Source organism: Cinclus cinclus, chromosome Z (assembly GCF_963662255.1).
Source record: "Cinclus cinclus chromosome Z, bCinCin1.1, whole genome shotgun sequence".
NCBI lineage: Eukaryota > Metazoa > Chordata > Aves > Passeriformes > Cinclidae > Cinclus > Cinclus cinclus.
In genome coordinates, this window is record NC_085084.1 from 7,315,926 (window position 1) to 7,604,283 (window position 288,358).

Here is a 288,358-nt window from a genome sequence, read left to right on the forward strand (position 1 = left end):
AATCTGGTCAATGATTTTCATCCTTGGCATCCCTAAGGATGTGTAAGTTCATTTGTTGATGGGGCCTTAGGAGGGTCTCTTTTACTGCTGGTCTGAAAACTCAGCTGACAACAGAGGAAGAATAAAGGCCTTGGTCCTCCTCAAGATACTGAGGGGGCTGTAGAGGTGCTCTGAACTCCATCATGGGAGCTGTGCATGCATCCTCATCTCCTGAATGAGCGGGATTTTGTGAGAAGAGTGTAGATGTCAGAAAGGCACGAATGGTGGGGCAGGTCTGAAGAGAACGTGAACTCCAGAAGTGTCTCTCACAAGGAGTGAGCCCACAGTGAGCAGGATGGAGCTGTGAGACAGGGATGAGTGTCAGTCACGATGGAAAGACAAATAGGACACGGCAGGAGTGGAGGGAGGCCCTCAGCAGACCCTTGAGAAATGCCACACCTTCCCTGTCAGCTGCCTGAGAGGCTGTTGGAGCTTCAGTCCCAGATGGACCCTGATTGTACTGCCAGTGTCACTTTGGAATCTGTGCCTCCCCATGGGCAGAGAACGAGCCAGGAGAGCAGCAGCAGCAGCACAGTGCTTTGGGAACATGTGAAGACATCAGTCTTCGAGACCTGGCCCACAAATGTTGTATGGGATGTTGAAAGCCTTCTTGTCTTGCTTTCTGTGCAGGTCCTTCTAGAGGAAGAGCACGAGCAGAGTGCTTTATCAGAGGTGCCACAGCAGACTCAGGGAGAGCTGTTCCCAGCCCAGGAGCAGGAGGAGCAGCTCAGGCAGCAGGTGGAAGAGGTACAGGAGAATGGCCAGGTAAGCCTGGCTCCCCAGGTGCCAGAATGAAGGAGAGGAGCAGAGGCATAAAACAGAGCTCTTGGGACCGAGGAGGCCAGGAGTGCCACAGGCACTGAAAGCACAGGGCCTTGTGATGTGCAGAGATCAGCGCTAGCACGGGAGGGTTACAATGGAAGCAGAGGTGGGTAGGGGAGCAGAAAGAAGTGGCTGAATGAATTTGGTTTTGAGGCTGAAAGAGGAAAAAGCTGAGCCTGGTGGCAGCTCCCTGTGACTTGCTCTGCATTTGTGTGTGCAGAACATCAAGGCAGAGCCACAAGCAGAGCTGCCCGAAGCTCCGATTGCCATCATGGCAGTAAGGAGAAGGCACAAGGAAGACATGAGAAGCATCCAAGAGGAGATGAATCTCCATCAGCAGACAGGCGATCAACAAAACCAGGTGAGTGCAAGAGTGGAAGACACTCCACTCGTGACAGATGTCTCTTGTTTTTTACAGAAGCTCACGGAAAACCTTCTTGCAGAACTGCAGGAAACTGAAGTTAGGGTGGAAGCAAGGGAGAAGAGGCTGAGGGAAGGAATAAAAATTATCAGAGAGAAACCAAATCCCTTGTCTGAGGCTGTTCAAAGGCAAGTGAGTGGAACATCAATAGCCAGTGCAGTCACCCATCTGCTGGTCTCTGCCCTTCTTGCCTTTCCAGTGTAGAGTAGCAGTGGGTGGGGTGATGCCTCTGAGTGCCATCCTGCTGTAGGGTCCATCACAGCCACTCTGAAGGACTTCTCCTGGTGCGCCAAATCTCTGAAGCTGCCCTGCACAGTGAGGCTAGTCCTTTGGCCTTTATGTTAGCACTCATACAAATGGATTCCTGCTGGGCTGTTCCTGCATTCCTTTTTTCTTGAGGTATTTTTACAGAGGGGCATGGTGACCCAGATGGAGGATTGGAACAAACAGTCTGTAACCCTAGTAAATCTGTTCTCTCCCTTTCCTCACAGTCAATGACTCTTGGCTCACAGGGACAACCTGTAGTCTCTGACTGCTTTGTTCTGTTTAACTTGAGGCGGAAATATTCACTTCTCATGTGCCAGCCTGTGAAGACTTCCAGCAAATGACTGGAAACAAAAAGCCCCGTGGTCGACGAGAGACATGGGAGCTCTCCCAATCAGAGATGCTGCAGGTTGGGCACGTCCCGAAGATGGTGCAGGGAAAGAGAACTGAGTGGGAGGAGGTAGAGCATTTTAATAAGTGTGTCAGCAGCCCTTGGAAGGAGAAAAGAATCCTTGGGGAGGAAGTGGAATGGTCATTGTGGCAGACATCCTTCAGAAAATCCATGAGTTTGGAACATGAATGTGGTCATGAACTTGAGTAAAAGCGGCCTTTGATATGCACCCATCCAGTCTGAGAAGTGGACATCCAAATAACATATTTTAAGAGCCCGGCATGTGGCTGACAACATCTTCCTAAAATTTTGCATTTGGAAAGGGATCTCAGGATCATCTCTGACAGCCAACTTTCTGACACAAACTCATTACTTGTCTCAGATCTACACAGGAACTCTCACTGAACCTGCAGCAGCAGCAGCAGCAGCAGCAGCAGCAGCAGCAGCAGCAGCAGCAGCAGCAGCAGCAGCAGCAGCATTGTCTGAAGGAGCCTTTGTTCCCCAGCCTGAAAAGTCGAGCCTGGGCAGTGTGTTCATCACCAGCACTGACAGAGCTGCTCCTCAGCAAGAGGAGGCAGAGGAGAAGTACTTGCAGCTACTGAGTACGTCTGGTGTATTTCTTGTCTGAGGGATAGTGTGTTGTGTGCATGTGTCAGCATAGCTGTACCAAATATTCCTCCTCAGTCTGGTGTCACAGGGACACTCAGGACTCCCCACATGAACTGCTGTAGAAAAATCCCTCTCTGTGCTGGCCATCTGTACTGCAGAGCTGTCTGCCTGGTTGTTGTTGTTCCCCAGCCAAGCACAAAGGGTTCAGAATACCCAGACAGTGGGGCTGCCTTTCTTATCATCTGGAAGCAGAGATCTCTGCTTTAAAGTGAAGATCTTACATTTCGTTTCCCTCAGGGAAAATAGTGAACATGGGAAACCCCATGATGAAGTACACTGAACTGGAAAATATTGGCAGTGGGTGAGTCCATCCGCAATTACTTCTACACAAGCCTGTTTCCTTTTTCTCCAGCCTCAGCTCCTGATAGCCACCGGAGGGAGACCAAAGCTGCAGCAGCCCGACCTCTTCTCTCCTTTGCTGCGGCACCTCCTGAGCTGCTTCCTGCAGAGAGACGAGGCACAGTGCTGGTCTGCCAAGGAGCTCCTGCAGGTAAAATGTGAAGGGGCTGCAGGTGAAACAGTGTGCCAGGGATGGGCTCCTCCTCCACTGAATTCCAAGGCATCAGATGAGCCCCCCTCCTCCCCACCTCTAGTCTTGGTGCTGTTGAAAGGAAAAGGGCTGGGAATCCCTAGACTGGGCTGGGCTGGCAGGGACCTGTAAAGGTCATCTGGTCCAAGTGACCTGCAATGAGCTGGGACCACTTTAAGGAGATCAGGTTGCTCAGAGCCCTGTGCCACCTGAGCTGGGATGGTTCCAGGGATGGGGCACCTCCCAGCTCCTGGGGTAGCTTGTTCTAGTGTGGCACCATCCTCCTAGTAAACAACTTATTCCTTAGACCTACTGTGACTTGATCCTCTTTTTGTTTCAAAACAGTAGCCCAAATAATATTGTAAGTGGACCTATTAAAAACGGTGTTTCACACTCCCTTAGAAACCACACTGAAGTTTTGGAAAGTGGCAATAAAGTCTCACTGGGGCCTATTCTTCCCTAGGCTGGATAACTCCAGGTGTCTCAGCCTGTCCTCAGAGGAGAGGTTCTCTGTCCTCTGACTGTTTCTGTTGCCCTCTTTTGTAATTTGGTGGTGGTTAAGTAGAGCAATGCTGGGTGCAGAGGCATGAAACAGCGTTGGAAGAAGCCAAGGAAGCCAGTCCTGACTGAGCAGTCCGAGATTTGGCTGCGGGAAGGAGGGGCTGTGGTGGGCTCAGAGTGAGCCTCTGAGGGGCCGTGCTCTGTGCCCCCCACCCCACTCTTAGAGGTTTCTGCCACGCAAACAGGGACAGCTGAGAGGGACTTGTCCCAGCCCCATCTGCTGCCTGGCCTGGTCAAGCAGACAGGAACTGCCCCAGGGTTTCTGCCAGGCTGTGGGGCAGAGAGGGAACTGCAGGACCCAGTGCCACTCGGCTGTCCCTGCTGGGAAGCAAGGAAGGATTCCAGGAAGGGAGGGAGGGCATGGAAAGGTAGATACTGTTCTGTCTCTGTGTGGAAATTAGCATGATGCCTGCCTTTCAAAGAAGGCACCTACATGAGTCTTTGGAGTTTCCTGAAAGGAAGAAACCCCAAAGACAGAAAGCACCATTTCCAGAGCCCTGGCAGGGCAAAAGTCTCAGCAAGAGGAAGACACCAGAATGAACAGATGAGTGGGATTCTGGGCCAGGTTTGCCTGTGATGGGAAGGTCCTGCATGTGAAGGCTGAGGTGCAGATGGCCCTGTTGGTCCTCTTGCTGCATCTTTCTATGAACCAGAGGAATACTGATTGAGCCTGTGAAGCACTGAGCTTGGAAAGTCATGTTTCATTGGTTGTTTGTTTTTTCTTTCCTGTGGACAGCATCCATTTGTAACATCAGCCAAGCCACTGTCAACTCTGGCACCACTCATCATTTCAATGAAGAAGAAGGAGACAAGAATGTAACCATCATGTTACGACATTATGTCCACAGCCAGCCTAGAGTAGGATTGTTGAGTAGGATTATAGAGTAGGATTTTAGAGAAGGACTGTAGATTAGGACTGTAGAGTAGGGTTATAGAGTAGGATTATAAATAAATAAATAAATAAATAAAGAAGGCTTCTCAAACCTCAACACGTTTGAATGATTCCCCTCCTTCTGACTCATTCAGAAAATTCAACATTTCCTTCTGGATTACCAGCTGTTTCTTAATGACACTTCAAACTCATGGCATTTTTGCTATGGTTTCTAAGTGGGGCACGCTCTTCTACATTTATCCTTGCCAGACCACTGCCTCTGGAATATGGCACACTGGCCTGTTTTTGCCCAGCCATGGTGCTTCTATTTGAGGCAGAAAGGGCAATGGCATTTGCAGGCAAAACCAAAGGAGGAGGGGGCAGCCAAGCCATCCTATGTAGACGCAGGCCCTCTGTGATAGCTAATAGCTGGCCTGGAGGGTTCACATTCATACCTACCCTAATTATAGATCCACCAGTCTATGCTATTAGGGAAAAGAGGTAAACATCCCTAAGAGGAAGGCATTTGAAAGCTGGGAGATTTAAATGCAAACAACGCCAGCCAAGCCCTGGCAAGCATGGACACGAGAAACTCTTGGCCACTGAGCTGGGTAGTAACCAAATTCAGCCAATTTGCAGACCAACCACGAAGGTTTTTTAAAACTGTATAAAAAGGTACAGCACTCGATAAAATTGGCTGTTGCTGTGTGAACTACAGAGTGTCACGTCTCATATATCTCAACTGCAACAGCCTTCAGTGGTGTCTCAAGAGCATTTGGGCTCCTGCCACTTGGATTTACATGCCTAAATGCAATCTCTTTGACTGGAGGAGAGTTTGTCTCAACTGAGAAAGCAGAAAGATCAGTGAGGGTGCTCTGAAAGGTGTCCAGGATCTGGTGCAGAGGTGTCAGCTATTGTGAGGTGAGAGTTAGTCCAGCCTTGCCCGAGGTGGAGCCCCAGCAGAGCCCTGGCACAGCCCGGAGCAGGCTGAGCCTGGGCAGAGGCAGGCTGTAAGGAGGCCCTTGTAGCTGTAAGAGGCAGCACCCCGGCCCTGGGTGCCTCCTCCTGGCACCGGGCAAATCCTCTGCTCTCACAGACAAACTGGCAGCTGGCTGGAGCCGAGGGGAAGCGCAGCCGTGCTGGGCACAGCACAGACTGCTGGCATTGGTCATCTGGGGTTTGGCCAGCAGGAGAGGAAGGCAGAGAGCAGTTGAGGGCTGGTGCCCAGACTGAGAATTCCTGCTCTGGTGCCAGCTGCCCTGTAACTCCTTGGAAATGTCAGCAGTGTGTGCAGCACTCTGGGCACAGGGCAGGGAGCTGGGCTGCTCCGCAGGCTCCAGCCCAGGGCAGCGTCCTTCAGGCACGGCAGTTCTGCCAGGGGAACCCAGGCCAGCGGGAGGCACTGGCAGCTGGTCAGGTCACATCTGCAGGAGACACATCTGCCTCCCACAGCTCTGGCAGGAAACACCTGCAGTCCTGGAGTTCTGCACTGAGCCACAGCAAAGGTGGGACATGCAGAGGTTTTTGCGGAAATGTTTGGGGCCATGAGGCCAGCCTGCTCTGTGCTCTCTGGAGCACAGCAAGCACTGTGAGATGCAGCTCTGAGCTGCTGGCAGGCAGGAAATATTGGGATGTGCCTGAGGGTGGTGCCTGAGTGTTGAACTGATTTGGAAGGGAGTGGAAGAATATCAGTAGGCAATTTCTGAAAGAGACCAAAGTCTCTTCTGAGCGAAGGGGAAGCCTTTTGGAATGGTGTAGTTATCCCAAAGTCCATACAACAATCACCAGAGGATTAAGCCATTCACTCCACCTTCTAACTGATCCTGCCTAAGGCGATTTTAGCAAGTATCTGGCAGGGCTTACACCTCTATGGCAGGGCTGTTCTTCTCAGTAATAATGGCTCAGCTGTCTCCTACTGACATCTTGCTGAACTAAGGCATGCATGCATGCCTGCATAAAAAAACCCCTACAATACAAACCTCCAGGAGAATCATGGCGTAAAAGGAGATTCCATTTATCAAACCCACAGTAACTGCATTGAAATGCAGGTCTATGCACCTTTCTTCAGAATTTTCTTAATCATGGGTTCTGAGTCATTTTTGAAAGATAACTAGGCTGCCCCTAACAAGTCCAGACTACTTGGCAAGTGGTAATTAGTCTTCCATAAAGCTTCCCAGCAGCTGAGTAGGATTTTATCCAGATAGCTGGTCCCTGGACATTACACCCAGCTTCTGATTTATGTCTCCCCATTTCTTTTCCATGTTCTGAACCAAGAGCAGTAGTGTCCTTGTGATGGCACCCTAACACATTCCAGGGTGACACCTCACTCCTATTCCATGTCCTCTCACACAGAAGGTCCTTTGCTGTTTTTTCCCAGTCACCAATGGGGATTTGCAGTCCCTGCCCGGCACTGCTCATTGTGGGTTCTCAAGACAGAGGCGATGCTCTGGCGCACCTGGCGCAGGTGACCCTTGAGCCCGAGGAGGGACCGATGCTCTGAGCTGCCGCAGATACGGTGGCAATTGCGAGTGGTGCCGTTGCCTCATTGGGAACATGAGCGGTGCCCACGGCGCTGCCTCCCCGGGCAGGGCTGTGCTCTCAGTGCCGCCGGGGCTGTCGAGCAGTCGCTTTCCACGTGTCTCAGGCTCCGGCTCCGTTCCTGCAGCCGCGCTCTCCCAAACACACTGACCCTTGCCCTTTGTCGGCCCGGCTGCAGTGCTCCCTGGTCTGGACATTTCCCCCCTTTCCACAGCTCACCCCACCTCCAGATTCTCCCATCTCTATCTAAGGGTTGCCTCCCCTCTCCCAGAATGCCTCCTCACCCAGGCTCTCCTCCCCCTGTCCCAGACTGTTCCCCTTCTCCCAGGTCTCTCTCCCCATTGGAAGGATCTGCCTTCTCTCGGATTCCCCCCAATCCCAGCCTCTTCCCCCTCTCCCTGGCTGACCCCTTTCCCAGGATCTCCCTGGGATTGAAAGGAGTTGATCAATAGTTATCTCATGTAAGCAGGAGTTAGTTATTAAGAGTCAGCAAACATTAATCATTAGCCTAAGAAGCAAGATGTGCCTTAACCTTGTCAAGAATAAGAGAAACAGAATGCACCTTGTTGAGAGGAACAGAACTTATTGAAAGCAACGCACAAGCTGCTGCTGAAGGACTGCCTGTGTTTCAGAAAGAAAGGTGAAAAGTGTACATTGAGGAAAACTACTGGCCTTCATCGGAACAACCCCTGAGGAAGACTCACAGCCTTCCTCAGCATGACCATCAGAGTGCACTGTGCTTGCTAACATATGCTAATGACGTTAATGACTTCTGAGAAGTGATTTGTATAACCACTCCTATCCCAAGTAATGTAATGGATATGCATGAAATTTAACCATGAATTGTGCTGTGTAAAGTGTTGAGTGTGTATGTTAGGAGGAGTGATCCCCCACCGAATAAATCAAATACCCACCTCACTGAGTCAGTCTCTGAGGTGACTCTTAGCTCAGTGTTGGAGCAAATCAGAGAAGTTGCTGAACATGAATTGTTTTGAGTAATGTGCTAGAAGAAAGGTTGAGTATCTAGAAGTGCTAGAGGTTGAGCATCTCTTGTTTACAAATATCAATGGCTTTCCAAAATGGAGAAGTGGAAACCAGAATGGTTTGGGTTAATTAATTCTATGCTTTGGGGTTTTGTTTTGTTTTCTTTTGGGGCTTTTCTTTCCCAATGCTTTATGAATAGCCAGCATAGAGTTTTGGGTAGGAGACTGCCCCTTAGATAGGAGACTGTTCATTGTTGTACTTTAAAATAGAAAGTTTCCATGCCATAGTGGAAGCTGGAGATTTACTTGTGGTAGTGTAAAAATGTCTTTAGTGATGCAGTCAGCCACTTCTGTATACAATTATCAATTAATATAGCATTAAGAAAGAAATATTGTAGGTGCATAGGTAATCTATTATTAGAAAGATTTTCTGTGTCTTCAAGTTGGTGCATCAAGCATCTCTATTTATTGCTTGCTTCTAACTTTTACTGTTTCCAATTTGGGGTTACTTTTTGACTGTTTTATTTGAATCTCAACATCTAAGTAAAATCTATCTGCAGTAATCTTGTCTTTATGTTTTAGGCTGTAGTAGGTCTGAGTCACTGCCATCAGGATTGTTTGTGTGACAGGCTCTCTGACACAAAGAGCTGCATTGTTTGCTGTTCTAAGTCCCATACTTAAATAGTTGAGGTGGGTCTGTGGAAGTGCCATCTTGTAATAATACTGGTATAACATAGTGCTGATTTACAGATGAATTCTGTGAAAAACAAATTTGAGATATCTTTCAAGAGATGCTCATAAACAAGAGATTGGTGGTGTACTTTGACAAGATCTGTAGAGTGTTTTGGTAGGTGGGTAAATGGTGTCCTGCTGGTCAGTCACAGGCATCCTTTACAGACCTCCAGTGTGGGGTTAGTTTTCTTGATCAACACCTGCCTCAGATGCAATGGTCATTTAATTATTAGCATTTTGCAGCAGTTTTCCCTATGTCACTTTAAAATATTCCCATGGACAAGGTTCTGCATTGAGGCTGAGATGTTGGAGATGGGGATTTGGCTCAAAATCTTTGCAGTGTTTCACTTTTTGTTCTATGCCAGCACTTGGTTCTGTGGTACTTGAAACAAACTTTTTAAGAAACCACCTCTAACTGTAGTGGCGTGCAGTGATGGTGAGTTGCCGCTGCCTTCCTGATGTGTCTCCAGCAGGCAGCAATCCAGGCGGGCAGACTGGCACATGGAAGCATACTCACACACACAAGCACGCTACAGATGACAGGAGAAGGCTGGCAAATGAAAAAGGACAGGGAGAGTCTTTTGTGCGGAGTTTTGATGGGGTTTATTGCAGCCACACATCAAAGGGGTCCAGAGACAAAAGACCAGGAGCGTGGAAGGGTTTGGATTCAAATATGGGGAAAGAGGGGTGGAGCATGGGATCAGGGACCAATGGGAACAGGAGAAAGTGGTGCATTAGTGAGGTAAGGGACCAGAAAAACCAATAGGGTAACAGAGGCAGAATAATGTAGTAAACCGGGGCCAATGGGATTAGGGGAAGGAAGAACATTTTAGGGGAAGGCCATAAAAGGGTGGAAGGGGTGGTCTGGGCCAATGGGCCAATGGGGAAAAGGGAACTGGGGTATATTAACATAAAAGAGCAAAGGACTGTGGAGAAACCTTTTGTCTCCATGCCCTTAATGCCTCTTCAGTGACTCAGGGACTGTCATTCCAAGGCATGAAGATTGTTGTTTCCCTGGCAGGCCTCAAGGCCTCCACATCTAACCAGTCTGGCTGTAAACAATTCCTTTTCCATGGTGCTGCCCCTTATGCAGTAGGATCTGCACTGTTACTGTAGACCCTGAATATTCTGCCTTAATGTCAGTAAAGACAGCAACAAGAAATTCTACTACAGTTCTCAGTTCATATATATCTGAACATCGTATTTCTGGCTCTTCTAACATGTCATTGTACACAGTCATTCACTGGATCACAGGTTAAACCAAACAAGCCAACACCTTAATACTGAGTGTGAAATACATAGGAATGTTAGTGTGTGATGTTCTGCGTTTACAGTATGTGCTTGTAAACCAGTTACATTTTCCTTTCTGAATGCAGCTTTTTTTTTGCTTGGTGGTGGCAGTGTTAAGTTCATGTCTGATAACTGAATTCATCTCAAGAAATTACCATTCATATCTGATGTATATCCTAATCTAGATTAAGAAAAAGGGATTATCCTTTGTTTTTTGAGTTATTCTTTTTGGTGAAATGTACCTGCCCATTTACTTGCGGAGCATGGCTGGAGCTAATTCAAAGGCATATATTCATCCTCCCAGCAAGGTTGGCATTTATTGCTGAAATCTGTCCTTAGCCAAAGGGTAATCAAATGAAGGATGAAGGCTGGAATTCCACAGAAAAAAAGTGAAGAAAGGTGTTTTGAGAGAGTTGAGAGGAAGAACAACCATTAGTAAGGCACCAATCCACTTGCTAAAAGGGTATTTGAAAGGGCTTACCTGGTTCTTTTACTCTGGGTAAAATGCATGGCAAAAAAACCAACAAGATATTCTCTAGAGCTCCAAACAACTTTACTGGCAAACTTTAGAAAATGAGCAAGCTTTGGCAAAAGGTTTGCTACAACACCCAATCAACATAAAACACTTCTCAGAGCATTAATTGACCCATCCCAATTAGCAAACATTAAACCCATTTGATGTTAAGTTACTCAAAATATTCCAAGAAGAGGGAATTAGAAGATGAAGAAAAGAAGAAGAAAAAGAAGAAGAAAGAAGAAGAAAGAAAAAGGAAAAGGAAAAGGAAAAGGAAAAGGAAAAGGAAAAGGAAAAGGAAAAGGAAAAGGAAAAGGAAAAGGAAAAGGAAAAGAAAACAGAGAAGCACACATATAGATACGAACTCCTGCGTTCCAGTGGTGTTCAGATGGACACTTCAAGATGAAGGTAGCATCAGGACATGTGGCCTCTTGCTAAGCCTTAAATCAACCCTCAACCTTTATGGGCCCACCCCCACATGAGATTTCTGGTCATCTGGCCACTCAGAATCTGGGTCAGGGGCTCCAGGGGTGGAGTGTGGGGCTTTTCCTCCAGTGTGCCAATGATTGGCAGCTCAGCCAGGATGGCATTCAGGCCCTTTGGGGACTGTGAAGCAGTTCACTGTTTTGCCTGGGAAAGGCCGAGCCTTCCTCCTCCACACATACATGGCCCAAAAGCTCTCCAAACATCCATCTTTCCAGTTTCTGACACCACCACAGGAAATTCTGCAAGGATAAATCTGCTCTAGTTTTCAGTAGGCAAGTTCTCAAACAGAATAGAAGGGCTGATGTTTCTTCAATCGTCTTGTAGGACCTCCAGTTCACATTTATTAGAAGTCAGCAATAGTACTATGACCAGGACTAGAGGGGTTCTGCCCCCAGTAGAGTGAAGGAAAGGGACAGTCAGCTCTCCAGAACTGTGTTCATTGATGGCTTGGCACATCAGACCTACAGAGCAGGCAGCTTTGGTCGACACCAGTCCAAAATGTACCCTGATGCCATTGAGTTGTGTAGGGGCAGAATCCATCTATGTTCCTGGTGTGACAGGGGCAATTCCAACAGCTGACTGTACCGGAAGCTGAAGTGAGCCTTTGTTCTTCACAAAGAGCAGAACACCCCTGGCCAGAGGCCCTGTGCATCCTTGGCATAGATTATCTCAGGAGAGGGTATTTCAAGGACCCAAAAGGCATGGTTGCCCAAAAGGCATGGTTGGGATTTTGGGATAGCTGCTGTGGAGACAGAGGAATTTAGAGAGCTGGTCCCTGGTGCCTCAGGGCACCCTTCTGCTGTGGGACTGCTGAGGGTCAAAGAACAACAGATGCCAATCACTACCACAACAGTGCATTGTCAAAAATACTGCTCCCGTCATGATGTGTGACCCCCATCCATGAGGTGATTTGTGACCTGGAGAAGCCAGGAGTAGTCAGCAAGACTCACTAAGCCTTTAGTAGTCCTATACGGCCTGTGCACAAGTCTGAGGGAGAGTGGACACTCACAGTGGAGTATCATGGCCTGAATGAAATCACACCATCACCAAATGCTGCCATGCCAGATATGCTCTAACTTCAGTGTGAGCTGGAGTCCATAGCAGCAAAGTGGTGCCACCACAGACACAACTGATGTGTTTTTCTCCATTCCTTCATCAGAGGGCAGGCACAGTTTGCTTTCTCCTGCAGAGGAATCCAGTATAGCTCCATGGCTGGAATGAATTGGAACCCAGTATTGCCCACTACCCACCATGGCACTGGAAAAGGGTGAGGATCCAGAATATGTGCAGTACATCCATCACTCATATTGTATGAGGCAGCACAGCAGAGGAAGTTTTTGGAGAGGCAAGAAGATAATCCATATTCTCCTGAAATCTGGTTATGTCATAAAACATACTAAGGTCAAGGGAGCTTCCTAGGCAGTTCATCTTCTAGGAATAAAAGGTCAAAATGGATATAATCCAATTCCAGTTAATTTGGTCAACAAAACAGCAGATCTGTCCCCACCAACCATCAAGAAAGAACCACAAATTTTCCTATGCCCCATGGGTTTTTGGAGAATGCATATTCTCAGAGTAGAGTCGGATGTGACATGGAGGAATAATTTTAAGTAGGGTCCTGAACAAATTAAACTGTTTATGCAGTAGGCCTTGGGGCAGTCAGGACAGGACAAGGTGTGAAATATCTAGTGGAGTGACCCTGGGTGGACCCTGGCCAGGCACCCACCAAAGCCACTGTATCACTCCCCTCTGCCAAGTGGGCAAGTCAGACAAAATGTGGAGGCAGGCTGAGGGTATGGTCCTGTAACAGGACCAGCTGCCCCTGATGCCCACTCTGCCAATGGCATCTTCTGCTCTGTGGGTGTGCAGCTGCTGCAGGAATCTGTGGGAAGAGGTGCTGCTGCCATGGCCCAATGGCTCTGGGACCCCATGGCTGTGCCCCCCAGCACCTGAGTGCCACCAACGGTGGGGATTAACAGGAAGGGCATTAGAAGGGAGAGAAAGCAGCACCCGGATATTTTCTGAGGGAAATAGCTATTTATTTCCTTTTCCTTGAATAAAGGGTTGCAAGAACTCTGCTAGAGCTACCAGTGGGGCAGCCTCTGGCAGGCCTGGGTAGAGCTCTAGGGGGTGGGCTCCCTCCTTTGTCAGACAAGTTGGGACCCAGTGGACAATCAGTCTCTGGCCTGGGAGGAGAAGGGCTGTGACTGCTGCCCTGGGCAGGTGGAAGCCTCTGATAGATCAGCTTCTTCTTCTTCTTCTTCTTCCTCATCAGAGCCTGTGGGGCTGCTGATGGGAGTCCCTTGGTGGGAACTGCTGGAGCTGGAGCTGTTGGAGCAGCAGCTGTAAGAACTGCAGCAGCTGCCAGAGCTGCAGCTGCAGCTGCAACTGCAGCTGGAGCTATTGCTGTTGCAGCTGAAGCTCCTGGAGTTTCTGGAGCTGGAGAGGCTGGAACTCCTGGAGCTAGAGCTGGAGCTAGAGCTGGAGCTGGAACTGGTGGAGCTGGAGCTGGCACTGGCCACAGGGCTATTGTTCTCATCCCTGACAGCACCAGAGTGCAGAAGCCTCTGGGCCTCCTCACGGCACCAGCCCATGATGATGCTGATGACATCATGGACCAGGGGTGCAGTGTGTTCCTCAAGGAGAGGCTGCAGCACATCAACCAGGATCTCAGCCTTTGGCTCGTAGATGCAAAGGCCATACAAGATGCTGCTCTCTATGGCATCTACCACCCACCACCAGCCCTGGTATATTACCTCCAGCCTCTCACGCAGCCAGGGCCGCACGGGGTCCAGGAGATGCTGTTGTTGATGGAAAATTACTGCCCAGACCTCAGGCAGGACACTGCCCACAAACTCCAGTCCTGAACTTTCCTGCTCTGCTGGAGACTCTGTTCCCTGTGGAGAAGATGAAGGGGACACCACAGGAGGATGTGAGCTGTTCTCATCCAGGCTGCCGGGATTTCTCTCTGCCTGGCTGCTGCCATCTGGCAACTTCTCAGGGACTGTGATGGATTTCTCCAGCTAGTCATCTTCATGATCAGAAAATCGTACAGTCATTACTGTTTTTCTGCATAGTGGGCACACTGGATTTCTCTGTGTCCATCGCAGGATACAGCCCAGGCAAAACTGGTGGTGACAGGGCAGAGTAGAAGCCACATCCTCACTAGTGTCCTGGCAGATGGGGCAGTTGCTGTCGGTCTCTGTGGACATTTTTGTGCTCTGCAGCACGTTGTGGAGAGATAAGGATCAGGGCTGTTTGCCCTGGCTGCTGTCACCTCCTGCAGGAGGGAGAGGCCATGGTCACTGGCTGTCCTGGGGCAGGGAGGAAGAAGTGGCCGGGCCCCTGGAGAAGGCCACCCTCCCAGCTCCCTGAGTCCCAACACACACCCCACAGCCACCGTGGCAGGACATTTTCCTGCACAGCTTACCCTCAGTGCTGCATCTGCAGTGCTCGGCTGCCTGAAGCAGGCAGGGAAACAGGAGTGATGGCTCAGACACTGGCACCAAGATCTGCCAGTAACAGGCACCACCCAGCACTAGAGAAGCCTGGCTTGATCCTGCAGTCCTCACAATGTTGCTTGGATGGAGTTCTGGAGCCAGGTTGGCCCAGGCTGTGCCAACTGAATAGAAGCAGTGAGGGACACAATGTCATCATCCATCCTTCTGTGATGTCACAGTCCACTGCTCAGTGACATCGGCTTCTACTCACCAGTGACAGCAAAAGAGACATTTTTTCATTTCTCCTTTTGGTCATCCCAAGACTAGCAGTTAGGGAAGTAAGTTTGCAACCCTTTGCTCAGGGTTGTCACAGTCCACAGGTTGGTAACACCAGCCTCCTCCACCTAGTGTTGTCACAGCAGGCCTTCCAGCCCTTCAGGTACATAGTGTTGGTGGAAAAAAAAAAATATAATTTCTTGTTTCCAGCTTCCATATGTTTTGCGGTTTTGATCAATGTGCCTTGAGATGTCAAAAGGTCCCTTTCTTTCCAGAGGTCCCATGTGCATGTACCACTCCAAAGGCATATTTCGAATCTGTTCAAATGGTTAACTGATTTTCCTCTAGTCAATTCCAAAGCTGGAGTGACTGAAATGCATTCTACTTTGTGGGCAGAAACACCAGAGAGGAGTGGCCCCAATGAGATTACCTTGGGCTGTGGAGTGACTGTGTATCCAGATAGCTGGACTGGAAAGTTGAGGGCATGGTCCTGTGACAGAGAAGCTGCTCCTGCTGCCCGCTCTGCCTCTGGCATCTGTTGGAGGTGTGCAGGTGTAGCAGATTTCCTGTGGGAAGAGGTAGCACTGCTGCTGTGGCCCTGGCACTCCAGGGGCCCATGGCTGTGCTCCCCAGCACAGAGTTGCCACCCACGGTGGGGCACAAGGGGAAGGGAAGGGCACTAGAAGGGAGAGAAACCAGCGCGCAGGGACTGTGTGAGGGAAATAACAATTAATTTCCTTTTCCTTGAATAAAGCGTTCCAGGAGCTGCTAGAGCTGCTGGTGGGCTGGCCTCTTTCAGGACTGGGGAGAACCCTGGGGCTGGGGTCCCTCCTCCTTTTGGGGCACCAGGTCCACCCAGGCAAGTGAGACCTGTTCCAGGCAGGAGCAGAGGTGCTGCGCCTTCTGCCCTGGGCAGAGGGACCTGCCACTGTCACCACCTCTTGCCACAGGTCCTCCCCATGCTGGTCCTGCCCTGCAGGGATGGGCACAGGTGAGGAGTGGCTGTGAAGCCCAGGCAGGGGGTTTAAAATTGACTGTTCTCCAAGAGTTGTCTGGAAGTGAGAGTTTTCCTTTTTCTGCCAACCAAGGCTGTCAGTGTTTCTGTGTTTGTATTAATGAGAAGGGTGGAGTGTAGGTTTGTGGCTTAATGGAGAGCAAAGCACTGCAAAAAGTCTGAAAATCAAGGACATCTTTTTGGAAGTGCTCAGAATCCACTGTCTGTGACCTCAATACTAGCCAAGTGACCCTTCAGAACTCTGAAGTGACTAAGCAGAGGCATGAGCTCTTTTGACTTCTTTTAGAAGGAGAAAAAACCAAACCCAAACCTGTTTTCTGAGTCCTCTGGAAAATCTGGCTTATTCAAGAAAGTGTAACTTGAAATGTGCAGATTTTCTGTTCATCATTCATTCAGACACCTGTGAACCAGACCAATAATCCTCTCTGTAATGACTGAACACAGCTGATTGGCAAAAAATCTCTTGAAATTTTGGCTTCAACTTTCAATGATATTTTGAATATAGGAATGTCCATTTGGGGGAGGAACAGAATGCATTTTCACAGTCCCATTATGGTTTTATTTTTCAACACTGAGATCCTCTCATTTCCCCTTCTTTAGTCTTAAGCCTTAAAGTCAACCATCTGCTTTGCAAATGCAGCTCTAATGTAACTGATTCTGCTATTTTGCTTAACTGTTTTGATGAGCTGAAAAGATCCAGTTGTAATTTGCTTTATAGAATTGCCACTGTGGGACTAGAAAAAGACCACAGGAATTTCTCCCACCACCGATTTTAAAATATTTTGAAATATTATTATAAAAACTATTTGGCAATTTTTCATTTTTGCTTTCTGTGTAACTTAAGTCTGTACTTTAAAACAAGTGTTACCTAGCAGGCATTCTGTTCAATTACAGAAGTTGCTTTTCAGCAGGCTAATTTTCCTGTAGGACTAGAGGAGGAAAGTAATCACTTAGGAAATGGAGTTTCCCCCATTGTTTTGGTGTAGGAATGGTATTCCCAGGTTTAGTGCTTACAGTGAAACACCTCAGACCATGTGCCATTCACTGACTTCCCCACACTTTCTAGGACACACTTGGCAGGATGGAGGGGAGAGAACAAATAGATAAAGATCACAGGTTGAGATAAGAACAATTTACTAGAAACAGCAGTGAAATAAGTACGCAAACGGTGATAACAACACTAAAAGCAGAGTATACACGGTGAACGAGTAACACATGAAGGAACCACACGGAACTTGGTACACTCCATGACCTACAGCACACCAGCCAAGGAAAAACTCCCTTCTGCTTCCCCCTGCCACGTGGGGGGTGGTATCTAATTACCCCGAGGCTCTGGCCATGCTCCTCCTGGCTGCTCCAAAAATTACCCCTGTCCTGGGATTCCTGGCTGTTGCTCTGGGTGAGAGAGACCCCCAGGGCATTTGGCCCAGCAAAAGAGACTTCAGGACAACCACTCCCTTACTGACATTCTCCCCTCTGCCCCCACCCCAGCTCCTTGAAAGCTTTGAGCAGAAGTAGCACTTCGGTACAGTTCTGGACATACTGAACTGGCAGGAAGGTGACCCACATGTCGCTCTTGGCACGAGTGCAGCAAGGACAAAGACAGTTTTGGAGGGGCCCGGCTCTCAAGGCATTCTGTCATGCAATAGGGGCCCTGTTTCTGAGCGGCAAGACCAACAGTGGAGCAGCATGGAGAACAGGGGCACGTCCCGAGCCAGGGAAACCCTGGGGGAGCAGAGAGACGCAAACACAGGGCAGACACCAAAATACACCAGCTGCTGGAGCAGAGGCATCACGGGATTGCGCACACTCGGGTGTGAGCTTGCCATGCTTTACTGTCAGATCCAGGCCCGTGTCATGGCTGGCACTCTCCGGGCTCTGGCTGTCTGGGTCCAGCCCCAGGCTCGGCTCAGCGGTAGCGTTGGCGACGTCTGCGGCTGCGGTGCTGGCGATACCCGCGGCGGCGAAACATGGCTCGGTGCCTCCTCTGCACGCCCCGGCGCCGGGAGTGTTTGCGGCTCCTGCTCCGGCTCCTGCTCCGGCTCCTGCTCCGGCGTCCTCTCCGACCGTGACAGGGCATGATGGCTTTGGCTGAGTGCTGGCTGTGTGCCTGCCCTGCTTTTATATACAGGTGCCGGGGCGGAGCCCGTAGTGACAGAGCCAACACCAGCTGTGAGGTCACAAAGGAGTGTGTATTACAGATTCATTCTATTTCTCAGAAATTATTACATATGCATAAATTGCTTGAGTCTGCACGTTTGGTCTCTGACGGTCTAGTTTGGGATCTTTAGAGACCCTGTGTAGTCGCTGAGCTTTTGGACTTTGGTTTACCTTTCATAGTGGTCTTCCATGGAGTAGTCATTTTCATCTTGGTTATCTGAGCTACACAGTATGTTCTTGAACAAACTGCATTGACTGGCTTGACTTGGGACATAAGTGGTTTCAGAGCTCTCAGTGTTCCCCTGACCACTGCTTCCTCCTAAGCTATTTGTAATAATCCCCTGCTTAGAGACTTTCAAGAGTTATCTTGGAAGGCTCACTTCTAAAACTCATTTTGTTATCTATGATAATAATGTTTGTTATTATAAATATTGGCAAAACATCTAATGAAACCTGGAATATATTGAGCTACTACACAAAATAAAAATAAAAATAAAAATAAAAATAAAAATAAAAATAAAATAAAAAATAAAAATAAAAATAAAAATAAAAATAAAAATAAAAATAAAAATAAAAATAAAAATAAAAATAAAACAAAACAAAAAAAAAAGCCAGTCCCAGCAAGAGTGGGGACTTTTAGTCTTCTCCCATTCTTAATTGCTTTTTTGGGTTGATGATATTCCAGATTGGTATTGCTGGATATCAAATCCACCAGCATTCTTCTAACAAATCCAGTAATTTTTAACCTTCACAGTTTCCACAAGCTTGATTTTCGAATTTAATATGTTTTTCAGAGCTTACCCTTCATTACCTATCTTTATTTTATGGTATTTCTTCTAAATAATTCTACACAACTTAAAAAAGATAATAATTTCATGCTTATACAAGTTTAAGCCTCATATTCTCAGCTGACTCCATTTTCCGCTCTAGTTCCTCAGCTGTCTGGGCTGGCTTCTCTTGGGGAAGTGGTATCAATGCACTGATTCCATCCCCTTTTATTGATGCAGGAGTGCTTAGGAGTAGTTGAAATGGTCCTTTCCATTTCTCTTTAAGTGCCTTCTTGTTGTCCTTTCTGACTTAGACGCAGTCCCCAGGTTGATGAAGATGTACCTGAGCATCCAAAGTCATCAGGGATGCTCACACCAGAAAGGTGTACAAAGATGAGAGCACTTTTCCTAAAGATGAAACACACGGACTTAAATTACCATTTCCATTTAATGATCATTGTCATTAAATTATCATTTCCTATCACATGACCTTCTCTAGAAAGGATTGTAATTTGGTAAGGTCTTCCATAGAGAACATCCTATGGGTTCACTTTTTCTTTACGAGCCACTTGAATTCTGATCCTCAGTAGTGCAAGGGGGAGTGCTTGTGGCCACTTGCATGTGCTTTCCAGGCAAATTTTACTCATTTCTGGGTTTAGACTGATTTGTTCTCTCAGCCTTGCTGCTGGGGTAAGACCTTTGTGGGCTAAGTAGGTCCCATTTTACTCCAAGTGTTCTGCATAAATTTTGCGCAGTTTCAGCTATGAAATGAGAACCTCTATCTGATGACGTTCCAACAGGATCCCTAAACTTAGTGTTATTTCTTTTATTATTACTTGAGGTACTTCTCCAGCTTTGTTGGTGCAGCAAGGAAAAGCCTCTGGCCAGACAAAAATACGTCTACTAAACCTAATAAATACCTGTACCCTTCTTGCTGGGGTAACAAAGAAAAAAATCTCTCTGTCATTAATCTCCTGCAATATTTCCCTTGTTTGTGATCCCTAAGGGCAGTCTTTCATAAAACTGTGCATTGCTCTGTAAGCAGACTTTACATTTGCTGACTACCCTTGTAACAATCGCTGTCAATGCTAAGTACCAGGCTTTTCAAATTCTCTATCATATCTTCAATACCCAAATGAGTTTCTTTATCTTCTACGATTTATCTCATTATTGCTTGAGGCACTCCAACTTGTTGATTTCTTGCTAGCCACCACTCTTCCTGACTAAATCAGACATTTAAGGATTTTTCTAATTAATTGTCTGCATCATGGTATTCTGTGACTGATTTGGAAAGTTTTCAACTTTGTAAAGACTTGACAACAAGATGCTTTGTCCTGCAACCTCTCTAGCAGTTTTGTCTGCTACTCGGTTTCTGATGTTGACAGGTGTTTGCACTGGTGAGCTTTGCAGTGCATTATTGCTGCTTTAGCAGGGAACTGGACAACTGGACACTCCCAAAGCTGTCCATACTTGCTCAGAGATCCTGATTCCCTGTAGACAGAATTGAGGAACATGGCAGGGCTCAAGGAGTAGCACCATATCTTCTTGTTCCACCTGGTATTTTGATGTTCTGCTCAGGGATAACCAGTGACCCTCTTGCTCTCATCAAGACATAACCATGTGCAGGTGCTACAAATGGAGAAGGGAGAGCTTGGACAAGTCTCTAGCTCTGTCCAGGCCTCTGGAAGTAGACAGCAACTTTCTTGGGGTGGCCAGCACCCCAAAACCCTCTCACTCACAAGTTCTTAATAATGGCCAATTAGGTCTATTACAGAATAAATTAGTTACTTAAAAGACACAAATTTAATAGACATAAGACCTAACAGATTACTTACTAGAAAGGATAAACAAAAAAAAACTGCTAGGAGATAAACAGTTCAGTGCACTATAATAATTTATCTTTAATACAGCTAGTGAAGAAATAATTATGAATAGGATTCAATGAATCTTACCATCCAGTTTCTGATGGGGCATACATAAAACCTTTGCTCTCAGTTTCCAGAAAAGTACCCACAAAGATGGTCCAAGCTTCAGGGAGGAGCCCTCCACATTTCCAGTGAGGCTTTAGGAGACTTCTACCGCCATGAAAATGTGTGTATCTTACATAGTTGTAAAGTAGTGTCTTTTCAGTCAGGGCTACCTGCTTTATCTCTCTACATCTCTCTCTCTAGGTGAGGGATGTTCATTGTCAGCTAGGATCCTCACCTCCTTGGCACCAGAGATAACTCACTATGGACATCTGTCTGGGCTGGGTTATCTCATTTATTTCAAGGGTGGGGGACAATGTCAGGAGCAATGCACCGGCTGATGGACACAGGAGATCAGCTTTCTGTGCTACAGGGGGGACATCCTTCCACAGTGGGACATAAACTGTTATTTTTTGCCATTGTCAATATTCAAGCTTATTCTATCAATCAGGACAGGAGTGGCTTCTGCTCTGAGGCACGCTGGCCATCCCTCACTTACCTTGTTTAGTTGATTTGGAGAAATACTCACTTTTCCATTGGGCTCTGAACCAAAAGTTCTTCAACAGCTTCAACAACTTAAGACATTTGGAAGTAACACCCCTAATAATGACACTGGCTGATATTGGGAACAAGCATGTATTTATTCACCAAGGATGACTGAAGAAACAAAAACTTTCCAGTTTATGTGACTTGGAACGCAAAGTATTCCCCTAGCCCAGCCTCATTGTCAAGTCCCAATTTTTCATCTTATTGTTTACACTACTATGAAAACATTTGTTCCACATCTAGTTAATGTATAACTTAAAGCTTTGTTACTTTTCTAATATTACATTAATTTTGATTTTTTAGCTAAACACTTGACTATTAGTTAAGTTCTCCAGGTGGGTTTCATTTATTAAAATTCCTGGAGTGTTGAGTTACTCCGTAGTTTTCCCATAATATTTATCTTATTTTATTAGAACAAAGTTGCCCATTAATTAGAACTAAAGCCATCTAAAGTAACAAGATTACAAATACTAAAAGAGCAAAGTCACCGAAATGTACATTTCTTAACTAATTTTAATACAGCTTCTTTTACAATACAAGATCACTAAGTTTCTTACATGAACACAATATGTCTCTCTTTAAGCTCTTTCTCACATTGCCAGGCTTTGAGCTAAATATGGAGCTACTGTGGAAGGCAAGGGCTTCCCCTCATGGATGGACAGTGCAAAGGGTTCAGTCAAATCTGGTACCTCCAGAGCAGGGCTTATCAGCAATGTCTTTTTAAGATATTGAAAGGATGATGGACATTCTGGAGTCCAGTGAATTACATCCTTGGATTCCTTTGATAGCTTGTAATCCATAACTGGAGATGAATAATTAACACCATCAAGTTACTTCCAAAAAGGGACATAGGACATGGTGCCTTTATAGATCTGGGCTCTAGTGTTTGACAAACTACTTCCTTCCTTACTGTTCCCCAAACTACACTGCCCTTGTGAGCATGGCAGCCAGGAAACCAGACATGAGCAGACATGGACATGGTCTTGAAGACAAAGACAAGATTTTGTGACATGGGAAAGGAGCTTTGGATAGTAATATTCAACACATTTTCAATGACACGCTTTATTCCCTCTCCCTGTATTGATTGGACAAGAGATTTTTTTGGTGCCAGATGACTGAAATCAGGAGTAAGCTTGGGTATGGAGAAAATGCAAGTAAAACAATTGAAGACTGACTATAAACTATTTTTCCAGATGTGTCAATAACTTCAACGGCCACCTGCAGTCAGCACAACTATCAGCCTGTGATTGTGTTCAGGCTCAGCACTGGCTCTTCCATGTCAGCTCCTCCTGCAGAGCCCATGGGGGCCTGTGCATGCTGCTGGCTTGTATCCTTTTAGGAGAGGGGGATGAGGAAAGCTCCAGGGGCTTTTGTCAAAGAGATGATATTTGAGTGAGCAGGTACGTGCTGGAAGCCTCACAGACTGACCGGCCCATGGCAGGATCGAGCAGTGCTGGCAGGGCTGCACCTTGCTGCCCTAGTGAGAGGTGTTCAGCTGCACCTTCACCCAGGAGACAGCCAAGTACAGCACTTTTGTGCAGAAACACTTAATTAGCCCTGCTTTGCACAGCTGCAGCAACTGGGGTGACCGGAGCACCCCTTCCTGCTCTTGGAAATGAGCTGAGTCCCTTGTGGAACTGGGCAGTGCGTTCCTATGTGTGCCCAGTGGGAATTCCCTCTGCCCTGGGTGTGTCCCATCCAGCTCCTCAGTGACAGTCCACCCAGCCTGGAACATGGAGCTGCCTGTTTCCAAGGACACGAGGCCATTGTCAGCAGCACAGGGCAGGACCGGTCAGACCCTTCCGTGGCTGCAGCGAGAGCGGAGGTGTCCGAGCGTTCAGCGAGTGCTCTTCCAGCTTGGTTGGATCTCACACCCGTTGGTCAAGAGGCTGATCCACACACTGAGTGGAGGTAAATATTTACAGTTCTGGGCAGCAGGGGGGGACTCAGTGGCAAATTCACAAAGTCTGCACCATAAGCCCCAGAATGTTTTAGCATTATACATTTGAAGCAGCAAAGCTCTTTGTGTTCATTGGCTGCAAGTTCCCGAGTTCTGTTCATAATTAATATTCTGTCTGTTCTTGTGTAACGATCCTCTTGCTTCTCCTGCTTAGGAGGAAAGCAGTGTATATGATTACCATAGTGTTTATGATTAATTTAAGAAGGAATTACAAATTTAATTAAGTGCATTTATGAGGAGAAAATATAGGCTAAACAAGTAATGAAATGCTCCATAAATAATCCAGGCTGGTGGAAACCCATCAGCCCCCTCTGATATTTGTTCCCATTCTTCTATGAAATACATGGGTGGTCTTAGAGCAAACTTATTTGTTTGGCTGACGTAAAAGGATGTGAATTTCAGGTGACTCCCTGCTCCCCTTGATGTCCAGTCCCTATCCTAAGCTCTGCCAGTGCTGATGATTGAAACAGAAATCTCAGTGGAATTGTTTTGAGGCAATACTTAGTGCAAATGGCAGTGCCATGGATGAAGGATGAACAGTGTCACAAGCAAAATATTGAGGGATTTCTAAAGGACTGTGGAATATTGCTTTCACAGGTATTTGCAAGTGATACTCCTGTTTAAATAAAAGTCCAGGCAAATTCCAGATGAATAGATTTTAGCTTCACTTTCAGCCCATTTTGCTTTTAGAATGAAGCAGTTACATGGCAGTAGGCTGTTTTTGTTGAAAAATATGTTTTTGTTTACAGACATTTTAGTGAGTTTTGAGCTCCCTGTGGCACATTCTGTAGCAAATGATGAGTTCAGCCAAGCAATCCAAATTTTGTTACATGTCATTAACCTGGGATAAACTGTTTCCATGTCACATTTATGCAAATAAATACGCCTAGAGCTGCAGAGAAGAGAAAGGGTTTTGGTGCCTGTTCCAGACAAAATTCACCATTTGCAATTGAAATTCTTCTTGGAGCTCACTGCAGCATGTGCTTCCTTAGTGTCAAATCAATCCCAGCGCTGGGTGCTGTCCCAGCTTTGTGATTTTTTGAGAACCACTCTCACCTGGTTTGTCAGCTGAGCTCTGGCCAGTCCAGTTGTCCTCAGGCACTTGATTTCAAGGGAAGCCTGTGCCTATAAATTCCAGCAACTGGGACAGGATGACTTGCTACTTGAGCACTTGTCTGCATTGGAGGTGAAGTGACAGTCGCTGTCTCAGGGCAGTTTTGTAGCCGGCTGCTTTCAGAGGGAGAATTGTGTCAGAGCAGCTGTTTTTAGTGATGGGACAGCAAAACTTTTCAACTAGAGCTCTTATTTAAAAGTAAGGGCCTGGTGAATCACCAGGAATGGAGTGCTGGCTGGAAGTTTTACAGAGCATTTCTTTTGCCTTTTAGCCAAGTTCCAGTGAGGCATTGCACATTGGAATTGCGCAGGTTGTCAAATTGTATAACCCACTTGGAGGTATGGTTGCTTTGCATATTTTGTTCAACGTCTGTAAGATTTTCAACTTGGTAATTTATTCTTGCAGCATATTCTTGGGCCAGGTGGTGTGTTCAGAGTTCTCAGCTATAGGTGGTTTGCCCTGAGGTCTGCCTTGCATTCTCTTGTCACTACATTCAGCCATTGGCCTGTTTTCCTCTTGGAAAGCCTGCCAGTCCTTCCCTGTCCCCATACTGCTTGATGGAATTTTGGAATTTTGGAATGTTTGGAATTTTGAGCATTGAGGTCCAGGTAGGGACTACCCAATGCTCTTAAGTAACCTGCCTTGGTAACTAATGTTTTTGTTTTCAAGTGGACTTTGGAGTAGCTAGGCACTGTGCTTATGTGTTAAACCTTGGAAATTGACCAAAAATGACATCGAGGAAGTCCCATGTAGAATTTCATAAGGTCAAGATGGAAAATGTTACTTGATTTCATTCTTTGTCATGGTCAGTAAGAAGTAACGGTAGACACAATACAGTTTTGGGTCCTTTTCAAAGAAAGTGAAAGGCAAGTAATGTTGTCATCTTCCCCACAGATTCCATAACTGTGCACAAAGCCCAGTGTGCTCTGGTGGTGCCATCTGTTATTAACCTGTTCTGAGTAGTGTTTCCCCAAGGAGCCTGGCTCCAGGCAGACATGAGGTGGATATTCCCCTTCCAGGCACTCCGTGGTGCTGCCTGTAGCAGACAGCTGAATTAGGCACAGCCAGCTGCCCTGAGAAAAAGAGGCTCTCACCTGGCTGTGGCTGCAGTCACCTGCCTGCAGGGACATCCCTGCCACTGAAAGTGCAGCTCTTGCTCTGCCTTAGCTGAGTGCTGAGCATTTTAGGGCAGCAACATCAGGGTATTTTGGGGAAATGAAACTAAACCTCCAAATTTGTTTTTGTGGATCTTCTGTTTATCATGTGAATGATGATGATTTGTGTAACACTTGCTGATAGTTTACATAGATCCAAAGGGAATATTGAACATTTCAGCAATTGAGATTGAAAACTGGCAGTAGTGAGATAATTGTGGAACTTGGTCTGGATGGTTTTGCTTTGGGCTGGCACTGAGGAACTCAGGTGAGTCAGGTGTGGTTGCTGGTAGGGTACAGGGTGCCCTTGCAACATGCTCCATGCAGTACCAGTTAGGGATTGGGCTTTGTCACAGAATGAGAGAATACGCTTAGCTGGAAGGGATTCACAAGGATATGCAAGTGCAACTCTGTGCCCAAGAATTCCATCGTAAGTTTAAATCAGCTCTCTTGCCTTCTCCCAACTTCCCCTATGTCATTTAATTTCTGTTTTCTTTTCCTTTGGGTAAGCAAGCAGACATCAAAAGCACCCAGCCAAACACTTCATATCTTGCACCCGAGAAGAAGAAAACAATGCCCATGAAGGCTGCAGAGAGTGAAGGCAATCCTTGCACTGCTGTTTATCGCCGACCCTACAGGGACAGGGTGATTCATTTGCTTTCTCTGAGGACGTACAAGAAGCCAGAGTTACTTGCCCGCTTGCAGAGAGATGGAGTCATGCAAAAGGACAAGGGTACCCTTGGAAAGATCCTCCAGCAGGTGAGATTGTGCAGTTTGTTCCAGCAATTTTTTCCACCACGTTGTTCTTTTGTCCTTAATTTATATTTCTTCCTTCAATCTTTCTATAAGAAACTTTTCTCTTTTTAAAATCCTCCCTGTTCCCCATGGCTGTTGTTGAATTATGCCAACATTAATATACCACGTAAGAATACATCTTCTTCAGCTATGAACAATGTCCGGAGAGGATAATTCAAATGGATACAATTTTGGATGCACAGCCTTGCTTATCAAATGGCTTCACAGTCTGACTTCCCTTCCAACACAACCTTAGTTCTGCTTTTAAGACATGAAATCCTCAATTTTTGTATCTTTGTTACTTCTACATTTTTTTTAAGCTGGGGGGACAGAGACATCAACACAGACCATCAGATGAACATCAGTGTTTATAATGTCTTCAAAGAAAGAGAAAGGCCAGATATGGAGGCATGGTGGTGCTGTGTTGATGAGGTATTTAATGTATTGTCGGGGTAAATGGAGAGAGACTTTTCCTGTCTTCATCTCAGCAGGATCTCTGAGCAGGTGACAGGTGATAAAATCTAAACCAGCACTATTCATGTCAGTGGTCTTGAAGTATTACTACCTCATTTTAGCTTCTTGAGTAGACTTTGTATTTGTCTAGAGGGAGGGATGAACCTCATTTATTGTCAAAGGAATAGAGCAAGCCATGTGCACTGCCTTCTCACAACAGGACTTGTCAGGAATGAACCCTGGCTCTGCCATGTGAAGAGGGAGGGATACTGGGCCTGACAGCCTTTCCTTACACATTGCAGCACTAAATGTTGTTTTCAAAGGAATACTTGCCTGATATCAATAGACATACCTGGTTGTTTCAAGTCAGTGAAACTTTGACATGGCTTGAAACTCATGTGATAGAGGAATAATTCATCTCTGTACCAAAGGACATTGTTTAGTTTGAGTTGGGTGCTCACAAACAGCTGTCAGGACCAATTGGATTTCTCTAGTTTGCATAACACAACCATAATAGATGTTTCTTTTCTTGTATGTCTGCCTGTAGGTAGCCAACCTGAACCTAAAGGATAATTCCTTCAGTCTGAAGGAACATCTATTTCCAACCCTTCAGACTGATTGGCCTGGCCACACTGAAATCAATAGGGAGAATTTGAAGTTAATACTAGCTAGGTAAGTTCAGTCTTTAGAGGAAGGAAAAGAGACTTTTCAGAGGAAACACCCTGGGAAATGAAGCCGAGCTTGTTAGAATATGCTGAGTCAGCAGCAACCCATCACAGTCATGGAGTCCAACTCCTGGCCCTGCTCAGGACACCACAAGAATTACACCCTGTGCCCAAGAGTGTTGTCCAAACACCTCTTGAAGCCCTTGCTGTAGTGACCACTGGCCAGGAGAGCCTGTTCTAGTCCTCAAGCACCCTCTGGGGCAAGAATGTTTTCCTGATATCCAGCTGAAAGCTCTCTCAACTCAGCCCCATGCAGTTTCCTTGAGTCCTGACACTGAAGGTCTGTTTTGTTGACAAGGAAAGAACTATGTCAGTTGATACTTAATCCTTGTAACCTGAAATGTTTGACCATCTTCCTAGCAAATCAGCTCCATCTCAGAAGCCCACCAGCACGAGCCAAGTGACATCTCCAGGGCCTTCTGAGAGAGATGCTCCAGCAAGACCTGCTCAGGTATTTGGTGCATTTTTGCACATTCTTTGTTTTGTATTAATGTTCAGACCTCTGCTGATGGGGATAAAGCTGTGATTGGAATGTGCAAAACCAGGGCCAAAATATGCTGTGCCTCAGGCATTGTGACTGCTTGGACAGGAAGGTTGTGATCAGAAGAGAGGGTCCTGCAGGGCTGGAGCAGCACTGTCCTGAGCCAACTTTCTGCTCTGCCTGGACACTTGAGCTCAGCAGCCACTTTCCACTCTTTCCCTGGAGAAGGGCTCAAAGGGCTGGCTCTGCATGCATGACAAAACTGTGGTATTCCCTCGCTCCCTTCTCAGCCTTAATTTCTCTCCTCCCTCACTCTGCCTGGGAACAGCATGGCTGTCCTGTTCTACTCCATCCTCAGCCCTCAAGTTTGCTGTGTTTGAGTGGGGAGCTTGTGGCCATGTGTTGAGGCTTGTGAGCCAGCACCTCTGAGAAGGTCCTTGGGAGGTGGTGAGAAATGATTGAAGGGCACTGAGGGAAAAGGAAGGGCTCATAAGGCGCTCACTTGTGAAAGTCTGCTGTACAAATCTAAGAAGTTTTGAACCAGCAGCTTTGAGTCTAAAGAGTGGAGTGGCTGCTTGAGTCAAGGCAATTCTACCTAAAAGCACCTAAAGAATTTCCTGACATGTGACTGATGTCTTTGCTCCTCCTGATGACAATTCACAACCAACCACCACAGCCAGTACTCCTGGGTTGGGTGAGTGAAGCACTGATCTTGTCTTTAATGGGTAAAACCCTAAACCAGCCAAGGGTGTCTTTAGTGCATCATGTAGGTGTGTGCGAGCAAGAACTGAGTCTTTTCCTGGTGTGTACAAGCAGGAATTGGGAGCTAGACAAAGCCAACTGGAGCTGCTCCTGATCATAGAAGAATGAATGAATGAATGAATAAATGAATGAATGAATGAATAAATAAATAAATAAATAAATAAATAACTTTGTTATTGTTGCAGAAACACCCTCTGGCTTCTGACTTTACTGATCCTGTGACGAGCAAGAAGAGGCGAATTGGTCACCAGCAATTCACCAGTCACGTCCAGCCAGCAGCTGCATGCCTCTCTTCTTCCTGGGTGCTACCTTCCACATCCCTTTCTACTTTGAACATGTCTCCAAGGGTCGGCTCCATTTCCCCCTGCACCCATGAGGTGCACCAGGATGAAAATTTCCAGAGTTCTTGTGTCCCAGAGTGTGACTTGGTGCAGAAGAAGGTCCCCAGTACAAATGGGAAGAAAAATGAATTGGGAAGGCTGAAGCAGTCCCATCCTTTGGATTTCAATGAAGGTATTAATGTGCTGCTTCTCCTAAGTCCTCTCTGGAGAACTGTGGTGGAAAGATTTGGTTATGTAGAGAAGCTTCTGCCCAAATTAGAGCGCAAGTGAGATCCTTTTCAAGTGTGCAGATGTTATTAAGAGTAAATGCAAAGTAGGGAGCTAGAAAAGAATAAGAGAAGAGAGGTGGGGCTTGGGGAAGAGAGAGAGATGTTAAGTATGAAGATATCAGCACCACATGGATTCTCTGTCATCCAGCCAGTCTTTCTTCAGCCTTGGTCTTGTCGGTGATGGGTGTCCCCAAATCCCTCTGGAGGTACCACCTTTATACTGCCCAGGATTTGAGTAGCCACAGATACAGATGGTCACAGATATTCTTAGATCTTGGCCTGTAAGGGATGTAAGCTGTCCTTTCCTTTCCCACAGTCCCTCCAACAGCATTTCTGTCTGGTCTCCTAATTCCAAGTCTTCACCTCTGTTAGGTCAAGGCTTAGTGCATTTCTTCATGCCATCTGTGCTTTTCTAAAATTCCTGTTCTGATGGCTTATCTTATGGGAACATCCTTCTTTGACTGTGCTCTGAAATAGTGAATTGTGTTCTTGCACTGTGTGAAAAGGGAGCTTGGAAACCTGGGACTGAAGACATGAAGGCACTGCTCTCTATTACTGCTCTACATTATCCCTCATGCACGGTCCTGAAAAATCAAGACTTTGTTTTCTGCCTTTGCATTACATTGTAAGTCTTGTTGTTTAAAAGACAGCAAGAGCAAAGCCCAGAATCTGTGCTGCTGGAACCTTATCTAAGACATCATTCAATTTTAGAACTTCTCCCTCTGTATTGCAAAACCAGTCAAGAAAAAGAAATGTGACCCATGGATTAATGTTGGGGAAACCTGCTAAGAATGAGGAGCCAGGAACTAGAAAGCCACAGAGAATGGATGTTTTCTTTTAGTTTGATTTCTAATAAAAGTAACAGTTGATTGAGGCACCACTTTTTCCACCAGCAGGTTTTCAAGTCTGCATGTTGAAGACAGAAACCCATTACACATTGATTGCAGACTAGTTTGCTGAAATATGTAGATCAAATCGCAATGATTTCAACATTGTTCGTTGAACTCAGCCTTTTCATGGGAACACCAAAAGCTACCAAATCTGGGCTGGGGTTCCTGAAGTTGTAGTTTGGGCTTTGCCAGGAGCTCCTCTGTATCTTAGCTGCAGAATTTCTCTCTTCAAAAGCTTTACAAGACTGAAGATGACATTGAAAAGCTAAACAGAAAGGCACAAAGAACACTTGACTTCTGATCCCAGGGACACGCCCAGTAGGGCAGAGTTCAGTTGCTTTCTCTGTGTGTTGTCTCTTTTGGAAGTTGAATTTGCAAATCACCAGTTGCGTTTAGCCTGGAGGCATGTTCAGAGTGTGCAGATGCCTCTTGAGAGTGGTGGTGTGCTTGTAGGGACAGGTGCTTTGAGATGGTCTTTCCACATTTCTTCTGGGCATACACACAATACCAACAAACCTTGGGATGACTTTGGAAGGACAGGTGCTTGAATCTATAAACACATGAACGTTTTTCTTCAGGAGCCAGTAGAAAAACCCTGAGCAACTAGTGAGGGAAAATTCTGGATTGTGTGTCAATTTGGGGCTTGGGCTGAAGCTTTTGTGTAGACTGAATCATGAGAGCAAATGCACTTTCGGGAATGAAATGCTCTCAGCAAAGCTGCTCTTACAAGTTGTATTGAACATAATGTGACTTTCCTGTAGACAAACGTGCAGAAACTTTGTATCCACACTTGGTTTCATCCAAACTGTGTCCATCTAGAATGGGCAAGGAAGTGGTCATAAAAACACTGGATATGAAGAACTGCAGCTTTTTTCTCTATTTCTTGTTAGAACCTCCATGTTGGTCTCTCTCTCTTCTCCTCTGTCTCTCTCGAGCTGTTATCTTTTGTGAATCTGCATCTGTTGCTGCAAGACTTGAATGTTTGTGCAGATGCCACCTCATGCCCTCAAAACAGAAGAGCTGAGCTGGGCTTTATCCTGTGCTAGTGCAAAAGCTGTAGAATAAAGTGGCCATGCATTCTGTCTAAAGCTCGGAACTGGCTACTGTGGAGAATGTTATGTCTGCCCCGTTATTACTTTGTGTAGGGTTTCTTGAAAAATTTCCTGTGAGAACAAAGCTCTGAAGGGCTTTTTCAAAGCCATCCTGGAGGTCTGTTTTTACTTTTTAAAGATCTCCTGGTGAAGAGTGTCCAAATTCTGCTTTTCTACAGGAGAGAGAAAAGAGACTTCCATTGTGTCCACATGGTCTGCAACAAACAACCAAGCTGACTACCTGAGGTGAGTGAAATAACAATTAAGCCTTGGCACTGGCAGTGGGGTGCCATGTGAAGCTGTTTACAGTATTGAAAGGATGATTTGGAGAAGGTTTTGCTGTATCTCCCAGGCTAAGAGCTGAGATGGACCCCGAGGTGGGTTTGTCCCGGACGGGCCCTCCCTTCCTGCAGTGCAGTTGCACAGGGTCAGCTGCAGCTCTGGTGCTGCATCCCCCCTGGGATTTGCAGAGCAGGAGGGCAGGGAGAAGTGTCTGTGTGTGTGTGTGTGGTATGAAAGGCTGGGAATGGCTCAGAGCTTCTGTCAGAGCACTGATGGTGGCAAGGGCAGTCAGGCCTCCTGCAGCCCTTGGGCTCTGGGGCAGCTGTGGCCTTTGGAGCAGGCGCGGCAGGGCCCTGGCTCACATTGGATACAGCCAGGGATGCTCCGTGGCAAGGCTCAGGGCAAGGCTGGCCCTGCAGGGGAGCAGCTGAGGGAGGCCTGTGCTAGGGCTCTTGCTAGGAAATGGCACTGGGCACATGGCACAAGTCCAGGCTATTTCTTCTGAGGCACCTGCCAAAACCTGCAAAGACATCTGTACTTTCCTTTGCAGAACACACCAGCACACCAGGCAGCTGCATCTGGCCTGGGGCACATCCCTGGCACAAGCTGTTTTCTGTCTTGGTGCTGAATTCCAGCCTGTTAAATATTTTCACCTTGAAACAATTAATCTCAGGATGCTTTGAAGGATTCATTTCCATGTGTTTGGGGAGTTTTTGTCATGCAAAAGAGCCAGGTGCTCAGGCTCAGTGGAGCAGAAGCATTGGTGTGTCAGTATTGGGAACTGGTGTCTGTCGTTCCCCTTGCCACATCCTCTTTCATTTGTATTATGAGCTTTATAAACTTTACTTTGGTTAACTTGAGGGAGAAAGGATGTAGAAATTTTTCTCTCCATCAGTGACATTAATGAATTTTACCCCCCATAGCAGCTGATGTGGTTTAGGATTTTGTTGTTGTGGTTTCAGACATGTGTAGAGTATTTTTAAATTGGCTTTATAACAAGGGCCTCAGTTCAAGATTCAGTTTTGTAACTGCACTCCAGTAGAAGAATCAAATATTATCATTACCTCTGCTTTGCTATTAGATAGGGAGAAATTCCAACTCTGTGCAACCAAATCCATAAATGCCAAAGTCCCTGCCAAAAATGTATTACAAATGGATTTTCAAAAGGAAATGTAAATTTAAAAGTTTTCCCTATATAGAAAAAGAATATAATTTAGCAATGTTTCTTCTCTTCCTGAGGCTGTGGTCATTGCTGGTCCTTTAACATTTGAAATGAGTGCCAGTGTTTCCTAAATGTGCTCTACTGCCTAATGAAGACAACCTCTACTATGTAAAATCTTAGTAATTAAGTGTCATAGAAATGTGGCAGATTACTAGAGTCACCTGTCTGCATTCTCTTCAAGCACATGAACTTGCATGTAGAAACTGTGAGGGCCAGAGGAACTGACTCAGAGCTTGGGGGTCTGTACTTGACATTTGCCACGTGCTTGGTGTAAAACTACACATGTGCTTTATGGAAGAGGAACTCATTAGAATGTTCTCTTTGAGTTCATTCAGAGAAAAATGATCTAATTGTTTTCCATTAGAAAATACATAGCCATAGTCTCCTTGGAGCAACGCCAGCATTACAAGGATGACTTCAACGCAGAGTATGAGGAATACCAGAATTTACATACTAAGATTGAGAAGATCAACAGGAATTTCAGACAGTTTCATGAACAATGGAAGTCTCTGAATCGAGGCTCCAAAGTCTACCAGGTAAAAAAGGATAAAACTGTGAAGGCTGTGCTTCATCACACCAGTGTTTGGGATTCCCTGGATCTGCTCAGTGGGACAAATGGAAACTGCAGAACTGCCATATGTGCTCAGCCACTGCTTTGGCTGGGTCTGAGATTTGCAAGACGCAGCCCCAAACCCCCTGTTTGAGGTGTCTATGAGCAAACAGGAAGGTGAGATGTGTCCCAGGCAGAGCCTCAGAGCATGTGCTCCTTGTGTTCCCTATTGAGAGGCTTAATTACAGATCTTGGCTGATGCTGGGAGTTGGAGTTTTATTTTTGCAAACATTCCAGAGGAGTGGTGGCTCAGAGAGAAGAAAATCTCTGGACTCAAACTGAGGGTAGTTTTAGTGTTTTACCTAGGTTTGCATTTTATTTTTCATGGTGGTAGTGAAACATTCTTCATGTTTTTTTCTTGAAGATGCTGCTTCATCGAGTCCTAGCAGATTATCAGCAGTTACAAGAGGTATGTGTGAGACCAGACCTGCAGGGCCATGGTTACTGCTGAGTCTGGCTCAAGGCTTTTTTAAAGCAAAGGACATCAGATTCTAAACTCAGCAGAGATGCTTGCATTCCCTACTTTTTTTTTTCTTTCCCCTTCACAGGGTAGCCCCAGCTACTCTGAAATGAAGAGCAGGTGCCAGTACCTCCATAAAAAGCTGTCCCATATTCAGAGCCGAATATCAGAATTTGACAAGCAGGTAGCGGAGTCCTGGCACCAGACATCTGCTTCAGCCTTATAAATCAGTGACCTCTGGATTTTTATTTGAAATGGAAGATTAGGCTTTTAGGATTATTTAAGTTACTATTGAACAGTTAGATATGTTAGCACTGAGCAGATGATTACTTGTTAAAAATGTAGGATTAGTTCAAAGAAGTTTAGGCAGTTTTAGAAGTTGAAAGCCGTTAGTTTTGTACTTTTCCAATAAAGAAATTTCACTGTTGATAGCTGTATCTCTCATTCTTTATACATTATTTGGAGTGGCTTTCTTCTGGTCAATTCTTTGCTTCAAGCCTTAGGTTTATCCATGGAAATAAACTTTTTCAGTAGAGGGTAGAATCCCAGTACCTCTACTATGAGGCTATGCACAAGTTAAGAGGATATTGTGGAAAATTGAAATTCTTTATGATAGGTATAGGGGTGATTTTTGGTCTTTCTTGTAATTTTAACTCTTTACATTATTCTGTCAAAGATATAGCACATTTACAAGTGTTGGAGAGAAGATACTTGAGCAGGTTTTAAAAAGAAATTAGGTGAATGTGTCAATATGGAGACACTGTTCAGTAGTTCTTTCAAAAATAGTCCATCACAACTAGATATTCTAGAGAGACAGAGCTGTTGATTCCTGCACAGACCTATGGGGACTTGGAAGTCCAGCCATTTTCCCAATTTTCCCGTTGTTAATATATTCAGCTGACACTGTGGAGTTTTGGCCAGCAATGTCATAACATTCTTCTGGGGAAGGATAGAAAAATGACTGAGGGAAGAAAATATATGATAAGACTCAAATGGGGCTGTGAAAGCCCATTTCTTCCTTGGAGAGTATTTTAGAACTTCCTCAGTTGTCTCCATGCCGGCACTGTTAAGTCCCCATAACTGAGATATCTTGCTGCACTTTGTGATTGAACACTTGAACTGTTGCTTCCCTTTGTTCTCCTTCCAGTGAAGTTCAAGAAAATGTCACCTCTTAAATCCCGAGATTTGGGTCCATTTTTGCCTGGGGCAGGGGGTGCTCCTACACCTCTGGAGTGCAACAGCACAAGGAACTCTGCCACGGGGGGCATGGGGTGATATCTGCTGGGGAGCCTGCCCTTGGCTTGCTGACTGCTGCTGTTTAGAACCACATGCAAGAGTGTTGCTGTCAAGAGTGAGCTGGGACTGAGGATTTTTCATGGTTACCCCTTCATGACTTCTCACTCCTTACATGGCAATTCTTCTAATTCTAGACATAGCAGAAAGGAGTCATATTTTCATGCTTTTACAAGTGTAAGCTTCAAATTCTCACTTGACTTTATTTTCCCATCTAGATCTTCATGTATTGTGGCTGGCTTCCTTTGGGGAAGTTCTACCAATGCACTTATCCCATCCCTTTTTATTGATGCAGGATTGCTTAGGAGTACTTGAAATGGTCATACCCACTTTTCTTTCAGTGCCTTCTTGCTTTGCTTTCTGACATAGACACAGTCCCCAGGTTGATGAGGTATGTACCTGACCTCCAAAGTCGTCAGGGATGCTCACATCAGAAATCTGTTTTCCCAGAGGTGAGATCACTTTTCCCAAAGGTGGTACACACAGACTGAAATTATCATTTCCTATCACATGATTGTCTCTAGAAAGCATTGTAACCTGGGAAGGTCTTCCACAGAGCATTTCATATGGGCTCACTTTTTCCTTAGAAGCCACTTGAATTCTGATCCTCAATAGTGCAAGGCGAAAGCGCTTGTAGCCACTTCTGAGTGGTTCCCTGGAAAATTTTATTCATTTGTGTTTTTAGACTCCGATTTGTTCTCTCATCTTGCTGCTGGGGTAAGACCTCCATGGATTTAGTCAGTCCCATGAAACTGGGAGTGTTCTGTATAGATTTTGTCCAATTTCAGCTATGAAATGACAATCTCCACCTGCTGACATTCCGAGCTGTGTGTATACAGTGGCAATGTAAGCTAACAAAGACTATAAAGGATAAACTTGCCAAAAAACACCAGATGAAAAGCAAAGGAAGATTGCCAAGATCCTCAGTGTTCCTTCCTGTTGCAGCTGATTTTTTTCTTATGCCAGATCATTTTATTTTCATAATTTTCCAACATTTCTCTGAAATGATGGCTTTGAGCTCATGTGTGCAGAGCTTCCCAAATGCCTTTGAAAAGAGCCAAAGAGCAATTCACAAGTGCATGGCTCTTTCCAACCCAATCTTGTCATTTTAATGAGGAGCTTTGTGTGCAGGTTATTGGAGCCTTGGTGCCAGTAACCCCTCTGGAATGGAATTGGTTTTCCTTCTGACAAGAGTGCAGAAACTCATGCAAACTTTGTGCCCCTAGATTCCGACTTTATGAGCTCTGTGATGAGCAAGTGTCCTGGGTTAACTTTATGATGTTTGCATCTCCAGTTGTTTGTTCTCCTTGGGTTGGCTATTAAGTTCTGCAGCTTGAAGACTGGTTCCAAGAGTGAAGGGGGAGAGAAGAGGTGCACAGTTTCTTATCAGGGACTGCACTTGCTCCCCCACATTCCTACGCACAGACTGTGCTGTCTGCAGTGGACAGCAGGGGAGAGCTCTCCTTTTACTTCGTTTTTGACTAGCTGAGGCTGAGAACTGCACTGGACTGTATGCTTTTTTGCTTTTTCTTGGAATTGTTGGAACCTACTCTGGACTGAAAAAGCCAGAAGGGCAGTGGGATCTGGCACCTGTGGCACAGAATGCCTGGCCTGGGCTGTGGCATTTCCCAGCTCTGGAGGGACTGAGAACAGCCTGAATGAGCCGGGCTGCACCCCACAAAAGGGACTCTGCTGAATTTGTCATCTCATTTGTCAGAGCAGAGAGAGGTTTTGTTGTTTAGTATTGCTGATTTTTGTGCTGGGGACTGCTTTGCCTGTTAAATAAACAGATTTTTTCCACTTCATTCTTTTCTCAAACCAGTTGCAGGAGGGGCCATACCAAAACTTTGTCAATCTTACTGAAACCTCTCTTTCACCTTCTGTATTACCATTGACAGTAGTTTGATTAACAGAATGGAGATGACATGAGACAATTTATTATAACCTGTAAACAAATTTCCATGGGGTTTTTATTAGACTTTTTTTTTCCAGTTAGTTACGGTGTTATAGTTTGGTGTGGGGTTTTTATATTTCTGAGAGTCTTAAATGTGTCTTTAGTTCTTGTGCATTCTGGAGTTTGTGTTGTGCCCTCCATGGGAAATGCTTGTCTATACACAAGCTCAGAGACCAGCATGTGTCAACTGAGGCTGAGAACAAAGCAAGCACAGGAGGAGTCTGCAAAGTGCTCTGTAACAATAGGTACTTTTGGCTGTTATCCAGTGTGTAAGAACTACATACCCTCTCCCTCAGATTCTCCTCATATTGCACACTGTTCTTGTTCTGTATGATGCAGCTCTCTTCAATTCTCTTACACAATGCATTCATGAGCATTCATATGATGTTTGCTAAAAAATTCTGCCCCAGCTGAAAAGCACAAGGTACACTATGCTCTGAGCAATAGCAGTAGATAAATGGACATACACAGACTTCAGGGGCAGAAGTGGCATTAAATCTGTGACAATATGTAGGAGTAAAAACACAGAAATCCACAAATAGTTGCACAGCCCACACATCTCCACTAGGTTCTGCAGAATGGCATCAAATAACGCACAGGGATCCAGACCACGAAATGGTGCTGCACTTACTTGTCAGTGGGCAGAGCTGTGGGAGGCAGGAATTAAAGGAGATTTTGGACCAGGAAGAAGAAAGGGAAAGACAGCTTCCAGCTGGAGACAGACTGGAACTGCTCTGCTGACACAAGCAGAACAGGGAAGAAGTTGTAAATTAGTTGGAAGAAAGAGTTTTGCAAAAGGAAACCAGGCTATCTAGGCATTAGTGTTCTTTCCACAGCACACAGAGTTTAGAGCAGGAAGATACATCAGATAAAAATATTGGGGAGAAGGAAGGCATGGAGTTTTCAGGAGTGTGCAAATCAAGCACTTCATTCTGGATCACTATGGAATCTCCATTAAGCAAAAATACTAAGTGGAGGGCTCTTCATCCATTTAATATTTTACTAAAATTCAGTGAAACATACTTTTTTGGAGTGTAAAAACCTTTGATGTGGAAAACAGGAGTGTGCTGAGAGAATTTAGTCTGGCCCAAAGAGTGGTCAGATTTTCAAGCCAGGGCCCCTGTTAAATAAAAATCAGAGTCTAAAACTTTTCATATTAAATGACCCTGAATGAGGTAGGAAACACAAGTCCTTCCCTTGAACATTTAATGGCTTGTTCTAGCTCATTCCTGAAAAAGGTAGGCAAGGAAGATCCCACAGGAATCAAAGGAGATGCAGGGTACATCCCTAGAAGGCAGCAGTAGCTCTGCAATAACTTGGGAATTAGAGAGACATCAGTGAGCCAATTTTGAGTCAAACTATTAGTGAAGAAGCCTGTCCCAAAGAGATGACAGCTTTTCTCAAGGAAGTTGAGCAGCAGGATATCATGGCACATGTGGCTGGCAGGTATAAAGGAAACAGGGTGGGAAATTTGTGGAAATTCACCCTGAGATTCACTGATCACAGCAGGATGAAGAACCCATTTTATCAGACTCTGGGCCTCAGTAAGAAATGAAGAAGCCTCTGTTTCTTATATTAGGCCCTGTTGTCCATTGTCAGGTGGTAGCAGCTGCTCAGCAGAAGGCTCTGCTTTAACTTCAGCTCATCACACCTGGGGGCAGCCCTAGAAGTGCTCCACACCTCAGCTGGTGCCAGAGCACAGGGACACCCAGACACCCTCTTTAGACCCTTGTGTGCCATTAACTAAAGGCATCTCCCCAAACCAAGCTATCCAATTCAGCACTTAGCACAGAATATGTCACTGCCAGGGAAGTTAGCATGTAAGAATACAGAGAAAAATGCAATCATGAAATGTATTGGGGATTCAATATAACGCAGGATAAATTCAAATTTTGGTGCTTACCTTCATAAATGAGCATATATACTAGCTGTTTTCTCTGGAGTGCAGTTCAAGAGTGTGCACTTTCCATAGCAGTAACATTCTTCACTTCATGCATTCACAGCCACCAGAGCTCTCACACAACTTGTTGTTTCTCTTAAGTGTAAGGAAGGCCTTAGTTCAAATGAACCGTGCTGCTTCCTCCAAAAGATACCAAATTATGGCAATAATACATGCAAAGTCATAGGTTCTTTAAGGCAGGCCACTGGTATCTAAAATAAGGATGGTTTACATGTAGCATCATATGCACATAAGGTAACAATCAATTTTCTTATGTTTGAGAAAAATATGTTTTGTGCTCCCAGAAAGTACACAGACAAATAAAGCCAAACTCAGATACAAATGCTTTCCTCACCATGAAAATGGCCAAAGAATAGCTGCCAGTGATACATTTCCTTTGGCCCTGTTTGCCCCAGGTGTGGATACAACCAGCGTCTGAGCTGCTCAGATCATTCCGGCCCGTTGATCCGAGCCTGTCCCAGAGTGTCACCAACAAGGGCATGGAAGTTCAGCGTCCCGTGCTCTATGCCCTGTGCTCCTCTCTGGGCTCCTGAGAGCTCCTCCAGGGACAGGATAAACCCCCGCCAGTGGGGACCAGCTCCTGCTGTGTCACCAGGCAGCCTCGGATGGTGCTGGGGCAGCAGCCCATGCAGGGCTCGCTCAGCGTCAGCCCCGGGCACTGTGGGCAGTGCTGCATTCTCAGCAAAGCTCTGCTGCAGGCTTTGCAGAAGTGTGGGTGTTCTGTTGGATTGATCCCTGCAATCCCCAAATTCAGAGCCCGCAGCAAAGTCCAGCTGGCTGTGAGTGATCTTCCCATTTGTCCCGTGGCCTTTTTGGGAATGCTGCCAAGGAGCCTGATGTCTCTTCTCCCCACCTGGAGGCATCAGCACATGCCAGGGACCTGTCAGTGGCACCAGGGTTAATCACAGTTCCTAGACTACTGCAAACAGGGTGGTGTCAAAACATGCATTCGCTAATTCCTCTGTGCTAATGCCTGTGCCCAGCAGGAAGAGTGCAACATCTGTGAAAAGCTCCTGCACATCCACAGCAGCCTCAGTATCTGTGTTGGTAGAAGCATTGCAGAAAAGTGTGCTTGTGAATTCTCAGCCAGTCTGATAAGCATTTCAAGGGTTTCTACAATCCATCGCTTGATCAATCAATCAATCAATCAATCAGTCACTGTTTTTAAGGTTTAAAAAAAGGAAATTAGAATGAGAACTTGAAACAGTTATATTATGACATCTTACGTATATCCCAAATGAATTTTTGCAGTAGAATTTTGGAGGAGACAAACTCCTCACAAACTAGCACAGCTGTCTTTTCTCTCTAGAGAAACACCTTCCAAGCAATGTTACAGCACAATCAATAATTCATGTTTTCTTTGCAGGTTGCATTAAACACAGCCTACAAACTTGTGTAACAGGAAATCATTGTAAGTGGAGTTCTTAAGTTCCAAACTGCAGCAAAGGCCTGTTGTACCTGTCTCTGTAGCTCTCTTACCTCATGACTCATTCTGCAAGTTGCAATAAACAGATGAATGCTCCCAGCGACTCTGAGTCCTTCCTCTTACCATCCTGAATGGATGGGCAAAAGTAGCATTATAAACAACATAAGCAACTCTTCAATTCTATCAGAACTTAATGCTTCAAGTTTGGATTATGTGTCTTGCAGGGCAAGCGGATGCACCAAACACACAGGAGAACATGATTTTAGACGGTGCTGTTTAGTTTGGTATGCTCAAGAGTTGCTTGCCTCAGGAACAGGTGGATAATTGCTCTCTAAGCCTCAAGAACTGCAGAGTGAGTAAAGCCTGAATGGACAAACTCACACTTCACGTGGTTCGTGGTAATCTTTACATACTTGGAGTAGTGTTGGATACAGCCGGTTAAGGATACTGGAAAAACATCCTCCCCTGACATGATCTGTGATTTCCAGGTAAGAGAAAAAGTCAGTTTTCAAAACAGAAAAAGAATGTTTATGTTGAGGAGTTCCCTAGACCTGCCTGAGAAGGTTGCCCTTCAGAGAAGGCAATGAAGGAATAGATGGATCAAAAAGAAACTTAGCTTAGAGTTGAGAATAAAAACACAGAAACACGTATTACAAATATTAACCCATTTCATACACTTAATGGCTACAACTCAGTAAGGTTTGATTCAAGCTGTACAAGTTTTCATGCATTTTTTCACATTTACTTTTAAGTGGGACTGCACAAAAAATGTAAGGAAAAGCATGAAGTACAGTTAATACTGACTAAAGCATGATGTTAAGCATAGGCAGAATCAAATAGTGTCCAACCATGTCAAGCATTTTCTGAGGCAATCTGAAGTCTGCTGAGAAGTCGCTGACTGAAAGGAATAGTAGCAAAAAAACAGAATAAATGTAGAAAAGACAGGGCTGGTATAGGAGAACAAGTGGGGTGTGGAACAGAGAGCACAGTTGGTCGAGACATTCTGGCTTTGGTCGGGTACAGACCATGGAATAAGAAAGCACAGGTATGAAGCAAAGAGCTTCATGTGCAGCTGTCAGGTTTTTTGGAACTATGTGTTTTTGTAAGGCTGCCAAGTAATGCGAACAATAGGCTGATTCTGTAACTGGGGGGACATTCTGGCCTGGGGATGTGACTGCTTGGGGCTGCAACAGTCTAGAAGGCTGACCTGAGAGAACAATACATTACTTCAGTGACTGCAGTGACTTCAAGAACTTCAAGAACTTCAATGACTTCAACTCTGATTTCAACTCCCAACTTCAACTCCGACTTCTTTCTGCTTGGACTTTGGCTTCTTGCTTGGATTACTTTTTGTACCCCTTCTTTGAAGTCTCGTCTCTCAGGAGCGTGGCAGACTGGCTATCACATCTTTAATAAATATCCATGTAGAAGTGCCTTATATTATGATCAAAAGTTTGTTCAGTTGAGGTGAGTGAAAGGATTCTTGCTGACTGTAGTGGGTTGGAAACCGCATATTTTGGGAAAAGATCACAGAGAAAAGATTGAAGTGATCAGCATATCCTTTGTATTCAGTCTCTGTTTTCTCCAATCTAAATGAGATACATACTCATAAATCACAGCCATTCTTCTGTTCTCCTTAAGTCTTAGTTTGGTATTCCGGAGGGCTCTTGAAATTAAATTGGCTTTCTGGAAAGCAATTTGCTATTCTTCTAGTAGTCACACAAGTAGGGACAACAAGGATTGAGAGCTCAGAGTAAAGAGTCAAAAAGCAAATTTGCATGTGTTATTTTGTGGTTTTTTATTGCTACATCACATATATATGTGAACTTCTCCTAATGTGAGTCTTGCTATCATCATTCATAAATATCACAGTGATTCAGCAAAGGGATTACTTTATTTCCGAAGTCAGTGCCCTTCAAGAAGCTGTCTTCTCACCAATGGAGACCTCAACAAAGCTTCTTGGATTTCTCTTGGGAGTTAACAGCAGATGTGCCAGCGGAGCACCTCTGCAGCTCCAAACATCTCCTGCAGCCCCTTATGCCTCAGTGCTGAGCTAGATTTATTTATATACATATTTTATATGAATTGATTTCTATATTTATTTCTCTATTTCTGTTTCTATTTCTATTTCCGTATCTATTTCTACAGAAAGAATATGAGCAGCTCATCTCAACCTCATCAGCTCATCTTCTGTACCCAAGACACTTGCCCTGCACTCCATGTCTGTAGGGCTGCAGGTGTGTATGGGAGACCCATTTCCTTCTGGAGCAGCGAATGAGGCACAACAGATCCCACAGGGAAGATTCAGTGGATCAAAAGGTCCACTTTAAGGCACCTGAAGCAAGGATGAGATCTCCACCAGCCCTACAGGCCGTTTGGACACCCAGCTCCCCTGGAGGCACAGGTACGTGGGAAACTCAAGGACAACCCTGAATGATGAACTATCTAACTGTAGTACACCTCATTTTTCCCTGGGGAAATAAGGAATCCAAAGAACATGCAGTCCTACTAGAGAAACTTCGTGGAGCTGCCTGAGAGTGTTTGATAGCATTTTGAAAGGTAGATGCCATTTTTTATTTGCCTATCCAAAAGGGCTTTTGTGTTCCACAGCTTTTGTGTCATATCCGTACGTCCTTTATGGACATTTTGTATTTAAAACGGTTCTAGAGGGCTGTGCTGAGACCATGGAATTAAATTCTAGATATATGGTTATCACAGGTTTGACAAGCCTTCATACACAACCGTGGAGGAGCCCAGAAGAGCAAAGACAAAAATGGAAGTGAAAGTGATTCTGGGTTTAGATGGCTTCAAATAATAAGAGGGGAAGAAGATGAAAGCTTTTTTATTATTACTTTTCCTAGATGGAAAGCATAAATTCTGGGATCTAAAATTTCTCTTACAATCCACAGCTGCACTGTCCTATTACCAAAAGCACAAATATTAGCTGATAGAATAAATCATGCTGCACATGGATAATCAAGAAATTTTATAATGTGGTCTAAACAAGAACCAATCTTTAAGATTGAATTACATTGCTGCTGCCTCGGCAACTGCCAGATGAATGAGTACAATAATCAACTAGGACAGAAACTGACTTTTTCTGCCTTTCAAAACAGGATACAATGATACCGGCCACTTGTGTTTATAATTCTGCATCATGTGGTTTAATTGTCATTTTATGATTTCTTACAATATCTGTCAATCAGGTTTTCTTCTACTGGCCCATTTTCTGCTTTATAGCCATGGCTATTTCTGAGATTTGTTTTGCTCTCAGCAAATCTGCTGGCAGACAGCAAATCAGACCTATGTTTTCTTGCAATATTCAAGAGCTCCTGGGAATACCTGACACTGGCAATCTCTGTCATTCACAACGCTTTCTGACCCTTCAGTGCCAAATCAAGTGACACTGCTTCAATACTGCAAGCTGCAGCAATGAGTTTATCTTTTAAATCTGTGGGCTGAGACTAAAATGATCAGCATGAATTATTCGGCAACATAAAAGAAGTGATGAGTTTTCAATCACTATACATCTAATGCATATAAAGCACATTTTAAGTATAATTAAGATGAGCTAGATAAGCTCTTTTTATTGTTATCAAATGATGTTTTCATCTTCAGCACCGAGGTCTCTTATCTCCGTCATTTATGAGATCTTCATATTAACTGCTCTACAATATCCCAAAGATACTTTGTGCAACGCTCCTGTTAATAATGTCTATTTTTTTACTACTCACAAAGTGTCAATTTTGTTTCTCTTCAGCAAGAGAAAATTAAAATTATTATTTGAACAATCCTAAATCAAACTTCATCAAACTTGTCAATTTTTTAACCAATTAATTTTGGAAAGGACAGTAGTATTTCTCTTCCTGATTACTAAGAAAGAACAAAACACCAGGCTAGCAAACACTGTAGATGAGATCTTGTTTATGTAGAGCATTTCTTCAGCTGATACTTCATACCTGTACATATATACATTGTATTTAGATTTTAGTGTTTTTACCTAAGGGCTTACAAACTGATGTAAAATAACTATTAGTTCATTGCTTTAAAGGATTTGGTCTCTTCCCTTCCTTCAACAGTTGTGTTCCTGAGAACCATGGGTAATTGTAAATGATAAAGAAGTTGCATGGTATCAATTAGTCCAGTGGGTTACTGGCATTAAAATCAAAATCAAAAATATACACACGCCTTGTTTACTAGGAAGAAAGAGGAAAAAAGGGAAATTGAGAGTTTGATTCCTGGACATTAATCGGATTTAAAGAAAATATTGCACAGATTGAAAGAGAATTTGGATTCAATTCTAAACCAGCCCTGCAATTCTCACCCTTAACTGCTTTAGCAAAGTGTCTTGATACTAGAGGTTCCTTAGAAAATAAGTTGAACTAAAGTTCTATGGAACTATGCTGTTGTAAAACCTTTCTTAAATTTGCCCTTTCTTCACAGAGAAGCATGAATGTTCTAGAAATCTGCTAAAGGAGAGAAGACATGGTTCTAAATGCTGAGCACTACCTTTTGAAACACCCAGGGTACGTAATGCAGAGATAGCCTAGAAAGTAAAAAATCCATATTAACAGTGGGGCAACAAGCACTGAAGTCTTATCATTGATCCCATTTATAATCAGGTCTGCTCTCGGCAGTGGATTTGAGCTCCAAAAGCCAAGCAGAGCCTGCAGGATGGGCAACTGATCTGTAACTGCAGGTCCCGGAGGGGTCCTGTTGGCAGCTCAGGAACAGCTCCCTTGTCCATCAGCAATGTGCCCGCTCCTCCTGCGTGCTGCCAGTCCTTCCCTTGCAGTGCCAGCAGGAGCTGCTCCCTGCCACCGGCCAGCTCCTTAGCCTGGAGTGCCTTCTAGTGCTGGCAGTCCAAGCTCCCTCTTGCCTTGAGCCAAACACGTGCCTGCACCTTGGGCTGGCTTTGCCAGGTCTCTTTTTCCAAGCGTCTATGACTCCCAGGCTTCTGCCCCAGCCCAGGGACATTGGTTATTTCCATCACCAGGTCTTTATACACCATGAACCATTTTGATTTTAGTCAGGAGGTGAATCATTACGATTCTGGTGTTTTCTTGTACCCAATGTCCTGTTAAGACCAAGAATGAGCTGTTCCCACAGCTTAGTTTGTGGCTATTCCTACACCATTTTATTCCACACTGCATGACTAAAGAAAAGCTATCCTTTTCCTTCCTATGTTCCAGCTCACTAAGTACTTCCTACATGTGTATATATATATATATATATATTTATATATATCTATATATCTATTTGTATATATGGATGTCTGCGTATAAAGAACCAAACATCAATGGAATGATCTGAAAATCCATGGAGCACAAGTTCTGTGCCCAGTGGAGTCCCGGAGTTTCCTCAGCAGGCTTTGCAGGGAGTTCTTGGTGAACATGTGCCTCTGCTGCCATCCCAAATCTGCCCTTTCCTTTCCCAGCCTGAGTGCACGTGGGACATGTGCTGGGCATGGCTGGAGATTTTCACAATCAAAATCCTCCAGCACCATCACCTTTACACCTGCTCATTGCTTTGGACAGCACAAATCACACAACACCCATCTCAGCCGACAAATGTCATTTCTTGCACATTGCTACAGCCACACTGCTGATCGACAAACACACAAGAATATTGATTTCAGCTGAAAAATAGAATTTGTTACAAATTGTGATACCTGTGCTGACAAATACAGAACGACACCAATCTCTGTTAAGGTTAAAAAAAGGAATTTATTACATTAGTACAACAAGGCTATGGAAATATATACAAATACTAACTCCAGTTAACAAAAAGATTAATTTATTGCCAACATCTACAACAACTCACTATACACAAAGATCAATTAAGTGTTGAACAACCTAATTTATTACATACTACTACAAGTGTACGGGCCATATAGAAATACAAGTATATGCATTCCCTCTCTAAATAGATAAAACTATACCATTCTACAACTCCATACACGTTGAAATAGAACTCAATTAATACATATATACATATATATAAATACATATAAACATATAACTATACACAGATGTAAAGATAGATTAAATATTACATATTAAATACAATATAGATAAACAGATATATAAAAATCCCTATCTATAAATTTAAAAATATCCTTGTGCCAAGCTAAATAGCCATATAACTGCACCAGTACAAATACAGAGCTATTCAATTGGATAGAAATGTAAATAGAATGACATCTAGAAATTTATTATTATCCATATAAAAATAAAACATATAGTCCTATGCAAATAACAAAATACCTATTTAAAGAGCCATCTACCTATAACTGCATCAAAACAAATAGATACATATGTACAGAAAAATTTATACATAGGAAACAGAATTAAAAGTAGATAGAACAACATACACGTCTACTTTGACACATATATACACATACATGTAATTACAAACATATATGTATGTATATGCATACACATATGCACAGCATAGGTCCATAAATAAAACAACAGATGTATAAAAATATTGCTATACAAATAGCAACCGACATATGTAAATATCTGTATAATTATCTGAGCATATGTGCAAGTCCATCTATCTTGAACAAGGACGCTGAGCAGAGGATTCCAGCAGCCCCAGCTCCAAAGCCTCTCCCTCGGTCTCCTCGTCCCGTGCACAGCAGCTCTCCTGGACAGGGACAGCACATGGCACATCTGGGAAGCAAAGGAACATGGAGTCAGGATCAGGCCCTTTCCCTTGGCAGCACCTGCCCTTCCATCCGGGAAGCGAAGAGAAAACCTCAGCACCTCCCCAGGAGGGTTGGAAGAAAAAGCAGGCCCAGCGGGCCAGGCTGTGGTGAGCGCAGCCGCGGCGGGACTGTCCCACAGCCCCCGGCAGCCCGGCACAGCCGGCACAGCTCCCGGGCCCTGCCGGCACAGCTGCCTTGCCCAAGGACAGCCCCTGTGCCGGCCGGGGCAGCTGCGCTGAGCAGCCCCAGCACGGGCAGGGCCCGCTCCTGCCCCGCCGGGCAGTGCCCACGGCCACAGCCCACGGCACACTCACCCCCACCCTGCCTCCCCGGCCCTGTGCCCTCACCCAGGCTCTCGGGGACAGCAGCAGCTCCCTGCTCGCTCCTCTTGCTCCTGCCCTTCAGCTCCTCCCTGCTGCCTCCTGTCAGTGCTCCTGCTGTCTTCCAGGCCTTCACTGCAGCTGTGGCACAAGTGGAGGTTCAGCAATGGCTTCCAAAGCCTGCCAGAGCTGCAGTCCCGCAGCCCACTGTGCTCCCTGCTGGCCCCCTCCATCCCCTCAGCCCCGCCATGCTCTCGGCAAACCCCGAGTCCCCTTCAGGTTCTTCTGAGCCCCGCAGTCCCCTCACCCCCCTCAGTCCCTTCTGACCCATCCTGTCCCCTTAGACCCGCCACCACCCCCCTCAGCCTGTGCCACTTCCCTGTCACCTCAGTGTCACCATTGCCCTCTGCTGCCCCACAGCCTCAGCCCCAGCAGCACCTCCAGGTCACCGTCCCTTCAGTGTCACCGCCTCCTCAGCCCCCTCAGTCCCCTCAGTCTCACCGTCCCTCAGCAGCTCCTCAGGGGACAGTGCCTGGGGCCACCGGCAGCTCCCACCTCTCCAGGGACACCCGGGGCTGGAACTGCTGCTCCGCCCGGCCCGGCCGCCAGCTCGGACCCAGCACAGGAGGAGGGGACAGAGGGGAAAAACAAGAGATGAGAAAGGCATCCGACAGGGAAAAAAGAAAGTAAAAATGCAGCCTAAGCCTGCACAAATATCCATCTATCCACCTAAATATCCATATAACTTTAACTATGCAACAATGCAACTTCATCAATATTAATTCTTATTACTTGCAAGTTTATATACTTACTTATGTTTACGTTACTTATAAATATTACTTGTATGTTTTAATATTTTGTTACGCATATATAAATGCACTCTGCAAATCTATAAATGTAACTGCATAGATATGATTCTATCTGATCTATAACTCAATATATATAACTATATAGGTCTATAAATATATAGGTGCATAAACACAATTCCATAAATCTATAAATGTAAATATAAGCATGTATAAATTTAACTATATAGACACCTATACATCTACATATAAAAAGAGGGATTCCACCTGCCCAATGATCACAGGCTCTCCCTTGCTCCCTCCTTTGCACGCAGGGCAGCCCTCCTGGCAAGGTAGATCAGGTGGATATCTGGGAAGCAAAGGAAACACTGAGTTCATATTGGCCTGCGTCCATCTATTCCTTTGGAAGTAACTGTCCTTCTATCAAAGAGTGTAAAAGATGGCCTGAAAGGCAGACTCTCACTTGGGAATTGGAAGCCTGCTCTTTAAAGAGCAGGGATCCATCCAAGTGTTCAAACCTGTGGATAGCACTGCAGTATCTCGATAAAGTCTCAACACTCACAGCGCAAATCGCACCCAAATCCAGACCTTGAAACACAGACAGTCTCAGCTCCCACAAAGAAACCCAGCCTTGCTCTTTGTCTGTGCTGACAGAGACATCAGTCCTCTCTGAAATGGCTGAAGCTGAAGGCTGCTGGCAGCTGAGTTAGGAAACCAAATGGGGACACCTGGCTTGGGGCTGACACAACTCCCACAAGGTCAAGTTTACTCCTGGCTCTCTTGCCCCAGCAGAGGACTCAGTGTCAGAGCCTCTGCAGAAGCGTGGAGGGCAGGGCTCAGGGAGGTTGTGTCACTGCAGGATTTGAACTAAAGGCTCCCAGAAGCACCAATCCTGCAGACAAGAATTCAACTCTTCTCATCTCCCTTCCTGCCACACACAGGCTCAGAGCAGCTGTCTCACACCTCCCTAAACCAATGTGGGCTCTGTCCTTACCAAGCTCCTCGCGTTCCTGGGAACTGTTCCCACAGCTCGCGGTGCCAGGCAAAGCTCCCTCTGCTGCAGCCTTGGTCACAGGCTCCCCTCCTGAAGACTCAGGGGCAACATTAATATTCCCCTTGAAAGAGAAACACAAAGAAATAAACCCTTCTTACCAGTTACACAAGACATCTTGTCCAACAGCTCACATACTTCATCTCTTGTTCCTAACAAGCAATGTGGACCCCAAAAACCTTGGAAAGTCAGAAAGATTTGACTTCGCCAACATGGTCCAAAAGCTGTCAAAGCTGACAGTGTTGAGTGTGGGGGTGACACTGAACACATAGATTGGCTGCTGAGGAAGGAGTCCTGCCAGCTCCTGGCACAGGGATGTGCTCCTCCCTCTATAGCCCTCTGCAAAACAGTCTCGCCCAGGCTGCAGCTTTGCAGGGACTGCGTGGGAACACACAACTCTTCCCACACACATGCGCAACAGCAAGGTGACCCAGCTCTGGGACATGGAGAGCAAGACTGGCCAGTTTGCCCAGCAGAGGATTTCCCGGACAGAAACTGGACTGCAGGCACCAGGTTACTGAGAGGGCAAGAGAGCTGCAGCTCCAGCCCATCCCCAAATGCAGCTCTGGGAGCACCTACACACACAGCAGGGCTCACACAGCAGCTGCAGCAGCTCCAGCCCAGCCCTTGCTCTCCCTTGGCCGTCCAACACCAAAGAGGCAGAGCCCACATCTGCTGCTGCAGCAGAGGCACCTCTCGCATGCCCCTCCCTGCAAGGGACACTTGGCCTTCAGTAGCATTCTCCAAACACTCCTCTCTTCTTTCCCATCAAACAAAGCCTGGTTGAATGCACAAAGCTTCCACTTCCTCACTGTTAATGCCCCTGCAGAAGTCATTCTGCCCAGGAAAAGGAGCACCCAAACTTGGCCAACACAGGCTGACACCTCTCATCCTCACCAAGGGCACACACTTTTTCATTCCCCTTCCCTTAGAAACCTTCCTTCAGCAAGCAAATCCTTCCCTGTCCATTCACAACTGAATTCAAGAAGCCTTTGTTTCTCAGCCATGTAAAAACTTTCCAAAGCTCTCCGTCCAGTCCCTTTCATCCCTCTTCAGTGCACTTACCTGAGCACAGCGAGACCTTTCACGTGGGGAGGACGAAAGCATCTCCTCCAGTGTCTCAAGCACCATGTCCAGATCTGGGGGTGGCAACTCTTCTTCCCCAGGAGTATTCCAGAGCCAGCTGGGAGCTCTCCATGGTGCATAAGCAGCACAGCCAGCTGGAGCACTGGGGGCTGAAGTGCCTGGATTGGCTGCAACAATTCAAACGCATGGGTCAGGCTCCAGAATGCGGCTTTGGGACACTGAGCTCTATGCTGCCTTGGATGAAACATCACAAGAAGCACACAGCAACCTCAATTCCAGACGTGTATTCAAATTTCCCAGGGAATGGGAAGAGTGACTTCTAGCTCTTGAGAAGTCTTTCTTCTAAAGGACGTGTATGTATATTAAAGGATTGATTCAAAAATTGATCTACACATACAAAAAAACACTTGATAATCACTGCCTTTTCTATCTCCCCATTAGCTTTTGGATTTGGTAGCTTCTCACAGTTTCTCATCACAACAAACCACAGAAAGTGGATTCACCCAGGAAGAGCCCAGATCTGCAGACACACATGCTGAAATTAAAGTGTGAGTTTATTCTAAAAAGCAGCCTTGTGGGTGAGGCTGTATTCGGCCGCTGCAGCTGTTCTGGGAACACACAGAGCTCACTGAATTTTAATAGCATTATTTGAAGGCGAGACAACCTAGAAACACTGCAATACCCTATCAGGCTCCTAGTTTGGCTTCATTCCGAGAAAGATGGCCATTTACCTTGCACTGACCAGTTGTAGACAAAGGGTTTTTTTTCCTTGCCCTTGCACCCCTACAGATTGGCTGTCTGGAAAATGCCCAGAACCCCCTCCAAATCTACAGCAAGGACAGGAAAAGCAGACAGAGATGGGTTCTGTTTTCATGGTTCCACTTCCTAGAACACCTACCCCTTTCCTCCTCATTATCACTTGAGATCTACCCATGACAGAGCAGTGTAGGGAAATATTTTAAGCTTAATTTTCATGACCATTCTGAAAAGCAAGGGTAGAAACTATTTCCCTACCTGATGGGCAGTAGGTTGGCAAGTGCTGCCCAGGAGATGCGCAGCTGCACCGCTCCGGAACTGTAACCAAAGTGTTTTGATGGTGCACAGGAACCGGTGGAATAATAAGCTCAGGCCGGAGTTGAAATCTGTACGTGCCTGGCTCCACTGATCTGGACTCGCCAAGAAGTCCAGAGGTGACAAACACTTTCTCAGGAGGTGCTGGGGAAGCCTGATGCTTTTGAGCACCTGCACTTGTCCTGGAGGCACTTGGAGGCACCTCTGCATCCTCAGGTGAGGCAGCACTGTTGGCTGGGATGTGCTGCCCTGAAGAGGTGCAGCTGCTGCTCTCTCCAAGGGCCCTGCAGGCAGCTTCAGGCTCGATGTGAACCAGCGGAATGGTGAGCTGGCTGAGATTAAATCTGCGCAGGAGCTCCCTTGATGCTTCTTCCACTGCTAAAGCGCCAGAAAGTCCAGAGGAGGCACAGACTTTCTTGGCAGGTGGTGGGGAAGCCTCAGACTCCTGAGCACCTGCACGTCCCCTGGAAGAGCCTGGAAGCAGCTCTGCGTCCTCAGCTGAGGCAGCAGCAAAGTTCTGGCATGATGGAGCTATGCAGCAGTGAGGGAAGAAGAAAGGAAGCAAAGGAAAGCCTGGGTCACTAGTGGTCTTTGCGTGTGTTTCCCTTGGCAGCAAGTGTACTTCTGTCAGGGAAGACAAAAAGCTCCTCCCCGACCCCCCCTCCCCCGCCAAGTAAGGTGAGAAAGAAGAGGAAGGAAAAAAGAAAAAAATATTCTGGGGCTATTCAATACCCAGTTCCTTGCCTACTTAGCTCTCCCCTGTTCGTTCAACTGCCTGGGAAAAGTGTCCTGCTGCCATTCCCTGGCAGGAAGCAACTGCCAGGAACCCAACTGCCAGGTGTCTTCCCCTGCGCCCCAGAGGAGCAGGAGGCTCCCTCCGGCTGGGCCTGACCACGACCGAGCCCCTCGGCTCCCACGCACTCACGGAGAGCTCCCCAAGCATCCCCGGGCCGGGCACGGAGCAGCAGCGGCCACGGCGCCCGCAGCTCCCACCCCGTCTCACCGGCTCTGGGGGGCTGCCCGGCAGAGAAGGCGAGCAGCGGCCGCTGCGTGTGGAGCTGCTGCAAGCGGCTGGGCTGGCGGCTGCGCACCTCCAGCCCCGCCGCCAGCCGCTGCCTGTTGGCCCTGGTCAGGCGCTTGATGCGGAGGAGGAGGTCGGGGCGATCGCGGCGAAAGTTGGGATTGCTGAAGTGCAGGCAGCCCCCGACATCACCCGGCACCTTGTGGAAGCCGTAGAGGTTGAGCTGGCGCACAAAGCTGCCGAAGTGCGTGGCTTGGAAGGAGTCCGGGGCCGGCCCCGCCCCTTGGGCGCCCGCTCCGTGGGCGCCGCCCGGGCTGAGCAGCTCCCGCTCGAACAGGCAGCGGTCGACGAGCAGCCCCTGGGCCCGGCCGTCCCAGCGCACGGACACGACGCGGGGGCTGTTCACCAGGCGCCACAGCTTGGCGGGGAAGGTGTCGGCGTTGAGCCCGGCGGGCAGCGGCAGCTCCGCCATCTCGCCCATCGCCGACTGTCGCCACAACGCCCGCGGCGCAACGGCCGCGGCTGCAACGGCGGCGCGCGGCCTGAGGGGGGCGCTGCGCTCGGCCCCGCTCGCGGCCCCCGCGCGGGCCGGACTTGGCGGGGACGAGCGCCGCAGAGCCGGGGCTGCGGGACCAGCGCGGGCGGGGCGGCTCCCGGGGCTGGCCGGGCACCGCAGGGCGGGCCGGGGCGGGCCGGGGCGGGGCGGGGTGAGCTGCAAACCCTTTGGAGGTCAAGTGGGAGAAGGGGAAACGGAAAGAGAGAATGGAAGACGTTCTTTTTGCCCCTTTTTCCAGCCAGCTGGCTGCTTCTTTCTCGCTGTCTCTGCCTGTCCTCAGCAGATTTGGCACATTTCTCACTCTCTGGAGATAGAAGCAGCAGCAGCAGGAAGGGGCAGCAATTTTGTCAGCATTTTCATCAGACCTAGAGTCCTGCCGCCTGGAAGGATGTTGCTTTAGCCGAGGCATTCATTGCTTACAGTGACAGTGAGCTCATGCTGCTGTCTTCACCAAGAGGTTTTGCATTCTTCTTTCCTCAGAAATGTTTTCTTCTCTTTTTTTTCCCCACAATCAGGGGAGAGTTACAATGTAAAATCCCTCCCACCACCATGTCTGTTCAATGTAAACTGGCAAAGGTGATCTAGCAATGATCTGCTTAGTGTCACTTCTTCTTTTTATTTTAAACGCTCTCTTGAAATGGAAACATTTTTCTGAGCAGGGAAATATAGACCTATTTGTCCCATCTCTTTTAGTTCATGCCCCTTTTTTTATGTCTTTCCATCATTTCACCATGAGGCCTCACGTGAGTATATTGGGTGGAATGGCAGAAGCTCACCCCCCACACACAGTGGGTATTTTCCTTATGTCCAGCTTGCCTGGAGTTCTGGCTGACACTGCCTTCTCTTGCCCTCCTTCCAGGTCCCTCTGTGAGGAGCCCAGCCCTGTCCCTTCAGCCACTGCCCTGTGGGTGACATGCTGACACAAGGATTGTTGGTCCCATCACATTCTGGAGCAGTCTTTTGGAGTGAGTGTTTCCAAGATGCCCTGTCATCTTTTCCTCTGTGTGCTGGCTTTCTCAGAAAAATTGAAATGCGCTGCCTAGAAAATCTCTTCCCGTTTCATCTTAAATAGCTTCAAACAGAACCTGAATTACAAATGTTGCACCTTGGCTGGATGGTGTTGGTCTTTTTTTCAACGCAGTGTAAGAAACCTGCCAGAAAGTAAGCCAGCAACTGAATTACAACAAAATTCCTGATGAATAGGCCAGCAGGAGAAGAGGGGAGTTCAGAAAAGAGGGGACATCTGTCTTGATGTTGCATGGCCCTTATTTCCCACATGTCCATCTATGTGCTGCTGCATCAAGCAAAGCCTCTTTTTTAAGGCCTCCTCTGTAATCTCTGTGAGTCATGAGACCCACAGGAATAGTGGCCCTGTGGCCTGCTGGAGATGAGGAAGCAGGTGGTTGAAAAGTGCATTGTCCATTGGAGTGTTTAGTCCCACTTGTAGTATAGTTGTGGTTACATGGACTTTTCCACAGTACTCTGTGGCTAAGAATGAGAAGTTACCCTTAGCTGTGTTTCAAGGATGCTGAAACTCATAAAGAAATTATTATTGAGAAATTGTCAGAAATGATTGATCTTTTCAATATATCTGTGATACACTGGTGTGTGTTTCAGCTGGAGCTCTCCTGTGTGCCCTAGTGCTAGCAGGTGAGATCTCTTTGCAGTGTAGGAAGACACAGCTTTCCCTTTCTGATTTGCACACATCTCTGTCACTGCCTTCACCTTTTCATCTCCAATGCTTAGATAGTTTTCCCTCCAACACCTGTGCCATTTTAGAGACATTTTTACATCCATCCTGCCTTCACTGAGTAGCTTTCTTGTAAGCACTCTGCTTACAAGTTCTCTTTGTTTTCTATCTCCAAGTTACTCTAGGATCCCTTGAACAACAGGGTTTGTCCCACCAGGGGAGTTTGTGCTGCTTTGTGACAGAGGAGAACGTCCCAGGTGATTTTGTGTTTGCTGTAGGGAGGGTTGGCCTGCTTTGCATAAATTCACAGACCAATGCAGAACGTTTGCTTTGTGATGTCAGGGCACAGTTGCCACGTTGCTGTGGTGACATCAGAAGGTTGCTTTGCTGCACGGAAGGCCTCAATGCCAGAGCAGCTCTTGCCTGTGCTCAGTGCAGGAGCATCCTCCTGTTTGTCAGTGGGCAGCTGCACACTGTGACAGGAGCCTTGTTTTTTCTAGTGTTTCAGAAGAGTCTGCAAACTTGCACAGCAGTGCTACCATGATTGAGCAACTCGTTGCTGCAGTTTGCACTGTTTATGGCATTGGTTATTCAGGATATTATCTGACTAGCCTGGGACGTAAGTAGAGATTTTCCCTGGGTGTAACCTAATCTGGCTTTTAGATGTCTTCCTGCTCTGTTGTAGTGACCCGGTTGATTTTGGAACAGAAAGAGCATGAGGATGCCACTGGTTTGGTACAGCTCCTGTCAACCTGTTCCGCTATAGACGGGGTGTCTGTAGCCAGGGGGCTGCGGGCAGCATTTGCAAGGGAACCTGCAGGGGTTTCAGTCCCTCCCCAGGAGAGTCTGTGGCAGCAGAGTCTGCCATTTCCTCAGTTTGCTGGGTCAAGCAGGACAACTTTGAAAACGCAGACAGGGAGATGTTCTCAGAAGGATTTCTAAAAACATTACGGCTCTCTCCAGTTTTCTCAAATAATTTATTTCATTTTCCCTGCCCTCTACAGGACACCTGAGACGTGTATTCAGAGGTGCAGATCCTGAGGTGAGTGAGAAAGGAACCTTGGATGTTCCTGACGTTTAAAAATTGTGAAGGAATCTGTGAGCTTGGCCTGTGGTAGTAGGGTGTAGATGGCCAGCTGGGTAGGTTAAAAGAAAATCCATTCCCATACCTGAATCAGCAATTGCAAAGGCATCACTGGCTGTTTCCTAATTTTCCATTTCGGAGCTTTAAAACACTCAAAGCTCAGTTTTCAGAGGGAACCTTGCCTGCTGATAGTAAGCACGAGGGAATATTGAATTCAGAGCCATATGAAATTCTGCTGAACCAGCCCATTTTAATTTTGTTGGAGTGACTTAGAATCACATTGCAATGGCAGTTTATCATTTGTCCTTAGTCGAGCAGGTTGTAGAGCTGAATAGGAGTAAGGTTATAAATGATAGGTAACTGCCTGTCCCTCATGCTGCTGTCTGTTCACAGAGCCCTGAACCCACAGCAGACTCTCCACTGACTCTCTCAGTTCCTGGAGATGTGGCCAAAGAGGAGCTGAATGACCGCAATCCTCCAGCTGTGTTCACAGCACAACCTGAATATTCTGAGCCGGTAAGTGCCAGTTCTGGCTGGTGCTGTCTTCAGTGCAAGACAGAGCTGCAAGATGCTGAGCAGCCAGCACTTGCTGTTGGTGGCTGAGGATGCTGAGAGCTGGAGACCTGCAGGGACATAGCAATTCTCCCGCAGCTAGTGAGAGCTGGAAACTGGGCTTTGATCTGTCATGTTGAGTTACCAAAAATCTGGTGCCTCTGGGTGAGCATCTGGATCCTTGGCTCAGTGACGCTCTGTCTCTTGGTGTAATGGTTTAAGGTTTGCCAATTGTAATATATTTACCTTTTGTTGTGAAATAAGATTAGGAGTAAAAGTGAAGCAACCCTAAAACTTAAAAAAGGCAATAAAGAAAAAAAATTATTAACAACACAAAGAATAAAAATAGTAAATTCAGAACAGATTTTCAGGCCAATTCCTCCTTCCCCTGTTGTTACAGAAGAACAACATACAGGGACACTTCAGTCAATTCCCTACTTAAATAATGTTCTTCAGTTTATTTTAGGGAGAGGAGTTTCTTTTGGTTTAGCTATAAGGATCTTTTACCAAGAGAGGAAATCCCCAGTTCTCTCTGGAATCCACTTTTTCATGATTGACTGGCACCTGGGACCTGCTAGCATGAATTTCCTCCCACTATACCGTCTTTTCAGAACTGAGTTGCGGGCCATGTTAAATAGTCATCAGGTATTACTTTTAAGGTTGAGCTACTCCAAGGCAAAAGTTCTCTTTTGCTCACTTCTCTCTGTTTATAGTTCATTCCCAGGAAGAGAGATTCCCCTCCTTTTCCTCAGGGCAAAGGATTCTTCAAACACTTTACACCTTGCTCCACCTCCCATGTCTTTCTTTTTTTCCATAGTTTAAAGGAATTTTATTCATGAAGTACAGTCCATGCCTACAACTTGCAAAAAGATATTTCAGCCAACCTTCATGTCATTTCATCATTCTCCTTCCATTTAGAAACTTAGCTTTTATTTAACTGATTTTAGTGTATCCTTTCTGTTCTTCTCCCTCTCACTCAAGGAAAGACAAAAGTCTGTAAGTGATATCTGAACATTACGAAAAAAAATTAAAATCTCACATGGAAGTTGCAGGAGTTGGGCCAGGCCATGCTGGAGCTGTGTCAGGATCTCAGGCTGCCCAGGCCACGCTGGAGGGGCAGGATGAAAACTACCTAGTCCAGTCAGAGGAGAAATGGGTGACAAGCCTTTGGCTCCATGGCTTTCTTCCCACGCTGACTGCATTCAGTTCCAGCTGCGGGCCGGGGGTTCTCCCTCTGCCCTGCCCAGCACACAAAGCCGTGGGGGGCTCTCCCAAACCGGGCCCAGCTGCCTCCCCCCAGGCCGTGAGGGCGGCTGGGCAGGGCCCCGCCGAGCACGGCCACACCGGGAAAAGGCGAGAATCCCAGCAATGGGCTCTCCTCCCCTTGGCCGCTGGGACCCCTGGTTAAAACGAGGCCCAGCAGCCTCCGGAGCCCACTCCCGCCTGGCCCTGGCCGCATTGGAAGCGGGCCCGGGCCAGGTCAGTGTTACCTTGTGAAAGGCCGGCAATGCAAGGGAGCTTTCCCGGGGTTTACTTGCTTCAAATGGGATTCACGGAGCGAACCGACTTTTCCAATTGGTTTCTCAGGCTGTCAACATCTAAACCAGCCTCCAAGTGGTCCCATCAATCCACAGAGGAAATTCTCATGCAGATAAAACTTCCTAGTGTGCCCTTCCCCCAGGGTAAAACCAGCACACTTGGCTTCTGCAGTGCTATGGCCAAAGGGCACATGTGGTAGCGCTGCAGATCACAGGGCTTTGTTTGTTTTCCCTTTCTGAAATGCTGTGTTTGGAGCTTGTGGAATTCCTCTGCCATTTCCTTGAGGAATTCTTCACATCTGAAGACTGGTTTTGCCCACCTGTCTTTTGGCTTTTGATAAGCTGCAAAGAGATGATTGTGCTGTTCGTGAAGCTGTGGGGGACATTCTTGTCCCTTGTGGCAAAAGAAACCAAGGGCATAATTCTGAACCCTTCTTCTGAGGCACAAACCAGAAAGGGCAAGTTTCTGTTGATACATTTTGTGGGGTAGTCTGCAGATTTGAAAACTCCATTGGAGCCTGGAGTTTAGGTGAAGCTGCAAGTCCTTGACTGCTGTCTTGTGTTGATAACTACAGGAAAGACATCTTGGAATTCCCGATGTTGTATCTTAAGACAAACATGCAACTTGTTCAAAAAAGGACCCAGGGGTTGCAGTCAATAGCAGTTGAACATGAGGCAGCGTGTGCCCAGGTGGCCAAGAAAGCCAAGGCCATCGTGGCCAGTGTCAGCAATAGTGGGGCAGCAGGAGCAGGGCAGTGAGCTGTGCCCTGTGCTGGGCACTGCTGCGGCCACAGCTCGAGTGCTGTGTCCAGTTCTGGGCCCTTCTGAAGCAGAAAGACATTGAGGGGCTGGAGCAAGTCCAGAGAAGGGCAAGGGAGCTGGCGAGAAGTGGGAGCTTTCACAAACCCAGTGAGGAGGTGCTTGAGGGAGCTTTAGCCTGGGGAAAGGGAGGCTCATGAGAGTCCTTCCAGGCACACTTCCATAAATGCCTACGTGACAGTGCTCCTCACAAGGACCACTTCCATGACAAGAATCCCCTCACTGCACCCAGATGCTTTAGACACTGGACTAGGTGTCACTTTGATGGTTTGTTTTGTTGGGTTGTTGATTTGCTAGGTGGAGAAGATCTGTTTAGTTTCTTCCTCTGGCTAGCAAAGGCGCTTTATCACAACATTCTCCTGCACGAGAGGATGTAGTTTGGGGCAGGGACGTTGGTGCAGAAAGAGCTGCTCTGATGCCAGGCCAGCCAGCACATCACTCTTGTGTTGACAGAACCCTTACCTTTTGGCAGCCTTGTGGTTCAGCAATTGTCAAATAATTCAGTCAGGATTGTATTTGGGAATTTAGCAGGAAATCAAGTCCCTTGCATTCTGGCTGGTGCTCAGAGATCAGAGGAGCTGGGAGGGACTGGGCTTCATTTCTGATTACAGCCACTTGAGCATTGTCAGTGTGGTTGTGAGCAAGAGAAGAACTTGCCCAAGCACTGATGCACAAGGAGTTCAGTTCCCAGAGCAGTACTCTGGGTGTAATCTCATTCCATAAGGACCTACATGCTCCAGATTCCCCAGGGATGTGGTTTAATGAAGCAACAGGAGAGCAAGTTCAGGAGTCCTGCTGCTGATGGGGGCACTGGCAGCCATGTGCTATGGTGTGTCATAATAGAAAGTACAGTAAGACAAATTACACGAGATCTATTTATCTATCCATCTATCTATGTAACTATTCCATAACTGACTCTTCCTGGCTCTGGGCAGAGGCAGCTGGAGGTGCAAAGCTCACCCAAAGGCATCCCTTCAGAAGAAGAGGAGAGACGTGTTCTATCAACAGATCCTGAGCAGGCTGAGATGTTTCCCCTCCAGAAATGGTTGTTCTTTCCCCTCAGAGTTGCAATCCTCCTCCAGCCTCTTCTGCCCTGAAGCCCCCAGTTCATTCTTTGCATTTCTCCCCGTCCTAGTGACGTGGAACAATTCCATGTTTTAGGTGGTGTTTGGTGAATCTGGTCATACATGCATTACATGCCACATGATTTTCATCCTTGGCATCCCTAAGGATGTGAAAGTTCATTTGTTGATGGGGCCTTAGGAGGGTCTCTCTTAGAGCTGGTCTGAATTCTCAGTTGACAAAGAGGAAGAATAAACACCTTGGCCCTCCTCCAGATACTGAGGGGGCTGTAGAGGCTGTCTGACCTTCATCAGAGGAGCTGTGCATGCATCCTCATCTCCTGAATGAGCAGGATTTTGTGACAAGAGTGTAGATGTCAGAAAGGCACGAATGTTGGGGCAGGTGTGAAGAGAACATGAACTCCAGAAGTGTCTCTCACAAGGAGTGAGCCCACAGTGGGCAGGATGGAGCTGTGAGACAGGGATGAGTGTCAGTCACGATGGAAAGACAAAATGGACACGGCAGAAGTGGAGGGAGGCCCTCAGCAGACCCTTGAGAAATGCCACACCTTCCCTGTCAGCTGCCTGAGAGGCTGTTGGAGCTTCAGTCCCAGATGGACCCTGATTGTACTGCCAGTGTCACTTTGGAATCTGTGCCTCCCCATGGGCAGAGAACGAGCCAGGAGAGCAGCAGCAGCAGCACAGTGCTTTGGGAACGTGTGAAGCCATCAGTCTTTGAGACCTGGCTCACAAATGTTGTATGGGATGTTGAAAGCCTTCTTGTCTTGCTTTCTGTGCAGGTCCTTCTAGAGGAAGAGAATGAGCAGAGTGCTTTATCAGAGGTGCCACAGCAGACTCAGGGAGAGCTGTTCCCAGCCCAGGAGCAGGAGGAACAGCTCAGGCAGCAGGTGGAAGAGGTACAGGAGAATGGCCAGGTAAGCCTGGCTCCCCAGGTGCCAGAATGAAGGAGAGGAGCAGAGGCATAAAACAGAGCTCTTGGGACCGAGGAGGCCAGGAGTGCCACAGACACTGAAAGCACAGAGCCTTGTGATGTGCAGAGATCAGCGCTAGCACGGGAGGGTTACAATGGAAGCAGAGGTAGGTAGGGGAGCAGAAAGAAGTGGCTGAATGAATTTGGTTTTGAGGCTGAAAGAGGAAAAAGCTGAGCCTGGTGGCAGCTCCCTGTGACTTGCTCTGCATTTGTGTCTGCAGAACATCAAGGCAGAGCCTCAATCAGAGCTGCCCGAAGCTCCGATTGCCATCATGGCAGTAAGGAGAAGGCACAAGGAAGACATGAGAAGCATCCAAGAGGAGATGAATCTCCATCAGCAGACAGGCGATCAACAAAACCAGGTGAGTGCAAGAGTGGAAGACACTCCACTCGTGACAGATGTCTCTTGTTTTTTACAGAACCTCAAGGACAACCTGCATGCAGAGCTGCATGCAATTGAGGCTGGGATGAAGGCAAGAGAGAAGAGGCTGAAGGAAGAAATAAAACTTATCAGAGAGAAACATAATCCCCTGCTTCAGGCTGTACAAAAGCAAGTGAGTGGAACATCAATTGCCAGTGCAGTCACCCATCTGCTGGTCTCTGCCCTTCTTGCCTTTCCAGCGTAGAGTAGCAGTGGGTGGGGTGATGCCTCTGAGTGCCATCCTGCTGTAGGGTCCATCACAGCCACTCTGAAGGACTTCTCCTGGTGTGCCAAATCTCTGAAGCTGCCCTGCACAGTGAGGCTAGTCCTTTGGCCTTTTTGCTAGCACTCATACAAATGGATTCCTGCTGGGCTGTTCCTGCATTCCTTTTTTCTTGAGGTATTTTTACAGAGGGGCATGGTGACCCAGATGGAGGATTGGAACAAACAGTCTGTAACCCTAGTAAATCTGTTCTCTCCCTTTCCTCACAGTCAATGACTCTTGGCTCACAGGGACAACCTGTAGTCTCTGACTGCTTTGTTCTGTTTAACTTGAGGCGGAAATGTTCACATCTCACGTGCCAGGCTGTGAACACTTCCAGCAAATGACTGGAAACAAAAAGCCCCGTGGTTGACGAGAGACACGGGAGCTTTCCCAATCAGAGATGCTGCAGGTTGGGCACGTCCCGAAGATGGTGCAGGGAAAGAGAACTGAGTGGGAGGAGGTAGAGCATTTTAATAAGTGTGTCAGCAGCCCTTGGAAGGGGAAAGGAATCCTTGGGGAGGAAGTGGAATGGTCATTGTGGCAGACATCCTTCAGAAAATCCATGAGTTTGGAACATGAATGTGGTCATGAAGTCGAGTAAAAGCGGCCTTTGATATGGACCCATCCAGTCTGAAAAGGGGACATCGAAATAATCCCTTTTAAGAGCCCTGCACGTGGCTGACAACATCTTCCTAAAATTTTGCATTTGAAAAGGGATCTCAGGATCATCTCTGACAGCCAACTTTCTGACACAAACTCATTACTTGTCTCAGATCTACACAGGCACTGTCACTGAACCTGCAGCAGCAGCAGCAGCAGCAGCAGCAGCAGCAGCAGCAGCAGCAGCAGCATTGTCTAAAGGACCCTTTGTTCCCCAGCCTGAAAAGTCGAGCCTGGGCAGTGTGTTCATCACCAGCACTGACAGAGCTGCTGCTCAGCAAGAGGAGGCAGAGGAGAAGTACTTGCAGCTACTGAGTACGTCTGGTGTATTTCTTGTCTGAGGGACAGTGTGTTGTGTGCATGTGTCAGCATAGCTGTACCAAATGTTCCTCCTCAGTCTGGTGTCACAGGGATACTTAGGACTCCCCACATGAACTGCTGTAGAAAAATCCCTCTCTGTGCTGGCCATCTGTACTGCAGAGCTGTCTGCCTGGTTGTTGTTGTTCCCCAGCCAAGCACAAAGGCTTCAGAGACCCAGACAGTGGGGCTGCCTTTCTTATCATCTGGAAGCAGAGATCCTTGCTTTAAAGTGAGCATCTTACATTTTGGTTTCCCTCAGGGAAAATAGTGAACATGGGAAACCCCATGATGAAGTACACTGAACTGGAAAATATTGGCAGTGGGTGAGTCCATCCGCAATTACTTCTACACAAGAATGAGGCAGGGGGTTTACTGATAGTACATCTATCAATTGTGGAGTCAGGCAAGCTGCACACATATTCAGAAACTGGAGTTAGATTGTCCCACTTCTCAGTACCAGCCAGAATTTGTGAGCGTGCTGTGAACTCCTTGTGAAAGAGATCTCCATGCTTCCAAGGCCTTGCCTGCAGCAAGGAACAGGATCTGGAAGATTTCTTTCTTGTCTATCAAGTGTGGGCCATCTCTGTGCTAATTGCCTTAGCATTTTTGAATATCTTCACATCATACAGCCACAATAATGAAAGGACAATAATCTTGCTTGCCTTAAAAAGCAACCTGCCCACTATGATAGCTGTGAGATAAGAGTTCTCAGGAACATTTCTTTCCAAGAGTTTGTTGAAGGAAATACTCCATGGTCAGGATAAGAACTGTACAGTTTAGAAACTGCAGCCTGAGATGAAAGAATCAGCTCTCTTTTTGAGCTGAGGCAGTAAAGCCCATCACTCCAGGAACAGGTCCAGTGCCCATGCACTTGAGAGGGAAATGCATCAGCTGCCTTCTGGCAGACACTTCCTGCATCCTGCAGGTTTTAGGCACTGCCAGCACAGATCTCCTGTCTGGGCTGGCTTTCACTCAGAGATCTAAACGGCTTCTCCTTTCTTTGCTTTGTTTTGTTTCTAGGACTTTTGGGGAGGTTTGTAGGGCACTCGACAAGGGAGCAGGAAGAGAGGTAAATGTCAACAGCCCCTGCAGACTCTGCAGCTCTTGAGAGCTTTCCCCTCTGGTGTGAGCTGTGGCTGGGGCTTTGGGTAGAGCTGTGCTGCAAAAGCACAAGAAGCCCAGACTGGTGCCAGCCTGCAAATTGCATTAGGGACAGTGTTTGTCCTTCTCAGCTGCCAGAAGGAAGGCGAGGAGGGCAGCGGTTCCTTTCAGAGAAGGACGCGCTCACTCGCTCTCAGCTGCTGAAACAAAGCTGGTGCCTTAGAGCATCTCACTGCTCTTTGGGGCTACAGCTTCAGAGCTCTATTCTCATTTCTGGCTGCCAGCAAATATATCTGAATGTTACTGGGAGTTCCTTAGCCACCTGCAGTGCTGCACTTGGGAACTGCATGTAGGCAGAGATCTGCAAGGTGTCCCTAAAAGCCCTAAGTCCTGCTTATAGCCCGGGATGTATCGACAGAGGAGCAAAGCAAGGATTGCTTTTGAATCCTAGACAGAGCAGTAGAGAGTGTGGTCAGAGCTTTGTGGGTGATAGTAGAGCCATCTTTGTTCCCAAGTGGACAACACAAAATGTCAGTGGCCACATGTCCTGAAACTGGACTCCAATGGAGCCGAGAAATGGGCTGCTGGAATGTCAGTTCCTAATTCCTCCAATGTCTAATCACAAGGCACTTTGGCTCAGCTTGGCTGTGTCATTGCAAAATCACTCACTCCACGTGCACTGTGGTCTCGTGCCACCAACTTCTGAAGTTATTGATGGTGAATGTCATCTTAGGTGGCCATAAAGAAAATCTCCACCAACTGAGGAAGAGGGAACTAAAAGTTGATGAACTTATGGTCATCAAGAAGAATAGGAATCCCAACCTGGTCAAATATTTAGACTGGTGAGTTGTTGTGCTTTTGTTCCATAACTGTTTGTTTACGTACTGCAAACACACAAGGTAAAAACCCACTTTGGTCCCTGGCAGAAAAGACAGCTGTTATTATTAGTAAATTGTTATTGTTCTGCTCACCCTCACTATGGATGGGAAGAGAGTGGATCTTGTCTGCACGAGTTTTCCCTGGTCCATGTAGTTTAAAAATTATTCAAAAACCTGGATCAACCGTATCTTACTAAATCAATAGCCTGTAAATTCACTGCCACCCCATTGTTTTGGGGCTTGGTTGTTTCAAGTGTCTTCTTACATGCAGATAAACTAACAAGGATTTCCCTTGGATTGTGTTCCCTCTTTTCCATTACTGTGCATGCCAGGGACACTAGGCGCTTTTTTCCAGAAACACACAGTGTGACAGCTTCTTGATCTGATACTAAACTGCATTTTTCCCTTGCTGGTCATCTAACACATCTCTTTTACCCAGATGTGTCGTTTTCCTTGAGCCAGCAGAGAGTGCAAACACTACACAGCCTAGAGGGAATGTCTATTCCTTTTATTCTGTTCTCATCACAAAGAGACCCAGAAACAAAGGATCAACCCATATCTTTTCCAAACAGCAACGTAGTCATGCATGTTCATATCCATGCCCTTGTTTCCTTCTTTCAGCTACCTTGTGGATAAGCAATTCTGGCTGGTGATGGAGTACATGGATGGAGGCACTCTGAGCAATGTCATCAGCTGGACCTTCCTGTCTGAAGATGAGATGGCAGCTGTCAGTCGGCAGGTCAGGGATCCCACCTGTGCTTCCAGGGCCTTGGGCAGGATTGTCTGGGAAAGTGGGGCTCAGACCTGGAGAGATTTCATGTGCCAAGCTTTGTTTCTGTGTTGCTAGAATGCTATGGGGAAGCTAGAGCATCTCAAGTCAGTTGTCTACCAGTGCCCCAGAACTCACTGTACTCTGTTCCTGTACCCTTATCTCCTGCTCTTGTATCCTCACTCTGTCTCTTTGTATTTGCTGTTCTCCACCCTGCCTCTCTAAATGTTTACCTCCAGCCTGTGTGCACTGCATTCCTTGCCTGGGAAAGCAAAGGTGCTGCTGGCAGGATTTGAAACAAACAGCAAAGAGAAAAGAGAGACTCTTTTCTCACAGTCCTCAGCTGAAGAGGATAATAGTGCACCCAAAGTGCTGTTGGATTCTGAGCACATCCACTGCAGGAGCAGGCATTCTGGCTGGTTTGCAGGGGACGGTCTACAACAGCAGTTGCTGTTGCTCTTTCAAAAGCTGACGTGCCTTTCCTTAGAGAGGTCCTGCTCTGCTAGTGTTGGAGCAGCATGCTCTTCCTCTCAATGGCACAGTGTTCTGCCATGATTCCCTATTCCTGTGGAAAGGAAGTGATTTGGAGTTGTTTCCTTTCTTGTGGGATGAACTCCCATCACTAATTTTTGCCCTCCTCTTTCTGTTTCCCTTCCCAGTGCCTGCAAGGCCTGGATTTTCTTCACAAAATGTGCGTGATCCATCAAAATGTGAAGAGCCGCAACATCCTTCTCAGAAGCGATGGCTCTGTCAAGCTGGGTCAGTATATTCTTGGTCAGAGGCAGCATTCCAGGGATGTGGGGTTTTGGGCTGCTATGAGTGACTGCCAGCTCCCCAAAAATGGTGCTGGTGGCAGTGCAGGGTCCCCTGCTCTGAGCTGAAGGCACAGTTGCAATGTGCACAGAGGTATGATAAGGAGCCACAAGGAGTCAAGAGTGGCGTTGGTCTGTGTGTGTCTTTTCCAGAGGGAGGGAGATACTATCTAAACCTTCAGGGGAATAAAGGCCACTGCTGTGAGCAGCATTTAAAAACCTAGGTTATTTTTGGAAGTGGACATTTCCCTACTCCCTTGGCTAAATCCCCACTGACAGTTCTCCAGGACATTCATCAACAGCACATCCTCAGAGTGAGAGTGGGGAATTCTTTTGCCTGGTTTGCTAATTTGAGCTGGCTTTCATGGTGTGTTGTTTTCTCCACAGCTGATTTTGGCTTCTTAGCTCAGCTCAGCCCTGAGCAGAGAAGACAGGACTCAGTGGCCAGCACTTCTGGGTGGATGGCACCTGAAGTCCTGACAGGTCAACAATATGGCCCTAAACTGGATATATGGTCTTTTGGAATTGTGGGCATTGAAATGGTGGAAGAAGTTCCCTACTGGAATGAAACTGCTGTGTGGGTAAGGTGCAAAGACTTCCTGATGCCGCTGTCTTTCTCACCTGTGCCATGTTGTGTGTGCCACTGGACAAAATCCCATTGCCATCTGCTGGCACCCCTTCCACCATGGTCCCCTTGTAAAATGTCCCCATAGTTCAGCACATCTGCTGTAGTTTTGGTTGCACCATAAGGGAAGTGGCAGGAAGCCAGTTCAGCAACTTTGAGCTCCAGCTATGCCTGCTATTTCTGATTTGCTTTTGGAGCCCTGTTGCAGCTCTGTTTCTGAAGGAAGGGTTTTTTTCAGTGAAATGTTTAAATACATGACAAATATCCTTCACATTGGAGGTTGGATGATCCTAGTCTCAATTTTATAGTAAAAGTAAGAAAAAATTAAAAAAGAACAAGAAAAAAACAGAAGGGGAAAGGGAAAGGGAAAGGGAAAGGGAAAGGGAAAGGGAAAGGGAAAGGGAAAGGGAAAGGGAAAAGGAAAGGTAAAGGGAAAGGGAAAGGACAATCAGCAAAGCAATCTCCAAGGAGTTCTGCTATCTATTTCCTTTTTTAACCAAGTACAGGATAAAAAGCTTAATGAGCTTTATTTTATGGCCACTGTGCTTAAGGGACCAAGAAGCACTCAGAGATGCCTTTCATGTAATTACCCTTGGAAATAGTAGTGTTAGATAATATAGCAAAGTCCCCCTTCCAAAAAGCCTGTTCAGCTGGTGAGAATCCTCAGGGAAACACACTTGCTTTTGCAAGAGGTCAGTCAATGAAATCACCTGCCAAGGCAACAACCCCTGGATGTGGGAGAAGCTGTGGCTGCTTTGGGGTTTGGGTGTTTTGTTGGTATAGCAAAGTCATCTCTGCCTCTCTACCAGGGCAGAAACTGCCACTGCAGAGTTGAGGTTAAACAAGGGTATCTGGGAGAGCAGTTACAGATGTGAAAGAAGCAGGTGGAGCCTCGTGTTTCCTTTTTGTGCAGCCTCAGCTCCTGATAGCCACAGGAGGGAGACCAAAGCTGCAGCAGCCCGACCTCTTCTCTCCTTTGCTGCAGGACTTCCTGAGCTGCTGCCTGCAGACAGATGAGGCTCGGCGCTGGACTGCCAAGGAGCTCCTGCAGGTAAAATGTGAAGGGGCTGCAGGTGAAACAGTGTGCCAGGGATGGGCTCCTCCTCCACTCAAGTCCAAGGCATCAGATGAGCCCTCCACCTCCCCACATCTTCATCTTTCTATGAACCAGAGGAATCCTGATTGAGCCTGTAAAGCACTGAGCTTGGAAAGTCACGGTTCATTGTTTTTTGTTGTTTGTTGTTAATTTTTGTTTTTTTCCGCTGGGCAGCATCCATTTGTGGCATCAGTCGAGCCTACTTCCTGCCTGGTGCCACTGATCGTTTCTTTGAAGAAGAGGATGGTGGAGAAGAAACTGTGATAAGCACATCTGGACCATTTCCTCCACCAACCAGTGTATGATTTTAGAGTAGGACTGCAGAGTAGGATTGTAGAATAGGATTGTAGACAAGGATTATAGAGTAGGATTGTGAATAAAGACATTTTCTGAAACCTCAACCCATCTGGAAGATTCCTTTCCTTCTCACCATGTGTCAGAGACTGAAATATTCTAATTTTAGACTGAAACATTTTCTTGAAGGATATTTAGAAGTGTATTACAATGGCTGCACATAATACCACCATATCCTGAACAGGCCTTTGGAGTGAGGCCCTGGATTGTTCGACAGTGAAGATAAGATAAAACTCAGGAACTGGGGACATTCACCAAGCACAAGCTTAGCACCTCTGGGGAGGAGACAACAGCCACAAGGCTATCAGCTGCCAGGCTTGCACAGAGCCTCACCCCAAAGGGTGGGCAGGGAGAGAAGCTTTGGGGGTGTGTTGGAAAGCCTCTGGTGAGAGGCTCAGGGACCACCCATCCTCCCATGTGCAGACCAGCCCCGCTGTGGGGTCCTTCACCCAGGGGAAAGCTCATCCACAGCAGAGGGGCTGACAAAGCCCGTGTCACCAGCTGACATGAAGTTGCTACATCAAATATATCCATTTCTTGCTTGCTTCCAACTTTTACTGTTAACAATCTGGAGTTGCTTTTTTACTTATTTTATTTGAATCTCAACTTTTGAGTCAAATTTGTCTGCAGTGATCTTGTCTTGATGTTTTAGGCTGGATTACATCTGAGTGAGTGCCATCAGAATTGAATTGTTCTTGTGAACAGTGGTGTGCAAATGCTTGGCCTGACCCAGCCCTGCAAAGGGGCAGAGCCTGCCTGGCCAGGGTATTGCCTGTATTCAGGCTAGAAGGGCAAGGGAGATTTCCAGGATTTGTTGTCCATCTTTACCTGTGTGTTCCCAGACACGCATCTAAATTTTCACTGTTATGGCAATGTGTCAGTATTAAAAATCAGCCACTGATGGGTTTTTTTCTGGTCTAAAGCTCCCCAGATCCTTACAGGGAATTTTTTGCATAACTCATTCATTCCTTCCCCCCCCGAAAAAAAGGAAAAAGTTATTACAAACCAGCATGTTAGTTTATGAGGGTCTGTGCAAGTGCCATCTCGTAACAATCCCTGTATAATATAATGCTGGTTTGCAGATGAATCCAGTAAAAGCCATATTTGAGATGTCTTTCCAGAGATGCTCGTAAGCAGGAGATTTGTAGTGGGTACTTGGACAGGACCTGTAGTGTTTTTTCAGAAGTGGGTAAATGTGTTCTGCTGGTGAATCACAGGCATCCACTACAGACCTGCAGTGTGGCATGAGCATACTGGACCCACACCTGCCTCAGATGCAATGGGCATTTAATCATTGGCATTTTGCAGCACTTTTCCCTATGTCACATTCAACTATCTATGTAGAGGCTTGAGAGCTGGCCTGTAAGCCAAACTGAGTCAGTAGAAAAAACAGCAATTGATGAATTCCAAGCATATCCGTAGCAAAGAAGAAGACAAGGCCATTAGCATGGAAACTGGTTGAAAAAGGTACATGAAGGATTTTTGTAGTTAGACTAGGTACATAAGGAAATGTGTATACCTGCCTTATTAAATTGGTGCAAAACTTTTGCCAAATATATTGACGCTAACTGCTCTGCACCAATGAATATAATAAGCAATTGAGGTGTAGACAACGCCTTAGGATCATGCTTTGTTCAGAGTATATAAACAGGAGAACACGCAGAATTAGAAGGACAAAGACACCATTGCAACTCTGCTCAAGTGTGTGAGTGTGTGTGTGTGTGTGTGTGTGTGTGTGTGTGTGTGTGTGTGTCACGTCCGACCTGATGGTGACAACTCCCCCACGTGATTTTAACAGCTGAAGATAGGATACCTGCTTTTGGCTACTCCTGCTTTACAACCCAAGACACTTGTTAATTTACGATCTTTGCCTTGAGTGGTTGAAGGTGTAGAAGTTTGGACAACCCCATCCCCAAACCAGGTTGCATTGGAGGGTTACAGAGGAATGCATATGGGCTGCTCTGAGAGGTCAGCTGAAGCACCTCCCAGGACTACTTGTAGACCTTGGTTTCAGCTTGTCAATGAGCCAAGGGATATCCAGATTTTTGCAAGTGTTTTGTAAAACACATTTACAAGTGTTGAAGGCAAGGTATTTCAGTGGGTTTGAAAGAGAAATTGGGTGAATGAATTCCTATGGAAACTCTGGTTTGTAGTTGTCTCACAATTAATCTGTCATAGTCTTTCTAGAGAGCCACAAAAGTTGATTTGTGCACAGACCTATGGGAACATGGAAGTCCAGTCTTTTTCCTAAGTTTCTGGTTGTTAATATGTTCAGCTGACGGGGTGGAGGTGTGGCCAGCAATGCCATAACCTTATTTTGGGGAAGGATATGAAGTTAATTGAGGGAGGACAATATTTGGGAACACTCAAATAGGGCTGTGAATGCCCATTTCTTCCTTGGAGACTGTTTTAGAACTTCCTCAATTGTCTCCGTGACAACAATGTCAAGTCCCCATAACTGAGACATCTTGGTTCATTTGTTGCTTGAACACCTGAGCTGTTGCTGCCCTTTGTTCTCCTTCAAGGGAATTGCTAGAAAATATCACCTCCTAAACCCTGAGATGTGTGTCCATTTTTTTCCTGGGGCAGGGGTGCTCCTACACCTCTGGAGTGCAACAGCACAAGGAACTCTGCCATGGGGAGCATGGGGTGAATTCTGCTGGGGAGCCTGCCCTTGGCTTGCTGACTGCTGCTGCTTGGAACCACATGCAAGAGTGTTGCTGTCAAGAGTGGGCTGAAACAGAGGAGTTTTCATGGTTACCCCTTCACGATTTCTCTCTCCTTACATGGCAATTCTTCTAATTTGATACAGCGTAAAGAAGATATATGTTCATGCTTTTAGAGGCTTCAGATTCTCAGTTGACCTTATTTTCCCATCTAGACCTTCAAGTGCTATAGCAGGCTCCTCTTGGGGAATTTCTACCAATGCACTTATCCCATCCCTTTTTATTGATGCAGGAGTGCTTAGGAGAACTTGAAATGGTCATATCCACTTTTCTTTCAGTGCCTTCTTGCTTTGCTTTCTGACATAGACACAGTCCCCAGGTTGATGAGGTATGTACCTGACCTCCAAAGTCATCAGGGATGCTCACATCAGAAATCTGTCCAAAGATGAGAGAACTTTTCCCAAGGATGAGAGCACTTTTCCCAAAGGTGGTACACACAGATTTAAATTATCATTTCCTATCACATGATTGTCTCTAGACAGGATTGGAACTTGGGAAGGTCTTCCACAGAGCATTTCATATGGGCTCACTTTTTACTTAGAAGCCACTTGAATTCTGATCCTTAATAGTGCAAGGGGAATGTGCTTTTGGCCACTTCTGAGTGGTTCCCTGGAAAATTTTATTCATTTGTGTTTTAAGACGCTGATTTGTTCTCTCATCTTGCTGCTGGGTTGAGACCTCCATGGATTAAGTCGGTCCCATGGAACTGGGAGTGTTCTGTATCAATTTTGTCCAATTTCAGCTATGAAATGACAATCTCCACCTGCTGACATTCCGAGGTGTGTGTATAGAGTGGCAATGTAAGCTAACAAAGACTATAAAGGGTAAACTTGCGACAAAACACCAGATGAAAAGCAAAGTAGATTGCCAAGATCCTCAGTGTTCCTTCCTGTTGCAGCTGATTTTTCCTTATGCCAGATCATTTTATTTTCATAATTCTTCAACATTTCTCTGAAATGATGGCTTTGAGTTTATGTGTGCAGAGCTTCCCAAACGCCTTTGAAAAGAGACAATGAGCAATTCACAAGTGCATGGCTTTTTCCAACCCAATCTTGTCATTTTAATGAGGAACACTCAACTTTGTGTGCAGGTTATTGGAGCCTTGGTGCCAGTAACCCCTCTAGAATGGAATTGGTTTTCCTTCTGACAAGAGTGCAGAAACTCATGCAAACTTTGTGCCCCTAGATTCAGACTTTATGAGCTCTGTGATGAGCAAGTGTCCTGGGTTAACTTTATGATGCTTGCATCCCCAGTTGTTTGTTCTCTTTGGGTTGGCTATTAAGTTCTGCAACTTGAAGACTGGTTCCAAGAGTGAAGGGGGAGAGAAGAGGTGCACAGTTTGTCATCAGGGACTGCACTTGCTCCCCCACATTCCTACACACAGACTGTGCTGTCTGTAGTGGACAGCAGGAGAGAGCTCTCCTTTGCTTTTACTTTGGTTTTGCCTAGCTGAGGCACAGAAGTTCCCTGGACTGTGTGTTATTTTCCTTTTTCTTGGAATTGTTGGAACCTGCTCTAGACTGGAAAACTCAGAAGAGCAGCAGGATCTGGCACCTGTGGCACAGAATGCCTGGCCTGGGCTGTGGCATTTCCCAGCTCTGGAGGGACTGAGAACAGCCTGAATGAGCCGGGCTGCACCCCACAAAAGGGACTCTGCTGAATTTGTCATCTCATTTGTCAGAGCAGAGAGAGGTTTTGTTGTTTAGTGTTCTTCATTTTTGTGCTGGGGACTGCTTTGCCTGTTAAATAAACACCTCTTTTCCACTTCACTCCAAGGAAACCTTTTCCCAAACCAGTTGGAGGAGGGGCCGCTATGAGGGCAGTCTGTTTCCCAGAGGGAACCCATTCAGAGGTTTCCTTCCAAATGTTCCCTAATCCAGGACAGCAAGAAGCAGAGGATTGACCAGCAGCCCAATCAAGTCCTTCCAGCAGCTGCTTCCTTGGTTCTGCCTTCCAGATTCCCATTCCACTTCATCCCTGTCCCCAAGTGTCGGCTCCATTTGGCCCTGCAAACATGAGGTACCAAAAATGATAAATTTTGGAGCTCCAGAATCCCAGTACCTGCCATGGTGCCGAAGAAGAAATAAAAGTCCAAGAGGAAGTAAAAACACTTGCTGAGGCTGAAGGAGTAGTGTCCTTTGAATGTTGCTGAAAATATTGTTGGGCTGTGTTTCCTAGGTCCTGTGTGGATAACCATGGTGGAACGATTTGATTATTAAGAGAAGCCTCTGCCTGAATTAAGGTACAAGCAAGGCCATATTCCAGAATCAATAGTACAGACGTATTTAGTAGTAAATGTGATCAAGAGATAGAAAGGAATAGGAGGAGATGGGTGTGGTGGGAGGGAGAGCTGAGATGGACCCCGAGGTGGGTTTGTCCCGGACGGGCCCTCCCTTCCTGCAGTGCAGTTGCACAGGGTCAGCTGCAGCTCTGGTGCTGCATCCCCCCTGGGATTTGCAGAGCAGGAGGGCAGGGAGAAGTGTCTGTGTGTGTGTGTGTGGTATGAAAGGCTGGGAATGGCTCAGAGCTTCTGTCAGAGCACTGATGGTGGCAAGGGCAGTCAGGCCTCCTGCAGCCCTTGGGCTCTGGGGCAGCTGTGGCCTTTGGAGCAGGCGCGGCAGGGCCCTGGCTCACATTGGATACAGCCAGGGATGCTCCGTGGCAAGGCTCAGGGCAAGGCTGGCCCTGCACAGAGTGCTCCATGTGTTAGGCTCAGGACACAAACCCATGTTCAATTCCCAGCCTCTTCTGGGAGAAAGTGAACGGGGTCAGCTCTTTGCTGTCTGGTTCCTAAGCAGCTGGGGACAGTGATACTGAGCAGCAAGACATGTGGGAATGGGATGGAACTGAGCAGTCAAGTAGAATGCCTCTAAGCACTGGTAAAATTCAAAACCAAACCAAAAGTTAGAGCAAGAAATCCTCCATGTAAGATTTCATGAAGCTTGCTTAGGTCTGATTTGGATGAAAATTTACTTGAAAACTTCTCTGGGAAAGGAGCTTTACCTGGAATATCATCACAGATAATCTTGTGGCCACAGAGACCTAGGAAAAACTGAGCTCCTGCTGTTTCCGAGATCTGCGTGACCATTCAAGAAGGTCTGAAAGCAAAGAGCAGCTGCAATTAAAACCAGTCCAAATCTCTTTGTAGTGTGTGGAAGCTTCTCTTCTTGATTCAGAATGCTACGTCATTCATGAGGATGACCACAGCTTTTGGATAAAAGTAATGTCTATCTTAATGTTTATTAGAGACGATTAGAGTAAGGAGACTCAAGTGTTTCAAGAAAAAAAATGTAGCTCTTTTCCTGTGGTAGGAAAGAGCTGTTCCTACAGCTTAGTTTGTGGCTATTCCTACACCTTTTTATTCCACACTGCATGACTAAAGAAAATCCATCTTTTTCCTTCCTAAGATTAGGATGCAGCTTTGTGCAAATATGTGTTGAAAGAGGATGTGTCATAATCTGGTGACATTTTTCAATCCACTCCGCTGCCAGGGTGCGGCCTGAGGAGGTCCTAGAGACGGACCACAACTCACAGACAAAATATCCTCAGACAGGTTCTATTACCCACCGATTGACAGACCTGTAAGGAATTGGCTGCCACAGCCTGTCACACACTCACAAAGCATAAGGATCAGTGCAGAAAGAGGGACAAACCTTGATGTGGTCACTCATCATGGAAACCACAAGAGCCCCAAAGCCCATGTCAGTTTCTAAGGGAAATTTAGTCCAGATTGCTACAACTGCAATGCTTATATACTCTGACCAATTTCAGTTCAAAGATGGTGACAGAATTGTACAACCCTGCTGCCTCTGTAAAGATAGAAAGATCCATTTCAGTTCCCACAATCAAGTATGTTCCAGCCCACTAAGTACTGCCTACGTGTGTGTATATATATATATATATATATATATATGTATGTGCGTGTATTTATATACAGGGATGCTTGTATATAAAGAACCAAACATCAATGGAATGACCTGAAAATCCACAGAGCACAAGTTCTGTGCCCAGTGGATTCGCAGAGGTTTCTCAGCAGGCTTTGCAGGGAGTTCTTGGTGAACGTGTGCCTCTGCTGCCATCCCAAATCTGCTCTTTCCTTGTCCAGCCTGATTGCATGTGGGACATGTGCTGGGCACGGCTGGAGATTTTCACAATCAAAATCCTTCAGCATCATCCCCTTAACATCTGCTCATTGCTTTGGACAGCATGAATCACACAACATCCATCTCAGCTGACAAATGTCATTTCTTGCAGATTGTTGCAGCCACGCTGCTGATTGACAAATACACAAGAGCACTGATTTCAGCTGAAAAATGTCATTTATTACAAATTGTGACACTCGTACTGACAATACAGGACTATACAAATCTCAGTTAAGGTTAAAAAAAAGGAATTTATTACATTAGGACAACAAGGCTATGGAAATATATACAAAATCCAGTTAACAAAAAACTTAATTTATTGCCAACCTCCACAACAAATAAGCACACTCAAAGATCAATTAAGTATTTAACAACTTAATTTACTATATAATACTACAAGTGTACAGCCCATAGAGAAATACAAAAATACGCATACCCACTCTAAATAGATAAAACTATACCATTCTACAACTCCACACACATTACAATACAACTAATTTAATACATATATACATATATATAAATGGACATAAAACTATAATGGTATACAGATGAAAATACAGATTAAGTATTACATATTAGATACAATATAGAAAACCACATATATAAAACAAACCTATCTATAAATTTAAAAATATCCCTGTGCCAAGCTAAATACCCCTATAACTGCATCAATACAAATACATAGCTATACAATTGGATACATAGGTAAATATAATGACATCTAGAAATTGAGTATTATACATACAAACACAGAACATATATACCTATGCAAATATTAATATACCTATTGAAAGAGCCTTATACCTATAATTGCATCTATACAAAGAGATACCAACACATCTCATACCTAGGAAATACAACTAAAAACAGATAGGACAACATACATGTATACTCAGATACATATATACACATATATGCAATTACAAATATATATGTATGCATATGCATACACATATGCACAGCATAGGTCCATAAATAAAACAAGACGTATAAAAGTATTGCTATACAAATAGCAACCAACATATGTAAATATCTGTATAATTATCCAAGTCTATGTGCAAGTCCATCTATCTTGAACAAGGACGCTGAGCAGAGGATTCCAGCAGCCCCAGCTCCAAAGCCTCTCCCTCGGTCTCCTCGGCCCGTGCACAGCAGCTCTCCTGGACAGGGACAGCACATGGCACATCTGGGAAGCAAAGGGAACACGGAGTCAGGATCAGGCCCTTTCCCTTGGCAGCACCTGCCCTTCCATCGGGGAAGCGAAGAGAAAACCTCAGCACCTCCCCAGGAGGGTTGGAAGAAAAAGCAGGCCCAGCGGGCCAGGCTGTGGTGAGCGCAGCCGCGGCGGGACTGTCCCACAGCCCCCGGCAGCCCGGCACAGCCGGCACAGCTCCCGGGCCCTGCCGGCACAGCTGCCTTGCCCAAGGACAGCCCCTGTGCCGGCCGGGGCAGCTGCGCTGAGCAGCCCCAGCACGGACAGGGCCCGCTCCTGCCCCGCCGGGCAGTGCCCACGGCCACAGCCCACGGCACCCTCACCCCCACCCTGCCTCCCCGGCCCTGTGCCCTCACCCAGGCTCTTGTGGGGCAGCAGCAGATCCCTGCTCGCTCCTCTTGCTCCTGCCCTTCAGCTCCTCCCCGCTGCCTCCTGTCAGTGCTCCTGCTGTCTTCCAGGCCTTCACTGCAGCTGTGGCACAAGTGGAGGCTCAGCAATGGCTTCCAAAGCCTGCCAGAGCTGCAGTCCCTCAGCCCTCTGTGCTCCCTGCTGGCCCCCTCCATCCCCTCAGCCCCGCCATGCTCTCAGCAAACTCCGAGTCCCCTTCAGGTTCTTCTGAGCCCCGCAGTCCCCTCACCCCCCTCAGTCCCTTCTGACCCATCCCATCCCGTTGGCCCCACCACCACCCTTCTCAGCCTGTGCCACTTCCCTGTCACCTCAGTGCCACCATTGCCCTCTGCTGCCCCACAGCCTCAGCCCCAGCAGCACCTCCAGGTCACCGTCCCTTCAGTGTCACCGCCTCCTCAGCCCCCTCAGTCCCCTCAGTCTCACCGTCCCTCAGCAGCTCCTCAGGGGACAGTGCCTGGGGCCACCGGCAGCTCCCACCTCTCCAGGGACACCCGGGGCTGGAACTGCTGCTCCGCCCGGCCCGGCCGCCAGCTCGGACCCAGCACAGGAGGAGGGGACAGAGGGGGCACAGGGGAAAGACAAGAGATGAAAAATCGGCATGCCAGGGGGGAAAGAGCTTAAGAAAAGACCTGCACCTATACAGATATCAAGCTTTGTAAATGAACTCCCAAATATTAATACAAATATGTCTATTTATAAACATAGCTATAGATATGTAAATGCTATTCTAGATATGTATAAATGCATCTAGGCATATCTAGAACTATACATTCACATATAAAAAGATATATATCTACGACTACATATATAAATTTAACTATACAGATCTATAAATACAACTATATAGACATATAAATAGACCTATATAGATCTAGAAACATAAATGTATAACTATATCATTGTAACTCTATCAACAAACACGTTTACTGGCAGAGGGATTCACCTGCCCGATGGTCACAGGCCTTTCCTCTGTCTCTTCCTGCCACACAGGGCAGCCCTTCTGGAGAGGCTGATCAGATGGGATCTGGGAAGCAAAGGGAACACTGAGTTAATATTGGCCCTTGTGCACACTTCCCTTGGGCACCAATTGTCCTTCTATCCGGGACTGTTCAAGACAGTCTGAAAGGCAGACTCTCATTTGGAATTTAAAGCCTGCTCTTCAGAGAGCACGGATCCTTCCAAGTGTTCAAAACTGTGGAAAGCATTGAAAGCTTTATCATTTATCTTGATAAAGTCTCAGAGCTCATAGTGCAAATAGCACTTATGAGACCTTGAAACACAGTCTCAGCTCCCACAAGGAAGCCCAGCCTTGTACATTCTCTGTGCTGACACAGAGACCTCAGTCCTCACTGAAATGGCTGAAGCTGAAGGGTGCTGTGAGCTGGGTTAGGAACCAGCTCCATGAGCTGAGTTCTGCCAACTGCCCTCTGCACTGAGCAACAGCTGCTCCAACTCGACCATCAGCTCTGGCAGGAAGAGCTGGCAGGGAAGAGCTCCCTACCAGGACTGCAGGCTGTACCAGCTTGCTAAAGATAGGATCTATAATGTTCCCTCTGTCCTCTCAGGTCTTGCTAATTTGGGGTCATTCAGGCTTTTCCTTTTGTCAATAGATTTGCAATTTTTCAATTGATTGGCCTCTGATCTTTTGCTCCGTTTTTTTTTTTCCTTCTGTCTCAGGAAAGATAGCAGCAGACTGGTACTACATTTAGTCAGTGATCTGGACTTCTCTCCTGACTTTTTGCTCTTTTTTCCCGCCTCTCTTTCTTCATGGGCCAGGCTCAGACTGGCTTCCCTTGTCACCCTACAGCAAACTTATCCATGGACTTCAGCATAAAATTGGGACACCTGGCCTGTGGGCGACACAACTCCCATGAGGTCAGGTTTACTCCTGGCTCTCTTGCCCCAGCAGAGGACTCAGTGTCAGAGCCTCTGCAGAAGCGTGGAGGGCAGGGCTCAGGGAGGTTGTGTCACTGCAGGATTTGATCTAAAGGCACCCAGAAGCACCAACCCTGCAGACAGGAACTCAGCTCTTCTCATCTCCCTTCCTGTCACAGGCAGGCTCAGAGGAGCTGTCTCACACCTCCCTAATCCAATGTGGGCTCTCTCCTTACCAGGCTCCTCACGCTCTGGGGAACTGTTCCCGCAGCTCTCGGTGCCAGATGAAGCTTCCTCTGCTGCAGCCTTGTTCAGAGCGTCCTCTCCTGATGACTCAGGGGCAGCATTGATATTCCTCTTGAAAGAGAAACAGAAAGAAAGCAACCCAAAGATCATTCACTATTTTCTTGGAATCACATCAGTGATACAGGAACTCTCCTTCCCCACTCCCAGGGGACATGGAGAACAAGGGGGGAGCACTGCCCACATGGTTCACATGACAAGCATTTTCAATTCAGGATTTGAGTGACCAAGGTGAAACTGAAGCTCTCACAAAATGACCTTTGAGGCAAAACATGAACACAGAAAAACAGAAGACACCAAGTGAGGGGACGTGCCCTCAGGTTCTGACCCTGCCTTATCCCATGAGCTGTAAGAAATCAGCCAGCAGAGAGCCAGGGACCCTCCTTGTTGACACCACAGGCAAGGGCAGAGCTCGCTCCCAGCACTGCCCAGGGCTCTGTGCTGCAACCCCACACAAAAAGCACACATTTCTGCCAGGGACTCTCATCACCCCCGACCCAAACGCTCAGACAATCCATCACCAGCTGGTGATTTTTTGGAGCCTTCTGCTGCTGCCCCGTACGTATAATCCAAGCAAACATTTAGTGACCTATTGTATTTCCAGGATCAGATTTTCCAGTGGCAAAAATCTGTAAATCTGGAGGGTAAAAGTAAAAAAAAACCCGCTTCTTCCGCAATAGCCTGCCCGTCAGAATCCTAAAGATTCTAAAGATGGTTCAGAGCCTACAAAGTTTCCTTTCAGTGCAGAATAAAATTCTCTTGAAAAGTGCTACGTGTGAGTTTATGGAAGGCAAAAGACGTCCCACTGGAGAATTAGATATTAGAAAAACCTAAAAAATCCCGCTCCCTGCCCTGAGTCTGCCCTTCCTCAGTCATAGATGTACTGCAGCCAGTGGGATCAGCACATCAAGAGAAAGAGAGCCATTCTTTGGACAACACGTGGAATAGCTGTGAAAAGGCTTTTATAACACTCCAGGCAAGCTGGGGAAAAGTTCAGAGAAATGAGATTCCTAATGCAAAGACGGAATCTGTCAATCAAAAGGACAGAAGGCTGCAGCTCCAGCCCATCCCCAAATGCAGCTCTGGGAGCACCTACACGCACAGCAGGGCTCACACAGCAGCTGCAGCAGCTCCAGCCCAGCCCTTGCTTTGCCTTGGCCTTCCAACACCAAAGAGGCAGAGCCCACATCTGCTGCTGCAGCAGAGGCACCTCTCACGTGCCCCTCCCTGCAAGGGACACTTGGCCTTCAGTGCCCTTCTTCAAACGCTCTTCTGTTCTTTCCCAACAAACAAAGCCTGGTAGAACCTACAAAGCATCACCACAACTGCCTCTGCACGAGGCATTCTTCCCAGGGAAAGGAGCAACCAAATGTGGCCAGCACAGGCTCACACCTCTTCATCCTCACTAAGGGAGGAGACTTTCTCATCCTTCTCCTTTTAGAAATCCTACCTTACCTAGAATAATTAGCTAGCTATACAATAACAAAACAAATTCAGTTCAAGAAGCCTTTGCTTCCTAGTCCAGCCCCTTTTCTTCCCATCCAATGGGCTTACCTGAGCAGAGGGAGACCTTTGAGGCAAGGATCTCCTGATCTCCCGAATCATTTTTTCTATTTCAAAGCCTAGATCTGCCATTGGTGATTGCTCTTCCGCAGGTGCATTCCGTGCTGAGCTGGAGGCCATCGATGCTGCACAACCAGCACTACCAGGTGGAACACTGAGGGCTGAAGTGCCTGGGTGGGAGGCTGCAGGAATCCAAAAACATTGGTCAGGTTCCAGAATGAGGCTTTGGGACACAGAGCTCTATGGCTGCCTTGGATCAAACATCGCAGGAAGCACACTGGAAAACCAGGCAGAGAATCTTTTGGCCTTCTCGGTGCCCCTTCCTAACAGTCTTGACAATTTCTGTCTCACAATGACAGAGCAGCGCTGAAAACTACTTCAAACGCTCGCTTTTCATGACCTTCTGGAAAAGCAAGGCTACAATTCTTTTCCTACCTGGCTCACCGGAGGCTGGGAGCTGCTGCTCCCTGTGCAGCTGCTGGAAGCTGCAGGGCTGGATCCTGAGCACCTCCTGCTCGGCCGGAGGCAGCTGCTCCCCGCAGAGCTCCGGCAAGCGGCTGGGGGGCCCCTCCCGGCCGAGCGGCAGCGGTCGCTCCCCGTGGAGCCCGAGGAAGTGGCAGGGCGGCAGCCGGAGCACCTCCCGCTCGGCGGGCAGCGGCCGCTCCCCGTAGAGCTCCTGCAAGCGGCTCGGCCCCTCCCGCCGGGCCGGCAGCGGCCGGTCCCCGTGCAGCAGGTGGAAGCCGCAGGGCGGGCGCCGGAAGAGCAGCGGCCCCTCCCTGGGGGGCTGCTGGAAGCGGCCGGGCCGGGGGCTGCGCAGCTCCCGCCCGTCCGGCAGCGGCCGCGCCCTGGGGAGCTGCTGGGAGCCGCGGGGCGGGCGCCTGCGCCCCTCCCGCCCCGCCGGCAGCCGCTGCCTGTTGGCCGCGCTCCGGCGCCGCATGCGGAGGAGCAGGTCGGGGCGGTCGCGGCGAAAGCAGGGGTTGGCGTAGTGGAGCCAGGCGCCGGCATCGCCGGGCACAGCCGAGCCGAGCCAGCCCGGCACCTTGCGGAAGCCGTAGCGGTAGAGCTGGCGCACGAAGCTGCGGAACCGCGTGGCCCTGAAGGTGCGCGGGGCCGGAGGCCGGGCGGCGGCCGGGCTGAGCAGCTCCCGCTCGAACAGGCAGCGGTCGACGAGCAGCCCCTGGGCCCGGCCGTCCCAGCGCACGGACACGACGCGGGGGCTGTTCACCAGGCGCCACAGCTTGGCGGGGAAGGTGTCGGCGTTGAGCCCGGCGGGCAGCGGCAGCTCCGCCATCTCGCCCATCGCCGACTGTCGCCACAACGCCCGCGGCGCAACGGCCGCGGCTGCAACGGCGGCGCGCGGCCTGAGGGGGGCGCTGCGCTCGGCCCCGCTCGCGGCCCCCGCGCGGGCCGGACTTGGCGGGGACGAGCGCCGCAGAGCCGGGGCTGCGGGACCAGCGCGGGCGGGGCGGCTCCCGGGGCTGGCCGGGCACCGCAGGGCGGGCCGGGGTGAGCTGCAAACCCCTTCTGGGACGGGTTTGCCTGCCATGGAAAGGTCCTGCACATGAAGGTTGAGGTGCACATGTCCCCGCTGCACCTCTTGGTGCATCTTTGTATGGACCACAGGAATACCCACTGAGCCTGTGAAGCGCTGAGTTTGGAAAGTCAAAGTTCATGGGGGTTTCTTCTTTGTTTGTTTGTTGGTTTATTTGTTTATTGTTTTTTGTTTGAGTTTTTTCTTTCTTGTAGGCAGCATCCATTTGTGGCATCAGTCAACCCTACTTCCTGCCTGGTGCCACTGATCATTCCTGTGAGGAAGAGGGTGCTTGAGAAAGACTGTCAAAATCATATCTGGACCATTTACTCTACAGCCAGTTTATAATGTTAGAGTAGAACCCTAGAGTAGGAATGCAGAGTAGGATTAGAGAGTAGGATTGTAGAGAAGAACTATAGAGTAGCATTGTAAATAAAGATATTCTCTGAAACATCAACTCATCTGAAGATTCCTTCTCACCATGTGTCAGAGACTGAAATATTCAAATTTTTGACTGAAACATTTTCTTGAAGGACTTGTAGGACTGAATTGCAATAGCTGCACATAATACCACCATATCCTGAACAGGCCTTTGGAGTGAGGCCCTGGATTGTTCGACAGTGAAGGTAAGATAAAACTCAGGAACTGGGGACATTCACCAAGCACAAGCTTAGCACCTCTGGGCAGGAGACAACAGCCACAAGGCTATCAGCTGCCAGGCTCACACAGAGCCTCACCCCAAAGGGTGGGCATAGAGAGAAGCTTTGGGGGTGTGTTGGAAAGCCTCTGGTGAGAGGCTCAGGGACCACCCATCCTCCCATGTGCAGACCAGCCCCGCTGTGGGGTCCTTCACCCAGGGGAAAGCTCATCCACAGCAGAGGGGCTGACAAAGCCTGTGTCACCAGCTGACATGAAGTTGCTACATCAAATATATCCATTTCTTGGTTGCTTCCAACTTTTACTGTTAACAATCTGGAGTTGCTTTTTTACTTATTTTATTTGAATCTCAACACTTGAGTCAAATTTGTCTACAGTGATCTTGTCTTGATGTTTTAGGCTGGATTACATCTGAGTGAGTGCCATCAGAATTGAATTGTTCTTGTGAACAGTGGTGTGAAAATGCTTTTATAATTTGGGTGGTTTCAGGTCAATCTGGGCTGAAACACCAGTTTTTTATTGTGTTTTTAGTTTGCCATTTTGAAATTTCCCAGGCAATGCATCAATTGTTGTGGTGGGACTAGTACTTGTCAAATCACAGTGCACCTTCAAGTCCCAGAGACTTTATTTCTTTACAATTGTGGTCTCATTCCTCCTCTACAATCCTTTTCAACAATCCTGCTCTAAGCTTGTTGTCGTGTAAATGATCCTGGTGTGATTATCACAGTCTTCTCTCTTCCTTTTTCTTTTCACTGAAAAGATGCGTAGCACATTGATGGAACTAGGCTTAGATAATGGTACAGATGTTCAGTCACAAAAGGCTCCAAGAATTCTTCAACATCACTGGCATGGAGACAATTGAGGAAGTTCTAAAATATTCCCTAAGGGGAAAAGGACATTCAGAGACCCTTTGAATGTTCCCAAATATTCTCCTCCCTCAGTCAGTTGCATACACTTTCCCAAAAGAAGGTTATGGCATTGCTGGCCACACCTCTACTCTGTCAGCTGAATAAATCAACAGCAAGAAACTTAGGAAAAGGATTAGACACCAAACTTCATAGACCCCATAGGTCTGTGCACAAATCAATGACTGTCACTCTGGAAAGAGTGGTTGGAAGAGCATGTTTTGGAGAAAACTACAAAACTGCCAGAGTTTGCATATGGACAGATTCAACCAATTGCTCTTGAAAATCTGCTGAAGTACCTTGCCTGCAACATTTCTTTATGTGTTTTACAGAACACTTGCCAAAATCTGCACATTCCTTGGCTCACTGACAAGGTGAAACCAAGGTCTACAAATAGTCCTGGGAGGTGTTTCAGCTGACATCTTGGAGCAGCCTGTACACATTCCTCTGTAACCCTCCAAGGCAAGGTGATTTAGGGGGGGATTGTCTGAACTTCTACACTTTTGACAGCATAAGGCACAGCACTTAAACTATAAGAATGTTCAGAAAACACCCCTGTATTTATCATAAAGAATTTCAATTTGCCGCAATATTTTCTTAAAATGTGCACAACTTCATAGCAGAGGTACTTGGCTTCCACCCGCTACTGAAAAAGTTTATTTCAATGAACAAACCTAAGGCTTGAAGAAAAGAATTGACCTGAAGAAAGCCACTCCAAAGGCTGTATAAACAATGAGAGATAGAGTTATCAACAGTGAATTATTTTTTTTATTTTTAAAGGTCTAAACTAACTTTCAACTTCTAAAACTTTCTAAACATATTTGAACGAATCCTACATTTTGAACAAATATTCAACTGCTCAGTGCTGTGTGCTAACAGAACTGTTCATTACTAACTTAAGTAAGGCTCAAAGACTAATCTAATTGAAATAAAAATCCAAAGGCCAGAGATTTGATCAGGCTGAAGCATAAGTGCGGTGCTAGGACTCCACTACCTGCTTGTCAAGTTCAGATGTTTGGCTCTGAATATGGGACAGCTTTTTGTGGAGCTACTGGCACCTGCTCTTCATTTCAGAGTAGCTGGGGCTACCCTGTCAAGGAGGAAGAAAAAGAAAATGAGGGCATGCAAGCATCTCTGCAGAATTTAGAGTCTGTTGTCTTTTGATTTAAAAAAAGCCTTGAGCCAGTCTCAGCAGTAACCATGGCCCTGCAGGTCAGGTCTCACACATACCTGTTGTAACTGCTGATAATCTGCTAGGATTCGATGAAGCAGCATCTTCAAGAAAAAACCATGAAGAATGTTTCACTACCACTATAAAATGCAAACCTAGGTAAACACTAAAAATCCCCTCTGCTTGACTCTGTTCCTGTGCCTCTTCTCTGTGAACCACCACTCTTGTGGGAGGTTTGCAAAAACAAATCTCCAACTCCCAGTATCACCCAAGATCTGCAATTCAGCCTCTCAATAGGGAACACAAGGAGCACATGCTCTGAGGCTCTGCTTGGGACACATCTCACCTTCCTGTTTGTCCATAGACACCTCAAACAGCGGGTTTGGGGCTGCGTCTTGCAAAACTCAGACCCAGCCCAAGCAGTGACTGAGCACATATGGCAGTTACGCAGTTTCCATTTGTCTCACTGAGCAGATCCAGGGGATCCAAAACAGTGCTGTGATGAAGCACAGCCTTCACAGTTTTGTCCTTCTTTACCTGGTAGACTTTGGAGCTCGATTCAGAGACTTCCACTATTCATGAAACCATCTGAAATTCCTGTTGATCTTGTCAATCTGAGTATGTCAATCCTGGTATTCCTCATACTCTGCATTGAAGTCATCCTTGTAATGCTGGCGTTGCTCCAAGGAGACTATGGCTATGTATTTTCTAATGGAAAAAATTAGTTCATTTTTCTCTGAATGAACTCCAAGTGAATATTCTAATGTGTTCCTATTCTATTAAACCACATGTGTAGTTTTACACCAAGCACATGGCAAATATCAAGCACAGACCCCCAAGCTCTGAGTCAGTTCCTCTGGCCCTCACTGTTTCTACATGCAAGTTCATGTGCTTGAAGAGAATGTAGACAGGTGACTCTAGAAATCTGCCACATTTCTATGACACTTAATTACTAAGATTTTACATAGTAGAGGTTGTCTTCATTAGGCAGTAGAGCACATTTAGGAAACACTGGCACTCATTTCAAATGTCAAAGGACCAGCAATGACCACAGCCTCAAGAAGAGAAGAAACATTACTGAATTATATTCTCTTTCAATATAGGGAAAGCTTTTAAGTTTACATTTGCTTTTGAAAATCTATTTGTAATTAATTTTTGCAGGGACTACGTTTATCGATTTGGTTGCACAGAGCTGGACTTCTGAGCTACATTTATATCTGCCTGTCTAACAGCAAAGCAGAGGTAATGATAATATTTGATTCTTCTAGTGGACAGCTGTTACAAAACTGAGTCTTGAACTGAGGCATTTGTAATGCAGCCATTAAGTAAACTCTATACATGTCTGAAACTACAACAACAAAATCCCAAACCACATCAGCTGCTAAGGAGGGCAAAACACATTAATGCCGCTGACGGAGAGAAAAATTTCTACACCATTTCTCCCTCAAGTTAACCAAAGTAAAATTTATAGAGCTCATGATACGAATCCAAGATGAAGTGGCAATGGGAATGATAGACACCAATTCCTAACACTGACACACCAATGCTTCTGGTCCTCTGAGCCTGAGCACCTGGCTCTTTTGCATGACAAAAACTCCCTCCACAAGGAAATGAATCCTTCAAAGCATCCTGAGATTAACTTTTGCAAGGTGTAAATATTTAACATGCTGAAATTTGGTACCAAGACAGACAGCATCTTGTGCCAGGGATGTGTCCCAGGCCCGATGCACCTGCCTGGTGTGCTGGTGTGTTCTGAAAAGGAAAGTACAGGTGTCTTTGCAGGTTTTGGCAGGTGCCTCAGAAGAAATAGGCTGGACTTGTGCCATGTGCCCAGTGCCATTTCCTAGCAAGAGCCCTAGCACAGGCCTCCCTCAGCTGCTCCCCTGCAGGGCCAGCCTTGCCCTGAGCCTTGCCACGGAGCATCCCTGGCTGTATCCAATGTGAGCCAGGGCCCTGCCGCGCCTGCTCCAAAGGCCACAGCTGCCCCAGAGCCCAAGGGCTGCAGGAGGCCTGACTGCCCTTGCCACCATCAGTGCTCTGACAGAAGCTCTGAGCCATTCCCAGCCTTTCATACCACACACACACACACACAGACACACACACGCACACACACACACACACACACAGACACAGACACACAGACACTTCTCCCTGCCCTCCTGCTCTGCAAATCCCAGGGGGGATGCAGCACCAGAGCTGCAGCTGACCCTGTGCAACTGCACTGCAGGAAGGGAGGGCCCGTCCAGGACAAACCCACCTCGGGGTCCATCTCAGCTCTCCCTCCCACCACACCCATCTCCTCCTATTCCTTTCTATCACTTGATCACATTTACTACTAAATACCTTTGTACTATTGATTCTGGAATATGGCCTTGCTTGCATCTTAATTCAGGCAGAGGCTTCTCTTAATAGTTAAATCATTACACCATGGTTATCCACACAGGAACTAAGAAACACAGCCCAACAATATCTTCATGAACATCCAAAGGACACTTCTCCTTCAGCCTCAACAAGTGTTTTTACTTCCTATTGGACTTTTGGTTCTACTTCAGTACCATGTCAGGCGCTGGGATTCTGGAGCTCCAAAATTTATCGGTTTTGGCACCTCATATTTGCAGGGGCAAATGGAGCCGACACTTGGGGCCAGGGATGAAGTGGAACGGGAATCTGGAAGGCAGAACCAAGGAAGCAGCTGCTGGAAGTACTTGATTGGGCTGCTGGTCAATCCTCTGCTTCTTGCTGTCCTGGATTAGGGAACATTTGGAAGGAAACCTCTGAATGGGTTCCCTCTGGGAAACAGACTGCCCTCATAGCGGCCCCTCCTCCAACTGGTTTGGGCAAAGATTTCCTTGGAGTGAAGTGGAAAAGAGGTGTTTATTTAACAGGCAAAGCAGTCCCCAGCACAAAAATGAAGAACACTAAACAACAAAACCTCTCTCTGCTCTGACAAATGAGATGACACATTCAGCAGAGTCCCTTTTGTGGGGTGCAGCCCGGCTCACTCAGGCTGTTCTCAGTCCCTCCAGAGCTGGGAAATGCCACAGCCCAGGCCAGGCATTCTGTGCCACAGGTGCCAGATCCTGCTGCTCTTCTGAGTTTTCCAGTCTAGAGCAGGTTCCAACAATTCCAAGAAAAAGGAAAATAACATACAGTCTAGGGAACTTCTGTGCCTCAGCTAGGCAAAAACAAAGTAAAAGCAAAGGAGAGCTCTCTCCTGCTGTCCACTACAGACAGCACAGTCTGTGTGTAGGAATGTGGGGGAGCAAGTGCAGTCCCTGATGACAAACTGTGCACCTCTTCTCTCCCCCTTCACTCTTGGAACCAGTCTTCAAGTTGCAGAACTTAATAGCCAACCCAAAGAGAACAAACAACTGGGGATGCAAGCATCATAAAGTCAGCCCAGGACATTTGCTCATCACAGGGCTCATAAAGTCTGAATCTAGGGGCACAAAGTTTGCATGAGTTTCTGCACTCTTGTCAGAAGGAAAACCAATTCCATTCTAGAGGGGTTACTGGCACCAAGGCTCCAATAACTTGCACACAAAGTTGAGTGTTCCTCATTAAAATGACAAGATTGGGTTGGAAAGAGCCATGCACTTGTGAATTGCTCTTTGTCTCTTTTCAAAGGCATTTGGGAAGCTCTGCACACATAAGCTCAAAGCCATCATTTCAGAGAAATGTTGGAAAATTATGAAAATAAAATGATGTGGCATAAGGAAAAAATCAGCTGCAACAGGAAGGAACACTGAGGATCTTGGCAATCTCTCCTTGCTTTTCATCTGGTCTTTTGTGGCAAGTTTATCCCTTATAGTCTTTGTTAGCTTACATTGCCACTCTATACACACACCTCGGAATGTCAGCAGGTGGAGATTGTCATTTCATAGCTGAAATTGGACAAAATCGATACAGAACACTCCAAGTTCCTTGGGACGTAACCTATGGAGGTCTTACCCCAGCAGCAAGATGGGAGAACAAATCAGAGTCTAAAAAGACACATGAATAAAATTTGCAAGGAAACCACTGGGATGTGGCCAAAAGCACTTTCCCTTGCACTATCGAGGATCAGAATTCAAGTGGCTTCTAAAGAAAAAAGTGAGCCCATATGAAATGCTAAGTGGAAGACCTTCCCAGGTTACAATGCTTTCTAGAGACAATCATGTGATAGGAAATGATCATTTAAATCTGTGTGTATCACCTTTGGGAAAAGTGATCTCATCCTTGGGAAAAGTTCTCTCATCTTTGGACAGATTTCTGGTGTGAGCATCCCTGATGACTTTGGAGGTCAGGTACATACCTCATCAACCTGGGGACTGTGTCTATGTCAGAAAGCAAAGCAAGAAGGCACTGAAAGAAAAGTGGATTTGACCATTTCAAGTACTCCTAAGCACTCCTGCATCAATAAAAAGGGATGGGATAAGAGCATTGGTAGAACTTCCACAAAGGAAGCCAGCCACAATACATGAAGATCTAGATGGCAAAATAAAGTCAACTGAGAATTTGAAGCCTCTAAAAGCATGAACATATGACTTCTTTACGCTGTATAGAATTAGAGGAATTGCCATGTAAGGAGTGAGAAGTCATGAAGGGGTAACCATGAAAAATCCTCTGTTTCAGCCCACTCTTGACAGCAACACTCTTGCATGTGGTTCCAAGCAGCAGCAGTCAGCAAGCCAAGGGCAGGCTCCCCAGCAGAATTCTCCCCATGCTCCCCGTGGCAGAGTTCCTTGTGCTGCTGCACTCCAGAGGTATAGGAGCAGCCCGTGCCCCAGGCAAAAATGGACCCAAATCTTGGGATTTAAGAGGTGACATTTTCTTGAACTTCACTGGAAGGAGAACAAAGGGCAGCAACAACTCAGCTGTTCAATCACAAAATGCAGCAAGATATCTCAGTTATGGGGACTTAACTGTGGTGGCATGGAGATAATTGAGGAAGTTCTAAAATACTCTCCAAGGAAGAAATGGGCTTTCACAGCCCCATTTGACTCTTATCATATATTTTCTTCCCTCAGTCATTTTTCTATCCTTCCCCATAAAAATGTTATGACATTGCTCGCCAAAACTCCGCAGTGTCATCTGAATATATTAACAATGGGAGAATTAGGAAAATGGCTGGACTTCCAAGTCCCCATAGGTCTGTGCAGGAATCAACAGCTCTGTCTCTCTAGAATATCTAGTTGTGACGGACTATTTTTGAAAGAACTACTGAACAGTGTCTCCATATTGACACATTCACTAAATTTCTCTTTAAAACCTGCTCAAGTATCTTCCCTCCAACACTTGTAAATGTGTTTGACAAAACATTTGCCAAGATCTCCATATTCCTTGGCACACTGACAAGGTCAAACCACGGTCTACAAGGGGTCCTAGGAGGTGCTTCAACTGACATCTTGGAGCAGCCCATATGCATTCCTCTGTAACCCTCCAAAAGATGGTGATTAGGGGAAGGGATTTGCCCAAATTTTTATACCTTTGACAGAATAATGTAAAGATTTAAAATTACAAGAAAGACCAAAAATCACCCCTATACCTATCATAAAGAATTTCAGTTTTCCACAATATCCTCTTAGCATGTGCATCGCCTCATAGTAGAGGTACTGGGCTTCTACCCTCTACTGAAAAAGTTTATTTCCATGGATAAACCTAAGGCTTGAAGCAAAGAATTGACCAGAAGAAAGCCATTCCAAACAATGTATAAAGAATGAGAGATACAGCTATCAACAGTGAAATTTCTTTATTGGAAAAGTTCAAAACTAACTGCTTTCAACTTCTAAAACTGCCTAAACTTCTTTGGACTAATCCTACATTTTTAACAAGTAATCATCTGCTCAGTGCTATGTGCTAACATATCTAACTGTTCAATAGTAACTTAAATAATCCTAAAAGCCTATTCTTCTATTTCAAATAAAAATCCAGAGGTCACTGATTTATAAGGCTGAAGCAGATGTCTGGTGCCAGGACTCCGCTACCTGCTTGTCAAATTCTGATATTCGGCTCTGAATATGGGACAGCTTTTTATGGAGGTACTGGCACCTGCTCTTCATTTCAGAGTAGCTGGGGCTACCCTGTGAAGGGGAAAGAAAAAAAAAATAGGGAATACAAGCATCTCTGCTGAGTTTCGAATCTGATATCCCTTGCTTTAAAAAAGCCTTGAGCCAGACTCAGCAGTAACCATGGCCCTGCAGGTCTGGTCTCACACATACCTCTTGTAACTGCTGATAATCTGCTAGGACTCGATGAAGCAGCATCTTCAAGAAAAAACCATGAAGAATGTTTCACTACTACTATAAAATGCAAACCTAGGTAAAATGCTAAAACTACCCTCAGTTTGACTCCAGAGATTTTCTTCTCTGTGAGCCACCACTCATCTGGAATGTTTGCAAAAACAAAACTCCAACTCCAAGCATAACCCAAGATCTGCAATTAAGCCTCTCGGTAGGGAACACAAGGAGCACATGCTCTGAGGCTCTGCTTGGGACACATCTCACCTTCCTGTTTGTTCATAAACACCTCAAAGAGGGTTTTTTGGGCAGGGCCTTGCAAAAACTCAGACCCAGCCCAAGCAGTGGCTGAGCACATGTGCCAATTCTGCAGTTTCCATTTGTCCCACTGAGCAGCTCCAGGGAATCCAAAACAGTGCTGTGATGAAGCACAGCCTTCACGGTTTAATCCTTCTTTACCTGGTAGGCTTTGGAGCCTCGATTCAGAGACTTCCATTGTTCATGAAACCATCTGAAATTCCTGCCGATCTTGTCAATCTGAGTATGTAAATCCTGGTATTCCTCATACTCTGCATTGAAGTCATCCTTGTAGTGCTGGTGTTGCTCCCAGGAGACTATGGCTATATATTTTCTAATGGTAAAAAAATAGATCATTTCTCTATGAATGAACTCTGAGAGAACATTCTAATGTGTTCCTATTCCATAAAGCACATGTGTAGTTTTACACCAAGCACATGGCAAATATCAAGCACAGACCCCCAAGCTCTGAGTCAGTTCCTCTGGCCCTCACTGTTTCTACATGCAAGTTCAAGTGATTGAAGAGAATGTAGACAGGTGACTCTAGAAATCTGTCACATGTCTATGACACTTAATTACTACAAGTTTACATAGTAGAGGTTTTCTTCATTAGCAAGTGGAACCCATTCAGAAACATTGGGACTCATTTCAAATGTCAAAGGAACAACAGAGACCACGGCCTCAGGAAAAGAAGACCCATTGCTAAAGTATATTCTCTCTGTAGTTAGGAACACATTTGAATTTACATTTCCTTTTGAAAATCCATTTGTAATTCATTTTTGGCAGGGACTTTGGCATTTATGGATTTGTTTGCACAGAGCTGGACTTCTGAGCTACATTTATGTCTGCCTGTCTAACAGCAAAGCAGAGGTGATGATAATATTTGATTCTTTTACTGGACAGCTGTTACAAAACTGAGCCTTGAACTGAGGCACTTGCAATACAGCCATTAGAAAAAAAAAAACAACTCTACACAAGTCTGAAACTACAACAACAAAATCCCAAACCACACCAGCTGCTAAGGAGGGCAAAACCCATTAATACATAATGACACTGATGGGAGAAATTTTTTCTTCATTCCCTTCTCCCTCAAATTAACATGAGTTAATTTTGCAAAGATCATTATATAAATCCAAGATGATGTGGCAATGACAATAACAGACACCAGTTCCTAACACTAACACACCAATGCTTCTACTCCTCTGAGCCTGAGCCTCTGTCCTGCCTCTTTTGCACGATAAAAACTCCCTCCACATGGAAATGAATCCTTCAAAGCCTCCTGAGATTAATTGTTGCAAGCAGTAAATACTTCACATGCTGAAATTCAGTACCAAGACAAAAAACAGCTTGTGCCAGGGATGTGTCCCAGGCCCGATGCAGCTGCCTGGTGTGCTGGTGTGTTCTGGAAAGGAAAGTACAGGTGTCTTTGCAGGTTTTGGCAGGTGCCTCAGAAGAAATAGGCTGGACTTGTGCCATGTGCCCAGTGCCATTTCCTAGCAAGAGCCCTAGCACAGGCCTCCCTCAGCTGCTCCCCTGCAGGGCCAGCCTTGCCCTGAGCCTTGCCACGGAGCATCCCTGGCTGTATCCAATGTGAGCCAGGGCCCTGCCGCGCCTGCTCCAAAGGCCACAGCTGCCCCAGAGCCCAAGGGCTGCAGGAGGCCTGACTGCCCTTGCCACCATCAGTGCTCTGACAGAAGCTCTGAGCCATTCCCAGCCTTTCATACCACACACACACACACACACAGACACACACACACGCACACATGCACACACACAGACACACACGCACACATGCACACACACACACACTTGTGCAGAAATGCTCTTTCTTGCCCACTGGCACATGGAATTGCTCCTGTTTTGTCACCCTGTTTCCCAGACAATCCTGCCCAAGTCCTTGGAAACACAGGTGGGATCCCTGACGTCCTGACTGGCAGCTGCAATCTCATCTTCAGACATGTGAGTCTCACTAATCACATCTCTGAGTGCCTCCATCCATGTACTCCATCACCAGCCAGCATTGCTTATCCACAAGGTGGCTGAAAGAAGGAAATAGAGGCATGGAGATCAATGTGCAATGCAACATTGCTGTTTGGAAAATAGAGTGATTCTTGATTCTTCTTTCTGGATCCCTTTTTAACAGGGATAGAGAGAAGGAATTGCTTTTTTTTCCGGCACCTACTATTTTGTATCCATGGAACTAAGGCATATTCACTACTTTGCACAAACACATAGGCTAAGCATTTCTGCAGATAATTTTACTTTTATAAATCATTTCCACAGAATTATTTGTATTAGAATAAAGGTCTCTTAAAAGTCTCTGGTGGTCATCTGGGGAACATCCCATGTCTTAAACTATCCTTTGATGGTCAAAAGCCTCCTAAAACCAGTTGATTCCCCTTAAATACATTGCAGCGATCTTCTCAGAAGGCCCACTCTATTCTCAAGACTAAGATATCCACTTGCACACATCAATCATTGGTATGAGGGAATACAGGACTAAGAACTCTCTGGTAAAGTTTCAGGAATTCACAGGTTGTTACAGTCAAACACTTTTTTGACATTTTCCACTGCACTCCATTGCCAGCAGATGTCCCCACCCTGTTCCATTCCCCCTGCAGAACCCTGTACCTACTATCCATGGGCACCAGGGAAGGAGCAGCAGTGGCAGAGGACACGCACCCGCTGCGCTGGGCAGGAACCAAAACGCTCTCGAGTCACAGCTGCAGGCCTGTATGTGCACAGGATGCTCCGGCTGCCCCACTCCTCATCGGCTCTTGGCCTTTGGAAATGCAATTGCACTTTCTGCCTCCTGGAGAAGTACCACGGTTGTGAAAAAATTGGAAGGTGTGCCGTGTTCCGCAGGCACTGCAGTGTGGAGGACGCGATGCCCTAATGATTGAGAAACAAAAGAACACACTTTTGTGACAATATTACGCAATAGGAGGTAATATCAAATCCGGTCTCTAACTGGAGGCCTCCAGGGGCAGATACGGAAAAATGTCCACCCCACATAGGGCAAATTTGGTTTTATAAGTTTTGAAAATTAGCATAATTGACAAGAATTCCCAATTAGAAGCACAATAATGAGGATATTTTCCCCCTTTTCAATCCACCTCCTCTGGAGCCCCTCTTTCTTGCTAATAGCGGTATGGGCTACACTCATTTTATGAGAAAGTGTCCTGACAATGTGTTTTAACCTTGGTTCCCAGAGGAAGCAAGATAGGATAGGAGCCTTAGGAATGTGTTTTGTCTTTCTGCCTATCAGGGGAGGAAAAGTACTGAAGTTACCTAGGAACTATGTAACCGTACAGCAATAGTCTATACATCTATGAATATATATGAAGGAAATAAAAAAACAAAAAATAATTTGGGTGGCAGAAGGAGAACCGTCACCAGCTCCTAATCATATCACAACCACCATAATCAGAACTTTCCAAATTGAAGAAAAAAAAAACATTGGACAATTCAGAAAGTTAATGTAGAGCTTATTCACAGGATGACAAGGAAGGGAAGCTTCCAATGGAGTTCAGGTTTAATAAAAGTTGTTATTCTGAGTTCTACTCAGGGCCTGAACTCGAGAGAGCCATCCTGAATTAGTCATCACCACCTCCTGAACTCCCTCCATTGATTTATTGCAATGATCAGAGGTGCCAGTCTCGAGAGAGGTTCAGCTGTCTTTAAATATGGATGTTGTCCAGAGGGAAAACAACAACAACAAAGGAGCCATTACTTTGCAAACTCAGCGCCTCACAGGATCAAGAGAGATTCTTTGGTTTCCAGAAATATGCAGAAATAGGACTGGACGGGACCATCTGCACCTCTGCCTTCATGACCTTGCTATCACAGGCCAATATGGCCCATAGTCCCACTAGTTCATTCATCAAGGCGTCTTCAGCAGCAGCAGCAGAAGCGCAGCTCAGAAAGCCACAGGCAGCAGTTCCCATTCCCTGTGAGTGCATGGCTGCGGGCCAGGACTGCCGTGGCCAGGGCGGGCGGAGAGCACGGGCAGCACCGACCCTGACGAGCCACTGCTCTGACACTGCCAGGGGGACCCCACTGAGACCAGGGGTCGGGAGGTGCCACTGAGCACTGAGATGGTTTTGGCCATGCAGCAAGGCAGCTCAGGCGCCTACCTGAGCCTTGAGTAGGCAGCAGCCAGCTCTGCCTGCAGCACCGTGTGGGCCAGAGAGCTGCTGTGCTTCAGACTCACAGCCAAGGCCACCCAGCAGGACAATTTCCACGTCAGAGCTGCAGAGACCTTTCCTCTTACCTTGGTGGATCCCAGGGAAAAATTTTGTACACTGTGACAGAGAATCTGCTTGTCCAAGAGACTTATGACTCCACACACAAGGAGCTCAGCACATCCAGAGCTTGAGCAATCCCTGTGGGACCAGATGAGGATTCCATTGCAGCTGAGGGGACAGGATCACTGCCTGTAAAAGGACAATTCCAGTGAAGTACTAAGGCTGAACAACAAGCTCTGAGCCAAAGATGACCTCCAGCCAAATATTATATATATATTCACTCATTAGCAAAATATGGATGATCATTACCAGTATATGTATGAATCTGCTTGTCAGCGCAACAGGCATTTACCTCTCTACACTTAGAAGCCAGACAAGGCCACAAAATCACTGTCTGTTTTCTCCTGAAGTTATATGGTCAAAGTAAACGCCCTTAGTTCCTCCCTGAGCCCTAGCCAAGAGGAAGATGAAAGCAGATGTTCCCGCAATACAAGTTATGGTGGCTTGTTTATTCAACAGTATAAAATCTGTGCCTCTCACAGCAAAGGTGGCGACCATGCATGAGGGTGGGCAAACTGCACAGGAGTTTCCAGTTCCTGGCAGTGCCTCTCCAATCCTTTGCTGTGACAGGGGCTCCCCAGGGGACGGGTGTGTCAGGATGATGGTCAAGTATTAGGGCCACTGGTGATGTACCTTTCCTAGTCTCTACAGACAATCTTTTGCAGTAATAATTGGGTGCATTGCTTAGCTTATCCTTTTGTATTTCATTGTTGCTTTGCACTTCAATAAATGACACTTATTCCATAAGTTGGTGTTGGTGTCTTTGGTGCTGCCCCTGCCTGCTGGCAAAACAGCAACACATTGCCTTCAGAGCTGGACTTGGTGGAGGCACAAGATGGTGGCGGGGGCTGAGGCAGACACACACAAGACGGTGACCAGGGCTGAGGCAGACACACACAAGACGGTGACCAGGGCTGAGGCTGTCCCTCCCTGGGTGCTCTGCAGCCCCTGCCTGCCCAGCCCCAGCCCTGGAGCAGCACAGGGCGGGCAGAGCCCCCCCCCCCCCCCTTCCCCCCCCCCCCTTTCAGCCCTCTGTTTAAATGGACGTTTACAGACACCCAGGGTGTGGGGAATGGAATCCACAAACACAGGTCCTTTGTTGAAGAGCTATTTAATTGTTAAAGGTTTAATTCTTAAATGCTAATGTTCCAAGATTGTTAAGCTATAATTGTTAAATGCTAATGTTCCAAGATTGTTAAGGTATAATTGTTAAATGTTAATGTCCCAGGATTGTTAAGCTTTAATTGTTAAATGTTGATGTCCTAAGATTAACTGTTAGTCAAAGCTTGTACCCCTTCTGGAACCTACCCTGTCACTGTCTGCCCCTCCTTGGGGTATCACTTCTGCTGCTCCCAAGAGGCTGTGCGCCCAAGGCTACATGCAAATTCGAGACATCCAGAATTGTTTAGGAATAAAAGGACCCCAAGAACAACGAGCCAGTGTAAACCTAAGACTGAAAATGACATTTTTGAGTCAGCAAAACAGGGAAGAACATCAAATCAGCAACCAGAGTGTTCTTTGTCTTGTTGCTATGACTTGAATAGCAGCTGACTACCATGACAGCCCTAGGCGAGGATTTGGTTTGATGTGGTGTGGGTGGGAGCCCTGGGGGAGCTGGGGGGCAGAGCTGAGCTGGTGTTGTCCTTCAGGCTGTGCTGTGGGAGCAGCATTGGTGTGTGTGACCTCCTGGGGCCCCAGGTGGAGCTGTGATCAGTGAAGGCTTTTGAAAGGGAGTTGGTTGTGGGCGGTTGGGGGCACCTCGGGGGCACCTCTGGGGCTCGTGGAGGAGAGCTGCCCCTGCAGAGGAGCTGGGAGCAGGCGGCTGAGCTCCCTGTGGGGACAGCTGGTGGAGCTGGAATGTGAGGAGAGGTGAAGGAGCACCAGGAGTAGGTAAGAAAGCGGTGATGGGAGTAAGGTGGGGGGGGCAGGTGGCGAGGAGTGGGACCGGGGCTGGTAGCCCGGAGCCCTGAAGTGAGGGAGGTGTTGTGAGCACTGAGGTTCAGAACTCCTGTAGGGAGGCCGGCCACGAGGGAAGTGAGAGAGGCCTAACAAGGCCCTGAGGAGTGGGTGAGCCATCTCCTGGGGACAAAGGAAGGCCAACACACACTGTCTTTTCTATTCCCTCCACCCCAGGTCCCCTGGAGATCCTTAATGTGAGCTGGGAGGCAAAAGGGGTAAGGCCTCCCTTGTAAAGGCTACGTGGCTGGGTGGCTCTGAGCATGTGGAGGCCCAGCCATGAGTGAGAGTCACACACAAGGATCCATGCTGCTCCTGTAGGCCTGGTGTGAGTGAATTCCATCCTTGCCCTAATAGCGTGTTCCTGGGGAGAAAGGAAATCTGTGTGTAAAACTGAGTAGGTGAAGAGAGTTTTAAAGAGGCTTAATTCCTGCATTGGATGTCTAGAGGTTCCCGAGTTTAAGGAAAGGGTAGATTTCTAGTTCAACAGTTGTGTTGCGTGTCTGTAGTTTTCTGTTTGGGTAAGGGCACCTTAAAATTTTAGTAAAAGCCTGACTTGAGTTACTAGGTAGTGATTTTCTGTTTAGGCAAAAGGAATAGATACCAGAAAGCGTTGGAGAAAGGCAGAGAGTTGCCAGAAAGGAAACCGGAAGAAAGTAAAGAGTATTCCACCTAATTGCTCTCTTGTACAGATACTGCATTAATGGGACACTCGGGAGGCCACCAACGGTCTAGACCAAATAAAACTGATTTTTTATTGTCCAGAAGTCTGGCCTAACTTAGACCTACAAGGGGAGTGGCCTTGCTATGGAACACGGGATCCGTGGATGTGTTCTCAGTTAAATCTATTTAAGAACCTGAGAAACTCTGGACATGGAACAGTTTTCCTATGCAGCCTGTTGGGAAAAAAAGTGCCACAGTCAATGAAAATCAAGCAAACTACAAAAGCAAAAAGAAAGGGGGAAGATAGAACTAGTAGTAGATGGTGTCCCCTCGATTACTTATCTTTCTCCTTCTGGTTACCCAAAAATGCCTCAACCCCTCTGCCAATTGCCCCAGGTCTCCCCTTGGGCACTTCAGTTCCCCCTTCAGTCTCTTCTGTTGAGCCCTCGGTGTCATTCCTTTCAAGACCCGCAACCGCTTTGATCCCCCTACTGCCTCCTCCTCACTCCCCTGTCCCAATCTCAAATCCCTCACCCACTGCAGCAATTCCCCTTCTGTTCTCCCTGATGTGGGTGTAGTCTGCCTCCCTCAGACTTTCCAGCAGTACCCTCACCCATCACAAGTGCATCCTGCACTCACGAGCACTGTGGTCTTGTGCCATCAACTTCTCAAGTTACTGATGGTGAATGTCATTTTAGGTGGCCATAAAGAAAATTAATCTCCACCAACTGAGGAAGAGGGAACTAAAAGTTGATGAACTTAGGGTCATCAAGAAGAATAGGAATCCCAACCTGGTCAAATATTTAGACTGGTGAGTTGTTGTGCTTTTGTTCCATGACTGTTTGTTTACATACTGCAAACACACAAGGTAAAACCCCACTTTGGTCCCCGGCAGAAAAGACAGCTGTTATTATTAGTAAATTGTTATTGTTCTGCTCACCCTCACTATGGATGGGAAGAGAGTGGATCTTGTCTGCATGAGTTTTCCCTGGTCCACGTAGTTTAAAAATTGTTCCAAAAACTGGATTAACTGTATCTTACTAAATCAATAGCCTGTAAATTCACTGCCACCCCATTGTTTTGGGGCTTGGTTGTTTCACGTGTCTTCTTACACGTGGATAAACTAACAAGGATTTCCCTTGGATTGTGTTCCCTCTTTTCCATTACTGTGCATGCCAGGAACACTAGGCGCTTTTTTCCAGAAACACACAGTGTGACTGATCTGTTAGTAAACTGCATTTTTCCCTTGCTGGTCATCTAACACATCTCTTTTTCCCAGATGTGTCGTTTTCCTTGAGCCAGCAGAGAGTGCAAACACTACACAGCCTAGAGGGAATGTCTATTCCTTTTATTCTGTTCTCATCACAAAGAGACCCAGAAACAAAGAATCAACCCATATCTTTTCCAAACAGCAACGTAGTCATGCATGTTCATATCCATGCCCTTGTTTCCTTCTTTCAGCTACCTTGTGGATAAGCAATTCTGGCTGGTGATGGAGTACATGGATGGAGGCACTCTGAGCAATGTCATCAGCTGGACCTTCCTGTCTGAAGATGAGATGGCAGCTGTCAGTCAGCAGGTCAGGAATCCCACCTGTGCTTCCAGGGCCTTGGGCAGGATTGTCTGGGAAATTGGGGCTCAGAACTGGAGAGATTTCATGTGCCAAGCTTTGTTTCTGTGTTGCTAGAATGCTATGGGGAAGCTAGAGCATCTCAAGTCAATTGTCTACCAGTGCCCCAGAACTCACTGTACTCTGTTCCTGTACCCTTATCTCCTGCTCTTGTATCCTCACTCTGTCTCTTTGTATTTGCTGTTCTCCACCCTACCTCTCTAAATGTTTACCTCCAGCCTGTGTGCACTGCATTCCTTGCCTGGGAAAGCAAAGGTGCTGCTGGCAGGATTTGAAACAAACGGCAAAGAGAAAAGAGAGACTCTTTTCTCACAGTCCTCAGCTGAAGAGGATAATAGTGCACCCAAAGTGCTGTTGGATTCTGAGCACATCCACTGCAGGAGCAGGCATTCTGGCTGGTCTGCAGGGGACGGTCTACAACAGCAGTTGCTGTTGCTCTTTCAAAAGCTGACGTGCCTTTCCTTAGAGAGGTCCTGCTCTGCTAGTGTTGGAGCAGCATGCTCTTCCTCTCAATGGCACAGTGTTCTGCCATGATTCCCTATTCCTGTGGAAAGGAAGTGATTTGGAGTTGTTTCCTTTCTTGTGGGATGAACTCCCATCACTAATTTTTGCCTTTTCCTCTTTCTGTTTCCTTTCCCAGTGCCTGCAAGGCCTGGATTTTCTACTCAAAATATGTGTGATCCATCAAAATGTGAAGAGCCGCAACATCCTTCTCAGAAGCGATGGCTCTGTCAAGCTGGGTCAGTATATTCTTGGTCAGAGGCAGCATTCCAGGGATGTGGGGTTTTGGGCTGCTATGAGTGACTTCCAGCTCCCCAAAAATGGTGCTGGTAGCAGTGCAGGGGCCCCTGCTCTGAGCTGAAGGCACAGTTGCAATGTGCACAGAGGTATGATAAGGAGCCACAAGCAGTCAAGAGTGGCGTTGGTCTGTGTGTGTCTTTTCCAGAGGGAGGGAGATACTATCTAAACCTTCAGGGGAATAAAGGCAACTGCTGTGAGCAGCATTTAAAAACCTAGGTTATTTTTGGAAGTGGACATTTCCCTACTCCCTTGGCTAAATCCCCACTGACAGTTCTCCAGGACATTCATCAACAGCACATTCTCAGAGTGAGAGTGGGGAATTCTTTTGCCTGGTTTGCTAATTTGAGCTGGCTTTCATGGTGTGTTGTTTTCTCCACAGCTGATTTTGGCCTCTTAGCTCAGCTCAGCCCTGAGCAGAGAAGACAGGACTCAGTGGCCAGCACTTCTGGGTGGATGTCACCTGAAGTCCTGACAGGTCAACAATATGGCCCTAAACTGGATATATGGTCTTTTGGAATTGTGGGCATTGAAATGGTGGAAGGAGAAGTTCCCTACTGGAATGAAACTGCTGTGTGGGTAAGGTGCAAAGACTTCCTGATGCCGCTGTCTTTCTCACCTGTGCCATGTTGTGTGTGCCACTGGACAAAATCCCATTGCCATCTGCTGGCACCCCTTCCACCATGGTCCCCTTGTAAAATGTCCCTTGCACATTTTAGCACATGTGCTGTAGTTTTGGTAGCATCGGAAGGGAAGTGGCAGGGAACTAGTTCAGCTACTTGCCACTTTGGCCTCCAGCCATGCCTGCTATTTCTTATTTGCTTTTTGAGCCCTGTTGGAGCTCTGTTTCTGAAGGAAAGGATTTTTTCAGTGAAATAATTAGATATGTGATAAATATCCTTCACATTAGAGGTTAAATTATCCTAGTTTCAATTTTATAGGAAAAGTAAGAAATAAAAAAAGAATAAGAAAAAGCAGAAGGAGAAAGAGAAGGAAAATGAAAACAGAAAGGGAAAGGACAATCACCAAAGCCATCTCCAAGCAGTTCTGCTATCCGTTTCCTTTTCTGAGCAAGAAGAGGACAAAAACTTAATGAGCTTTATTTTATGGCCACTGTGCTTAAGGGACCAAGCAGCACTTCCAAGATGCCTTTCATGTAACTACCCTTGGAAATAGTAGTGTTAGATAACACAGTCAAGTCCCTCTTCCAAAAAGCCTGTTCAGCTGGTGTGAATCCTTAGGGAAACACACTTGCTTTTGCTGAAGTAGTTCCCACTAACGAGGTCAGTCAATGAAATCACCTGCCAAGGCAACAACCCCTGGATGTGGGAGAAGCTGTGGCTGCTTTGGGGTTTGGGGATTTTGTTGGTATAACAAACTCATCTCCGCCTCTCTGCCAGGGCAGAAACTGCCACTGCAGAGTTGAGGTTAAACAAGGGTATCTGGGAGAGCAGTTACAGATGTGAAAGAAGCAGGTGGAGCCTCGTGTTTCCTTTTTCTGCAGCCTCAGCTCCTGATAGCCACCGGAGGGAGACCAAAGCTGCAGCAGCCCGACCTCTTCTCTCCTTTGCTGCGCGACTTCCTGAGCTGCTGCCTGCAGACAGATGAGGCTCGGCGCTGGACTGCCAAGGAGCTCCTGCAGGTAAAATGTGAAGGGGCTGCAGGTGAAACAGTGTGCCAGGGATGGGCTCCTCCTCCACTCAAGTCCAAGGCATCAGATGAGCCCTCCACCTCCCCACATCTTCATCTTTCTATGAACCAGAGGAATCCTGATTGAGCCTGCAAAGCACTGACCTTGGAAAGTCATTGTTCCTTGTTTATTGTTGGTAATTTCTTCTTTGTTTCTTTGGGCAGTATCTGTTGGTGGCATCAGTCGAGCCTACTTTCTGCCTGGTGCCACTGCTTGTGAAGAAGAGGATGGTGGAGGGGAGACAGATAATCATCTGTGGACCATTTCCTCCACCAACCAGTCTACGATTTTAGAATAGGACTGTAGTGTAGAATTGTAGAGTAGGTTTGTAGAGTAGGAATTATAGAGAAGAATTGTAGAGTAGGATTGTATAGAGGAGATGAGTCCCTCTGCAGACATCCCTGGGAGGGCCACTTGGCACTTTCTTTGAGATAAGAGAAACTACTTGTTTACAATGACTTGTGTTAGAAAATACGTAAGCTGCTCTTCTTTTTGGAATATTATTGGTTAGGTTTGATTCTTTTATCGTTGGTTATTCCAACAAAAGATAATGTAGTTGGCCAAAATGCGTTAACCCTGTTTTTCATTGGTTTACTTGTGATCCTCCCAAACCCTGTAAAATTCCATGTGTGATTCCCCCATCTTTGGATTTGTAGCCTGACCCCTACACAGATGATAATAAAGCCTGTGGGAAAAGTCTGAGCTGCTTTCCCAGTCTTTTTATGCCAGCTGGAAACTCTAGGTTTCTGTGAGAAACCATGAAGCTGCTAAGTGCCTGATAGGCCAGAGCTCACAAACCTTGTAGCTTTCACCTGTGCAAGAGCAACAGGCTGGGGGGCACAAGAAAAAGTGGATTGTAAATCAGTGTTTTCTGAAACGACAACCCCTCTGGAAGATCCCTTTCTTTCTCAGTGTGTGTCAGTGGATGAAATATTCTAATTTTTGACTGAAATATTTTCTTGAGGGACATTTAGATCTGTATTACAGGAGCTTCACAGAATACCACCATATCCTGAATAGGCCTTCGGAGTGAGGCCCTGGATTGTTCGACAGTGAAGGTAAGATAAAACTCAGGAACTGGGGACATTCACCAAGCACAAGCTTAGCACCTCTGGGGAGGAGACAACAGCCACAAGGCTATCAGCTGCCAGGCTCGCACAGAGCCTCACCCCAAAGGGTGGGCAAAGAGAAGCTTTGGGGCTGTGTTGGAAAGCCTCTGGTGAGAGGCTCAGGGACCACCCATCCTCCCATGTGCAGACCAGCCCTGCTGTGGGGTCCTTCACCCAGGGGAAAGCTCATCCACAGCAGAGGGGCTGACAAAGCCCGTGTCACCAGCTGACATGAAGTTGCTACATCAAATATATTCATTTCTTGCTTGCTTCCAGCTTTTACTGTTTATAGTCTGGAGTTGCTTTCTTACTTATTTTATTTGAATCTCAACATTTGCATCAAATTAGTCTGCAGTGATCTTGTCTTGATGCTTTAGGCTGGATTGCATCTGAGTGAGTGCCATCAGAATTGAATTGTTCTTGTGAACAGTGGTGTGCAAATGCTTGGCCTGACCCAGCCCTGCAAAGGGGCAGAGCCTGCCTGGCCAGGCTGTTGCCTGTACTCAGGCTAGAAGGGCAAGAGAGATTCCCAGGATTTGTTGTCCATCTTTACCTGTGTGTTCCCAGACATGCATCTAAATTTTCATTGGTATGGAAATGTGTCAGTATTAAAAATCAGCCACTGATGGGTTTTTTTCTGGGCAAAAGCAAGCTCCCCAGATCCTTACAGGGAATTTTTTGCATAACTCAATCATTCCTTCCCCCCCCGAAAAAAAGGAAAAAGTTATTACAAACCAGCATGTTAGTTTATGAGGGTCTGTGCAAGTGCCATCTCGTAACAATCCAGGTGTAATATAATGCTGGTTTGCAGATGAATCCAGTAAAAGCCATATTTGAGATGTCTTTCCAGAGATGCTTGTAAGCAGGAGATTTGTCGTGGGTACTTGGACAGGACCTGTAGGGTTTTTTGGGAAGTGGGTAAATGTGTTCTGCTGGTGAATCACAGGCATCCACTACAGACCTGCAATGTGGCATGAGCATGCTGGACCAACACCTGCCTCAGATGCAATGGGCATTTAATCATTGGCATTTTGCAGCACTTTTCCCTATGTCACATTCAACTATCTATGTAGAGGCTTGAGAGCTGGCCTGTAAGCCAAACTGAGTCAGTAGAAAAAACACAAATTGATGAATTCTAAGCATATCCATAGCAAAGAAGAAGACACGGCCATTAGCATGGAAACTGGTTGAAAAAGGTACATGAAGGATTTTTGTAGTTAGACTAGGTACATAAGGAAATGTGTATACCTGCCTTATTAAATTGGTGCAAAACTTTTGCCAAATATATTGACGCTAACTGCTCTGCACCAATGAATATAATAAGCAATTGAGGTGTAGACAACGCCTTAGGATCATGCTTTGTTCAGAGTATATAAAGAGGAGAACACGCAGAATTAAGAGGACAAAGACACCATTGTAACTCTGCTCAAGTGTGTGAGTGTGTGTGTCTGTGTGTGTGTGAGTGTGTTTGTGTGTGTGTGTGTGTGTGTGTGTGTGTGTGTGTGTGTGTGTGTGTGTGTGACGTCCGACCTGATGGTGACAACTCCCCCACGTGGTTTTAACAGCTGAAGATAGGATACCTGCTTTTGGTTACTCCTGCTTTACAACCCAAGACACTTGTTAATTTATGATCTTTGCCTTGAGTGGTTGAAGGTGTAGAAGTTTGGACAATCCCATCCCCAAATCAGCTTGTATTGGAGGGTTACAGAGCAATGCATATGGGCTGCTCTGAAAGGTCAGCTGAAGCACCTCCCAGGACTGCTTTGTAGATCTTGGTTTTCACCTTGTCAGTGAGCCAAGGGATATCCAGATCTTTGCAAGTGTTTTGTAAAACACATTTACAAGTGTTGGAGGCAAGGTATTTCAGTGGGTTTGAAAGAGAAATTGGGTGAATGTATCCCTAATGGAAACTCTGGTTTGTAGTTGTCTCCAAAATAATCTGTCACACCCAGTCTTTGTAGAGAGCCTCAAAAGTTGATTCATGCACAGACCTATGGGAACATGGAAGTCCAGTCTTTTTCCTAAGTTTCCTGTTGTTAATACATTCAGCTGACAGGGTAGAAGTGTGGTCAGCAGTGCCATAACCTTCTTTTTGGGGAAGGATAGAAAAATGACTGAGGGAGGACAATATTTGGGTACACTCAAAGGGAGCAATGAATACCCCTTTCTTCCCTGGAGAATATTTTGGAATTTCCTCAGTTCTCTCCATGCTAAGGATGATAAGCCCCCATACCTGAGACATCTTGGGGTGTTTTGTGATTGAACACCTGAGCTGTTGCTGGCCTTCATTTCTCCTTCAAGTGAAGTTCAAGAAAATGTCGCCTCTTAAACCCTGAGATCTGTGTCCTTTTGTGCCTGGCGCAGGGGTAATCCTACACATCTGGAGTGCCTTAGCACAAGGAACTCTGCTGTGGGGAGCATGAATGGGTAAATTCTGCTGGGGTGCCTGCCCTTGGCCTGGTGACTGCTGCTGCTTGGCAGAGTGTCCAATAGTGTTGCAGTCAAGAATGGACTGAGACGGAGGACTTCTCATGGTTACCCTTTCATGACTTATCTTTCCTTGCCTGGCCATTCTTCTAACTAATTCTACGCAGCAGAAAGAAGTCATATTTTCATGATTTTAGAAGTGTAAGCTTCACAGTCTTAAGTTGAATCTAATTTCCCATCTAGTTCCTCATGCCTTGGGGCTGGCTTCCCTCTGGGGAGCTGGGTCAATTCTTTTGTCTTCTTTGACTCTGATTTGTTCTTTCAGCCTTGCCACTGCAGTACGACCTCCATTAGCAAAGTAGGTCCCATGTAACTGGGAGTGTTTTGTATAGATTTTGTACAGTTTCAGGTACAAAACGAGAACCTCTATTTGATGACATTCCCAATTGGATCCCCAACCTGAGTATTATTTCTCTTATTATTACTTGAGGTACTTCTCTAGCTTTGTGTGTATGAAAAGGAAAAGCCTCTGGCCACAGAAAGTGGGTCTACTAAACCTAATATATACTTATATTCTTTTGTGTTGAGGTAACTTGGAAAAATCTCTTTGGCAGTCATCTCCTGCATTATTTCTTTTTTTTTCTTTTCTTTTTTTTTTTTTGTGATCTCTAATGGCAGTGTTTTGTAAAACTGTGCATTGTTCTGTAAGCAGACTCTACATTGCACTTGTCCCATTCCTTGTCAGCCTAACACTAAGTAGCAGCTTTACCAAATTGTCCTCTGAATCCTCACTACCCTAATGGGTTTCTCTATGTTTGTCTTCTATAGCTTGTGTCATTATTGCTTGAGACACTAATTTGTTGATTTGTTGTCAGCCACCACCCTTCCCCACTAAATCCGACATGTAGGGATTTTGCTAATTGATTGTTTTCATCCTGGTGTTCTGGGACTGATTTGGAAAGGTTGACAACTTTGGATAGAACTGGCAACAAGATGCTTTGTCCTGCCCCCTCTCTAGCAGTTTTGTCTGCTACTCGACTTCGGATGTTGCCGGGTGTTTGTGTGTACTGGTGAGCTTTGCAGTGCATTATTGCTGCTTTAGCAGAGAACTGGGCACTCCCAGAACTGTCCATACTTGCTTGGAGGTCATGATTGCTTGTAGAAGGATTGAGGAACTTAGCAGGGTTCAAGGTAGGAGCTGTCTTTAGCACCATGCCTTTTGATCTTGCAATACTACCTGTTATTTTAAGATTCTTCTCAGGGATAACCTGTGTGGCACAGAAGCTGTCATTTTTTTCCCATTCATTTTCAAGTCTGTTCTATCAATGAGGACCATGGTGGCTCCAACTCTGAGGTGAACTGGCCATCCCTTGAGTAACTAGTTTAGGGTTCTTTTGAGAAATATGCTCCTTTCTACTGGGTTCATTCCTTCATTCCCAGTCTTGGAGCTAAATATGGAGCTGCTGTGCAAGGCAAAGGCACTCAGGGATGAACAGTGCAAAGGTTTGAGTCAAATGTGGTAACTCCTGAGCAGGTGTGGTCAGCAATGTCTTGTTAAGGTATTGAATGGTTGATGGGCATTCCATAATCCAGTGAATTACCTCCTTGGATTCCTTTGGTGGTTCATACAAAGGCTTTTGCAATAGTCCATAACTGGGGATCCATAATTCCCACCATCCAGGCATTCCCAAGCAGGGACATAGTTATCTTATAGATCTGGGCTCTAGTGTTTGACAAACTACTTCCTTCCTTACTGTTCCCCAAACTACACTGCCCTTGTGAGCGTGGCAGCCAGGACACCAGACATGGGCAGATATGGACATGGTCTTGAAGACAAAGACAAGATTTTGTGATATGGAAAAGGAGCTTGGATGGAAATATTCAACGCATTTTCAATGACACGCTTTATTCCCTCTCCCTGTAATGACTGCAAGAGAGTATTATTGCTGCCAGTTGACTGAAATCAGGAGTAAGAGTGGCTAAGGAGAAGCTGGAAGTAAAAGGATCATAAACTGACTATAAACTATTTTTCCAGATGTGTCAATATAACTTCAATGGCCACCTGCAGTCAGCACAACTATCAGCCTGTGATTGTGTACAGGGTCGGCACTGGCTCTTCCATGTCAGCTCCTCCTGCAGAGCCCATGGGGGCCTGTGCATGCTGCTGGCTTGTATCCTTTTAGGAGAGGAGGATGAGGAAAGCTCCAGGGGCTTTTGTCAAAGAGATGATATTTGAGTGAGCAGGTACGTGCTGGAAGCCTCACAGACTGACCGGCCCATGGCAGGATCGAGCAGTGCTGGCAGGGCTGCACCTTGCTGCCCTAGTGAGAGGTGTTCAGCTGCACCTTCACCCAGGAGACAGCCAAGTACAGCACTTTTGTGCAGAAACACTTAATTAGCCCTGCTTTGCACAGCTGCAGCAACTGGGGTGACCGGAGCACCTCTTCCTGCTCTTGGAAATGAGCTGAGTCCCTTGTGGAACTGGGCAGGGCATTCCTATGTGTGCCTAGTGGGAATTCCCTCTGCCCTGGGTGTGTCCCATCCAGCTCCTCAGTGACATCCCACCCAGCCTGGAACATGGAGCTGCCTGTTTCCAAGGACACGAGGCCATTGTCAGCAGCACAGGGCAGGACCGGTCAGACCCTTCCGTGGCTGCAGCGAGAGCGGAGGTGTCCGAGCGTTCAGCGAGTGCTCTTCCAGCTTGGTTGGATCTCACACCCGTTGGTCAAGAGGCTGATCCACACACTGAGTGGAGGTAAATATTTACAGTTCTGGGCAGAAAGGGGGGGCTCAGTGGCAAATTCGCAAAGCCTGCACCATAAGCCCCAGAACATTTTAGTATTCATACATTTGAACCAGCAAAGCTCTTTGTGTTCATTGACTGCAAGTTCCCGAGTTCTGTTCATAATTAATATTCTGTCTGTTCTTGGGTAACGATCCTCTTGCTTCTCCTGCTTAGGAGGAAAGCAGTGTATATGATTACCATACTGTTTATGATTAATTTAAGAAGGAATTACAAAGTTAATTAAGTACATTAAGCGGGAGAAAATATAGGCTAAACAAGTAATGAAATGCTCCATAAATAATCCAGGCTGGTGGAAACCCATCAGCCCCCTCTGATATTTGTTCCCATTCTTCTATAAAATGCACGGGTGGTCTTAGAGGAAACTTATTCATTTAGCTGACGTAAAAGGATGTGAATTTCAGGTGACTCCCTGCTCCCCTTCATGTCCAGTCCCTATCCTAAGCTCTGCCAGTGTTGATGATTGAAACAGAAATCTCAGTGGAATTGTTTTGAGGCAATACTTAGTGCAAATGACAGTGCCATGGATGAAGGATGAACAGTGTCACAAGCAAAATGTTGAGGGATTTCCAAAGGACAGTGGAATATTGCTTTCACAGGTATTTGCAAGTGATATTCCTGTTTAAATAAAAGTCCAGGCAAATTCCAGATGAATAGATTTTAGCTTCACTTTCAGCCCATTTTGCTTTTAGAATGAAGCAGTTACATGGCAGTAGGCTGTTTTTGTTAAAAAATATGGTTTTGTTTACAGACATTTTAGTGAGTTTTGAGCTCCCTGTGGCACATTCTGTAGCAAATGATGAGTTCAGCCAAGCAATCCAAATTTTGTTACATGTCATTAACCTGGGATAAACTGTTTCCATGTCACATCTATGCAAATAAATACACCTAGAGCTGCGGAGAAGAGAAAGGGTTTTGGTGCCTGTTCCAGACAAAATTCACCATTTGCAGTTGAAATTCTTCTTGGAGCTCACTGCAGCATGTGCTTCCTTAGTACCAAATCAATCCCAGCGCTGGGTGCTGTCCCAACTTTGTGATTTTTTGAGAACCACTCTCACCTGGTTTGTCAGCTGAGCTCTGGCCAGTACAGTTGTCCTCAGGCACTTGATTTCAAGGGAAGCCTGTGCCTATAAATTCCAGCAACTGGGACAGGATGACTTGCTACTTGAGCACTTGTCTGCATTGGAGGTGAAGTAACAGTCGCTGTCTCAGGGCAGTTTTGTAGCCGGCTGCTTTCAGAGGGAGAATTGTGTCACAGCAGCTGTTTTTAGTGATGGGACAGCAAAAATTTTCAACTAGAGCTCTCGTTTAAAAGTAAGGGCCTGGTGAATCACCAGGAATGGAGTGGTGGCTGGAAGTTTTACAGAGCATTTCTTTTTCCTTTTAGCCAAGTTCCAGTGAGGCATTGCACATTGGAAGTGCGCAGGTTGTCAAATTGTATAACCCACTTGGAGGTATGGTTGCTTTGCATATTTTGTTCAACGTCTGTAAGATTTTCAACTTGGTAATTTATTCTTGCAGCATATTCTTGGGCCAGGTGGTGTGTTCAGAGTTCTCAGCTATAGGTGGTTTGCCCTGAGGTCTGCCTTGCATTCTCTTGTCACTACATTCAGCCATTGGCCTGTTTTCCTCTTGGAAAGCCTGCCAGTCCTTCCCTGTCCCCATACTGCTTGATGGAATTTTGGAATTTTGGAATGTTTGGAATTTTGAGCATTGAGGTCCAGGTAGGGACTACCCAATGCTCTTAAGTAACCTGCCTTGGTAACTAATGTTTTGGTTTTCAAGTGGACTTTGGGGTAGCTAGGCACTCTGTTTATGTGGTAAACCTTGGAAATTGACCAAAAATGACATTGAGGAAGTCCCATGCAGAATTTCATAAGGTCAAGATGGAAAATGTTACTTGATTTCATTCTTTGTCATGGTCAGTAAGAAGTAACGGTAGACACAATACAGTTTTGGGTCCTTTTCAAAGAAAGTGAAAGGCAAGTAATGTTGTCATCTTCCCCACAGATTGCATAACTGTGCACAAAACCCAGTGTGCTCTGGTGGTGCCATCTGTTATTAACCTGTTCTGAGTAGTGTTTCCCCAAGGAGCCTGGCTCCAGGCAGACATGAGGTGGATATTCCCTTTCCAGGCACTCCGTGGTGCTGCCTGTAGCAGACAGCTGAATTAGGCACAGCCAGCTGCCCTGAGAAAAAGAGGCTCTCACCTGGCTGTGGCTGCAGTCACCTGCCTGCAGGGACATCCCTGCCACTGAAAGTGCAGCTCTTGCTCTGCCTTAGCTGAGTGCTGAGCATTTTAGGGCAGCAACATCAGGGTATTTTGGGGAAATGAAACTAAACCTCCAAATTTGTTTTTATGGATCTTCTGTTTATATATCATGTGAATGGTGATTTGTGTAACACTTGCTGATAGTTTACATAGATCCAAAGGGTATATTGAACATTTCAGCAATTGAGATTGAAAACAGGCCGTAGTGAGATAATTGTGGAACTTGGTCTGGATGGTTTTGCTTTGGGCTGGCACTGAGAAACTCAGGTGAGTCAGGTGTGGTTGCTGGTAGGGTACAGGGTACCCTTGCAACATGCTCCATGCAGTACCAGTTAGGGATTGGGCTTTGTCACAGAATGAGAGAATACGCTTAGCTGGAAGGGATTCACAAGGATATGCAAGTGCAGCTCTGTGCCCAAGAATTCCATCGTAAGTTTAAATCAGCTCTCTTGCCTGCTCCCAATGACAATTCATTTCTGTTTTCCTTTCCTTTGGGTAAACAAAAGTGCCCAGCCAAACACTTCATATCTTGCACCCGAGAAGAAGAAAACAATGCCCATGAAGGCTGCAGAGAGTGAAGGCAATCCTTGCACTGCTGTTTATCGCCGACCCTACAGGGACAGGGTGATTCATTTGCTTGCTCTGAGGACGTACAAGAAGCCAGAGTTACTTGCCCGCTTGCAGAGAGATGGAGTCATGCAAAAGGACAAGGGTATCCTTGGAAAGATCCTCCAGCAGGTGAGATTGTGCAGTTTGTTCCAGCAATTTTTTCCACCACGTTGTTCTTTTGTCCTTAATTTATATTTCTTCCTTCAATCTTTCTATAAGAAACTTTTCTCTTTTTAAAATCCTCCCTGTTCCCCATGGCTGTTGTTGAATTATGCCAACATTAATATACCACGTAAGAATACATCTTCTTCAGCTATGAACAATGTCCAGGGAGGATAATTCAAATGGATACAATTTTGGATGCACAGACTTGCTTATCAAATGGATTCACAAACTTACTTCCCTTCCAACACAACCTTAGTTCTGCTTTTAAGACATGAAATTCTCAATTTTGGTATCTTTGTTACTTCTACATTTTTTTTAAGCTGGGGGGACAGAGACATCAACACAGACCATCAGATAAACATCAGTGTTTATAATGTCTTCAAAGAAAGAGAAAGGCCAGATATGGAGGCATGGTGGTGCTGTGTTGATGAGGTATTTAATGTATTGTCAGGGTAAATGGAGAGAGACTTTTCCTGTCTTCATCTCAGCAGGATCTCTGAGCAGGTGACAGGTGATAAAATCTAAACCAGCACTATTCATGTCAGTGGTCTTGAAGTATTACTACCTCATTTTAGTTTCTTGAGTAGACTTTGTATTTGTCTAGAGGGAGGGATGAACCTCATTTATTGTCAAAGGAATAGAGCAAGCCATGTGCACTGCCTTCTCACAACAGGACTTGTCAGGAATGAACCCTGGCTCTGCCAAGTGAAGAGGGAGGGATACTGGGCCTGACAGCCTCTCCTTACACATTGCAGCACTAAATGTTGTTTTCAAAGGAATACTTGCCTGATATCAATAGACATACTTGGTTGTTTCAAGTTGGTGAAAGTTTGACATGGCTTGAAACTCATGTGATAGAGGAATAATTCATCTCTTTACAAAAGGACATTGTTTAGTTTGAGTTGGGTGCTCACAAACAGCTGTCAGGACCAATTGGATTTCTCTAGTTTGCATAACACAACCATAATAGATGTTTCTTTTCTTGTATGTCTGCCTGTAGGTAGCCAACCTGAACCTAAAGGATAATTCCTTCAGTCTGAAGGAACATCTATTTCCAACCCTTCAGACTGATTGGCCTGGCTACACTGAAATCGATAGGGAGAATTTGAAGTTAATACTAGCTAGGTAAGTTCAGTCTTTAGAGGAAGGAAAAGAGACTTTTCAGAGGAAACACCCTGGGAAATGGAGCCGAGCTTGTTAGAATATGCTGAGTCAGCAGCAACCCATTACAGTCATGGAGTCCAACTCCTGGCCCTGCTCTGGACACCACAAGAATCACAGCCTGTGCCCAAGAGTGTTGTCCAAACACTTCTTGAAGCCCTTGCTGTGGTGTCCACTGGCCAGGAGAGCCTGTTCTAGTCCTCAAGCATCATCTGGGGCAAGAATGTTTTCCTGATATCCAGCTGAAAGCTCTCTCAACTCAGCCCCATGCAGTTTCCTTGAGTCCTGACACTGAAAGTCTGTTTTGTTGGCAAGGAAAGAACTATGTCAGTTGATACTTAATCCTTGTAACCTGAAATGTTTGACCATCTTCCTAGCAAATCAACTCCATCTCAGAAGCGCACCAGCACGAGCCAAGTGACATCTCCAGGGCCTTCTGAGAGAGATGCTCCAGCAAGACCTGCTCAGGTATTTGGTGCATTTTTGCACATTCTTTGTTTTGTATTAATGTTCAGACCTCTGCTGATGGGGATAAAGCTGTGCTGGGAATGTGCAAAACCAGGGCCAAAATATGCTGTGCCTCAGGCATTGTGACTACTTGGACGGGAAGTTTGAGATGAGAAGAGAGGGTCCTGCAGGGCTGGAGCAGCACTGTCCTGAGCCAACTTTCTGCTCTGCCTGGACACTTGAGCTCAGCAGCCACTTTCCACTCTTTCCCTGGAGAAGGGCTCAAAGGGCTGGCTCTGCATGCATGACAAAACTGTGGTATTCCCTCACTCCCTTCTCAGCCTTAATTTCTCTCCTCCCTCACTCTGCCTGGGAACAGCATGGCTGTCCTGTTCTACTCCATCCTCAGCCCTCAAGTTTGCTGTGGGAGTGGGGAGCTTGTGGCCATGTGTTTTGTGGCTTGTGAGCCAGCACCTCTGAGAAGGTCCTTGGGAGGTGGTGAGAAATGTTTGAAGGGTACTGAGGGAAAAGGAAGGGCTCATAAGTCACCACTTGTGAAAGTCTGCTGTACAAATCTAAGAAGTTTTGAACCAGCAGCTTTGAGTCTAAAGAGTGGAGTGGCTGCTTGAGTCAAGGCAATTCTACCTAAAAGCACCTAAAGAATTTCCTGACATGTGACTGATGTCTTTGCTCCTCCTGATGACAATTCACAACCAACCACCACAGCCGGTACTCCTGGGTTGGGTGAGTGAAGCACTGATCTTGTCTTTAACGGGTAAAACCCTAAACCAGCCAAGGGTGTCTTTAGTGCATCATGTAGGTGTGTGCGAGCAAGAGCTGAGTCTTTTCCTGGTGTGTACAAGCAGGAATTGGGAGTTAGACAAAGCCAACTGGAGCTGATCCTGATCATAGAAGAATGAATGAATGAATTAATAAATGAATGAATGAATGAAAGAATGAATGAATTAATTAATTACTTTGTTATTCTTGCAGAAACGCTCTCTGGCTTCTGACTTTACTGATCCTGTGATGAGCAAGAAGAGGCGAATTGGTCACCAGCAATTCACCAGTCACGTCCAGCCAGCAGCTGCATGCCTCTCTTCTTCCTGGGTGCTACCTTCCACATCCCTTTCTACTTTGAACATGTCTCCAAGGGTCGGCTCCATTTCCCCCTGCACCCATGAGGTGCACCAGGATGAAAATTTCCAGAGTTCTTGTGTCCCAGAGTGTGACTTGGTGCAGAAGGAGGTCCCCAGTTCAAATGGGAAGAAAAATGAATTGGGAAGGCTGAAGCAGTCTCATCCTTTGGATTTCGATGAAGGTATTAATGTGCTGCTTCTCCTAAGTCCTCTCTGGAGAACTGCGGTGGAAAGATTTGGTTATGTAGAGAAGCTTCTGCCCAAATAAGAGCACAAGTGAGATCCTTTTCAAGTGTGCAGATGTTATTAAGAGTAAATGCAAAGTAGGGAGCTAGAAAAGAATAAGAGAAGAGAGGTGGGGCTTGGGGAAGAGAGAGAGATGTTAAGTATGAAGATATCAGCACCACATGGATTCTCTGTCATCCAGCCAGTCTTTCTTCAGCCTTGGTCTTGTTGGTGATGGGTGTCCCCAAGTCCCTCAGGAGGTACCACCTTTATACTGCCCAGGATTTGAGTAGCCACAGATACAGATGGTCACAGATGTTCTTAGATCTTGGCCTGTAAGGGATGTAAGCTGTCCTTTCCTTTCCCACAGTCCCTGCAACAGCATTTCTGTCTGGTATCCTAATTCCAAGTCGTCACCTCTGTAAAGTCAAGGCTTAGTGCATTTCTTCATGCCGTCTGTGCTTTTCTAAAATTCCTGTTCTGATGGCTTAGCTTATGGGAACATCCCTCTTTGACTGTGCTCTGAAATAGTGAATTGTGGTCTTGCACGGTGTGAAAAGGGAGCTTGGAAACCTGGGACTGAAGACATGAAGGCACTGCTCTCTATTACTGCTCTACATTATCCCTCATGCACCGTCCTGAAAATTCAAGACTTTGTTTTCTGCCTTTGCATTACATTGTAAGTCTTGTTTAAAAGACAGCAAGAGCAAAGCCCAGAATCTATGCTGCTGGAACTTTATCTAAGACATCATTCAATTTTAGAACTTCTCCCTCTGTATTGGAAAACCAGTCAAGAAAAAGAAATGTGACCCATGGATTAATGTTGGGGAAATCTGCTAAAAATGAGGAGCCAGGAACTAGAAAGCCACAGAGAATGGATGTTTTCTTTTAGTTTGATTTCTAGTAAAAGTAACAGTTGATTGAGGCACCACTTTTTCCACCAGCAGGTTTTCAAGTCTGCATGTTGAAGACAGAAACCCATTACACATTGATTGCAGACTAGTTTGCTGAAATATGTAGATCAAATCGCAGTGATTTCAACATTGTTCGTTGAACTCAGCCTTTCCATGGGAACACCAAAAGCTACGAAACCTGGGCTGGGGTTCCTGAAGTTGTAGTTTGGGTTTTGCCAGGAGCTCCTCTGTATCTTAGCTGCAGAATTTCTTTCTTCAAAATCTTTACAAGACTGAAAATGACACTGAAAAGCTAAACAGAAAGGCACAAAGAACACTTGACATCTGATCCCAGAGACACGCCCAGTAGGGCAGAGTTCAGTTGCTTTCTCTGTGTGTTGTCTCTTTTGGAAGTTGAATTTGCAAATCACTAGTTGCGTTTAGCCTGGAGGCATGTTCAGAGTGTGCAGATGCCTCTTGAGAGTGGTGGTGTGCTTGTAGGGACAGGTGCTTTGAGATGGTCTTTCCACATTTCTTCTGGACATACACACAATACCAACAAACCTTGGGATGACTTTGGAAGGACAGGTGCTTGAATCTATAAACACATGAACGTTTTTCTTCAGGAGCCAGTTACAAAACCCTGAGCAGCTAGTGAGGGAAAATTCTGGACTGTGTTTCAAGTTGGGGCTTGGGCTGAAGCTTTTGTGTAGACTGAATCATGAGAGCAAATGCTCTTTCGGGAATGAAATGCTCTCAGCAAAGCTGCTCTTACAAGTTGTATTGAACATAATGTGACTTTCCTGCAGACAAAAGTGCAGAAACTTTGCATCCACACTTGGTTTCATCCAAACTGTGTCCAACTGGAATGGGCAAGGAAGTGGTCATAAAAACACTGGATATGAAGAACTGCAGCTTTTTTCTCTATTTCTTGTTAGAACCTCCATGTTGGTCTCTCTCTCTTCTCCTCTGTCTCTCTCAAGCTGTTGTCTTTTGTGAATCTGCATCTGTTGCTGCAAGACTTGAATGTTTGTGCAGATGCCACCTCATGCCCTCAAAACAGAAGAGCTGAGCTGGGCTTTATCCTGTGCTAGTGCAAAAGCTGTAGAATAAAGTGGCCATGCATTCTGGCTAAAGCTCGGAACTGGCTACTGTAGAGATTGTTATGTCTGCCCCATTATTACTTTGTGTAGGGTTTCTTGAATAATTTCCTGTGAGAACAAAACTCTGAAGGACTTTTTCAAAGCCATCCCGGAGGTCTGTTTTTATTTTTTAAAGATCTCCTGGTGAAGAGTGTCCAAATTCTGCTGTTCTACAGGAGAGAGAAAAGAGACTTCCATTGTGTCCACATGGTCTGCAACAAACAACCAAGCTGACTACCTGAGGTGAGTGAAATAACAATTAAGCCTTGGCACTGGCAGTGGGGTGCCATGTGAAGCTGTTTACAGTATTGAAAGGATGATTTGAAATAGGTTTAGCTGTATCTCCCAGGCTAAGAGCTGAGATGGACCCCGAGGTGGGTTTGTCCCGGACGGGCCCTCCCTTCCTGCAGTGCAGTTGCACAGGGTCAGCTGCAGCTCTGGTGCTGCATCCCCCCTGGGATTTGCAGAGCAGGAGGGCAGGGAGAAGTGTCTGTGTCTGTGTGTGTGGTATGAAAGGCTGGGAATGGCTCAGAGCTTCTGTCAGAGCACTGATGGTGGCAAGGGCAGTCAGGCCTCCTGCAGCCCTTGGGCTCTGGGGCAGCTGTGGCCTTTGGAGCAGGCGCGGCAGGGCCCTGGCTCACATTGGATACAGCCAGGGATGCTCCGTGGCAAGGCTCAGGGCAAGGCTGGCCCTGCAGGGGAGCAGCTGAGGGAGGCCTGTGCTAGGGCTCTTGCTAGGAAATGGCACTGGGCACATGGCACAAGTCCAGCCTATTTCTTCTGAGGCACCTGCCAAAACCTGCAAAGACATCTGTACTTTCCTTTGCAGAACACACCAGCACACCAGGCAGGTGCATCAGGCCTGGGACATATACCTGGCACAAGATGCTGTCTGTCTTGGTACCAAATTTCAGCGTGTTAAATAATTACTGCTTGCAATAATTAATCTCAGGATGCTTTGAAGGATTCAATTCCATGTGTTTGGGGAGTTTTTGTAGTGCAAATGAGCCAGGTGCTCAGAGGAGCAGAAGCATTGGTGTGTCAGTATTGGCAACCGGTGTCTGTCGTTCCCCTTGCCACTTCCTCTTTCATTGTTATTATGAGCTTTATAAACTTTACTTTGGTTAACTTGAGGGAGAAAGGATGTAGAAATTTTTCTCTCCGTCAGTGGCATTAATGAGTTTTACCCCCCATAGCAGCTGATGTGGTTTGGGATTTTTTTGTTGTGGTTTCAGACATGTGTAGAGTATTTTTAAATTGGCTTTATAACAAGGGCCTCAGTTCAAGATTCAGTTTTGTAACAGCTGTCCACTAGAAGAATCAAATATTATCATTACCTCTGCTTTGCTGTTAGACAGGCAGATAAAAATGTAGCTCAGAAGTCCAGCTCTGTGCAACCAAATCCATAAATGCCAAAGTCCCTGCCAAAAACGAATTACAAATGGATTTTCAAGAGCAAATGTAAACTTAAAAGCTTTCCCTATATAGAAAGAGAATATAATTCAGCAATGTTTCTTCTCTTCCTGAGGCTGTGGTCATTGCTGGTCCTTTGACATTTGAAATGAGTGCCAGTGTTTCCTAAATGTGCTCTACTGCCTAATGAAGACAACCTCTACTATGTAAACCCTTAGTAATTAAGTGTCATAGAAATGTGGAAGATTTCTAGAGTCACCTGACTACATTCTCTTCAAGCACATGAACTTGCATGTAGAAACAGTGAGGGCCAGAGGACCTGACTCAGAGCTTGGGGGTCTGTGCTTGACATTTGCCACGTGCTTGGTGTAAAACTACACATAAGAATGTTGTCTTTGAGTTCATTCAGAGAAAAATGATCTGATTTTTTCCATTAGAAAATACATAGCCATAGTCTCCTGGGAGCAACGCCAGCACTACAAGGATGACTTCAACACAGAGTATGAGGAATACCAGAATTTACATACTCAGATTGACAAGATCAACAAGAATTTTAGACAGTTCCATGAACAGTGGAAGTCTCTGAATCGAGGCTCCAAAGTCTACCAGGTAAAGAAGGATAAAACTGTGAAGGCTGTGCTTCATCACAGCACTGTTTTGGATTCCCTGGAGCTGCTCAGTGGGACAAATGGAATCGGCGTAACTGCCACATGTGCTCAGCCACTGCTTGGGCTGGGTCTAATTTTTGCAAGACCCTGCCCAATACCCCCTGTTTGATGTGTTTATGAAGAAAGAAGAAGGTGAGATGTGTCCCAGGCAGAACCTCAGAGCATGTGCTCCTTGTGTTCCCTATTCAGAGGCTTAATTGCAGATCTTGGGTTATGCTTGGAGTTGGAGTTTTGTTTTTGCAAACATTCCAGATGAGTGGTGGCTCAGAGAGAAGAAAATCTCTGGAGTCAAACTGAGGGTAGTTTGAGTGTTTTACCTAGGTTTGCATTTTATAGTAGTAGTGAAACATTCTTCATGGTTTTTTCTTGAAGATGCTGCTTCATCGAGTCCTAGCAGATTATCAGCAGTTACAAGAGGTATGTGTGAGACCAGACCTGCACGGCCATGGTTACTGCTGAGTCTGGCTCAAGGCTTTTTAAAAGCAAGGGATATCAGATTCTAAACTCAGCAGAGATGCTTGCATTCCCTACTTTTTTTTTTCTTCCCCTTCACAGGGTAGCCCCAGCTACTCTGAAATGAAGAGCAGGTGCCAGTACCTCCATAAAAAGCTGTCCCATATTCAGAGCCGAATATCAGAATTTGACAAGCAGGTAGCGGAGTCCTGGCACCAGACATCTGCTTCAGCCTTATAAATCAGTGACCTCTGGATTTTTATTTGAAATAGAAGATTAGGCTTTTAGGATTATTTAAGTTACTATTGAACAGTTAGATATATTAGCACATAGCATTGAGCAGATGATTACTTGTTAAAAATGTAGGATTAGTCTAAAGAAGTTTAGGCAGCTTTAGAAGTTGAAAGCAGTTAGTTTTGAACTTTTCCAATAAAGAAATTTCACTGTTGATAGCTGTATCTCTCATTCTTTATACATTATTTGGAGTGGCTTTCTTCTGGTCAATTCTTTGCTTCAAGCCTTAGGTTTATCCATGGAAATAAACTTTTTCAGTAGAGGGTAGAAGCCCAGTACCTCTACTATGAGGCGATGCACATGCTAAGAGGATATTGTGGAAAACTGAAATTCTTTATGATAGGTATAGGGGTGATTTTTGGTCTTTCTTGTAATTTTAACTCTTTACATTATTCTGTCAAAGGTATAAAAGTTTGGGCAAATCCTTCCCCTAATCACCATCTTTTGGAGGGTTACAGAGGAATGCATATGGGCTGCTCCAAGATGTCAGTTGAAGCACCTCCTAGGACCCCTTGTAGACCGTGGTTTGACCTTGTCAGTGTGCCAAGGAATATGGAGATCTTGGCAAATGTTTTGTCAAACACATTTACAAGTGTTGGAGAGAAGATACTTGAGCAGGTTTTAAAGAGAAATTAAGTGAATGTGTCAATATGGAGACACTGTTCAGTAGTTCTTTCAAAAATAGTCCGTCACAACTAGATATTCTAGAGAGACAGAGCTGTTGGTTCCTGCACAGACCTATGGGGACTTGGAAGTCCAGCCATTTTCCTAATTCTCCCATTGTTAATATATTCAGCTGACACTGTGGAGTTTTGGCCAGCAATGTCATAACATTTTTATGGGGAAGGATAGAAAAATGACTGAGGGAAGAAAATATATGATAAGAGTCAAATGGGGCTGTGAAAGCCCATTTCTTCCTTGGAGAGTATTTTAGAACTTCTGCAGTTGTCTCCATGCCAACACAGTTAAGTCCCCATAACTGAGATATCTTGCTGCATTTTGTGATTGAACAGCTGAGTTGTTGCTGCCCCTTGTTCTCCTTCCAGTGAAGTTCAAGAAAATGTCACCTCTTAAATCCCAAGATTTGGGTCCATTTTTGCCTGGGGCGGGGGCTGCTCCTATACCTCTGGAGTGCAGCAGCACAAGGAACTCTGCCACAGGGGAGCATGGGGAGAATTCTGCTGGGGAGCCTGCCCTTGGCTTGCTGACTGCTGCTGCTTGGAACCACATGCAAGAGTGTTGCTATCAAGAGTGGGCTGAAACAGAGGATTTTTCATGGTTACCCCTTCATGACTTCTCACTCCTTACATGGCAATTCTTCTAATTCTATACAGCGTAAAGAAGTCATATGTTCATGCTTTTAGAGGCTTCAAATTCTCAGTTGACTTTATTTTGCCATCTAGATCTTCAAGTGTTGTAGCTGGCTTCCTTTGTGGAAGTTTTACCAATGCACCTAGCCCATCCCTTTTTATTGATGCAGGAGTGCTTAGGAGTACTTGAAATGGTCAAATCCACTTTTCTTTCAGTGCCTTCTTGCTTTGCTTTCTGACATAGACACAGTCCCCAGGTTGATGAGGTATGTACCTGACCTCCAAAGTCATCAGGGATGCTCACACCAGAAATCTGTCCAAAGATGAGAGAACTTTTCCCAGAGATGAGATCACTTTTCCCAAAGGTGATACACACAGATTTAAATGATCATTTCCTATCACATGATTGTCTCTAGAAAGCATTGTAACCTGGGAAGGTCTTCCACTTAGCATTTCATATGGGCTCACTTTTTTCTTTAGAAGCCACTTGAATTCTGATCCTCAATAGTGCAAGGGAAAGTGCTTTTGGCCACATCCCAGTGGTTTCCTTGCAAATTTTACTAATTTGTCTTTTTAGACTCTGATTTGTTCTCCCATCTTGCTGCTGGGGTAAGACCTCCATAGGTTACGTCCCAAGGAACTTGGAGTGTTCTGTATCGATTTTGTCCAATTTCAGCTATGAAATGACAATCTCCACCTGCTGACATTCTGAGCTGTGTGTATAGAGTGGCAAAATAAGCTAACAAAGACTATAAGGGATAAACTTGCCACAAAAGACCAGATGAAAAGCAAGGAGAGATTGCCAAGATCCTCAGTGTTCCTTCCTGTTGCAGCTGATTTTTTCCTTATGCCAGATCATTTTATTTTCATAATTTTCCAACAATTCTCTGAAATGATGGCTTTGAGCTCATGTGTGCAGAGCTTCCCAAAAGCCTTTGAAAAGAGCCAAAGAGCAATTCACAAGTGCATGGCTCTTTCCAACCCAATCTTGTCATTTTAATGAGGAGCTTTGTGTGCAGGTTATTGGAGCCTTGGTGCCAGTAACCCCTCTAGAATGGAATTGGTTTTCCTTCTGACAAGAGTGCAGAAACTCATGCAAACTTTGTGCCTCTAGATTCAGACTTTATGAGCCCTGTGATGAGCAAGTGTCCTGGGTTGACTTTATGATGCTTGCATCCCCAGTTGTTTGTTCTCTTTGGGTTGGCTATTAAGTTCTGCAACTTGAAGACTGGTTCCAAGAGTGAAGGGGGAGAGAAGAGGTGCACAGTTTGTCATCAGGGACTGCACTTGCTCGCCCACATTCCTACACACAGACTGTGTTGTCTGCAGTGGACAGCAGGGGAGAGCTCTCCTTTGCTTTTACTTTGGTTTTGCCTAGCTGAGGCAGAGACGTTCCCTAGACTGTATGTTATTTTCGTTGTTCTTGGAACTGTTGGAAGCTGCTCTAGACTGGAAAACTCAGAAGAGCAGCAGGATCTGGCACCTGTGGCACAGAATGCCTGGCCTGGGCTGTGGCATTTCCCAGCTCTGGAGGGACTGAGAACAGCCTGAGTGAGCCAGGCTGCACCCCACAAAAGGGACTCTGCTGAATTTGTCATCTCATTTGTCAGAGCAGAGAGAGATTTTGTTGTTTAGTGTTCTCCATTTTTGTGCTGGGGACTGCTTTGCCTGTTAAATAAACACCTCTTTTCCACTTCACTCCAAGGAAACCTTTGCCCAAACCAGTTGGAGGAGGGGCCGCTATGAGGGCAGTCTGTTTCCCAGAGGGAACCCATTCAGAGGTTTCCTTCAAAGTTTTCCCAAAACCAAGACAGCAAGAAGCAGAGGATTGACCAGCAGCCCAATCAAGTCCTTCCAGCAGCTGCTTCCTTGGTTCTGCCTTCCAGATTCCCGTTCCACTTCATCCCTGTCCCCAAGTGTCGGCTCCATTTGGCCCTGCAAACATGAGGTACCAAACATGATAAATTTTGGAGCTCCAGAATCCCAGTACCTGCCATGGTGCCGAAGAAGAACTAAAAGTCCAATAGGAAGTAAAAACACTTGCTGAGGCTGAAGGAGTAGTGTCCTTTGGATGTTGATGAAAATATTGTTGGGCTGTGTTTCCTAGGTCCTGTGTGGATAACCATGGTGGAATGATTTGATTATTAAGAGAAACGTCTGCCTGAATTAAGGTACAAGCAAGGCCATATTCCAGAATCAATAGTACAGACGTATTTAGTAGTAAATGTGATCAAGAGATAGAAAGGAATAGGAGGAGATGGGTGTGGTGGGAGGGAGAGCTGAGATGGACCCCGAGGTGGGTTTGTCCCGGACGGGCCCTCCCTTCCTGCAGTGCAGTTGCACAGGGTCAGCTGCAGCTCTGGTGCTGCATCCCCCCTGGGATTTGCAGAGCAGGAGGGCAGGGAGAAGTGTCTGTGTCTGTGTGTGTGGTATGAAAGGCTGGGAATGGCTCAGAGCTTCTGTCAGAGCACTGATGGTGGCAAGGGCAGTCAGGCCTCCTGCAGCCCTTGGGCTCTGGGGCAGCTGTGGCCTTTGGAGCAGGCGCGGCAGGGCCCTGGCTCACATTGGATACAGCCAGGGATGCTCCGTGGCAAGGCTCAGGGCAAGGCTGGCCCTGCACAGAGTGCTCCATGTGTTAGGCTCAGGACACAAACCCACGTTCAATTCCCAGCCTCTTCTGGGAGAAAATGAACGGGGTCAGCTCTTTGCTGTCTGGTTCCTAAGCAGCTGGGGACAGTGATACTGAGCAGCAAGACATGTGGGAATGGGATGGAACTGAGCAGTCAAGTAGAATGCCTCTAAGCACTGGTAAAATTCAAAACCAAACCAAAAGTTATAGCAAGAAATCCTCCATGTAAGATTTCATGAAGCTTGCTTAGGTCTGATTTGGATGAAAATTTACTTGAAAACTTCTCTGGGAAAGGAGCTTTACCTGGAATATCATCACAGATAATCTTGTGGCCACAGAGACCTAGGAAAAACTGAGCTCCTGCTGTTTCCGAGATCTGCGTGACCATTCAAGAAGGTCTGAAAGCAAAGAGCAGCTGCAATTAAAACCAGTCCAAATCTCTTTGTAGTGTGTGGAAGCTTCTCTTCTTGATTCAGAGTGCTACGTCATTCATGAGGATGACCACAGCTTTTGGATAAAAGTAATGTCTATCTTAATGTTTATTAGAGATTATTAGAGTAAGGAGACTCAAGTGTTTCAAGAAAAAAATGTAGCTCTTTTCCTGTGGTAGGAAAGAGCTGTTCCTACAGCTTAGTTTGTGGCTATTCCTACACCTTTTTATTCCACACTGCATGACTAAAGAAAATCCATCCTTTTCCTTCCTAAGATAAGGATGCAGCTTAGTGCAAATATGTGTTGAAAGAGGACGTGTCATAATCTGGTGACATTTTTCAATCCACTCCGCTGCCAGGGTGCGGCCTGAGGAGGTCCTAGAGACGGACCACAACTCACAGACAAAATAACCTCAGACAGGTTCTATTACCCACCGATTGACAGACCTGTAAGGAATTGGCTGCCACAGCCTGTCCCACACTCACAAAGCATAAGGATCAGTGCAGAAATAGGGACAAACCTTGATGTCGTCACTCAGCATGGAAACCACAAGAGCCCCAAAGTCCATGTCAGTTTCTAAGGGAAATTTAGTCCAGATTGCTACAACTGCAATGCTTATATACTCTGACCAATTTCAGTTCAAAGATGGTGACAGAATTGTACAACCCTGCTGCCTCTGTAAAGATAGAAAGATCCATTTCAGTTCCCACAATCAAGTATGTTCCAGCTCGCTAAGTACTGCCTACATGTATATATATATATATATATGTATTTATATACAGGGATGCTTGTATATAAAGAACCAAACATCAATGGAACAATCTGAAAATTCACAGAGCACAAGTTCTATGCTCAGTGGATTCCCAGAGGTTTCTCAGCAGGCTTTGCAGGGAGTTCTTAGGGAACGTGTGCCTCTGCTACCATCCCAAATCTCCCTTTCCTTGCCCAGCCTGAGAGCACGTGGGACATGTGCTGGGCACGGCTGGAGATTTTCACAATCAAAATCCTCCAGCATCATCCCCTTTACACCTGCTCATTGCTTTGGACAGCATGAATCACACAACACCCATCTCAGCTGACAAATGTCATTTCTTGCAGATTGTTGCAGCCACGCTGCTGATTGACAAATACACAAGAGCACTGATTTCAGCTGAAAAATGTCATTTATTACAAATTGTGACACTCGTGCTGACAATACAGAACTATACAAATCTCAGTTAAGGTTAAAAAAAGGAATTTATTACATTAGGACAACAAGGCTATGGAAATATATACAAAATCCAGTTAACAAAAAACTTAATTTATTGCCAACCTCCACAACAAATAAGCACACTCAAAGATCAATTAGGTATTTAACAACTTAATTTACTATATAATACTACAAGTGTACAGCCCATAGAGAAATACAAAAATACACATACCCTCTCTAAATAGATAAAACTATACCATTCTACAACTCCACACACATTTCAATACAACTAATTTAATACATATATACATATATATAAATGGACATAAAACTATAATGGTATACAGATAAAAATACAGATTAAGTATTACATATTAGATACAATATAGAAAACCACATATATAAAACAAACCTATCTATAAATTTAAAAATATCCCTGTGCCAAGCTAAATATCCCTATAACTGCATCAATACAAATACATAGCTATACAAATGGATACATAGGTAAATATAATGACATCTAGAAATTTAGTATTATACATACAAACATAGAACATATATACCTATGCAAATACCAATATACCTACTGAAAGAGCCTTATACCTATAATTGCATCTATACAAAGAGATACCAACACAGCTCATACCTAGGAAATACAACTAAAAACTGACAGAACAACATACGTGTATACTCAGATACATATATACACATATATGTAATTACAAACATATATGTATGCATATGCATACACATATGCATAGCATACATCCATCAGTATAACAACAGATGTACAAAAATATTTCTATACAAATAGCAACCGACATATGTAAATATCTGTATAATTATCCAAGTCTATGTGCAAGTCCATCTGTCTTGAACAAGGACACTGAGCAGAGGATTCCAGCAGCCCCAGCTCCAAAGCCTCTCCCTCGGTCTCCTCGTCCCGTGCAGAGCAGCTCTCCTGGACAGGGACAGCACATGGCACATCTGGGAAGCAAAGGGAACACGGAGTCAGGATCAGGCTCTTTCCCTTGGCAGCACCTGCCCTTCCATCGGGGAAGCGAAGAGAAAACCTCAGCACCTCCCCAGGAGGGTTGGAAGAAAAAGCAGGCCCAGCGGGCCAGGCTGTGGTGAGCGCAGCCGCGGCGGGACTGTCCCACAGCCCCCGGCAGCCCGGCACAGCCAGCACAGCTCCCGGGCCCTGCCGGCACAGCTGCCTTGCCCAAGGACAGCCCCTGTGCCGGCCGGGGCAGCTGCGCTGAGCAGCCCCAGCACGGACAGGGCCCGCTCCTGCCCCGCCGGGCAGTGCCCACGGCCACAGCCCACGGCACCCTCACCCCCACCCTGCCTCCCCGGCCCTGTGCCCTCACCCAGGCTCTCGCGGGGCAGCAGCAGCTCCCTGCTCGCTCCTCTTGCTCCTGCCCTTCAGCTCCTCCCTGCTGCCTCCTGTCAGTGCTCCTGCTGTCTTCCAGATCTTCACTGAAGCTGTGGCACAAGTGGAGGCTCAGCAATGGCTTCCAAGGCCAGCCAGAGCTGCAGTCCCTCAGCCCCCTGTGCTCCCCGCTGGCCCCCTCCATCCCCTCAGCCCCGCCATGCTCTCAGCAAACGCCGAGTCCCCTTCAGGTTATTCTGAGCCCCGCAGTCCCCTCACCCCCCTCAGTCCCTTCTGACCCATCCCATCCCCTTAGACCCGCCACCACCCCTCTCTGCCTGTGCCACTTCCCTGTCACCTCAGTGCCACCATTGCCCTCTGCTGCCCCACAGCCTCAGCCCCAGCAGCACCTCCAGGTCACCGTCCCTTCAGTGTCACCGCCTCCTCAGCCCCCTCAGTCCCCTCAGTCTCACCGTCCCTCAGCAGCTCCTCAGGGGACAGTGCCTGGGGCCACCAGCAGCTCCCACCTCTCCAGGGACACCCGGGGCTGGAACTGCTGCTCCGCCCGGCCCGGCCGCCAGCTCGGACCCAGCACAGGAGGAGGGGACAGAGGGGGCACAGGGGAAAGACAAGAGATGAAAAATCGGCATGCCAGGGGGGAAAGAGCTTAAGAAAAGACCTGCACCTATACAGATGTCAATCTTTGTAAATGAACTCCCAAATATTAATACAAATATGTCTATTTATAAACATAGCTATAGATATGTAAATGCTATTCTAGATATGTATAAATGCATCTAGGCATATCTAGAACTATACATTCACATATAAAAAGATATATATCTACAACTATATATATAAATTTAACTATACAGATCTATAAATACAACTATATAGACATATAAATACACCTATATAGATCTAGAAACATAAATGTATAACTATATCATTGTAACTCTAAATATCAACAAACATGTCTACTGGCAGAGGGATTTCACCTGCCCGATGGTCACAGGCCTTTCCTCTGTCTCTTCCTGCCACACAGGGCAGCCCTCCTGGAGAGGCGGATCAGATGGGATCTGGGAAGCAAAGGGAACACTGAGTTAATATTGGCCCTTGTGCACACTTCCCTTGGGCACCAATTGTCCTTCTATCCGGGACTGTTCAAGACAGTCTGAAAGGCAGACTCTCATTTGGAATTTAAAGCCTGCTCTTCAGAGAGCACGGATCCTTCCAAGTGTTCAAAACTGTGGAAAGCACTGAAAACTTTATCATTTATCTTGATAAAGTCTCAGAGCTCATAGTGCAAATAGCACCTATGAGACCTTGAAACACAGTCTCAGCTCCCACAAGGAAGCCCAGCCTTGTTCTTTCTCTGTGCTGACACAGAGACCTCAGTCCTCACTGAAATGGCTGAAGCTGAAGGGTGCTGTGAGCTGGGTTAGGAACCAGCTCCATGAGCTGAGTTCTACCAACTGCCCTCTGCACTGAGCAACAGCTGCTCCAACTCGACCATCAGCTCTGGCAGGAAGAGCTGGCAGGGAAAGAGCTCCCTACCAGGACTGCAGGCTGTACCAGCTTGCTAAAGATAGGATCTATAATGTTCCCTCTGTCCTCTCAGGTCTTGCTAATTTGGGGTCATTCAGGCTTTTCCTTTTGTCAATGGATTTGCAATTTTTCAATTGATTGGCCTCTGATCTTTTGCTCCTTTTTTTTTTTCTTCTGTCTCAGGAAAGATAGCAGCAGACTGGTACTACATTTAGTCAGTGATCTGGACTTCTCTCCTGACTTTTTGCTCTTTTTTCCCGCCCCTGTTCCTTCATGGGCCAGGCTCAGACTGGCTTCCCCTGTCATCCTAGAGCAAACTTATCCATGGACTTCAGCACAAAATTGGGACACCTGGCCTGTGGGCGACACAACTCCCACAAGGTCAGGTTTACTCCTGGCTCTCTTGCCCCAGCAGAGGACTCAGTGTCAGAGCCTCTGCAGAAGCGTGGAGGGCAGGGCTCAGGGAGGTTGTGTCACTGCAGGATTTGATCTAAAGGCACCCAGAAGCACCAACCCTGCAGACAAGAACTCAGCTCTTCTCATCTCCCTTCCTGTCACAGGCAGGCTCAGAGCAGCTGTCTCACACCTCCCTAATCCAATGTGGGCTCTCTCCTTACCAGGCTCCTCACGCTCTGGGGAACTGTTCCCGCAGCTCTCGGTGCCAGATGAAGCTTCCTCTGCTGCAGCCTTGTTCAGAGCGTCCTCTCCTGATGACTCAGGGGCAGCATTGATATTCCCCTTGAAAGAGAAACAGATAGAAAGCAACCCAAAGATCATTCACTATTTTCTTGGAATCACATCAGGGATACAGGAACTCTCCTTCCCCACTCCCAGGGGACATGGAGAACAAGGGGGGAACACTGCCCACATGGTTCACATGACAAGCATTTTCAATTCAGGATTTGGGGGGCCAAGGTGAAACTGAAGCTCTTACAAAATGACCTTTGAGGCAAAACATGAACACAGAAAAACACAAGACACCAAGTGAGGGGATGTGCCCTCAGGTGCTGACCCTGCCTTATCCCATGAGCTGTAAATCTGGAGGGTAAAAGAAAAGAAACAACCCACCTCTTCTGCAATAGCCTGCCCATCAGAATCCTAAAGATTCTAAAGATGATTCGGAGCCTACAAAGTTTCCTTTTAGTACGGAATAAAATTCTTTTGAAAAGTGCTACGTTTGAGTTTATGGAAGACAAAAGACATCCCACTGGAGAATTAAATATTAGAAAAACCTAAAAAATCCCGCTCCCTGTCCTGAGTCTGCCCTTCCTCACTCATAGATGTACTGCAGCCAGTGGGATCAGCACATCAAGAGAAAGAGAGCCATTCTTTGGACAACACGTGGAATAGCTGTGAAAAGGCTTTTGTAACACTCCAGGCAAGTTGGGGAAGAGTTCAGAGAAATGGGATTCCTAATGCAAAGACTGAATCTGTCAATCAAAAGGACAGAAGGCTGCAGCTCCAGCCCATCCCCAAACGCAGCTCTGGGAGCACCTACACGCACAGCAGGGCTCACACAGCAGCTGCAGCAGCTCCAGCCCAGCCCTTGCTTTGCCTGGGCCTTCCAACACCAAAGAGGCAGAGCCCACATCTGCTGCTGCAGCAGAGGCACCTCTCACGTGCCCCTCCCTGCAAGGGACACTTGGCCTTCAGTGCCCTTCTTCAAACGCTCTTCTGTTCTTTCCCAACAAACAAAGCCTGGTAGAACCTACAAAGCATCACCACAACTGCCTCTGCACGAGGCATTCTTCCCAGGAAAAGGAGCAACCAAATGTGGCCAGCACAGGCTCACACCTCTCATCCTCACTAAGGGAGAAGACTTTTTCATCCTTCTCCTTTTAGAAATCCTACCTTACTTAGAATAATTAGATAGCTATACAATAACACAACAAATTCAGTTCAAGAAGCCTTTGCTTCCTAGTCCAGCCCCTTTTCTTCCCATCCAATGGGCTTACCTGAGCAGAGGGAGACTGTTGAGGCAGGGATCTCCTGATCTCCCGAATCATTTTTTCTATTTCAATGCCTAGATCTGCCGCTGCTGATTGCTCTTCCGCAGGTGCATTCCGTGCTGAGCTGGAGGCCATCGATGCTGCACAACCAGCACTACCAGGTGGAACACTGAGGGCTGAAGTGCCTGGGTGGGAGGCTGCAGGAATACAAAAACATTGGTCAGGTTCCAGAATGAGGCTTTGGGACACAGAGCTCTATGGCTGCCTTGGATCAAACATCGCAGGAAGCACACAGGAAAACCAGGCAGAGAATCTTTTGGCCTTCTAGGTGCCCCTTCCTAACAGTCTTGACAATTTCTGTCTCACAATGACAGAGCAGCGCTGAAAAATACTTCAAGCGCTGGCTTTTCATGACCTTCTGGAAAAGCAAGGCTACAATTCTTTTCCTACCTGGCTCATCGGAGGCTGGGAGCTGCTGCTCCCTGTGCAGCTGCTGGAAGCTGCAGGGCTGGATCCTGAGCACCTCCTGCTCGGCCGGAGGCAGCTGCTCCCCGCAGAGCTCCGGCAAGCGGCTGGGGGGCCCCTCCCGGCCGAGCGGCAGCGGTCGCTCCCCGTGGAGCCCGAGGAAGTGGCAGGGCGGCAGCCGGAACACCTCCCGCTACGGCGGGCAGCGGCCGCTCCCCGTAGAGCTCCTGCAAGCGGCTCGGCCCCTCCCGCCGGGCCGGCAGCGGCCGCTCCCCGTGCAGCAGGTGGAAGCCGCAGGGCGGGCGCCGGAAGAGCAGTGGCCCCTCCCTGGGGGGCTGCTGGGAGCCGCGGGGCGGGCGCCTGCGCCCCTCCCGCCCCGCCGGCAGCCGCTGCCTGTTGGCCGCGCTCCGGCGCCGCATGCGGAACAGCAGGTCGGGGCGGTCGCGGCGAAAGCAGGGGTTGGCATAGTGGAGCCAGGCGCCGGCATCGCCCGGCACAGCCGAGCCGAGCCAGCCCGGCACCTTGCGGAAGCCGTAGCGGTAGAGCTGGCGCACGAAGCTGCGGAACCGCGTGGCCCTGAAGGTGCGCGGGGCCGGAGGCCGGGCGGCGGCTGGGCTGAGCAGCTCCCGCTCGAACAGGCAGCGGTCGACGAGCAGCCCCTGGGCCCGGCCGTCCCAGCGCACGGACACGACGCGGGGGCTGTTCACCAGGCGCCACAGCTTGGCGGGGAAGGTGTCGGCGTTGAGCCCGGCGGGCAGCGGCAGCTCCGCCATCTCGCCCATCGCCGACTGTCGCCACAACGCCCGCGGCGCAACGGCCGTGGCTGCAACGGCGGCGCGCGGCCTGAGGGGGGCGCTGCGCTCGGCCCCGCTCGCGGCCCCCGCGCGGGCCGGACTTGGCGGGGACGAGCGCCGCAGAGCCGGGGCTGCGGGACCAGCGCGGGCGGGGCGGCTCCCGGGGCTGGCCGGGCACCGCAGGGCGGGCCGGGGTGAGCTGCAAACCCCTTCTGGGACGGGTTTGCCTGCGATGGAAAGGTCCTGCACATGAAGGTTGAGGTGCACATGTCCCCGCTGCACCTCTTGGTGCATCTTTGTATGGACCACAGGAATACCCACTGAGCCTGTGAAGCGCTGAGTTTGGAAAGTCAAAGTTCATGGGGGTTTCTTCTTTGTTTGTTTGTTGGTTTATTTGTTTATTGTTTTTTGTTTGAGTTTTTTCTTTCTTGTAGGCAGCATCCATTTGTGGTATCGGTCAACCCTACTTGCTGCCTGGTGCCACTGATCATTCCTGTGAGGAAGAGGGTGCTTGAGAAAGACTGTCAAAATCATATCTGGACCATTTACTCTACAGCCAGTTTATAATGTTAGAGTAGAACCCTAGAGTAGGAATGCAGAGTAGGATTAGAGAGTAGGATTGTAGAGAAGAACTATAGAGTAGCATTGTAAATAAAGATATTCTCTGAAACATCAACTCATCTGGAAGATTCCTTCTCACCATGTGTCAGAGACTGAAATATTCAAATTTTTGACTGAAACATTTTCTTGAAGGACTTGTAGGACTGAATTGCAATAGCTGCACATAATACCACCATATCCTGAACAGGCCTTTGGAGTGAGGCCCTGGATTGTTCGACAGTGAAGGTAAGATAAAACTCAGGAACTGGGGACATTCACCAAGCACAAGCTTAGCACCTCTGGGCAGGAGACAACAGCCACAAGGCTATCAGCTGCCAGGCTCACACAGAGCCTCACCCCAAAGGGTGGGCAGAGAGAGAAGCTTTGGGGGTGTGTTGGAAAGCCTCTGGTGAGAGGCTCAGGGACCACCCATCCTCCCATGTGCAGACCAGCCCCGCTGTGGGGTCCTTCACCCAGGGGAAAGCTCATCCACAGCAGAGGGGCTGACAAAGCCCGTGTCACCAGCTGACATGAAGTTGCTACATCAAATATATCCATTTCTTGGTTGCTTCCAACTTTTACTGTTAACAATCTGGAGTTGCTTTTTTACTTATTTTATTTGAATCTCAACACTTGAGTCAAATTTGTCTACAGTGATCTTGTCTTGATGTTTTAGGCTGGATTACATCTGAGTGAGTGCCATCAGAATTGAATTGTTCTTGTGAACAGTGGTGTGAAAATGCTTTTATAATTTGGGTGGTTTCAGGTCAATCTGGGCTGAAACACCAGTTTTTTATTGTGTTTTTAGTTTGCCATTTTGAAATTTCCCAGGCAATGCATCAATTGTTGTGGTGGGACTAGTACTTGTCAAATCACAGTGCACCTTCAAGTCCCAGAGACTTTATTTCTTTACAATTGTGGTCTCATTCCTCCTCTACAATCCTTTTCAACAATCCTGCTCTAAGCTTGTTGTCGTGTAAATGATCCTGGTGTGATTATCACAGTCTTCTCTCTTCCTTTTTCTTTTCACTGAAAAGATGCGTAGCACATTGATGGAACTAGGCTTAGATAATGGTACAGATGTTCAGTCACAAAAGGCTCCAAGAATTCTTCAACATCACTGGCATGGAGACAATTGAGGAAGTTCTAAAATATTCCCTAAGGGGAAAAGGACATTCAGAGACCCTTTGAATGTTCCCAAATATTCTCCTCCCTCAGTCAGTTGCATACACTTTCCCAAAAGAAGGTTATGGCATTGCTGGCCACACCTCTACTCTGTCAGCTGAATAAATCAACAGCAAGAAACTTAGGAAAAGGATTAGACACCAAACTTCATAGACCCCATAGGTCTGTGCACAAATCAATGACTGTCACTCTGGAAAGAGTGGTTGGAAGAGCATGTTTTGGAGAAAACTACAAAACTGCCAGAGTTTGCATATGGACAGATTCAACCAATTGCTCTTGAAAATCTGCTGAAGTACCTTGCCTGCAACATTTCTTTATGTGTTTTACAGAACACTTGCCAAAATCTGCATATTCCTTGGCTCACTTACAAGGTGAAACCAAGGTCTACAAATAGTCCTGGGAGGTGTTTCAGCTGACATCTTGGAGCAGCCTGTACGCATTCCTCTGTAACCCTCCAAGGCAAGGTGATTTAGGGGGGGATTGTCTGAACTTCTACACTTTTGACAGAATAAGGCAAAGCACTTAAACTATAAGAATGTTCAGAAAACACCCCTCTATCTATCATAAAGAATTTCAATTTGCCACAATATTTTCTTAAAATGTGCACAACTTCATAGCAGAGGTATTTGGCTTCCACCCGCTACTGAAAAAGTTTATTTCAATGAACAAACCTAAGGCTTGAAGAAAAGAATTGACCTGAAGAAAGCCACTCCAAAGGCTGTATAAACAATGAGAGATAGAGTTATCAAGAGTGATTTTTTTTTTATTTTTAAAGGTCTAAACTAACTTCTATCAACTTCTACAACTTTCTAAACATATTTGAACGAATCCTACATTTTGAACAAATATTCAACTGCTCAGTGCTGTGTGCTAACAGAACTGTTCATTACTAACTTAAGTAAGGCTCAAAGACTAATCTTCTAATTGAAATAAAAATCCAAAGGCCAGAGATTTGATCAGGCTGAAGCATAAGTGTGGTGCTAGGACTCCACTACCTGCTTGTCAAGTTCAGATGTTTGGCTCTGAATATGGGACAGCTTTTTGTGGAGCTACTGGCACCTGCCCTTCATTTCAGAGTAGCTGGGGCTACCCTGTGAAGGAGGAAGAAAAAGAAAATTAGGGCATGCAAGCATCTCTGCAGAATTTAGAATCTGTTCTCTTTTGATTTAAAAAAAGCCTTGAGCCAGTCTCAGCAGTAACCATGGCCCTGCAGGTCTGGTCTCACACATACCTCTTGTAACTGCTGATAATCTGCTAGGATTCGATGAAGCAACATCTTCAAGAAAAAACCATGAAGAATGTTTCACTACCACTATAAAATGCAAACCTAGGTAAACACTAAAAATCCCCTCTGCTTGACTCTGTTCCTGTGCCTCTTCTCTGTGAACCACCACTCTTGTGGGAGGTTAGCAAAAACAAATCTCCAACTCCCAGTATCACCCAAGATCTGCAATTAAGCCTCTCAATAGGGAACACAAGGAGCACATGCTCTGAGGCTCTGCTTGGGACACATCTCACCTTCCTGTTTGTCCATAGACACCTCAAACAGGGGGTTTGGGGCTGCAGCCCCAAGCAGACCCAGCCCAAGCAGTGGCTGAGCACATATGGCAGTTACGCAGTTTCCATTTGTCTCACTGAGCAGCTCCAGGGGATCCAAAACCCTGCTGTGATGAAGCACAGCCTTCACAGTTTTGTCCTTCTTTACCTGGTAGACTTTGGAGCCTCGATTCAGAGACTTCCACTATTCATGAAACTGTCTGAAATTCCTGTTGATCTTGTCAATCTGAGTATGTAAATCCTGGTATTCCTCATACTCTGCATTGAAGTCATCCTTGTAGTGCTCCAAGGAGACTATGGTTATGTATTTTCTAATGGAAAAAATTAGTTCATTTTTCTCTGAATGAACTCTAAGTGAATATTCTAATGTGTTCCTATTCTATTAAACCACATGTGTAGTTTTACACCAAGCACATGGCAAATGTCAAGCACAGACCCCCAAGCTCTGAGTCAGTTCCTCTGGCCCTCACTGTTTCTACATGCAAGTTCAAGTGATTGAAGAGAATGTAGACAGGTGACTCTAGAAATCTGCCACATTTCTATGACACTTAATTACTAAGATTTTACATAGTAGAGGTTGTCTTCATTAGGCAGTAGAGCACATTTAGGAAACACTGGCACTCATTTCAAATGTCAGAGGACCAGCAATGACCACAGCCTCAAGAAGAGAAGAAACATTACTGAATTATATTCTCTTTCAATATAGGGAAAGCTTTTAAGTTTACATTTGCTTTTGAAAATCCATTTGTAATTCATTTTTGCAGGGACTACGTTTATGGATTTGGTTGCACAGAGCTGGACTTCTGAGCTACATTTATATCTGCCTGTCTAACAGCAAAGCAGAGGTAATGATAATATTTGATTCTTCTAGTGGACAGCTGTTACAAAACTGAGTCTTGAACTGAGGCATTTGTAATGCAGCCATTAAGTAAACTCTATACATCTCTGAAACTGCAACAACAAAATCCCAAACCACATCCGCTGCTAAGGAGGGCAAAACACATTAATGCTGCTGACAGAGAGAAAAAATTCTACACCCTTTCTCCCTCAAGTTAACCAAAGTAAAATTTATAGAGCTCATGATACGAGTCCAAGATGAAGTGGAAATGGGAATGATAGACACCAATTCCCAACACTGACACACCAATGCTTCTGCTCCTCTGAGCCTGAGCACCTGGCTCTTTTGCACGACAAAAACTCCCTCCACAAGGAAATGAATCCTTCAAAGCATCCTGAGATTAACTTTTGCAAGGTGTAAATATTTAACATGCTGAAATTTGGTACCAAGACAGACAGCATCTTGTGCCAGGGATATGTCCCAGGCCTGATGCAGCTGCCTGGTGTGCTGGTGTGTTCTGCAAAGGAAAGTACAGATGTCTTTGCAGGTTTTGGCAGGTGCCTCAGAAGAAATAGGCTGGACTTGTGCCATGTGCCCAGTGCCATTTCCTGGCAAGAGCCCTAGCACAGGCCTCCCTCAGCTGCTCCCCTGCAGGGCCAGCCTTGCCCTGAGCCTTGCCACGGAGCATCCCTGGCTGTATCCAATGTGAGCCAGGGCCCTGCCGCGCCTGCTCCAAAGGCCACAGCTGCCCCAGAGCCCAAGGGCTGCAGGAGGCCTGACTGCCCTTGCCACCATCAGTGCTCTGACAGAAGCTCTGAGCCATTCCCAGCCTTTCATACCACACACACACACACACACACACACACAGACACACAGACACTTCTCCCTGCCCTCCTGCTCTGCAAATCCCAGGGGGGATGCAGCACCAGAGCTGCAGCTGACCCTGTGCAACTGCACTGCAGGAAGGGAGGGCCCGTCCGGGACAAACCCACCTCGGGGTCCATCTCAGCTCTCCCTCCCACCACACCCATCTCCTCCTATTCCTTTCTATCTCTTGATCACATTTACTACTAAATACGTCTGTACTATTGATTCTGGAATATGGCCTTGCTTGTACCTTAATTCAGGCAGAGGCTTCTCTTAATAATCAAATCGTTCCACCATGGTTATCCACACAGGACCTAGGAAAGACAGCCCAACAATATTTTCATGAACATCCAAAGGACACTACTCCTTCAGCCTCAACAAGTGTTTTTACTTCCTATTGGACTTTTGGTTCTACTTCAGTACCATGTCAGGCGCTGGGATTCTGGAGCTCCAAAATTTATCATTTTTGGCACCTCATATTTGCAGGGGCAAATGGAGCCGACACTTGGGGACAGGGATGAAGTGGAACGGGAATCTGGAAGGCAGAACCAAGGAAGCAGCTGCTGGAAGGACTTGATTGGGCTGCTGGTCAATCCTCTGCTTCTTGCTGTCCTGGATTAGGGAACATTTGGAAGGAAACCTCTGAATGGGTTCCCTCTGGGAAACAGACTGCCCTCATAGCAGCCCCTCCTCCAACTGGTTTGGGCAAAGGTTTCCTTGGAGTGAAGTGGAAAAGAGGTGTTTATTTAACAGGCAAAGCAGTCCCCAGCACAAAAATGAAGAACACTAAACAACAAAACCTCTCTCTGCTCTGACAAATGAGATGACAAATTCAGCAGAGTCCCTTTTGTGGGGTGCAGCCCGGCTCACTCAGGCTGTTCTCAGTCCCTCCAGAGCTGGGAAATGCCACAGCCCAGGCCAGGTATTCTGTGCCACAGGTGCCAGATCCTGCTGCTCTTCTGAGTTTTCCAGTCTAGAGCAGGTTCCAACAATTCCAAGAAAAAGGAAAATAACATACAGTCCAGGGAACTTCTCTGCCTCAGCTAGTCAAAAACAAAGTAAAAGCAAAGGAGAGCTCTCCCCTGCTGTCCACTGCAGACACAGTCTGTGTGTAGGAATGTGGGGGAGCAAGTGCAGTCCCTGATGACAAACTGTGCACCTCTTCACTCCCCCTTCACTCTTGGAACCAGTCTTCAAGTTGCAGAACTTAATAGCCAACCCAAAGAGAACAAACAACTGGGGATGCAAGCATCATAAAGTCAACCCAGGACACTTGCTCATCACAGGGCTCATAAAGTCGGAATCTAGGGGCACAAAGTTTGCATGAGTTTCTGCACTCTTGTCAGAAGGAAAACCAATTCCATTCTAGAGGGGTTACTGGCACCAAGGCTCCAATAACCTGCACACAAAGTCGAGTGTTCCTCATTAAAATGACAAGATTGGGTTGGAAAAAGCCATGCACTTGTGAATTGCTCTTTGGCTCTTTTCAAAGGCATTTGGGAAGCTCCACATGCATAAGCTCAAAGCCATCATTTCAGAGAAATGTTGAAGAATTATGAAAATAAAATCATCTGGCATAAGGAAAAAATCAGCTGCAACAGGAAGGAACACTGAGGATCTTGGCAATCTCTCTTTGCTTTTCATCTGGTGTTTTGTGGCAAGTTTATCCTTTATAGTCTTTGTTAGCTTACATTGCCACTGTATACACACAGCTCGGAATGTCAGCAGGTGGAGATTGTCATTTCATAGCTGAAATTGGACAAAATCGATACAGAACACTCCCAGTTCCATGGGACCGACTTAATCCATGGAGGTCTCACCCCTGCAGCAAGATGAGAAAACAAATCAGCGTCTAAAAACACAAATGAATAAAATTTTCCAGGGAACCACTCAGAAGTGGCCAAAAGCATATCCCCCTTACACTATTAAGGATCAGAATTCAAGTGGCTTCTAAAGAAAAAAGTGAGCCCATATGAAATGCTCTGTGGAAGACCTTCCCAAGTTCCAATCCTGTCTAGAGATAATCAATGTGATAGGAAATGATAATTTAAGTCTCTGTGTACCACCTTTGGGAAAAGTGCTCTCATCTTTGAACAGATTTCTGGTGTGAGCAGCCTTGATGACTTTGGATGACAGGTACATACCTCATCAACCTGGGGACTGTGTCTATGTCAGAAAGCAAAGCAAGAAGGCACTTAAAGAAAAGTGGATTTGACCATTTCAAGTTCTCCTAAGCACTCCTGCATCAATAAAAAGGGATGGGATAAGTGCATTGGTAGAACTTCCCCAAGAGGAGCCTGCTATAGCACTTGAAGGTCTAGGTGGGAAAATAAGGTCAACTGAGAATTTGAAGCCTCTAAAAGCATGAACATATGACTTCTTTACGCTGTATCGAATTAGGAGAATTGCCATGTAAGGAGAGAGAAATCGTGAAGGGGTAACATGAAAAATCCTCTGTTTCAGCCTACTCTTGACAGCAACACTCTTGCATGTGGTTCCAAGCAGCAGCAATCAGCAAGCCAAGGGCAGGCTCCCCAGCAGAATTCACCCCATGCCCCCTGTGGCAGAGTTCCTTGTGCTGTTGCACTCCAGAGGTGTAGGAGCACCCCTGCCCCAGGAAAAAAAATGGACACACATCTCAGGGTTAAGGAGGTGATATTTTCTAGCAATTCCCTTGAAGGAGAACAAAGGACAGCAACAGCTCAGGTGTTCAAGCAACAAATGAACCAAGATGTCTCAGTTATGGGGACTTCACATTGTTGTCACGGGGACAATTGAGGAAGTTCTAAAACAGTCTCCAAGGAAGAAATGGGCATTCACAGCCCTATTTGAGTGCTCCCAAATATTGTCCTCCCTCAACTAATTTCATATCCTTCCCCAAAATAAGGTTATGGCATTGCTGGCCACACCTCCACCCTGTCAGCTGAACATGTTAACAACCGGAAACTTAGGAAGAAGACTGGACTTCCATGTTCCCATAGGTCTGTGCACGAATCAACTTTTGTGGCTCTCTAGAAAGACTATGACAGATTACTTGTGAGACAACTACAAACCAGAGTTTCCATAGGAATACATTCACCCAATTTCTCTTTCAAACCCACTGAAATACCTTGCCTTCAACACTTGTAAATGTGTTTTACAAAACACTTGCAAAAATCTGGATATCCCTTGGCTCATTGACAAGGTGAAAACCAAGATCTACAAGCAGTCCTGGGAGGTGCTTCAGCTGACCTCTCAGAGCAGCCCATATGCATTCCTCTGTAACCCTCCAATGCAAGCTGATTTGGGGATGGGATTGTCCAAACTTCTACACCTTCAACCACTCAAGGCAAAGATCGTAAATTAACAAGTGTCTTGGGTTGTAAAGCAGGAGTAACCAAAAGCAGGTATCCTATCTTCAGCTGTTAAAACCACGTGGGGGAGTTGTCACCATCAGGTCGGACGTGACACACACACACACACACACACACACACACACACACACACTCACACACTCATACACTTGAGCAGAGTTGCAATGGTGACTTTGTCCTCTTAATTCTGAGTGTTCTCCTCTTTATGTACTCTTAACAAAGCATGATCCTAAGGCGTTGTCTACACCACAATTGCTTATTATATTCATTGGTGCAGAGCAGTTAGTGTCAATATATGTGGAAAAAGTTTTGCACCAATTTAATAAGGCAGGTATACACATTTCCTTATGTACCTAGTCTAACTACAAAAATCCTTCATGTACCTTTTTCAACCAGTTTCCATGCTAATGGCCGTGTCTTCTTCTTTGCTACAGATATGCTTGGAATTCATCAATTGCTGTTTTTTCTACTGACTCAGTTTGGCTTACAGGCCAGCTCTCAAGCCTCTACATAGATAGTTGAATGTGACATAGGGAAAAGTGCTGCAAAATGCCAATGATTAAATGCCCATTGCATCTGAGGCAGGTGTGGGTCCAGTGTGCTCATGCCACACTGCAGGTCTGTAGTGGATGCCTGTGATTCACCAGCAGAACACATTTACCCACTTCCCAAAAAACCCTACAGGTCCTGTCCAAGTACCCACTACAAATCTCCTGCTTACAAGCATCTCTGGAAAGACATCTCAAATATGGCTTTTACTGGATTCATCTGCAAACCAGCATTATATTATACAGGGATTGTTACGAGATGGCACTTGCACAGACCCTCATAAACTAACATGCTGGTTTGTAATAACTTTTTCCTTTTTTGGGGAGGGGGGGAAGGAATGAATGAGTTATGCAAAAAATTCCCTGTAAGGATCTGGGGAGCTTGTGTTTGACCAGAAAAAACCCCATCAGTGGCTGATTTTTAATACTGACACATTGCCATACCAATGAAAATTTAGATGCGTGTCTGGGAACACACAGGTAAGGATGGACAACAAAGCCTGGAAATCTCTCTTGCCCTTCTAGCCTGAGTACAAGCAATACCCTGGCCAGGCAGGCTCTGCACCTTTGCAGGGCTGGGTCAGGCCAAGCATTTTCACACCACTGTTCACAAGAACAATTCAATTCTGATGGCACTCACTCAGATGTAATCCAGCCTAAAACATCAAGACAAGATCACTGCAGACCAATTTGAGTCAAATGTTGAGATTCAAATAAAATAAGTAAAAAAGCAACTCCAGATTGTTAACAGTAAAAGTTGGAAGCAAGCAAGAAATGGATATATTTGATGTAGCAACTTCATGTCAGCTGGTGGCACGGGCTTTGTCAGCCCCTCTGCTGTGGATGAGCTTTCCCCTGGGTGAAGGACCCCACAGCGGGGCTGGTCTACATATGGGAGGATGGGTGGTCCCTGAGCCTCTCACCAAAGGCTTTCCAACACACCCCCAAAGCTTCTCTCTCTGCCCACCCTTTGGGGTGAGGCTCTGTGCCAGCCTGGCAGCTGATAGCCTTGTGGCTGTTGTGTCCTCTCCAGAGGTGCTAAGCTTGTGCTTGGTGAATGTACCCAGTTCCCGAGTTTTATCTTACCTTCATTGTGGAACAGTCCAGGGCCTCACTCCAAAGGCCTGTTCAGGATATGGTGGTATTATGTGCAGCTACTGTAATACACTTCTAAATATCACCCACAAAGCTCTGACCACACTCTCTACTGCTCTGTCGAGGATTCAAAAGCAATCCTTGCTTTGCTCTTCTGTTGATACATCCCGGGCTATAAGCAGGGCTTAGGGCTTTTAGGGACACCTTGCAGATCTCTGCCTACATGCAGTTCCCAAGAGCAGCACTGCAGGTGGCTAAGGAACTCCCAGTAACATCCAGATGTATTTGCTGGCAGCCAGAAATGAGAATAGAGCTCTGAAGCTGTAGCCCCAAAGAGCAGTGAGATGCTCTAAGGCACCAGCTTTGTTTCAGCAGCTGAGAGCGAGTGAGCGCGTCCTTCTCTGAAAGGAACCGCTGCCCTCCTCGCCTTCCTTCTGGCAGCTGAGAAGGACAAACACTGTCCCTAATGCAATGTGCAGGCTGGCACCAGTCTGGGCTTCTTGTGCCTTTGCAGCACAGCTCTACACAAAGCTCCAGCCACAGCTCACACCAGAGGGGAAAGCTCTCAAGAGCTGCAGAGTCTGCAGGGGCTGTTGACATTTACCTCTTCTCCTGTGGTAGTGTCGAGTGCCCTACAAACCTCCCCAAAAGTCCTAGAAACAAAACAAAGCAAAGAAAGGAGAAGCCGTTTAGATCTCTGAGTGAAAGCCAGCCCAGACAGGAGATCTGTGCTGGCAGTGCCTAAAACCTGCAGGATGCAGGAAGCATCTGCCAGAAGGCAGCTGATGCATTTTCCTCTCAAGTGCATGGGCACTGGACCTGTTCCTGGAGTGATGGGCTTTACTGCCTCAGCTCAAAAAGAGAGCTGATTCTTTCATCTCAGGCTTCAGTTTCTAAACTGTACAGTTCTTATCCTGACCATGGAGCATTTCCTTCAACAAACTCTTGGAAAGAAATGTTCCTGTGAACTCTTATCTCACAGCTATCATAGTGGGCAGGTTGCTTTTTAAGGCAAGCAAGATTATTCTCCTTCCATTATTGTGGCTGTATGATGTGAAGATACTCAAAAATGCTAAGGCAATTAACACAGAGCTGTCCCACACTTGACAGACAAGAAAGAAATCTTCCAGGTCCTCTTCCTTGCTGCAGGCAAGGCCTTGGAAGCATGGAGATCTCTTTGACAATGACTTCTGACCACGCTCACAAATTCTGGCCGGTACTGAGAAGTGGGACAATCTAACTCCAGTTTCTGAATATGTGTGCAGCTTGCCTGACTCCACAATTGATAGATGTACTATCAGTAAACCCCCTGCCTCATTCTTGTGTAGAAGTAATTGTGGTTGGACTCACCCACTGCCAATATTTTCCAGTTCAGTGTACTTCATCATGGGGTTTCCCATGTTCACTATTTTCCCTGAGAGAAACCAAAATGCAAGATGCTCACTTTAAAGCAAAGATCTCTGCTTCCAGATGATAAGAAAGGCAGCCCCACTGTCTGGGTCTCTGAAGCCTTTGTGCTTGGCTGGGGAACAACAACAACCAGGCAGACAGCTCTGCAGTACAGATGGCCAGCACAGAGAGGGATTTTTCTACAGCAGTTCATGTGGGGAGTCCTGAGTGACCCTGTGACACCAGACTGAGGAGGAACATTTGGTACAGCTATGCTGACACATGCACACAACACACTGTCCCTCAGACAAGAAATACACCAGACGTACTCAGTAGCTGCAAGTACTTCTCCTCTGCCTCCTCTTGCTGAGCAGCAGCTCTGTCAGTGCTGGTGATGAACACACTGCCCAGGCTCGACTTTTCAGGCTGGGGAACAAAGGCTCCTTTAGACAATGCTGCTGCTGCTGCTGCTGCTGCTGCTGCTGCTGCTGCAGGTTCAGTGACAGTGCCTGTGTAGATCTGAGACAAGTAATGAGTTTGTGTCAGAAAGTTGGCTGTCAGAGATGATCCTGAGATCCCTTTCCAAATGCAAAATTTTAGGAAGATGTTGTCAGCCACGTGAAGGGCTCTTAAAAGGGATTATTTGGATGTCCCCTTTTCAGACTGGATGGGCCCATATCAAAGGCTGCTTTTACTTGACTTCATGACCACATTCATGTTCCAAACTCATGGATTTTCTGAAGGATGTCTGCCACAATGACCATTCCACTTCCTCCCCAAGGATTCCTTTCCCCTTCCAAGGGCTGCTGACACACTTATTAAAATGCTCTACCTCCTCCCACTGAGTTGTCTTTCCCTGCACCATCTTCGGGACGTGCCCAAACTGCAGCATCTCTGATTGGGAAAGCTCCCGTGTCTCTCGTCGACCACGGGGCTTTTTGTTTCCAGTCATTTGCTGGAAGTCTTCATGGGCTGGCACGTGAGATGTGAACATTTCCACCTCAAGTTAAACAGAACAAAGCAGTCAGAGACTACAGGTTGTCCCTGTGAGCCAAGAGTCATTGACTGTGAGGAAAGGGAGAGAACAGATTTACTAGGGTTACAGACTGTTTGTTCCAATCCTCCATCTGGGTCACCATGCCCCTCTGTAAAAATACCTCAAGAAAAAAGGAATGCAGGAACAGCCCAGCAGGAATCCATTTGTATGAGTGCTAGCAAAAAGGCCAAAGGACTAGCCTCACTGTGCAGGGCAGCTTCAGAGATTTGGCACACCAGGAGAAGTCCTTCAGAGTGGCTGTGATGGACCCTACAGCAGGATGGCACTCAGAGGCATCACCCCACCCACTGCTACTCTACACTGGAAAGGCAAGAAGGGCAGAGACCAGCAGATGGGTGACTGCACTGGCTATTGATGTTCCACTCACTTGATTTTGTACAGCCTGAAGCAGGGGATTATGTTTCTCTCTGATAAGTTTTATTTCTTCCCTCAGCCTCTTCTCTCTTGCCTTCATCCCAGCCTCAATTGCATGCAGCTCTGCATGCAGGTTGTCCTTGAGGTTCTGTAAAAAACAAGAGACATCTGTCACGAGTGGAGTGTCTTCCACTCTTGCACTCACCTGGTTTTGTTGATCGCCTGTCTGCTGATGGAGATTCATCTCCTCTTGGATGCTTCTCATGTCTTCCTTGTGCCTTCTCCTTACTGCCATGATGGCAATCGGAGCTTCGGGCAGCTCTGCTTGTGGCTCTGCCTTGATGTTCTGCAGACACAAATGCAGAGCAAGTCACAGGGAGCTGCCACCAGGCTCAGCTTTTTCCTCTTTCAGCCTCAAAACCAAATTCATTCAGCCACTTCTTTCTGCTCCCCTACCCACCTCTGCTTCCATTGTAACCCTCCCGTGCTAGCGCTGATCTCTGCACATCACAAGGCCCTGTGCTTTCAGTGCCTGTGGCACTCCTGGCCTCCTCGGTCCCAAGAGCTCTGTTTTATGCCTCTGCTCCTCTCCTTCATTCTGGCACCTGGGGAGCCAGGCTTACCTGGCCATTCTCCTGTACCTCTTCCACCTGCTGCCTGAGCTGCACCTCCTGCTCCTGGGCTGGGAACAGCTCTCCCTGAGCCTGCTGTGGCACCTCTGATAAAGCACTCTGCTCGTGCTCTTCCTCTAGAAGGACCTGCACAGAAAGCAAGACAAGAAGGCTTTCAACATCCCATACAACATTTGTGAGCCAGGTCTCAAAGACTGATGGCTTCACACGTTCCCAAAGCACTGTGCTGCTGCTGCTCTCCTGGCTCATTCTCTGCCCATGGGGAGGCACAGATTCCAAAGTGACACTGGCAGTACAATCAGGGTCCATCTGGGACTGAAGCTCCAACAGCCTCTCAGGCAGCTGACAGGGAAGGTGTGGCATTTCTCAAGGGTCTGCTGAGGGCCTCCCTCCACTTCTGCCATTTCCATTTTGTCTTTCCATCGTGACTGACACTCATCCCTGTCTCACAGCTCCATCCTGCCCACTCTGGGCTCACTCCTTGTGAGAGACACTTCTGGAGTTCATGTTCTCTTCACACCTGCCCCACCATACCTGCCTTTCTGACATCTACCCTCTTGTCACAAAATCCTGCTCATTCAGGACATGAGGATGCATGCACAGATCCTCTGATGAAGGTCAGACAGCCTGTACAGCCCCCTCAGTATCTGGAGGAGGGCCAAGGTGTTTATTCTTCCTCTTTGTCAACTGAGAATTCAGACCAGCTCTAAGAGAGACCCTCCTAAGGCCCCATCAACAAATGAACTTTCACATCCTTAGGGATGCCAAGGATGAAAATCATGTGGCATGTAATGCATGTATGACCAGATTCACCAAACACCACCTAAAACATGGAATTGTTCCACGTCACTAGGAAGGGGAGAAATGCAAAGAATGAACTGGGGGCTTCAGGGCAGAAGAGGCTGGAGGAGGAATGCAACTTTGAGGGGAAAAAACAACCATTTCTGGAGGGGAAACATCTCAGCCTGCTCAGGATCTGTTGATAGAACACGTCTCTCCTCTTCTTCTGAAGGGATGCCTTTGGGTGAGCTTTGCACCTCCAGCTGCCTCTGCCCAGAGCCAGGAAGAGTCAGTTATGGAATAGTTACATAGATAGATGGATAGATAAATAGATCTCGTGTAATTTGTCTTACTGTACTTTCTATTATGACACACCATAGCACGTGGCTGCCAGTGCCCCCCATCAGCAGCAGGAATCCTGAACTTGCTCTCCTGTTGCTTCATTAAACCACATCCCTGGGGAATCTGGAGCATGTAGGTCCTTATGGAATGAGATTACACCCAGACTACTGCTCTGGGAACTGAACTCCTTGTGCATCAGTGCTTGGGCAACTTCTTCTCTTGGTCACAACCACACTGACAATGCTCAAGTGGCTGTAATCAGAAATGAAGCCCAGCCCCTCCCAGCTCCTCTGATCTCTGAGCACCAGCCAGAATGCAAGGGACTTGATTTCCTGCCTAATGCCCAAATATAATCCTGATTGAATTATCTGACGATTGCTGAACCACAAGGCTGCCAAAAGGTAAGGGTTCTGTTAACACGAGAGTGATGTGCAAGGTCCTGCTGGCTGGCCTGGCATCAGAGCAGCTCCTTGTGCACCAATGTCCCTGCCCCAAACTACATCCTCTCGAGCAGGAGAATGTTGTGATAAAGTGCCTTTGCTAGCCAGAGGAAGAAACTAAACAGATCTTCTCCTCCTAGCAAATCAACAACCCAACAAAACAAACCATCAAAGTGACACCTAGTCCAGTGTCTAAAGCATCTGGGTGCAGTGAGGGGATTCTTGTCATGGAAGTGGTCCTTGTGAGGAGCACTGTCATGTAGGCATTTATGGAAGTGTGCCTGGAAGGACTCTCATGAGCCTCCCTTTCCCCAGGCTAAAGCTCCCTCAAGCACCTCCTCACTGGGTTTGTGCTCCCACTTCTCGCCAGCTCCCTTGGCCTTCTCTGGACTCGCTCCAGCCCCTCAATGTCTTTCTGCTTCAGAAGGGCCCAGAACTGGACACAGCACTCGAGCTGTGGCCGCAGCAGTGCCCAGCACAGGGCACAGCTCACTGCCCTGCTCCTGCTGCCCCACTATTGCTGACACTGGCCACGATGGCCTTGGCTTTCTTGGCCACCTGGGCACACGCTGCCTCATGTTCAACTGCTGTTGACTGCAACCCCTGGGTCCTTTTGAACAAGTTGCATGTGTGTCTTAAGATACAGCATCGGGAATTCCAAGATGTCTTTCCTGTAGTTATCAACACAAGACAGCAGTCAAGGACTTGCAGCTTCACCTAAACTCCAGGCTCCAATGGAGTTTTCAAATCTGCAGACTACCCCACAAAATGTATCAACAGAAACTTGCCCTTTCTGGTTTGTGCCTCAGAAGAAGGGTTCAGAATTATGCCCTTGGTTTCTTTTGCCACAAGGGACAAGAATGTCCCCCACAGCTTCACGAACAGCACAATCATCTCTTTGCAGCTTATCAAAAGCCAAAAGACAGGTGGGCAAAACCAGTCTGCGGATGTGAAGAATTCCTCAAGGAAATGGCAGAGGAATTCCACAAGCTCCAAACACAGCATTTCAGAAAGGGAAAACAAACAAAGCCCTGTGATCTGCAGCACTACCACATGTGCCCTTTGGCCATAGCACTGCAGAAGCCAAGTGTGCTGGTTTTACCCTGGGGGAAGGGCACACTAGGAAGTTTTTTCTGCATGAGAATTTCCTCTGTGGATTGATGGGACCATTTGGAGGCTGGTTTAGATGTTGACAGCCTGAGAAACCAATTGGAAAAGTCATTTCGCTCCGTGAATCCCATTTGAAGCAAGTAAACCCCGGGGAAGCTCCTTTGCATTGCCGGCCTTTCACAAGGTAACACTGACCTGGCCCGGGCCCGCTTCCAATGCGGCCAGGGCCAGGCGGGAGCGGGCTCCGGAGGCTGCTGGGCCTCGTTTTAACCAGGGGTCCCAGCGGCCAAGGGGAGGAGAGCCCATTGCTGGGATTCTCGCCTTTTCCCGGTGTGGCCGTGCTCGGCGGGGCCCTGCCCAGCCGCCCTCACGGCCTGGGGGGAGGCAGCTGGGCCCGGTTTGGGAGAGCCCCCCACGGCTTTGTGTGCTGGGCAGGGCAGAGGGAGAACCCCCGGCCCGCGGCTGGAACTGAATGCAGTCAGCGCGGGAAGAAAGCCATGGAGCCAAAGGCTTGTCACCCATTTCTCCTCTGACTGGACTAGGTAGTTTACATCCTGCCCCTCCAGCGTGGCCTGGGCGGCCTGAGATCCTGACACAGCTCCAGCATGGCCTGGCCCAACTCCTGCAACTTCCGTGTGAGATTTTAATTTTTTTTCGTAATGTTCAGATATCACTTACAGACTTCTGTCTTTCCTTGAGTGAGAGGGAGAAGAACAGAAAGGATACACTAAAATCAGTGAAATAAAAGCTAAGTTTCTAAATGGAAGGAGAATGATGAAATGACATGAAGGTTGGCTGAAATATCTTTTTGCAAGTTGTAGGCATGGACTGTACTTCACGAATAAAATTCCTTTAAACTATGGAGAAAAAGAAAGACATGGGAGGTGGAGCAAGGTGTAAAGTGTTTGAAGAATCCTTTGCCCTGAGGAAAAGGAGGGGAATCTCTCTTCCTGGGAATGAACTATAAACAGAGAGAAGTGAGCAAAAGAGAACTTTTGCCTTGGAGTAGCTCAACCTTAAAAGTAATACCTGATGACTATTTAACATGGTCCGCAACTCAGTTCTGAAAAGACGGTATAGTGGGAGGAAATTCATGCTAGCAGGTCCCAGGTGCCAGTCAATCATGAAAAAGTGGATTCTAGAGAGAACTGGGGATTTCCTCTCTTGGTAAAAGATCCTTATAGCTAAACCAAAAGAAACTCCTCTCCCTAAAATAAACTGAAGAACATTATTTAAGTAGGGAATTGACTGAAGTGTCCCTGTATGTTGTTCTTCTGTAACAACAGGGGAAGGAGGAACTGGCCTGAAAATCTGTTCTGAATTTACTATTTTTATTCTTTGTGTTGTTAATAATTTTTTTTCTTTATTGCCTTTTTTAAGTTTTAGGGTTGCTTCACTTTTACTCCTAATCCTATTTCACAAGAAAAGGTAAATATATTACAATTGGCAAACCTTAAACCATTACACCAAGAGACAGAGCGTCACTGAGCCAAGGATCCCGATGCTCACCCAGAGGCACCAGATTTTTGGTACCTCAACATGACAGACCAAAGCCCAGTTTCCAGCTCTCACTAGCTGCGGGAGAATTGCTATGTCCCTGCAGGTCTCCAGCTCTCAGCATCCTCAGCCACCAACAGCAAGTGCTGGCTGCTCAGCATCTTGCAGCTCTGTCTTGCACTGAAGACAGCACCAGCCAGAACTGGCACTTACCGGCTCGGAATATTCAGGTTGTGCTGTGAGCACAGCTGGAGGATTGTGGTCATTCAGCTCCTCTTTGGCCACATCTCCAGGGACTGAGAGAGTCAGTGGAGAGTCTGCTGTGGGTTCAGGGCTCTGTGAACAGACAGCAGCATGAGGGACAGGCAGTTACCTATCATTTATAACCTTACTCCTATTCAGCTCTACAACCTGCTCGACTAAGGACAAATGATAAACTGCCATTGCAATGTGATTCTAAGTCACTCCAACAAAATTAAAATGGGCTGGTTCAGCAGAATTTCATATGGCTCTGAATTCAATATTCCCTCGTGCTTACTATCAGCAGGCAAGGTTCCCTCTGAAAACTGAGCTTTGAGTGCTTTAAAGCTCTGAAATGGAAAATTAGAAAACAGCCAGTGATGCCTTTGCAATTGCTGATTCAGGTATGGGAATGGATTTTCTTTTAACCTACCCAGCTGGCCATCTACACCCTACTACCACAGGCCAAGCTCACAGATTCCTTCACAATTTTTAAACGTCAGGAACATCCAAGGTTCCTTTCTCACTCACCTCAGGATCAGCATGTCTGAATACACGTCTCAGGTGTCCTGTAGAGGGCAGGGAAAATGAAATAAATTATTTGAGAAAACTGGAGAGAGCCATAATGTTTTTAGAAATCCTTCTGAGAACATCTCCCTGTCTGCGTTTTCAAAGTTGTCCTGCTTGACCCAGCAAACTGAGGAAATGGCAGACTCTGCTCCCACAGACTCTCCCGGGGAGGGACTGAAACCCCTGCAGGTTCCTTGCAAATGCTGCCCACAGCTCCCTGGCTACAGACACCCCGTCTTTAGCGGAACAGGTTGACAGGAGCTTTAGCAAACCGGTGGCATCCTCATGCTCTTTCTGTTCCAAAATCAACCGGGTCACTAAAACAGAGCAGGAAGACATCTAAAAGCCAGATTAGGTTACACCCAGGGAAAATCTCTACTTACGTCCCAGGCTAGTCAGATAATATCCTGAATAACCAATGCCATAAACAGTGCAAACTGCAGCAACGAGTTGCTCAATCATGGTAGCACTGCTGTGCAAGTTTGCAGACTCTTCTGAAACACTAGAAAAAACAAGGCTCCTGTCACAGTGTGCAGCTGCCCACTGACAAACAGGAGGATGCTCCTGCACTGAGCACAGGCAAGAGCTGCTCTGCCACTGAGGCCTTGGGTGCAGCAAAGCAACCTTCTGATGTCACCACAGCAACGTGGCAACCATGCCCTGACATCACAAAGCAAACGTTCTGCATTGGTCTGTGAATTTATGCAAAGCAGTCCAACCCTCCCTACAGCAAACACAAAATCACCTGGGACGTTCTCCTCTGTCACAAAGCAGCACAAACTCCCCTGGTGGGACAAACCCTGTTGTTCAAGGGATCCTAGAGTAACTTGGAGATAGAAAACAAAGAGAACTTGTAAGCAGAGTGCTTACAAGAAAGCTACTCAGTGAAGGCAGGATGGATGTAAAAATGTCTCTAAAATGGCACAGGTGTTGGAGGGAAAACTATCTAAGCATTGGAGATGAAAAGGTGAAGGCAGTGACAGAGATGTGTGCAAGTCAGAAAGGGAAAGCTGTGTCTTCCTACACTGCAAAGAGATCTCACCTGCTAGCATTAGGGCACACAGGAGAGTTCCAGCTGAAACACACACCAGTGTATCACAGATATATTGAAAAGATCAATCATTTCTGACAACTTCTCAATAATAATTTCTTTATGAGTTTCAGCATCCTTGAAACACAGCTAAAGGTAACTTCTCATTCTTAGCCACAGAGTACTGTGGAAAAGTCCATGTAACCACAACTATACTACAGGTGGGACTAAACACTCCAATGGACAATGCACTTTTCAACCACCTGCTTCCTCATCTCCAGCAGGCCACAGGGCCACTATTCCTGTGGGTCTCATGACTCACAGAGATTACAGAGGAGGCCTTAAAAAAGAGGCTTTGCTTGATGCAGCAGCACATAGAGGGACATGTGGGAAATAAGGGCCATGCAACATCAAGACAGATGTCCCCTCTTTTCTGAACTCCCCTCTTCTCTTGCTGGCCCATTCATCAGGAATTTTGTTGTAATTCAGTTGCTGGCTTACTTTCTGGCAGGTTTCTTACACTGCGTTGAAATAAAGACCAACACCATCCAGCCAAGGTGCAACATTTGTAATTCAGGTTCTGTTTGAAGCCATTTAAGATGAAACGGGAAGAGATTTTCTAGGCAGTGCATTTCAATTTTTCTGAGAAAGCCAGCACACAGAGGAAAAGATGACAGGGCATCTTGGAAACACTCACTCCAAAAGACTGCTCCAGAATGTGATGAGACCAACAATCCTTGTGTCAGCATGTCACCCACAGGGCAGTGGCTGAAGGGACAGGGCTGGGCTACTCACAGAGGGACCTGGAAGGAGGGCAAGAGAAGGCAGTGTCAGCCAGAACTCCAGGCAAGATGGACGTAAGGAAAATACCCACTGTGTGTGGGGGGTGAGCTTCTGCCATTCCACCCAATATACTCACGTGAGACCTCATGGTGAAATGATGGAAAGACATAAAAAAAGGGGCATGAACTAAAAGAGATGGGAGAAATAGGTCTATATTTCCCTGCTCTGAAAAATGTTTCCATTTCAAGAGAGCGTTTAAAATAAAAAGAAGAAGTGACACTAAGCAGATCATTGCTAGATCACCTTTGCCAGTTTACATTGAAGAGACATGGTGGTGGGAGGGATTTTTACATTGTAACTCTCCCCTGATTGTGGGGAAAAAAAAAGAGAAGAAAACATTTCTGAGGAAAAAAGAATGCAAAACCTCTTGGTGAAGACAGCAGCATGAGTTCACTGTCACTGTAAGCAATGAATGCCTCGGCTAAAGCAACATCCTTCCAGGCGGCAGGACTCTAGGTCTGATGAAAATGCTGACAAAATTGCTGCCCCTTCCTGCTGCTGCTGCTTCTATCTCCAGAGAGTGAGAAATGTGCCAAATCTGCTGAGGACAGGCATAGACAGCGAGAAAGAAGCAATCAGCTGGCTGGAAAAAGGGGCAAAAAGAACGTCTTCCATTCTCTCTCTCCGTTTCCCCTTCTCGCACTTGACCTCCAAAGGGTTTGCAGCTCACCCCGCCCCGGCCCGCCCCGGCCCGCCCTGCGGTGCCCGGCCAGCCCCGGGAGCCGCCCCGCCCGCGCTGGTCCCGCAGCCCCGGCTCTGCGGCGCTCGTCCCCGCCAAGTCCGGCCCGCGCGGGGGCCGCGAGCGGGGCCGAGCGCAGCGCCCCCCTCAGGCCGCGCGCCGCCGTTGCAGCCGCGGCCGTTGCGCCGCGGGCGTTGTGGCGACAGTCGGCGATGGGCGAGATGGCGGAGCTGCCGCTGCCCGCCGGGCTCAACGCCGACACCTTCCCCGCCAAGCTGTGGCGCCTGGTGAACAGCCCCCGCGTCGTGTCCGTGCGCTGGGACGGCCGGGCCCAGGGGCTGCTCGTCGACCGCTGCCTGTTCGAGCGGGAGCTGCTCAGCCCGGGCGGCGCCCACGGAGCGGGCGCCCAAGGGGCGGGGCCGGCCCCGGACTCCTTCCAAGCCACGCACTTCGGCAGCTTCGTGCGCCAGCTCAACCTCTACGGCTTCCACAAGGTGCCGGGTGATGTCGGGGGCTGCCTGCACTTCAGCAATCCCAACTTTCGCCGCGATCGCCCCGACCTCCTCCTCCGCATCAAGCGCCTGACCAGGGCCAACAGGCAGCGGCTGGCGGCGGGGCTGGAGGTGCGCAGCCGCCAGCCCAGCCGCTTGCAGCAGCTCCACACGCAGCGGCCGCTGCTCGCCTTCTCTGCCGGGCAGCCCCCCAGAGCCGGTGAGACGGGGTGGGAGCTGCGGGCGCCGTGGCCGCTGCTGCTCCGTGCCCGGCCCGGGGATGCTTGGGGAGCTCTCCGTGAGTGCGTGGGAGCCGAGGGGCTCGGTCGTGGTCAGGCCCAGCCGGAGGGAGCCTCCTGCTCCTCTGGGGCGCAGGGGAAGACACCTGGCAGTTGGGTTCCTGGCAGTTGCTTCCTGCCAGGGAATGGCAGCAGGACACTTTTCCCAGGCAGTTGAACGAACAGGGGAGAGCTAAGTAGGCAAGGAACTGGGTATTGAATAGCCCCAGAATATTTTTTTCTTTTTTCCTTCCTCTTCTTTCTCACCTTACTTGGCGGGGGGGGGGGGGGGTCGGGGAGGAGCTTTTTGTCTTCCCTGACAGAAGTACACTTGCTGCCAAGGGAAACACACGCAAAGACCACTAGTGACCCAGGCTTTCCTTTGCTTCCTTTCTTCTTCCCTCACTGCTGCATAGCTCCATCATGCCAGAACTTTGCTGCTGCCTCAGCTGAGGACGCAGAGCTGCTTCCAGGCTCTTCCAGGGGACGTGCAGGTGCTCAGGAGTCTGAGGCTTCCCCACCACCTGCCAAGAAAGTCTGTGCCTCCTCTGGACTTTCTGGCGCTTTAGCAGTGGAAGAAGCATCAAGGGAGCTCCTGCGCAGATTTAATCTCAGCCAGCTCACCATTCCGCTGGTTCACATCGAGCCTGAAGCTGCCTGCAGGGCCCTTGGAGAGAGCAGCAGCTGCACCTCTTCAGGGCAGCACATCCCAGCCAACAGTGCTGCCTCACCTGAGGATGCAGAGGTGCCTCCAAGTGCCTCCAGGACAAGTGCAGGTGCTCAAAAGCATCAGGCTTCCCCAGCACCTCCTGAGAAAGTGTTTGTCACCTCTGGACTTCTTGGCGAGTCCAGATCAGTGGAGCCAGGCACGTACAGATTTCAACTCCGGCCTGAGCTTATTATTCCACCGGTTCCTGTGCACCATCAAAACACTTTGGTTACAGTTCCGGAGCGGTGCAGCTGCGCATCTCCTGGGCAGCACTTGCCAACCTACTGCCCATCAGGTAGGGAAATAGTTTCTACCCTTGCTTTTCAGAATGGTCATGAAAATTAAGCTTAAAATATTTCCCTGCACTGCTCTGTCATGGGTAGATCTCAAGTGATAATGAGGAGGAAAGGGGTAGGTGTTCTAGGAAGTGGAACCATGAAAACAGAACCCATCTCTGTCTGCTTTTCCTGTCCTTGCTGTAGATTTGGAGGGGGTTCTGGGCATTTTCCAGACAGCCAATCTGTAGGGGTGCAAGGGCAAGGAAAAAAAACCCTTTGTCTACAACTGGTCAGTGCAAGGTAAATGGCCATCTTTCTCGGAATGAAGCCAAACTAGGAGCCTGATAGGGTATTGCAGTGTTTCTAGGTTGTCTCGCCTTCAAATAATGCTATTAAAATTCAGTGAGCTCTGTGTGTTCCCAGAACAGCTGCAGTGGCCGAATACAGCCTCACCCACAAGGCTGCTTTTTAGAATAAACTCACACTTTAATTTCAGCATGTGTGTCTGCAGATCTGGGCTCTTCCTGGGTGAATCCACTTTCTGTGGTTTGTTGTGATGAGAAACTGTGAGAAGCTTCCAAATCCAAAAGCTAATGGGGAGATAGAAAAGGCAGTGATTATCAAGTGTTTTTTTGTATGTGTAGATCAATTTTTGAATCAATCCTTTAATATACATACACGTCCTTTAGAAGAAAGACTTCTCAAGAGCTAGAAGTCACTCTTCCCATTCCCTGGGAAATTTGAATACACGTCTGGAATTGAGGTTGCTGTGTGCTTCTTGTGATGTTTCATCCAAGGCAGCATAGAGCTCAGTGTCCCAAAGCCGCATTCTGGAGCCTGACCCATGCGTTTGAATTGTTGCAGCCAATCCAGGCACTTCAGCCCCCAGTGCTCCAGCTGGCTGTGCTGCTTATGCACCATGGAGAGCTCCCAGCTGGCTCTGGAATACTCCTGGGGAAGAAGAGTTGCCACCCCCAGATCTGGACATGGTGCTTGAGACACTGGAGGAGATGCTTTCGTCCTCCCCACGTGAAAGGTCTCGCTGTGCTCAGGTAAGTGCACTGAAGAGGGATGAAAGGGACTGGACGGAGAGCTTTGGAAAGTTTTTACATGGCTGAGAAACAAAGGCTTCTTGAATTCAGTTGTGAATGGACAGGGAAGGATTTGCTTGCTGAAGGAAGGTTTCTATGGGAAGGGGAATGAAAAAGTGTGTGCCCTTGGTGAGGACGAGAGGTGTCAGCCTGTGCTGGCCAAGTTTGGGTGCTCCTTTTCCTGGGCAGAATGCCTTCTGCAGGGGCGTTAGCGGTGAGGAAGTGGAAGCTTTGTGCATTCAACCAGGCTTTGTTTGATGGGAAAGAAGAGAGGAGTGTTTGGAGAATGCTACAGAAGGCCAAGTGTCCCTTGCAGGGAGGGGCATGCGAGAGGTGCCTCTGCTGCAGCAGCAGATGTGGGCTCTGCCTCTTTGGTGTTGGAAGGCCAAGGGAGAGCAAGGGCTGGGCTGGAGCTGCTGCAGCTGCTGTGTGAGCCCTGCTGTGTGTGTAGGTGCTCCCAGAGCTGCGTTTGGGGATGGGCTGGAGCTGCAGCTCTCTTGCCCTCTCAGTAACCTGGTGCCTGCAGTCCAATTTCTGTCTGGGAAATCCTCCACTGGGCAAACTGGCCAGTCTTGCTCTCCATGTCCCAGAGCTGGGTCACCTTGCTGTTGGGCATGTGTGTGGGAAGAGGTGTGTGTTGCCACGCAGTCCCTGCAAAGCTGCAGCCTGGGTGAGACTGTTCTGCAGAGGGCTGTGGAGGGAGGAGCACATCCCTGTGCCAGGAGCTGGCAGGACTCCTTCCTCAGCAGCCAATCTATGTGTTCAGTGTCACCCCCACACTCAGCACTGTCAGCTTTGACAGCTTTTGGATCATGTTGGAGAAGTCAAATCTCTCTGGCTTTTCAAGGTTTTTGGGGTCCACATTTCTTGTTAGGAACAAGAGATGAAGTATGTGAGCCACAGAGTTGTTGGACCAGATGTCTTGTGTAACTGGTAGGAAGGGTTTATTTCTTTGTGTTTCTCTTTCAAGGGGAATATTAATGCTGCCCCTGAGTCTTCAGGAGGGGAGCCTGTGACCAAGGCTGCAGCAGAGGGAGCTTTGCCTGGTGCCGCGAGCTGTGGGAACAGTTCCCAGGAACACGAGGAGCTTGGTAAGGACAGAGCCCACATTGGTTTAGGGAGGTGTGGGACAGCTGCTCTGAGCCTGCGTGTGGCAGGAAGGGAGATGAGAAGAGTTGAGTTCTTGTCTGCAGTGTTGGTGCTTCTGGGAGCCTTTAGTTCCAATTCTGCAGTGACACAACCTCCCTGAGCCCTGCCCTCCACGCTTCTCCAAAGGCTCTGACATTGAGTCTTCTGCTGTGGCAAGAGAGCCAGGAGTAAACCTGACCTTGTGGGAGTTGTGTCAGCCCCAAGCCGGGTGTCCCCATTTGGTTTCCTAACTCAGCTGCCAGCAGCCTTCAGCTTCAGCCATTTCAGAGAGGACTGATGTCTCTGTCAGCACAGACAAAGAGCAAGGCCGGGTTTCTTTGTGGGAGCTGAGACTGTCTGTGTTTCAAGGTGTGGATTTGGGTGCGATTTGCGCTGTGAGTGCTGAGACTTTATCGAGATACTGCAGTGCTATCCACAGGTTTGAACGCTTGGATGGATCCCTGCTCTTTAAAGAGCAGGCTTCCAATTCCCAAGTGAGAGTCTGCCTTTCAGGCCATCTTTTACGCTCTTTGATAGAAGGACAGTTACTTCTAAAGGAACAGATGGAGACAGGCCTATATGAACTCAGTGTTTCCTTTGCTTCCCAGATATCCACCTGATCTACCTTGCCAGGAGGGCTGCCCTGCGTGCAAAGGAGGGAGCAAGGGAGAGCCTGTGACCATTGGGCAGGTGGAATCCCTCTTTTTATATGTAGATGTATAGGTGTCTATATAGTTATATTTATACATGCTTATATTTACATTTATAGATTTATGGAGTTATGTTTATGCATGTATATATATTTATAGACCTATATAGTAAAATATATATATCGAGTTATAGATGAGATAGAATCATGTCTATGCAATTATATTTATAGATTGGCAGAGTGCATTTATATATGCGTAGCAAAATATTTAAACATAGACGTAATATTTATAAGTACCGTAAACATAAGTAAATATGTAAACTTGCAAGTAATAAGAAGTAATATTTATGAAGTTGCATTGTTGCACAGTTAAGTTATATGGATATTTAGGTGGATAGATGGATATTTGTGCAGGCTTAGGCTGCATTTTTACTTTCTTTTTCCCCTGCCGGATGCCTTTCTCATCTCTTGTTTTTCCCCTCTGTCCCCTCCTCCTGTGCTGGGTCCGAGCTGGCGGCCGGGCCGGGCGGAGCAGCAGTTCCAGCCCCGGGTGTCCCTGGAGAGGTGGGAGCTGCCCGTGGCCCCAGGCACTGTCCCCTGAGGAGCTGCTGAAGGACGGTGAGACTGAGGGGACTGAGGGGGCTGAGGAGGCGGTGACACTGAAGGGATGGTGACCTGGAGGTGCTGCTGGGGTTGAGGCTGTGGGGCAGCAGAGGGCAATGGTGGCACTGAGGTGACAGGGAAGTGGCACAGGCTGAGGGGGGTGGCGGCGGGTCTAAGGGGATGGGATGGGTCAGAAGGGACTGAGGGGGGTGAGGGGACTGCGGGGCTCAGAAGAACCTGAAGGGGACTCGGGGTTTGCCGAGAGCATGGTGGGGCTGAGGGGATGGAGGGGGCCAGCAGGGAGCACAGAGGGCTGTGGGACTGCAGCTCTGGCAGGCCTTGGAAGCCATTGCTGAGCCTCCACTTGTGCCACAGCTGCAGTGAAGGCCTGGAAGACACCAGAAGAACTGACAGGAGGCAGCAGGGAGGAGCTGAAGGGCAGGAGCAAGAGGAGCGAGCAGGGAGCTGCTGCTGTCCACGAGAGCCTGGGTGAGGGCACAGGGCCGGGGAGGCAGGGTGGGGGTGAGGGTGCCGTGGGCTGTGGCCGTGGGCACTGCCCGGCGGGGCAGGAGCGGGCCCTGCCCGTGCTGGGGCTGCTCAGCGCAGCTGCCCCGGCCGGCACAGGGGCTGTCCTTGCAAGGCAGCTGTGCCGGCAGGGCCCGGGAGCTGTGCCGGCTGTGCCGGGCTGCCGGGGGCTGTGGGACAGTCCCGCCGCGGCTGCGCTCACCACAGCCTGGCCCGCTGGGCCTGCTTTTTCTTCCAACCCTCCTGGGGAGGTGCTGAGGTTTTCTCTTTGCTTCCCTGATGGAAGGGCAGGTGCTGCCAAGGGAAAGGGCCTGATCCTGACTCCGTGTTCCCTTTGCTTCCCAGATGTGCCATGTGCTGTCCCTGTCCAGGAGAGCTGCTGTGCACGGGACGAGGAGACCGAGGGAGAGGCTTTGGAGCTGGGGTTGCTGGAATCCCTCAGCATCCTTGTTCAAGATAGATGGACTTGCACATAGGCAGCAGTAATTATATGGAAATAAACATATGTGGATTGCTATTTGTATAGAATTATATTTATATGTCTGTTGTTATATTGATGGACCTATGCTATGCATATATGTATGCATACACATACATATTTGTAGTTACAGATATGTGTATATATGTGTCTAAGTAGATGTGTATATTATGCTATCTACTTTTAGTTCTGTTTCCTATGTATACGTTTTTCTGTACATATGTATCTATTTGTTTTGATGCAATTATAGGTAGATGGCGTTTTAAATAGGTATATTGTTATTTGCATAGGTCTATATGTTTTATTTTTAGATGTGTAATAATCAATTTCTAGATGTCATTCTATTTACATTTGTATCCAATTGAATAGCTCTGTACTGGTGCAGTTATATGGACATTTAGTTTGGCACAGAGATATTTTTAAATTTATAGATAGGTTTTTTTATATATTTGTTTATCTATATTGTATTTAATATGTAATATTTAATCTATCTTTACAGCTGTGTGTAGTTATATGTTTATATGTATTTATATATATGTATATATGTGTTAATTGAGTTCTATTTCAACATGTATGGAGTTGTAGAATGGTAGAGATTTACCTATTTAGAGAGGGAATGCATATATTTGTATTTCTATATGGCCTGTACACTTGTAGTAGTATGTAATAAATTAGGTTGTTAAACACTTAATTGATCTTTGTGTATAGTGAGTTGTTGTAGATGTTGGCAATAAATTAATCTTTTTGTTAACTGGAGTTAGTATTTGTATATATTTCCATAGCCTTGTTGTCCTAATGTAATAAATTCCTTTTTTTAACCTTAACAGAGATTGGTGTCGTTCTGTATTGTCAACACGGGTGTCACAATTTGTAACAAACTCTATTTTTCAGCTGAAATCAATATTCTTGTGTGTCTGTCGATCAGCAGTGTGGCTGTAGCAATGTGCAAGAAATGACATTTGTCGGCTGAGATGGGTGTTGTGTGATTTGTGCTGTCCAAAGCAATGAGCAGGTGTAAAGGCGATGGCGCTGGAGGATTTTGATTGTGAAAATCTCCAGCCATGCCCAGCACATGTCCCACGTACACTCAGGCTGGGCAAGGAAAGGGCAGATTTGGGATGGCAGCAGAGGCACATGTTCACCAAGAACTCCCTGCAAAGCCTGCTGAGGAAACTCCAGGACTCCACTGGGCACAGAACTTGTGCTCTGTGGATTTTCAGGTCATTCCATTGATGTTTGGTTCTTTATACGCAGACATCCATATATACAAATAGAGATATATATATATATATATATATATATACACATGTAGGAAGTACTCAGTGAGCTGGAACATAGGAAGGACAAGGATAGCTTTTCTTTAGTCATGCAGTGTGTAATAAAATGGTGTAGGAATAGCCACCAACTAAGCTGTGGGAACAGCTCATTCTTGGTCTTAACAGGACATTGGGTACAAGAAAGGACCAGAATCGTAATGATTCACCTCCTGACTAAAATCAAAATGGTTCATGATGTAAAACTACCTGGTGATGGAAATAACCAATGTCCCTGGGCTGGGGCAGAAGCCTGGGAGTCAGACGCTTGGAAAAAGAGACCTGGCAAAGCCAGCCCAAGGTGCAGGCACGTGTTTGGCTCAAGGCAAGAGGGAGCTTGGACTGCCAGCACTGGAAGGCACTCCAGGCTAAGGAGCTGGCCGGTGGCAGGGAGCAGCTCCTGCTGGCACTGCAAGGGAAGGACTGGCAGCACGCAGGAGGAACGGGCACATTGCTGATGGACAAGGGAGCTGTTCCTGAGCTGCCAACAGGACCCCTCCTGGACCTGCAGTTACAGATCAGTTGCCCATCCTGCAGGCTCTGCTTGGCTTTTGGAGCTCAAATCCACTGCCGAGAGCAGACCTGATTATAAATGGGATCAATGATAAGACTTCAGCACTTGTTGCCCCACTGTTAATACTGATTTTTTACTTTCTAGGCTATCTCTGCATTACATACCCTGGGTGTTTCAAAAGGTAGTGCTCAGCATTTAGAACCATGTCTTCTCTCCTTTAGCAGATTTCTAGAACATTCATGCTTCTCTGTGAAGAAAGGGCAAATTTAAGAAAGGTTTTACAACAGCATGGTTCCATAGAACTTTAGTTCAACTTATTTTCTAAGGAACCTCTAGTATCAAGACACTTTGCTAAAGCAGTTAAGGGTGAGAATTGCTGGGCTGGTTTAGAATTGAATCCAAATTCTCTTTCAATCTTTGCAATATTTCCATTAAATCCGATTAATGTCCAGGAATCAAAATCTCGATTTCCCTTTTGTTCTCTTTCTTCCTAGTAAACAAGGCGTGTGTATATTTTTGATTTTGATTTTAATGCCAGTAACCCACTGGACTAACTGATACCATGCAACTTCTTTATCATTTACAATTACCCATGGTTCTCAGGAACACAACTGTTGAAGGAAGGGAAGAGACCAAATCCTTTAAAGGAATGAACTAATAGTTACTTTACATCAGTTTGTAAGCCCTTAGGTAAATATACTATAATCTAAATACAATGTATATATGTACAGGTATGAAGTATCAGCTGAAGAAATGCTCTACATAAACAAGATCTCATCTACAGTTTTTGCTAGCTTCGTGTTTTGTTCTTTCTTAGTAAAATCAGGAAGAGAAATACTACTGTCCTTTCCAAAATTAATTGGTTAAAAAATTGACAAGTTTGATGAAGTTTGATTTAGGATAGTTCAAATAATAATTTTAATTCTCTCTTGCTGAAGAGAAACAAAATTGACACTTTGTGAGTGGTAAACAATAGACATTATTAACAGGAGCATTGCACAAAGTATCTTTGGGATATTGTAGAGCAGTTAATATGAAGATCTCATAAATGATGGAGATAAGAGACCTGGGTGCCGAAGATGAAAACATCATTTGATAACAATAAAAAGAGCTTATCTAGCTCATCTTAATTATACTTAAAATGTGCTTTATATGGATTAGATGTATAGTGATTGAAAACTCATCACTTCTTTTATGTTGCCGAATAATTCATGCTGATCATTTTAGTCTCAGCCCACAGATTTAAAAGATAAACTCATTGCTGCAGCTTGCAGTATTGACGCAGTGTCACTTGATTTGGCACTGAAGGGTCAGAAAGCATTGTGAGTGACAGAGATTTAACTTCACTTTGACTTCAGTTTTTGTCTTTGCTCTTCTGGGCTCCTCCACGGTTGTATATGAAGGCTTGTCAAACCTGTGATAACCAGATATCTAGAATTTAATTCCATGGTGTCAGCACAGCCCTCTAGAACCGTTTTAAATACAAAATGTCCATAAAGAACCTTCGGATATGACACAAAAGCTGTGGAACACACAAGCCCTTTTGGATAGGCAAATAAAACATGGCATCTACCTTTCAAAATGCTATCAAACACTTTCAGACAGCTCCACGAAGTTTCTCTAGTAGGGCTGCATGTTGTTTACATTCCTTATTTCCCAAGGGAAAATTGAGGTGTACTAGAGTTAGATAGTTCGTCATTCAGGGCTGTCCTTCAGTTTCCCACCTACCTGTGCCTCCAGGGGAGCTGGGTGTCCAAACTGCCTGTTGGGCTGGTGGAGATCTCATCCTTGCTTCAGGTGCCTTAAAGTGGACCTTTTGATCCATTGAATCTTCACTGTGGGATCTGTTGTGCCTCATTTGCTGCTCCAGAAGGAAATGGGTCTCCCATACACACCTGCACCCCTAAGACATGGGCTGCAGGGCAAGTGTCTTGGGTACAGGAGATGAGCTGCTGAAGTGGAGGATGAGATATGCTGCTCATCGTGTTTTGAAATAGAAATAGAAATAGAAATAGAAATAAATATAGAAATCAATTCATATAAAATATGTATATAAATAAATCTAGCTCAGCACTGAGGCATAAGGGGCTGCAGGAGATGTTTGGAGCTGCAGAGGTGCTCCGCTGGCACATCTGCTGTTAACTCCCAGGAGAAATCCAAGAAGCTTTGTTGAGGTCTGATTTATGAGTATGTATCTCATTTAGATTGGAGAAAACAGAGACTGAATACAAAGGATATGCTGATCACTTCAATCTTTTCTCTGTGATCTTTTCCCAAAGTATGCGGTTTCCAACCCACTGCAGTCAGCAAGAATCCTTTCACTCACCTCAACTGAACAAACTTTTGATCATAATATCAGACACTGCTGCATGGATATTTATTGAAGATGTGATAGCCAGTCTGCTGCATGACTGAGAGATGGGACTGCAAAGGAGGGGTACAAAAAGTAATCCAAGCAAGAAGCCAAAGTCCAAGCAGAAAGAAGTCAGATTTGAAGTTGAAATCAGAGTTGAAGTCAGAGTTGAAGATATTGAAGCCATTGAAGTTACTGAAGTTCTTGAAGTCACTGCAGTCACTGAAGTAATGTATTGTTCTCTCAGGTCAGCCTTCTAGACTGTTGCAGCCCCAAGCAGTCACATCCCCAGGCCAGAATGTCCCCCCAGTTACAGAATCAGCCTATTGTTCGCATTACTTGGCAGCCTTACAAAAACACATAATTCCAAAAAACCTGATAGCTGCACATGAAGCTCTTTGCTTCATATCTGTGCTTTCTTATTCCATGGTCTACCCGACCAAAGCCAGAATGTCTCGACCAACTGGGCTCTCTGTTCCACACCCTACTTGTTCTCCTATACCAGCCCTGTCTTTTCGACACTTATTCTGGTTTTTTGATACTATTCCTTTCAGTCAGTGACTGCTCAGCAGACTTCAGATTGCTTCAGAAAATACTTGACATAGTTTGACAGTATTTGATTCTGCCTGTATTTAACATCCTGCTTTAGTAAGCATTAAGTGTACTTCATGTTTTTCCTTACATTATTTGTACAGTCCCACTTAAAAGTAAATGTGAAAAAAAATGATTGAAAACTTGTACAGGTTGAATTAAAAGATACTGAGTTGTAGCCGTTAGGTGTATAAAATGGGTTAATATTTGAAATATGTGTTTCTGTGTTATTATTCTCAATTTTAAGCTAAATTTCTCTTTGATCTGTCTATTGCTTCATTGCCTTCCCTGAAGGGCAACCTTCTCAGGCAGGTCTAGGGAATACCTCAATGTAAACAGCCTTTTTGTCTTCTGAAAACTGACTTTTCTCTTACCTGGAAATCACAGATCACATCAGGAGAGGATGTTTTTTCCAGTATCCTTTACCTGCTTTATCCAACACTAATCTGAGTCTATGTGGATTACCAGGTACCACGTGAAATGCAAGTTTGTCCATTCAGGCTTTACTCATTCTGCAGTTCTTGAGGTTTAAAGAGGGATTATCCATCAGTTCCTGGGGAAAGCAGCTCTTGAGCATACCAGACCAAACAGCATCATCTCAAATCATGTTCTTCTGTGTGTTTGGTGCATCCGCTTGCCCTGCAAGACACAAAATCCAAACTTCTGAGGTTTAAGTTATGATAGAATGGAAGAGTTGTTTGTATTGTTTAATGCCACTTTTGCCCATCCATTCAGGATGATAAGAGGAAGGACTCAGAGTCACTGGGATCATTCAGCTGTTTATTGCAACTTGAAGAATGAGACACGAGGTAAGAGAGCTACAGAGACAGGTACAACAGGCCTTTGCTGCAGTTGGTTACCTAAGAACTCTGCCTACAGTGATTTCCTGTTACACATGTTTGTAGGCTGTGTTTAATGCAACCTGCAAGGAAAACATGAATTATTGGTTGTGTTGTAACATTACCTGTAAGGTGTTTCTCTAAAGACAGCTGTGCTAGTTTGTGAGGAATTTGTCTCCTCCACAATTCTCATGATAATAATAATTTGGGATATATGAAAGTTATGTAATTTAATTGTTTTAAATGCTCCCTCTAATTTATTTTTTTTTAAACCATAAAATTATTGATTGATTGATCAATTGATTGATCGATTGAAACCCTTGAAAGGCTTATCAGACTGGCTGAGGATTCACAAGCACACTTTTCTGCAATGCTTCTACCAACACAGATACTGAGGCTGCTGTGGATGTGCAGGAGCTTTTCACAGATGTTGCACTCTTCCTGCTGGGCACAGGCATTAGCACAGAGGAATTAGCGAATGCATGTTTTGACACCACCCTGTTTGCAGTAGTCTAGGAACTGTGATTAACCCTGGTGCCACTGACAGGTCCCTGGCATGTGCTGATGCCTCCAGGTGGGGAGAAGAGACATCAGGCTCCTTGGCAGCATTCCCAAAAAGGCCATGGGACAAATGGGAAGATCACTTACATCCAGCTGGACTTTGCTGCGGGCTCTGAATTTGGGGATTGCAGGGATCAATCCAACAGATCACCCACACTTCTGCAAAGCCTGCAGCAGAGCTTTGCTGAGAATGCAGCACTGCCCACAGTGCCCGGGGCTGGCGCTGAGCGAGCCCTGCATGGGCTGCTGCCCCAGCACCATCCGAGGCTGCCTGGTGACACAGCAGGAGCTGGTCCCCACTGGCGGGGGTTTATCCTGTCCCTGGAGGAGCTCTCAGGAGCCCAGAGAGGAGCACAGGGCATAGAGCACGGGAAGCTGAACTTCCATGTCCTTGTTGGTGACACTCTGGGACAGGCTCGGATCAACGGGCCGGAATGATCTGAGCAGCTCAGACGCTGGTTGTATCCACACCTGGGGCAAACAGGGCCGTAGGAAATGTATCACTGGCAGCTATTCTTTGTTTGGCCATTTTCATGGTGAGGAAAGCATTTGTATCTGAGTTTGGCTTTATTTGACTATGTACTTCCTGGGAGCACAAAACATATTTTTCATGAATATAAGAAAAATTTTTGATTGCTATTTTATGTGTACATGATGCTACATGTAAACCATCCTTATTTTACATACCAGTGGCCTGCCTTAAAGAACCTATGACTTTGCATGTATTATTGCCATAATTTGGTATCTTTTGGAGGAAGCAGCACGGTTCATTTGAACCAAGTCCTTCCTTACATTTCAGAGGAAAAACAAGTTGTGTGAGAGCTCTGCTAGCTGTGAATGCAAGAAGTGAAGAATTTTACTGCTATGGGAAGTGCACATTTTTCTCTGAATTCTTACATGCTGACTTCCTTGGCAGTGACTTATTCTGTGGTAAGTGCTGAATTGGATAGCTTGGTTTGGGGAGATGCCTTTAGTTTATGGCACACAAGGGTCTAAAGAGGGTGTCTGGGTGTCCCTGTGCTCTGGCACCAGCTGAGGTGTGGAGCACTTCTAGGGCTGCCCCCAGGTGTGATGAGCTGAAGTTAAAGCAGAGCCTTCTGCTGAGCAGCTGCTACCACCTGACAATGGACAACAGGGCCTAATATAAGAAACAGAGGCTTCTTCATTTCTTACTGAGGCCCAGAGTCTGATAAAATGGGTTCTTCATCCTGCTGTGATCAGTGAATCTCAGGATGAATTTTCACAAATTTCCCACCCTGTTTCCTTTATACCTGCCAGCCACATGTGCCATGATATCCTGCTGCTCAACTTCCTTGAGAAAAGCTGTCATCTCTTTGGGACAGGCTTCTTCACTAATAGTTTGACTCAAAATTGGCTCACTGATGTCTCTCTAATTCCCAAGTTATTGCAGAGCTACAGCTGCCTTCTAGGGATGTACCCTGCTGCTCCGTTGATTCATGTGGGGTCTTCTTTGCCTACCTTTTTCAGGAATGAGCTAGAAGAAGCTATTAAATGTTCAAGGGAAGGACTTGTGTTTCCTACCTCATCCAGGGTCATTTAATTTGAAAAGTTTTAGACTCTGATTTTTAACAGGGGGCCAGACTTAAAAATCTGACCAGTCTTTGGTCCTGACTTAAAAATCTCTCAGCACACTCCTGTTTTCCACATCAAAGGTTTTTACACTCCAAAAAAGTATGTTTCACTGAGTTTTAGTAAAATATTAAGTGGGTGAAGAGCCCTCCACTTAGTATTTTTGCTTAATGGAGATTCCATAGTGATCCAGAATGAAGTGCTTGATTTGCGCACTCCTGAAAACCCCATGCCTTCCTTCTGTCATGCTATTTGTTGCCAATGTGTTTGTTTGAAGATCATGCATTTAGTAATGTTGTGTTAAAATCACCTGATACAGTATCACTTCCCAACTTGAAAACAACATGCTTAATTTTTGCACCACACCTAGACATGTTCTTCATCTACTTTCTCTATTATAATTGACCAGTCCATTCTCTCCTGGATCACTAATTTGGTCAAATAAGACTAAAATGCAATGTTCCCTTGAAACATGGTAATCTAGTCAGTATATTTCATTCTTTTCCCATTTGTTAGGTATCAAGACTTAATTCTGACATGTAGTAAACAAATTCTTTCTGTTTTAGGTGGCAGAGGACGTGAATTCCATTGAAATTGGCTCATTGATTTTATTGTCAGAGTCACTCATGAACTGTTTCGAGTTTGGATAACTAATTAATGCATCAGTGCCTCTAACAGACAGGGAAAAGGTGATTATGAGTAAGTAAATCATAGCTTGCTTTGGCACGCAGTAATCTTCATTTTAAAAAGAGAATTTCATTACATTTTGGAAGTTTTGAAGACACAAAAGGAGACAAAAAATCTTTCAATTTTTAGGAAATATCAGAGATAATTATGAAAGTCTTAATGTGAGAATCTACAGAGTATCCTTCTTAATGACACATGTAGCTGTGCAGGTTTATCATTCCTACATGGAAATATATGAGGAAACAACCAGAGGTAAAGGATTTTTTCTAAGACTTTTCAGGAATATTTATATCTGATGTATATTCCAGCTCTAAACTCTGTGTGTTGTTGAAAGAACACCAATGCCCAGATAGCCTGGTTTCCTTTGACAAAACTCTTTTTTCCAACTAATTTGCAACTTGTTCCCTGTTCTGCTTGGGTCAGCAGAGCAGTTCTAGTCTGTCTCCAGCTGGAAGCTGTCTTTCCCTTTCTTCTTCCTGGTCCAGAATCTCCTTTAATTCCTGCCTCCCACAGCTCTGCCCACTGACAAGTAAGTGCAGCACCAGTTCGTGGTCTGGATCCCTGTGTGTTATTTGATGCCATTCTGCAGAACCAAGTGGAGATGTGTGGGCTGTGCAACTATTTGTGGATTTCTGTGTTTTCACACCAACATGTTGTCACAGATTTAATGCCACTTCTGCCCCTGAAGTCTGTGTATGTCCATTTATCTACTGCTATTTCTCAGAGCATAGTGTACCTTGTGCTTTTCAGCTGGGGCAGAATTCTTTTAGCAAACATCATGTGAATTTTTGAGAAGATACCGTGTAAGAGAATTGAAGAGAGCTGCATCATACAGAACAAGAACAGTGTGCAATATGAGGAGAATCTGAGGCAGAGGGTATGTAGTTCTTACACACTGGATAACAGCCAAAAGTACCTATTGCTACAGAGCACCTTGCAGACTCCTCCTATGCTTCCTTTGTGCTCAGCCTGAGTTGACACATGCTGGTCTCTGAGCTTGTGTATAGCCAAGCAAATTGCCACGGAGGGTACTGTAGAGCCTCCAGAATGCAGAAGAACTTTAGGACACATTTAAGCCTCACAGACATGCAAAAAATCCCAAACCAAACCAATACACCACAACTCACTGAAAAAAAAAAAAGTCTAATAAAAACCCCATGGAGATTTGTTTACAGGTTATAATAAATTGTCTCATGTCTCCTCCATTCTGTAATTCAAACTACACTTAAAGTTAAATTAATAGGACAAAGAGAGATTTCATCAAGACTGGCAAAGTTTTGGGATGGGTGGAGCCCACTATCCCCTGCAGAAGAGCCTGCTTCCTCTGCCAGTCTGTATGGATTGATGGCATAGCCCTGATCTGTGGCAGAGCAGCCTCCTGTGGCACCTACAATGTGATTCAACAGCAGTGTAAGCTACTCTCACGCTGGATTGCCCAAGTGCTGCTCTGGCAGCATCCTCAGTTCTCTCTTGCACCTCCTTCCCTCTGTGCATGCTGCCCTGGCAGCTGAAAGCCCAGCTGCATGAGGGAGTGTCTGTGCTCTTAGCCAGAATTTGGGTTTGCTCTTTGAATATTTGTACTGCCACATGCTGTGGAACCCACAGGTGAGAGCTTCACGGCAACAAAAAGAGGGCCTGAGAGGAGGGGGAAAGGCTCTGAGGTCAGGCAAGAAATGAGGGAAAAGGGGAAAGGAAAAGGACAGAAGAGAAAATTCACAGGAATCGGTAGTTAAATCTTCCCCGCAAATTTTGCATACAAGTATTGTTTTGGATGTCGTAAAAGATCAGTGGTGTCTGAGTTTATTATTAAATACAGGAGATGGAAAAGAATACCAATTAGTTCATCATTGGCTATTCTGACCCCTGATCATTTTGGGATCTGCAAGAAAGTGGAATGTGTGACCATGATACTAAAATATGCATATGCACATAAATATATGGGAATCAGAAGCACAACATTAAAAAAAAATAAAGATCAAATGAATTCTGGCATTTCCTTGTTTTTAAAGTGAGGAACCTGTGCTGCAGGTTTGCTAAAATTCTTGTAGGTACTTTTATATGTAACAGAAGCTTACAAAACTTCAGAATGGGGTCTTCAAAAGCACTACATCTTCACTGTTTTCCAACAGTTTTCAAAAGAGTGAGAGACAACAAAAATATCAAAATTCTAGAAACTCTGAAGTCCTTTCATCTCTACTCCTGAAAGAATACCTAAGTTAGGTGTCTTCTGAAACATAGGCATAACTATATTCCACGAAAAGAGACTTTTGTCTTGGTGGGGTTTTTGTAATCAGCTGTCTACTACTGGAAGGAAAGCAAGATCTTTCTTGTGACATAGAATGGTAGCAGAAAGAAGAATCTGAGAGACTGTATTTAGAGTTAATTTTTCTTACTGGTTATTTTTTCCTGGTTTTGGTTACTTTAAGTAGCTAGAAACAGCCAGAATTGCTCTAATAGAGTGATGTCTTCAAAGACAGTAAGAAGGCAATACAGGAAAGTGCAGGTCAGTCAGCCTTGCCTCCATCCCTGGAAAGGTGATGGACTAAGTGATCCTGGAAACTATTCCAAACAAATGGAGAAGTTGATGGGGACAAACGGTTAACCAATCTTATGCCTCTCATAGGACAGCTAAATTGACACGATATGGGTAGAGCAATGGGTGATGTCTCCCCAGCTTTACCCAAGCCTTTGAGACTCTCCTACAACTTCCCTAAATACAAACAATCAGAATGCCCAGGGAGGAAGACTGAAAAACGGATGGGTGGTTGGGCCCCAAGGATTGTCCTCAGTGGCACAAAGTAGAGCTGGAGGCAAGTCATTAGTGCTCTGACCCCTGGTGCTGATACTGGGGCAGATACTCTTGAATGTCTTCATTAATGGCCAGGCTGGAGGAGCAGTTTACCCTCATCAAGTTTGCAGAAAATACATGATCTCTCCATAATCAGGTCACGTACAACCAGGGCTGCAGAATTAGTCACAGTGACTCAAACTGAAGTAGAAAAAGACTGCCCAAAAATTTCAGTTGGAGCACTGCTATTGTTCAAGCGTGTAGCTCACAAAGAAGCCCCCCAGCACTTGCCCAAGCTCAGGAACTCATATACTATTTTAAGTTATTCCAGCACATTGCATAGCTGTATCATGAAAAGGTGTATCATGGGAAGTAGTGCTGAGGAATGCACCTGGTGCTGCCTGTTCCATGTGCAGCTGCAGTACCAAAGAATAAAGAATCTTTCTCTTTTTTTGCCTGAAGCAAAAGCTTCTTGAGATCTGTCAGGCCTGGCAGCACGTCCTTCCAGCAAGCGGCAGACAACGCCACGTCAGCTGGAAGAATGATGAAAATCAGATTATTGGACAGCCACAGGAGAAGTGAGAGTTCAGAAATCTGTTTGTACTGACGTGTACAATTTTTATGACTCCCAAAAACACCTTTTAAGTTTCTTTGCTTTTCCTGTGGAATTCCAGCCTTCAGCCTTCATTTGGTTACCTTTTGTCTAAACACAGATTTCAGCATTAAGTGCCAGCCTTGCCAGGGAAATGAGTACATACCTTCAAATCAGCTCCAACCAAGCTCCACAAGTCAAATGGGCTGGTACATTTCATCAAGAAGAATATCTGAAAGAAGCAATTGATACAGGGGGTCTGATGAGAGGAGGATTGGTCCCTGGTAGAAGTAAGGATTAACTGCCTGGAGTGCCTCAAACCAGCCAAAAGTGGCTTTGTGCTCTGGAGAAATGCAAAGGATCCAAGGAGCATGCGTGAAGAACAGAGGTGAAAAGTTCAGTGTGAAGAAGAGGAGCTTACTTCCTCTGAAGCTTCCTGGCCCACAACCACCAGAAGCTGCTGCGCAGACACAGCCAAGAGGAGCCAAAGGCTGGGACTATGGAAATTATTGCCCTCTACTCATGCTAATAAAACCCACCTTTTCGGAGAAAAGTCCTAAGTATGTATAGGCTGTGTCACAGTTATCTTAAATACGTAACATCTTTATGTCGCAAGACAAAGTAAATCACCACGGTGGGTGTGCACATTTATAGCAGAGAGATCCCCCGCACGCCCGGCGCTGAATAAAACATACCGACTTTACAACCTCGCTGCTTGTGGAGTCTTTACCCTGTCTGTCACAATGGCACTGCACTTTTCTTCATCTAGATTAGGATATAGAGCTGATATGAATAGTAATTTCTTCCGATGAATTCAGTCTCCAGTCACGAACCTAATGACCACTTCCACCACCAACAAAAAAAACCTTTATTCAGAAAGGAAAAGGAAATTGGTTTAGAAGCGCATACTGTAAAGGCAGAACAACATTGCACATTAACATTCCTATGTATTTCACACTCAGTATTAAGGTGTTGGCTTGTTGGGTTTAACCTGTAATCCCATGAATGGCTGTGTACCTTAGAAGGGCCAGAAATACGATGTTCAGATATATACGAACTGAGAACGGTCATGGCTTTCTTATTTTTGCTGACTTTAATATAAGACAGAATATTCAGGGTTTACAGTGACAGTGCAGATCCTACTGCGTAAGGGGAAGTGCCATGGAAAAGGAACTGTTTACAGCCAGACTGGTTAGAGGCTGTTTCTTTAAAAGTTTTGTTCATGTACCACAGAACCAAGTTCTGGCATAGAACAAAAAGTGAAACTCTGCAAAGATTTTGGGCCAAATCCCCATCTCCCATGACTCAGCCTCAATGTAGAACCTTGTCCATGGGGATATTTTCATGTGACATGAGCAAAACTGCTGAAAAATCCCGAGAACTGAATGACCATTGCATCTGAGGCAGGCGTTGATCCAGCAAGCTCACCCACACTGAAGGTCTGTAAAGGATAACTGTGACTCACAGCACAACACCATCTACCCACCTCCCAAAACACTTGACAGATCTTGTCAAAATACAGACTATAAATCTCTTCCTTTCAAGCATCTCCTGAATGACATCTCAAGTTTGTTTTTCAAAGGATTCATCTATAAACCAGCACTATATTATACAGGGATTGTTAGGAGATTGCATTTGCACAGACCCACCTCAAGTATTTAAGTATGGGGCCTAGAACAGCAAACAGTGCAGCTCTTTGTGTCAGAGATTGTCCTTAAGCATTTTCACACCATCATTCACAAGAACAATTCAGTCCTGCTGGCAGTGACTCAGATTTATTACAGCCTAAAACATAAAGAGGACTGCAAACAGATTTTACTCAAATGTTGAGATTCAACAACAACAACAGCACCGCTGGAAGAAAAAAGCAACCCCAAATTGCAAAGAGTAATAATTAGAAGCAAGCAATAGAGATGCTTGATGCACCAACTCCAAGACTCAGAAATATTTTTTATAATTTCAATTATTTTTAATAATATATTGTCTATACACTTAGAGTATTTCATTCTTAATATTTTAATTATTGAATATTTCCACACAGAAGTGACTGATTACTGAAGACATTTTTACACTACTACAAGAACTACAGCTTCCACTATTGCATGGCATCTTTTCTAATTCAGAGTACCACAATGGGCATTTTCCTATTCAAAACTCTCTGCTAGCTATTCATAAACTTTTGGGAAAGAAAAGTCCCAAAACTAAACTAAACTAAACCCCAATGCAGAGAATTAATTAAAGCAAACAGCATTTTGTAAGTCACTACTACGTGGCAACAAAAAAGTATTTTACCAACTGCGCCTGTAACGAAGAGACAGGGTCTTCATGATGTGCTTGCAGGAAACTATGAAGCTGTTTATTGATACACAAAGCAAAGTTTATATACTTTTTCAGTTATTTCTAAAAACAGTGCACTAATAATATTAGTGTAACTAGGCTATGTTGCTAACTTGTAACTCAAGAACATTCCTTAATCTATGCCTGGCTTTAAGCTAACCGGATACATGTAGTACTTTGCAGGATTCCCCATAAAACTGCATGCTAAGCACCTCGTACCAGGCAATTTATCTCTTACATTCCTTCTTCAAAGTCCCACTCACTCTTGCCATGGCTTGCAGCCTCCTATGGCTAACACATCTGTGTGGGTTGTGGCAAGCTGAGCAGTACTTTCAGTCCTGCTCTCTAGTTGTAGTCCGGCATTCGACATCTCGGTAATATTTTCTTCTAGTACATTACTCAAAATTATTCATATTCAGCACTAGTCCAGCAGCAAATAAACCCACCATTGCAGCAGGGGGGACTCAAAATATGACAGAACCTCCACGGAAAATGTAGTTGTTTTGTAGGAACTGCATAGAAAAATGTCTCCAAGTTTTCTTTACTTAATAGCCTGGGTGTAAATCCAGACTCCCACTCATGATATCCAAGAATTTACTACCAGGGTGAACACACCAAGCTCTGACACACAGGGTCACAAGGACACGGGGACACGGGCACACAGACACAGACTGCTGGATGCTCACACATCCCTCTCACCCACACTTGGAAGCATCTTCCTGCTGAGTTGAGGACAAGAAGCGACCGGAACGGCCCGAGCACTCCGGCTTCACTGCAAGACATCCGACCGCCTTGAAGGTCCAAAGGGAGCACAGGTCTGACCTCTTCTTGTCCGGAGCGAGCCTGGAGGAGCTCCCACATGCCACAGCCCCTCCCCAGGCACAGCTCCTGGCGCAGCCAGGGCCGCTCTGCCTGCGGTGCTGCAGCTCCTCCCGTGGGCCGGGGCTGACACGGCCCCGCTGTGGCCCCGGTGCGGCCCCGGTGCGCTCCGAGCTCCGAACTGCGCTCCGGTCTGGGTAATGGGGCGGGCTGGGAACAGACGGACATCCCGGGAGAGGGGAGAGAGGCCTGCGAGAGAGGGGAGATTGTGGAAGAGGGAGGAGTGATTGGGAGAGGGGGAGATCCTGGCAGAGGAAGAAAAGCACTACTTACAGCCCAGGAGATGGGGGAGAACTGGGGAACGGGGTGAGAGCCTGAGAGAGGTGCGAGCCGGGTAGAGCGGAGGGAGACTGGGAAAGCCCTGGGAGAGGAGAGCCCAGCGTCGGGAGCCCGGAAGCAGGGGCTCCTGCAGCCGGACCAGGAAAGGGGGAGCCGGGACGAGGGAATCCTGCAGCCGGGCCGACAAAGGGCAAGGGTCAGTGTGTTTGGGAGAGCGCGGCTGCGGGAACGGAGCCGGAGCCCGAGACACGTGGAAAGCGACTGCTCGACAGCCCCGGCGGCACTGAGAGCACAGCCCTGCCCGGGGAGGCAGCGCCGTGGGCACCGCTCGGGTTCCCAATGAGGCAACGGCACCACTCGCAATTGCCACCGTATCTGCGGCAGCTCAGAGCATCGGTCCCTCCTCGGGCTCAAGGGTCACCTGCGCCAGGTGCGCCAGAGCATCGCCTCTGTCTTGAGAACCCACAATGAGCAGTGCCGGGCAGGGACTGCAGATCCCCATTGGTGACTGGGAAAAAAGAGCAAGGGATCTTCCATGGCAGAGGACATGGAATAGGAGAGAGGTGTCACCCTGGAATGATTTAGGATGCCCTCACAAGGACACTACTGCTCTTGGTTCAGAACATGGAAAAGAAGTGGGGAGACATAAATCAGAAGCTGGGTGTAATGTCCAGGGACCAGCTATCTGGATAAAATCCTACTCAGCTGCTGGGAAGCTTTATGGAAGACTAATTACCACTTGCCAAGTAGTCTGGACTTGTTAGGGGCAGCCTAGATATCTTTCAAAAATGACTCAGAACCCATGATTAAGAAAATTCTGAAGAAAGGTGCATAAACCTACATTTAAATGCAGTTACTGTGGGTTTGATAAATGGAATCTGTTTTTACTCCATGATTCTCCTGGAGGTTTGTATTGTAGGGGTTTTTTTATGCAGGCATGCATGCATGCCTTAGTTCAGCAAGATGTCAGTAGGAGACAGCTGAGCCATTATTACTGAGAAGAACAGCCCTGCCATAGAGGTGTAAGCCCTGCCAGATACTTGCTAAAATCGCCTTAGGCAGGATCAGTTAGAAGGTGGAGTGAATGGCTTAATCCTCTGGTGATTGTTGTATGGACTTTGGGATAACTACACCATTCCAAAAGGCTTCCCATTCGCTCAGAAGAGACTTTGGTCTCTTTCAGAAATTGCCTACTGATATTCTTTCACTCCCTTCCAAATCAGTTCAACACTCAGGCACCACCCTCAGGCACATCCCAATATTTCCTGCCTGCCAGCAGCTCAGAGCTGCATCTCACAGTGCTTGCTGTGCTCCAGAGAGCACAGAGCAGGCTGGCCTGGTGGCCCCGAATATTTCCGCAAAACCCTCTGCATGTCCCACCTTTGCTGTGGCTCAGTGCAGAACTCCAGGACTGCAGGCGCTTCCTGCCAGAGCTGTGGGAGGCAGATGTGTCTCCTGCAGATGTGACCTGACCAGCTGCCAGTGCCTCCCGCTGGCCTGGGTTCCCCTGGCAGAACTGCCGTGCCTGAAGGACGCTGCCCTGGGCTGGAGCCTGCGGAGCAGCCCGGCTCCCTGCCCTGTGCCCAGAGTGCTGCACACACTGCTGACTTTTCCAAGGAGTTACAGGGCAGCTGGCACCAGAGCAGGAATTCTCAGTCTGGGCACCAGCCCTCAACTGCTCTCTGCCTTCCTCTCCTGCTGGCCAAACCCCAGATGACCAATGCCAGCAGTCTGTGCTGTGCCCAGCATGGCTGCGCTTCCCCTCGGCTCCAGCCAGCTGCCAGTTTGTCTGTGAGAGCAGAGGATTTGCCCGGTGCCAGGAGGAGGCAGCCAGGGCCGGGATGCTGCCTCTTACAGCTACAAGGGCCTCCTTACAGGCTGCCTCTGCCCAGGCTCAGCCTGCTCCGTGCCAGGGCTCTGCTGGGGCTCCTCCTCGGGCAAGGCTGGACTAACTCTCACCTCACAGTAGCTGACACCTCTGCACCAGATCCTGGACACCTTTCAGAGCACCCTCACTGATCTTTCTGCTTTCTCAGTTGAGACAAACTCTCCTCCAGTCAAAGAGATTGCATTTAGGCATGTAAATCCAAGTGGCAGGAGCCCAAATGCTCTTGAGTCACCACTGAAGGCTGTTGCAGTTGAGATATACGAGACGTGACACTCCGTAGTTCACACAGCAACAGCCAATTTTATCGAGTGCTGTTCCTTTTTATACAGTTTTAAAAAACCTTCGTGGTTGGTCTGCAAATTGGCTGAATTTGGTTATTTCCCAGCTCAGTGGCCAAGAGTTTCTCGTGTCCATGCTTGCCAGGGCTTGGCTGGCGTTGTTTGCATTTAAATCTCCCAGCTTTCAAATGCCTTCCTCTTAGGGATGTTTACCTCTTTTCCCTAATAGCATAGACTGGTGGATCTATAATTAGGGTAGGTATGAATGTGAACCCTCCAGGCCAGCTATTAGCTATCACAGAGGGCCTGCATCTACATAGGATGGCTTGGCTGCCCCCTCCTCCTTTGGTTTTGCCTGCAAATGCCATTGCCCTTTCTGCCTCAAATAGAAGCACCATGGCTGGGCAAAAACAGGCCAGTGTGCCATATTCCAGAGGCAGTGGTCTGGCAAGGATAAATGTAGAAGAGCGTGCCCCACTTAGAAACCATAGCAAAAATGCCATGAGTTTGAAGTGTCATTAAGAAACAGCTGGTAATCCAGAAGGAAATGTTGAATTTTCTGAATGAGTCAGAAGGAGGGGAATCATCCAAATGTGTTGAGGTTTGAGAAGCTTTCTTTCTTTCTTTATTTATTTATTTATAATCCTACTCTATAACCCTACTCTACAGTCCTAATCTACAGTCCTTCTCTAAAATCCTACTCTATAATCCTACTCAACAATCCTACTCTAGGCTGGCTGTGGACATAATGTCGTAACATGATGGTTACATACTTGTCTCCTCCTTCTTCATTGAAATGATGAGTGGTGCCAGAGTTGACAGTGGCTTGGCTGATGTTACAAATGGATGCTGTCCACAGGAAAGAAAAAACAAACAACCAATGAAACATGACTTTCCAAGCTCAGTGCTTCACAAGCTCAATCAGTATTCCTCTGGTTCATAGAAAGATGCAGCAAGAGGACCAACAGGGCCATCTGCACCTCAGCCTTCACCTGCAGGACCTTCCCATCACAGGCAAACCTGGCCCAGAATCCCACTCAACTGTTCATTCTGGTGTCTTCCTCTTGCTGGGACTTTTGCCCTGCCAGGGCTCTGGAAATGGTGCTTTCTGTCTTTGGGGTTTCTTCCTTTCAGGAAACTCCAAAGACTCATGTAGGTGCCTTCTTTGAAAGGCAGGCATCATGCTAATTTCCACACAGAGACAGAACAGTATCTACCTTTCCATGCCCTCCCTCCCTTCCTGGAATCCTTCCTTGCTTCCCAGCAGGGACAGCCGAGTGGCACTGGGTCCTGCAGTTCCCTCTCTGCCCCACAGCCTGGCAGAAACCCTGGGGCAGTTCCTGTCTGCTTGACCAGGCCAGGCAGCAGATGGGGCTGGGACAAGTCCCCCTCAGCTGTCCCTGTTTGCGTGGCAGAAACCTCTAAGAGTGGGGTGGGGGGCACAGAGCACGGCCCCTCAGAGGCTCACTCTGAGCCCACCACAGCCCCTCCTTCCCGCAGCCAAATCTCGGACTGCTCAGTCAGGACTGGCTTCCTTGGCTTCTTCCAACGCTGTTTCATGCCTCTGCACCCAGCATTGCTCTACTTAACCACCACCAAATTACAAAAGAGGGCAACAGAAACAGTCAGAGGACAGAGAACCTCTCCTCTGAGGACAGGCTGAGACACCTGGAGTTATCCAGCCTAGGGAAGAATAGGCCCCAGTGAGACTTTATTGCCACTTTCCAAAACTTCAGTGTGGTTTCTGAGGGAGTGTGAAACACCATTTTTAATAGGTCCTCTTACAATATTATTTGGGCTACTGTTTTGAAACAAAAAGAGGATCAAGTCACAGTAGGTCTAAGGAATAAGTTGTTTACTAGGAGGATGGTGCCACACTAGAACAAGCTACCCCAGGAGCTGGAAGGTGCCCCATCCCTGGAACCATCCCAGCTCAGGTGGGACAGGGCTCTGAGCAACCTGATCTCCTTAAAGATGTCCCTGCTCATTGCAGGCCACTTGGACCAGATGACCTTTACAGCTCCCTGCCAGCCCAGCCCAGTCTAGGGATTCCCTGCCCTTTTCCTTTCAACAGCACCAAGACTAGAGGTGGGGAGGAGGGGGGCTCATCTGATGCCTTGGAATTCAGTGGAGGAGGAGGAACCCATCCCTGGCACACTGTTTCACCTGCAGCCCCTTCACATTTTACCTGCAGGAGCTCCTTGGCAGTCCAGCACTGTGCCTCGTCTCTCTGCAGGCAGCAGCTCAGGAGGTGCCGCAGCAAAGGAGAGAAGAGGTCGGGCTGCTGCAGCTTTGGTCTCCCTCCGGTGGCTATCAGGAGCTGAAGCTGGAGGAAAAGAAAACAGGCTTGTGTAGAAGTAATTGCGGTTGGACTCACCCACTGCCAATATTTTCCAGTTCAGTGTATTTCATCATGGGGTTTCCCATGTTCACTATTTTCCCTGAGGGAAACGAAATGTAAGATCTTCACTTTAAAGCAGAGATCTCTGCTTCCAGATGATAAGAAAGTCAGCCCCACTGTCTGGGTCTCTGAACCCTTTGTGCTTGGCTGGGGAACAACAACAACCAGGCAGACAGCTCTGCAGTACAGATGGCCAGCACAAAGAGGGATTTTTCTACAGCAGTTCATGTGGGGAGTCCTGAGTGTCCCTGTGACACCAGACTGAGGAGGAACATTTGGTACAGCTATGCTGACACATGCACACAACACACTGTCCCTCAGACAAGAAATACACCAGACGTACTCAGTAGCTGCAAGTACTTCTCCTCTGCCTCCTCTTGCTGAGCAGCAGCTCTGTCAGTGCTGGTGATGAACACACTGCCCAGGCTCGACTTTTCAGGCTGGGGAACAAAGGCTCCTTCAGACAATGCTGCTGCTGCTGCTGCTGCTGCTGCTGCTGCTGCTGCTGCTTCAGGTTCAGTGACAGTGCCTGTGTAGATCTGAGACAAGTAATGAGTTTGTGTCAGAAAGTTGGCTGTCAGAGATGATCCTGAGATCCCTTTCCAAATGCAAAATTTTAGGAAGATGGTGTCAGCCACGTGCAGGGCTCTTAAAATGTATTATTTGGATGTCCACTTCTCAGACTGGATGGGTGCATATCAAAGCCGGCTTTTACTCAAGTTCATGACCACATTCATGTTCCATTCTCATGGATTTTCTGAAGGATGTCTGCCACAATGACCATTCCACTTCCTCCCCAAGGATTCCTTTCCCCTTCTAAGGGCTGCTGACACACTTATTAAAATGCTCTACCTCCTCCCACTCAGTTCTCTTTCCCTGCGCCATCTTCGGGACGTGCCCAACCTGCAGCATCTCTGATTGGGAAAGCTCCCGTGTCTCTCGTCGACCACGGGGCTTTTTGTTTCCAGTCATTTGCTGGAAGTCTTCATGGGCTGGCACGTGAGATGTGAACATTTCCAACTCAAGTTAAACAGAACAAAGCAGTCAGAGACTACAGGTTGTCCCTGTGAGCCAAGAGTCATTGACTGTGAGGAAAGGGAGAGAACAGATTTACTAGGGTTACAGACTGTTTGTTCCAATCCTCCATCTGGGTCACCATGCCCCTCTGTAAAAATACCTCAAGAAAAAAGGAATGCAGGAACAGCCCAGCAGGAATCCATTTGTATGAGTGCTAACATAAAGGCCAAAGGACTAGCCTCACTGTGCAGGGCAGCTTCAGAGATTTGGCACACCAGGAGAAGTCCTTCAGAGTGGTTGTGATGGACCCTACAGCAGGATGGCACTCAGAGGCATCACCCCACCCCCTGCTACTCTACACTGGAAAGGCAAGAAGGGCAGAGACCAGCAGATGGGTGACTGCACTGGCTATTGATGTTCCACTCACTTGCTTTTGTACAGCCTGAAGCAGGGGATTATGTTTCTCTCTGATAAGTTTTATTCCTTCCCTCAGCCTCTTCTCCCTTGCCTTCACCCTAACTTCAGTTTCCTGCAGTTCTGCAAGAAGGTTTTCCGTGAGGTTCTGTAAAAAACAAGAGACATCTGTCATGAGTGGAGTGTCTTCCACTCTTGCACTCACCTGGTTTTGTTGATCGCCTGTCTGCTGATGGAGATTCATCTCTTGGATGCTTCTCATGTCTTCCTTGTGCCTTCTCCTTACTGCCATGATGGCAATCGGAGCTTCGGGCAGCTCTGCTTGTGGCTCTGCCTTGATGTTCTGCAGACACAAATGCAGAGCAAGTCACAGGGAGCTGCCACCAGGCTCAGCTTTTTCCTCTTTCGGCCTCAAAACCAAATTCATTCAGCCACTTCTTTCTGCTCCCCTACCCACCTCTGCTTCCATTGTAACCCTCCCATGCTAGCGCTGATCTCTGCACATCACAAGGCCCTGTGCTTTCAGTGCCTGTGGCACTCCTGGCCTCCTCAGTCCCAAGAGCTCTGTTTTATGCCCCTGCTCCTCTCTCTCATTCTGGCACCTGGGGAGCCAGGCTTACCTGGCCATTCTCCTGTACCTCTTCCACCTGCTGCCTGAGCTGCTCCTCCTGCTCCTGGGCTGGGAACAGCTCTCCCTGAGTCTGCTGTGGCACCTCCGATAAAGCACTCTGCTCGTGCTCTTCCTCTAGAAGGACCTGCACAGAAAGCAAGACAAGAAGGCTTTCAACATCCCATACAACATTTGTGGGCCAAGTCTTGAAGACTGATGGCTTCACACGTTCCCAAAGCACTGTGCTGCTGCTGCTGCTCTCCTGGCTCGTTCTCTGCCCATGGGGAGGCACAGATTCCAAAGTGACACTGGCAGTACAATCAGGGTCCATCTGGGACTGAAGCTCCAACAGCCTCTTAGGCAGCTGACAGGGAAGGTGTGGCATTTCTCAAGGGTCTGCTGAGGGCCTCCCTCCACTTCTGCCGTGTCCATTTTGTCTTTCCATCGTGACTGACATTCATCCCTCTCTCACAGCTCCATCCTGCCCACTGTGGGCTCACTCCTTGTGAGAGACACTTCTGGAGTTCATGTTCTCTTCAGGCCTGCCCCACCATTCCTGCCTTTCTGACATCTACACTCTTCTCACAAAATCCTGCTCATTCAGGACATGAGGATGCATGCACAGCTCCCATGATGGAGTTCAGAGCACCTCTACAGCCCCCTCAGTATCTGGAGGAGGACCAAGGCCTTTATTCTTCCTCTGTTGTCAGCTGAGATTTCAGACCAGCTCTAAAAGAGACCCTCCTAAGGCCCCATCAACAAATGAACTTTCACATCCTTAGGGATGCCAAGGATGAAAATCATTGACCAGATTCACCAAACACCACCTAAAACATGGAATTGTTCCATGTCACTAGGACGGGGAGAAATGCAAAGAATCAACTGGGAGGTCCAGGGCAGAAGAGACTGGAGGAGAAATACAACTCTGAGGGGAAAGAACAACCATTTCTGGAGAGGAAATATCTCAGCCTGCTCGGAATCAGTTGATAGAACACGTCTCTCCTCTTCTCCTCTATGGATGCCTTTGGGTGAGTTTTGCACCTCTATCTCCCTCTGACCAGAGCCAGGAAGAGTCACTGATGGAAAATTTACACAGATAGATAGAACTCTACTTCTTGTGCATCTGTACTTGGGCAAGTTCTTCTCTCGGTCACAACCTCACTCACAAGGCTCCAGGGGCTGTAATCAGAAATGAAGCCCAGACCCTCCCAGCTCCTCTGATCTCTGAGCACCAGCCAGAATGCAAGGGACTTGATTTCCTGCTAAATTCCCAAATACAATCCTGATTGAATTATTTGACAATTGCTGATCCACAAGGATGCCAAAAGGTAAGGGTTCTGTTAACACCAGAGTGATGTGCAAGGTCCTGCTGGCTGGCCTGGCATCAGAGCAGCTCCTTCTGCACCAATGTCCCTGCCCCAAACTACATCCTCTCATGCAGGAAAATATGCAGGAACTTTGCTTGCCAGAGGAAGAAAATAAACAGGTCTTCTCCTCCTAGCAAATCACAACCCAAGAAAAAAAAAAAATGTCACCTAGTCCAGTGTCTAAAGCATCTGGGTGCAGTGAGGGGATTCTTGTCATGGAAGTGGTCCTTGTGAGGAGCACTGTCATGTAGGCATTTATGGAAGTGTGCCTGGAAGGACTCTCATGAGCCTCCCTTTCCCCAGGCTAAAGCTCCCTCAAGCATCTCCTCACTGGGTTTGTGCTCCCACTTCTCCCCAGCTCCCTTGGCCTTCTCTGGACTTGCTCCAGCCCCTCAATGTCTTTCTGCTTCAGAAGGGCCCAGAACTGGACACAGCACTCGAGCTGTGGCCGCAGCAGTGCCCAGCACAGGGCACAGCTCACTGCCCTTCATCTACTGCCCCACTATTGCTGACACTGGCCACGATGGCCTTGGCTTTCTTGGCCACCTGGGCACACGCTGCCTCATGTTCAGCTGCTGTTGACTGCAACCCCTGGGTCCTTTTGTCCCAGACAACTCCCCAGGCACAAAGTTGCACATTTGACCTAAAATACAGCATCCGGAATTTCAAGATGTCTTTCCTGGTTTTAGCAACCCAAAACAGCACTCAAGGGCTTGCAGCTTCACCTAAACTCTAGGATCCAATGGACTTGTCAAATCTGCAGACTACCCCACAAAATGTATCAACAGAAAACTGCTTTTTCTGGTTTTTGCTTCAGAAGAAGCGTTCAGAAGTATGCCCTTGGTTTCTTTTGCCACAAGGGACAAGAATGTCCCCCACAGCTTCATGAACAGCACAATCATCTCTTTGCAGCTTATCAAAAGCCAAAAGACAGGTGGGCCAAAACAGTCTGCGGACGTGAAGAATTCCTCAAGGAAATGCCAGAGGGATTCCACAAGCTCCAAACACAGCATTTCAGAAAGGGAAAACAAACAAAGCCCTGTGATCTGCAGCACTACCACATGTGCCCTTTGGCCATAGCACTGCAGAAGACAAAAGACAGACCTTCAAGGAACCAAGGAGCCAGATGCTCACCCAGATGCACCAGATTTTTGGTACCTCAACATGACAGACCAAAGCCCAGTTTCCAGCTCTCACTAGCTGGGGGAGAATTGCTATGTCCCAGCAGGTCTCCAGCTCTCAGCATCCTCAGCCACCAACAGCAAGTGCTGGCTGCTCAGCATCTTGCAGCTCTGTCTTGCACTAAAGACAGCACCAGCCAGAACTGGCACTTACCGGCTCGGAATATTCAGGTTGTGCTGTGAGCACAGCTGGAGGATTGTGGTCATTCAGCTCCTCTTTGGCCACATCTCCAGGAACTGAGAGAGTCAGTGGAGAGTCTGCTGTGGGTTCAGGGCTCTGTGAACAGACAGCAGCATGAGGGACAGGCAGTTACCTATCATTTATAACCTTACTCCTATTCAGCTCTACAACCTGCTCTACTAAGGACAAATCATAAAATCTCATTGCAATGTGATTCTAAGACACTCCAACAAAATTAAAATGGGCTGATTCAATGGAAGTGCATATGGCTCTGAATGTAAAATTTCCCCGTGCTTACTATCAGCAGGCAAGGTTCCCTCTGGAAACTGAGCTTTGACTTCTTTAAAGCACTGAAATGGAAAATCACCCAGTGGTCTTTGTCAGACACAGAGGAAGCTCTCAGCAGCTCCTCTCAGAAAAAATTATTTCCTTGCGTGTCTTCTTCCCTTTGCCCCAGACATCATATGTGTAGAACCAGCACAGCTGTTAATCTTCAGTTAGTCCTTGTATATAGTGAGTGGTTGTAGACTTTTGCAATAAAATAATTTTTGCTAACAGACGTTGATAATTCTATGTTCTTAAATAGGGGGTTTTAATGATGAAATAAATTGCCTTTCTTAATGTTTGATTGAGATCTGTATAGTTATATGTCATCAGCACGACTGCAGCAATTTGTAAAAATGACATTTGTCAGCTGAGATGGGTGTTGTGTGATTTGTGCTATCCAAAGCAATGAGCAGATGTGAAGGTGATGTTGCTGGAGAATTTTGGCAGTGAAAATCTCCAGCCATGCTCAGCACATGCACCACGTGCACTCAGGTTGGGCAAGGAAAGGGCAGATTTGGGATGGCAGCAGAGGCACACGTTCGCCAAGAACTCCCTGCAAAGCCTGCTGAGAAAATTCCAGGACTCCACTGAGCATATAACTCCAACCAGGAGCTACCTGGGGAGGACAAATCCATCCCCCATCCTACTGGCAGCTCTTTAGGAAGCGCTCCAAGTGTTCCTCTGAAGGTCACCCTGGACACCAGAATCCAAGAGGGATCCTGAGCCATCTCTGCTGCCTTTGGCAGCACTTTGGCAAAGGAGCTGGTGCAAGGTGAAGACAACAATGTCTGAAAACTGCTGCAGGCTGGGGATGAGGGTAGGGTCATGGACACTAGTGCTGAGATGCTCCAAAATCCAGAAGGATGCTGGAGAACTGTGAGGCAACAAGTTCTCACAAGTGCTGAAATGATGGAAGCCCTTTTAGTGAAGTTCCCTAAGGAGCTCCCAGGGGTGCTGTTGCTACGGTCAATAGTACCAGAAAGCAAAAATGTACAAATAGTAGGAGATTATCTATATGCCCCATGAGCAATGGCTTCAAGAAAAGCCAACGGTATCTCTTCTCTGTTGTATGTATGATATGATATTTATCAAAATATGTGGGTATATATATATATATATATATATATGTATATATATATATATATATCTCCACATCTACAATATATGTTATACAAATTCCATATGTATTAATATGTATTATATGATAGGCTTTATTTTTAATGTATATTTTAATTGCATATAGATTTGATCTATTCTTCCAACTTTGGAGAGTGAAGATGTACTGCTGTCCAAAACCTTTTGCCCACACAGCGGTCAACCCCCGGGTGTGTACATGCACACGCACCCACTGGCCTTGCTCTTCTCAGCATCTCGGGGCTGCTGTTTGCACAGAATTAGGATGAATTGAACTCAACAGACCCACAAGTGGGGTGTCCAGTCTGTCATGAATACTCATGTGGCAAGGCACAACACAGAGCTCTCAAATCACTTATATTATCACACGTGCCTTCGTTCCTGCTGGGGACTGAGGAGCTCTTAAAAGCATCAGGGACACACAAAAGAGGTGCTAAGAATTGACATCATGCTACTGGCTGGTATCCTCATGGAGGAAATTCCTCTGGGCTTTTTAAGATTGTAACTTTCAAAAAACTAGGAAAGCTGCTCAGCATCAGTAGCCCAGTTGTGAATGGTTTTACTGACTTGGCGACACTAGAGTGTTAAACTCTAGTTTGAACTGTGGACTCTGACTGAGACCTTGAAGAAAGGCCCTGAGCCAAAGATGCCCTCTATGTAGTTGACCCTTTGTCAAGATCAAATGATGAAAGTTCTTAGAAATGCCTCTGCTTGAATAGAGGTGCAAACAAGACCATATGCCAGAGCGAATAGTATGGGTTTTATTTGATAATAGAGAGAGAGAGAGAAAGGAAAGAAAGAAAGAAAAAATAGGTAAGAGAGTGACAGAGGCAGAATGAGGAAGATATCACCACTCCATGGATTCTAATAATGCTCTGTTGATCCTCTCCAGCTGGTCTTCTTGGTGGTGATGGTCCCCCTGAACAGCATAGAATCTGGTGGGTTAATACATGCTCAGGCTGGGTAGGAAAACCCAGGCACCTCCCAGGTTGGGGGAGTTTGCCATCATCTCTCACAAAAGATTGTTGAATCTATTGCAGTCCTGTGGTGCAAGGACACTTGGGGGCGCTTTGGGGTGTCTGATGGATTCTGACACCCCCTCAGCTGCCTCTCACTTGAATGCCCATGGATGTGGCCTTCCTGGGGTAAGGGGTTCCACAGCTGCAATGCTTTGTGTAAGGGAAGATGGATGTTCTCTGCCTCTGACCAGAGGTTACATCCAAAACCTCCTCCGCCCTTCATTTTGGGGGGAGGAAACCTGGTTTCTCTGGGCTGTGGTCTCCCCTGACCCAAACTTAGCCAGGGAAGAATCTCTGCTGCTGTGTTTGGCTCTCTTGCAGAACGCATTCCTCTCCTTCAGCCTTGTTTGTTTCTCCCTAGACCTGAGATGACTTAACAGTAATGTGCTTTTTAGCTTCCTAGGTGGCTTAACTCGAACTCCAAAGTTCTTCAGGGAGGCTTCTGTGATTGTAGTGTCTTCATATAGTTTTTGGCTATAATGGGCAAAACCATAACAACGTTTAAGGCGTGAACCATTTCAGTCCCTAACAACCTTCACATCAAGGTATCTGCTCCTTAACCAAGTGTTCCTATCAATAGGATCTATGTATCCATTCACTGGTGAAACACATCATTACCTTTAAGAAATTGGGCAAGGCCACACCTGGCCTAGGTTTCTCCACAAGCCCTGGCCAGGCTCAGGGAGAAAACCATGAGAAGAATGAAATCAGATGTCCTGCACCAGAAGTTCTGTCAGATTGCTCATTCAGCACTGTCAAAACCGGGCTACTCTCACAGCGCAGTCGGAAGCCTCATGGCCAGCAAAGGTGGAGGCACAACAGGATTTCCCAGTTCCTGGCCGTGGCTCTTCAGGGCTTGGCTGGGACAGCATCCCCCAGCTGATGCGTGCATGGGGATGAAGGGGAAAGGATTGGGGTATCAGCTCATATATCTTTCTTAATCTGTGGAGACAACATTTCTTGTATCAATGTATTCAAGTAGCAGTGCTATGGTACATTACTTAGATTATCCTTTTCTGACTATTTTGCACTTTTGCATGAGAGTAAATTACACTATTCCTTCAGCTGCTCTCTGTGTCTGTGTCTCTGGCCTCCCCACCACCAAAACAAACACACAGCCAATTCAGCACAAGACTGCAGGGTCTGCCCATCTTATTTTGAAAGAGGACAAAATTGCTGATCTGCACAAAAAGAAACAACCCTTCTCACACCTCTTCCCCTCTGGGGTTCCCTGGAGTGTGACCCAGGCAGGGAGGGGCTGCTGCTCCTGGCCGAAACCTCCCCTTCTTAGTCTCTGCCAGCCCATCTCTTGGAAAACATTCCTGATCACTACCTCCTCAAACCATATTATCATGATCCACCTTCCTTTGCTGAGGCAAGTGAGAAAAGTATCCACTCCTAGCTCTGGCCTCATCTGGAAGCCAACCACGTTTTGCAGTCACAACCCTGAAACATCAACCTCCTTCCTTAACCTGCCCACTGGCAGCTCACACCAAGAAGCCTTTGGTCCAAGGATACCCACTGAGGAGCTCGAGGAGGGAGCAGCTTGAAACACAACTCCTGCAGAGTTTAAACCTCCCTTTATCAAATGAGCACACCAAGCTGTCCCAAAGGGAAAACAGGCAGGAAAGAGAAGCACCTGTCCCACAGCAGCAAGATCTGTGCTTCCTTCTGCTGCAGCTGGAGAGAAGAGGCCATGGGCTGCTCCTCAGTTTGGGAAGGAACTCTGGAAATTGGCCTGATTTGGGAGCCCAGCAGAGAGAAGCTCCTTGAAGAGTAGGAGAAGATTCTGTGGGAGCAAAAGATTATGGGAAGCATTTGGAAGATTCTTTGCCCCAAGAGAAAAAGGGGATCTCTGTTCCTGGGAATAATGAAGAGAACTTTTGCCTTTAAGCAGCTCATCCTTAAAAGTAATACCCCATGACTTCAACATGGCCCAGAAGCACAGCCCTGGCAAGGCTGGGAAGGTGGGAGGAGCTTCACAATGGCAGATCCTGGGCTGCTGCTATTCATTGAATAAGTGAAGTCAAGAGAGAACAATTTTTGGTTTTGTTTTTTTTTTCCCCTCTCTTAAAAATATCCCTGTAGCTGAACAAGAAAAAACTCCTCTCCCTAAAGTGAACTGAAAAAGATTATTTAAGTAAGGAATTGACTGAAATGTCTCTCTATGTTGTTAAAGTGTGACAAGGGGAAGGACAGAGTAGTCTGAAGATGTATTCTGAATGTATTATTACTTTTCTTTGTGTTATTAATAAAGTTTTTCTTTATCCCCTGTTAAGTTTTAAGCCTACTCTGCTTTTGCTCCTAATTCTATTTCACAACTAAAAGTAAATATATGAAAATTGGCAAACCCAAACTATAACAATAGGAGAGTAACTGGTTTGTCCTGGTTTCAAAAGAAACTGAGTTCTAGAAAAAGTTACTAACACAGACTGCTGCTCAGTCAAATATGTTAAATGTCTGAACCTAGAGAAAAAGAGCAACAATTGAATAGAATTACAAATAGGCTTTTCTTTTTTTTTTATGAAGTACAATATGGAGGTGCATATTAGAGGGGTGTGGAGGTTTGTAAAGGTTTTTAAAAAATTTTATTTGTTGAGACTTGGGTTTTTTTGTATTTAACAAGGATTAATTAATTGGATTTTTAAGACTAATCTATTGTTGTGTTAATGAGAAAGTTTATGTGTTTCTGTGAAGTGTACATGTAAAGAAAAAAACCTTGGAAGAAGCTTGGTTTTTGTTGTTGTTGTTTTTGTTTGTTTGTTTGTTTGTTTGATTGGGTTTTGTTGTTGTTGTTGTTGTTTGTTGTTTTTTTTTTTTCGTTTTTGGCTTTTTAGAATACAATTAGTTTGGCTGGGGCTAAGCCTGGCGTGACCTGCGGGCCTGTTTGGGGCCGGGGCTGGGCTGGGGAGGGGAGGTTTTTGGGCTGTTAAAATGTTGGTTGTAAAATAATAATAATAATAATAATAATAATAATAATAATAATAATAATAATAATAATAATAATAGTTATTATTATTATTGTTGTTTGTTGTTGTTGTTGTTGTTGTTATTTTAATGTATTAGAAATGCTGTCATTAAAACTTTTAGGAATAGATTTGGGTACGGGTTGCTTTGTTGTGTTGTTTTGGCTTTGTGGTGGGGGTTAGGTCAAGCTTGTTTGTTGTGGTTTTTGAAGCTGGGGAGGTAGAGACTAAACTAAGGGGGTTTTTTAAAATAAAATGTAATTAAACAGCATGCTACTGTTTTTAGCTAACTTTGTTTTTACTAAAATTTTAGTTTAACTTAGTACAATTACTAAAAAAGCCTTTGTATTGTAAAATAAATTTTAGGTGTGGTTGGAAGAGATTACAAAACTGTTTGTTATTTAGACAAAATATAAACTTTTTTACTACTTTAAATAAGACTTACAAACACCTTACTTTGTCTTAGATTTAAAAAAAGAAGAAAGATAAAAATACATACAAAAACAACATGAAACTGTTGAGGTTAAACAAAAGGAAAAGTTAGATTTTGGTTGAGGGGAAGAGAAAAGTCATGGACAATTTTTTTTATATATATATTATGGAAAAAAAAGGGTTTTTTCCTTATAACACATAAAAATATTAGGAAGTAAATATGACTGTTTTAACTGTAAATATAAGCAAGCGCATTGGTGTTGAAGTAAATAAATGTTGAAGTTACTGTAATTTCTTAAGTTTGAACAGTAAAAATATTCTGGGTTTTTTTAAAAGAAAAAACCCAAACTTTTGTTTTTAAAGATGAAGTAAACTTTTGTTTAAGCTAGTTTAAACTCCTTCCTGAAGCTCTGGGGAGGAGCACAAAGACACTGGCTTCCAGAAACACAGAAGCTTGGGAAGTGGAGAGGGACCTGGCATTGTGGGCGAGTCCCAGTGGGAGTGGATGGGGCTGGAGCAAAACATTCCTTTCTGCTTCTCCTTCAAGTTGTGACACAACGCACAGGGGTGGGGAGACCTTCACCCAGGGCTGGCCATCAGCACCCAGGTTCTCCAAATCCCAGCATTGCCCAGGGAAAGGCAGTGACAGGAGGAGGCATCATCCAGCCACAGTCAGCCCATGCTGACTGGTCCCACCACTCCTCTGCTCACAGAAAACCTTGGCAAAGTGTCAGGAGTGGGGATGAGACACAGGGCCATGGGCACATGATGTAGATTGCCAAGGGAGAGCAACAACATGGAAATGCAGAAGTCGAAAACAAGAAGAAATACTTTCTCCTTTCTCCTGACAACATGCACTGGTGGGAACATGCACTTGTCACCTGCTGATGGAGGGTGACATCAATGAGAGGCAGACTGTGACATCACCAAGCTCAGGATTGTGACATCTTACACCTCACTGCTTAAATACAGATGTGGGCAGAGCTGGGGCTAGTCTGGATCTGGCCCGAGTTCCTACTGAGCATGACTGCAAGGTATGGAGAATGGAGCCAGGTTTCTCTGGTGCTGAGTGGTGCCTGCTCTTGGCAGGTTCCAGTGCCAGTTCCAGAGCAACCAGCAGGGTTTCCCAGCCCTGCCTGGTTGAGGCAGCCAGGCACTGCAGGTGCTTGCAGCACTGAAAGTGAGCTGTGCAGGAAAACATCCCCCCAGGGTGGCCATGGGGCTCAGGGGGCAGGGGGCTGTCCTTGTCCAGCAGCCTGGCCATTCCTTCCTCCCCTCTCCTGCAGGGTGTGACACCAGCAGAAGAGAGCAACTCCCGATTCTCAGCTCTCCCCATGTGCTGCAGATGCCAGATATGGCCACAGAGATGGGTAACAACTGTGCCATCTGCCAGGACACTTGGGATGACATGGCTTCTGCTCTGCCCTGTGGCCACCTTTTCTGCCAGGGCTGCATCCTGCAGTGGGCACAGATAAATCCTGTGTGCCCACTCTGCAGAAGAGCAATAGAGACTCTCAGGTTTTTCGACAACGCGGATGCAGAGCCTCTAGGGACTGTCACTGCAGCCCCTGAGCAGCTGCCGGCAGCCACGAACCAGGCAGGGAGAGCTCCTGGCAGCCAGGACGAGAACAGCCCCCATGCCCCTATGCTTCCCCATCCTTCTTCTCCTCAAGAGACACCAGCCCAAGCTGTCGGCGGTATCCTGCCTGAGGTCTGGGCACAACTTTTCCGTCGACGACGGGAACTTCTGGACCCTGTGAGGACTTGGCTGCGCCAAAGGACAGAGACTGTGTGTGGGGAGTGGTGGTGGCTGGCAGAGAGATGCATCATGTACATGCTCTGTGTGCACGGGCCACACCAGGAGATCATGATCGAGGGTTTGCAGAGCGTCCTGCAGGAACACACAGTGCCACTGATCCAGGACACCATCAACATCATTGTGAGACACTGCAGCTCAGGGGCCCAGAGGCTGCTGCGCTCCCATGCTGCTGAACATGAGAATGACAGCCCAGAAGCCAGCAGCAGCTCCAGCTCCTCCAGTTCCAACAACCTGAACTCCAGCTCCTCCAGCTCTCGGATGGGGACTCCAGCCAGCAGCAGCAGCCCTGCAGTCTCCATGGAGGAGGAAGAAGCTGCCACAGGAGACGCTGCCCAGCCCAGGGGTCACAGCCACCCCATAAGTGTCACCATGTCCGCAGGGCAGGACTGGCCCAGGCAGGAGCCAGAGCAGGAGGTGGTGATGTTGGCAGGTTCATCTGCCCAGAGCAGCAGGCCCAGATCCCCTGGTCCTCAGCATCCCCCAAAGAAAAGGGCCCCTGAGCCCCAAGACTCCCCCCCCACCTGCAAGAGGTCCCCCCGCAGGGAGAAGTAATGGGCCCTTGCAACTCTTTATTTAGGAAAAAATAAATAAATTGTTATTTCTCTCACACGGCCCCTGGGCACTGTTTCCTCAACCTTCTGGCTCCTTTGCCCTTGCCCTTGCGCCCCACCATGGCTGGCACCCGTGGCCTGAGGGGCACTGCCATAGGCCCAGGGCCATGCGGGCAGTGCCTTTTCCCGCAGGAAATCTGCTGCAGCCGGGCACCTGCAGGGCAGCAGATGCCAAAGGCAAAGTGAGCAGCAGGAGTAACTTGTCTCGACACAGAATGATTTAGGAATACTCCACTCTGGATCTCTCTGCATGACGTGGAGCAGGGATTAGGGACAAGCCAAGGACTCGTGATGCAGGTGGCTGAGGGAGAGAATCATGGAGAAGTAGAAATTGAAACTGGGAAACAACATTTCCTTTCTTCTCCTGACAACATGTGCCTGCAGGGACAGAAGGCCTGCTCTGTTATCAGTATTGAGGAGCCTGAAGTGCAGATGGTGACACTGCTGAGCACTGGATTGTGACCTCACGTCCTTCACTGCTTATCTTGGGGTTCCAAGGACATGGAATGCCTTTTATGTTGTCACTGGGGATGGAGGCTGGTGTCAGAGAGCAGTGGACTGTGATATCACAGGGGGATGGATTGTGGCATTGTGTCCCTCATACTTCCATTCAGACATTGGCAGGGCCACTTTGGCTCCAGCCTGAACTCCTACTGAGCGAGACTGCAAGGCCAAGAGGATCAAGGCAGCCAAGATCTGGTGCTGGGCACGTCCTGTTCTTGGCTCTCCTGGTTTGAAAGACAGGTGTTTGTTAAGGAAAGCAGAAGCCTCCCTTTGAACTGAAAAATGTGATCCTTCCTTCCTACAGATTATTAGGATTTTGAAATTAAGGAGCTCTCAGGCAAAGATATGGGGGTAGGAATAACAGTTCTTTGCTAGTATATCTAACAAGATAAACAAGAACAACAGCTATGAAATTAGCCACAAACAGAACAGTAAGTCAGTCCCAGTCCTTTCTGGCTGCAGGAAACTTTTCCCTGAGCTGCAGTTCCCAGTGTTGGGGGCGGGAGGGTCCCGCAGAGCCGCAGGAGGGCTGGGCGTGATGGCAGCGCTGTCCCAGGGGGAGAGAGAGATGGAGAGAGCCCTCCGCTCATGGTGTGGGTCCCAGTGCTCAGCAGAGTGCTGGATGAGGGCAGGTTAAGGTGAGAAAAACAGCAGTGCAGGTTCCGACAGCAGTGAGGATGATTCCCGACGCTGGGATGGCAGGGATGGGACCACAGGCGGTGATCGTCCTTCTTGTCTGAACTCTGCGGGGGAAATGGGCTGAGCCAGAGCCTTCTGCTTCCTCTTCTGGATGTTTGAATCTCGTGGGGTTTCCCTATTCTCTCCCCTCCCCCTTGCCACCAGGGACCAGTCAACAGGTATCTTAGCATGACAATGGGGAAAATTCCACAGAGGGAAAAGGGAAAGAACCAACCCCCAACATTATCCACCCCGAATTTTCCCATACCATCATGCTACATCAAATTAAAATCTTCAAATCATATACATACAGATACAGGCACAATATCATAGGTAGTTCACCCTAAAACAAGGTCTCCTTGGGATATGCATCAGGTCTTTCCATCCCTTTGCATCACCTACCAGGTACAATGTGGCTCTTGAGCAAAAACCACCCCATGAATTGGATTGTCTTTGCTGGAGGCAGAGTTCACCCAAACAGTTTTTCCTAGCATACCTCTTATGTGCAGCACTGGAACCTTGTCCCCATCTGGTGTTCTCAAGGGCTCAGACTGGGCAGGGCCTGCTCAATTAGTGGAACCTCGGGTGTTCACTAACCATGTGGCCTTTGGTAGATTAATCTCCCAGTTCTTGAAATTCCCCCCACCCAGTGCCTTCAAGGTGGTTTTAAGCAGCCCATTGCACCGTTCCACTTTCCCAGCCACTGGTGCATGATAAGGAATGTGGTACACCCACTCGATGCCGTGTTCTCTGGCCCAGTTGTTTATGAGGCTGTTCTTGAAATGAGTCCCATTGTCTGACTCAATTCCCTCAGGGGTACCATGTCTCCAAAGGACTTGCTTGTCCAGGCCCAGGATGGTGTTGCGGGCAGTGGCATGAGGCACAGGGTAGGTCTCCAACCATCCAGTGGTGGCTTCCACCATGGTCAGCACGTAGCGCTTGCCTTGGCGTGTCTGAGGCAGTGTGATGTAGTCAATCTGCCAGGCCTCCCCATACTTATATTTGGACCACCGCCCCCCATACCAGAGGAGCTTCAGTCGCTTGCCTTGCTTGATGGCAGCACACGTCTCACAGTCATGGATAACCTGGGAAATACTGTCCATGGTGAGATCCACCCCTCGGTCTCGTGCCCACTTATAGGTAGCATCTCTGCCCTGATGACCTGAGGCATCATGGGCCCACCAAGCCAGGAACAATTCTCCCTTGTGTTGCCAGTCTAAGTCTATCTGTGACACCTCTATCCTTGCAGCCTGATCTACTTGCTCATTGTGTTGGTGCTCCTCATTAGCCCGACTCTTGGGGACATGGGCATCTACATGACGGACTTTTACGGGTAGCTTCTCTACCCGACTGGCAATGTCTTTCCACTCATCAGCAGCCCAGATTGGTTTTCCCCTACGTTGCCAGTTAGCTTTTTTCCATCTTTCCAGCCAGCCCCACAGAGCATTGGCTACCATCCATGAATCAGTGTAAAGGTAAAGCTTTGGCCACTTCTCTCTTTCAGCAATGTCCAGGGCCAGCTGAACGGCTTTGAGTTCAGCAAGTTGACTTGATCCACCTCCTCCTTCGGTAGCTTGTGCAGCCTGTCGTGTGGGGCTCCGTACGGCTGCTTTCCATTTCCGGTTCATCCCCACGATGCGACAGGAACCGTCAGTGAAAAGAGCATAGAGAGTTTCATCTGCTGGCAGTTGGTTGTATGGTGGGGCTTCATCAACCCAGGTCACTTGTTCTTGCTCCTCTTCATTGGCAAGACCAAAATTTTCACCTTCTGGACAGTTTGTAATTATTTCCAAAATCCCAGGGCGATTTGGGTTTCCGATACGGGTGCGCTGTGTGATGAGGGCAATCCACTTGCTCCATGTGGCATCGGTGGCGTGGTGGGTAGAGGGGACCTTCCCTTTAAACATCCACCCCAGCACTGGTAGTCGGGGTGCCAGGAGGAGCTGTGCTTCTGTGCCAATCACCTCTGAGGCAGCTTGAACTCCTTCATAAGCAGCCAAGATCTCCTTCTCTGTTGGGGTGTAGTTGGCTTCAGACCCTCTGTAACTTCGGCTCCAGAATCCCAGAGGTCGGCCTCGGGTCTCACCAGGTACCTTCTGCCAAAGGCTCCAGGACAAGCCCTTGCTCCCGGCTGCAGAGTAGAGCACATTCTTAACCTCTGGTCCCATCCTGACTGGGCCGAGGGCTACCGCATGAGTGATCCCCTGCTTGATTTGGACAAAGGCTTGCTGCTGCTCAGGACCCCAGTGGAAATCGTTCTTCTTCCGGGTGACCAGGTAGAGAGGGCTCACGATCGGGCTGTACTCAGGAATGTACATTTTCCAAAAGTCTATGGCACCTAGGAAAGCTTGTTTTCTTCTTGTTGGTTGGTGGAGACATCGCAGTGATCTTATTGATGACCTCAGTGGGGATTTGGCATCGCCCATCTTGCCACTTTACTCCCAGGAACTGGATCTCTCGGGCAGGACCTTTGACTTTACTCCTCTTGATGGCAAAACCGGCTCCCAGCAGAATCTGGATGATCTTTTCTCCTTTCTCAAATACTTCCATTGCCGTGTTCCCCCACACAATGATGTCATCGATGTATTGCAGATGTTCTGGAGCTTCACCCTTTTCCAGTGCAGCCTGGATCAGTCCATGGTAGATGGTGGGGCTGTGTTTCCACCCCTGGGGCAGTCGGTTCCAGGTGTACTGCACGCCCCTCCAGGTGAAAGCAAACTGAGGCCTGCACTCTGCTGCCAGAGGAATGGAGAAAAATGCATTGGCAATGTCAATGGTGGCGTACCACTTTGCTGCCTTGGACTCCAGCTCGTACTGGAGTTCCAGCATGTCCGGCATGGCAGCACTCAGCGGTGGAGTCACTTCATTCAATGCACCATAGTCCACAGTCAATCTCCATTCTCCGTCAGACTTGAGCACAGGCCAGATGGGGCTGTTGAAGGGTGAGTGGGTTTTGCTGACCACCCCTTGGCCTTCCAGCTCACGGATCATCTTGTGGATGGGGATCACGGCATCTCAATTTGTCCTGTACTGCCAGTGGTGCACTGTCAAGGTGGCAATTGGCACTTGCTGCTCCTTCACCTTCAGGAGTCCCATTAAAGATGGGTTCTCTGACAGTCCAAGCAAGGTGTTCATTTGCTTAATGCCTTCTGCCTCTACAGCAGCTATTCTAAAAGCCCGCCTGAATCCCTTTGGGTCTTTGTAATAGCCATTCCTGAGGAAGTTTTTGCCTAGAATACATGGTGCCTCTGGGCCAGTCACAATTGGATGCTTCTGCCACTCCTTCCCAGTCAGGCTCACCTCAGCCTCCAGCAAAGTCAATTCCTGTGATCCCCCTGTCACCCCAGCAATAGAAACAGGTTCTTCCCCCACATGTTCTGATGGTATTAGGGTGCACTGTGAACCAGTAGCAACTAATGCCCTATGTTTTTGTGGCTCTGATGTGCCAGGCCATCGGATCCACACCGTCCAAAAGACCCGGTTTTCCCGTGCCTCTCCCTGGCTAGAGGCAGGGCCTCTCTAGCACTGGTTATTATTTCCTTCCTGGGCATACATATTGGAGGTTCCCTCAAGGGGATCTGACAAATCATCTTCCCTTTTGTAATACCCTGCATCTTGGTTATAGGAAGTTGAGGCTACCTTCACTTTAGTGGAGCTCCCACAGTTAGTATTTCCCTCCCTGAGTTGACACACCTGTGCTGCCAGGGCAGAAGTGGGTTTCCCATCCCACCTTCTCATGTCTTCCCCATGGTCACACAGAAAGAACCACAGGTCAGCTCGTGGGGTGTATCCTCTCTCCCTAGCTGGGGGACGTTGGGCTCTAACTCTGGCATCTGTGACTCGCACTGGTGCTGCACTGACCTTCCTCATCTCCTCCTTCACCCCTCTTATATCCTCTTTGAGTTCCCTAATCACAGCAGAGACCTGAGCCTGCATTGGGCCATTCATTATACTCTCAAAATTTCTGAGCTTATTGGCAACAGAACCCACTGTCTCTTGGTTGTTGTCAGCATTAATGGCTGCAATGAATGTGGTGTATTGAGATGGCCCCAGGTGTGCCAGATTCCACAACATCTGCCCTGTGCACCTGACCTTGTCGGGGTCATTGTCATGTTGTCCACCCCTCCCAAAGAGTATCTCCAGTACTGCCACTTCTCTCAGCTGCTGGATCCCCTCCTCAAGGGTCTTCCAGCGCATTCTATGGTGGTGCTCCTGCATTCTCTCTCTATGGACAAACCTCTCTGTTACACTCATTAAAAGCCGCTCCCAGAGGGAAAGGAGGCCTGGCTGCCTTACGAATACGTGATCCACGCCTGAGTCCTGGGTCAGGGGTCCCAAATTCCTTGCCTCATTACCATCCAGCTGCACACCTTTACCCATAAGGTTCCTGACCCGCAGTAACCAAGTTGTGAAAGCCTCACGGCCCCTTCGCACAACATCTTTACGCAGATTACGGAGACTCTTGTATGACAGGGACTCCGTGACGATCTCAACCTCTGGCTCCCCTGCTGGTTGTGAGGGCCCTGCTTTCTGATCATTATTATCTAGGTGCTTTGTTTTCACCCTAGACTTTCTAGTTTCCACAGGGGCAACTGCTGCTGGCTGTGAGTGCCCTTGCAGTTCAGCTGGAACCTGGAGAGATGTAACATCTGTGGGTTCCACTGCTGTACCATCAGGTTCTCCCTCTTTAAGGCAGGGGGAGAGTTTCTCAAGAGCTGGGGAAAGGTACTCCTTCAGCATTTGGCCCATCTCCTTCACTAGAAACCTCACCCACTCTGGGTGGTTCCTCTCTGAGGTGGGCTCTGGGGCAGAGTCAGGCTCAAGGGCAACATCCTTAACCTCTAGGGCACGGTCATGCTCTGGGGCAGAATCCTTACTCTCTGGGGCAGGGCCAGGCTCTGGGACAGAATCCCTGCTTCTTAGGGAACGTATCAGGGTTGTCATCCAAGTCAACCTCCCCTCATCTCGGAATGTTAAATAGAACAGGTTTACAAGGCCTATTAGCAATATCAGCCACTGTATGATATCATTACCGCTTAGAAGACATTTGAACCCTTCAAAAACTGGTGGAGCAGACCCAAAAAACTCTGTAAGGGGTTGGGACAAAATTTTTCCTGGTGTCATATCCTCACAGTATGTACCATTATTAATGTAACCCCAAACATACAGTTAGAGTGTGATAGCCCTGAATCCATGTACCCGCCTTCCAGAGGAAGTTAAAAATCCATGAATTTCTCATGTTATCAGCCCACAAAATGAACTGGATAATAGTTACAGCAGCCTGAGTTATAGGACCCATGTTCAAGTAAGGGATTGCAAATGGGAGAGATAAAGCTGTGGCCACATGGAGCCCAAACCAGGGTAAGCTGGACAACATGATGCCACCTAACACAAAACTGAGGTAACTCAAGAACTGTTATTCCTTTTTCACCCTTTCCTCTCAATGCCCTCGGGCCCCACATTGGGCAGCCATAATCTGTCCTGGTTTGAAAGACAGGTGTTTGCCAAGGAAAGCAGAAGCCTCCCGTTGAACTGAAAAATGTGATCTTTCCTTCTTACAGATTATTATGATTTTGAAATTAAGGGAGCTCTCAGGCAAAGATATGAGCAGGGCCCCTAGGGGCTGCAGTTCCTGGGTGGCCTCCTGCCAGAGGTGTGGGCTGGACTTTTCCATGGACAGCCACAGCTGCTGGAGCCCGTGTGGCCCTGGCTACGCCAGCAGCTGGAGGGGTTATCCCAGCACTGGTGGTGGCTGGTTGAGGCAACAGAGAGCTCCATCCTGCACAACCTGTGCGTCGAGGGGCTGAATGCCGAGGTGTTGGTCCAGGGGCTGCGGCCTGTCCTCAAGTGCCACACAGCTCCACTGGTGCATGGCGTCATCAGCATCATTGTGGGCCAGTGCAGTGAGGAGGCTGCTGCGCTCTGGTGCCATCAGGGATGAGAACAATGGCTCTGTGGCCAGCTCCAGCTCCAGCTCCAGCTCCAGCTCCAGCTCCAGCTCCAGCTCCAGCTCCAGCTCCAGCAGCTCCCAGGCCAGCAGCTCCAGGATGGGGGCTCCTGCCCATGGCCTTAAAGTCTATGGTGTGGAGGAGGAAGCTGGCACATTGGACGCTGCTTTCCTCGGGAATCCCTGCAACCCCCACCAGTGCTGGTCCCCATGGCGTGGGACCTGCCACAGGAATAGCCATGGCAGGAGGTGGTGACAGCAGCTGATCCTTCTGCCCAGAGCAGCAGCTTCAGTCTCTCCACCCCTGTCCTGGGCTGGGACCCATTGCCATGAGGACCCTTACACCCCATTAAGAGAAGGGTCCCCGGACCTCAGGACTCTCCCTAGTCTTGCAAGAGGCCAACCCTCTGGCAACTCTAGCAGGGCTCTCACAAATCTTCATTGAAGGAAAAGGAAATGAAGTGTTATTTCTTTCACACAGTCTCTGGGCAGTGCTTTCTCCCTGCAAGCCAGTCAATGCCAAATGCAGAATGGGCAGCTCAGGCAGCTGATCTCAACACAGGACCATGCCCTCAGCCCAGGATGGGCTTATAGCTCATTTTAATGGTCATACAATGCTTGATGAGGGGGAATGCGTGTTAAGTGGATTACGTGGATTGGGAAGTCTATACCTTCTTATTACTTCAGCCAAAGGGGAAAGGAAAAGGGCAAGATCCAATCTGCAGTTTAGGATTAAAGGAGGCTGTGTCCTCCAAAAACTCAAGAGATACCCCACAGGGATATGACCCAATGGATTGTCTCACTTTATTCATATCCATATTTTTCTACTGACCTTGTTGTTGTTATGTTGTTTTTCCCTCACATGTCCTCGCTTCTGCCTCTTCTCTGACTAGAAGAAAAACTGCTCCTCATAGGTACCATTGCCAAAAACGTTCCACCCATTCAAAGATTCTTGCAGGATCTCATAGTGCCAAAATGGTGATCTCCTCTGAATTCTGCTCTGGGGAGTCGCTCATCACGTTTCTGTTGCTGGCCAGGCGGCCCCACCACCATCGTGTGTGCAGTACAGGTGGCTGCGATGGGGCTGGCACTATTAACGCCTTTCTTCATGCAGGTGCTGGGAAGGAGAAGCTGCTGCTGCCTCCCCTGCCCTTCCACCCCCAGTATGGCTGGCTAGGGATGGCCCGGCAGGCAAGGCTCACCGCAGATCGCACCGGGATGGCAGCAGCCGTGGCAGTGCATTGTCGTGCGCTGCACCTGGATGGGCCCTGGCAGCAGTGCCTCACCAGTCCTTGGAAGAAACTGCACTTTTGCTGTTTTCATTTTCATCTTATGTGTGTATGTCATCACAGTGGCGTTACCAACCTCTTTAATTGGCCCAGTAGCATGTCCATCTTCAGATTCGAGGCTGGCTCCATTGGACATGGTGGAAGTTTCTAGCAGCTTTCCACAGAAGCTACCCCCATGACTCTCCCCTGCTACCAAAAATCAAACCCTGCCAAATCCAAGACACAGCTGCCTTTTTCCAGCTCTGTCTTTTTCCTTCTTTAATTCCTGAGAGCCTCTTAAATAAAATCCTCAACAAAGTGATCATAGCCCTTTGTTCAACCAAGAGCTTAGCAGGTCTTGAGGGCTGAGGGCCCAGGCTGGAGAGTCATGAGCCATTATAAATTGAAATGAAGAGTCACCAGCATCTCAGCAGAAAATGCCTTCGCTTCCCAAAGCAGCTGCCAAAGGACTGAGCTTTCACTGAGCTCCCTAGGATCTATTGTGGGAACAGCCTGAAATATTCTTGAGCATGTTTAGGATTCCCAGGAAAAGCAGTTAAAAACTGTGCAAACTGGGAGCAATAGAGTCCTTTTGAGAGGGGACACCAGGTCAGACACTGGGAAATAATGACCATGAGGAAGAGATGTACAGCTGGAGTCCAGGAGAGGCAGTGCCACAGCCTGGCTTCACACAGGCCTCTGCCAAACCCTTCTACACTCATTTCCACATTTTACAGATTGTGCTTTGGGTGAATTTCTTCTACCTCCTTTTCTCCTGCTTTCTTTTGAAGTAGAGAATTAGGAAAAAAAAACCAAAAACATGTGTAAAACTTAGCTTTCCTGATAAACCAAACACCACAAAAAATTAGTCTCTTACTCTGTTTCAATCTTCTTTTTGTAACTTGCAGGAATTGTTGGCAGCAAAAATCAGTGCTAGACACCTGTTTTTAAGCAAATGCTTGTTTGGCTTTATATCTGAAAAATACTGCAAAAGGGAAAGATTAATACAAAATCTGTTCTCAAAACCATGAATACTCGTGTACATAAATAAATAGAGAGATACACATAAAAGCTATTGTTCCCTATGTTTCAAAACCGTTATAGAAATTTAACACAATTCTGTATTAGCCCTTGTTCAGTAGAAAATGAAATTAAAGAAATACACCTACTACCTGCATATATAATGAAGACAGAGATCCCGTTTCTAGTTCTAAAAGGACGAAATATGAAAACCATAGAGTAACATCTCTGTTGCACATTATCTTGAAGCAAAATAAGTATTTTGGGAAATGAGCAGCACTTCAGGAAAAAGGCATTATTTCAGGAAAGCAGTAAAGCAGTTATTACACTTGGAGACACAGATATTTGTGCTAATATGTAGAGGTACTACGGGAAAATTTTGCACATGGTATAGGTCTGCGTTATTGAAATACTTACATCCACTTTGTCCATACCCTCCCTAAAATTTCCCAGAATGAAAGCAACCAGAGTTCAACTTACTCTGTGTGGGGAGAACCTGTCATTAGGGCCCAACCCAACATGCAACCCCAAATCTTATTCAGTCAGCTGCTTCTCTAACATGTTTTCTTTGATCTAAGATCTAAGAGTCCATTTGCAAATTATTTTTGTGCTCCTCAGACTGTATTGCTTGTTCAGTAATACTTTTATTCTATTAAAAAGGTAATTTAAGAAACAAAAGGAAAATACTTTAAGTAACTTACCATTTAAATTAAAAGGTGATATTTTGTGTGCGAGTCTCATATCAGAGAGGCCAAAATGAGCAGGTAGTTTACAGTCCAGTGCAGCACCAGAATGTCCACATGTGAATAAATTCCCGGAGTTGTTCTGTCACCATTGCCCATGCACACAAACGAACATAAACACGGAAAGACGCAGCCACAGTACATCACTAAATGAATATCCCTTGCCACTTCACCTGTGTCCTTCATGAGAGCATTCTGAGCCATGACAGCTTCTATCTGGTGAAGAAAACTAATGCCATAGGTAGCTAAGAGAGCTTACTGAAGTCATAACAAATTAATTCCCTGTTTAGGCCTCTGGAATTGATTTTGACTTCCTGGACGGCGGAGAAAGATTAATCTCTGACATCTTGCTTCCAAACCTCGCTCTCAGTGAGCAGTGCCCATGAGAGCCCAAGAGTGCCCACAAGTGCTCATGACCATGTGGGAAGGCCAGGGTCCTCCTGGGCCAGGCAGGATGGGCCAGGCCAGGAGCTGCTTCGGCTCCAGGTGGGCTCCCCCACAGCTGTGGGACATGCAGGCATGGCCAGGCACGCAGCAGAAGGGGCTGCCTTGCTCACGGCCACTGCTCTCTGCTCTGCAGGAAGGTTCTCAGTGATGATGAGGTGCTGCTGAGCACAGCTGTGGCTCTGAGCTGCCGCCCAAAGAAGAGCGAAAGACACCTTTCCTCCTCAAGGGAAAACCGGTGGTCACCAAGTTGCAGTAAGAACCTGAGAGCCCAGTTGCCTTTGTCCTATCCCTGACCTTGGACCAGGACTCAGACAGCCTGGCCTAAGCCCCAGGCCCCACACCATTGGTGCTGGGTGTACCAGTGTGTGTGCTGAGTTTGGTGGGGGGAGAGGGGAGACATGCCAGGGCTCTGCCCTGGGGGATGCCAAGGAGGCCACCTGCCCCTCACTGCCTTCCTCTGCTCTCTGCATCACCCTGCTCCCAGGCTCTGCCTGGCCAGGGACCAGATGTGGCTGCTGAATGCCAGCAAGGAGGTGGCTCTGCAGACACAACTAGAGCAGCAGCAAGAAGGCAGCAATGAGGATTCCACCTCCATCATCTGGCCCAGTGGCTCCTGCATTGGCAAACTTGGGTGAGTGTTGGTGCCAGGTTCCATGGCAGGGCCAGAGAGGTTCCCAGCCACGTGAAGCAGGAGAGTTTTGTCACCCTTGCAGTGGCGTCTGTGCAGAGCGTGGTCAGGGAGTGTCCCGTGTCCCCTGGTAACTTTTGGGTTTCAAGAAGGGAAGGGCAACAGCCGCCACTCTTTCAGCACAGAGGGAGCCAGGGCTTGGGCAGCAGCTACATCCTGCCCTTGTGTCCTTGGCCATGGGGCAGGGCTGTGCAAGCGAATGTCTCTGCCCAAGAGGCTGGGAGCAGCGGAGCCTGATGCCGGTTCTCCCCTCTGTCAAAAACTCCCAGGCGCTGAAGGAGCTGTGGGTGGACACACTACATGGGTAAGCTGCTGCTGTTGGTGCTGCACAGGGATGGATGCTTCCAAAGCAGCCCCATGGGGCAGCACAGCTCCTCAGCTGGGGGGAGCTGCCCCTGCAGCTGCGGGCAGCTGTCGGGCACACCCGCCTGACAAGGGAGCACAGGCAGATTGAGGCTCACCTAGATCTCTGCCCATCCCTTTTGCCACTGCACAGGACCCAGGGGGCCCCGAGTGACCCGTGTGTCATCAAACCCTGGAGAAGTTGAGCTGCCCCTGTGCAGTGAATGTCTCTCTGCTCTGGGCTCTGTGCCTGAGCCCTGCTCTCCCAGATGAACCACAGAGATGCTCACCTTCTAGCCATCCTCTCTTGCCCACAGCAGGACAAGCAAGGTCTGGCAATGTACAAGGACTTGACCTCTCCCCAGGTAAGTTTGGGAAGGAAAGGGGACCTCTTCTAGCCAAGCTGTACTTTCTTGTTCCCTAGGTGTAGCCATACAGCTGTGGCAGCCTGGGAGAGGGTGTCTCCTGGGCTGGCACCTGCTGGACTGTGGGCACTGGAAGAGGTTGTGAGGGGACAGAGAGCCTGCGCTGCTGCTGCAGCTTGGAGAAGGCCAGGCCCCAGAGCTGGGGCGACTTCTCCCAGGTGACACCTTATCTCAGTGGAGCCTCCGAGCCGCAGCCACACTTTTGCCTGCTGGCTACCTGCCTGGGTGCCACATGTGCCACTCTGTACAGTGCTGAAGGCAGGGCAGGGCAGGGCAGGGCAGGTTGCAGTGCTGGCCTGGTGTACTCCACTGATGCCCTTTGGTTCTCTTTCCCTCTGTAGCAGCAGGGACCATTGGCACAGCAGCACCAGGAGGTGACTGCCCTGGCCCTTCGCTCTGTGGTGGGGCCCAGCTGGGACTGTCTGGGCACCACACCAGGAGGGATCCAGCTTCAGCAGGGCACTCTTTGGGCAGCTGTACAGGACAGCTGCTCTGCAGGGCAGGAAAGAGTCTGAGGGAGAGGCTATGAAGATGGGGAAGCTGGAATCCCTCTGCTTAGATTTCTGTCTAAAGATCTGTGGACATGCACACAGACAGTGAGAATGATATGGATATTTACATATGTAGCTTGCTATTTGTACAGGTATATTTTTCTACATAGGTTCTTATATTTATGAATCTACTATGCATATATGTACATATAGTTATATTCATACTGGTTCACAGTTCCACATTTGTGTATATGTATCTAGTTCTTCATGGATGTTGTAATAGCTGTGTTTAGTTCTATTTCCATATGTGTCACAGCACAAGCTGGCTTGTAGCTAAGCAATTAATTTGGCAATAGATAAGCAATTAAGTTTGATTAGCCTGGTGCAGTAAACAGGCCCCTAGGTGAGCAATGATAGGATATATTCAAGCCTAAACAGAGATTTCACTCCTGACGTTCCATTCTAAGCTGCAGACACCTCACTGGTCAGAGAGCTGGGCAGTTTAAACTCCCAATAAATCAGCTGTCATGAGCCAGGGATTTCAAACCTTCTATTTAAGAAGGGTCTGGAACAATAAAGAAGCTTTTGTCACATCAATCACAGAGGGTCATGTCATCTCTCTCCAACCAAGACCCCAGTTAACTCTATACGTATGTATACAGTTGTATGGGTATCTATTTCTACTGATATAGTTTTGGCTACATGGGCCTTTAAATAGGTATTTGTATCTGTATAGATGTCTATTTTTATATTTTTATATGTATATCTATTTCAATATGTAATTATATTGACATATATATCCAGATGTATAGCTGTATGTTTGTATTGATGCAGTTGTATGGATATTTAGATTGGTAGTCATCTTTGTCTACTTATAGATAGGTTTGCTTTATGTATCTCTTTCTTGCAGACAATTTGTAGAATTCAATCTATATTCACATCTGTATATTGTGCTGGTTATATATGTATTCAGTTCTATTTAAATATGTATGGAGTTGTCTAGTGGTATAATGCTGTTTCCTGAGTTCTTGGTTTTAGAGAGAGATAAGGATATTTTTGTATTTATATATCTGGGCTGTATGGTTGTCGCAACATGTAACAAGCTTTTAAAAAAGTACAAGTTCTCTTCATCTAACTCTAAGATCATCTTCAGCTCTGGGAACAGAGGTCCTCTTCTCTGGAGGCAAAGGGTCTTCATCACTCTTCTCTCTCTGTTCAAATTTCTCATGAGATCACAGCTACTTCAACATCTGCTTACTTCAGCCGGGGCTCCCTGGCACAGAGCAGCAGCAGTGCCAACACCTTTCAACCTGCTCCTGCCTTGGCTTCACCTGGAAGACAGAAACCTCTGGAAATCAGCACCACCAGTCATGGTCCCAGTTTGGAGCAGTTCCTGCTGGTGGGCAGATCCTGGCCGTTCTACTTCCAAAGACAATGAGTTGGTTTGGCACAACCTGGTTTTTGTAGCAGGGTGGGGGCCATAGGGGTGTCTTTTGTGAGAACCTGTTAGAAGCTTCCAGCATGTCCAACAGAGCCAATCTCAGATGCCTCTGATGATGACATGCTGCCGGCCCAAATAGAAAGGTTGGCAATGCCTCTGTGATGACATATTTAAGAAGAAAATCAAAATGGCGCATGCACAGGATTTTTTTGAAGGGTGGCAAAGGGCTGCTGCCAGGGGCCATCCCTGGCGTGGTGCGCAGCAATGCACAGCAGCCACCACCATCTCGGTGCAGCCCATGGCGAGCCTTGCCTGCCTGGCCACCCCTGGCCAGCTGCGCTGAAGGGGGAAGGCAGGGGCGGTGGGGGCAGCTTGCCCTTCCTGGAGCCCCCCATGAAGAGAGGTGTTAAATAGTGCCAGTGTGGCGGCGGCCACCACTGCCTGCACAGTGGTGGCAGGGTCACATGGCCGGCAGCAGGAGCGTGACGAGTGATTCCCCGACACGGAACCTAAATAGATCAACTTCTGGGCACTGTGGGATCTTGCAAGAATCTTTGAATTAGTAGAACTTGTTGACAACAGTACCTACAAGCAGCACTTTTCTTCTAGCCAGAGGAGGAAGTGAGAATATGTGAGGGAAAAAACATGGCAACACCAAGGTCAGTGGAAAAGAAAGAGAGGGATGAGTGCTTCAAACCTTGGAGCCAAGATTTCTCTGCAATTCACGGTGAGGATCGTGGTAAAACAAAATATCCCCTTGAAATGCATGAAGTCCACAGGGGATGCAGAAATCCATTTGCAGCCAAGGAGAAAAGTGTACATGCTGGAGAGGTGGATATTAGAGAAAGCTGTGATCTAGTGGGAGACCTGAACAGAGAGAAAGGGCTGCTGCTTTCAGAGATGGAGAGAGATCCCATGCTTCCAAACAAGAGCAGCCTATTCTGAAAAGGCTGCACCCTATGGATGACGCCACACCAGTTTTGGGATGTCTGTTTGTCTGTGGGAGTGATCCCATGGAACAGCAGAAGGAAGACTATTCTCCCTAATCAAACAAAAAATGTGTCAAGTGATGCACTGACCAAAACTCCCATACCCTGTCCTGTGCTGTTGGTGGAAAGGAGGGAGGGGCTGGGTCAAAAGAAGGTGTTTTAAAGGCCTATTTTCATTTCTCAATATTCTCCTCTAACTCTTAATAATAGGTTTCCTTTATTCCTTAAACTTGAGCCTGTTTTGCCCTAGAATATTTTCTCTCAATTATGAGCCCTTCTTTAGTTTTTTTGTCCCTCTCTTCTGCTCAGCTCCAGCAGAAGAAGATAAGCAAATGACTTCTGTGAGTACCAGGCGTTTGGCCAGTGTCAAATATCGACAGACCGAAAAAGGCAGAGACAGAGATGTACATGCACAAGAGCCCTGGGCATGTCCAATAAATGTACAAAAATACAGAGACATTTGTTAGGAATTATTTCAGCTCTTATGCCAATAGTGTATTCTGGTTCTGTCCAATGCTTTCAGCCATTCTCCTGCTCTGGTTTCCTTTGCTTTGTTCCCATCTGACTGCTCCATTCAGGTACAGGCTGTGGGTGCTTGGGGCACTCTCTGAGTTACTCTTGGATCCCTTGAACAACAGGGTTTGTCCCACCAGGGGAGTTTGTGCTGCTTTGTGACAGAGGAGAATGTCCCAGGTGATTTTGTGTTTGCTGTAGGGAGGGTTGGACTGCTTTGCATAAATTCACAGACCAATGCAGAACGTTTGCTTTGTGATGTCAGGGCATGGTTGCCACGTTGCTGTGGTGACATCAGAAGGTTGCTTTGCTGCACGGAATGTGCAGCAGTGCCAGGCAGCTCTTGCCTGTGCTCAGTGCAGGAGCATCCTCCTGTTTGTCAGTGGGCAGCTGCACACTGTGACAGGAGCCTTGTTTTTTCTAGTGTTTCAGAAGAGTCTGCAAACTTGCACAGCAGTGCTACCATGATTGAGCAACTCGTTGCTGCAGTTTGCACTGTTTATGGCATTGGTTATTCAGGCTATTACCTGACTAACCTGGGACGTAAGTAGAAATTTTCCTTGGGTGTAACCTAATTTGTCTTTTAGATGTCTTCCTGCTCTTTCTTAGTGACTGGGTCAATTTTGAAAAAGAAAGAGCATGAGGATGCCACTGGTTTGGTAAAGCCCCTTTCAACCAATTCCACTTAAAAGCGGGTGTCTGTAGCCAGGGAGCTGCGGGCAGCATTTGCAAGGAACCTGCAGGGGTTGCATTCCCTCCCCGGGAGAGTCTGTGGCAGCAGAGTCTGCCATTTCCTCAGTTTGCTGGGTCAAGCAGGACAACTTTGAAAACGCAGACAGGGAGACCTTCCCTGAAGGCATTCTATGACCATTACAGCTCTTTCCAGTTTTCTCAAATAATTTATTTCATTTTCCCTGCCCTCTACAGGTCACCTGAGATGTGTATTCAGACGTGCTGATCCTGAGGTGAGTGAGAAAGGAATCTTGGATGTTCCTGACGTTTAAAAATTGTGAAGGAATCTGTGAGCTTGGCCTGTGGTAGTAGGGTGTAGATGGCCAGCTGGGTAGGTTAAAAGAAAATCCATTCCCATACCTGAATCAGCAATTGCAAAGGCATCACTGGCTGTTTCCTAATTTCCCATTTCAGAGCTTTAAAGCACTCAAAGCTCAGTTTCCAGAGGGAAAGTTTTTTGCTGATAGTAAGTAGGGTGGAATATTGAATTCAGAGCCATATTCAGTTCTGTGGAATGAGCCCATTTTAATTTTGTTGGAGTGACTTAGAATCACATTGCAATGGCAGTTTATCATTTGTCCTTAGTAGAGCAGGTTCTAGAGCTGAATAGGAGTAAGGTTATAAATGATAAGTAACTGCCTGTCCCTCATGCTGCTGTCTGTTCACAGAGCCCTGAACCCACAGCAGACTCTCCACTGACTCTCTCAGTCCCTGGAGATGTGGCCAAAGAGGAGCTGAATGACCACAATCCTCCAGCTGTGCTCACAGCACAACCTGAATATTCCGAGCCGGTAAGTGCCAGTTCTGGCTGGTGCTGTCTTCAGTGCAAGACAGAGCTGCAAGATGCTGAGCAGCCAGCACTTGCTGTTGGTGGCTGAGGATGCTGAGAGCTGGAGACCTGCTGGGACCTAGCAATTCTCCCCCAGCTAGTGAGAGCTGGAAACTGGGCTTTGGTCTGTCATGTTGAGGTACCAAAAATCTGGTGCCTCTGGGTGAGCATCTGGCTCCTTGGTTCCTTGAAGGTCTGTCTCTTGTCTTCTGCAGTGCTATGGCCAAAGGGCACATGTGGTAGCGCTGCAGATCACAGGGCTTTGTTTGTTTTCCCTTCCTGAAATGCTGTGTTTGGAGCTTGTGGAATTCCTCTGCCATTTCCTTGAGGAATTCTTCACGTCCGCAGACTGTTTTGGCCCACCTGTCTTTTGGCTTTTGATAAGCTGCAAAGAGATGATTGTGCTGTTCGTGAAGCTGTGGGGGACATTCTTGTCCCTTGTGGCAAAAGAAACCAAGGGCATACTTCTGAACGCTTCTTCTGAAGCAAAAACCAGAAAAAGCAGTTTTCTGTTGATACATTTTGTGGTGTACTCTGCAGATTTGACAAGTTCATTGGATCCTGGAGTTTAGGTGAAGCTGCAAGCTCTTGAGTGCTGTTTTGGGTTGCTAAAAACAGGAAAGACATCTTGAAATTCTGGATGCTGTATTTTAAGTCAAATGTGCAACTTTGTGCCTGGGGAGTTGTCTGGGACAAAAGGACCCAGGGGTTGCAGTCAACAGCAGCTGAACATGAGGCAGCGTGTGCCCAGGTGGCCAAGAAGGCCAAGGCCATTGTGGCCAGTGTCAGCAATAGTGGGGCAGTAGATGAAGGGCAGTGAGCTGTGCCCTGTGCTGGGCACTGCTGCGGCCACAGCTTGAGTGCTGTGTCCAGTTCTGGGCCTTTCTGAAGCAGAAAGACATTGAGGGGCTGGAGCAAGTCCAGAGAAGGGCAAGGGAGCTGGGGAGAAGTGGGAGCACAAACCCAGTGAGGAGATGCTTGAGGGAGCTTTAGCCTGGGGAAAGGGAGGCTCATGAGAGTCCTTCCAGGCACACTTCTATAAATGCCTAGCTGACAGTGCTCCCCAAAAGGGCCACTTCCATGACAATGTTCCCCTCACTGCATCCAGATGCTTTAGACTCAGGGAGAGTTGTTCCCAGCCCAAGAGCATTAGAAGCATCTCAGGCAGCAGGTGGAAGAGGTACAGGGGAATGGCCAGGTAAGCCTGGCTCCCCAGGTGAATGAGAGAGAGGAGCAGGGGCATAAAACAGAGCTCTTGAGGCTGAGGAGGCCAGGAGTGCCACAGGCACTGAAAGCACAGAGCCTTGTAATAGGCAGAGATCAGCACTGGCACGGAAGCAGAGGAAGCAGTGGAAGCAGAGGTGGGTAGGGAAGCAGAAAGAAGTGGCTGAATGAATTTGGTTTTGAGGCTGAAAGAGGAAAAAGCTGAGCCTGGTTGCAATTCCCTGCATTTGTGTCTGCAGAACATTAAGGCAGAGCCACAAGCAGAGCTGCCCGAAGCTCCGATTGCCATCATGGCAGTGAGGAGGAGGAACAAGGAAGACATGAGAAGACTTCAAGATCACTGGAATCTCCATAGACAGAGGGGTGATTTACAAAACCAGGTGAGTGTAAGAGTGGCTGCCACTCCACTCAAGAAAATTTCTCTCTCTTGTTGTTTACAGAACTTCAATGAGGAGCTGCCCGCAGAGCTGCATAAAACTCAGGCTATGCTCAAAGCAAGGGAGAAGAGGCTGGGGGAAGAAATGAAAATCATGAAAGAGAAAATGAATCTCCTTCAGGGGCAAGAGGCTCTAGAAAAGACAGTGAGTGAAAGAGTGATAGCCACTGCAGCCACTAAACTGGTGGTTTCTGCCCTTATTTTTCCTCTGCAGAGCAGAAGAGGGGGGGCTGATTACTCTGAGTGCCGTCCTGCTTTGATCTCTGAAGGACACTTCCTGGGCTGCTGAATCTCAGCTGCTGCCCTGGATGGGGCTGACAGCACCTGCCTAAGGGCTTGCGTTTGAAATGGGGTCTCAGGGCAATTTCTGCCAGCCACCTTTCTGACACAAACTCATTTCTTCTCCCAGATCTATACAAGCTCGGTCATGCAACTTGCTGCAGCAGCAGCGCTGTTTAACGACACCCCTAGTCCCCAAGCTGAGAAGTGGAGCCTTTTCAGCTCATTTAGGTCCAGTGTGGCTGCAGCTGCTCAGAAACAGGAGATTGAGGAGAAGTACCTGGAGCTACTGAGTACGTCTGGTGTATTTCTTCTCTGAGGGACAGTGTGTTGTGTGCATGTCAGCATAGTTGTACCAAATGCTCCTCTTAAGTTTGATGTCACAGGGACATTTAGGACTCCCCACAGGAACTGCTGTGCTTCCAAGCAGCGAGAGAGCATGCTGGACGCTCCTGCTGCCTCATGGGGCAGCTTGGACTGGCTTGGGGTTTATCTGAGCTTCCCTATCTGCTCAAGGCAGAGGCAGTTGATCAACAGAATTCTGTGACTGCTTGAGTCCTACCCATTGGCACAACCCCTGCTCAGATCAGTCTCTAGGAATACACATAAAAACTTTTGTGATTCTGCAGCTCAACCCATTTAATCTTAAAGTGCTTGTCCATAAGAGCTGCCAGTGCTGTGCTCTTAGATAAGACCTGGCGAGGGTGAGAACAGAGCCCAGATAATTCTGTGTCTGCCATCATCTGTTGGGACAAGAAGGGCATTGATCTACACCTCAGTGTGTCTGATATCCAAGCCAATCCTATTGAGTCCTGAAAAGGGGGCAAGAGCTTGTAAGGGGCTCAGGCTGGCTGTGGCTTCTTCCCCTTGCTTGTCAGTGCTCGTGCTTGGGCTTTGCCAGCCTTGTTGTGGTACCTGCCCTGCCCCTGATGTGTGACTGCAGAGGCCAGAGCCTTCCTTAGCTGGGAGAGTCCCACTGCTGCCCAGCTGCTGTAGCACGGAGCTGCCCTGAGGCAGCAACCCCTCTTCTGGGTTGACTTCTGCATCTCAAGGCCTGGACTCACGAGAGGAGCAGCATCTCCTCTGGGCAGCTGTCCGTGTCATGCCAGCACCTGAGGAGCACTGCTGTCCTTGCTGCTCTTGTCTGCTGTGCCGAGCTGGGAAGATGGGGATGTGTGCAGTGCTGAGAGGGCAAGTCCAGTGGGAGCAATTGATCCACACTGTCAGGGTGAAGAGAAGCAGTGTGGTTCCTCACATGGGGTATGGGCAAAGGCATCTTTGAGCTTAGCCTGCTCATAAAGGGTAAGGGTTCTGATGGTGAAAGCCCCGTTGGGATTGCTCATAGTATGAACTGCTCTGGATTAGAAACAGAAAGGCATTCTTCTGGAAAACTGCTGCTAGGTGGAGAAGATGCCCTTCTCTCCTGGGACTGTATCTCCCATTGCTTTGTTTCCTGGCAAGAGAGCTCTTCAAAGGACTGTCCAAATTCAGTCTCTGTGTGGGCCATCTGTGCTGCAGAGCAGCCGTTCCTGTTGCTGTTATTGTTGTTGCTGTTGTTGTTACCCAGCTGACCACAAAGGGTTCAGAGACCCGGACACTGGGGCTGCCTTTTGTACCTCCAGGAAGCTGGGATCTCTGCTTTAAAGCCAGCATATTGCATTTTTTTCCCTCAGGGAGAATGGTGAATTCAGGGAATCCTGAGATTAAATACACTGAACTGGAAAATATTGGCAGTGGGTAAGTCCAACCACAGTTATTTTTAGACAAGCATGGGCCACGGGATTTGCTGGTAGAATGTCTATCAAGTGTAGAGTCAGGTAAGCTGCAAACATATTCAGACACTGGAGTTAGATTGTCCCACTTCTCAGTACTGGCCAGAATTTGTGAGCGTGGTCAGAAGTCATTGTCATGTTTCCAAGGCCTTGCCTGCAGCAAGGAACAGGACCTGGAAGATTTCTTTCTTGTCTATCAAGTGTGGGCCATTTCTGTGCTAATTGCCTTAGCATTTTTGAATATCTTCACATCATACAGCCACAATAATGAAAGGAGAATAATCTTGCTTGCCTTAAAAAGCAACCTGCCCACTATGATAGCTGTGAGATAAGAGTTCTCAGGAACATTTCTTTCCAAGAGTTTGTTGAAGGAAATACTCCATGGTCAGGATAAGAACTGCACAGTTTACAAACGGAAACCTGAGAAGAAAGAATAAGGTCTCTTTTTGAGCTGAGGCATCACTCCAGGAACAGGCCCAGTGACCATGCACTTGAGAGGAAAATGCAGCCACTGCCTTCTGGCAGATCCCACCTGTATCCTGCATGTTTTAGGCACTGCCAGCACAGATCTTCTGTCTGGGATAGCTTTCACTCCAAGGTCCAAATGGCTTCTCCTTTCTTTGCTTTGTTTTGTTTCTAGGACTTTTGGGGAGGTTTGTAGGGCACTCGACAAGGGAGCAGGAAGAGAGGTAAATGTCAACAGCCCCTGCAGACTCTGCAGCTCTTGAGAGCTTTCCCCTCTGGTGTGAGCTGTGGCTGGAGCTTTGGGTAGAGCTGTGCTGCAAAGGCACAAGAAGCCCAGATTGGTGCCAGCCTGCAAATTGCATTAGGGACAGTGTTTGTCCTTCTCAGCTGCCAGAAGGAAGGCGAGGAGGGCAGCGGTTCCTTTCAGAGAAGGACGCGCTCACTCGCTCTCAGCTGCTGAAACAAAGCTGGTGCCTTAGAGCATCTCACTGTTCTTTGGGGCTACAGCTTCAGAGCTCTGTTCTCATTTCTGGCTGCCAGCAAATACATCTGGATGTTACTGGTAGTTCCTTAGCCACCTGCAGTGCTGCACTTGGGAACTGCATGTAGGCAGAGATCTGCAAGGTGTCCCTAAAAGCCCTAAGCCCTGCTTATAGCCCGGGATGTATCAACAGAAGAGCAAAGCAAGGATTGCTTTTGAATCCTAGACAGAGCAGTAGAGAGTGTGGTCAGAGCTTTGTGGGTGATAGTAGAGCCATCTTTGTTCCCAAGTGGACAACACAAAATGTCAGTGGCCACATGTCCTGAAACTGGACTCCAATGGAGCCGAGAAATGGGCTGCTGGAATGTCAGTTCCTAATTACTCCAATGTCTAATCACAAGGCACTTTGGCTCAGCTTGACTGTGTCATTGCAAAATCACTCACTCCACGTGCACCGTGGTCTCGTGCCACCAACTTTTCAAGTTACTGATTGTGAATGTCATTTTAGGTGGCCATAAAGAAAATTAATCTCCACTCACTGAGGAAGATGCAAGTAACTGTTAATGAAGTCATGGTTATGAAGAGGAATAGGAGTCCTTGTGTTGTGAATTATTTAGACAGGTGAGTGGGCATGGTCTTATCCCATTAATGTTTTTTATACTACAAGCATGACAGGTTATAAACCCACTTTGGTCACTGGCAGAAAACACAGCTGTTAATTATTGCTTAATTATTATTTCTCTACTCATCTCCAATAGATAAGAAGAGAATGCATCTTGTCTGTATGACTGTTCCCTAGCACACATAGTTTGAAAATTTTTCAAAATCCTGGATGAGCTGTATCTTAGTAAATAAGTACTCTCTAAGTTAACTGGCTAGACATTGCTCTGGGATTGAGTTTTTAAAGTTTTTTAAATATTCATGAACCATCTGAGGGAGGATTTCCCTCAGTTTGCTGCACCTCTTTTCCATTGTTCTGCATGCCAGGGACGCTAGGTGCTTATTTCCAGAAACACACAGTAGGACAGGTTTTTCATCTGGGCTGTTACTAAACTGCTCTTTTCACTTGCTGGACATCTGTCTTGGTTTGAAAGACAGGTATTTTTTAAAGAAAGGCAGAAGCCTCCCTCTGAAATGAGGAGTGTGATCCGTCCTGCCTACAGATTATTATAATTTTGGAATTAAGGGAGCTGTCAGGCAAAGAGATGGGGATAGGAATAACAGTTCTTTACTAATATATCTGAAGTTAAAGACAAACAAAAAAACAACAGCAGCTATAAAATTAGCCACAAACAGAACAGTAAGTCAGGCCCAGTCCTTTCTGGCTGCAGGAACCTTTTCCCTGAGCTGCAGTTCCCGGTGCTGGGGGCGGGCAGGTCCCACAGAGCTGCAGGAGGGCTGGGCGTGATGGCAGCGCTGTCCCAGGGGGAGAGAGAGATGGAGAGAGCCCTCCGCTCACGGTGTGGGTCCCAGTGCTCAGCAGAGTGCTGGATGATGGCAGGTTAAGGCAAGAAAAACAGCAGTGCAGGGTCAGACAGCAGTGAGGATGGCTCCCTGTGCTGGGATGGCAGGGATGGGACCACAGGCGGTGATCGTCCTTCTCGCCCGAACTCCGTGGGGGAAATGGGCCAAGGCTGAGCTTTCTGCTTCCTCTTCTGGATGTTTGAATCTTGTGGGGTTTCCCTCTTCCCTCTCCTCCCCCCTTAACCCTGCCACTAAGGCCTGGTCCACAGGTATCTTAGTGTGACAATGGGGAAAATTCCACAGAGAGAAAAGGGAAAACCAACCCCCAACACCATCTAACACATCTGCTTTTTCACAGATGTGTCATTCTCCTTCAGCCAGCACAGACCACAAACACTTCACAGCCCAGAGGGAATGTCTATTCTTTTTACTCTATCTTTGTCACAAAGGGACCCAGAAACAAGAATCAACCCTTGTCTTTTCCAAACAGCAACGTAGTCATGCATGTTCATATCCATGCCCTTGTTTCCTTCTTTCAGCTACCTTGTGGATAAGCAATTCTGGCTGGTGATGGAGTACATGGATGGAGGCACTCTGAGCAATGTCATCAGCTGGACCTTCCTGTCTGAAGATGAGATGGCAGCTGTCAGTCACCAGGTCAGGAATCCCACCTGTGCTTCCAGGGCCTTGGGCAGGATTGTCTGGGAAAGTGGGGCTCAGAACTGGAGAGATTTCATGTGCCAAGCTTTGTTTCTGTGTTGCTAGAATGCTATGGGGAAGCTAGAGCATCTCAAGTCAATTGTCTACCAGTGCCCCAGAACTCACTGTACTCTGTTGTACTCTTATCACCTGCTGTTATAGTCTCACTCTGTCTCTTGTGTCTGCTGTTCTCCATCTTGCCCCTCTAAACTTTCACCTGTCTGCACTGCATTCCTTGTTTGTAAAAACAAAAGTGCTGGTGGCAGGATTTGAAGCAAACAGAAAGAAAAAAACAAAAAGAAAATAAAAAGTCTCTTTTTTCACAGTCCTCAGCTGAAGAGGATAGTAGTATACCCAAAATACCGTTTGACTCTGAGCACATCCACTGCAGGAGCAGGCATTCTGGCTGGTCTGCAGGGGACGGTCTACAACAGCAGTTGCTGTTGCTCTTTCAAAAGCTGACGTGCCTTTCCTTAGAAAGGTCCTGCTCTGCTAGTGTTGGAGCAGCATGCTCTTCCTCTCAATGGCACAGTGTTCTGCCATGATTCCCTATTCCCGTGGAAAGGGAGTCATTTGGAGTTGTTTCCTTTCTTGTGTGATGAACTCCCATCACTAATTTTTGCCCTCCTTTTTCTGTTTCCCTTTCCAGTGCCTGCAAGGACTGGATTTTCTTCACTCAAATCTTGTCATCCACCGGGATGTGAAGAGCCACAACATCCTTCTCAGAAGCGATGGCTCTGTCAAGCTGGGTCAGTATATTCTTGGTCAGGGGCAGCAGTTCAGGGATGTGGGGTGTGGGGCTGCTACGAGTGACTGCCAGCTCCCCAGAAATGGTGCTCTTGGGAGTGAGAGTGCAGATGTCCCTGCTTTGAGCTGATGACAGGGTTGCAATATGCACAGAGGTATTGCAAGGAACAAGCTGTCCAGAGTGGCACTGCTCTGTGTTTGTCCCTTCCAGAGTGAGGGAGCAGCAAGTCTAAAGCTTCTTGGGAACAAAAGCCACTGTCAGAGGCACTGTAAAAATGTCAGGATTTTTAAGTAGCTGATATAATATTCCTTTGGGTAAAGTCCTGATGAAACAGAGCAGGGACAGTTGTCCAAGACGTTCAACAGCACATTTTCAGACTTACAATAGGGAGTTACTTTACTTGGTTTCCTAATTGCACGCTATTAAAATAAAAAATGTATTTTCCTTTCTTCTCAGCTGATTTTGGCCTCTCTGCTCAGCTCACCCCAGAGCAAAATCAACGGTTGTCAGTGATTGGGACTCCTTGGTGGATGGCACCTGAAATTGTGAAAGGTCAACCATATGGCTACAAAGTGGACATATGGTCTTTTGGAATTGTGGGAATTGAAATGGTGGAACGAGAAGTTCCTTATGAGAGTGAACGTTCCCTCTCAGTAAGTTGTAAATACTCTCTCATCCCGTTGTCTTTCTCACCTGTCCCATGTTCTGTGTGCCACTGCACAAAATCCCATTGCCATCTCCTGGCACCACGTCCACCAAGGTCCCTTTCTAAAAACGTCCCTGCATTTCAGCACATCATCATCTGCTGTAGTTCTGGTTGTAGCATGGCGGGGAACTGAAGCCTTACAACATGCAAGCAATCTCCATTCTCTGGCGACACTTTCCTTTGGGTTATAAGTCATTTCAGCTCTTTTGTCTGTGTAGATGGCCCTAATAACAGGAAACAAGCATCTTAGAACTGGTGTTACCTTTTCATAAATGAAGGAAAGAAACCCAAACCAAACAAAGGTTCTAAAACAGTGGTTTTTAGAGATGCAGTGCATCCCCTGGGCAGTTTCCTGTCAATGGGAAACTTGCCTGAAACCTGGGCATGAGAGTGTAAAGGCCACAGAGTGTCTTCTGCTTCTTGTGCAATGTTGCTGAAACCCTTAGTGACCATATTTCTTTCATAGCCCAAGCCACATTCTCCACATCACCAAGCTGGAGCCTGGTGATGTGAAGAGTCTGCCAAAACCTCCTATTTGTTTCCTTGCCCTTTCTGGGATGGGCATACCATTAATCCATTGACTTGAGTATCCAAATGAACAGAGGATTACCAAAAGGATGGCACTTCTCCTCCTTCTGACTTGACCACAAAAATTTTCTTTTTGCTGCATAAAGGAAGCTGAAATTTTAAGACTGATGAGAGAGAGAGAGTTGTAGGCATTTCCTGTGTGCCCAAAGAGGGATTTTCATTCCCCTACACTTCTGCATGCATCTCCCTTTGTCTGTAGTGAAAAATTCCAAATGGTTTTTTTCCTTACCCAAGGAATAAACGATGATACCCATTCTTTTCTTTCATTTACATATGTTCACTGTTTTACATTAGATTTCCATTTACATTATTTACCTTTCTTCCATTTACCTTTTTCTTCCAATTACCATTGCTTTCAAGATCAAATTTAAAATCTTGATGATTTCTTTTTTATGGCTGCTGTGCTTAAGGGACCAACAAGCACTTAAGAGATGCCTTTCATGTAATAACCCTTGGAAATAATAGAGTTAGTTAATATAGCAAAGTCTGTCTACCAAAAACCTGTTAAGATGGTGTGAATCATCCAGGAAGCACACTTGCTTTTGCTGATGTAGTTCCCACTAACGAGGTCAGTCAATGAAATCTTCTATCAAGGTGAGATCCCCTGGATATTGGAAAAGCTGTGGCTGCTTGGAGTTTTGGGTGCTTTGTTGGTGTAGGAAAGTCATCTCTCTCTCTCTCTTGCAAGGGCAGAAACTGCCACTGCAGAGTGGAGGTTAAACAAGGGCATCTGGGAGAGCAGTTACAGATGTGAAAGAAGCAGGTGGAGCCTCGTGTTTCCTTTTTGTGCAGCCTCAGCTCCTGATAGCCACAGGAGGGAGACCAAAACTGCAGCAGCCCGACCTCTTCTCTCCTTTGCTGCGCGACTTCCTGAGCTGCTGCCTGCAGACAGATGAGGCTCGGCGCTGGACTGCCAAGGAGCTCCTGCAGGTAAAATGTGAAGGGGCTGCAGGTGAAACAGTGTGCCAGGGATGGGCTCCTCCTCCACTGAATTCCAAGGCATCAGATGAGCCCCCCTCCTCCCCACCTCTAGTCTTGGTGCTGTTGAAAGGAAAAGGGCAGGGAATCCCTAGACTGGGCTGGGCTGGCAGGGACCTGTAAAGGTCATCTGGTCCAAGTGACCTGCAATGAGCTGGGACCACTTTAAGGAGATCAGGTTGCTCAGAGCCCTGTGCCACCTGAGCTGGGATGGTTCCAGGGATGGGGCACCTTCCAGCTCCTGGGGTAGCTTGTTCTAGTGTGGCACCATCCTCCTAGTAAACAACTTATTCCTTAGACCTACTGTGACTTGATCCTCTTTTTGTTTCAAAACAGTAGCCCAAATCGTATTGTAAGTGGACCTATTAAACACGGTGTCCCACACTCCCTCAGAAACCACACGGAAGTTTTGGAAAGTGGCAATAAAGTCTCACTGGGGCCTATTCTTCCCTAGGCTGGATAACTCCAGGTGTCTCAGCCTGTCCTCAGAGAAGAGGTTCTCTGTCCTCTGACTGTTTCTGTTGCCCTGTTTTGTAATTTGGTGGTGGTTAAGTAGAGCAATGCTGGGTGCAGAGGCATGAAACAGCGTTGGAAGAAGCCAAGGAAGCCAGTCCTGACTGAGCAGTCTGAGATTTGGCTGCGGGAAGGAGGGGCTGTGGTGGGCTCAGAGTGAGCCTCTGAGGGGCCGTGCTCTGTGCCCCCCACCCCACTCTTAGAGGTTTCTGCCACGCAAACAGGGACAGCTGAGAGGGACTTGTCCCAGCCCCATCTGCTGCCTGGCCTGGTCAAGCAGACAGGAACTGCCCCAGGGTTTCTGCCAGGCTGTGGGGCAGAGAGGGAACTGCAGGACCCAATGCCACTCGGCTGTCCCTGCTGGGAAGCAAGGAAGGATTCCAGGAAGGGAGGGAGGGCATGGAAAAGTAGATACTGTTCTGTCTCTGTGTGGAAATTAGCATGATGCCTGCCTTTCAAAGAAGGCACCTACATGAGTCTTTGGAGTTTCCTGAAAGGAAGAAACCCCAAAGACAGAAAGCACCATTTCCAGAGCCCTGGCAGGGCAAAAGTCCCAGCAAGAGGAAGACACCAGAATGAACAGATGAGTGGGATTCTGGGCCAGGTTTGCCTGTGATGGGAAGGTCCTGCATGTGAAGGCTGAGGTGCAGATGGCCCTGTTGGCCCTCTTGCTGCATCTTTCTATGAACCAGAGGAATACTGATTGAGCTTGTGAAGCACTGAGCTTGGAAAGTCATGTTTCATTGGTTGTTTGTTTTTTCTTTCCTGTGGACAGCATCCATTTGTAACATCAGCCAAGCCACTGTCAACTCTGGCACCACTCATCATTTCAATGAAGAAGAAGGAGACAAGAATGTAACCATCATGTTACGACATTATGTCCACAGCCAGCCTAGAGTAGGATTGTTGAGTAGGATTATAGAGTAGGATTTTAGAGAAGGACTGTAGATTAGGACTGTAGAGTAGGGTTATAGAGTAGGATTATAAATAAATAAATAAAGAAAGAAAGAAAGCTTCTCAAACCTCAACACATTTGGATGATTCCCCTCCTTCTGACTCATTCAGAAAATTCAACATTTCCTTCTGGATTACCAGCTGTTTCTTAATGACACTTCAAACTCATGGCATTTTTGCTATGGTTTCTAAGTGGGGCACGCTCTTCTACATTTATCCTTGCCAGACCACTGCCTCTGGAATATGGCACACTGGCCTGTTTTTGCCCAGCCATGGTGCTTCTATTTGAGGCAGAAAGGGCAATGGCATTTGCAGGCAAAACCAAAGGAGGAGGGGGCAGCCAAGCCATCCTATGTAGACGCAGGCCCTCTGTGATAGCTAATAGCTGGCCTGGAGGGTTCACATTCATACCTACCCTAATTATAGATCCACCAGTCTATGCTATTAGGGAAAAGAGGTAAACATCCCTAAGAGGAAGGCATTTGAAAGCTGGGAGATTTAAATGCAAACAATGCCAGCCAAGCCCTGGCAAGCATGGACACGAGAAACTCTTGGCCACTGAGCTGGGTAGTAACCAAATTCAGCCAATTTGCAGACCAACCACGAAGGTTTTTTAAAACTGTATAAAAAGGTACAGCACTCGATAAAATTGGCTGTTGCTGTGTGAACTACAGAGTGTCACGTCTTGTATATCTCAACTGCAACAGCCTTCAGTGGTGACTCAAGAGCATTTGGGCTCCTGCCACTTGGATTTACATGCCTAAATGCAATCTCTTTGACTGGAGGAGAGTTTGTCTCAACTGAGAAAGCAGAAAGATCAGTGAGGGTGCTCTGAAAGGTGTCCAGGATCTGGTGCAGAGGTGTCAGCTATTGTGAGGTGAGAGTTAGTCCAGCCTTGCCCAAGGTGGAGCCCCAGCAGAGCCCTGGCACAGCCCGGAGCAGGCTGAGCCTGGGCAGAGGCAGGCTGTAAGGAGGCCCTTGTAGCTGTAAGAGGCAGCATCCCGGCCCTGGGTGCCTCCTCCTGGCACCGGGCAAATCCTCTGCTCTCACAGACAAACTGGCAGCTGGCTGGAGCCGAGGGGAAGCGCAGCCGTGCTGGGCACAGCACAGACTGCTGGCATTGGTCATCTGGGGTTTGGCCAGCAGGAGAGGAAGGCAGAGAGCAGTTGAGGGCTGGTGCCCAGACTGAGAATTCCTGCTCTGGTGCCAGCTGCCCTGTAACTCCTTGGAAAAGTCAGCAGTGTGTGCAGCACTCTGGGCACAGGGCAGGGAGCTGGGCTGCTCCGCAGGCTCCAGCCCAGGGCAGCGTCCTTCAGGCACGGCAGTTCTGCCAGGGGAACCCAGGCCAGCGGGAGGCACTGGCAGCTGGTCAGGTCACATCTGCAGGAGACACATCTGCCTCCCACAGCTCTGGCAGGAAACACCTGCAGTCCTGGAGTTCTGCACTGAGCCACAGCAAAGGTGGGACATGCAGAGGTTTTTGCGGAAATGTTTGGGGCCATGAGGCCAGCCTGCTCTGTGCTCTCTGGAGCACAGCAAGCACTGTGAGATGCAGCTCTGAGCTGCTGGCAGGCAGGAAATATTGGGATGTGCCTGAGGGTGGTGCCTGAGTGTTGAACTGATTTGGAAGGGAGTGGAAGAATATCAGTAGGCAATTTCTGAAAGAGATGAAAGCCTCTTCTGAGCGAAGGGGAAGCCTTTTGGAATGGTGTAGTTATCCCAAAGTCCATACAACAATCACCAGAGGATTAAGCCATTCACTCTACCTTCTAACTGATCCTGCCTAAGGTGATTTTAACAAATACATGGCAGGGTTCACACTCCTATGATAGGACTGTTCTTCTTCTCAGTAATAATGGCTCAGCTGTCTCCCAGTTACATCTTGCTGAACCAAGGCCAGCCCCTTCCAATATCCTTTACAGGAGCACTTTAACTTAGATCCCCAATTTTTTCATGCATTCCTGCATAAAAACCCCCTACAATACCAACCTCCAGGAGAATCATGGCGTAAAAGGAGATTCCATTTATCAAACCCACAGTAACTGCATTGAAATGCAGGTCTATGCACCTTTCTTCAGAATTTTCTTAATCATGGGTTCTGAGTCATTTTTGAAAGATAACTAGGCTGCCCCTAACAAGTCCAGACTACTTGGCAAGTGGTAATTAGTCTTCCATAAAGCTTCCCAACAGCTGAGTAGGATTTTATCCAGATAGCTGGTCCCTGGACATTACACCCAGATTCTGATTTATGTCTCCCCACTTCTTTTCCATGTTCTGAACCAAGAGCAGTAGTGTCCTTGTGAGGGCATCCTAAATCATTCCAGGGTGACACCTCTCTCCTACTCCATGTCCTCTGCCATGGAAGATCCCTTGCTGTTTTTTCCCAGTCACCAATGGAGATCTGCTGTCCCTGCCCGGCACTGCTCATTGTGGGTTCTCAAGACAGAGGCGATGCTCTGGCGCACCTGGCGCAGGTGACCCTTGAGCCCGAGGAGGGACCGATGCTCTGAGCTGCCGCAGATACGGTGGCAATTGCGAGTGGTGCCGTTGCCTCATTGGGAACCCGAGCGGTGCCCACGGCGCTGCCTCCCCGGGCAGGGCTGTGCTCTCAGTGCCGCCGGGGCTGTCGAGCAGTCGCTTTCCACGTGTCTCGGGCTCCGGCTCCGTTCCCGCAGCCGCGCTCTCCCAAACACACTGACCCTTGCCCTTTGTCGGCCCGGCTGCAGGATTCCCTCGTCCCGGCTCCCCCTTTCCTGGTCCGGCTGCAGGAGCCCCTGCTTCCGGGCTCCCGACGCTGGGCTCTCCTCTCCCAGGGCTTTCCCAGTCTCCCTCCGCTCTACCCGGCTCGCACCTCTCTCAGGCTCTCACCCCGTTCCCCAGTTCTCCCCCATCTCCTGGGCTGTAAGTAGTGCTTTTCTTCCTCTGCCAGGATCTCCCCCTCTCCCAATCACTCCTCCCTCTTCCACAATCTCCCCTCTCTCGCAGGCCTCTCTCCCCTCTCCCGGGATGTCCGTCTGTTCCCAGCCCGCCCCATTACCCAGACCGGAGCGCAGTTCGGAGCTCGGAGCGCACCGGGGCCGCACCGGGGCCACAGCGGGGCCGTGTCAGCCCCGGCCCACGGGAGGAGCTGCAGCACCGCAGGCAGAGCGGCCCTGGCTGCGCCAGGAGCTGTGCCTGGGGAGGGGCTGTGGCATGTGGGAGCTCCTCCAGGCTCGCTCCGGACAAGAAGAGGTCAGACCTGTGCTCCCTTTGGACCTTCAAGGCGGTCGGATGTCTTGCAGTGAAGCCGGAGTGCTCGGGCCGTTCCGGTCGCTTCTTGTCCTCAACTCAGCAGGAAGATGCTTCCAAGTGTGGGTGAGAGGGATGTGTGAGCATCCAGCAGTCTGTGTCTGTGTGCCCGTGTCCCCGTGTCCTTGTGACCCTGTGTGTCAGAGCTTGGTGTGTTCACCCTGGTAGTAAATTCTTGGATATCATGAGTGGGAGTCTGGATTTACACCCAGGCTATTAAGTAAAGAAAACTTGGAGACATTTTTCTATGCAGTTCCTACAAAACAACTACATTTTCCGTGGAGGTTCTGTCATATTTTGAGTCCCCCCTGCTGCAATGGTGGGTTTATTTGCTGCTGGACTAGTGCTGAATATGAATAATTTTGAGTAATGTACTAGAAGAAAATATTACCGAGATGTCGAATGCCGGACTACAACTAGAGAGCAGGACTGAAAGCACTGCTCAGCTTGCCACAACCCACACAGATGTGTTAGCCATAGTAGGCTGCAAGCCATGGCAAGAGTGAGTGGGACTTTGAAGAAGGAATGTAAGAGATAAATTGCCTGGTACGAGGTGCTTAGCATGCAGTTTTATGGGGAATCCTGCAAAGTACTACATGTATCCGGTTAGCTTAAAGCCAGGCATAGATTCAGCAATGTTCTTGAGTTACAAGTTAGCAACATAGCCTAGTTACACTAATATTATTAGTGCACTGTTTTTAGAAATAACTGAAAAAGTATATAAACTTTGCTTTGTGTATCAATAAACAGCTTCATAGTTTCCTGCAAGCACATCATGAAGACCCTGTCCCTTCGTTACAGGCGCAGTTGGTAAAATACTTTTTTGTTGCCACGTAGTAGTGACTTACAAAATGCTGTTTGCTTTAATTAATTCTCTGCATTGGGGTTTAGTTTAGTTCAGTTTAGTTTTGGGACTTTTCTTTCCCAAAAGTTTATGAATAGCTAGCAGAGAGTTTTGAATAGGAAAATGCCCATTGTGGTACTCTGAATTAGAAAAGATGCCATGCAATAGTGGAAGCTGTAGTTCTTGTAGTAGTGTAAAAATGTCTTCAGTAATCAGTCACTTTTTTGTGGAAATATTCAATAATTAAAATATTAAGAATGAAATACTCTAAGTGTATCGACAATATATTATTAAAAATAATTGAAATTATAAAAAATATTTCTGAGTCTTGGAGTTGGTGCATCAAGCATCTCTATTTATTGCTTGCTTCTAATTATTACTCTTTGCAATTTGGGGTTGCTTTTTTCTTCCAGCAGTGCTGTTGTTGTTGTTGAATCTCAACATTTGAGTAAAATCTGTTTGCAGTCCTCTTTATGTTTTAGGCTGTAATAAATCTTAGTCACTGCCAGCAGGACTGAATTGCTCTTGTGAATGATGGTGTGAAAATGCTTAAGGACAATCTCTGACACAAAGAGCTGCACTGTTTGCTGTTCTAGGCCCCATACTTAAATACTTGAGGTGGGTCTGTGCAAATGCAATCTCCTAACAATCCCTGTATAATATAGTGCTGGTTTATAGATGAATCCTTTGAAAAACAAACATGAGATGTCATTCAGGAGATGCTTGAAAGGAAGAGATTTATAGTCTGTATTTTGACAAGATCTGTAGAGTGTTTTGGGAGGTGGGTAGATGGTGTTGTGCTGCAAGTCACAGCTATCCTTTACAGACCTTCAGTGTGGGTGAGCTTGCTGGATCAACGCCTGCCTCAGATGCAATGGTCATTCAGTTCTCGGGATTTTTCAGCAGTTTTGCTCATGTCACATGAAAATATCCCCATGGACAAGGTTCTACATTGAGGCTGAATCATGGGAGATGGGGATTTGGCCCAAAATCTTTGCAGAGTTTCACTTTTTGTTCTATGCCAGAGCTTCGTTCTGTGGTACCTGAACAAAACTTTTAAAGAAACAGCCTCTAACCAGTCTGGCTGTAAACAATTCCTTTTCCATGGCACTTCCCCTTACGCAGTAGGATCTGCACTGTCACTGTAAACCCTGAATATTCTGTCTTATATTAAAGTCAGCAAAAAGAAAAAAGCCACGACCGTTCTCAGTTCGTATATATCTGAACATCGTATTTCTGGCCCTTCTAAGGTACACAGCCATTCATGGGATTACAGGTTAAACCCAACAAGCCAACACCTTAATACTGAGTGTGAAATACATAGGAATGTTAATGTGCAATGTTGTTCTGCCTTTACAGTATGCGCTCCTAAACCAATTTCATTTTCCTTTCTGAATAAAGGTTTTTTTTGTTGGTGGTGGAAGTGGTCATTAGGTTCGTGACTGGAGACTGAATTCATCGGAAGAAATTACTATTCATATCAGCTCTATATCCTAATCTAGATGAAGAAAAGTGCAGTGCCATTGTGACAGACAGGGTAAAGACTCCACAAGCAGCGAGGTTGTAAAGTCGGTATGTTTTATTCAGCACCGGGCGTGCGGGGGATCTCTCTGCTATAAATGTGCACACCCACCGTGGTGATTTACTTTGTCTTGCGACATAAAGATGTTACGTATTTAAGATAATTGTGACACAGCCTATACATACTTAGGACTTTTCTCCGAAAAGGTGGGTTTTATTAGCATGAGTAGAGGGCAATAATTTCCATAGTCCCAGCCTTTGGCTCCTCTTGGCTGTGTCTGCGCAGCAGCTTCTGGTGGTTGTGGGCCAGGAAGCTTCAGAGGAAGTAAGCTCCTCTTCTTCACACTGAACTTTTCACCTCTGTTCTTCACGCATGCTCCTTGGCTCCTTTGCATTTCTCCAGAGCACAAAGCCCCTTTTGGCTGGTTTGAGGCACTTCAGGCAGTTAATCCTTACTTCTATCAGGGACCAATCCTCCTCTCATCAGACCCCCTGTATCAATTGCTTCTTTCAAATATTCTTCTTGATGAAATGTACCAGCCCATTTGACTTGTGGAGCTTGGTTGGAGCTGATTTGAAGGTATGTACTCATTTCCCTGGCAAGGCTGGCACTTAATGCTGAAATCTGTGTTTAGACAAAAGGTAACCAAATGAAGGCTGAAGGCTGGAATTCCACAGGAAAAGCAAAGAAACTTAAAAGGTGTTTTTGGGAGTCATAAAAATTGTACACGTCAGTACAAACAGATTTCTGAACTCTCACTTTGCCTGTGGCTGTCCAATAATCTGATTTTCATCATTCTTCCAGCTGACGTGGCGTTGTCTGCCGCTTGCTGGAAGGACGTGCTGCCAGGCCTGACAGATCTCAAGAAGCTTTTGCTTCAGGCAAAAAAAGAGAAAGATTCTTTATTCTTTGGTACTGCAGCTGCACATGGAACAGGCAGCACCAGGTGCATTCCTCAGCACTACTTCCCATGATACACCTTTTCATGATACAGCTATGCAATGTGCTGGAATAACTTAAAATAGTATATGAGTTCCTGAGCTTGGGCAAGTGCTGGGGGGCTTCTTTGTGAGCTACACGCTTGAACAATAGCAGTGCTCCAACTGAAATTTTTGGGCAGTCTTTTTCTACTTCAGTTTGAGTCACTGTGACTAATTCTGCAGCCCTGGTTGTACGTGACCTGATTATGGAGAGATCATGTATTTTCTGCAAACTTGATGAGGGTAAACTGCTCCTCCAGCCTGGCCATTAATGAAGACATTCAAGAGTATCTGCCCCAGTATCAGCACCAGGGGTCAGAGCACTAATGACTTGCCTCCAGCTCTACTTTGTGCCACTGAGGACAATCCTTGGGGCCCAACCACCCATCCGTTTTTCAGTCTTCCTCCCTGGGCATTCTGATTGTTTGTATTTAGGGAAGTTGTAGGAGAGTCTCAAAGGCTTGGGTAAAGCTGGGGAGACATCACCCATTGCTCTACCCATATCGTGTCAATTTAGCTGTCCTATGAGAGGCATAAGATTGGTTAACCGTTTGTCCCCATCAACTTCTCCATTTGTTTGGAATAGTTTCCAGGATCACTTAGTCCATCACCTTTCCAGGGGTGGAGGCAAGGCTGACTGACCTGCACTTTCCTGTATTGCCTTCTTACTGTCTTTGAAGACATCACTCTATTAGAGCAATTCTGGCTGTTTCTAGCTACTTAAAGTAACCAAAACCAGGAAAAAATAACCAGTAAGAAAAATTAACTCTAAATACAGTCTCTCAGATTCTTCTTTCTGCTACCATTCTATGTCACAAGAAAGATCTTGCTTTCCTTCCAGTAGTAGACAGCTGATTACAAAAACCCCACCAAGACAAAAGTCTCTTTTCGTGGAATATAGTTATGCCTATGTTTCAGAAGACACCTAACTTAGGTATTCTTTCAGGAGTAGAGATGAAAGGACTTCAGAGTTTCTAGAATTTTGATATTTTTGTTGTCTCTCACTCTTTTGAAAACTGTTGGAAAACAGTGAAGATGTAGTGCTTTTGAAGACCCCATTCTGAAGTTTTGTAAGCTTCTGTTACATATAAAAGTACCTACAAGAATTTTAGCAAACCTGCAGCACAGGTTCCTCACTTTAAAAACAAGGAAATGCCAGAATTCATTTGATCTTTATTTTTTTTTAATGTTGTGCTTCTGATTCCCATATATTTATGTGCATATGCATATTTTAGTATCATGGTCACACATTCCACTTTCTTGCAGATCCCAAAATGATCAGGGGTCAGAATAGCCAATGATGAACTAATTGGTATTCTTTTCCATCTCCTGTATTTAATAATAAACTCAGACACCACTGATCTTTTACGACATCCAAAACAATACTTGTATGCAAAATTTGCGGGGAAGATTTAACTACCGATTCCTGTGAATTTTCTCTTCTGTCCTTTTCCTTTCCCCTTTTCCCTCATTTCTTGCCTGACCTCAGAGCCTTTCCCCCTCCTCTCAGGCCCTCTTTTTGTTGCCGTGAAGCTCTCACCTGTGGGTTCCACAGCATGTGGCAGTACAAATATTCAAAGAGCAAACCCAAATTCTGGCTAAGAGCACAGACACTCCCTCATGCAGCTGGGCTTTCAGCTGCCAGGGCAGCATGCACAGAGGGAAGGGGGTGCAAGAGAGAACTGAGGATGCTGCCAGAGCAGCACTTGGGCAATCCAGCGTGAGAGTAGCTTACACTGCTGTTGAATCACATTGTAGGTGCCACAGGAGGCTGCTCTGCCATAGATCAGGGCTATGCCATCAATCCATACAGACTGGCAGAGGAAGCAGGCTCTTCTGCAGGGGATAGTGGGCTCCACCCATCCCAAAACTTTGCCAGTCTTGATGAAATCTCTCTTTGTCCTATTAATTTAACTTTAAGTGTAGTTTGAATTACAGAATGGAGGAGACATGAGACAATTTATTATAACCTGTAAACAAATCTCCATGGGGTTTTTATTAGACTTTTTTTTTTTCAGTGAGTTGTGGTGTATTGGTTTGGTTTGGGATTTTTTGCATGTCTGTGAGGCTTAAATGTGTCCTAAAGTTCTTCTGCATTCTGGAGGCTCTACAGTACCCTCCGTGGCAATTTGCTTGGCTATACACAAGCTCAGAGACCAGCATGTGTCAACTCAGGCTGAGCACAAAGGAAGCATAGGAGGAGTCTGCAAGGTGCTCTGTAGCAATAGGTACTTTTGGCTGTTATCCAGTGTGTAAGAACTACATACCCTCTGCCTCAGATTCTCCTCATATTGCACACTGTTCTTGTTCTGTATGATGCAGCTCTCTTCAATTCTCTTACACGGTATCTTCTCAAAAATTCACATGATGTTTGCTAAAAGAATTCTGCCCCAGCTGAAAAGCACAAGGTACACTATGCTCTGAGAAATAGCAGTAGATAAATGGACATACACAGACTTCAGGGGCAGAAGTGGCATTAAATCTGTGACAACATGTTGGTGTGAAAACACAGAAATCCACAAATAGTTGCACAGCCCACACATCTCCACTAGGTTCTGCAGAATGGCATCAAATAACACACAGGGATCCAGACCACGAACTGGTGCTGCACTTACTTGTCAGTGGGCAGAGCTGTGGGAGGCAGGAATTAAAGGAGATTCTGGACCAGGAAGAAGAAAGGGAAAGACAGCTTCCAGCTGGAGACAGACTAGAACTGCTCTGCTGACCCAAGCAGAACAGGGAACAAGTTGCAAATTAGTTGGAAAAAAGAGTTTTGTCAAAGGAAACCAGGCTATCTGGGCATTGGTGTTCTTTCAACAACACACAGAGTTTAGAGCTGGAATATACATCAGATATAAATATTCCTGAAAAGTCTTAGAAAAAATCCTTTACCTCTGGTTGTTTCCTCATATATTTCCATGTAGGAATGATAAACCTGCACAGCTACATGTGTCATTAAGAAGGATACTCTGTAGATTCTCACATTAAGACTTTCATAATTATCTCTGATATTTCCTAAAAATTGAAAGATTTTTTGTCTCCTTTTGTGTCTTCAAAACTTCCAAAATGTAATGAAATTCTCTTTTTAAAATGAAGATTACTGCGTGCCAAAGCAAGCTATGATTTACTTACTCATAATCACCTTTTCCCTGTCTGTTAGAGGCACTGATGCATTAATTAGTTATCCAAACTTGAAACAGTTCATGAGTGACTCTGACAATAAAATCAATGAGCCAATTTCAATGGAATTCACGTCCTCTGCCACCTAAAACAGAAAGAATTTGTTTACTACATGTCAGAATTAAGTCTTGATACCTAACAAATGGGAAAAGAATGAAATATACTGACTAGATTACCATGTTTCAAGGGAACATTGCATTTTAGTCTTATTTGACCAAATTAGTGATCCAGGAGAGAATGGACTGGTCAATTATAATAGAGAAAGTAGATGAAGAACATGTCTAGGTGTGGTGCAAAAATTAAGCATGTTGTTTTCAAGTTGGGAAGTGATACTGTATCAGGTGATTTTAACACAACATTACTAAATGCATGATCTTCAAACAAACACATTGGCAACAAATAGCATGACAGAAGGAAGGCATGGGGTTTTCAGGAGTGCGCAAATCAAGCACTTCATTCTGGATCACTATGGAATCTCCATTAAGCAAAAATACTAAGTGGAGGGCTCTTCACCCACTTAATATTTTACTAAAACTCAGTGAAACATACTTTTTTGGAGTGTAAAAACCTTTGATGTGGAAAACAGGAGTGTGCTGAGAGATTTTTAAGTCAGGACCAAAGACTGGTCAGATTTTTAAGTCTGGCCCCCTGTTAAAAATCAGAGTCTAAAACTTTTCAAATTAAATGACCCTGGATGAGGTAGGAAACACAAGTCCTTCCCTTGAACATTTAATAGCTTCTTCTAGCTCATTCCTGAAAAAGGTAGGCAAAGAAGACCCCACATGAATCAACGGAGCAGCAGGGTACATCCCTAGAAGGCAGCTGTAGCTCTGCAATAACTTGGGAATTAGAGAGACATCAGTGAGCCAATTTTGAGTCAAACTATTAGTGAAGAAGCCTGTCCCAAAGAGATGACAGCTTTTCTTAAGGAAGTTGAGCAGCAGGATATCATGGCACATGTGGCTGGCAGGTATAAAGGAAACAGGGTGGGAAATTTGTGAAAATTCATCCTGAGATTCACTGATCACAGCAGGATGAAGAACCCATTTTATCAGACTCTGGGCCTCAGTAAGAAATGAAGAAGCCTCTGTTTCTTATATTAGGCCCTGTTGTCCATTGTCAGGTGGTAGCAGCTGCTCAGCAGAAGGCTCTGCTTTAACTTCAGCTCATCACACCTGGGGGCAGCCCTAGAAGTGCTCCACACCTCAGCTGGTGCCAGAGCACAGGGACACCCAGACACCCTCTTTAGACCCTTGTGTGCCATAAACTAAAGGCATCTCCCCAAACCAAGCTATCCAATTCAGCACTTACCACAGAATAAGTCACTGCCAAGGAAGTCAGCATGTAAGAATTCAGAGAAAAATGTGCACTTCCCATAGCAGTAAAATTCTTCACTTCTTGCATTCACAGCTAGCAGAGCTCTCACACAACTTGTTTTTCCTCTGAAATGTAAGGAAGGACTTGGTTCAAATGAACCGTGCTGCTTCCTCCAAAAGATACCAAATTATGGCAATAATACATGCAAAGTCATAGTTATTTAAGGCAGGCCACTGGTATGTAAAATAAGGATGGTTTACATGTAGCATCATGTACACATAAAATAGCAATCAAAAATTTTTCTTATATTCATGAAAAATATGTTTTGTGCTCCCAGGAAGTACATAGTCAAATAAAGCCAAACTCAGATACAAATGCTTTCCTCACCATGAAAATGGCCAAACAAAGAATAGCTGCCAGTGATACATTTCCTACGGCCCTGTTTGCCCCAGGTGTGGATACAACCAGCGTCTGAGCTGCTCAGATCATTCCGGCCCGTTGATCTGAGCCTGTCCCAGAGTGTCACCAACAAGGACATGGAAGTTCAGCTTCCCGTGCTCTATGCCCTGTGCTCCTCTCTGGGCTCCTGAGAGCTCCTCCAGGGACAGGATAAACCCCGCCAGTGGGGACCAGCTCCTGCTGTGTCACCAGGCAGCCTCGGATGGTGCTGGGGCAGCAGCCCATGCAGGGCTCGCTCAGCGCCAGCCCCGGGCACTGTGGGCAGTGCTGCATTCTCAGCAAAGCTCTGCTGCAGGCTTTGCAGAAGTGTGGGTGATCTGTTGGATTGATCCCTGCAATCCCCAAATTCAGAGCCCGCAGCAAAGTCCAGCTGGCTGTGAGTGATCTTCCCATTTGTCCCATGGCCTTTTTGGGAATGCTGCCAAGGAGCCTGATGTCTCTTCTCCCCACCTGGAGGCATCAGCACATGCCAGGGACCTGTCAGTGGCACCAGGGTTAATCACAGTTCCTAGACTACTGCAAACAGGGTGGTGTCAAAACATGCATTTGCTAATTCCTCTGTGCTAATGCCTGTGCCCAGCAGGAAGAGTGCAACATCTGTGAAAAGCTCCTGCACATCCACAGCAGCCTCAGTATCTGTGTTGGTAGAAGCATTGCAGAAAAGTGTGCTTGTGAATCCTCAGCCAGTCTGATAAGCCTTTCAAGGGTTTCAATCGATCAATCAATTGATCAATCAATCAATAATTTTATGGTTTAAAAAAAAAATAAATTAGAGAGAGCATTTAAAACAATTAAATTACATAACTTTCATATATCCCAAATTATTATTATCATGAGAATTGTGGAGGAGACAAATTCCTCACAAACTAGCACAGCTGTCTTTAGAGAAACACCTTACAGGTAATGTTACAACACAACCAATAATTCATGTTTTCCTTGCAGGTTGCATTAAACACAGCCTACAAACATGTGTAACAGGAAATCACTGTAGGCAGAGTTCTTAGGTAACCAACTGCAGCAAAGGCCTGTTGTACCTGTCTCTGTAGCTCTCTTACCTCGTGTCTCATTCTTCAAGTTGCAATAAACAGCTGAATGCTCCCAGCAACTCTGAGTCCTTCCTCTTATCATCCTGAATGGATGGGCAAAAGTGGCATTAAACAATACAAACAACTCTTCCATTCTATCATAACTTAAACCTCAGAAGTTTGGATTTTGTGTCTTGCAGGGCAAGCGGATGCACCAAACACACAGAAGAACATGATTTGAGATGATGCTGTTTGGTCTGGTAAGCTCAAGAGCTGCTTTCCCCAGGAACTGATGGATAATCCCTCTTTAAACCTCAAGAACTGCAGAATGAGTAAAGCCTGAATGGACAAACTTGCATTTCACGTGGTACCTGGTAATCCACATAGACTCAGATTAGTGTTGGATAAAGCAGGTAAAGGATACTGGAAAAAACATCCTCTCCTGATGTGATCTGTGATTTCCAGGTAAGAGAAAAGTCAGTTTTCAGAAGACAAAAAGGATGTTTACATTGAGGTATTCCCTAGACCTGCCTGAGAAGGTTGCCCTTCAGGGAAGGCAATGAAGCAATAGACAGATCAAAGAGAAATTTAGCTTAAAATTGAGAATAATAACACAGAAACACATATTTCAAATATTAACCCATTTTATACACCTAACGGCTACAACTCAGTATCTTTTAATTCAACCTATACAAGTTTTCAATCATTTTTTTTCACATTTACTTTTAAGTGGGACTGTACAAATAATGTAAGGAAAAACATGAAGTACACTTAATGCTGACTAAAGCAAGATGTTAAATACAGGCAGAATCAAATACTGTCAAACTATGTCAAGTATTTTCTGAATCAATCTGAAGTCTGCTGAGCAGTCACTGACTGAAAGGAATAGTAGCAAAAACCAGAATAAGTGTAGAAAAGACAGGGATGGTATAGGAGAAAAAGTGGGGTGTGGAACAGAGAGCCCAGTTGGTCGAGACATTCTGGCTTTGGTCGGGTAGACCATGGAATAAGAAAGCACAGGTGTGAAGCAAAGAGCTTCATGTGCAGCTGTCAGGTTTTTTGGAACTATGTGTTTTTGTAAGGCTGCCAAGTAATGCGAACAATAGGCTGATTCTGTAACTGGGGGGACATTCTGGCCTGGGGATGTGACTGCTTGGGGCTGCAACAGTCTAGAAGGCTGACCTGAGAGAACAATACATTACTTCAGTGACTGCAGTGACTTCAAGAACTTCAGTAACTTCAATGGCTTCAATATCTTCAACTCTGACTTCAACTCTGATTTCAACTTCAAATCTGACTTCTTTCTGCTTGGACTTTGGCTTCTTGCTTGGATTACTTTTTGTACCCCTCCTTTGCAGTCCCATCTCTCAGTCATGCAGCAGACTGGCTATCACATCTTCAATAAATATCCATGCAGCAGTGTCTGATATTATGATCAAAAGTTTGTTCAGTTGAGGTGAGTGAAAGGATTCTTGCTGACTGCAGTGGGTTGGAAACCGCATACTTTGGGAAAAGATCACAGAGAAAAGATTGAAGTGATCAGCATATCCTTTGTATTCAGTCTCTGTTTTCTCCAATCTAAATGAGATACATACTCATAAATCAGACCTCAACAAAGCTTCTTGGATTTCTCCTGGGAGTTAACAGCAGATGTGCCAGCGGAGCACCTCTGCAGCTCCAAACATCTCCTGCAGCCCCTTATGCCTCAGTGCTGAGCTAGATTTATTTATATACATATTTTATATGAATTGATTTCTATATTTATTTCTATTTCTATTTCTATTTCAAAACACGATGAGCAGCATATCTCATCCTCCACTTCAGCAGCTCATCTCCTGTACCCAAGACACTTGCCCTGCAGCCCATGTCTTAGGGGTGCAGGTGTGTATGGGAGACCCATTTCCTTCTGGAGCAGCAAATGAGGCACAACAGATCCCACAGTGAAGATTCAATGGATCAAAAGGTCCACTTTAAGGCACCTGAAGCAAGGATGAGATCTCCACCAGCCCAACAGGCAGTTTGGACACCCAGCTCCCCTGGAGGCACAGGTAGGTGGGAAACTGAAGGACAGCCCTGAATGATGAACTATCTAACTCTAGTACACCTCAATTTTCCCTTGGGAAATAAGGAATGTAAACAACATGCAGCCCTACTAGAGAAACTTCGTGGAGCTGTCTGAAAGTGTTTGATAGCATTTTGAAAGGTAGATGCCATGTTTTATTTGCCTATCCAAAAGGGCTTGTGTGTTCCACAGCTTTTGTGTCATATCCGAAGGTTCTTTATGGACATTTTGTATTTAAAACGGTTCTAGAGGGCTGTGCTGACACCATGGAATTAAATTCTAGATATCTGGTTATCACAGGTTTGACAAGCCTTCATATACAACCGTGGAGGAGCCCAGAAGAGCAAAGACAAAAACTGAAGTCAAAGTGAAGTTAAATCTCTGTCACTCACAATGCTTTCTGACCCTTCAGTGCCAAATCAAGTGACACTGCGTCAATACTGCAAGCTGCAGAAATGAGTTTATCTTTTAAATCTGTGGGCTGAGACTAAAATGATCAGCATGAATTATTCGGCAACATAAAAGAAGTGATGAGTTTTCAATCACTATACATTTAATCCATATAAAGCACATTTTAAGTATAATTAAGATGAGCTAGATAAGCTCTTTTTATTGTTATCAAATGATGTTTTCATCTTCGGCACCCAGGTCTCTTATCTCCATCATTTATGAGATCTTCATATTAACTGCTCTACAATATCCCAAAGATACTTCGTGCAATGCTCCTGTTAATAATGTCTATTGTTTACCACTCACAAAGTGTCAATTTTGTTTCTCTTCAGCAAGAGAGAATTAAAATTATTATTTGAACTATCCTAAATCAAACTTCATCAAACTTGTCAATTTTTTAACCAATTAATTTTGGAAAGGACAGTAGTATTTCTCTTCCTTATTTTACTAAGAAAGAACAAAACACGAAGCTAGCAAAAACTGTAGATGAGATCTTGTTTATGTAGAGCATTTCTTCAGCTGATACTTCATACCTGTACATATATACATTGTATTTAGATTATAGTATATTTACCTAAGGGCTTACAAACTGATGTAAAGTAACTATTAGTTCATTCCTTTAAAGGATTTGTTCTCTTCCCTTCCTTCAACAGTTGTGTTCCTGAGAACCATGGGTAATTGTAAATGATAAAGAAGTTGCATGGTATCAGTTAGTCCAGTGGGTTACTGGCATTAAAATCAAAATCAAAAATATACACACGCCTTGTTTACTAGGAAGAAAGAGAACAAAAGGGAAATCGAGATTTTGATTCCTGGACATTAATCGGATTTAATGGAAATATTGCACAGATTGAAAGAGAATTTGGATTCAATTCTAAACCAGCCCAGCAATTCTCACCCTTAACTGCTTTAGCAAAGTGTCTTGATACTAGAGGTTCCTTAGAAAATAAGTTGAACTAAAGTTCTATGGAACCATGCTGTTGTAAAACCTTTCTTAAATTTGCCCTTTCTTCACAGAGAAGCATGAATGTTCTAGAAATCTGCTAAAGGAGAGAAGACATGGTTCTAAATGCTGAGCACTACCTTTTGAAACACCCAGGGTATGTAATGCAGAGATAGCCTAGAAAGTAAAAAATCAGTATTAACAGTGGGGCAACAAGCGCTGAAGTCTTATCATTGATCCCATTTATAATCAGGTCTGCTCTCGGCAGTGGATTTGAGCTCCAAAAGCCAAGCAGAGCCTGCAGGATGGGCAACTGATCTGTAACTGCAGTTCCAGGAGGGGTCCCGTTAGCAGCTCAGGAACAGCTCCCTTGTCCATCAGCAATGTGCCCGCTCCTCCTGCGTGCTGCCAGTCCTTCCCTTGCAGTGCCAGCAGGAGCTGCTCCCTGCCACCGGCCAGCTCCTTAGCCTGGAGTGCCTTCCAGTGCTGGCAGTCCAAGCTCCCTCTTGCCTTGAGCCAAACACATGCCTGCACCGTGGGCTGGCTTTGCCAGGTCTCTTTTTCCAAGCGTCTGACTCCCAGGCTTCTGCCCCAGCCCAGGGACATTGGTTATTTCCATCACCAGGTAGTTTTACATCATGAACCATTTTGATTTTAGTCAGGAGGTGAATCATTACGATTCTGGTCCTTTCTTGTACCCAATGTCCTGTTAAGACCAAGAATGAGCTGTTCCCACAGCTTAGTTTGTGGCTATTCCTACACCATTTTATTACACACTGCATGACTAAAGAAAAGCTATCCTTTTCCTTCCTGTGTTCCAGCTCACTAAGTACTTCCTACATGTGTATATATATATATATATATATATATATATATATATTTGTATATATGGATGTCTGCGTATAAAGAACCAAACATCAATGGAATGACCTGAAAATCCACAGAGCACAAGTTCTGTGCCCAGTGGAGTCCCGGAGTATCCTCAGCAGGCTTTGCAGGGAGTTCTTGGTGAACATGTGCCTCTGCTGCCATCCCAAATCTGCCCTTTCCTTGCCCAGCCTGAGTGTACGTGGGACATGTGCTGGGCATGGCTGGAGATTTTCACAATCAAAATCCTCCAGCGCCATCGCCTTTACACCTGCTCATTGCTTTGGACAGCACAAATCACACATCACCCATCTCAGCCGACAAATGTCATTTCTTGCACATTGCTACAGCCACACTGCTGATCGACAGACACACAAGAATATTGATTTCAGCTGAAAAATAGAGTTTGTTACAAATTGTGACACCCGTGTTGACAATACAGAACGACACCTATCTCTGTTAAGGTTAAAAAAAGGAATTTATTACATTAGGACAACAATGCTATGGAAATATATACAAATACTAACTCCAGTTAACAAAAAGATTAATTTATTGCCAACATCTACAACAACTCACTATACACAAAGATCAATTAAGTGTTTAACAACCTAATTTATTACATACTACTACAAGTGTACAGGCCATATAGAAATACAAATATATGCATTCCCTCTCTAAATAGGTAAAACTCTACCATTCTACAACTCCATACATGTTGAAATAGAACTCAATTAACACATATATACATATATATAAATACATATAAACATATAACTACACACAGCTGTAAAGATAGATTAAATATTACATATTAAATACAATATAGATAAACAAATATATAAAAAAACCTATCTATAAATTTAAAAATATCTCTGTGCCAAACTAAATGTCCATATAACTGCACCAGTACAGAGCTATTCAATTGGATACAAATGTAAATAGAATGACATCTAGAAATTGATTATTACACATCTAAAAATAAAACATATAGACCTATGCAAATAACAATATACCTATTTAAAACGCCATCTACCTATAATTGCATCAAAACAAATAGATACATATGTACAGAAAAACGTATACATAGGAAACAGAACTAAAAGTAGATAGCATAATATACACATCTACTTAGACACATATATACACATACCTGTAACTACAAACAAATATGTATGTGTATGCATACATATATGCATAGCATAGGTCCATCAATATAACAACAGACATATAAATATAATTCTATACAAATAGCAATCCACATATGTTTATTTCCATATAATTACTGCTGCCTATGTGCAAGTCCATCTATCTTGAACAAGGACGCTGAGGGATTCCAGCAACCCCAGCTCCAAAGCCTCTCCCTCGGTCTCCTCGTCCCGTGCAGAGCAGCTCTCCTGGACAGGGACAGCACATGGCACATCTGGGAAGCAAAGGGAACACGGAGTCAGGATCAGGCCCTTTCCCTTGGCAGCACCTGCCCTTCCATCAGGGAAGCGAAGAGAAAACCTCAGCACCTCCCCAGGAGGGTTGGAAGAAAAAGCAGGCCCAGCGGGCCAGGCTGTGGTGAGCGCAGCCGCGGCGGGACTGTCCCACAGCCCCCGGCAGCCCGGCACAGCCGGCACAGCTCCCGGGCCCTGCCGGCACAGCTGCCTTGCCCAAGGACAGCCCCTGTGCCGGCCGGGGCAGCTGCGCTGAGCAGCCCCAGCACGGGCAGGGCCCGCTCCTGCCCCGCCGGGCAGTGCCCACGGCCACAGCCCACGGCACCCTCACCCCCACCCTGCCTCCCCGGCCCTGTGCCCTCACCCAGGCTCGCGGGGCAGCAGCAGCTCCCTGCTCGCTCCTCTTGCTCCTGCCCTTCAGCTCCTCCCTGCTGCCTCCTGTCAGTTCTTCTGGTGTCTTCCAGGCCTTCACTGCAGCTGTGGCACAAGTGGAGGCTCAGCAATGGCTTCCAAGGCCTGCCAGAGCTGCAGTCCCACAGCCCTCTGTGCTCCCTGCTGGCCCCCTCCATCCCCTCAGCCCCACCATGCTCTCGGCAAACCCCGAGTCCCCTTCAGGTTCTTCTGAGCCCCGCAGTCCCCTCACCCCCCTCAGTCCCTTCTGACCCATCCTGTCCCCTTAGACCCGCCGCCACCCCCCTCAGCCTGTGCCACTTCCCTGTCACCTCAGTGCCACCATTGCCCTCTGCTGCCCCACAGCCTCAGCCCCAGCAGCACCTCCAGGTCACCATCCCTTCAGTGTCACCGCCTCCTCAGCCCCCTCAGTCCCCTCAGTCTCACCGTCCCTCAGCAGCTCCTCAGGGGACAGTGCCTGGGGCCACCGGCAGCTCCCACCTCTCCAGGGACACCCGGGGCTGGAACTGCTGCTCCGCCCGGCCCGGCCGCCAGCTCGGACCCAGCACAGGAGGAGGGGACAGAGGGGAAAAACAAGAGATGAGAAAGGCATCCGGCAGGGGAAAAAGAAAGTAAAAATGCAGCCTAAGCCTGCACAAATATCCATCTATCCACCTAAATATCCATATAACTTAACTGTGCAACAATGCAACTTCATAAATATTACTTCTTATTACTTGCAAGTTTACATATTTACTTATGTTTACGGTACTTATAAATATTACTTGTATGTTTAAATATTTTGCTACGCATATATAAATGCACTCTGCCAATCTATAAATATAATTGCATAGACATGATTCTATCTCATCTATAACTCGATATATATATTTTACTATATAGGTCTATAAATATATATACATGCATAAACATAACTCCATAAATCTATAAATGTAAATATAAGCATGTATAAATATAACTATATAGACACCTATACATCTACATATAAAAAGAGGGATTCCACCTGCCCAATGATCACAGGCTCTCCCTTGCTCCCTCCTTTGCACGCAGGGCAGCCCTCCTGGCAAGGTAGATCAGGTGGATATCTGGGAAGCAAAGGAAACACTGAGTTCATATAGGCCTGTCTCCATCTGTTCCTTTAGAAGTAACTGTCCTTCTATCAAAGAGCGTAAAAGATGGCCTGAAAGGCAGACTCTCACTTGGGAATTGGAAGCCTGCTCTTTAAAGAGCAGGGATCCATCCAAGCATTCAAACCTGTGGATAGCACTGCAGTATCTCGATAAAGTCTCAGCACTCACAGCGCAAATCGCACCCAAATCCACACCTTGAAACACAGACAGTCTCAGCTCCCACAAAGAAACCCGGCCTTGCTCTTTGTCTGTGCTGACAGAGACATCAGTCCTCTCTGAAATGGCTGAAGCTGAAGGCTGCTGGCAGCTGAGTTAGGAAACCAAATGGGGACACCCGGCTTGGGGCTGACACAACTCCCACAAGGTCAGGTTTACTCCTGGCTCTCTTGCCACAGCAGAAGACTCAATGTCAGAGCCTTTGGAGAAGCGTGGAGGGCAGGGCTCAGGGAGGTTGTGTCACTGCAGAATTGGAACTAAAGGCTCCCAGAAGCACCAACACTGCAGACAAGAACTCAACTCTTCTCATCTCCCTTCCTGCCACACGCAGGCTCAGAGCAGCTGTCCCACACCTCCCTAAACCAATGTGGGCTCTGTCCTTACCAAGCTCCTCGTGTTCCTGGGAACTGTTCCCACAGCTCGCGGCACCAGGCAAAGCTCCCTCTGCTGCAGCCTTGGTCACAGGCTCCCCTCCTGAAGACTCAGGGGCAGCATTAATATTCCCCTTGAAAGAGAAACACAAAGAAATAAACCCTTCCTACCAGTTACACAAGACATCTGGTCCAACAACTCTGTGGCTCACATACTTCATCTCTTGTTCCTAACAAGAAATGTGGACCCCAAAAACCTTGAAAAGCCAGAGAGATTTGACTTCTCCAACATGATCCAAAAGCTGTCAAAGCTGACAGTGCTGAGTGTGGGGGTGACACTGAACACATAGATTGGCTGCTGAGGAAGGAGTCCTGCCAGCTCCTGGCACAGGGATGTGCTCCTCCCTCCACAGCCCTCTGCAGAACAGTCTCACCCAGGCTGCAGCTTTGCAGGGACTGCGTGGCAACACACACCTCTTCCCACACACATGCCCAACAGCAAGGTGACCCAGCTCTGGGACATGGAGAGCAAGACTGGCCAGTTTGCCCAGTGGAGGATTTCCCAGACAGAAATTGGACTGCAGGCACCAGGTTACTGAGAGGGCAAGAGAGCTGCAGCTCCAGCCCATCCCCAAACGCAGCTCTGGGAGCACCTACACGCACAGCAGGGCTCACACAGCAGCTGCAGCAGCTCCAGCCCAGCCCTTGCTCTCCCTTGGCCTTCCAACACCAAAGAGGCAGAGCCCACATCTGCTGCTGCAGCAGAGGCACCTCTCGCATGCCCCTCCCTGCAAGGGACACTTGGCCTTCAGTAGCATTCTCCAAACACTCCTCTCTTCTTTCCCATCAAACAAAGCCTGGTTGAATGCACAAAGCTTCCACTTCCTCACCCAAACTTGGAGCACCCAAACTTGGCCAGCACAGGCTGACACCTCTCGTCCTCACCAAGGGCACACACTTTTTCATTCCCCTTCCCTTAGAAACCTTCCTTCAGCAAGCAAATCCTTCCCTGTCCATTCACAACTGAATTCAAGAAGCCTTTGCTTCTCAGCCATGTAACAACTTTCCAAAGCTCTCCATCCAGTCCCTTTCATCCCTCTTCAGTGCACTTACCTGAGCACAGTGAGACCTTTCACGTGGGGAGGATGAAAGCATCTCCTCCAGTGTCTCAAGCACCATGTCCAGATCTGGGGGTGGCAACTCTTCTTCCCCAGGAGTATTCCAGAGCCAGCTGGGGGCTCTCCATGGTGCATAAGCAGCACAGCCAGCTGGAGCACTGGGGGCTGAAGTGCCTGGATTGGCTGCAACAATTCAAACGCATGGGTCAGGCTCCAGAATGCGGCTTTGGGACACTGAGCTCTATGCTGCCTTGGATGAAACATCACAAGAAGCACACAGCAACCTCACTTCCAGACATGTGTTCAAATTTCCCAGGAAATAGGAAGAGTGAGTTCTAGCTCTTGAGAAGTCTTTCTTCTAAAGGACGTGTATGTATATTAAAGGATGGATTCTAAAATTGATCTACACATACAAAAAACCACTTGACAATCACTGCCTTTTCTATCTCCCCATTAGCTTTTGGATTTGGTAGCTTCTCTCAGTTTCTCATCACAACAAACCACAGAAAGTGGATTCACCCAGGAAGAGCCCAGATCTGCAGACACACATGCTGAAATTAAAGTGTGAGTTTATTCTAAAAAGCAGCCTTGTGGGTGAGGCTGTATTCTGCCGCTGCAGCTCTTCTGGGAACACACAGAGCTCACTGAATTTTAATAGCATTATTTGAAGGAGAGACAACCTAGAAACACTGCAATACCCTATCGGGCTCCTAGTTTGGCTTCATTCCGAGAAAGATGGCCATTTACCTTGCACTGACCAGTTGTAGACAAAGGGTTTTTGTTCCTTGCCCTTGCACCCCTACAGATTGGCTGTCTGGAAAATGCCCAGAACCCCCTCCAAATCTACAGCAAGGACAGGAAAAGCAGACAGAGATGGGTTCTGTTTTCATGGTTCCACTTCCTAGAACACCTGCCCCTTTCCTCCTCATTATCACTTGAGATCTACCCATGACAGAGCAGTGCAGGGAAATATTTTAAGCTTAATTTTCATGACCATTCTGAAAAGCAAGGGTAGAAACTATTTCCCTACCTGATGGGCAGTAGGTTGGCAAGCGCTGCCCAGGAGATGTGCAGCTGCTCCGCTCCGGAACTGTCACCAAAGTGTTTTGATGGTGCACAGGAACTGGTGGAATAATAAGCTCAGGCTGGAGTTGAAATCTGTACGTGCCTGCCTCCAATGATCTGGACTCGCCAAGAAGTCCAGAGGTGACAAACACTTTCTTGGGAGGTGCTGGGGAAGCCTGATGCTTTTGAGCACCTGCACTTCTCCTGGAGGCACCTGGAGGCACCTCTGCATCCTCAGGTGAGGCAGCACTGTTGGCTGGGATGTGCTGCCCTGAAGAGGTGCAGCTGCTGCTCTCTCCAAGGGCCCTGCAGGCAGCTTCAGGCTCGATGTGAACCAGCGGAATGGTGAGCTGGTGGAGATTAAATCTGCGCAGGAGCTCCCTTGATGCTTCTTCCACTGCTAAAGCGCCAGAAAGTCCAGAGGAGGCACAGACTTTCTTGGCAGGTGGTGGGGAAGCCTCAGACTCCTGAGCACCTGCACGTCCCCTGGAAGAGCCTGGAAGTAGCTCTGCGTCCTCAGCTGAGGCAGCAGCAAAGTTCTGGCATGACGGAGCTATGCAGCAGTGAGGGAAGAAGAAAGGAAGCAAAGGAAAGCCTGGGTCACTAGTGGTCTTTGCGTGTGTTTCCCTTGGCAGCAAGTGCACTTCTGTCAGGGAAGACAAAAGCTCCCCCCCTGCCAAATAAGGTGAGTTAAAAGAAGAAGCAAAAAAGAAAAAAAATATTCTGGGGCTATTCAATACCCAGTTCCTTGCCTACTTAGCTCTCCCCTGTTCGTTCAACTGCCTGGGAAAAGTGTCCTGCTGCCATTCCCTGGCAGGAAGCAACTGCCAGGAACCCAACTGCCAGGTGTCTTCCCCTACGCCCCAGAGGAGCAGGAGGCTCCCTCCGGCTGGGCCTGACCACGACCGAGCCCCTCGGCTCACACGCACTCACGGAGAGCTCCCCAAGCATCCCCGGGCCGGGCACAGAGCAGCAGCGGCCACGGCGCCCGCAGCTCCCACCCCGTCTCACCGGCTCTGAGGGGCTGCCCGGCAGAGAAGGCGAGCAGCGGCCGCTGCGTGTGGAGCTGCTGCAAGCGGCTGGGCTGGCGGCTGCGCACCTCCAGCCCCGCCGCCAGCCGCTGCCTGTTGGCCCTGGTCAGGCGCTTGATGCGGAGGAGGAGGTCGGGGCGATCGCGGCGAAAGTTGGGATTGCTGAAGTGCAGGCAGCCCCCGACATCGCCCGGCACCTTGTGGAAGCCGTAGAGGTTGAGCTGGCGCACGAAGCTGCCGAAGTGCGTGGCTTGGAAGGAGTCCGGGGCCGGCCCCGCCCCTTGGGCGCCCGCTCCGTGGGCGCCGCCCGGGCTGAGCAGCTCCCGCTCGAACAGGCAGCGGTCGACGAGCAGCCCCTGGGCCCGGCCGTCCCAGCGCACGGACACGACGCGGGGGCTGTTCACCAGGCGCCACAGCTTGGCGGGGAAGGTGTCGGCGTTGAGCCCGGCGGGCAGCGGCAGCTGCGCCATCTCGCCCATCGCCGACTGTCGCCACAACGCCCGCGGCGCAACGGCCGCGGCTGCAACGGCGGCGCGCGGCCTGAGGGGGGCGCTGCGCTCGGCCCCGCTCGCGGCCCCCGCGCGGGCCGGACTTGGCGGGGACGAGCGCCGCAGAGCCGGGGCTGCGGGACCAGCGCGGGCGGGGCGGCTCCCGGGGCTGGCCGGGCACCGCAGGGCGGGCCGGGGCGGGCCGGGGCGGGGTGAGCTGCAAACCCTTTGGAGGTCAAGTGCGAGAAGGGGAAACGGAAAGAGAGAATGGAAGACGTTCTTTTTGCCCCATTTCCAGCCAGCTGGCTGCTTCTTTCTCTCTGTCTCTGCCTGTCCTCAGCAGATTTGACACATTTCTCACTCTCTGGAGATAGAAGCAGCAGCAGCAGGAAGGGGCAGCAATTTTGTCAGCATTTTCATCAGACCTAGAGTCCTGCTGCCTGGAAGGATGTTGCTTTAGCCGAGGCATTCATTGCTTACAGTGACAGTGAACTCATGCTGCTGTCTTCACCAAGAGGTTTTGCATTCTTTTTTCCTCAGAAATGTTTTCTTCTCTTTTTTTTCCCCACAATCAGGGGAGAGTTACAATGTAAAAATCCCTCCCACCACCATGTCTCTTCAATGTAAACTGGCAAAGGTGATCTAGCAATGATCTGCTTAGTGTCACTTCTTCTTTTTATTTTAAACGCTCTCTTGAAATGGAAACATTTTTCAGAGCAGGGAAATATAGACCTATTTCTCCCATCTCTTTTAGTTCATGCCCCTTTTTTTATGTCTTTCCATCATTTCACCATGAGGTCTCACGTGAGTATATTGGGTGGAATGGCAGAAGCTCACCCCCCACACACAGTGGGTATTTTCCTTACGTCCAGCTTGCCTGCAGTTCTGGCTGACACTGCCTTCTCTTGCCCTCCTTCCAGGTCCCTCTGTGAGGAGCCCAGCCCTGTCCCTTCAGCCACTGCCCTGTGGGTGACATGCTGACACAAGGATTGTTGGTCTCATCACATTCTGGAGCAGTCTTTTGGAGTGAGTGTTTCCAAGATGCCCTGTCATCTTTTCCTCTGTGTGCTGGCTTTCTCAGAAAAATTGAAATGCACTGCCTAGAAAATCTCTTCCCGTTTCATCTTAAATGGCTTCAAACAGAACGTGAATTACAAATGTTGCACCTTGGCTGGATGGTGTTGGTCTTTTTTTCAACGCAGTGTAAGAAACCTGCCAGAAAGTAAGCCAGCAACTGAATTACAACAAAATTCCTGATGAATGGGCCAGCAAGAGAAGAGGGGAGTTCAGAAAAGAGGGGACATCTGTCTTGATGTTGCATGGCCCTTATTTCCCACATGTCCCTCTATGTGCTGCTGCATCAAGCAAAGCCTCTTTTTTAAGGCCTCCTCTGTAATCTCTGTGAGTCATGAGACCCACAGGAATAGTGGCCCTGTGGCCTGCTGGAGATGAGGAAGCAGGTGGTTGAAAAGTGCATTGTCCATTGGAGTGTTTAGTCCCACCTGTAGTATAGTTGTGGTTACATGGACTTTTCCACAGTACTCTGTGGCTAAGAATGAGAAGTTACCTTTAGCTGTGTTTCAAGGATGCTGAAACTCATAAAGAAATTATTATTGAGAAGTTGTCAGAAATGATTGATCTTTTCAATATATCTGTGATACACTGGTGTGTGTTTCAGCTGGAACTCTCCTGTGTGCCCTAGTGCTAGCAGGTGAGATCTCTTTGCAGTGTAGGAAGACACAGCTTTCCCTTTCTGATTTGCACACAGCTCTGTCACTGCCTTGACCTTTTCATCTCCAATGCTTAGATAGTTTTCCCTCCAACACCTGTGCCATTTTAGAGACATTTTTACATCCATCCTGCCTTCACTGAGTAGCTTTCTTGTAAGCACTCTGCTTACAAGTTCTCTTTGTTTTCTATCTCCAAGTTACTCTAGGATCCCTTGAACAACAGGTTTTGTCCCACCAGGGGAGTTTGTGCTGCTTTGTGACAGAGGAGAACGTCCCAGGTGATTTTGTGTTTGCTGTAGGGAGGGTTGGACTGCTTTGCATAAATTCACAGACCAATGCAGAACGTTTGCTTTGTGATGTCAGGGCATGGTTGCCACGTTGCTGTGGTGACATCAGAAGGTTGCTTTGCTGCACGGAAGGCCTCAGTGCCAGAGCAGCTCTTGCCTGTGCTCAGTGCAGGAGCATCCTCCTGTTTGTCAGTGGGCAGCTGCACACTGTGACAGGAGCCTTGTTTTTTCTAGTGTTTCAGAAGAGTCTGCAAACTTGCACAGCAGTGCTACCATGATTGAGCAACTCGTTGCTGCAGTTTGCACTGTTTATGGCATTGGTTATTCAGGATATTATCTGACTAGCCTGGGACGTAAGTAGAGATTTTCCCTGGGTGTAACCTAATCTGGCTTTTAGATGTCTTCCTGCTCTGTTTTAGTGACCCGGTTGATTTTGGAACAGAAAGAGCATGAGGATGCCACCGGTTTGCTAAAGCTCCTGTCAACCTGTTCCGCTAAAGACGGGGTGTCTGTAGCCAGGGAGCTGTGGGCAGCATTTGCAAGGAACCTGCAGGGGTTTCAGTCCCTCCCCGGGAGAGTCTGTGGGAGCAGAGTCTGCCATTTCCTCAGTTTGCTGGGTCAAGCAGGACAACTTTGAAAACGCAGACAGGGAGATGTTCTCAGAAGGATTTCTAAAAACATTACGGCTCTCTCCAGTTTTCTCAAATAATTTATTTCATTTTCCCTGCCCTCTACAGGACACCTGAGACGTGTATTCAGACATGCTGATCCTGAGGCGAGTGAGAAAGGAACCTTGGATGTTCCTGACGTTTAAAAATTGTGAAGGAATCTGTGAGCTTGGCCTGTGGTAGTAGGGTGTAGATGGCCAGCTGGGTAGGTTAAAAGAAAATCCATTCCCATACCTGAATCAGCAATTGCAAAGGCATCACTGGCTGTTTTCTAATTTTCCATTTCAGAGCTTTAAAGCACTCAAAGCTCAGTTTTCAGAGGGAACCTTGCCTGCTGATAGTAAGCACGAGGGAATATTGAATTCAGAGCCATATGAAATTCTGCTGAACCAGCCCATTTTAATTTTGTTGGAGTGACTTAGAATCACATTGCAATGGCAGTTTATCATTTGTCCTTAGTCGAGCAGGTTGTAGAGCTGAATAGGAGTAAGGTTATAAATGATAGGTAACTGCCTGTCCCTCATGCTGCTGTCTGTTCACAGAGCCCTGAACCCACAGCAGACTCTCCACTGACTCTCTCAGTCCCTGGAGATGTGGCCAAAGAGGAGCTGAATGACCACAATCCTCCAGCTGTGCTCACAGCACAACCTGAATATTCCGAGCCGGTAAGTGCCAGTTCTGGCTGGTGCTGTCTTCAGTGCAAGACAGAGCTGCAAGATGCTGAGCAGCCAGCACTTGCTGTTGGTGGCTGAGGATGCTGAGAGCTGGAGACCTGCTGGGACATAGCAATTCTCCCCCAGCTAGTGAGAGCTGGAAACTGGGCTTTGGTCTGTCATGTTGAGGTACCAAAAATCTGGTGCCTCTGGGTGAGCATCGGGATCCTTGGCTCAGTGATGCTCTGTCTCTTGGTGTAATGGTTTAAGGTTTGCCAATTGTAATATATTTACCTTTTGTTGTGAAATAGGATTAGGAGTAAAAGTGAAGCAACCCTAAAACTTAAAAAAGGCAATAAAGAAAAAAAATTATTAACAACACAAAGAATGAAAATAGTAAATTCAGAACAGATTTTCAGGCCAGTTCCTCCTTCCCCTGTTGTTACAGAAGAACAACATACAGGGACACTTCAGTCAATTCCCTACTTAAATAATGTTCTTCAGTTTATTTTAGGGAGAGGAGTTTCTTTTGGTTTAGCTATAAGGATCTTTTACCAAGAGAGGAAATCCCCAGTTCTCTCTAGAATCCACTTTTTCATGATTGACTGGCACCTGGGACCTGCTAGCATGAATTTCCTCCCACTATACCGTCTTTTCAGAACTGAGTTGCGGGCCATGTTAAATAGTCATCAGGTATTACTTTTAAGGTTGAGCTACTCCAAGGCAAAAGTTCTCTTTTGCTCACTTCTCTCTGTTTATAGTTCATTCCCAGGAAGAGAGATTCCCCTCCTTTTCCTCAGGGCAAAGGATTCTTCAAACACTTTACACCTTGCTCCACCTCCCATGTCTTTCTTTTTCTCCATAGTTTAAAGGAATTTTATTCGTGAAGTACAGTCCATGCCTACAACTTGCAAAAAGATATTTCAGCCAACCTTCATGTCATTTCATCATTCTCCTTCCATTTAGAAACTTAGCTTTTATTTCACTGATTTTAGTGTATCCTTTCTGTTCTTCTCCCTCTCACTCAAGGAAAGACAAAAGTCTGTAAGTGATATCTGAACATTACGAAAAAAAAATTAAAATCTCACACGGAAGTTGCAGGAGTTGGGCCAGGCCATGCTGGAGCTGTGTCAGGATCTCAGGCTGCCCAGGCCACGCTGGAGGGGCAGGATGAAAACTACCTAGTCCAGTCAGAGGAGAAATGGGTGACAAGCCTTTGGCTCCATGGCTTTCTTCCCGCACTGACTGCATTCAGTTCCAGCCGCGGGCCGGGGGTTCTCCCTCTGCCCTGCCCAGCACACAAAGCCGTGGGGGGCTCTCCCAAACCGGGCCCAGCTGCCTCCCCCCAGGCCGTGAGGGCGGCTGGGCAGGGCCCCGCCGAGCACGGCCACACCGGGAAAAGGCGAGAATCCCAGCAATGGGCTCTCCTCCCCTTGGCCGCTGGGACCCCTGGTTAAAACGAGGCCCAGCAGCCTCCGGAGCCCGCTCCCGCCTGGCCCTGGCCGCATTGGAAGCGGGCCCGGGCCAGGTCAGTGTTACCTTGTGAAAGGCCGGCAATGCAAAGGAGCTTCCCCGGGGTTTACTTGCTTCAAATGGGATTCACGGAGCGAAATGACTTTTCCAATTGGTTTCTCAGGCTGTCAACATCTAAACCAGCCTCCAAATGGTCCCATCAATCCACAGAGGAAATTCTCATGCAGATAAAACTTCCTAGTGTGCCCTTCCCCCAGGGTAAAACCAGCACACTTGGCTTCTGCAGTGCTATGGCCAAAGGGCACATGTGGTAGCGCTGCAGATCACAGGGCTTTGTTTGTTTTCCCTTTCTGAAATGCTGTGTTTGGAGCTTGTGGAATTCCTCTGCCATTTCCTTGAGGAATTCTTCACATCCGCAGACTGGTTTTGCCCACCTGTCTTTTGGCTTTTGATAAGCTGCAAAGAGATGATTGTGCTGTTCGTGAAGCTGTGGGGGACATTCTTGTCCCTTGTGGCAAAAGAAACCAAGGGCATAATTCTGAACCCTTCTTCTGAGGCACAAACCAGAAAGGGCAAGTTTCTGTTGATACATTTTGTGGTGTAGTCTGCAGATTTGAAAACTCCATTGGAGCCTGGAGTTTAGGTGAAGCTGCAAGTCCTTGACTGCTGTCTTGTGTTGATAACTACAGGAAAGACATCTTGGAATTCCCGATGCTGTATCTTAAGACACACATGCAACTTGTTCAAAAGGACCCAGGGGTTGCAGTCAACAGCAGCTGAACATGAGGCAGCGTGTGCCCAGGTGGCCAAGAAAGCCAAGGCCATCGTGGCCAGTGTCAGCAATAGTGGGGCAGCAGGAGCAGGGCAGTGAGCTGTGCCCTGTGCTGGGCACTGCTGCGGCCACAGCTCGAGTGCTGTGTCCAGTTCTGGGCCCTTCTGAAGCAGAAAGACATTGAGGGGCTGGAGCGAGTCCAGAGAAGGCCAAGGGAGCTGGCGAGAAGTGGGAGCACAAACCCAGTGAGGAGGTGCTTGAGGGAGCTTTAGCCTGGGGAAAGGGAGGCTCATGAGAGTCCTTCCAGGCACACTTCCATAAATGCCTACATGACAGTGCTCCTCACAAGGACCACTTCCATGACAAGAATCCCCTCACTGCACCCAGATGCTTTAGACACTGGACTAGGTGTCACTTTGATGGTTTGTTTTGTTGGGTTGTTGATTTGCTAGGAGGAGAAGATCTGTTTAGTTTCTTCCTCTGGCTAGCAAAGGCACTTTATCACAACATTCTCCTGCACGAGAGGATGTAGTTTGGGGCAGGGACATTGGTGCACAAGGAGCTGCTCTGATGCCAGGCCAGCCAGCAGGACCTTGCACATCACTCTCGTGTTAACAGAACCCTTACCTTTTGGCAGCCTTGTGGTTCAGCAATCGTCAAATAATTCAATCAGGATTATATTTGGGCATTAGGCAGGAAATCAAGTCCCTTGCATTCTGGCTGGTGCTCAGAGATCAGAGGAGCTGGGAGGGGCTTGGCTTCATTTCTGATTACAGCCACTTGAGCATTGTCAGTGTGGTTGTGACCAAGAGAAGAAGTTGCCCAAGCACTGATGCACAAGGAGTTCAGTTCCCAGAGCAGTACTCTGGGTGTAATCTCATTCCATAAGGACCTACATGCTCCAGATTCCCCAGGGATGTGGTTTAATGAAGCAACAGGAGAGCAAGTTCAGGATTCCTGCTGCTGATGGGGGCACTGGCAGCCACGTGCTATGGTGTGTCATAATAGAAAGTACAGTAAGACAAATTACACGATATCTATTTATCTATCCATCTATCTATGTAACTATTCCATAACTGACTCTTCCTGGCTCTGGGCAGAGGCAGCTGGAGGTGCAAAGCTCACCCAAAGGCATCCCTTCAGAAGAAGAGGAGAGACGTGTTCTATCAACAGATCCTGAGCAGGCTGAGATGTTTCCCCTCCAGAAATGGTTGTTTATTCCCCTCAGAGTTGCAATCCTCCTCCAGCCTCTTCTGCCCTGAAGCCCCCAGTTCATTCTTTGCATTTCTCCCCTTCCTAGTGACGTGGAACAATTCCATGTTTTAGGTGGTGTTTGGTGAATCTGGTCATACATGCATTACATGCCACATGATTTTCATCCTTGGCATCCCTAAGGATGTGAAAGTTCATTTGTTGATGGGGCCTTAGGAGGGTCTCTCTTAGAGCTGGTCTGAATTCTCAGTTGACAAAGAGGAAGAATAAACACCTTGGCCCTCCTCCAGATACTGAGGGGGCTGTACAGGCTGTCTGACCTTCATCAGAGGATCTGTGCATGCATCCTCATGTCCTGAATGAGCAGGATTTTGTGACAAGAGGGTAGATGTCAGAAAGGCAGGTATGGTGGGGCAGGTGTGAAGAGAACATGAACTCCAGAAGTGTCTCTCACAAGGAGTGAGCCCAGAGTGGGCAGGATGGAGCTGTGAGACAGGGATGAGTGTCAGTCACGATGGAAAGACAAAATGGAAACGGCAGAAGTGGAGGGAGGCCCTCAGCAGACCCTTGAGAAATGCCACACCTTCCCTGTCAGCTGCCTGAGAGGCTGTTGGAGCTTCAGTCCCAGATGGACCCTGATTGTACTGCCAGTGTCACTTTGGAATCTGTGCCTCCCCATGGGCAGAGAATGAGCCAGGAGAGCAGCAGCAGCACAGTGCTTTGGGAACGTGTGAAGCCATCAGTCTTCGAGACCTGGCTCACAAATGTTGTATGGGATGTTGAAAGCCTTCTTGTCTTGCTTTCTGTGCAGGTCCTTCTAGAGGAAGAGCACGAGCAGAGTGCTTTATCAGAGGTGCCACAGCAGACTCAGGGAGAGCTGTTCCCAGCCCAGGAGCAGGAGGAGCAGCTCAGGCAGCAGGTGGAAGAGGTACAGGAGAATGGCCAGGTAAGCCTGGCTCCCCAGGTGCCAGAATGAAGGAGAGGAGCAGAGGCATAAAACAGAGCTCTTGGGACCGAGGAGGCCAGGAGTGCCACAGGCACTGAAAGCACAGGGCCTTGTGATGTGCAGAGATCAGCGCTAGCACGGGAGGGTTACAATGGAAGCAGAGGTGGGTAGGGGAGCAGAAAGAAGTGGCTGAATGAATTTGGTTTTGAGGCTGAAAGAGGAAAAAGCTGAGCCTGGTGGCAGCTCCCTGTGACTTGCTCTGCATTTGTGTCTGCAGAACATCAAGGCAGAGCCACAAGCAGAGCTGCCCGAAGCTCCGATTGCCATCATGGCAGTAAGGAGAAGGCACAAGGAAGACATGAGAAGCATCCAAGAGGAGATGAATCTCCATCAGCAGACAGGCGATCAACAAAACCAGGTGAGTGCAAGAGTGGAAGACACTCCACTCGTGACAGATGTCTCTTGTTTTTTACAGAACCTCAAGGACAACCTGCATGCAGAGCTGCATGCAATTGAGGCTGGGATGAAGGCAAGAGAGAAGAGGTTGAGGGAAGAAATAAAACTTATCAGAGAGAAACATAATCCCCTGCTTCAGGCTGTACAAAAGCAAGTGAGTGGAACATCAATAGCCAGTGCAGTCACCCATCTGCTGGTCTCTGCCCTTCTTGCCTTTCCAGTGTAGAGTAGCAGTGGGTGGGGTGATGCCTCTGAGTGCCATCCTGCTGTAGGGTCCATCACAGCCACTCTGAAGGACTTCTCCTGGTGTGCCAAATCTCTGAAGCTGCCCTGCACAGTGAGGCTAGTCCTTTGGCCTTTTTGCTAGCACTCATACAAATGGATTCCTGCTGGGCTGTTCCTGCATTCCTTTTTTCTTGAGGTATTTTTACAGAGGGGCATGGTGACCCAGATGGAGGATTGGAACAAACAGTCTGTAACCCTAGTAAATCTGTTCTCTCCCTTTCCTCACAGTCAATGACTCTTGGCTCACAGGGACAACCTGTAGTCTCTGACTGCTTTGTTCTGTTTAACTTGAGGTGGAAATGTTCACATCTCACGTGCCAGCCCATGAAGACTTCCAGCAAATGACTGGAAACAAAAAGCCCCGTGGTCGACGAGAGACACGGGAGCTTTCCCAATCAGAGATGCTGCAGTTTGGGCACGTCCCGAAGATGGTGCAGGGAAAGACAACTCAGTGGGAGGAGGTAGAGCATTTTAATAAGTGTGTCAGCAGCCCTTGGAAGGGGAAAGGAATCCTTGGGGAGGAAGTGGAATGGTCATTGTGGCAGACATCCTTCAGAAAATCCATGAGTTTGGAACATGAATGTGGTCATGAAGTCAAGTAAAAGCAGCCTTTGATATGGGCCCATCCAGTCTGAAAAGGGGACATCCAAATAATCCCTTTTAAGAGCCCTTCACGTGGCTGACAACATCTTCCTAAAATTTTGCATTTGGAAAGGGATCTCAGGATCATCTCTGACAGCCAACTTTCTGACACAAACTCATTACTTGTCTCAGATCTACACAGGAACTCTCACTGAACCTGCAGCAGCAGCAGCAGCAGCAGCAGCAGCAGCAGCATTGTCTAAAGGAGCCTTTGTTCCCCAGCCTGAAAAGTCGAGCCTGGGCAGTGTGTTCATCACCAGCACTGACAGAGCTGCTGCTCAGCAAGAGGAGGCAGAGGAGAAGTACTTGCAGCTACTGAGTACGTCTGGTGTATTTCTTGTCTGAGGGACAGTGTGTTGTGTGCATGTGTCAGCATAGCTGTACCAAATGTTCCTCCTCAGTCTGGTGTCACAGGGACACTCAGGACTCCCCACATGAACTGCTGTAGAAAAATCCCTCTCTGTGCTGTCCATCTGTACTGCAGAGCTGTCTGCCTGGTTGTTGTTGTTCCCCAGCCAAGCACAAAGGGTTCAGAGACCCAGACAGTGGGGCTGCCTTTCTTATCATCTGGAAGCAGAGATCTTAGCTTTAAAGTGAGCATCTTGCATTTTGGTTTCTCTCAGGGAAAATAGTGAACATGGGAAACCCCATGATGAAGTACACTGAACTGGAAAATATTGGCAGTGGGTGAGTCCAACCACAATTACTTCTACACAAGAATGAGGCAGGGGGTTTACTGATAGTATATCTATCAATTGTGGAGTCAGGCAAGCTGCACACATATTCAGAAACTGGAGTTAGACTGTCCCACTTCTCAGTACCGGCCAGAATTTGTGAGCGTGGTCAGAAGTCATTGTCAAAGAGATCTCCATGCTTCCAAGGCCTTGCCTGCAGCAAGGAAGAGGACCTGGAAGATTTCTTTCTTGTCTGTCAAGTGTGGGACAGCTCTGTGTTAAGTGCCTTAGCATTTTTGAGTATCTTCACATCATACAGCCACAATAATGGAAGGAGAATAATCTTGCTTGCCTTAAAAAGCAACCTGCCCACTATGATAGCTGTGAGATAAGAGTTCACAGGAACATTTCTTTCCAAGAGTTTGTTGAAGGAAATGCTCCATGGTCAGGATAAGAACTGTACAGTTTAGAAACTGAAGCCTGAGATGAAAGAATCAGCTCTCTTTTTGAGCTGAGGCAGTAAAGCCCATCACTCCAGGAACAGGTCCAGTGCCCATGCACTTGAGAGGAAAATGCATCAGCTGCCTTCTGGCAGATGCTTCCTGCATCCTGCAGGTTTTAGGCACTGCCAGCACAGATCTCCTGTCTGGGCTGGCTTTCACTCAGAGATCTAAACGGCTTCTCCTTTCTTTGCTTTGTTTTGTTTCTAGGACTTTTGGGGAGGTTTGTAGGGCACTCGACACGACCACAGGAGAAGAGGTAAATGTCAACAGCCCCTGCAGACTCTGCAGCTCTTGAGAGCTTTCCCCTCTGGTGTGAGCTGTGGCTGGAGCTTTGGGTAGAGCTGTGCTGCAAAGGCACAAGAAGCCCAGACTTGTGCCAGCTTGCAAATTGCATTAGGGACAGTGTTTGTCCTTCTCAGCTGCCAGAAGGAAGGCGAGGAGGGCAGCGGTTCCTTTCAGAGAAGGACGCGCTCACTCGCTCTCAGCTGCTGAAACAAAGCTGGTGCCTTAGAGCATCTCACTGCTCTTTGGGGCTACAGCTTCAGAGCTCTATTCTCATTTCTGGCTGCTAGCAAATATATCTGAATGTTACTGGTAGTTCCTTAGCCACCTGCAGTGCTGCACTTGGGAACTGCATGTAGGCAGAGATCTGCAAGGTGTCCCTAAAAGCCCTAAGCCCTGCTTCTACCCGGGATGTATCAACAGAAGAGCAAAGCAAGGATTGCTTTTGAATCCTAGACAGAGCAGTAGAGAGTGTGGTCAGAGCTTTGTGGGTGATAGTAGAGCCATCTTTGTTCCCAAGTGGACAACACAAAATGTCAGTGGCCACATGTCCTGAAACTGGACTCCAATGGAGCTGAGAAATGGGCTGTTGGAATGTCAGTTCCTAATTACTCCAATGTCTAATCACAAGGCACTTTGGCTCAGCTTGGCTGTGTCATTGCAAAATCACTCACTCCACGTGCACTGTGGTCTCGTGCCACCAACTTCTGAAGTTATTGATTGTGAATGTCATCTTAGGTGGCCATAAAGAAAATTAATCTCCACCAACTGCGGAAGAGGGAACTAAAAGTTGATGAACTTATGGTCACCAAGAAGAATAGGAATCCCAACCTGGTCAAATATTTAGACTGGTGAGTTGTTGTGCTTTTCTTCCATGACTGTTTGTTTACGTACCGCAAACACACGAGGTAAAAACCCACTTTGGTCCCTGGCAGAAAAGACAGCTGTTATTATTAGTAAATTATTATTGTTCTGCTCACCCTCACTATGGATGGGAAGAGAGTGGATCTTGTCTGCATGAGTTTTCCCTGGTCCACGTAGTTTAAAAATTGTTCCAAAACCTGGATCAACCGTATCTTACTAAATCAATAGCCTGTAAATTCACTGCCACCCCATTGTTTTGGGGCTTGGTTGTTTCAAGTGTCTTCTTACATGCGGATAAACTAACAAGGATTTCCCTTGGATTGTGTTCCCTCTTTTCCATTACTGTGCATGCCAGGAACACTAGGTGCTCTTTTCCAGAAACACACAGTGTGACAGCTTCTTGATCTGATACTAAACTGCATTTTTCCCTTGCTGGTCATCTAACACATCTCTTTTACCCAGATGTGTCGTTTTCCTTGAGCCAGCAGAGAGTGCAAACACTACACAGCCTAGAGGGAATGTCTATTCCTTTTATTCTGTTCTCATCACAAAGAGACCCAGAAACAAAGAATCAACCCATATCTTTTCCAAACAGCAATGTAGTCATGCATGTTCATATCCATGCCCTTGTTTCCTTCTTTCAGCTACCTTGTGGATAAGCAATTCTGGCTGGTGATGGAGTACATGGATGGAGGCACTCTGAGCAATGTCATCAGCTGGACCTTCCTGTCTGAAGATGAGATGGCAGCTGTCAGTCACCAGGTCAGGAATCCCACCTGTGCTTCCAGGGCCTTGGGCAGGATTGTCTGGGAAAGTGGGGCTCAGAACTGGAGAGATTTCATGTGCCAAGCTTTGTTTCTGTGTTGCTAGAATGCTATGGGGAAGCTAGAGCATCTCAAGTCAATTGTCTACCAGTGCCCCAGAACTCACTGTACTCTGTTCCTGTACCCTTATCTCCTGCTCTTGTATCCTCACTCTGTCTCTTTGTATTTGCTGTTCTCTACCCAACTTCTCTAAATGTTTACCTCCAGCCTGTGTGCACTGCATTCCTTGCCTGGGAAAGCAAAGGTGCTGCTGGCAGGATTTGAAACAAACAGCAAAGAGAAAAGAGAGACTCTTTTCTCACAGTCCTCAGCTGAAGAGGATAATAGTGCACCCAAAGTGCTGTTGGATTCTGAGCACATCCACTGCAGGAGCAGGCATTCTGGCTGGTCTGCAGGGGACGGTCTACAACAGCAGTTGCTGTTGCTCTTTCAAAAGCTGACGTGCCTTTCCTTAGAGAGGTCCTGCTCTGCTAGTGTTGGAGCAGCATGCTCTTCCTCTCAATGGCACAGTGTTCTGTCATGACTCCCTATTCCCATGGAAAGGGAGTTATTTGGAGTTATTTCCTTTCTTGTGGGATAAAATCCCATCACTCATTTTTGCCCTCCTCTTTCTGTTTCCCTTCCCAGTGCCTGCAAGGCCTGGATTTTCTTCACAAAATGTGCGTGATCCATCAAAATGTGAAGAGCCGCAACATCCTTCTCAGAAGCGATGGCTCTGTCAAGCTGGGTCAGTATATTCTTGGTCAGAGGCAGCATTCCAGGGATGTGGGGTTTTGGGCTGCTATGAGTGACTGCCAGCTCCCCAAAAATGGTGCTGGTAGCAGTGCAGGGGCCCCTGCTCTGAGCTGAAGGCACAGTTGCAATGTGCACAGAGGTATGATAAGGAGCCACAAGCAGTCAAGAGTGGCATTGGTCTGTGTGTGTCTTTTCCAGAGGGAGGGAGATACTATCTAAACCTTCAGGGGAATAAAGGCCACTGCTGTGAGCAGCATTTAAAAACCTAGGTTATTTTTGGAAGTGGACATTTCCCTACTCCCTTGGCTAAATCCCCACTGACAGTTCTCCAGGACATTCATCAACAGCACATTCTCAGAGTGAGAGTGGGGAATTCTTTTGCCTGGTTTGCTAATTTGAGCTGGCTTTCCTGGTGTGTTGTTTTCTCCACAGCTGATTTTGGCCTCTTAGCTCAGCTCAGCCCTGAGCAGAGAAGACAGGACTCAGTGGCCAGCACTTCTGGGTGGATGGCACCTGAAGTCCTGACAGGTCAACAATATGGCCCTAAACTGGATATATGGTCTTTTGGAATTGTGGGCATTGAAATGGTGGAAGGAGAAGTTCCCTACTGGAATGAAACTGCTGTGTGGGTAAGGTGCAAAGACTTCCTGATGCCGCTGTCTTTCTCACCTGTGCCATGTTGTGTGTGCCACTGGACAAAATCCCATTGCCATCTGCTGGCACCCCTTCCACCATGGTCCCCTTGTAAAATGTCCCCATAGTTCAGCACATCTGCTGTAGTTTTGGTTGCACCAGAAGGGAAGTGGCAGGAAGCCAGTTCAGCAACTTTGAGCTCCAGCTATGCCTGCTATTTCTGATTTGCTTTTGGAGCCCTGTTGGAGCTCTGTTTCTGAAGGAAGGGGTTTTTTTCAGTGAAATGTTTAAATACATGACAAATATCCTTCACATTGGAGGTTGGATGATCCTAGTCTCAATTTTATAGTAAAAGTAAGAAAAAATGAAAAAAAAACAAGAAAAAAAACAGAAGGGGAAAGGGAAAGGGAAAAGGAAAGGGAAAGGGAAAGGGAAAGGACAATCAGCAAAGCAATCTCCAAGCAGTTCTGCTATCTATTTCCTTTTTTAACCAAGTACAGGATAAAAAGCTTGATGAGCTTTATTTTATGGCCACTGTGCTTAAGGGACCAAGAAGCACTCAGAGATGCCTTTCATGTAATTACCCTTGGAAATAGTAGTGTTAGATAATATAGCAAAGTCCCCCTTCCAAAAAGCCTGTTCAGCTGGTGTGAATCCTCAGGGAAACACACTTGCTTTTGCAAGAGGTCAGTCAATGAAATCACCTGCCAAGGCAACAACCCCTGGATGTGGGAGAAGCTGTGGCTGCTTTGGGGTTTGGGTGTTTTGTTGGTATAGCAAAGTCATCTCTGCCTCTCTGCCAGGGCAGAAACTGCCACTGCAGAGTGGAGGTTAAACAAGGGCATCTGGGAGAGCAGTTACAGATGTGAAAGAAGCAGGTGGAGCCTCGTGTTTCCTTTTTCTGCAGCCTCAGCTCCTGATAGCCACCGGAGGGAGACCAAAGCTGCAGCAGCCTGACCTCTTCTCTCCTTTGCTGCGGGACTTCCTGAGCTGCTGCCTGCAGACAGATGAGGCTCGGCGCTGGACTGCCAAGGATCTCCTGCAGGTAAAATGTGAAGGGGCTGCAGGTGAAACAGTGTGCCAGGGATGGGCTCCTCCTCCACTCAAGTCCAAGGCATCAGATGAGCCCTCCACCTCCCCACATCTTCATCTTTCTATGAACCAGAGGAATCCTGATTGAGCCTGTAAAGCACTGAGCTTGGAAAGTCACGGTTCATTGTTTTTTGTTGTTTGTTGTTAATTTTTGTTTTTTTCTGCTGGGCAGCATCCATTTGTGGCATCAGTCGAGCCTACTTCCTGCCTGGTGCCACTGATCGTTTCTTTGAAGAAGAGGATGGTGGAGAAGAAACTGTGATAAGCACATCTGGACCATTTCCTCCACCAAGCAGTGTATGATTTTAGAGTAGGACTGTAGAGTAGGACTGCAGAGTAGGATTGCAGAATAGGATTGTAGACAAGGATTATAGAGTAGGATTGTGAATAAAGACATTTTCTGAAACCTCAACCCATCTGGAAGATTCCTTTCCTTCTCACCATGTGTCAGAGACTGAAATATTCTAATTTTAGACTGAAACATTTTCTTGAAGGATATTTAGAAGTGTATTACAATGGCTGCACATAATACCACCATATCCTGAATAGGCCTTTGGAGTGAGGCCCTGGACTGTTCCACAGTGAAGATAAGATAAAACTCAGGAACTGGGGACATTCACCAAGCACAAGCTTAGCACCTCTGGGCAGGAGACAACAGCCACAAGGCTATCAGCTGCCAGGCTGGCACAGAGCCTCACCCCAAAGGGTGGGCAGAGAGAGAAGCTTTGGGGGTGTGTTGGAAAGCCTCTGGTGAGAGGCTCAGGGACCACCCATCCTCCCATGTGCAGACCAGCCCCGCTGTGGGGTCCTTCACCCAGGGGAAAGCTCATCCACAGCAGAGGGGCTGACAAAGCCCGTGTCACCAGCTGACATGAAGTTGCTTCATCAAATATATCCATTTCTTGCTTGCTTCCAACTTTTACTGTTAACAATCTGGAGTTGCTTTTTTACTTATTTTATTTGAATCTAAACATTTGACTCAAATTTGTCTGCAGTGATCTTGTCTTGATGTTTTAGGCTGGATTGCATCTGAGTGAGTGCCATCAGAATTGAATTGTTCTTGTGAACAGTGGTGTGAAAATGCTTGGCTTGACCCAGCCCTGCAAAGGGGCAGAGCCTGCCTGGCCAGGGTATTGGCTGTACTCAGGCTAGAAGGGCAAGAGAGATTCCCAGGATTTGTTGTCCATCTTTACATGTGTGTTCCCAGACACGCATCTAAATTTTCACTGGTATGGCAATGTGTCAGTATTAAAAATCAGCCACTGATGGGGTTTTTTCTGGTCAAAAGCAAGCTCCCCAGATCCTTACAGGGAATTTTTTGCATAACTCATTCATTCCTTCCCCCCCCCCCCCCCCAAAAAAAAGAAAATTTATTACAAACTAGCATGTTAGTTTATGAGGGTCTGTGCAAGTGCCATCTCGTAACAATCCCTGTATAATATAATGCTGGTTTGCAGATGAATCCAGTAAAAGCCATATTTGAGATGTCTTTCCAGAGATGCTCGTAAGCAGGAGATTTGTAGTGGGTACTTGGACAGGACCTGTAGGGTTTTTTGGGAAGTGGGTAAATATGTTTTGCTGGTGAATCACAGGCATCCACTACAGACCTGCAGTGTGGCATGAGCATGCTGGACCAACACCTGCCTCAGATGCAATGGGCATTTAATCATTGGCATTTTGCAGCACTTTTCCCTATGTCACATTCAACTATCTATGTAGAGGCTTGAGAGCTGGCCTGTAAGCCAAACTGAGTCTGTAGAAAAAACAGCAATTGATGAATTCCAAGCATATCTGTAGCAAAGAAGAAGACAAGGCCATTAGCATGGAAACTGGTTGAAAAGGTACATAAAGGATTTTTGTAGTTAGAATAGGTACATAAGGAAATGTGTATACCTGCCTTGTTAAATTGGTGCAAAACTTTTTCCAAATATATTGACAATAACTGCTCTGCAGCAATGAATATAATAAGCAATTGAGGTGTAGACAACGCCTTAGGATCATGCTTTGTTCAGAGTATATAAAGAGGAGAACATTCAGAATTAAGAGGACAAAGACACCATTGCAACTCTGCTCAAGTGTGTGAGTGTGTGTGTGTGTGTGTGTGTGTGTGTGTGTGTGTGTGTGTGACGTCCAACCTGATGGTGACAACTCCCCCACGTGGTTTTAACAGCTGAAGATAGAATCCTGCTTTTGGCTACTCCTGCTATACAACCCAAGTCACTTGTTAATTTATGATCTTTGCCTTGAGTGGTTGAAGGTGTAGAAGTTTGGACAATCCCATCCCCAAACCAGGTTGCATTGGAGGGTTACAGAGGAATGCATATGGACTGCTCTGAGAGGTCAGCTGAAGCGCCTCCCAGGACTACTTGTAGACCTTGGTTTCAGCTTGTCAATGAGCCAAGGGATATCCAGATTTTTGCAAGTGTTTTGTAAAACACATTTACAAGTGTTGAAGGCAAGGTATTTCAGTGGGTTTGAAAGAGAAATTGGGTGAATGTATTCCTATGGAAACTCTGGTTTGTAGTTGTCTCCAAAGTAATCTGTCATAGTCTTTCTAGAGAGCCACAAAAGTTGATTCGTGCACAGACCTATGGGAACATGGAAGTCCAGTCTTTTTCCTAAGTTTCCGGTTGTTAACATGTTCAGCTGACGGGGTGGAGGTGTGGCCAGCAATGCCATAACCTTATTTTGGGGAAGGATATGAAGTTAGTTGAGGGAGGACAATATTTGGGAGCACTCAAATAGGGCTGTGAATGCCCATTTCTTCCTTGGAGACTGTTTTAGAACTTCCTCAATTGTCTCCGTGACAACAATGTCAAGTCCCCATAACTGAGACATCTTGGTTCATTTGTTGCTTGAACACCTGAGCTGTTGCTGCCCTTTGTTCTCCTTCAAGGGAATTGCTAGAAAATATCACCTCCTAAACCCTGAGATGTGTGTCCATTTTTTTCCTGGGGCAGGGGTGCTCCTACACCTCTGGAGTGCAACAGCACAAGGAACTCTGCCACAGGGGAGCATGGGGTGAATTCTGCTGGGGAGCCTGCCCTTGGCTTGCTGACTGCTGCTGCTTGGAACCACATGCAAGAGTGTTGCTGTCAAGAGTGGGCTGAAACAGAGGATTTTTCATGGTTACCCCTTCACGATTTCTCACTCCTTACATGGCAATTCTTCTAATTCTATACAGCATAAAGAAGTCATATGTTCATGCTTTTAGAGGCTTCAGATTCTCAGTTGACCTTATTTTCCCATCTAGACCTTCAAGTGCTATAGCAGGCTCCTCTTGGGGAATTTCTACCAATGCACTTATCCCATCCCTTTTTATTGATGCAGGAGTGCTTAGGAGTACTTGAAATGGTCAAATCCACTTTTCTTTCAGTGCCTTCTTGCTTTGCTTTCTGACATAGACACAGTCCCCAGGTTGATGAGGTATGTACCTGTCATCTAGAGTCATCAAGGATGCACACACCAGAAAGCTGTTCAAAGATGAGAGCACTTTTCCCAAGGATGAGAGCACTTTTCCCCAAGGTGGTACACAGAGACTTAAATTAACATTTCCTATCACATGATTGTCTCTAGACAGGATTGGAACTTGGGAAGGTCTTCCACAGAGCATTTCATATGGGCTCACTTTTTCCTTAGAAGCCACTTGAATTCTGATCCTTAATAGTGCAAGGCGAAATCGCTTGTAGCCACTTCTGAGTGGTTCCCTGGAAAATTTTATTCATTTGTGTTTTAAGATGCTGATTTGTTCTCTCATCTTGCTGCTGGGGTGAGACCTCCATGGATTAAGTCAGTCCCATGGAACTGGGAGTGTTCTGTATCGATTTTGTCCAATTTCAGCTATGAAATGACAATCTCCACCTGCTGACATTCCGAGCTGTGTGTATAGAGTGGCAATGTAAGCTAACAAAGACTATAAGGGATAAACTTGCCACAAAACACCAGATGAAAAGCAAAGAGAGATTGCCAAGATCCTCAGTGTTCCTTCTTGTTGCAGCTGATTTTTTCCTTATGCCAGATCATTTTATTTTCATAATTCTTCAACATTTCTCTGAAATGATGGCTTTGAGCTTATGTGTGCAGAGCTTCCCAAACGCCTTTGAAAAGAGCCAAAGAGCAATTCACAAGTGCATGGCTCTTTCCAACCCAATCTTGTCATTTTAATGAGGAACACTCAACTTTGTGTGCAGGTTATTGGAGCCTTGGTGCCAGTAACCCCTCTAGAATGGAATTGGATTTCCTTCTGACAAGAGTGCAGAAACTCATACAAACTTTGTGCCCCTAGATTCAGACTTTATGAGCCCTGTGATGAGCAAATGCCCTGGGTTGACTTTATGATGCTTGCATCCCCAGTTTTTTGTTCTCTTAGGGTTGGCTATTAAGTTCTGCAACTTGAAGACAGGTTCCAAGAGTGAAGGGGGAGTGAAGAGGTGCACAGTTTGTTATCAGGGACTGCACTTGCTCCCCCACATTCTTACACACAGACTGTGTTGTCTGCAGTGGACAGCAGGGGAGAGCTCTCCTTTGCTTTTACTTTGGTTTTGCCTAGCTGAGGCACAGAAGTTCCCTGGACTGTATGTTATTTTCCTTTTTCTTGGAATTGTTGGAAGCTGCTCTAGACTGGAAAACTCAGAAGAGCAGCAGGATCTGGCACCTGTGGCACAGAATGCCTGGCCTGGGCTGTGGCATTTCCCAGCTCTGGAGGGACTGAGAACAGCCTGAGTGAGCCGGGCTGCACCCCACAAAAGGGACTCTGCTGAATTTGTCATCTCATTTGTCAGAGCAGAGAGAGATTTTGTTGTTTAGTGTTCTTCATTTTTGTGCTGGGGACTGCTTTGCCTGTTAAATAAACACCTCTTTTCCACTTCACTCCAAGGAAACCTTTGCCCAAACCAGTTGGAGGAGGGGCCGCTATGAGGGCAGTCTGTTTCCCAGAGGGAACCCATTCAGAGGTTTCCTTCCAAATGTTCCCTAATCCAGGACAGCAAGAAGCAGAGGATTGACCAGCAGCCCAATCAAGTCCTTCCAGCAGCTGCTTCCTTGGTTCTGCCTTCCAGATTCCCTTTCCACTTCATCCCTGTCCCCAAGTGTCGGCTCCATTTGCCCCTGCAAACATGAGGTACCAAAAATGATAAATTTTGGAGCTCCAGCATCCCAGCACCTGCCATGGTGCCGAAGAAGAACCAAAAGTCCAATAGGAAGTAAAAACACTTGCTGAGGCTGAAGGAGTAGTGTCCTTTGGATATTGATGAAGATATTGTTGGGCTGTGTTTCCTAGGTCCTGTGTGGATAACCATGGTGGAATGATTTGATTATTAAGAGAAGCCTCTGCCTGAATTAAGGTACAAGCAAGGCCATGTTCCAGAATCAATAGTACAGACGTATTTAGTAATAAATGTGATCAAGAGATAGAAAGAAATAAGAGGAGATGGGTGTGGTGGGAGGGAGAGCTGAGATGGACCCCGAGGTGGGTTTGTCCCGGACGGGCCCTCCCTTCCTGCAGTGCAGTTGCACAGGGTCAGCTGCAGCTCTGGTGCTGCATCCCCCCTGGGATTTGCAGAGCAGGAGGGCAGGGAGAAGTGTCTGTGTGTCTGTGTGTGTGTGTGTGTGTGTGTGTGTGTGTGTGTGTGTCTGTGTGTGTGGTATGAAAGGCTGGGAATGGCTCAGAGCTTCTGTCAGAGCACTGATGGTGGCAAGGGCAGTCAGGCCTCCTGCAGCCCTTGGGCTCTGGGGCAGCTGTGGCCTTTGGAGCAGGCGCGGCAGGGCCCTGGCTCACATTGGATACAGCCAGGGATGCTCCGTGGCAAGGCTCAGGGCAAGGCTGGCCCTGCACAGAGTGCTCCATGTGTTAGGCTCAGGACACAAACCCACGTTCAATTCCCAGCCTCTTCTGGGAGAAAATGAACGGGGTCAGCTCTTTGCTGTCTGGTTCCTAAGCAGCTGGGGACAGTGATACTGAGCAGCAAGACATGTGGGAATGGGATGGAACTGAGCAGTCAAGTAGAATGCCTCTAAGCACTGGTAAAATTCAAAACCAAACCAAAAGTTAGAGCAAGAAATCCTCCATATACGATTTCATGAAGCTTGCTTAGGTCTGATTTGGATGAAAAATTACATGAAAACTTCTCTGGGAAAGGAGCTGTACCTGGAATATCATCACAGATAATCTTGTGGCCACAGAGACCTAGGAAAAACTGAGCTCCTGCTGTTTCCGAGATCTGCGTGACCATTCAAGAAGGTCTGAAAGCAAAGAGCAGCTGCAATTAAAACCAGTCCAAATCTCTTCGTAGTGTGTGGAAGCTTCTCTTCTTGATTCAGAGTGCTACGTCATTCATGAGGATGACCACAGCTTTTGGATAAAAGTAATGTCTATCTTAATGTTTATTAGAGACGATTAGAGTAAGGAGACTCAAGTGTTTTAAGAAAAAAATGTAGCTCTTTTCCTGTGGTAGGAAAGAGCTGTTCCTACAGCTTAGTTTGTGGCTATTCCTACACCTTTTTATTCCACACTGCATGACTAAAGAAAATCCATCCTTTTCCTTCCTAAGATAAGGATGCAGCTTAGTGCAAATATGTGTTGAAAGAGGACGTGTCATAATCTGGTGACATTTTTCAATCCACTCCGCTGCCAGGGTGCGGCCTGAGGAGGTCCTAGAGACGGACCACAACTCACAGACAAAATAACCTCAGACAGGTTCTATTACCCACCGATTGACAGAGCTGTAAGGAATTGGCTGCCACAGCCTGTCCCACACTCACAAAGCATAAGGATCAGTGCAGAAATAGGGACAAACCTTGATGTGGTCACTCAGCATGGAAACCACAAGAGCCCCAAAGTCCATGTCAGTTTCTAAGGGAAATTTAGTCCAGATTGCTACAACTGCAATGCTTATATACTCTGACCAATTTCAGTTCAAAGATGGTGACAGAACTGTACAACCCTGCTGCCTCTGTAAAGATAGAAAGATCCATTTCAGTTCCCACAATCAAGTAGGTTCCAGCTCACTAAGTACTGCCTACATGTATATATATATATATATATGTATTTATATACAGGGATGCTTGTATATAAAGAACCAAACATCAATGGAACAATCTGAAAATTCACAGAGCACAAGTTCTATGCTCAGTGGATTCCCAGAGGTTTCTCAGCAGGCTTTGCAGGGAGTTCTTAGGGAACGTGTGCCTCTGCTGCCATCCCAAATCTGCCCTTTCCTTGCCCAGCCTGAGTGCACGTGGGACATGTACTGGGCACGGCTGGAGATTTTCACAATCAAAATCCTCCAGCATCATCCCCTTTACACCTGCTCATTGCTTTGGACAGCACAAATCACACAACACCCATCTCAGCTGACAAATGTCATTTCTTGCAGATTGTTGCAGCCACACTGCTTATTGACAAATACACAAGAGCACTGATTTCAGCTGAAAAATGTCATTTATTACAAATTGTGACACTCGTGCTGACAATACAGAACTATACAAATCTCAGTTAAGGTTAAAAAAAGGAATTTATTACATTAGGACAACAAGGCTATGGAAATATATACAAAATCCAGTTAACAAAAAACTTAATTTATTGCCAACCTCCACAACAAATAAGCACACTCAAAGATCAATTAGGTATTTAACAACTTAATTTACTATATAATACTACAAGTGTACAGCCCATAGAGAAATACAAAAATACACATACCCTCTCTAAATAGATAAAACTATACCATTCTACAACTCCACACACATTTCAATACAACTAATTTAATACATATATACATATGTATAAATGGACATAAAACTATAATGGTATACAGATAAAAATACAGATTAAGTATTACATATTAGATACAATATAGAAAACCACATATATAAAACAAACCTATCTATAAATTTAAAAATATCCCTGTGCCAAGCTAAATATCCCTATAACTTCATCAATACAAATACATAGCTATACAAATGGATACATAGGTAAATATAATGACATCTAGAAATTGAGTATTATACATACAAACATAGAACATATATACCTATGCAAATACCAATATACCTATTGAAAGAGCCTTATACCTATAATTGCATCTATACAAAGAGATACCAACACAGCTAATACATAGGAAATACAACTAAAAACAGATAGGACAACATACATGTATACTCAGATACATATATGCACATATATGCAATTACAAACATATATGTATGCATATGCATACACATATGCACAGCATAGGTCCATAAATAAAACAAAAGACGTATAAAAATATTGCTATACAAATAGCAACCGACATATGTAAATATCTGTATAATTATCCAAGTCTATGTGCAAGTCCATCTATCTTGAACAAGGACCCTGAGCAGAAGGATTCCAGCAGCCCCAGCTCCAAAGCCTCTCCCTCGGTCTCCTCGGCCCGTGCAGAGCAGCTCTCCTGGACAGGGACAGCACATGGCACATCTGGGAAGCAAAGGGAACACGGAGTCAGGATCAGGCCCTTTCCCTTGGCAGCACCTGCCCTTCCATCAGGGGAGAGAAAACCTCAGCACCTCCCCAGGAGGGTTGGAAGAAAAAGCAGGCCCAGCGGGCCAGGCTGTGGTGAGCGCAGCCGCGGCGGGACTGTCCCACAGCCCCCGGCAGCCCGGCACAGCCGGCACAGCTCCCGGGCCCTGCCGGCACAGCTGCCTTGCCCAAGGACAGCCCCTGTGCCGGCCGGGGCAGCTGCGCTGAGCAGCCCCAGCACGGGCAGGGCCCGCTCCTGCCCCGCCGGGCAGTGCCCACGGCCACAGCCCACGGCACCCTCACCCCCACCCTGCCTCCCCGGCCCTGTGCCCTCACCCAGGCTCTCGCGGGGCAGCAGCAGCTCCCTGCTCGCTCCTCTTGCTCCTGCCCTTCAGCTCCTCCCTGCTGCCTCCTGTCAGTGCTCCTGCTGTCTTCCAGGCCTTCACTGCAGCTGTGGCACAAGTGGAGGCTCAGCAATGGCTTCCAAGGCCTGCCAGAAATGCAGTCCCGCAGCCCTCTGTGCTCCCTGCTGGCCCCCTCCATCCCCTCAGCCCCGTCATGCTCTCAGCAAACGCCGAGTCCCCTTCAGGTTCTTCTGAGCCCCGCAGTCCCCTCACCCCCCTAAGTCCCTTCTGACCCATCCCGTCCCCTTAGACCCGCCGCCACCCCCCTCAGCCTGTGCCACTTCCCTGTCACCTCAGTGCCACCATTGCCCTCTGCTGCCCCACAGCCTCAGCCCCAGCAGCACCTCCAGGTCACCGTCCCTTCAGTGTCACCGCCTCCTCAGCCCCCTCAGTCCCCTCAGTCTCACCGTCCCTCAGCAGCTCCTCAGGGGACAGTGCCTGGGGCCACCGGCAGCTCCCACCTCTCCAGGGACACCCGGGGCTGGAACTGCTGCTCCGCCCGACCCGGCCGCCAGCTCGGACCCAGCACAGGAGGAGGGGACAGAGGGGGCACAGGGGAAAGACAAGAGATGAAAAATCGGCATGCCAGGGGGGAAAGAGCTTAAGAAAAGACCTGCACCTATACAGATATCAAGCTTTGTAAATGAACTCCCAAATATTAATACAAATATGTCTATTTATAAAAATAGCTATAGATATGTAAATGCTATTCTAGATATGTATAAATGCATCTAGGCATATCTAGAACTATACATTCACATATAAAAAGACACATATCTACGACTATATATATAAATTTAACTATACAGATCTATAAATACAACTATATAGACATATAAATACACCTATATAGATCTAGAAACATAAATGTATAACTATATCATTGTAACTCTAAATATCAACAAACATGTCTACTGGCAGAGGGATTTCACCTGCCTGATGGTCACAGGCCTTTCCTCTGACTCTTCCTGCCACACAGGGCAGCCCTTCTGGAGAGGCTGATCAGATGGGATCTGGGAAGCAAAGGGAACACTGAGTTATTATTGGCCCTTGTGCACACTTCCCTTGGGCACCAATTGTCCTTCTATCCGGGACTGTTCAAGACAGTCTGAAAGGCAGACTCTCATTTGGAATTTAAAGTCTGCTCTTCGGAGAGCATGGATCCTTCCAAGTGTTCAAAACTGTGGAAAGCATTGAAAGCTTTATCATTTATCTTGATAAAGTCTCAGAGCTCATAGTGCAAATAGCACCTCTGAGACCTTGAAACAGTCTCAGCTCCCACAAGGAAGCCCAGCCTTGTTCTTTCTCTGTGCTGACACAGAGACCTCAGTCCTCACTGAAATGGCTGAAGCTGAAGGGTGCTGTGAGCTGGGTTAGGAACCAGCTCCATGAGCTGAGTTCTACCAACTGCCCTCTGCACTGAGCAACAGCTGCTCCAACTCGACCATCAGCTCTGGCAGGAAGAGCTGGCAGGGAAAGAGCTCCCTTCCAGGCCTGCAGGCTGCACCAGCTTGCTAAAGATAGAATCTATAATGTTCCCTCTGTCCTCTCAGGTCTTGCTAATTTGGGGTCATTCAGGCTTTTCCTTTTGTCAATAGATTTGCAATTTTTCAATTGATTGGCCTCTGATCTTTTGCTCCTTTTGTTTTTTTTCCTTCTGTCTCAGGAAAGATAGCAGCAGACTGGTACTACATTTAGTCAGTGATCTGGACTTCTCTCCTGACTTTTTGCTCTTTTTTCCTGCCCCTGTTCCTTCATGGGCCAGGCTCAGACTGGCTTCCCCTGTCACCCTACAGCAAACTTATCCATGGACTTCAGCACAAAATTGGGACACCTGGCCTGTGGGCGACACAACTCCCACGAGGTCAGGTTTACTCCTGGCTCTCTTGCCCCAGCAGAGGACTCAGTGTCAGAGCCTCTGGAGAAGCGTGGAGGGCAGGGCTCAGGGAGGTTGTGTCACTGCAGGATTTGATCTAAAGGCACCCAGAAACACCAACCCTGCAGACAAGAACTCAGCTCTTCTCATCTCCCTTCCTGTCACAGGCAGGCTCAGAGCAGCTGTCCCACACCTCCCTAATCCAATGCGGGCTCTCTCCTTACCAGGCTCCTCACGCTCTGGGGAACTGTTCCCGCAGCTCTCGGTGCCAGATGAAGCTTCCTCTGCTGCAGCCTTGTTCAGAGCGTCCTCTCCTGATGACTCAGGGGCAGCATTGATATTCCCCTTGAAAGAGAAACAGAAAGAAAGCAACCCAAAGATCATTCACTATTTTCTTGGAATCACATCAGGGATACAGGAACTCTCCTTCCCCACTCCCAGGGGACATGGAGAACAAGGGGGGAACACTGCCCACATGGTTCACATGACAAGCATTTTCAATTCAGGATTTGAGTGACCAAGGTGAAACTGAAGCTCTCACAAAATGACCTTTGAGGCAAAACATGAACACAGAAAAACAGAAGACACCAAGTGAGGGGACGTGCCCTCAGGTTCTGACCCTGCCTTATCCCATGAGCTGTAAGAAATCAGCCAGCAGAGAGCCAGGGACCCTCCTTGTTGACACCACAGGCAAGGGCAGAGCTCACTCCCAGCACTGCCCAGGGCTCTGTGCTGCAACCCCACACAAAAAGCACACATTTCTGCCAGGGACTCTCATCACCCCCGACCCAAACGCTCAGACAATCCATCACCAGCTGGTGCTTTTTGGGAGCCTTCTGCTGCTGCCCCGTACGTATGATACAAGCAAACATTTAGTGACCTAGGGTATTTCCACGATCAGATTTTCCAGTGGCAAAAATCTGTAAATCTGGAGGGTAAAAGTAAAAAACAACCCGCCTCTTCTGCAATAGCCTGCCCATCAGAATCCTAAAGATTCTAAAGATGGTTCAGAGCCTACAAAGTTTCCTTTTAGTGCAGAATAAAATTCTCTTGAAAAGTGCTACGTGTGAGTTTATGGAAGACAAAAGACATCCCACTGGAGAATTAAATATTAGAAAAACCTAAAAAATCCCGCTCCCTGTCCTGAGTCTGCCCTTCCTCAGTCATAGATGTACTGCAGCCAGTGGGATCAGCACATCAAGAGAAAGAGAGCCATTCTTTGGACAACACGTGGAATAGCTGTGAAAAGGCTTTTGTAACACTCCAGGCAAGTTGGGGAAGAGTTCAGAGAAATGGGATTCCTAATGCAAAGACTGAATCTGTCAATCAAAAGGACAGAAGGCTGCAGCTCCAGCACATCCCCAAACACAGCTCTGGGAGCACCTACACGCACAGCAGGGCTCACACAGCAGCTGCAGCAGCTGAAGCCCAGCCCTTGCTTTGCCTTGTCCTTCCAACACCAAAGAGGCAGAGCCCACATCTGCTGCTGCAGCAGAGGCACCTCTCGCGTGCCCCTCCCTGCAAGGGACACTTAGCCTTCAGTGCCCTTCTTCAAACGCTCTTCTGTTCTTTCCCAACAAACAAAGCCTGGTAGAACCTACAAAGCATCACCACAACTGCCTCTGCACGAGGCATTCTTCCCAGGAAAAGGAGCAACCAAATGTGGCCAGCGCAGGCTCACACCTCTCATCCTCACTAAGGGAGAAAACTTTTTCGTCCTTCTCCTTTTAGAAATCCTACCTTACCTAGAATAATTAGATAGCTATACAATAACAAAACAAATTCAGTTCAAGAAGCCTTTGCTTCCTAGTCCAGTCCCTTTTCTTCCCATCCAATGGGCTTACCTGAGCAGAGGGAGACCTTTGAGGCAAGGATCTCCTGATCTCCCGAATCATTTTTTCTATTTCAAAGCCTAGATCTGCCGCTGCTGATTGCTCTTCCGCAGGTGCATTCCGTGCTGAGCTGGAGGCCATCGATGCTGCACAACCAGCACTACCAGGTGGAACACTGAGGGCTGAAGTGCCTGGGTGGGAGGCTGCAGGAATCCAAAAACATTGGTCAGGTTCCAGAATGAGGCTTTGGGACACAGAGCTCTATGGCTGCCTTGGATCAAACATCGCAGGAAGCACACAGGAAAACCAGGCAGAGAATCTTTTGGCCTTCTAGGTGCCCCTTCCTAACAGTCTTGACAATTTCTGTCTCACAATGACAGAGCAGCGCTGAAAAATACTTCAAGCGCTCGCTTTTCATGACCTTCTGGAAAAGCAAGGCTACAATTCTTTTCCTACCTGGCTCACCGGAGGCTGGGAGCTGCTGCTCCCTGTGGAGCTGCCGGAAGCTGCAGGGCTGGATCCTGAGCACCTCCTGCTCGGCCGGAGGCAGCTGCTCCCCGCAGAGCTCCGGCAAGCGGCTGGGGGGCCCCTCCCGGCCGAGCGGCAGCGGTCGCTCCCCGTGGAGCCCGAGGAAGTGGCAGGGCGGCAGCCGGAGCACCTCCCGCTCGGCGGGCAGCGGCCGCTCCCCGTAGAGCTCCTGCAAGCGGCTCGGCCCCTCCCGCCGGGCCGGCAGCGGCCGCTCCCCGTGCAGCAGGTGGAAGCCGCAGGGCGGGCGCCGGAAGAGCAGTGGCCCCTCCCTGGGGGGCTGCTGGGAGCCGCGGGGCGGGCGCCTGCGCCCCTCCCGCCCCGCCGGCAGCCGCTGCCTGTTGGCCGCGCTCCGGCGCCGCATGCGGAACAGCAGGTCGGGGCGGTCACGGCGAAAGCAGGGGTTGGCGTAGTGGAGCCAGGCGCCGGCATCGCCCGGCACAGCCGAGCCGAGCCAGCCCGGCACCTTGCGGAAGCCGTAGCGGTAGAGCTGGCGCACGAAGCTGCGGAACCGCGTGGCCCTGAAGGTGCGCGGGGCCGGAGGCCGGGCGGCGGCCGGGCTGAGCAGCTCCCGCTCGAACAGGCAGCGGTCGACGAGCAGCCCCTGGGCCCGGCCGTCCCAGCGCACGGACACGACGCGGGGGCTGTTCACCAGGCGCCACAGCTTGGCGGGGAAGGTGTCGGCGTTGAGCCCGGCGGGCAGCGGCAGCTCCGCCATCTCGCCCATCGCCGACTGTCGCCACAACGCCCGCGGCGCAACGGCCGCGGCTGCAACGGCGGCGCGCGGCCTGAGGGGGGCGCTGCGCTCGGCCCCGCTCGCGGTCCCCGCGCGGGCCGGACTTGGCGGGGACGAGCGCCGCAGAGCCGGGGCTGCGGGACCAGCGCGGGTGGGGCGGCTCCCGGGGCTGGCCGGGCACCGCAGGGCGGGCCGGGGTGAGCTGCAAACCCCTTCTGGGACGGGTTTGCCTGCGATGGAAAGGTCCTGCACATGAAGGTTGAGGTGCACATGTCCCCGCTGCACCTCTTGGTGCATCTTTGTATGGACCACAGGAATACCCACTCAGCCTGTGAAGCGCTGAATTTGGAAAGTCAAAGTTCATGGGGGTTTCTTGTTTGTTCGTTTGTTGGTTTATTTGTTTATTGTTTTTTGTTTGAGTTGTTTCTTTCTTGTAGGCAGCATCCATTTGTGGCATCAGTCAACGCTACTTCCTGCCTTGTGCCACTGATCATTCCTGTGAGGAAGAGGGTGCTTGAGAAAGACTGTCAAAATCACATCTGGACCATTTACTCTACAGCCAGTTTATAATGTTAGAGTAGAATCCTAGAGTAGGAATGCAGAGTAGGATTAGAGAGTAGGATTGTAGAGAAGAACTATAGAGTAGCATTGTAAATATAGATATTCTCTGAATCATCAACTCATCTGGAAGATTCCTTTCTAGATCACCTTGTGTCAGAGACTGAAATATTCTAATTTTTGACTGAAACGTTTTCTTGAAGGACTTGTAGGACTGAATTACAATAGCTGCACATAATACCACCATATCCTGAACAGGCCTTTGGAGTGAGGCCCTGGACTGTTCCACAGTGAAGGTAAGATAAAACTCAGGAACTGGGGACATTCACCAAGCACAAACCTAGCACCTCTGGGGAGGAGACAACAGCCACAAGGCTCTCAGCTGCCAGGCTCACACAGAGCCTCACCCCAAAGGGTGGGCAGGGAGAGAAGCTTTGGGGGTGTGTTGGAAAGCCTCTGGTGAGAGGCTCAGGGACCACCCATCCTCCCATGTGCAGACCAGCCCCGCTGTGGGGTCCTTCACCCAGGGGAAAGCTCATCCACAGCAGAGGGGCTGACAAAGCCCGTGCCACCAGCTGACATGAAGTTGCTACATCAAATATATCCATTTCTTGCTTGCTTCCAATTTTTACTGTTTCCATGTTGGGCTTGATTCTTAATTGTTTTATTTGAATCTCAACATTTGAGTCAAATTAGTCTGCAGTGATCTTGTCTTGATGTTTTCGGCTGGATTATATCTGAGTGAGTGCCATCAGAATTGAATTGTTCTTGTGAACAGTGGTGTGAAAATGCTTTTATAATTTGGGTGGTTTCAGGTCAATCTGGGCTGAAACACCAGTTTTTTATTGTGTTTTTAGTTTGCCATTTTGAAATTTCCCAGGCAATGCATCAATTGTTGTGGTGGGACTAGTACTTGTCAAATCACAGTGCACCTTCAAGTCCCAGAGACTTTATTTCTTTACAATTGTGGTCTCATTCCTCCTCTACAATCCTTTTCAACAATCCTGCTCTAAGCTTGTTGTCGTGTAAATGATCCTGGTGTGATTATCACAGTCTTTTTCTCTTTTCACTGAAATGATGAGTAGCACATTGATGGAACTAGGCTTAGATAATGGTACAGGTGTTCAGTCACAAAAGGCTCCAAGAATTCTTCAACATCACTGGCATGGAGACAATTGAGGAATTTCTAAAATACTCCCTAAGGGGAAAAGGGCATTCAGAGACCCTTTGAATGTTCCCAAATATTCTCCTCCCTCAGTTAATTTCATATACTTCCCCAAAAGAAGGTTATGGCATTGCTGGCCACACCTCTACTCTGTCAGCTGAATAAATCAACAGCAGGAAACTTAGGAAAGGGATTAGACACCAAACTTCATAGACCCCATAGGTCTGTGCACAAATCAATGACTGTCACTCTGGAAAGAGTGTTTGGAAGAGCATGTTTTGGAGAAAACTACAAAACTGCCAGAGTTTGCATATGGACAGATTCAACCAATAGGTCTTGAAAATCTGCTGAAGTACCTTGCCTGCAACATTTCTTTATATGTTTTACAGAACACTTGCCAAAATCTGCATATTCCTTGGCTCACTGACAAGGTGAAACCAAGGTCTACAAATAGTCCTGGGAGGTGTTTCAGCTGACATCTTGGAGCAGCCTGTACACATTCCTCTGTAACCCTCCAAGGCAAGGTGATTTAGGGGGGGATTGTCTGAACTTCTACACTTTTGACAGAATAAGGCAAAGCACTTAAACTATAAGAATGTTCAGAAAACACCCCTCTATCTATCATAAAGAATTTCAATTTGCCACAATATTTTCTTAAAATGTGCACAACTTCATAGCAGAGGTATTTGGCTTCCACCCTCTACTGAAAAAGTTTATTTCAATGAACAAACCTAAGGCTTGAAGAAAAGAATTGACCTGAAGAAAGCCACTCCAAAGGCTGTATAAACAATGAGAGATAGAGTTATCAACAGTGAATTTTTTTTATTTTTAAAGGTCTAAACTAACTTCTTTCAACTTCTAAAACTTTCTAAACATATTTGAACGAATCCTACATTTTGAACAAATATTCAACTGCTCAGTGCTGTGTGCTAACAGAACTGTTCATTACTAACTTAAGTAAGGCTCAAAGACTAATCTTCTAATTGAAATAAAAATCCAAAGGCCAGAGATTTGATCAGGCTGAAGCCTAAGTGTGGTGCTAGGACTCCACTACCTGCTTGTCAAGTTCAGATGTTTGGCTCTGAATATGGGACAGCTTTTTGTGGAGCTACTGGCACCTGCTCTTCATTTCAGAGTAGCTGGGGCTACCCTGTGAAGGAGGAAGAAAAAGAAAATTAGGGCATGCAAGCATCTCTGCAGAATTTAGAATCTGTTGTCTTTTGATTTAAAAAAAAGCCTTGAGCCAGTCTCAGCAGTAACCATGGCCCTGCAGGTCTGGTCTCACACATACCTCTTGTAACTGCTGATAATCTGCTAGGATTCGATGAAGCAGCATCTTCAAGAAAAAACCATGAAGAATGTTTCACTACCACTATAAAATGCAAACCTAGGTAAACACTAAAAATCCCCTCTGCTTGACTCTGTTCTTGTGCTTCTTCTCTGTGAACCACCACTCTTGTGGGAGGTTAGCAAAAACAAATCTCCAACTCCCAGTATCACCCAAGATCTGCAATTCAGCCTCTCAATAGGGAACACAAGGAGCACATGCTCTGAGGCTCTGCTTGGGACATATCTCACCTTCCTGTTTGTCCATAGACACCTCAAACAGTGGGTTTGGGGCTGCGTCTTGCAAAACTCAGACCCAGGCAAAGCAGTGACTTAGCACATATGGCAGTTGTGCAGTTTCCATTTGTCTCACTGAGCGCTCCAGGGGATCCAAAACAGTGCTGTGATGAAGCACAGCCTTCACAGTTTTATCCTTCTTTACCTGGTAGACTTTGGAGCCTCGATTCAGAGACTTCCATTATTCATGAAACTGTCTGAAATTCCTGTTGATCTTGTCAATCTGAGTATGTAAATTCTGGTATTCCTCATACTCTGTGTTGAAGTCATCCTTGTAATGCTGGCGTTGCTCCAAGGAGACTATGGTTATGTATTTTCTAATGGAAAAAATTAGATCATTTTTCTCTGAATGAACTCTAAGTGAATATTCTAATGTGTTCCTATTCCATAAAGCACATGTGTAGTTTTACACCAAGCACGTGGCAAATGTCAAGCACAGACCCCCAAGCTCTGAGTCAGTTCCTCTGGCCCTCACAGTTTCTACATGCAAGTTCATGTGCTTGAAGAGAATGTAGACAGGTGACTCTAGAAATCTGCCACATTTCTATGACACTTAATTACCAAGATTTTACATAGTAGAGGTTGTCTTCATTAGGCAGTAGAGCACATTTAGGAAACACTGGCACTCATTTGAAATGTCAAAGGACCAGCAATGACCACAGCCTCAGAAAGAGAAGAAACATTGCTGAATTATATTTTCTTTCTATATAGGGAAAGCTTTTAAGTTTACATTTGCTTTTGAAAATCCATTTGTAATTCATTTTTGCAGGGACTACGTTTATGGATTTGGTTGCACTGAGCTGGACTTCTGAGCTACATTTATATCTGCCTGTCTATATCTGCCTGTCTAACAGCAAAGCATAGGTAATGATAATATTTGATTGTTCTTGTGGATAGCTGTTACAAAACTGAATCTCGAACTGAGGCATTTGTAATGCAGCCATTAAGTAAACTCTATACATGTCTGAAACTACAACAACAAAATCCCAAACCACATCAGCTGCTAAGGAGGGCAAAACACATTAATGCCACTGACGGAGAGAAAAATTTCTACACCCTTTCTCCCTCAAGTTAACCAAAGTAAAATTTATAGAGCTCATGATACGAATCCAAGATGAAGTGGAAATGGGAATGATAGACACCAATTCCTAACACTGACACACCAATGCTTCTGGTCCTCTGAGCCTGAGCACCTGGCTCTTTTGCACGACAAAAACTCCCTCCACAAGGAAATGAATCCTTGAAAGCATCCTGAGATTAACTTTTGCAAGGTGTAAATATATAACACGCTGAAATTTGGTACCAAGACAGACAGCATCGTGTGCCAGGGATGTGTCCCAGGCCAGATGCAGCTGCCTGGTGTGCTGGTGTGTTCTGAAAAGGAAAGTACAGATGTCTTTGCAGGTTTTGGCAGGTGCCTCAGAAGAAATAGCCTGGACTTGTGCCATGTGCCCAGAGCCATTTCCTAGCAAGAGCCCTAGCACAGGCCTCCCTCAGCTGCTCCCCTGCAGGGCCAGCCTTGCCCTGAGCCTTGCCACGGAGCATCCCTGGCTGTATCCAATGTGAGCCAGGGCCCTGCCGCGCCTGCTCCAAAGGCCACAGCTGCCCCAGAGCCCAAGGGCTGCAGGAGGCCTGACTGCCCTTGCCACCATCAGTGCTCTGACAGAAGCTCTGAGCCATTCCCAGCCTTTCATACCACACACACACACACAGACACACAGACACTTCTCCCTGCCCTCCTGCTCTGCAAATCCCAGGGGGGATGCAGCACCAGAGCTGCAGCTGACCCTGTGCAACTGCACTGCAGGAAGGGAGGGCCCGTCCGGGACAAACCCACCTCGGGGTCCATCTCAGCTCTCCCTCCCACCCCACCCTTCTCCTCCTATTCCTTTCTATCTCTTGATCACATTTACTACTAAACACGTTTGTACTATTGATTCTGGAACATGGCCTTGCTTGTACCTTAATTCAGGCAGAGGCTTCTCTTAATAATCAAATCATTCCACCATGGTTATCCACACAGGACCTAGGAAACACAGCCCAACAATATTTTCATCAACATCCAAAGGACACTACTCCTTCAGCCTCAGCAAGTGCATTTACTTCCTATTGGACTTTTGGTTCTACTTCGGTACCCTGTCAGGCGCTGGGATTCTGGAGCTCCAAAATTTATCATTTTTGGTACCTCATGTTTGCAGGGGCAAATGGAGCCGACACTTGGGGACAGGGATGAAGTGGAACGGGAATCTGGAAGGCAGAACCAAAGAAGCAGCTGCTGGAAGGACTTGATTGGGCTGCTGGTCAATCCTCTGCTTCTTGCTGTCCTGGATTAGGGAACATTTGGAAGGAAACCTCTGAATGGGTTCCCTCTGGGAAACAGACTGCCCTCATAGCGGCCCCTCCTCCAACTGGTTTGGGCAAAGGTTTCCTTGGAGTGAAGTGGAAAAGAGGTGTTTATTTAACAGGCAAAGCAGTCCCCAGCACAAAAATGAAGAACACTAAACAACAAAATCTCTCTCTGCTCTGACAAATGAGATGACAAATTCAGCAGAGTCCCTTTTGTGGGGTGCAGCCCGGCTCACTCAGGCTGTTCTCAGTCCCTCCAGAGCTGGGAAATGCCACAGCCCAGGCCAGGCATTCTGTGCCACAGGTGCCAGATCCTGCTGCTCTTCTGAGTTTTCCAGTCTAGAGCAGCTTCCAACAATTCCAAGAACAACGAAAATAACACACAGTCCAGGGAACTTCTGTGCCTCAGCTAGGCAAAACCAAAGTAAAAGCAAAGGAGAGCTCTCCCCTGCTGTCCACTGCAGACAACACAGTCTGTGTGTAGGAATGTGGGGGAGCAAGTGCAGTCCCTGATGACAAACTGTGCATCTCTTCTCTCCCCCTTCACTCTTCGAACTGGTCTTCAAGTTGCAGAACTTAATAGCCAACCCTAAGAGAACAAACAACGGGGGATGCAAGCATCATAAAGTCAACCCAGGACACTTGCTCATCACAGAGCTCATAAAGTCTGAATCTAGAGGCACAATGTTTGTATGAGTTTCTGCACTCTTGTCACAAGGAAAACCAATTGCATTCTAGAGGGGTTACTGGCACCAAGGCTCCAATAACCTGCACACAAAGTCGAGTGTTCCTCATTAAAATGACAAGATTGGGTTGGAAAGAGCCATGCACTTGTGAATTGCTCTTTGGCTCTTTTCAAAGGCGTTTGGGAAGCTCTGCACACATAAGCTCAAAGCCATCATTTCAGAGAAATGTTGAAGAATTATGAAAATAAAATGATCTGGCATAAGGAAAAATCAGCTGCAACAGGAAGGAACACTGAGGATCTTGGCAATCTACTTTGCTTTTCATCTGGTGTTTTGTCGCAAGTTTACCCTTTATAGTCTTTGTTAGCTTACATTGCCACTCTATACACACAGCTCAGAATGTCAGCAGGTGGAGATTGTCATTTCATAGCTGAAATTGGACAAAATCGATACAGAACACTCCCAGTTCCATGGGACCGACTTAATCCATGGAGGTCTCACCCCAGCAGCAAGATGAGAGAACAAATCAGCATCTTAAAACACAAATGAATAAAATTTTCCAGGGAACCACTCAGAAGTGGCCAAAAGCACATTCCCCTTGCACTATTAAGGATCAGAATTCAAGTGGCTTCTAAGGAAAAAGTGAGCCCATATGAAATGCTCTGTGGAAGACCTTCCCAAGTTCCAATCCTGTCTAGAGACAATCATGTGATAGGAAATGATAATTTAAATCTGTGCGTACCACCTTTGGGAAAAGTGCTCTCATCCTTGGGAAAAGTGCTCTCATCTTTGGACAGATTTCTGATGTGAGCATCCCTGATGACTTTGGAGGTCAGGTACATACCTCATCAACCTGGGGACTGTGTGTATGTCAGAAAGCAAAGCAAGAAGGCACTGAAAGAAAAGTGGATATGACCATTTCAAGTACTCCTAAGCACTCCTGCATCAATAAAAAGGGATGGGATAAGTGCATTGGTAGAAATTCCCCAAGAGGAGCCTGCTATAGCACTTGACGGTCTAGATGGGAAAATAAGGTCAACTGAGAATCTGAAGCCTCTAAAAGCATGAACATGTCTTCTTACGCTGTATCGAATTAGAAGAATTGCCATGTAAGGAGAGAGAAATCATGAAGGGTTAACCATGAAAAATCCTCTGTTTCAGCCCACTCTTGACAGCAACACTCTTGCACGTGGTTCCAAGCAGCAGCAGTCAGCAAGCCAAGGGCAGGCTCCCCAGCAGAATTCACCCCATGCTCCCCTGTGGCAGAGTTCCTTGTGCTGTTGCACTCCAGAGGTGTAGGAGCACCCCTGCCCCAGGAAAAAAATGGACACACATCTCAGGGTTAAGGAGGTGATATTTTCTAGCAATTCCCTTGAAGGAGAACAAAGGGCAGCAACAGCTCAGGTGTTCAAGCAACAAATGCAGCAAGATGTCTCAGTTATGGGGACTTGACATTGTTGTCACGGAGACAATTGAGGAAGTTCTAAAACAGTCTCCAAGGAAGAAATGGGCATTCACAGCCCTATTTGAGTGTTCCCAAATATTGTCCTCCCTCAGCTAACTTCATATCCTTCCCCAAAATAAGGTTATGGCATTGCTGGCCACACCTCCACCCTGTCAGCTGAACATATTAACAACCGGAAACTTAGGAAAAAGACGGGACTTCCATGTTCCCATAGGTCTGTGCACAAATCAACTTTTGTGGCTCTCTAGAAAGACTATGACAGATTAATTGTGAGACAACTACAAACCAGAGTTTCCATAGGAATTCATTCACCCAATTTCTCTTTCAAACCCACTGAAATACCTTGCCTTCAACATTTGTAAATGTGTTTTACAAAACACTTGCAAAAATCTGGATATCCCTTGGCTCATTGACAAGCTGAAACCAAGGTCTACAAGCAGTCCTGGGAGGTGCTTCAGCTGACCTCTCAGAGCAGCCCATATGCATTCCTCTGTAACCCTCCAATGCAACCTGATTTGGGGATGGGGTTGTCCAAACTTCTACACCTTCAACCACTCAAGGCAAAGATCATAAATTAACAAGTGTCTTAGGTTGCAAAGCAGGAGTAACCAAAAGCAGGTATCCTATCTTCAGCTGTTAAAACCACGTGCGGGAGTTGTCATCATCAGGTCGGACGTCACACACACACACACACACACACACACACACACACACACACACACAAACACACTCACACACACACAGACACACACACTCACACACTTGAGCAGAGTTACAATGGTGTCTTTGTCCTTCTAATTCTGCGTGTTCTCCTCTTTATATACTCTGAACAAAGCATGATCCTAAGGCGTTGTCTACACCTCAATTGCTTATTATATTCATTGGTGCAGAGCAGTTAGCGTCAATATATTTGGCAAAAGTTTTGCACCAATTTAATAAGGCAGGTATACACATTTCCTTATGTACCTAGTCTAACTACAAAAATCCTTCATGTACCTTTTTCAACCAGTTTCCATGCTAATGGCCTTGTCTTCTTCTTTGCTACAGATATGCTTGGAATTCATCAATTGCTGTTTTTTCTACTGACTCAGTTTGGCTTACAGGCCAGCTCTCAAGCCTCTTACATAGATAGTGGAATGTGACATAGGGAAAAGTGCTGCAAAATGCCAATGATTAAATGCCCATTGCATCTGAGGCAGGTATGGGTCCAGCATGCTCATGCCACACTGCAGGTCTGTAGTGGATGCCTGTGATTCACCAGCAAAACACATTTACCAACTTCCCAAAAAACCCTACAGGTCCTGTCCAAGTACCCACTACAAATCTCCTGCTTACGAGCATCTCTGGAAAGACATCTCAAATATGGCTTTTACTGGATTCATCTGCAAACCAGCATTATATTATACAGGGATTGTTACGAGATGGCACTTGCACAGACCCTCATAAACTAACATGCTGGTTTGTAATAACTTTTTCCTTTTATTCGGGGGGGAAGGAATGAATGAGTTATGCAAAAAATTCCCTGTAAGGATCTGGGGAGCTTTAGACCAGAAAAAAACCCATCAGTGGCTGATTTTTAATACTGACACATTGCCATACCAGTGAAAATTTAGATGCGTGTCTGGGAACACACATGTAAAGATGGACAACAAAGCCTGGAAATCTCCCTTGCCCTTCTATCCTGAATACAGGCAATACCCTGGCCAGGCAGGCTCTGCCCCTTTGCAGGGCTGGGTCAGGCCAAGCATTTGCACACCACTGTTCACAAGAACAATTCAATTCTGATGGCACTCACTCAGATGTAATCCAGCCGAAAACATCAAGACAAGATCACTGCAGACTAATTTGAGTCAAATGTTGAGATTCAAAAAAAAAAATTAAGACTCAAGGCCAACATGGAAACAGTAAAAATTGGAAGCAAGCAAGAAATGGATATATTTGATGAAGCAACTTCATGTCAGCTGGTGACACGGGCTTTGTCAGCCCCTCTGCTGTGGATGAGCTTTCCCCTGGGTGAAGGACCCCACAGCGGGGCTGGTCTGCACATGGGAGGATGGGTGGTCCCTGAGCCTCTCACCAGAGACTTTCCAACACACCCCCAAAGCTTCTCTCTCTGCCCACCCTTTGGGGTGAGGCTCTGTGCGAGCCTGGCAGCTGATAGCCTTGTGGCTGTTGTCTCCTGCCCAGAGGTGCTAAGCTTGTGCTTGGTGAATGTCCCCAGTTCCTGAGTTTTATCTTACCTTCACTGTCGAACAATCCAGGGCCTCACTCCAAAGGCCTATTCAGGATATGGTGGTATTATGTGCAGCCATTGTAATACACTTCTAAATATCCTTCAAGAAAATGTTTCAGTCTAAAATTAGAATATTTCAGTCTCTGACACATGGTGAGAAGGAAAGGAATCTTCCAGATGGGTTGAGGTTTCAGAAAATGTCTTTATTCACAATCCTACTCTATAATCCTTGTCTACAATCCTATTCTACAATCCTACTCTGCAGTCCTACTCTAAAATCATACACTGGTTGGTGGAGGAAATAGTCCAGATGTGCTTATCACAGTTTCTTCTCCACCATCCTCTTCTTCAAAGAAACGATCAGTGGCACCAGGCAGGAAGTAGGCTCGACTGATGCCACAAATGGATGCTGCCCAGCAGAAAAAAACAAAAATTAACAACAAACAACAAAAAACAATGAACCGTGACTTTCCAAGCTCAGTGCTTTACAGGCTCAATCAGGATTCCTCTGGTTCATAGAAAGATGAAGATGTGGGGAGGTGGAGGGCTCATCTGGTGCCTTGGACTTGAGTGGAGGAGGAGCCCATCCCTGGCACACTGTTTCACCTGCAGCCCCTTCACATTTTACCTGCAGGAGCTCCTTGGCAGTCCAGCGCCGAGCCTCATCTGTCTGCAGGCAGCAGCTCAGGAAGTCGCGCAGCAAAGGAGAGAAGAGGTCGGGCTGCTGCAGCTTTGGTCTCCCTCCGGTGGCTATCAGGAGCTGAGGCTGCACAAAAAGGAAACACGAGGCTCCACCTGCTTCTTTCACATCTGTAACTGCTCTCCCAGATGCCTTTGTTTAACCTCCATTCTGCAGTGGCAGTTTCTGCCCTGGCAGAGAGGCAGAGATGACTTTCCTACACCACCAAAACACCCAAACCCAAAAGGAGCCACAGATTTTCCAACATTCAAGGGATCCTGCCTTGGCAGGTGATTTCAGTGACTGACCTCTTGCAAAAGCAAGTGTGTTTCCCTGAGGATTCACACCAGCTGAACAGGCTTTTTGGAAGGGGGACTTTGCTATATTATCTAACACTACTATTTCCAAGGGTAATTACATGAAAGGCATCTCTGAGTGCTTCTTGGTCCCTTAAGCACAGTGGCCATAAAATAAAGCTCATCAAGCTTTTTATCCTGTACTTGGTTAAAAAAGGAAATAGATAGCAGAACTGCTTGGAGATTGCTTTGCTGATTGTCCTTTCTCTTTCCCTTTCCCTTTCCTTTTCCCTTTCCCTTTCCCTTTCCCCTTCTGTTTTTTTCTTGTTTTTTTTTTCATTTTTTCTTACTTTTACTATAAAATTGAGACTAGGATCATCCAACCTCCAATGTGAAGGATATTTGTCATGTATTTAAACATTTCACTGAAAAAAAACCCTTCCTTCAGAAACAGAGCTCCAACAGGGCTCCAAAAGCAAATCAGAAATAGCAGGCATAGCTGGAGCTCAAAGTTGCTGAACTGGCTTCCTGCCACTTCCCTTCTGGTGCAACCAAAACTACAGCAGATGTGCTGAACTATGGGGACATTTTACAAGGGGACCATGGTGGAAGGGGTGCCAGCAGATGGCAATGGGATTTTGTCCAGTGGCACACACAACATGGCACAGGTGAGAAAGACAGCGGCATCAGGAAGTCTTTGCACCTTACCCACACAGCAGTTTCATTCCAGTAGGGAACTTCTCCTTCCACCATTTCAATGCCCACAATTCCAAAAGACCATATATCCAGTTTAGGGCCATATTGTTGACCTGTCAGGACTTCAGGTGCCATCCACCCAGAAGTGCTGGCCACTGAGTCCTGTCTTCTCTGCTCAGGGCTGAGCTGAGCTAAGAGGCCAAAATCAGCTGTGGAGAAAACAACACACCATGAAAGCCAGCTCAAATTAGCAAACCAGGCAAAAGAATTCCCCACTCTCACTCTGAGGATGTGCTGTTGATGAATGTCCTGGAGAACTGTCAGTGGGGATTTAGCCAAGGGAGTAGGGAAATGTCCACTTCCAAAAATAACCTAGGTTTTTAAATGCTGCTCACAGCAGTGGCCTTTATTCCCCTGAAGGTTTAGATAGTATCTCCCTCCCTCTGGAAAAGACACACACAGACCAACGCCACTCTTGACTGCTTGTGGCTCCTTATCATACCTCTGTGCACATTGCAACTGTGCCTTCAGCTCAGAGCAGGGGACCCTGCACTGCCACCAGCACCATTTTAGGGGAGCTGGCGGTCACTCATAGCAGCCCAAAACCCCACATCCCTGGAATGCTGCCTCTGACCAAGAATATACTGACCCAGCTTGACAGAGCCATCGCTTCTGAGAAGGATGTTGCAGCTCTTCACATTTTGATGGATCACGCACATTTTGTGAAGAAAATCCAGGCCTTGCAGGCACTGGGAAGGGAAACAGAAAGAGGAGGGCAAAAATTAGTGATGGGATTTTATCCCACAAGAAAGGAAATAACTCCAAATCACTTCCTTTCCACAGTTGTAGGGAATCATGGCAGAACACTGTGCCATTGAGAGGAAGAGCATGCTGCTCCAACACTAGCAGAGCAGGACCTCTCTAAGGAAAGGCACGCCAGCTTTTGAAAGAGCAACAGCAACTGCTGTTGTAGACCGTCCCCTGCAGACCAGCCAGAATGCCTGCTCCTGCAGTGGATGTGCTCAGAATGCAACAGCACTTTGGGTGCACTATTATCCTCTTCAGCTGAGGACTGTGAGAAAAGAGTCTCTCTTTTCTCTTTGCTGTTTGTTTCAAATCCTGCCAGCAGCACCTTTGCTTTCCCAGGCAAGGAATGCAGTGCACACAGGCTGGAGGTAAACATTTAGAGAGGCAGGGTGGAGAACAGCAAATACAAAGAGACAGAGTGAGGATACAAGAGCAGGAGCAAAGCGTACAGGAATAGAGTACAGTGAGTTCTGGGGCACTGGTAGACAATTGACTTGAGATGCTCTAGCTTCCCCATAGCATTCTAGCAACACAGAAACAAAGCTTGGCACATGAAATCTCTCCAGTTCTGAGCCCCACTTTCCCAGACAATCCTGCCCAAGGCCCTGGAAGCACAGGTGGGATCCCTGACCTGGTGACTGACAGCTGCCATCTCATCTTCAGACAGGAAGGTCCAGCTGATGACATTGCTCAGAGTGCCTCCATCCATGTACTCCATCACCAGCCAGAATTGCTTATCCACAAGGTAGCTGAAAGAAGGAAACAAGGACATGGATATGAACATGCATGACTACGTTGCTGTTTGGAAAAGATATGGGTTGATTCTTTGTTTCTGGGTCTCTTTGTGATGAGAACAGAATAAAAGGAATAGACATTCCCTCTAGGCTGTGTAGTGTTTGCACTCTCTGCTGGCTCAAGGAAAACTACACATCTGGGTAAAAGAGATGTGTTAGATGACCAGCAAGGGAAAAATGCAGTTTAGTAACAGATCAAGAAGCTGTCACACTGTGTGTTTCTGGAAAAGAGCACCTAGTGTTCCTGGCATGCACAGTAATGGAAAAGAGGGAACACAATCCAAGGGAAATCCTTGTTAGTTTATCCGCATGTAAGAAGACACTTGAAACAACCAAGCCCCAAAACAATGGGGTGGCAGTGAATTTACAGGCTATTGATTTAGTAAGATATGGTTGATCCAGGTTTTGGAACAATTTTTAAACTACGTGGACCAGGGAAAAATGCAGACAAGATCCACTCTCTTCCCATCCATAGTGAGGGTGAGCAGAACAATAATAATTTACTAATAATAACAGCTGTCTTTTCTGCCAGGGACCAAAGTGGGTTTTTTACCTTGTGTGTTTGCAGTATGTAAACAAACAGTCATGGAACAAAAGCACAACAACTCACCAGTCTAAATATTTGACCAGGTTGGGATTCCTCTTCCTCTTGATGACCATAAGTTCATCAACTTTTAGTTCCCTCTTCCGCAGTTGGTGGAGATTAATTTTCTTTATGGCCACTTAAGATGACATTCACAATCAATAACTTCAGAAGTTGGTGGCACGAGACCACAGTGCACGTGGAGTGAGTGATTTTGCAATGACACAGCCAAGCTGAGCCAAAGTGCCTTGTGATTAGACATTGGAGTAATTAGGAACTGACATTCCAGCAGCCCATTTCTCAGCTCCATTGGAGTCCAGTTTCAGGACATGTGGCCACTGACATTTTGTGTTGTCCACTTGGGAACAAAGATGGCTCTACTATCACCCACAAAGCTCTGACCACACTCTCTACTGCTCTGTCTAGGATTCAAAAGCAATCCTTGCTTTGCTCCTCTGTTGATACATCCCAGGCTATAAGCAGGGCTTAGGGCTTTTAGGGACACCTTGCAGATCTCTGCCTACATGCAGTTCCCAAGTGCAGCACTGCAGGTGGCTAAGGAACTCCCAGTAACATTCAGATATATTTGCTGGCAGCCAGAAATGAGAATAGAGCTCTGAAGCTGTAGCCCCAAAGAACAGTGAGATGCTCTAAGGCACCAGCTTTGTTTCAGCAGCTGAGAGCGAGTGAGGGCGTCCTTCTCTGAAAGGAACCGCTGCCCTCCTTGCCTTCCTTCTGGCAGCTGAGAAGGACAAACACTGTCCCTAATGCAATTTGCAGGCTGGCACCAGTCTGGGCTTCTTGTGCTTTTGCAGCACAGCTCTACCCAAAGCTCCAGCCACAGCTCACACCAGAGGGCAAAGCTCTCAAGAGCTGCAGAGTCTGCAGGGGCTGTTGACATTTACCTCTCTTCCTGCTCCCTTGTCGAGTGCCCTACAAACCTCCCCAAAAGTCCTAGAAACAAAACAAAGCAAAGAAAGGAGAAGCCGTTTAGATCTCTGAGTGAAAGCCAGCCCAGACAGGAGATCTGTGCTGGCAGTGCCTAAAACCTGCAGGATGCAGGAAGTGTCTGCCAGAAGGCAGCTGATGCATTTCCCTCTCAAGTGCATGGGCACTGGACCTGTTCCTGGAGTGATGGGCTTTACTGCCTCAGCTCAAAAAGAGAGCTTATTCTTTCATCTCAGGCTGCAGTTTCTAAACTGTACAGTTCTTATCCTGACCATGGAGTATTTCCTTCAACAAACTCTTGGAAAGAAATGTTCCTGAGAATTCCTATCTCACAGCTATCATAGTGGGCAGGTTGATTTTAAGGCAAGCAAGATTATTCTCCTTTCATTATTGTGGCTGTATGATGTGAAGATATTCAAAAATGCTAAGGCAATTAACACAGAGATGGCCCACACTTGATAGACAAGAAAGAAATCTTCCAGGTCCTGTTCCTTGCTGCAGGCAAGGCCTTGGAAGCATGGAGATCTCTTTCACAAGGAGTTCAGACCACGCTCACAAATTCTGGCTGGTACTGAGAAGTGGGACAATCTAACTCCAGTTTCTGACTATGTTTGCAGCTTGCCTGACTCCACAATTGATAGATGTACTATCAGTAAACCCCCTGCCTCATTCTTGTGTAGAAGTAATTGTGGTTGGACTCACCCACTGCCAATATTTTCCAGTTCAGTGTACTTCATGATGGGATTTCCCATGTTCACTATTTTCCCTGAGAGAAACAAAATGCAAGATGCTCACTTTAAAGCAAAGATCTCTGCTTCCAGATGATAAGAAAGGCAGCCCCACTGTCTGGGTCTCTGAAGCCTTTGTGCTTGGCTGGGGAACAACAACAACCAGGCAGACAGCTCTGCAGTACAGATGGCC

General features: G+C 47.0%; 2 protein-coding genes across 2 annotated transcripts in view; one reads left to right on the top strand and one right to left on the bottom strand.

Annotated features, from left to right (window-relative positions):
- Positions 1-53,695: 53,695 nt before the first annotated feature.
- Positions 53,696-219,659, top strand: LOC134056897 (uncharacterized). The gene is given in 14 exon segments (XM_062513854.1): positions 53,696-53,708; positions 54,788-54,796; positions 55,235-55,330; positions 55,333-55,455; positions 55,841-55,878; positions 56,314-56,436; positions 60,691-60,825; positions 209,911-210,252; positions 213,613-213,725; positions 215,108-215,225; positions 215,917-216,016; positions 216,472-216,668; positions 218,102-218,239; positions 219,576-219,659. Coding segments are annotated over 14 exon segments (1,629 nt in total).
- A 63,294-nt stretch (positions 219,660-282,953) lies between these two features.
- LOC134056898 (serine/threonine-protein kinase pak-1-like) overlaps positions 282,954-288,358 on the bottom strand; it is a 14,361-nt gene continuing 8,956 nt past the window's right edge. Inside the window, 6 exon segments of the mRNA XM_062513855.1 lie at positions 282,954-283,043; positions 283,263-283,400; positions 284,318-284,514; positions 284,955-285,054; positions 285,744-285,861; positions 286,517-286,628. Coding sequence (XP_062369839.1) covers positions 282,954-283,043; positions 283,263-283,400; positions 284,318-284,514; positions 284,955-285,054; positions 285,744-285,861; positions 286,517-286,628 — 755 coding nt within the window.